We start from the raw sequence: 246,590 nt of genomic DNA, 5'->3' as shown, positions 1-246,590 counted from the left end.
GTTGCTCTTAACGTTGTTTGGCACCGTTTTTTTTGTATTTTTCTAGGCCCGTGAAACAGACACAGTCTCTATAGTGTGCTTCTAGGTGAAAGAGTCTCTATTTGCTGAAATTACTTGACTTTTGTGAATGGATGTGGCTCGCAGCGACGGTCGGTTTAGCCATCTGTCGCTTCCTGACCTGGGCCCCAGTTAGTCAGTACAAACTCTAATACTATGTGCCATATTTCTAGAAAGAAGAGCGGCACCACCCCAGGAGGGATGAAAACCATCTCTTTTCAACAGGTCAGGTCTGTCCCAAAAGCTTGTCTAATTGTCTATGAAACCCTAGGTTATTATGGGAGGAGGCACCACTTAGACATCCAGCACATTGAGTGATGACAATCTGCTATGTCTCTCATCACCACGGTAAGCAGGGAGGGGACCGAGCAGATATTTAAGTGTCTGACACTTCATGCTTGCACAGTTCACACACCTCTTTAATGTTAAATTTTTAGTGATCTCCGACTGGCGAAGTCGAACATCATTAGCACCGGAGTGTTACTGTATTTACGTTTAGCATTAGCCAGCACTTTTAAATTTGCTAAGATGTCAGGCGCTCTTGCTCCCGGTAAACATTGGACTATGGTGGCTGGTGTCTCTATTTTCACATTCCGTACAATAGAATCGGCAATAACTAGAGCACTTTCATCAGGTTTCTCAGTGGGTGCATCACTGAGTGGGGAGAACCTGTTTAATGTTTTGATCGGAACAGAAGAGTGGTGTTTAGACCCCACGACTATGCCGCCCTCACAGTCACCCAGTTGCCCTGCTGCAAAGGCCCTGTTACCGAAACTGAACAATGTACAGGACTCCTGAGCTAGACGCATCCAAAGCCGTATCTAGAGCCCTCACATTCTTACTGTCCTCAATTAAAGTTTGGATGCGTGTCTCTTAATTCTGAAATCTTCTCTGTCAGCCTAACTATTTCCCTGCATTTATCACATGTGAATCCCTCATCACCGACAGAGATAGATTAAACTATACATGTGGCAAGCAGTGCAAATAACAATAGCAGGAGAAAGCCCTTACGCACCGTGCTTGATGAAAGGTTCTTACCACAGTTGTTTGATGAACTTGTGAAAACCGGAGAGAGAGAGTAACGAGAGAGAGGAAAGGAGGAAAGAAAACACAGCGATAGGCACAAATGGAAACGCTAATGACAAGCTAACGAGTGCTAACGCGATGCAGGTGCACTGCACTCGCGGATTTAAAATAAAAGTGAACGATCAAATTAATCAGATTAGATTGATAGATAATATCAGAAATATGGTGGGAAATTAAGTTATATTTTATCACTTTAAACAACAGAGAGTGATAGTAATATAAAGATTCTACAGAAAAACAAAGCTACACGGAGCTACGATCACAAAACAGCAGCACGGCAAGCAGGAAGCAGGAATAACACTGTCCAACAGCGACACCCACCATACTGGATGCCCGTGATCTTCGGGCCCTTAGACGCCACTGCATCACATACAGAAATGCTACTGTAATGGAAATCACAACATGGGCTCAGGAATACTTCCAGAAAACATTGTTGGTGAACACAATCCACCGTGCCATTCGCCGTTGCCGGCTAAAACAAAAAAGAAGCCATATCTAAACATGACCCTGAAGCGCGTGCATTTTCTCTGGGCCAAGGCTCATTTAAAATGGACTGTGGCAAAGTGAAAAACTGTTCTGTGGTCAGACGAATCAAAATTTGAAGTTCTTTTTGGAAAACTGGGATGCCATGTCATCTGGACTAAAGAGGACAAGGACAACCCCAGTTGTTATCAGCGCTCAGTTCAGAAGCCTGCATCTCTGATGGTATGGGGTTGCGTGTGGCATAGGCAGCTTACACATCTGGAAAGGCACCATCAATGCTGAAAGGTATATCCAAGTTCTAGAACAACATATGCTCCCATCCAGATGTCGTCTCTTTCAGGCAAGACCTTGCATTTTCCAACATGACAATGCCAGACCACATACTGCATCAATTACAACATCATGGCTGCGTAGAAGAAGGATACGGGTACTGAAATGGCCAGCCTGCAGTCCAGATCTTTCACCCATAGAAAACATTTGGCGCATCATAAAGAGGAAGATGCGACAAAGAAGACCTAAGACAGTTGAGCAACTAGAAGCCTGTATTAGACAAGAATGGGACAACATTCCTATTCCTAAACTTGAGCAACTTGTCTCCTCACTCCCCAGATGTTTGCAGACTGAAAGAAGAGGGGATGCCACACAGCGGTAAACATGGCCTTGTCCCAACTTTTTTGAGATGTGTTGATGCCATGAAATTTAAAATCAACTTATTTTTCCCGTAAAATGATACATTTTCTCAAACATTTGATAGTTCATCTATTTTGTATTCTGAATAAAATATTGAAATTTGAAACTTCCACATCATTGCATTCTGTTTTTATTCACAATTTGTACAGTGTCCCAACTTTTTTTGGAATCGGGTTTGTATATATACTGTGTATATATATATATATATATATATATATATATATATATATATATATATATATATATATATATATATAGTGACGTGACTGGGTATGTTTATTCATAAATTACATAACATTTACATGAATCATTTATCAAACGCTTTTATCCAAAGCGAAGCGACTTACAAATGTGGTTAATAGAAGCAATCAAACAACAAAAGAGCAACAATATATAAGTGTTGTGACAAGTCCCAGATAGTCTAACGTGGTACACATAGCAAGGTTTTTTTTTTTAATAATAAATAAACAGATTAAAAAGTAGATAGAAAATAAATAGAATAGATAGAGCTAGAGGGTCAAGTTATTATCATTTTTGTATAATAATTAAAAAAGTAAACAAGTAGATAGAATAGAAATAGAATAGAGAGTTCTATTGTTAAATTAAATGCAAATAATTAAAAAATATGGATTATAAATTTAATATCTGTGTTTCTTACTTACTGGAGAAGAGGAAAGAAGTATCCTCAGCTGAACAGAGCTGTTCACACTTACATGTGACCAATAAACTAAAATAAGAAAAGAACATGTTTGTTTGGAAACCAGTTACAATTTTAAAATTAAATTTGTATTTAAATTAAAGAATGAAATCATTTACCTGTTGAGAGTGTGTTTAGCTCTTTCTCACTCCCTCCCACCCCACAAAACCAAACCACCAGCCTCTTCTGGAAATTATCTGAGACTTTAATTCTCACTGCTCATAGTTTACATTACACTCTAAGAAAAGTCTGTAAAAATAATATGGGCCAATATAGAGTGTTAACATAAAGGAATTTTCTGTCATGATTTTTTTTACAGGTGTTTTACCCATATTTTAAAATACACATTGCATTGTGTAGTGATTTATGGTTAAAGGAAGTATTAAAAAAAAAGTACTGAAATTTTTTTGCCAAGACATTATTAGTTTTTCTACAGATCTCTCTCTCTCTCTCTCTCTCTCTCTCTCTCCCTTAAAGCAATTAAACATTTATGTTGATATAATAATACTGATCATTACATCAACTTAATATTGTGTAAATTAATTTTTGTGTGTGTGTGTGTGTGTGTGTGTGTGTGTGTTTTGTATTTTGTATTAACTTCGTCTTGGTAATTTTGAGTATCATTGAATATCAAGGTAACAGTACCCAATGATGAACAGTAGGCCTACTGTATGATGCTTCATTTTAGGCTAGCGTTATCAGTCTATCAAGTCTACCCGCGCACATTCACTAATTTTCTCCAATGTTCAGACACTCGTAAACCCGTGTTTGTGCCGCCAGAGAGAGCTCTTACATTAGATTCAACAGGCGCTGTTTCAGCAGGAAGCGGGATGTGAGAGATTAAGTAGCCAACTGTTGGGAAACTCGAATCATTTTAACGAATCGGCTCGTTCATATGGTCCGGTCCGGTCAAATATTGATTCATTTGAATCATCACGCAATAGGGTTTACATACCCCCTCACTGCGTTTTACAGCTCTTTTTTTCTTTTAGCAATTAAATTCATTATGTTAAATATCCTGCTATTGTTTATCACTATATGTTTTAATGGTTAAAGTGATTGTGTGAAATGGTGTCAACCATATGTTTTTTAAACTTGAATGTAAAACAAAACGTAATGATCACAACGGTAGACGAATAAGAGATAAAGAGCCTATTGACTAATTTCAATACATTTTTTTTTTTATGCTGACATCATAAATTAGCTATAACATAACTTTTTTTATTATATTATAAAATGAATACATGGGGCAAATTTAACAGTAACCTATTAATATTCAAATAATAAAATGAAAGTCCCCGAATCTCGAATGATTCACACACGTTTTCGAATCGGTTGGATTGAATCATTAAAAAGAACCGGTTTAAAAGAACGACACGAATCGGACATCTCTGATCATACGAGGTGCGGCGCTTCAACTTCAAATAGGTGTCAAAACAGTGTCACCCCCCATCTCACACCTGCAAGAGAATTTGTAGTGATAGACTTGGGCATTTTCATTTCTTTCCACAGTTGAAACATTTACTTTCAGTCTGCACTTTAGGATATAATAGGAAGCGGTAACCGCGGATTTCACTTTTGCGCTCAGACTGTTCTTCCTGTCGCTCTCAGTAGGCTATGGCTTCAACAACCTGCACCAGGTTTACCGACGAATATCAGCTGTATGAAGAACTTGGAAAGTAAGTATCAATTATGCACACGCTTCTAAACGTTTTTTGAAAAGTCCAGCCTGTTTAAATGCACCGACAGTTACCTGTTAGTCCCTACCTGATTCTGTACCTGCGTTCGCAAATCTCTTTTCGGCACCATTTTTGCAACTTTCAACTCAAACGCAGAGTTTCACAGTGGTAATTAAATATCGTGCTGTTTTTATTAGTCTTTTTAGGTTCTGGTGGGAATAGGAAACAGTGGGATTCCCCTATTTAAAACGTGATGTTTATTTACTTGATTTATGTTGATGTTGAGAAGTATTTTCTTACAGATACCGCCCATATATATTCTATGAGTATATAGCGGGGATATTCAAGAAAAAGTTTTAGAAACGTCTAAATTGTTATTTATTTGTATTTTTTAAGAAAAGGCAGAGGGGATCAGAGTAGTATTTTCACAGTGAGGAGCAAACTGGAAAATTCTGCATTATCAGAAATATGTACACACACACACACACACACACACACACACACACACAATAATACAATGAAATAAAATGAATATTCATATTCAGTCTAAATAAATTAAAATACCATAATATCCATATCAGCCTTTACAGTGAAAAGATGTATGAAAATCTCTACTGGTCAGGAATATGCTGCCAAAATCATCAACACCAAAAAGCTGTCTGCCAGAGGTGAGTTCACTCTGCTGAGTAGGCCTATATCATATGCTGAAAATAATACAACTGGTTCAGTTGTATTATGGTGTTGAACTCTTACTACATCTGTAGCTTTAACTAAATATATTATTGCATGTTGTAATGTTCAGTATTGTTCCATTGAGGGTTTTATTGTGGTTTTATTGTAACCACAGTTACATGTACAAAACCACAGATGTTCTTGGCCACGTAGCGTTAATTACGTAGTTACTAGAGCAAGCTTCACTATTACTACTCATCATATTTAGGGTTAAGTTGAACCAACGCCTAACCCTAAGTATTTAAGGCGTTATGAACGGCCTTTTAAATTGTGATATGTTTCCTGAGGTGCACATATGATGTTAGTAGAATTTTTACATCAGTTTTTACTGTAAATATTATTTAGATATAATAATTTATATATAGTAAAATAAAGTAATAATTTAGAAAATAAAAGGCCATTTCTAATCTGTTTTAGCCCTCTAATTTGAACACTGTTTAAATGGACGGGTCCCCTTTAAGACTTCAAAGTAAACATCCTCTGCCATGATTGGGTAGTATCACTACATATGAAATAAGTTTTACATGTCTAACTCATTTACTACATCTGTACTATCATAGCTGCTGAGATTAACTAATCTGTAAATGTGCTGATTATTACATTACATTTAGATCTACTCCCATTGCAGCGCTGGTCATTGTAACCTATCAAAGCCTCATCTGTCGAGCAAATAAATGCAATGACCTCACGATTTCTGCACTCTCATGAATACTTTCATCATAACAGTACAGACACAATGTAAATAAGATATTCATGCAGTGTAGACATTATGCAGTGTCATTGATTTTACCGGTAGTTTTGGCCAAAGTGCAGAACTCTCTGTCAGTGATAAACTAACTGTGTGATTGACAGCTCCACTGTTTATAAAGGGATTGTTTTTGATCACTTTCTGTATATTTCAGACATTAAATGCCGTAGTAATGACATATTTTTGTAGGACAGCCTGGAAGTATTACTGATGTATTTGATGTTATAGAATAAATGTGAATATATATTTTGAGCTTGTATTAACCACAAACCTTATTTCAGACATTTAACCAAAAACCCATCAACTTCAATGGATCCAGAAATGTGAAAATGCTAGAAAATGCTAACTTGTTTCCAGGTTTTAACCTACAAAAAATGTAATCTCTGCAGTACTTTTTTTTTTTTAACTTGAGTCTATATTTTTATGTAAAAATCTGTTTGCAAAGCCTGTGTTGAATTGGGGATAGGTTTACCAAAGAATCCATAACAAACAAACAATCATCCCGAACAAACAAATAATGCTCTACTGAGACAGTCGCATAGTTGAAAATAAACACCCACTTTACTTTACAACCTAACATTACCTTCCAAAGGATTCTAATGTTATTTTTAGTCCAGTGATCCTGTTGTGCTTCTCCTGCCTCATTCTCCTGTCCTTCACTAATGCATCAAGAGACCATGATGAAGAAGCAGGTGTTGATCTTTGTCTGTGCAGGCGGTCTTGTGCTGATTTAATCATCTTTATTACGTAATAAAAACCTGGAAGTAGAAAGCAAGTCATTTTGCAGCATGGTTCCAATAAGAGCTGTTTTTAACTGTTTTTTAAAATTAATTAGACGTGACTTTTGAAATAACAATAAACATGGGCAAAAATCCCAAGGACAAGAATCTCATAGAAACGTTGGAGTAAATCAAACTTTGGAGTTTGCATGGGCAAGTACCAGAAGGTATAAAAACCAAGTGCAGCATTCAAGCCGTAGTACATTATTGAGCTGAAAGAGTTATTGAATCTAAAGCACTTGGTCATTGGAGTGCAGCATTTCTGTCTACCAGTGGTGCATTTCCCAAAAAAACTATGGTCGCAAATTTCGTCATTACCAATGGAGTTCAATGGAACTTGCAACCATAGTTAGCTAACATTGCTTTTGGTAAACGCACCTTACCACTGCTGATTTAAACCGCTCAGTAACATTTGATCATGACATGGACAAGTCTAAAAAGGAACTCAGTACTTTCCTGCGCATCACAGAACCCTGGAATAGGCTTCTGTGCTGTCTTTATGTTACTGTTCTGTTATGTTAATCAGCGAACGTTGTATTTTTGCATGCTAGGCAGCTTGTAAAATAGTTTTTCTTTTTGTTCTTTTTTGTCACTTTTATTAAAATAGTACAGTGCAAATATTATTTTTTATTATTATTATTTTATTATTATTAACAATAATATTTAGACTGTAGCTTTGCCTTAATCACAAGAAAGTTGGCTTGATGTTTAAAAAAAAAACACTTGTAGTTAGATACCTTCTGAAGCTTGTGATGTCACTTGCTGCCTAACGTAGAGCAGGCCCATTTCTTCTTTTTTTTTTTTTTGACCTTCATGGGTCAATCTGTCAATAGCATAATAGTCCAGGGGTGTTGTGGAAGCCTTGTGTTTTATGTCTGGCTGAGCTTTCAGAGGCAGCTGTTTGCTGAGTGCAAGCGTGGGATGGCTTTGGTGTCCCAGTATTGACTCATACTGAGTCTTTAATAGACTGTCAGGTGAATGGAAAAAAAGCAGTCCTTTGTGTATAAGAGAGACCCCTCACTTGGTTACTGTGAGGGGCACTAAGAAGTGTACAAAGAATCTAACAGTAAAAGCTGAAGGTCGACACGTATGAGAAAATGTTGGAGTGGTGTAGTTGAATGTGAATTTTTCCTCAATAAACATCCAAATGTACAGTTTTTTTGGACCTGATTGTTATGACTCAACTTTCAAGTATGTGGAATGTAAATGCAAAGACAACTAGATTCTTTCAATTTTGGGTCAACTGAAAGGTATCTAAATTCTGCTCTTTTAAAGAGGACTCAAGTCTAAAAATCCACGGCTGGAAAAACCTCACAGTCAATCAGTATATCATTCATTGTGTGCGTAAATATATATCTTTTCCAATTAGTATGTTATATATATATTGTGGCGAGGGGAGGAACTACACGACAACCGATAGACAGAGAAAATCCCCGAAGGGTGGATTTATTGAAAACTTTGTGCTCTGAGTGAAAACGGGGCTCGCCGTCGTGCTCCAACTCCCTCGTGCTCTCTGTGCCTTGAGTGGTGGATCCCGTGCTTTGCTCTTCTGGTTGGGGCTGACGGTCACACGCTGCTCTCTATAACAGAGGAGGAAAGAGTTAGTGTCTGCGTCGGGGACATTGCTCCCCCGACACTGCTTTCCTTCCTGGCTTAAGTAGACGCTGCTTAACGAGCTGCAGGTGCGGCCGCTCAGCCTGTGACGAGCTAGTGCCGGTGATTTCACTGTGTTGCCAGGGCGACGCTGACGAGCGCTCGGGACACACGTCACACTCCCCCCCCCTAAGCGTCGACCTGCGTCTGCGGAACAATGGGGAGATATGGGGAGGGTGGGGAGTGGAGAGCCTGACAGACCTGCGAAAGCTGCCCCTATCCTGGAGAGGCCGTCCGCGTTGGCGTTGGCTGTCCCCGCCCGGTGTTGTACGGTGAAGTGGAAGTCCTGGAGCGCAAGGAACCACCGGGTCACCCTGGGATTGGTGTCCTTTGCGCGGGCCATCCACTGCAGTGGCGCATGATCGGTCAGCAGGGTGAACCGGCGGCCGAGGAGGTAATAGCGAAGCTCCAGGACTGCCCACTTGACGGCCAACGCTTCCTTCTCCACGGCGGCATACCGTTGTTCGGTCGGGGTCAGCTTCCGGCTAATATAGATCACCGGGTGCTCCTCGCCGTCCTGGACTTGGGAGAGAAACGGCTCCCAACCCGGTGTCTGAGGCATCGGTCTGCACCAGGAAGGGGCAGTTGAAATCGGGGGGCTCGCAGGACTGGCTCCGAGGTGAGGGCTGACTTCACCTGCTGGAATGCCTCTTCCGCTTCTGGACTCCAGGCTACCTTCTCGGGTTGCCCCTTCCTGGTCAGATCTGTCAGGGAAGAGGCTAAGGAGGAGAAGTTAGGGATAAAACAACGGTAGTATCCTGCCAACCCCAAAAAGGCTCGTACCTGGGTCTTGGTAGTGGGCCGCGGTGCCGAGAGGATAGCTGTCACCTTCTTTTCCTGGGGGCGGATGAGGCCGCGACCCACGCAGAAGCCCAGGTACTTGGCTTCGGAGAGAGCCAGGTGACATTTCCGGGGGTTGGCGGTGAGCCCCGCCCCGGCGGAGTTCCAGCAGCACCCTCCGGAGCCGCTCTAAATGCTCCCTCCAGGTCTCGGAATGGATGACCACGTCGTCGATGTAGGCCGCGGCGTAGGCCATATGGGGCCTCAGCAGGACATCCATGAGCCTCTGGAAGGTGGCGGGGGGCCCCGTGCAGGCCGAAGGGAAGGACCCGGTACTGCCAGTGGCCATGGGGGTTGAGAAGGCTGTCTTGGGCTTGGCATCCTTCGACAGAGGGACTTGCCAATAACCTTTGGTGAGGTCGAGAGTCGATATGAACCGGGCCCTTCCCAGTCGATCCAGGAGCTCATCGACCCGGGGCATGGGGTAGCCATCGAATTCAGAGACCTCATTTAGGTGGCGGAAGTCGTTGCAGAACCGGAGGGTGCCGTCGGGCTTTGGGACCATTACGATGGTGCTGGACCAGGGACTCCGCGAGGGGCTCAATTACCCCCAACTTTAACATCTCCTGTACCTCTGTCTCGATTGCGTGTCGCCGAGCCTCCGGGACACGATAGGGCCGCTTCCGGGACGATAATTCCTGGTGGTGTTCGGACTTCGTGCTGGATGACGGTCGTCCACCCTGGCAGGGGGGAGAACACATCCAAGAACTGACCGACCAGGTGCTGCAGTTCCGTCTTCTGGGCCGCGGAGAGATTGGGATCCATGTCTACAACCACGGGAGAGGTGGTGGAGAGGGCCGAGAGTTGGGGTCCGGTCCCCACCCAGCGCTTCAACAGATTTATATGATAGAGCTGCTCCTCCTTTCGGCGACCTGGTTGGCGCACTTTATAGGTGACGGGTCCTACCCGTTCGGTGACCGTGTATGGGCCCTGCCAACGTGCCAGGAATTTACAGGCGGAGGTGGGGACCAGAACCATGACGTAGTCTCCCGGCTGGAACTCCCGTGGTTGGGCGGCCCGATTGAAGAGGCGCTGCTGGTCTTGCTGGGCCTTGGAAAGGTGCTCCCGGACCAACGGCATGACCCTGTCGATCCGCTCCCTCATGGCCTTGATGTGCTCGAGGGTGGTCCGACATACCGCAGGCTGTTGCTCCCAGGCTTCCCGGGCGACATCTAGAAGCCCTCGGGGTTGGCGGCCGAAGAGGAGTTCGAAGGGCGTGAAGCCGGTGGAAGCCTGGGGCACCTCCCGGATCCCGAACAGCACATACGGGATCATTTGGCCCCAGTCGCGTTGGTCCTCGGCCACGACTCGTCGCAGCATCTGCTTAAGGGTCTTGTTAAAACGTTCCACAAGCCCATCAGTTTGTGGATGATACACACTGGTCCGGATCTGCCGGACTTTGAGAGGAGCTTGCAGAGGTCAGCCATGATCCGGGACATGAAAGGGGTGCCCTGGTCGGTCAAGATCTCCGCTGGTAGGCCAACCCGACTACTCAGTAGGAAGAGCTCCTGTGCGATGTTCTTTGTGGTGGCCTTGCGGAGGGGAATGGCCTCTGGGTAGCGGGTGGCATAATCCACGATAACTAGGATGTGTTCATGCCCCCGGGCGGACTTCGGCAGCGGCCCCACCAGGTCCATCCCGATGCGCTCGAAGGGCACCTCTATGATAGGCAGCGGGATCAGCGGGCTGGGGGGAGGAGCGTGTGGCGATGTCCGTTGGCACGTCGGGCAAGCTTGGCAGTACCGCTTGACATCCGCCTCCAGTCCAGGCCAGTGGAAGCGATCCCGGATCCGTTGCGCGGTGTTTTGAGCGCCGAGGTGGCCAGCCATCGGGTGGGCATGGGCGAGTTCCAACACCATCTGGATTTTGCTTCGCGGTACCACCAGCAACGTCTTTTCCTCCCCACTTCGCTGCGCGACACAGTAAAGCAGGCCGTTTTGGATGACGAAATGGGGGGTGGGGTGGGGAGCCGGTTGTAGATCCTCTCCTTCCGCCACCCGCACTTGAGACCAGCAATGCTTGAGGCGCTCGTCCCCACGCTGCTCTTTGGCGAGCGTCCCCCCTCCCGCTATCTGCTGGAAGACATCAAATAACAGGTTAGAGGTTTTGGGAGGGGGGCTCACCTCCTCGAGGGCTGTCCGACCTCAGCAGCGCGGGGCGTCGTCGAGGGCGCCTTGCTGATCTCCGGCGTCGGCGGTTCCCGGCCAGGCTAGCAGGCTGTGTGCTGGAGGTGAGGAGCTGATCGAACCCCGGCCAATCCCGGCCGAGGAGAACGGGTACCGGTAAGTCCTTTAAGATTCCCACTTCGACGGGCCAGGAACCAGGGGTCGCGGTGATGGTCCCTCGCCGTGCCGGTACATGTCTGGTATCCCCGTGCACGCACGTTATCGCCAGCCGGGCTCTGGAACCTATTCTGGGCGGAAGGACATTTGGTTGTATCAGGCTTACCCCGCTGCCCGAGTCGAGGAGGGCGATGAACGGCCGGCCATTGATGTGTACCTCGGCTCGCGGTGCCTCCGGCGGCGGATTGTGAACTGAACAGCCTGCTAGCCACGTCCCGTCCTGGGGAGCGCGGCGGTTCGGTGGGCATCGGCTCGTCCTGGGGGCCGGGAAACCGCAGGCCTGCTCACGGGTCGCTGGGTGCCCTCCGGCTCGCTCCCCTACCTCCCGGTGTTGGGCGGCCTCCGCCAGCTCAATGGCCTCCACGAGCTCGTCGAGATCGGTGGGATTCCTCATGCCAGCCGCCTGTCTCAACGCGCGGGGGAGAGGGCGCGGAGGAGTCGGTCGATCACCACACGCTCAGCTACCTTGTGTGCGGGGGGACCCCCCTGTCAACAGCCAATGTTGGGCCAACCGGGTTAGTTCTGCCGCTTGGGCTTGGGCGCGAGCGGACTGTCGAGCTCGATATTCCCAGTCATGGAACTGCTGCGCCGCACAGATTGGGGAGAGGCCTACTCGGCTCAGGATTTCCTTTTTCACCTCTCCATAGTCCTGGCTTCTCTCAGCCGTCATGGTGAAATACGCCCGCTGCGCTTCCCCGGTCAGCAGGGGCGCGAGAAGTCTGGCCCACTCGTCCTCTGGCCACGCCTCCCGGATCGCGGTGGCCTCAAACATTTGAATATACATCTCCACATCGTCGTGCGCCGTCATTCGCGGCATCAGCTGTACGGCTTGGACACGGGGGTCAGGCAGCGGCGTGCGGTGGGCGGCGGTGCGGAGGGCGGCGAGCTCGCGTTCGGCGTCTCCTTGACGTGAGGCCATGTGCTCCATTATTTGCTGCTGACGGATGCTCACCTCGATGAGGTGTTTAAGCAGCTCTTCCATGCCGGGAGAGGAGCGGCCGCCTGTGGAAACAGAGCAGAGGGAAAAGACCTCGGGGGTCGGTTGTCGGTGTCCACCTCACACTTTTGCCCGCATTCTCCACCAGTGTGGCGAGGGGAGGAACTACACGACAACCGATAGACAGAGAAAAATCCCCGAAGGGTGGATTTATTGAAAACTTTGTGCTCTGAGTGAAAACGGGGCTCGCCGTCGTGCTCCAACTCCCTCGTGCTCTCTGTGCCTTGAGTGGTGGATCCCGTGCTTTGCTCTTCTGGTTGGGGCTGACGGTCACACGCTGCTCTCTATAACAGAGGAGGAAAGAGTTAGTGTATGCGTCGGGGACATTGCTCCCCCGACACTGCTTTCCTTCCTGGCTTAAGTAGATGCCGCTTAACGAGCTGCAGGTGCGGCCGCTCAGCCTGTGACGAGCTAGTGCCGGTGATTTCACTGTGTTGCCAGGGCGACGCTGACGAGCGCTCGGGACACACGTCACTATATATATATATATATATATATATATATATATATATATATATATATATATATATATATATATATGTAGGGAATGATATGTGAGTATGTGTGTCTGTGCACTGTTTAAATCTGTGTCAGACTCAGAGGGAGATGGAGAGCAAGAGAAGCCCATTTAATTTTCATCACCCACTGAAGGTCACCTCTGGGATTCCCTTTTCTTGACTTTGGGTTTGCACTCTGAATATTAAAGGATCTCTAGTTGGAAAACTCTCACCACAGGGATTTATTGGCATGTTGATTCTGAATCAATCTCTCCCCCTTTCTTTTTTTTTTCTCTTGCACAGGTAGTAGCCCATATAGACTGATGCAGTATTGTGTTAACAGAAATAGCAGTGAGCTCCTTTGATTTCAATAATCCTGCTTAGGCTTTGACAGTCTAAATGCATGTGTCTCTAGCCAAGTGAATATGCCTTGTTGCAGTATCATGTGTGCTTGTTTTGTCTTAACATTCAATGGTTATTAAGAAACAAAAGTAATTCTAGCTCTTTAATTCGGTTCCATTTCATCGAGTGAAAACCACTGGACTGTAAGCAAAGAGTAGAATATAAAAGGGCAAATGTATAATTCAGGTATTTTAGTTGTTAGATCAATTATTAATGCTGTACTGGCATAGTAATTTAAAGTGTAATTTATAACCATGAATAGCATGTTCAGAACAAGTGAAAGGTGCTCCCTGGTCTGGAGTATTTTGACATGGTTGTAGTTTCATTAAATTGAATCTTTAAGAATTGATGTTGGGAAAGCAGTGGTGACTAGAGAAAATCCATGTATAGAAAAATCCAAGAATGACAACAAGTATCAAAAACCGAAGTGGTCATCAGTAAACTGACTTGGAGATTGGCCAAGATAATTCAGGATTCTACAGGAGATTGCAAAGCTTTGTAAAGAGAATAATCCCATTAAACAAGAGCTTGATAACAAAGAATTGGTCATCCACAACATATTGATGCTATATGGAAGCAACAGTTGATCTTTAAAAGGCTACTCACTCCAAAATCAGAAGCAATTGGAAAGCCTAGATTATAGTGTGTTCTCCGATTAAAAAGAAGTTATTATATGAAGGCTTGGGACATTACATTGCTAAAGAATCTCAAGGATTGCTAAGAAATGTCTTCATGTGTTCTCATGGTTTTTGCTTGTGCGTGTCCATTAAGTCCATTATAATTTACTGATTTAGAAGGATACTATACCCCACAATCCCTTCATGGCTGCTACAGTCATGGCCAAAAATATCGGCACCCTTGGTAAATATGATCAAAGAAGGCTGTGAAAATTAATCTGCATTCTTAATCCTTTTGATCTTTAATTTAAAAATTCTCAAAAAACTAACCTTTCTTTGGATAATAAGAATTTAAAATGGGGGGAAATAACATTATGAAATAAATGTTTTTCTCTAATACACACTGGCCACAATTAACGGCACCCTTTTATTCAGTACTTTTTGAAACCTTTATTTGCCTTTATTTAACAGCTCTAAATTTTCTCCTATAATGCCTGATGAGGTTAGAGAACACCTGGCAAGAGATCAGAGACCATTCCTTCATCCAGAATATCTCCAGACCCTTGAGATTCCCAGCTCCATGTTGGTGCTTCTTCTCTTCAGTTCACCACACTCATTTTCTATAGGGTTCAGGCCAGAGGACTGGAATGGCCATAGCAGAAGCTTGGTTTTGTTCTCAGTGAGACATTTTTGGGTTTTATTTTTGAGGTTTGTGTTTTGATTATTGTCTGGTTGGAAGATCCAAATGTAGCCCATTATTCGATTTCTAACAGAGTCAGTCACTTATTGATTTTTTTATCCGTTGGTATTTGATTGAATCCATGATGCAGTGTATCTAAACAAGATATCCAGGACCTCCATCAGAAATATAGACCCACAACATCAAAAATACAGCAGTATATTTCATTGTACAGATGGGGTACTTTTTTATCCCTGTGTTCACCAAACCCATCCTGAGTGTTTGTTGCTAAAAAGCAAATTTTTTAGTTTAATCTGACTATAGAAGCCAGTCCCGTTTGAAGTTCCAGTCGTGTCTGATAACTAAATATATGCTGGAGTTTGTTTTTGGATGAGCGAGGAGAATTTTTCTTGAAACCCTCCCAAACAACATATGGTGATGTAGGTGCTGTTTGACAATTTTTAATTATTTTTTTTGTTAGGTTTTATGACCCCGAGACTATTTTCTGCATTTCTCCAGCTGTGGTCCTTGTAGAGTCTTTAGCCACTCAAACTCTCCCTTTCACTGTGCATTAGGACAATATAGACACACATCCTCTTCCAGGTAGTTTCGTAACATTTTCTGTTGATTGGAAATTCTTAATTAAATGGGAATATATACTTCAGAGATATTTTACTCATAAGAATTTCTAGGGATGCCAATAATTGTGTCCAACGTGTATTTGAGAAAAACATTTATTTCATAATGATATTTATCCCCATTTTAAATTCTTATTATCCAATGAAAGTTTAGATTTTTTCAAGATCAAAAGGTTTAACAATGCAGATTAATTTTCACAGCATTCTTTGATCATATTTACCAAAGGTGCCGATATTTTTGGCCAAGACTGTATATGTTCCCTTTTTCTGAGCATGCGCTGGTACAGTATGAGCACAGAGGACTACTGTCCAAAAGCCTAATGTATCTACTATATAGTCACTAAAGTGTTATATTTTTCTTAATAGGTATGGTATTGGTATTGACACCGATTTCTCGAATCGATTCTGATTCACATGGTCTTGATTAGATTCTGATTTCAATTTGTTTCTATTCAAACCTTTACAATAAGAGTAAGTCTTCAAACAACTAAATGATGTCTAACATTAGCCATTGGCTAATACATTCTTAGATTTTACTTGCCAGTGTGTGATTTGAAACCTAATTTTAATTTTAGCACGGATATATTTTCAGTCGCCAGACACTCTGAGTGCTTCAGAGTTTTACTTCCGTCAAGTGACCTGTGTTTTTTTTTCAGTTTATCTCAATGGATGCGCAGCGTACCTGAATTTGACGTACCATAAACTCCAGTGTGAAGGTGCACGACTTGCCATTGCTTTGCTGAGAGCGAGATAATCTTACATGCAAAATTGACACTACATTTAAACAATATTCTTTGTTGTATTTTTCTGTCAAAATAATGCAGTTCATTTAGATTTCTTCAGCTTTTAAGAACAACCATAACATATTGTCGGTTTTACCAGTAGTGGGCAGAACTAATGTGCATACGGCAGTCTCATTGGCTGGTGCTCACCAATTATCGTCCCTGTTTTGATTTCACCAAATCAGTTTGAGCGCAGACAACATGATTAATATTCATGAACCCAGCAGCTCATTAATCCTTAGTGCGTTTTATATTGTTATTAGTAGTAGGATTATTATTATTATTATCTTATCAGTATTATGGTTCATTTATTCCCCCATTTTTTATAGAAACACTGAACGACCAACAATATCTTGAGAACCACCACCAGTCCTAATTTCAGTTAAAATGACAAATATACATTCATGGTTACCAAGTTTTAATTCTAATTACTAAAGTTATATCATTAAATAATTCTTGATTATCATAATATCATATTATAATGCTTGATTGACTGATGTTAACAGTGTACTTTCGGATATTTAAAAAGCTGTGCTATTTTACAAACAGAGGCTTTATATATAGCACACGTCTGTCATAACTGTCATAGCTTATTTCCTGACAGATTTATTTAAACATACAATAAATGAGACATCACTAGACAGGTTAAGTAAAAAAAAAATCTGTCTTCATTTTGATGAACCAATATAGATTTGACCTGTTCTTTACCTGATATATCCAAGCAAATCTATCTCAGATCTAATCAAGAGCTTGTGAATCAGAATCAAATCATTTTGTGATTTTGTTAGATGTAGAATATTGATTGTACACATCTGTTATGGCCAGCAGGTCATGTGATACCGATGCCAGCAGATTTTATACATTTGTGGCAAACAATAGATAATGTCAGGCTTAAAATACATATTATGCATTACATTTAAAAGAACAATGTATGAATGCTGAAATTTGAAACCCTTTGTGTACTTGTGCATCAGTTTGAACCAGACAATGGAGAGATGCCATGAGGTTCCCTAAGTCAAGAAGCTTGAAGTGTTGCAAAGGCAGACATTTGATGATCAACATGAACTGTGGTCCACTTATTTGCTAATTTTGGAAATCAACTGCACACTTAGACCAGAAGAGACTGTCTGACTAGCATTTTAAATCATGGTTCACCCTTTTGTTATGTTTAGAGGAGTTTAAAGGCAGACATGAAACCAGATAATTCTGAAAACAAAATGGAACATGCAGGTGTGCTCAAAGATTTCTCATTTACTTGCTATGTCTGAACTGAATGTCTTTCAAAAGCAGTTTACATCAATTAATAAAAACTAAAATAAATAACTGAATAAAAAATTAATAAATAAATCTAATGTTATGTTCACACGTGTTATGGATCTTATTTGAAAGCATAAAGTAAATGTGATCATCATTGTGAGTATGTTCAATAATACTTGGATTTATTTCTACAGAGTATTTTATAAATTTGGTGTCCTTAAGGCTGTGCCTGGTTCCTCTAAATTTGACCCTTTATTTTGAGCATGAATACCAATGGATTATACAGATGGATCACACAGGTGGTGTCTATTAGATTGATATTAACTGAATATTCACATTAATACATACAATAACAAACAACTAGAGAAGCTCAGAAAAGTACCATTGGAATGGTAACAAAAGGAAACACAAGCAGCATACCCCAAGATAATAGGCAGCAATGAATGAGAAGAAGAGTCATGTCTACATAAAAATCCATTTCAGCGATAGAACAATGGGCAGGGCTCTCCTCCGCGCCCTCATGCACCACTGTGTAATCCTCCGAGGTGGGTTTCGTTGCCGGCTCACACACCTGGTCAGACGGGTGGGGTTCTGGCTATGGGTCAATCCTCAGCTCTGTCACTCCTTTTAATGATGGCTCGTCAGTTGCGGTGGGCTCTGGCTCTCCATCTGCAGCGGGCTCTGGCTGTTGCTCTGCACAGTGGGGTGGCATTAGGCTGGGCTCTGGGTCCAGAGTGGGGCTGGCGAGATTCTCACCAGCATAGTAGACAGTCAGCGCTGAGTTACAACTCGCCAGCACCCACTCCACAAAGGCGGCGAAGCTCTCCTGAGGACCCTTCCCAGCAAACTTTGCCTGTGTAGCGGTGTTGAGGCTTGCATGATAAAAGGAACACAGGCAGTTGTCCAGGTACTGCATGATGTTAGCGATCTCTGCAAAGATCACAGTATGTGCCTCGAGAGAGTGTTTCCCCTGCTTCAGCAGGAGGAGAATGAATTTGGGATGGTTCATAATGAAAATTAAAATAAACAATCTTTCAAAAAATAAAAAACAAATGCGGGGAATATGCCGCTAACTCACTTTTTTGGACGGCTATTCTGTCACGCTCTTGTGGGAGACAATGATGAAAGAAAATTCAATAGACACACAGGGAAACACAAGCAGCATTGTGTTCCTGTGGCTCAGTGGTAGAGCGGTTGTGGGTTCGATTCCCAGGGAACACACGTTAGGTAAAAAAGAAAAATGTTAGCCTGAATGCACTGTAAGTCACTTTGGATAAAAGCGTCTGCTAAATGCATAAATGTTAATAAATGTTAAATGTTAATACCCCACGGCAATAGCCGGCAACGAACTGAACTGAAAGGGGAACTTAATTACACAGATCAAATGAAGATAATTAATAAGACACAGGTGAACTAACCAATGAAAGTCAAGGGGAGAAACAAAGGTCAATGAACAAAAGCAAGACGGGAGAACAAGGAAACACAGAAAACAAGGTCCATACTGTGACAGTTACTTAAAAAGCATTTGGCATGCTTATATACCATTGCTCATGAACTGATTGTTAGCTATCTAGAATTGTATAATTAAGTGATGTGACAAAAAGTATAAAATTGAATAAATTAAAGGGGTCATATGATGCTGCTAAAAATAACACTATTTTGTGTATTTGGTGTCATGAAATATGTTTATGCGGTTTAAGGTTAAAAAAAACACATTATTTTCCACATACTGTACATTATTGTTTCTCCTCTATGCCCTGCCTTCTGAAAAGCATCGATTTTTACAAGGCTCATCGCTCTGAAAAGCGAGGTGTGCTGTGATTGGCCAGCTGTCCAGCGCGTTGTGATTAGCCGAATGCCTCAAGCGTGTGATGGAAATGTTATGCCTCTTAACATATTGTGATGCCCTGTCCGGCTGGAGCGACGAGACGTAAACATAAAAACCATTATAAACATGATTTCTAGTCGTGTCTTCTTTTGGAAGGCCAAACAAAATAGTTTTACTTTCTCAGTACTTTTACTCTTTCTTCAGAGTGAGCCGCGGTCTAGAGTGAGCCTTGGATGGCTTGAGTGAGCGAAGACTCATTATTAAAGAGAATTTTAAAGTGTGTTTTGGGACTCGGTCCAACACTGTAGTCAAAAGCATTTTTTAAATATTGCTTAGTGCACCTTTAATTTAATGTTGTGGAAGTTACGTGAGCAAATTATGTTCTTGAGTCATAATGCTACTGGAATTTATTTGCATGTGTGTGATAAAATGCTCTTTAAAGACACAAACATATATCCACTTTTACTTAATTTTATTTAAACAGATCTCAAAAATGGTCAGACAAACTTGGCGTCATGCACTCAGACACACACATACCAAGTCTTACGTAACAGTGATTAGCTAGCTCACCAGAGAGAAAACTACAGCTTACACGTGCTTAGAGCGCACATAAATACAAAAACAGAAAAACCTCACAATTTCTCTGTGTTTGGGCAACCGTCCATTCTCCAGTGAATTCCCCACTGACATGCCGCAGATACATCAAACAAGTGTTGCACAAATGTTTGCGTTGGTTAGATTTAACCAGAGGCTTTCCAGCAGCACAGTGTCTAAAATTAGCTAATTTAAAGGCAACCCGAGAGAGACAATCCTATGTTTACCCGGCCATTTTCTTAAATACTTTTTTCTGCCATTTCTTCCCACACATTTTCCCACTTTCATTTTACAGTGTTAGCTGTAGGTTAGCTTCTTTTTGTGCCTTGAACATGTCTGTTTATATCAGAGAAGTTGACTTCCTCAGGAGCCTTGCCAATATGTAAGAGCAAATGTCAGTGTTATGTAACCCAAGACTCTCCATTCACAAATCTGTCATATGTTTTGTAGAGGATGCTGTTTTTTTCCCCTCAGTTGATAAGATCTGATTTAGTTAGAAATCTCTTAGGTTTCTTAAAATCATTGTTACGCTTTTCCAGAGAAATACCATTTGAACATGTGTGAACAGGACCTTTTGCAAAATACCGGTAAATAATTTGGCAGTTCTTCTAGGATTACTGGTACTGCTAGATTACTTGTACTAGCACACATGAGGTCTGGACGTGCTGAAGTAAGATGTCTGTGCCAATTATAAAGATGATTTGATTACTCTGAGCTGTTTACATTAAGAACTTGATTGCACACAACACATTTTTGTTTAATATGTGCTGCTTTTTAATAGCTTTTTGATGTAAAATCCCAGACAAACAACAAACAGCATCTTGTGCATGAGATTTCAGCATTAGCACATTCTGCGTGATCTGTCCCTTAACACCCATTCACATGGGGCATCGGCGTCAACGCCTCTCGTTTACTTTGAATGGAGTGATGTCAAGTGTTGCTGAAATTATTTGTGGGTCCGTCGCGTTGGGTCCGTTGCTCGCGGCAGAAGTTGAAAACATTGTGTCAGCCAATCAGATTGCCTTATGCAAATACCCTGGTGCAGATGCTAGCCAATCGCATTCATGCAACACCAAAAAAACTAATGTGATTGGCTGTTGTCATAATGACGGTCATGTCAGCACCAAGCTTCAGAAATGCCCTCCATCAAGCGTTGACGCCAACGCCCCGTGTAAGGCTGTCACTCAGAAGTCTGAAAAAAGAAACAATCAAACAAATATTGAAACGTCTTTTCTGATGGCTAACATCACAGAGTTTACTGGTATATTGGTTCGGATGTGTGAATGGCATTGCTTATGGCAACAGCAGTACCTACTAGGGATGCACAGAAATGAAAACTCTTGGCCGAAGCCGAACAAAATGAAACACTGGGCCAAAGGCCAAATACCGAACATGATTTTTCACATTTTTCCCCCATGTAGGCCTATTTTGCCATTTTTTTTCACCATTGCATTAATTAAATTAACAAAATGTGCTTTTTACTGTTTTGTCCTGTTTTTCAAATAAAAAATCAATTACAAAACAACAATTGGAAAATATTTACTTAACAGAATTATTATTATTTTAATTTTTTTCACATTCTAGCAGACATTATACCAACCAAGCACAATTTAAATTAAAATTAATAAGTTAGTAAAATTATATTTTTGGCTATTTTTGAGACTTGAATCATGCATATATTTTTATTGCATATATTTACTGTACAGAAGTCCATCATATGACCCCTTTAATTTGCTGAGCAGAAGAGACTTCTTTTAAAACATTAGTACATTACAGATCCCAATTTGAACACTGTGTGAATGTTATAATACATGTATTAATAGAGCTTTTGTAGGGTAATTATTATTATCATTATTATGGCCTTACTTTTTTTTATTTTACAGAAGGTTAGTAAAATTACAATACTATCATTTATGAAGCTGTTGCTTTTTCTCTGCTTTTTATTTTGGCAGAAACCCGCAGGGAGATCTCAGTGCTTCTTTTTGTTGACAACAGCATGCAGATTTATAAATGATTCTCATTATGAATTTGGGAAAATGTTTGTCGCACGTATTACATTGTCACATGCCTTTAAAAAATTCACAAAAACGTTACTGAGCAACTGACGAGTAACAAGTTCAGCGCAGATTTTCCTCGCACTTTGGACCCTGGGACTGTGAGCTTGTGCAGCACTTTCAGAATACATGCAATTCATGCATGCATTAGAAAATATAACATTTTGCAGTTTATTTACTAATTGTTGAAGTAATATCACGATTTCAGTCTCCATACAGTAACCTAACCACCAGCATTAGCCACCTCTTCTTCTCATTGGAGACGTGATGCAGCATTAAACAATCTCTCGCTGTCAGTGCTTCGGGCTTCGGGCTTTCTCTGATAGTTTTAAATACTTTCACACTGCTGACATGTTTGCTGCATTAGTGCGTGCCTCTATTTGATCGCGTTAGTCATTGTTCGGTACACATTATTCGGCTGAACACCGAAAGAGATTTTTTTTATTTATTTATTTATTTTTTTTCTATTTTCGGCCGAATCATTTCGGTTGCCAACAGGGGCGGATCTACCGGGTTGGCAACTGCCACCCTAAGAAAAAGCTGTGCCACCCCACCTGCCACCCCAGAATTATCACAGAATAAAATACAAATGTAAACAGTGTTGATCAGGTATTTATTGAAGTTATTTATTGGCTGTTGTCTCTTTAAGACCAAATGCACGGACCTAATAACTGACACACATGCGATTTCTTTCTCAGCTGTTTACATTCACTTTAGACATAATGAACATGTGTTTACTAGAATACTTGTACATTTTGTACAATACATGTTGATATTTAAATAAGATTGATTCTTAAACGAGAGACGCTGGACATTTAAGGACTCTTAAGCTGTATTCCTATGTGAGAACCTGTTCATAAACAATGGTTGTGTGTGCACCCTCAAATGTACTTTTTTTGTTCAGCAAGTTTTTGTAACCTGAAACCAGAACCCTTAGAAAAGAATAGAAAAAAGTAGGTGAGATTGGCATTATACTAGAACAAAGGCACTCTGACGGGTTTCATGTTGGGATATTAGAATGGTGCAAAGATGTCAGTTTATTTTTGAGACTTGACCAGGGTCACCATTACTGTATTACAATGAAAAAGAGTTTGAATTCAGATCAGGTTTCCTCCAGCTGCCACTAATCATTCTTAGAGAAACTAAGTAGAAGGCTATAACTATTGCATAACCACAAATATCAGCTAAAATGTCTATATTGTTGCAATGCTTATTCAAAAGCTACTTTACCATACCACTGTCTCATCTGTGCTACATACAAACTAATAACCATGTGATCCATGGACATTTTACACATCACAGAACTGTCCAAACACAGGCTCTACATTGCACCTATTATGTCTGGCATTTAGGTGGATAGCTAGTACATGATGTGCTGTGGAATGGATCTCTGAAGAGTTACAGACATGGTTCTTGTAGTAATTACACATGTCTGAATGTCTCCTCATTTTAAGAGAGCTGAAGAAGACAAGATAATGAGGTGCACTGTTTAAAGACCAGAATAATGAGGCCAATTTTCAAGCCGTTCTTTTACTGTCATACTGGCAGAATAACATACTTATAACCATAGTGGTTCATGTTAGGGCTGCACGTAGTTCACTGACAAGCAACGCAATATCGCGTTCATAATTGAATGCGATTAATCTGCAATTATGAACACAATATTGCGTAGCTTGTCAGTGAACTACTGCTCTGTGTATTAAATGCCGCTCCATCTGAACGCACCTGATGGGGATTTACTACTAATCACAGAACCAGCTTTACTGACAAGAGGTGCATGACAATCACATGCGATTTATCGCACAGCCCTAGTTCATGTTGTTGTAGACAGATTTGGTTTTAATATCAGTTTTCAGAGGCAATGAGAGATATTTTAATTGGTCTAGAGGCATATTAGCAGTAATGACAGTCCATTACAGACCTAGTTTTGAGTGGTGTGATGGCTTTTTAAGCAGATGGGTTTTTAAGTTCCACTTTTTAATTAATGCTAAATAAACATCACCTGACACTCATATTTCAGTGTAGTAATACATATTTTAATGTAGGCCTAAATTCCATTAATTTAAATTAATAAGCATGATTATTTTAAATGATTAAGTAGTTCAATGTTTTTCAGCAAGAAATATTAATTAAATCAGTGTAATATCACTGTAAAAACACTACACAGCTTCAAGTAACTTACTGTTCTTGTAGAATAACAGCAATTTGATAAAATTAACAATGTTCAATAAATTATAAAATGTACATTCATCTATAATTAAACTATGCTGTTTACTATTTTAGTGATTTGTCAGGGACCTATCAGCGTGCATCTAGAGTTTTCAGATGGTTCATTGGCTATTTAGTAGTTTTGAACATGCCATATCCTGTCAAACTGTAGAGTCAACATTATTAGTTTCATTTATACGTATATATATATATATATATATATATAAAATTTTAATTAAACATACATTTTTCATAGTGTATGTGATAATGTAATGCAGACAGTTTTGGAAGTATGTGCATGCTTGACACAGTTAAGAAACGCAGTGCAAACATTAGTAGGGTGAAATTCTATAGAAGTAAATGGGAGACCATAGCATATATAATTTTTATTTCCATTTGCTTCAACAGTGAACGAAAAATTTCACTATTGCATTTCAACTTTCCGTGTCAGAAGAGAGAAATTTATCATGTTTTTTTGTAATGTAATTCTATGGTACACTGTAAAACCCGACAAGTAACTTAACTCAAACCGTTTGAGTAAACAGATATCCTTAAAAACCTGACAAGTTAGGTTTACTCAAACCATTTGAGGCAACCGATTGCCTTAAACCATTTAAGTTTTAAAAACTAACACACTGTAAAAACCCGACAAGTAACGTAACTCAAACCTTTTGTGTAAACAAATATCCTTAAAAACATGACAAGTTGCGTTTACTCAAACCGTTTGAGGAAACCGATTGCCTTAAACCATTTAAGTTTTAAAACTTAACAGTTATGACTACTCTGAACTTAATTCAGTTGAGTTCACTGAAAGAAGATATAAATTGCAATTAAGTAATTAAGTGATTAATTGAGTGATAATTGAGCATTAGTGATGAACACTTGCTGTTAACAAACAGAATTACTGAAGAAAAGAGAGAAAGGAACTACAACTGACTTCAGACACAGCCTCACCTAAAACCTGACAAGTTATGTTAACTCAAACCGTTTGAGGAAAATTGATTGCCTTAAAACCATTTAAGTTTTAAAACTAATAGTTTTGAGTACTCTGAACTTAATTCAGTTGAGTTCACTGAAAGAAGATATACATTGCAATTAAATAATTAAGTGATTAATTGAGTGATAATTGTGAATTAGTGATGAACAGCTGCTGTTAACAAACAGAATTACTGAAGAAAAGAGAAACACAAGAACTACAACTGACTTCAGACACAGCCTTAGATAAAATAAACTGAAATAAAATACATTAAATCTCTCAAGATCTGATTAAACAACCCCACAAACAGCATCACCAGCTCCACTTATTAATAACCATACTGACTTTATTTCTGTCAGACGTCTACAGAAGATCTGATTGAGAATTAACTAAGGTTTAGATGTTGATTTATGTTTTCATTTAAAGTAACCATGTTAGAGATCAGTGTTTGCTTTAGTTGGGCTCTTGACCCTTGATTTCTGTCTTAGTTTTTTCTTTGGCTGTTGTAACCATTTGTTGTAACTCAAAAGCCCAGAGAAAATATCATCATGTGTTATACACACACTCACACTCTTAGAAGCTGCTTTTATCCAAAGCAACTTACAGTGCATTCAGGTTAGCATTTTTTTTTTTTTTATCTAACCTATATCTAGATGTTGGTTGTTATACTGTATATTGGTGATGATAATCATTGATTATTGAACTGTTTAGAGTCTAATCTCTGATGAATTATGTGTTGTGTAATTAGTTGGATTGATTACAGTAAAAGTGATTCCAAGAGCCAGTGGTTCTGTGATAATCAGTTAATATAAAGAACTTTCCAAACAGTTTGGTTTTCTGTGGTGTCACTTAGTCACACACAGACATCAATAATCAGCATATGAACCTCAACAATGGTGACCATAAAAAAAAAAAAAAAAAACATGCAGCAGAGCATGCTGGGAGCCATGGATGAGTTTTTTGTATTACAACAGTACCCAGCATGCATCGCAGCATGTTTTTTTTTTTTTTCGTAACCATTGTTGAGGTTCATATTCTGATTATTGATGTCTGTGTGTGACTATTTGACACCATAGAAGACCAAACTGTTTGTAAAGTCCTTTATATTAACTGATTATGAAAGAGCCAAGGACTTTTTGAATGGCTTTCATTGTAGTCAATTGAACTAACTATAGAACACCTATTTAGTCAGATTTTGAACTCTGAACAGCTCCATATTTGGTGATTATCATCACCAATATGCTGTATAACAACCAATATCTGATCATATTTTCTCTGGGTTTTTTGAGTTATAACACACGTGTTTCAAAAACACATGGTTACAACATCCAAAAAAAAATAATCTAAGACAGAAATCAAGGATCAAGAGCCCAACTAAAGCAAACACTGATCTCTAACATGGTTACTTCAAATGAAACAATAAATCAACATCTAAACCTTCTGTAGACGTCTGACAGAAATAAAGCCAGTCTGGTTACTGATAATGGAGCTGGTGATGCTGTTTGTTAACAGCAGCTGTTCATCACTAAAGCTCAATCAGCACTTAATTAATCACTTGATTACATAATTGCAAAGTTTTAAAACTTACATGGTTTAAGTAAAGGCAATCTGTTTACTCAAACGGTTTGAGTTACTGTGACTTGTCAGGTTTTACAGTGTAACATAACAAAAAGTATAGTAATATAAATGTAGATACTTGTTAAAAATTGTAATTCTTAATGATTAATTGCTTGTGTTTTTCAGTTGCTTTGGATAAAAGCTTCTATTAAATTAGTTAATGATAGTTATTGTAAATAACTGCATTTAAAACATGCAGTGCATTACACTGTCTGATAGACAGACAGACAGACAGAGAGATAGATAGACAAATGGACGGACGGGCAGGCAGGCGGACAGGCAGATAGATAGATAGATAGATAGATAGATAGATAGATAGATAGATAGATAGATAGATAGATAGATAGATAGACAGACAGACAGAAGACAGATAGATAGATAGATAGATAGATAGATAGATAGATAGATAGATAGATAGATAGATAGATAGATAGATAGACAGACAGACAGACAGACAGACAGACAGACAGACAGATAGACAGACAGACAGACATGCAGATGTAATCCCTGATAAGAAATTTAGTGCAAACCTACAGGGATTGTTCACCCAAAAATGAAAATTCTGTCATTAATTACTCATCCTCATGTTGTTCCTGTTTCTGGGACTTGAACGTGGTAGTTCCATTCCTGTTTCTGGAGGGTCAGAAAGCTCTCAGATTTCATAAAAATATCTTTAGATTCAATTCGATTAGATTCAACTTTATTGTCACTGTGCAGAGTACAAGTACAGAGCCAATGAAATGCAGTTAGCATCTAAGCAGATGTGCAAATAACAGAGTATATAAAATAAATATAGAATGTGTGTATATACATTAAGCTTTATGACATATAGTGCAAGTTATGAGGTAGGAGGGCAGAGACCAGCTCAATGCAAATGACTGTACATACAACACAGGGTGCAAAGAATGTATAAACAAAAGATGCATTATACAGTGAGTATAAAAAGAAGGTGCATTATACAGAGTAATGTGCTAAAAATCAGAAATGTGCAAAATAACAGAGGGAATAATAAGAACATTGTGAGTAAGGAGTGCAGGTATTGTTCAGGTTACTTTTTTTTTTTTTTTTTTTTAGCATTAGGTGGTCCATCCAGGATGTAGTGTTCAGCGCCTGAGATTGGAGTTCAGTAGGCTGACCGCTGAGGGAAAGAAACTGTTCCTTAGTATGCTGGTGCGACAGCCAAGACTCCTATAACGTCTCCCTGATGGGAGAGGAGTAAACAGTCTGTGATTGGGGTGAGAGGAGTCTTTGATGATGCTTCTCACTCTCCTTAGGCAGCATTTGTGGTAAACGTCTTTAATGGAGGGTAGCTCGACACCATTGGTGTATTGGGCAGTTTTCACCACCCGCTGGAGGGCTTTCTGGTCCGAAACAGTGCAGTTGCCATACCACACTGTGATGCAGTTTGTGAGAATGCTTTCAATAGTGCAACGGTAAAAGTTCAGCAGGATATTGGGGGACAGGTGAGCTTCCCTTAGTTTCCTAAGGAAGTAAAGGCACTGTTTTGCCTTTTTGATCAATATGGAGGTATTGAGGGTCCAGAAAAGATCCTCAGAGAGATGGACACCAAGAAACTTGAAGCTTGCCACATGCTCCACTTCAGCCCCATCAATGTAGATGGGAGTGTGGTCCTTCTTAATCCGCCAGTGGTCTACAATCAGCTGTTTGGTATTTTGGGTGTTAAGTGCAAGGTTATTGTTAGCACACCACATTGCTACCTCATCGCTGTAGGTTGTCTCATCATTGCCGCTGATCAGGCCTACCACCATGGTGTCATCTGCAAACTTGATTATGGAGTTAGAGCGACTTAATTTGTGTTACAAAGTTGAATGAAGGTCTTACAGGTTTGAAATGACATGAGAATGATTAATTAATGACCGAATTTTCATTTTTGGGTGAACCCTACTTTGTACTAATTATGGGTGTTTCTCAGTTGGAATGCTGCATCCTAATAAGGTTAAAACATTTCTGACGTTGTCATGCAGACTTACTAGACCAGTGTTTCTCAACCCTGTTCCTGGACACCCCCCAACACTGTACATTTTGTATGTCTCCCTTATCTGACACACCTATTTCAGTTCCTGGAGTTTCTTTTTACGAGCTAATGAGTTGAATCAGGTGTGTTTGATTAGGGAGACACACAAAATGTGCAGTGCTGGGGGGTGCTCAGGACCAGGGCTGAGAAACACTGTACTAGACCGTCTTAATGTAGTGTTTAATGCTGGGATGGAGTGTAGTCTAAAAGCCTCAGAAGGACTTGACTAAGAAGAACATAGACACAATAGGATGCTGCTGTCAGACTCTGTCCCGTGTTTTGTGTGTGTTTTTGCTCCTCATGTGCCTTCCATGCCAATATTTAGTCCTTCCTGTTCCCATTGTGTTAATTTTATTCCAGCTGTTCCCTGTTTATTTCTATTGATCCCAGGTGTGTCTTGTCATCCCCGCCTCCAGTCTTGTCTTTAAATAGTGTTCCCCATCTTGACTTCCTTAGTCTGGTATTTTTTTTATGTCTACTCCTTGTGCTACGTGTGACTCCCCACGATCTATACGAATAAATTCCTTGTTGATGTACTCCTGGTCTCCTCGCTCTGTGCTCCCTCACAGTAGAAACTCATGACAGCAGCCTTCTGGAACACCCCATTCTGTTGTCTGATAAAGCAACAACAAGCAAGAAATCATGGTCCAAAATCCTGTCTTATTTAGCAAAACACTCTGTCATTTAAAAAAAATAAATACAAAATCTATATACTTTTTAACCACAAATGCCCGTCTTGCACTAGCCTGACCTCACGCATAGTAGTCACATTGGAAAGGTAACACGTGATAGGGGGAAATACTGACCCAGTGTTTAAAAAAAGAAAAATCAAATAAACAAAAAAAAAAAAAAAAAAAAAAAGGTAAAGCAATGACGTCGGATGATTTTAGAGTTGGAGGAGAAAATGAGATCGAGTTTTTCGCCCTAGCCTAATTTTTTGATCCGGAGTACACAGACGAAGAGCTAACCACACGTGACCTTTCCAGTGTGATTATGTAATCGCGCATTGCTGAGCTAGTACAAGATGTGCATTTGTGGTTAAAGGGGTCCTATTATGCTCTTTAACAAAGTCTTGATTTTGTTTTAGGGGTGTACTAGAACCAACTCTCATACTTGGTGGTTCGAAAAAAAATGCATTATTTTTCACACAATTTACATTTTTAAAGTTCCTTTCTCTTCTTCTTAGTTTTCTCTGATGCACTTACTCTGCCGCAGCACTTCTTCTTCGTCGTTGTCTTGTCTGATACACTCAACCAAGCGTTCTAACCACGACTTCGCCCCTCCCCACCCCCCAACCATTGGAATTTCCGTAGGCAGGAATTATTTTAATGATATTCTAATGGGCCGCTTTGTGACTTCACAATACCCGGAAAACAACGCTGTAGACCAAACGAGCCATTCGATGTAGTTCTTGAAAAGGGATTTTTTAAAAACGAAATATCACCCTTTGGAGTGGACTTTGAGATTTGTAACTTTGTAGATGCCCAATGGAGTGGGCGGTCTCCTTGGTAGCGCGGAGAGACAAATCAGCAGTCCTCCTGAGCTCCGTAATATCCTCGGATTTTATGTCCTCACTTTTATCTAATTCCTTGAGCAGGTCGGCTTGGTACGCCTGTAACACTGCCATGGTGTGCAGACACGCACCTGCCTGACCCGCTGCTGAGTACCCTTTGGCCACCAGCGCTAAAGTGGTACGCAGCGACTTGGAGGGCAGTGCCAGAGCCTTCAAAGATGATGCCGCTCTGGGAGACAGATAGCTTGCAAGCATCTGTTCGCAAGCTCGTGAGTTACCACCTTCCTCGGAGGAAGACAGGTGGCGCGCCGAACCCGCTCCCTGGGGGGAAATAGCATCAGAGCGCACTACTGATCCCAGTGAACAGGTGCTGGATCTGGTGGGTGAGGAAGAAGATAGGGACTCGCCCATCTCCATTCCCTCTGCCAGATCCAACTGCGAACCCCACGAGCGTGATTGCCGCTCCGCCTCTCGAGAGCCGACTCTGCATGCTCCGCTCTGAGGCAGACAATGCACAAACTGTGTGTATCCCCACCCATAATGTAACGCAGGCAGGGAGGAGCACACAGCTTGAAACGCTGCCTGCCCTCGCCCAGAATGTGTTTGATTTTGTCTCGTGCTTTTGACATGTTTTTTTGGACAAACAACACTAAATAAGACTCACAAACGAATATGGAACTGACACACACAAAGAGTGCTTGTTGAATGACAGAAGGCTAATGCTGGCTTCGCTGCACGTGCTTTTAAGCTTCCTGGTCTCTGACGTCACCCGCCTATGATGTCTAAGCTATCCATTGGACTGATTACACACGTGATTCAGAGCCAGTCACACTGGAGGCATTCCCAAAGGGCTCTCCAACGCAGCTTGAGTTCCTGAAGAGGAATTTAATTATTTTTGCATGCTGGATGATAAAACGGGTGAAAAATTCTTATTGGCCAGAATATCATAGAAACTTGATAGTATTTTACACTAAAACAAGCAGAATTAAAATGTTCAGCTAAACGTGGGTAAAACAACACGTACACAGACAAATCACCTGGACATGAAAACACACACAAGCTTTTTATCCATGAAGTTCCTGGGTTTGGCCATAACTTCACTAAAACCGTTGCAGTTAGATTTCAGCTCAATACATCATTCAGTTATCTTTAGCTTTCACCCTTTTCACCAAAAAAACACCAGTTTTTGAACTGGAATCAACATGCCCTCTAGCAGCTAGTGGAGAATGAGGGGAACTTTTGTTTGCTGTTCATTAACAAGTCGACACATGCAAAGATAGACCAAAAAATATGTATGAAGTCTATTTCAAAGGGGGATGAGGCCTAATTGCATTCAAGCGAACCCAACTCAACAAATTTCCTCATGGTTGCTATGGAGACTGCACTACATTCCTTTGGGGGTTTAGATGACGTAATGCCAGATTCTACACCCCGAAACATACACACACTCACTCCTTGGCTTTCATCGTAATACAGAGCTCTCATTCAGAAAGCCTTTGCCTGGAACAATGGATTTGGTGCCACAGATGTCACACACATCATATTGTACTAGAAGCATTACGCTTATCCACACGTATGTTATCTAGACGTTTATCCACGCGTACGTTATCCAGATGCTTAGCCACACGTACGTTATCTAGACGTTTATCCACACGTACATTATCCAGACGCTTATCCACACGTATGTTATCTAGACGTTTATCCACACGTACAAAAAAATCCTTTGCTACGTTGCCGCCACACCACCACGCAGTTTCAGCGCAGCGCACGTGTCGTGACCGTGATGTCTAACGTCTCATATCTTACGTCTAATGCCTGAATACTATGGGATTTTGGCCAGACGGCTAGCAAGCATATACACATTAGTTATTCTCTCAGTTTGCTTAGCAATCAGCAAAAAGTGCATAAATCACACCTCATAACAGGCTGCATGTGTGCGCCAAGTGTAAATGGCTCCTTCGTGAGACATGGCAGAGAGGAGCGATATGAGAAGCATTCAGAGACACAGGCTGTGTGTGCGCTCTTCTGAATTGGGAATAGCGAACATCCATTATAATCTTCTTTTAAATTAGAATCTGTTGGGGAGATAAAATGTGCAACATAACGTTTGTGTACTAATAAAAACATCTAAGAATGCATCTTTTACTCTCCAGTACTGAAAGCAGAACTGATAATCTCTTGATATGTGTTGTGACAAAGATCTTGCAAATTAACGTTACCTTTTTTGTTTGGTGTCTGTTATTTCGAAGCAGAAGTAATCTCATATTACATAAATTTGTCTTTAGTATTAATATGCCAAACTATCGATCTGACACTGTAGATGCCATAATCACACACTCTCTCTCTCTGAGTCAGCCGTCTGTTTTTTTTATTTATTTTTTTTGTAATGGTGGGTGTTTACACAGTTGGCTAGAGCAGTGCTGATTGGGGAGCCCCCGTACTATGCATTTCAGTGGACAGTTGACTTGATTTGACAACTTTGAAAATAGCTGTCCCATTTCTGGCATTCGCTCAGTTTCTGTCAGATGGGAACTGACTGAACTGGGTCAATGCAACACTTAAAATACGCAAAAACTAGATTTGAATGAAAAACTTTCCATCTGGGACATTTAATGAAGAACATGGAATTTGGCCAAACCTTTCTAATAAAGAGAATAGGACAAAATTGATAACACTTGTTCGGAATGACTGGCTTTAACAGGCTGTTATTTTACATGAACATGAAGCCACAAACAGAGAAGGACATTTAAACTCTTGTCACTATTGCAAGCAATCCGTTTAATCATGTTATGTCATAGGTTTCCCATCTTCCTTTTAGACATATACCTGATTAGACAGACTCCAGGCAGCATGCTGTGTCTCATTAATGGCTCAATTGGATGGGATTATGGTGGCAAAAGCACATCTGATTGGAGCTCTGGGATTAAGACTTTAGAGACAAACAATTTTATTGGCTAAACTGCATCTAGAGTGATTGGTGAATTCCATTCCACCACCCATCTGCTGTCTCCCTATGAGTAAAGACTGCTCAACCTGCTTGAGTCCAAAAGTATCAAAAGGAACTAGAATTTTATATTAATAGTGACGTACAATATGGATTAAGTTTAGCAAGTCTGTGAAATTTCAAATTAATATGCAATCAAACTAAAAACACACAGCATACACTCTCAGTATTATATGCCCTAGCCTTTTTTTTTTTCTTTTTTTTTTTTTCATTTGCTAAAATGCATTGGTCAAAACTGAAGTCACGGTGTCTTCACACAGTCAGCGAAACAGAGTGTGGTCCAATCTGTGAATAATTTTACATTACTTTTGTATGAAATGAAGACATCTTCCAAAATCAAAGAACTCTTCTGTTAGTCATACTCTGTCACTTGTGTACCCTATATTTGTCAGACTTTTTATCAAAAACTATAACACACTGCTTTCAAAACTGCTAAAACTCCTTAGACCCCAAAATACAATAATGTCATGCATCTGCAATAATTATATTGAAATATATAGGAAATCATAGTATAATATTTAAAATGAAATGAAAAATAGTAATAATAATTCCAAACACAGCTATTTGTAATTCCAGCTGAAAACCTGCATACCATAATTTTTAAAAAGGGGACGACATCGAAATATTTTTGTTTGTAAAAATAAATGAAAATTTGAGGGTTTTTTGAGGGTCATTCTAACTGCAAAGATAAAAGGTCATCAGTTATGTAATGGTCCCTGTTTTTAGTGTTTTTAGGTCACTGTGTTTTGAGTGACAGTGTGTGACTTCTGAGTAAAAATTGTTGCCAGTGTTATGGTTAAACAAACAGGCATATTTTATACTGTTTGGCCAAGATTCATGTTAGTAATGCAGACTGTATAAAGAGTTAAAAAAGTGTCTTCTGTATTATTATACTGGCACACATTTAAATGCTCTTTGTCTACATCAATTACATGTGCAAAGTATTGATTCCGGTTTGTCAGGTAGCTGCAGGGCTCTCAGTTCAAGGCCCCTGGCAATCACAGGCCGCAGGCCACTGGTCCCATAGGCTTGGTTTGGACCATATTCCAACCTTAGCTGTGTCTTGCACATTTATATTAGACACATATATACACAAGCACATTATCTTTTTTTTTCATCTTCCACATTTCTTTAATTTGCACTCCAGACCACAATGACTTTAAAAAGGTCACTATTGATATGAATTTTCACATTGACCAGAACTTCTGCACTTTCAAATGACATGCTATATACCTCCTTTTTACAATACTGTTTTACTGTGTAATTTCTTGTCCTCTGTCAGTGTGAATAAAAATACAATATAATATGGCAGAAACTGTTACATTAACATTTTTATTTTATTTAGGCTACTTTTTACAGAGATATTATTTACAAATATACTCCTCAAATTTTACTTTTACACAAAATAGATAAAATAAAGTACAGTAAAAAGACTGTCTTAATATAATATCCCAAATAATACTACTAATAATAAGATAATCAGAGGATTGAGTAGAGACTTTTTTTAAATTTATTTATTTTTTCCTTTTTTGGTTTTTCCTCATTTAAACCAGTAGAGCAGAGTTCAAATCATGTATCTGTCCTATGATATTCACTATATTTCTATTGCTAAACAAACATTTACACTATGTCATTCAGCAGAAACTTTTATCTAAAGACAAGTTAAACAGTCAAGTGCTTTCAGAATGGCAGAACAAATTGAACAAACATGGTTTTCAATTTTCAATTTCTTTTTTTTTTTTTTTTTTTTGTAGATCACCAAAAACTGGAAAGAGAGGCCCGAATTTGTCGTCTACTCAAGCATCCCAACATTGGTAAGTGCAGCCACACACACTCACATTCTCCAGTGAAGGTTCACTTGTCATGGCCTTGCAGCACTAAAACTGCCACTGTTTTATGAGCTGTTTTATGTACAGCATTTAAAATATAGTAAATATTCAAACCAAATGTGACATTAAAATGTTCAAGCTTCACTGTAATTTTCTGTCCTCAGTGAAAGCAAAAATTATCTAGCTGTTTGGTGAGAGTGACTGGGGTGCGAGCCAGGGCAGAAGAGTGATTACAGAATACTTTAGCATGGATTGAAAGCCTGGGGAAGCCCATGAGGGCGAAGAGGCAGTGGCTCAGACCATGTAGCTGGTATTATTCGATTATTATTTGAAAATTGCACCCCTCGCCCGCATGCACGCACAAACACCCATAAACTGAGATAGAGGGAGAGAGACGGGATTCAGACTTTCAATTCAGAAGATAGGCTACCTTAACTCAAGCCATATAATGATTGTAACGTGCTGAAACATATTAATATAATAAAACCAACTGAATGACGGCACTCATTATCACTATCAATTAGCATAAATGAACTGCTCATAAGGTTAGGACATTTCCATTTCAAAAAATGTAACCCCTAAAGGGACAGATACAAGATGAGAGGAAAAATATACTTCAGTATCTTCTGTTGCAATTATATCGTTGGGTAATTATACTGTATATAAACTGCAGGCATCAGGGGGCCATTATTAATATGCGGGGCATTAAACTTGTTTTTTACTTTCACTTTCGAGATTCACGATCACAAGTACGGAGCAGCACTCGGCAGTACTTACCACACATTTTATAAGATTAGATGTTTTTCAGTGGTGCTCAGGGAGTGGTGCTCAGGATCTGCAAATCATTTGCCATCATCCTATCAGTCATCTCTCATTACTCTATTTTTGTGGTAAGTGAAATGTTATGCACTTTAGTGTAACAGGCTACCGTTAGCAAGCACCTTTCTGTTTTCACCTGTTTTCCGCACCTTTCTGAATACGGATTCAGCCACACCTCTAACCCAGTTGGGGTGTTTGTGGTCCGCACAGAACTCTTATTTGACATCGTCCTTTTTATACCACACACGTCTACAGTGTGCGCGTAAGACAATGTGTTCTTCTGTTTTCTTTGACACATTTTAGGTGCGTTATTGGCAGCACTACCCTCTGCTTACATGAACCACCACCGCGTCAGCATGGAAATCATGGGGAGATTTTTTTAAGACAATAATCGCACAACCTATTCGATATTCTGTAATTAAATCAACTAATCGAATATTCGAAAACTGTGACCCATCCCTAATCACTTGTTGTTGCTAGTTTGGAGAAAACCTCATTTAAAATCAGATACAACATTGCAACATTGCATTGCAAGTGTATTGAGTTCCATGCATAAACTACTAAATATCTACATAACGACTATTAAATTTCTTTCATAGTGCTCACATTCATGGATTTTTCAGTGCTGGGTGATTCATCGTAATTAAGTCACGCAAATCTGACCTCTAGCTGTTAAGGTGGTAACAACTAAAAATGGTCATGCTTTTCTGCCCACACTCACCGACCTCCTAGCCAGCTGCAAGATTGCAGGCGTGGGTGAATTCTAGCAGTAATTATGGCTATAACACAAAGCTACAGATAAGCTATAAATTTTAGTATTACATTCCCACCCCCATATTTTCATCTTCTTACATGAGAACACTAAGCCATTGAAACTTTTCAGTTTGTTTTTGTTCCAGATATTACATCAGATGACAAAAAGTTTTAACAGTTGTATTCCAATGTATATTTGACAAGCTCACTGTGTCTGTCTGTCTGTCTGTCTGTCTGTCTGTCTGTCTATCTATCTATCTATCTATCTATCTATCTATCTATCTATCTATCTATCTATCTATCTATCTATCTATCTATCTATTTTAAACCCAGTGGCTTTCCTAAACTAGCAGAGGGATTTCTCCTCCCCAGAGCAACCATTAGCTGGAAAGCCATTCTCTTTCTGTTGCTATGGCAACAGGTTTGCGCAACCAACTGTATCATAGATGAGAGAAGATCTATGAGATATTTATACAGAGGGGGTTCCTCCCTGTCTCTTTTTTCCCCATGTAGTCCATCCATATTTCTAAATCAAAAGGTCAAGGCTTTCGAGTCCTTTGATAAATTACATTAGGAATTCCCCCTGCTTACTTTAATCAATAGCTGTCATGATCTCTTCGGTTTCATTAGACGATTTCCACTTTTTATTGTGCTGTGTGGCAAGACTGAGTTATTGTTAATAATACTGATATTCAAAGGTCTGAATTCTACATACCTATACAGTGTTTTAGGCATCGTAGGCTTGCTGTTTATGTAAAGGCTGCTTCAGTAAGCAACTAAAGATGTTTGCCATGTAAATACCTATACTTGTCCATTTTAAGGTTACTTTACGGATCCACCTTTTAACATAAGAGTGGGTGGCATCTTTGGTTGGGTCAGTGTTGCTGTCAAGCTGGTTAGGATGCACAAATAAGTTGATACCACCACAACATTTTCACTTCTTAAGGAAATCACTTGAAAGTGCCTCATAGAATGTGTCTGCATATTAAGGTGGGATAGAAGTATTTTAAAATAAAAAAATATTACACATTTCAGCTTTAAATGTGTCCCACTCCATCATTCTAACGAGTATGAAGGTGAGCTGATCTATACAAACTAATCAGTCTCTCTCTCTCTCTGTTTTCTCGACAGTGAGGCTCCATGAAAGCATATCAGAGGAGGGTGTTCACTACCTCATCTTTGATTTGTGAGTGATTTTTTTTTCTGTGTGTCTCTGTCTGTATGAGGTCACGTCTCCAGGTCTCGTGATAAATGAGTGTGACTGTAAATGAGAGCTCATCCACTCACCAAATAATTGAGACTAAACCCAGATCAGAAAGAGCCACAAAAAGTGAGCTACTTAGACACAGTAGATTGCCAAGATTGCGAAGCAACAAGCCCATAATTTAAATGAATTAAACAGTCAAGTATGATATACTTCAGAAATCATTTTGTTACATTTATTCAGCAAAGAAGCATTAAATTGTTCGAAAGTTACAGTAAAAACATTTATAATGTTACAAAATCTTATATTTTAAATAAATGTTGCTCTTTTGTTTTGTTTTGTTCTTTATTCATCAAAGAATCCTGAAAAAAAGTTTCCACAAAATATTAAGCAGCAAAAACTTTTTAAAATTGATAATACTAAGAATAATTATTAATAACAGCACAAATAATAACGGAGCAGAAATTCAGCATATTAGAATGATTTCTGAAGGGTCATGTGACACTGAAGACTGGAGTAATGATGCTGAAAATACAGCTTTATGAAACAGAAACAAGACAGAACTAATAAATAAATAACTAATAATTAGGGCTGTCAAATGATTAATCACGATTAATCACATCCAAAATAAAAGTTTTGTTTACATAATATATGTGTGTATACTGTGTATATTTATTATGTATATATAAATACACACACATGCATGTATATATTTAAGAAGAATATGTTATGTTTATATATTAAATATATTTACATATAATATAAAATATAAGAATATAAATATATAAATGTATATACATGTAAATATTTTCTAAATATATAATTTATGTGTGTGTATTTATATATACATAATAAATATACCCTGTACACATACATATATTATGTAAACAAAACTTTTATTTTGGATGTGATTAATCGTGATTAATCATTTGACAGCCCTACTAATAATAATAAAAGTCACATAGCAAAAGTACAAACACTAAATACATTACAGTATACAGCATTTATACAGCAGTTTGTGTCCTCTGGTTTGACTGGCCAACAAGGCATTTAAAGAATATTTATACATTGTTTCCTATTAATTACCTAGGCTGTGGCAGCCTACTGTAGTGTAAAATTATGTAAACAAAACTTTTATTTTGGATGTGATTTATCGTGATTAATCATTTGACAGCCCTACTAATAATAATAAAAGTCACATAGCAAAAGTACAAACACTAAATACATTACAGTATACAGCATTTATACAGCAGTTTGTGTCCTCTGGTTTGACTGGCCAACAAGGCATTTAAAGAATATTTATACATTGTTTCCTATTAATTACCTAGGCTGTGGCAGCCTACTGTAGTGTAAAGTAAAGTAAAACACTCACTCAGGGCTCTCATGGTCATGCAAATAAAGTTATTCACATGAAGTTCATTAGAGACTCGACTAACAATCGCTAAGTGAGTTTTGACTCTGCTTTTTTAATATATAAGTTGTAGCTTTTGTGTGACTCAAGTAAATCCCTGTCAAATGCACTGTACTATTGCTCATTAGGGCAGAGATGCTGACTACAAAAATGCAAGTGGTTGGAAAACACCATTTCCACCACGGACTGTTCATGTACAGTGCCCACAGCACAATCTGAGGCATCATCGGTAGTGATAGCAATAGGGGTGTCAGGAAGCGGATGAGACAGCATGGTTGCTTGAGTTTAGTGTCTTCCAATGATTTAGTCATCTCCTCTGACCAGGTGATCTGTTTCTTCCTGCTGTTTCCTTTGATTGCCTTGTACATGCCTTGTCGCATGAGTGCGGCTGTCGGTGGAATGAAACGGTGGTGAACATTTACCGTCCCCAAAAACTCCTGCAGTGCTTTGGTTGTGCAGGGAGTTGGAAATTCTATGATGGCATCAGCTCTGGATGGTAGGGGAACCGCCCCCTGCCACCATCCGCTATGGGGTCCATGTGAAGGGGTGATGCCCAGGGACTGTTAGAGTGTTGCACTATACCCAGTTTTTCCATGTTAATGAACTCGGCCTTGGCAACTGCCAGTTTCACTGGATCCATTCGATGAGCCCGGGCATACTCTGGTGGCTCGGATGCAGAGATGTGATGCACCACCACATAGCCGGCCACTGCTGAGGAGAAGGTGGGTTTAGTGAGATCAAGAAATTCACCTAGTATCCGAGTGAACTCACACCCTTCTGTCAATGCGCTGGACAGAGTAGTCATGGGAAAGGTGCTCTTTGAACAGGGTAAAACATTGAAGCCTTCGGCAGTAACTAAACAGCAGTTTTTCACATCGACCAACAGTCCATTAGTGCACAGGAATTCTGCTCCCAGAAGGGGCCTCACATCTGCTAACACAAACACTTGATTGCCTGTTAAAGCACAGTGGTACTTGCCGTTTCCCATATGCATGTATTTTGCCTTGATTGGCTGCCTTAAGTGGTGGGCCGACCTCACTCAAGCATTTGTCCAACGACATTGACGCAGGATCAGTCAGTCACTTCAACGTTGTGTTGAAGTTCCAACACTAGGGGTCCCTATACAAAATGCCACAGCTGCTGAATTGTGTTACAAGTACATGGGGGGCACAGATGTTGACAAGCCTAGTGTGCTATGACCAAATGCACCTCAACATCCAAGACTTATGACCTCACTCTCCAACATCCGGGAGAGCCGCCATATAAGGTAGAGGTCACCTCCAATCACAATCTTTTCTCATTTTGAGAAAAACAAGAAAAAATGTGTTCCTGGACCACTAATGTGGACATCGCCCTCCCCATAGCCTGCTCTGTTACCTTTGTAACCCAGAGGGCATAGTCAGTTGCCGAATGCAGTTCCTGCATGCTCCGGGTTGAGTCCACCATTGTGCAGAACCTGGCCTGAATACCTGCAGGACAGCTATGGAGTGCAGAGCGGACACAGCTTGTCCAGAAGCAGTGTAAGCTCTTGCCACAAAGTTCGAGGTAACATATATGCTCTAGATGGGAGTCTTGGAGGGCCCCAAAGAACCGAATGAGTGAGAAAAAATCCAACCATGGACTATTTATATCCGGATGTCTGGGGTGTTGCTAGCTATGCAAATTTTGCTTGCCAAATTAATTGGCCCTTTATCATTAATGTCAGAGTTGTCTAGGCTCCCAAGTGTGACCCCTAGTGTCAGAACTTCGACACAACGTTGAAGTGAAAAAGTGAAAGGGAACTGTACTTATATGTTAAAGTGGGAGTAGCTAAGGCAGATTTTATTTTTCTGGATGGAATGTACTCACAATTTATTTGAATTTATTTGAAACCTGAGGGAAATTATTTAAGATACTAGCCAATTTTTAAATAAATTGTAAGTGAATCTGAAAATAATATTTGAATCAAAAGTATATTTGCTATAACATTCTTACCTGCTATAATAAATTTTGCTGCAGTGTTGTCAAGGTAACATTCTAATTTAAAAGAAAGTGACAGTGACATATGTGTTCATGTAAGGTGTAAAGTACTCTGCCCTTCAGAGTAAGTAAGGCAGAGTGGTGAAGTTATTTGTGTCAAGTGTAGAGACACAGTTAGTTTTATTTATTTATTTTTTTAAAACTTATATTCTCTACCTCTCTCTCTCTCTCTCTCTCTATGTATGTATATATATATATACACAAGATGAGTAAAGACAAGAGGTATATATATATACACTCTTGCATTCTTGTCACTCATTCTTGTCAGTCATGCCACGATGAAAATGTAAATCAGACCTTCTTATTTATTAAAGGTGCTGCAATTAGACTGTCTGATGTGTTGACTCTGAATGTGAACTTTTTCAGAGTCACAGGAGGGGAGCTGTTTGAAGATATTGTTGCCAGAGAGTACTACAGTGAGGCCGATGCCAGGTTAGTGCTTGTATCCAAATGTAAACCCCTTTAAAACCCGCTCATTAGAATGCATGAATTAAATAGACAGCTCAATTATTTCAAATAGACAACACAGTAATCTATAATATAAAGTGTGTGTGTGTGTGTGTGTGTGTGTGTGTGTATATATATATATATATATATATATATATATATATATATATATATATATATATATATATATATATATATATATATATATATATGAACTTCTACAGACAACATCTGTGGCATGTTGTCAGTTGTCAGAGGAAATTATTTTGTGTTTTTTTTTTTTTCATCTTTCAAACAATAATGGGCTTACAGTGGAAATTTATAGGGCAAAACACGGCATCCTGGTGCTTCTGCACCTGCCATTCCCTCCCCCACCAAATGAGGGAGCTACTGTATCACCAGAATACTAGTGATGGGAAGTTCGGATCATTTTACCAACTTCATTTCGTTCATTTTAGCTAAATATAATTAAAATGTTACATGTTACATGTTCTAACACGTCTACTACTTACGCAAACGTTGATCACACTACAAACAATACAAAAATATAATACTATAAGAAACAGAAAAGATTAATTCATTGTTTACCTGGGTCATTGTTTACCAGTCTATGATTAGCTCACCTCACCTCATAACTGACAAGTCTTTGGTTTGAGTCATTCGTTCATCACTTGACAGCCCCATAAACTTAACCTATGCAGTCTGATCCGGAAAGAGAATTGATTAGTTCATCTTTTGAGTCTCCAGGTTTGAGTCGTTCGTTCATCACGTGGCAGACCCATAAGCTTTATCCTATGCAGTTTGAGTCAGAATGAGAATTGATTAGTTCATCTTTTGAGTCTTTGGGTTTGAGTCGTTCGTTCATCAGGTGACAGCCCCATAAGCTTTAAAGGGGTCATATGATGCAATTAAAATTTTTCCTTTCTCTTTGGAGTGTTACAAGCTTTATTCTTGCTGTTGTATTGTTGTTGACGCGCCGCCATGTTGTGGAGATGCTATGCGTTTCGTTGTGAAAGTGAAACTACTTTGTTTGGCCTTCCAAAAGAGGATGATATCTGCTTCAGCATGTCTAGAGCTGATCCCTGCTGGTCGCTGAGGAAATACATCAACTTAGCGCTGTGGATTGCCGGATCGACTTTCACCGTGGACGAAGTTGACACATGTGGTTTCCGCAAGCTCCTTTGTTGGCCGCCACTCACTCTAGCTGGCCTCCGCTCACTCTAGCCCGCCATGTGTGGCGCTGTGTTTCATTGTGAAAGTGAAACTACTTTGTTTGGCCTTCCAAAAGAGGACAAAACTAGAAATCAGTGATTAAGTAGATTTTCAAGACTGTTCCAGAACAGTTCAAACCAAATATTCAGATGTGTGCAACGCAGTTTATGGAGGACTGTTTCCTGATCCTGGAAGAGTAGACTACAATGCCGGCTGTTCTGACTCACAGACTGTAAGTAGGTTTTTTATATTCAAACAATTTGCCACTGATGATTCAAATGTGAGTTTTGAGCAGTGTAGAGTAGTGCTTGTTGTTTGTCATTTCTCCAGTCATAAATGCAAACATGGTATTATGTTTACGCGGTGCAATGCAACACAACGTGTAAAAAGACAGTATAAGTCATTATAATCAGTAATTATGTCCCCACTGGATGGAACAAATGCCTCGTTTGTAATGGGTTTTATTGGTTTTGTCTCATCGTGCCGGGAGATGGCATCACAGTATGGTGAGGGGCGTAACATTCAGTCACGCTAGAGGTATTCGGCCAATCACAACACACTGTATAGCTGGTCAATCAGCATACAGTACACCTTTCTTTTCAGAGCTTTGTAAAAATTTACGTGTTTCAGAAAGGTGGGGCATAGAGGTGCAACAATAATGTACATTATGTGGAAAATAATGTGTTTTTTGAACCTAAAACCGCATGAACACATTACACCAAATACACAAAATAATGTTTTTTTAGCAACAACATATGACCCCTATAACCTGTGCAGTCTGAGCCGGAAAGAGAATTTAGTTCATCTCTCGAGTCTTTCGTTCGTTCTTTTGTCACGTGATGTGACAGCATTGGATAGAGAAATTAATTAATTTACAAGCTTCCTTCCAAACGGGTACGTAGTTATTATTATTATCATTATTATTATCATTTTCATTATCATAATTATTATTTACTCTTACAGTTAGTTGCATGATGCATTTCTGGTCTCAAATTGTAGCTTTTTACTTCTTACAGTTTACAAATGTGTAAATTTCTCTCATGATGGTTATTTTCCATAACACTGAATGTTGTAACAAAGGTTATAATTTTAGATTTGATTATTATTATTAAGTCTCTTTCCGGCTCAAACTGCATAGGTTAAACTTATGGGTCTGTCACGTGATGAACGAACGACTCGAAAAACTCGAAGACTCGAGAGATGAACTAATCAATTCTCTTTCCAGCTCAAGACTGCATTGGTTAAGCTTGTAACGCTCTGCCCAGCGGGGTTACTAAAATTGGTTTGGGGTCTGATTTCTCTGTGTGAGAGTTAAAACGTGTTAAAAGAATGACATTAAACAGAAATTTGGTTAATAAGATTGGTGTATTTACAGGTTCACAATAAAAGACTTTAAAACAACACAATAAAACCAGGTAGACTCAGTCTGTCAAAAGAATACAGGTATTTTGTCCATACCCTAAAAACAGTCCAAGAATCCCTGTGTGTTGTTGAGTCCCAATGTGAGTGTCCAGCAGTGTATATACAATCCAATCTGAGTGAAATCCAAGTGGCTGCAAGTGTCCGGAAAGGTAAGTCCAATAAAAAAAACTCCACAGTCCGGGTGTGAGTGGAAGCTGTGAATGGCCTCCTTGTTTGTTTGCCATGCTGCTCTTCTTATAGTGCTCCTGCTTCCTGTCAGGTGACTGATCACCTGAAAGGCCAACCATAAGGGTTAAAGACACACACACACTAAAATGGTTAAGAGGCATAAAATGGACATAAGAAACATGAAAACCAATTAAAACTCTATAATACATTAAATCAATGTAATAAATAGAGCGGTTAAAACATGTCCCTTGTGTGACAGTGTCACATAGTCTCCCCCCTTTGCCTACGGCACCTAGGGGAAGAAACTGGACTCTTAAGAGTTCTGTCACCCGTTGTCCAGAAAATGTGTACCCTCTTTCCAATGTCATTGAAATAAATTAGCTAAAACTAGGTGTTCCCAGGTGGGCCCTAGTCTGCTGGAAGGAGCTGGGGAACCGTTGTAGAGATGTGGCAGCTGGTACCAGCCTGGGTAACCCTGGGTAGGTGGCGCAGTTCCTCCCTGGTGCTTTCTGTACCCAGCATGGCCGGCCTGCTGCTCCCTTTGTCGATTCCTCCTTCCTTGCTTGATGGTTGGTGATGAAGTGGGGTGAAGTGATGGATCTTTGCCTTGGTCGGTGACTGTGCACATTCTACATTCCCCCACATACTGCCAGACATCCTTTCAGACCGCAGGCCACCAGGCAACCTCCAGGATGCATATGGCATTTTCAGTCGACCATGATGTTGCTCCAATGTCCTGCTGTGGAGGCACTGCAGAGTTCTTTGGATCAAGGTCTTCGGAATGACGAGCTGCATTCTGTGCTGGCCGTCCTCGCTCTTGATCCGTCTGTACAGTAAGCCGTGGTGGACAATGATGTGGATCTGATTAGTCTGGTGTGGAGAAGGGGAAATGGGAAGTGAGATGGAATCCTGTTGTGCTGTGATGACTTCCTCGCTGGAGAAGGGAAGAACGGAGAAGATGGTGGAGAGATCAGGCCCTGTTGATGTCTCGATGAGTGTGATTCCATCCTTTGCTCTGTCGTCGGTCTGTGAAGCTGTTGAGACGGTGGTGCAGAAAAATGGTGGTGCAGCGGAGCTGATAATGGCAGGTGCAGGGTTGGTGGTTTCTGTGTGATGGAAACAGTGGGTTCTGGAAGTTTCTTTTTATCCTTTTTATCCTTTGCCAACTGTTTGTCTCGCCTCCTAAAACACTCCACAACCTCTTTTTCCAACGCCACCATTTTCTCCTTCACATATTCCTCTATCTTAACAAATTTTAACTCCACACTCTCACGGTTAAAATGACTTTCAACAGAGTCTTTAAAATCCTTCTCCGGTTTTCCTTCTCCAGTTTTAAAACAATGTTTTTAAGAGAAAGTACTTCAGCACGAAGCTGGTCACAGTCAAAGTGGTGTAAAATCCATTCATCTTTAAAATTCGCAGGAGTTTTTAAAAAAGCAGCACTTTCAAAACGGGTTGTCATCTTTTAACACTTTCTCAACACAGTTTAAAATCTTAAAACGATCCCCGTACGGGCCACCATATGTAACGATTGGCCTTATCGGCCAAATTACATTAATTTAAAATGGGGCCAGATTAAACTGTGTGAGGTCTTTGACCAAAAGCTGGATGAGGAGTTACCTTCGTGGATTTACCATTTCAGAACTGCACTTTATTGGATTATCACCTTTTTTGGATTGTATATACACCGGTGGACACTTCTCACATTCACATTTGAACTTACAGCATGCTGGAATTCTTAAGGACTGTTTTAAGGGTATGCAAAGGAAAGACTCTGTGCTTTTAACAGCCTAGGATTTCTAGTTTTATTGTGTTGTTTTAAGTCCCTTGTGAACATTGTAAATTCATATTTGATTTTAACTTTTAACCTTGTTGTCTGTCCCATCTTTTTAAACACTCAAAGTCCTCACACAGTTTAATCTGACCCCATTTTAAATGAATGTAATTTGGCCGATAAGGCCGATCGTTACAAGCTTATGGGACTGTCATATGGTGAATGAACGACTCAACCCGAAGACTCGAGAGATGAACTAATCAGTTCTCTTTACGGCTCAGACTGCATAGGTTAAGCTTATCTAAAGCCCCTATCACACTGCACGTTGGACCTGGAAAATTGCCGGAACATTGCCGGGTCGCCTTCTGTGTGAACGCAAACACGTCCCGGGATTGATTCCGGGATTGGTCCCTTGTCGGGGACCTAGTAATATTGCCGGGTTCAGTCCTGGAACGAGCGCTGTGTGAACAAAAGCCAGAACTAATGCCGTGTCGTAGTGATGACACACGTTATCGCAGGACTCTTTTAGCGTGTTTTGAAGGCAGATCAACATTCGCGACGAAACAAATATGTGCAAACTGTAACGAAGCAGAGATCAGTTAGTTCCTCACTTTCTGCGGTGAAGCTGAGATCGTTCACCAGCTTAAGTGAAAGTTAACGTGCCTAGTGTTTTCGACTCGTACATTACACATCACACCCTGATATCACGTGTCATTACGGGACCTTTACGGGTTGTGTGTGAATGCACACACATATTCTGGGTAATCACTGGCAGTGTGAAAGTGCAAAATCTAGTGACCCGGGAACAACTGCCGGGGCACATTACCCGTGTATTTTCCGGAATCGCAGTGTGAAAGGCGCTTATGCTTAAGTCTGTCACGTGATGAATGAATGACTCGAAAAAAACAAAGACTCGAAACAGGTGAACTACTTGACTAATTCCAGTATAGAACCCATAGGATTTGCGCATGCGCGACTAAACAAATCACTCCCAGAGACAACTTGTTCTTCCAGAGTCACATTAAAGATTTGTTCAAAGTGAATGAATCATTCAAGAACGACCCATCACTACAGAATACTAACTTCTGCGTTTCCTTCACACCTGAATTTCATCCCCTCTTTAGTAGACTGCTTACATAGCCCAGCTTCTTTGCAATGTCTTGTTTATCATTTATGTTACCAATTCTGAACATTATTTTCTAAATTGGTAGTTAGTGTTATCATGAACCTTGCTATTTTCCCCATTTTCACTTTTTTACTGTTTTGTATTTGTTTGTATGGGCTGCATTGCAGTTCACGGTTCACAGTTCTGTCTAGAAAAGTAACCTTCTGAAAAAAGAGACCTACAGCTCAAATAACATGCAAAGCATAAGAATTAATAAGTGAGTTATATTCAATTATATTTATTTTACCTTTTTTTTTTTTACAAACTGAGTCCAAACTGTGTTCTGTGGTAAGAGCTTAATTTGCATGAAAGCCAGAACATTTCTAAACATACATAGCATTCACTTATAAAATGTAGAACCATATTTTATCACAGTCTGCTGTAGGGGCAATTGTATCTGTAACCTTGTCACAGAACCAGTCAATGAGCAAATTTTGTAATATTGCTCATGTATTAGAAATAAATGTTTTCTAGCATTTAAACCCAACTGTGAGAAGAAATTTAATAAAGTGTCTGCATTGCAATATGTCTTCCAATGTATTTGTACTTGTAATGTCTGTCTGTAGGTGTTTTTTTTTTTTTGGTTTAAAATTCCAATTATTTTCTTTCTAAGCTGCTTATTTCTTGAAGGTGTTATCTTAATTTGTTTTTTTTAAGATTGCCTTTTTTGTGTGCTTCTGTGATATGTTTATTAGTATTTTATAAAAGAATAGTTCACCCAGAAATGGAAATTCTTACCCTTTACACACCCATATGCCATTCCAACCCCGTTTAACTTTTTTTTTTGTGCAACAAAAATTGAGAAATTAAGACTTTTGTTCTTTTCTGTGAAGTTACAATGAACAAAGACTGAAACATTCAAGCTGCAAAAAAGGACACAAATGCATCATACAAGTATTATAAATGTAGTCTGGATGACTCAATATCCCAGTTCTCCTGAAATAATACAAGCTTGTGTGAGCAAAACCAAAGTTTTTAGGTGGTTATTCACTCCTCCATTCTTCTTGACCCTTTACGTGAAAACATACACTGACATGAATACGTTTTGAATCCTTTGAAAACATCTTAAAGCTTAAAACTTTATTTGTTTAATCAACACTATCATTAATTTACATTGTGTATTTGTCCATTTTGTTTTCTATTTCTATGTCTTTACTACATAATCTGTGTTATATGCAACTACATTATTTGTAACTGAATTGGGCAAATGTCCAATGAAATTGTTTCTTTGTAATCAATATTTGTTGCTTTGGTGCACCGTGTACAGCATCCTTGAGCTTGGGAAAGGCGCTATATAAATTAAACATTATTATTATTATTATTATTATTATTATTTTCTGGATTTTTTTATTTAACTTGCAATTATAGACAAACGCAATTTAATGGAACTAATAACACAAAAAAATAGTACTTTTCACATTTTATTGAGTACACACAGTAATCATTCACATTGCAGAATGGAGAAAGCAAGTAAATCCTCGAATTTGGTAACTTGTAAATCCTCTGCTAGCAGCATCTCTACAATTTTGGACCACCCCTCCTTACAAATCTGTTTCAGTTAATCAATATTTCTTGGTTATCTTGAAAGCATTTCTTTAGTTTATGTCACAGCATCTTAATAGTCTTAAGGTCATGACACAGTAAAACATATTCTCTTCTTTTTAGACATTATTTAGTTGATTTATTTGTGTGCTTTGGGCTATTGTTTTACTGCCTTACCCAACCTCTCTAAAGCTTGAAGTCATGAATTACTGTCCTGACATCTGATATTCCCATGTAAAATGTCTTGATACACTTTGAATTCATTTCTCCTTCAGTGATTGCAAAGTGTACAGGCCTTGAGGCAGAAAAGCAGCCCTAAATCATGATGTTCCTTCAGCCATTCTTCCAAGTTAGTTGAGAGTTTTGTGTTGATGTGCAGTGCCATTTTTCCTTTAAATAAAGCTATATTTGCCAAATATATCAGCTTGTTTTCTCAACTGTCCACAAAACAGTTTTTCCAGAAGCACAATGGAACATCCGAGTGGTCTTGGGAAAACCTAACACATACCTTAGTATTTTTGGCAGCAGTGGTTTCCAGCATGTTGTCCTTACATGAACGATATTCTTGTTCAGTGCTTTTTTTCTCTCTGATAGTGAGCACAGGAACAATGACAGAGTTTTCTGGAGGTCTTTTGTTGCTATCCTGTGGTTCTTTCTCATCCGTTTCAGAATTGCCAGTTGTGCTTTTAAAGTAATCTTTGCAGGATGCCCACTCAAGAATTGCAATAGTTTAAAAGTTTCCACATTTGTAGACAGAGTATCTTACTGTATATTCAACACTTATCTTTAGCAATAATTTTTGTAGCATTTTCCATCCTTGTGCATCTCTGTAATCCCTTTTTGGAGGTCCTGTGAAAGCTTTTGGGATCAAGGCATGGTTCACACTACCCGTAGAGCCACAGCCCTGCATAGTTTAGCTCCACACACCTGAAACACACCTGAACCAGCTAATCAAGTTCTTTAGAATTAAGCTAGGCATAAACTGTGATTTTAGCAGTTTTTGTTAAATACCATCTCTCACTGTACGAGTAAATTGCATGCGATCCCACGCCAGAGCTCAAAGTCTGATTGTCGAGCTGCAACTTGACTACTCACAATGTATGTGTGAAATAAACACGTGAGACCCCCTGAACCCAGAACTGCATAGCCTCTGTTCATACCACACGCCATGTCACCATGGCTTAGTTTCTGTTTTTATCCAGGCGCAGTGAGGGTAAAAACACTGAATTTAGGGTAGTTGGTTCGTAGCTCTGTTTCAACTGTGCAATACCCACACAAGGGGTGGCCAAAATTTCGGACATGCCAGAAAAATCGTCCGACCATCCGATTGCCGCTCAGGAGAGTCTAAGTATCTCTCATTACCCCCTGTACACAACATCCATGACAAAGCTGAAATTCAGCCACACTAAAAAAAAAAAAAAAAAATCATGACTCAGAAATAGTGTATGCCTGTCTTTTCTTAAAAACTAAAGCTGAGTGTGTTGGAGGAGTATGGAGCTTAGCTCTGCAGTACTGTGGCCCTCCCAGAGCTAAGTTTGACACCCATTCACTATCCCATATTTCTTGCGAAGAACAGATTTATAAGTATATAGGCTTTGCACGCCTTTATTTAAAGGGAAGGGTACTTGTGCAACCCACACTTCCCAATCTCATCTGCATAACTCAATAATTTTTATGAGTAATCAATGCAGAAATCCAGATATTTTCAAACTGTTCTTTGAAACTTATTTCTGCCACTGTATAAGAGATGTTTTTTTTTTTTTTTTTTTTTTTTCATATCTTGTCAATGAATGACTATATTTCTGAAATGCATCATAAGCTCAGGAAAGATCATAGGAACCATTGGAACCAGTGGTCTCTACAATGTACTTAGACTTAATGCTTTTGGGCACTGCTGATTCAGGCCAGTTGTAGCAGTTTCAGATTATGAGGTAACAATAATTCCACATTAAGAAACAAAAGAAGAAAAAAAGTCAACAGTGTTTGCAACAATATAAGGTTAAGCTGAAAATTACAACATTTAAATTTTTGGGTGAACTATTGCTTTAAATGCATCTTTGTTTATAATTATTAATATTACACTATTTTCAACAGCCTAGTACTCACTGGAGTACAGTATTTGCTCTTGCCCAAGCTAAATTTGCTTTTTGTTTGCAATGTCTGGTTGCCAGCTGCATTTATTTTCTGACTGTGCTTGCTGAACTGTTTAATCTCTCTTCTTTGGCTTCCTCGCTGTCTCTCTTTCTCACAGTCATTGCATACAGCAGATTCTAGAGAGTGTTAATCATTGTCACCTAAATGGCATTGTACATCGAGACTTGAAGGTTAGTATAACAGACTTAAGCCTCCAACCTGCTGGCAATGTTGTTTAAAAAAAAATAAAAAATAAAACTATAAATAGTGGGTTCCCAATGTGGAAGCCTCCTCTACTCACCCCATCCTGGTCCCTCAAAACATAACTACACACCGTGATAAGTGTGTGGTAGTAGACTGAGGGGTAAAAACACAACTGATGACCTCAGAGCTAAGTTTGTGCATGTAGCACCTATGAAATGTGTTTAGTGGGGCGCTGTGTGTTTGACTCTATAGGATTGTCTTTTCTTTTATGTGTGTGTTGATGGTGACTGTGCCCTTTTTGGTTGAAATGCAAAATGGGTATCAGAACCCATAAGTCAGTGATTTAATGGGTCAAGCACACAGTCACAGTCATTGGGATTTGGAGAGCAAGACAAAAGAGGTAATGATTACAATATAAGGGCAATGTATATATATAAATATATATATATATATATATATATATATATATATATATATATATATATATATATATATATATATATATAATGTTTTTTTTTTTTTTTTTTTGTTTTTTTTTTTTACTAATATATGACTATATTTGATAGCATACAAATATTTCAAAATTTAATACTTCACTGTAGGGCTGGCCAATAAAGTACCTAGTCATATTAATCTGTTCCTGTAACTGGTTGAGCATGATGCTAGCAATGCCAGGTTTGGGGTTTGACCCAACCCTAACCCTAACTTTATAAAAAAAATCTCAGATGAAATATAACATCATCAAGTTAGACATTGATTTAATCATTCAAACCCCTTTCAGGGCAATTCTGCTTTGCTGTTGGTCTCAGGCACATCCACTGTTGTCCTCTGAAGCACAATGGGTTGTGGGCAATATCAGCTATTAAGAGTGTGCACTGATCCACACTTTTAAAAAGGACCAGAAATAATAGACCATCTGGGGACCTTTGGCACACTATTTTAAACATACTGTGCTTTGGTCAACATTGAGACAGGAAAGGATTTATGGTGCAGTCCTCATATGCATTAAACTCATAAATGTGATCTTTCCGACATGGCTTGGACACACCATTAAATACACAACAAAGAACACAGAACACCTGGGGAGACAATAAAGGGGAACCAATCATAAAGTAAAACTACAAATGACTAAATCTACCTTCATGCCATGTCGTAGTTAACATAATTCTGAGATGACAACATGTGACATTCTACTCTGAGTTGAATTTTGATGGCAGAGTGTTTTTATGGCAACACTATCAACGCCAAAGCCTTCACATGCTCCAGAACTCGTAATTACAACTTGTAAACTTGGAATGTTCTGAGAGCTACGACTTAGACCATGTGAAGCTGTACCACCTGACTGCCACCAGATTCATTTTGGTGCTGCCTCTGAGTCTGAGAACATGGGCAACTCTGAGGAGAACGTCACATGTTGTCATTTTGGAATTATGGTAATTACGACATGGCATGAATGCAGCATAAGATAGGAAAAAGAAACAAAGAAGAATCAAGATCTTCAACATAAAAGTCTAATAAAAGAAGGGAATGTGTGCTTTATGGGCTTTTATTTGGTCATTTAAATATGATCAAATAAATAATGAAAATACCCTAATATCTCTTCCTTTGATTTACTAGCAAATTGTTGTTTTGAGTTGATGCATTCATTGTTATCCAAATCTGAATTTATTTGTGAATTTTGTAAATCAGTTTTGTTGAACTGTCCTCTTCAATAAATTAAACAATTTTCATGTGTAGATGTTTAATAAAATATGTAAAAGATTTCCCAGCTCTGTTCCTGGAAGCACACCACCACTAGACACTCTTGATAATCAAACACACCTGATTGAACTCATTAGCTTATTAGTAGAAACTCCAAGACCTGAAATGGATAGGTCAAAAAAGAGAGACATCCAGAGTATCTGTTGGTATGCCTCCAGGTACAGAGTTGGGAAAAATCTTCCATACATAGAAATAAATAGCTTTATTATTTTACTAGGATTGTACAGTATACTCTATTTCTTCAATTAATGTACTTTTGAAAATATCACCCAGCCCTACTGCAAAGCATCACTCATAATCATGCAACACTTAAACTTTAAATAATGAGAAGTCCATTTGAGTCATGTTCATCACCTCTAAAGCCGAGTTCAGACTGCGCGATTTTAGCCCAGTTTTTGGCTCGCCGACAGGTTTTGAGAAATCGCCGACAAATGCCGGAAATCACAGGCAAATCGGTGCTCGTTTCTTCTCGGTCTATTTGGACCCAAGAAATGGAAGAAAAATTTATATAAATTTGGCAGGAGCACCTGTGTCTGTTTGACGTTTCATCAGAGCTATCCCAGTCTCATGTGAAAACTCCGGTCTTGCACGTGTGATATTGCGTTGTTTCCTTGTCACATCTCGCGTGTGTTTGGTTGTGAAACGGAGTTGTCGGCGATTCTTCCTATTGTAAAGTCATGCAGTGTGAAACCTTCTGTCGCTGATCCATCATGGAGTATGAACACAGCAGTGACTGAATGCTGGCCAAGATAGTCATGCAGTGTGAAAAGAACAGTGACCCAACTTCTTTGAAAATCGTGCAGTCTGAACTCAGCTTAAGCCCATGCTCCCTTACTCTCAATGCTATGCACAGATAGTGAGTGTGTGCTTGTCACTAACCCACACCCCCTGGTGTTTGCATGCAGTCATTGCATTCAGCAGATCCTTGAGGCTGTTCTCCACTGCCACCAGATGGGAGTGGTCCATCGTGACCTGAAGGTGAGTAGAAACGCTGAGGGTCTTAAACACCAAGTCTTACTTTGTCCTTTTGTATAGATCCATCTTGTGTGGCCTTTCGAAGATTATACAAGTGCTTAATAACATATGAAGTCTAGGTTTGTCATGGAGATGGGAATCAACGATCAGTGACATAAATATATAAAAATTAAGCCTACACAGGTTTCGGTGGGAATGGTGTTTTCTGTCCTTTAGATCGAATCCACCACAAGCTCTTGTCAGTGCTAATTTGCCAATCAAATGAGCCAGGTGCAACCAGGAGATTGTTTTCCCTCCTCTTATTATTTTCACCTGAATTTGCATCAACCTGAATTCTGCTCAGTGATTGGCTGCTTGCATACAGTATAGTTACCATGGTGAACAGTGACTTGCACCATAAACAACAACAACAATAGCAGTAAGTAATATATACTTTAAATTTTTAGACACAAAACAGTAAGTAATATATACTTAAATTTTTTGTGCAATATATGATATAATCATCATATATGATTGTTCATTCCAGACAAACAGCAATTTAGAAAAAAAAAAAAAAATTCTCAGTTTGAAATATCAAAGCTAATAGGACAAGAGTCTTGCATCCTTATATAGGTTTACATTTCTGTCTTTACACTTACACACCCCGCCCCCCACCCACCCTTCACTCCACCTCTCCTACTAGCGACCCTCAAATAATATGTATTAAAGAAAGAATTCACCTAAAATTGAAAATGTCATTTACTCACCCTCATGTCATTCTAAACCATTTTACTGTACAGTGTGTACATTGACCACAGACTGTCAAGCTCAAAAATGCTCTATAAATAGGCAAAATTGCCACATACAGTAGAGATTGGCTACACAGATATTTGAATATAAACAACCACAAATGAGATTTAATAGCTGTGGTGAATTATTTGGAACAACATGAGTGTGTTGTTGGTATTAGCGAGCAAGCAACAAAACATTCAAAAAAACATTCTCTTCCATGCTAATCAGAGTTTTTAATCCTTACCAGGCATGTCAAGGGTCAAATTTGAATCAAACAGCAGTTGTGGATGTAGTGTTTTTCCTTCAGTTTAGGAATGTCACTTGAAAGCTTATTTGAAAAAGGAGGTATATCTTACCTTATGATTTGTCCAACACTTTGAAGAATGAGCTGTTGAAGGTTCTTTTAGAAAGTCATGTAATTTAATTTTATTAAAGTTATATATGGTTTATATAGAGCACCTGAAAAGATTGTTTAACAGCCATTTACAAAAAGCAATATTGTACAATTATGAGGAGAAATTATTAGTCATGTAGAGCAGATCTTATGGTTTGGAATAGGGAAGGTTTTATTTTACTAATATGTAGGGCAACAAAATAACACTTGCAATAATGTACTACTAAATTCTGCTGTTCAAATTATCATTAGGTGAATCATAGATCCGTTCTCTCATCTACTTTATTGGACATTATCTCTCTCTTGCGTGCAGTTCTCTAACAAAGGACAACATCCGGTTATTCTTTATTTTATCTTGACACCCCTGTAATTAGCTTCCGCAGTCCTTGTTTCCTCCCTTGCCTTGTTATTTGATGCTGAAACTGAGTATAGTACATGTAGCTTCTGTCTCTGTAAAGAACAGCACTTCTTAGCTGTGATGTTTGCTAAGTCAAGACTAGTTTCTAGTTTGCTAAGATTGGAAAGACCAGACACTGAGATTTAAAATACGTCCTGACTGCCCACAATTGGTCCCATGAATAATTTTGCTGTTATTGTAGGCCGCAAAATTGGTGCAACGCCTCATCTGCAAGGCTTAGTAAACATGAAAACTATGTGTTGTCTGTCCATGAAACAATGTCAGTCTGCACATGCTTATTATAAGGATGCTTGCGGAAGTAACATTCAAAATTACAAATGTATTGAGGTAAAGAAGGTGATATTAACCTGTGCAATGGCTCTCCGAATCACTAATAGCAACAGTGAGGTGTGTTAGAGCAGGGTTGGAACTTATGTCTGCAGGAAGGTTGCCCTCCAGGGACTTGTATGCGAACTGAACAAATGTACAGGTGCTGGTCATATAATTAGATTATCATCAAAAAGTTGATTTATTTCACTAATTCCATTGAAAAAGTGAAACTTTTATATTATATTCATTCATTACACACAGACTGATATATTTTAAATGTTTATTTCTTTTAATTTTGATGATTATAACTGAGAACTAAGGAAAATCCCCAATTCAGTATCTCAGAAAATTAGAATATTACTTAAGACCAATACAAAGAAAGGATTTTTAGAAATCTTGGCCAACTGAAAAGCATGAACATGAAAAGTATGAGCATGTACAGCACTCAATACTTAGTTGGGGCTCCTTTTGCCTGAATTACTGCAGCAATGCGGCATGGCATGGAGTCGATCAGTCTGTGGCACTGCTCAGGTGTTATGGTCAGGCGAGTTTGCTGGCCAATTAAGAACAGGGAGACCATGGTCCTTAAACCAGATACTGGTAGCTTTGGCACTGTGTGCAGGTGGTAGTCCTGTTGGAAAATGAAATCTGCATCTCCATAAAGTTGGTCAGCAGCAGGAAACATGAAGTGCTCTAAAACTTCCTGGTATACGGCTGCGTTGAAAACACAGTGGACCAACACCAGCAGATGACATGGCACCCCAAACCATCACTGACTGTGGAAACTTTACTCTGGACCTCAAGCAACGTGGATTGTGTGCCTCTCCTCCCTTCCTCCAGACTCTGGGACCCTGACCCTGAAAGGAAATGCAAAATTTACATTCATCAGAGAACATAACTTTGGACCACTCAGCAGCAGTCCAGTCCTTTTTGTCTTTAGCCCAGGCGAGATGCTTCTGATGCTGTCTGTTGTTCAAGAGTGGCATGACACAAGGAATGCGACAGCTGAAACCCATGTCTTGCATACGTCTGTGCGTAGTGGTTCTTGAAGCACTGACTAGAGCTGCCGTCCACTCTTTGTGAATCTCCCCCACATTTTTGAATGGGTTTTGTTTCACAATCCTGTCCAGGGTGCGGTTATCCCTATTGCTTGTACACTTTTTCTACCACATCTTTTTCTTCCCTTCGCCTCTCTTTTAATGTGCTTGGACGTTCATCACCATGGATTGATTTTATCAGGTTACAAGAAAAGGTTGGATATTAATTCAATTGCAAACTGTTAGTAAGCTACTGATTTTATGATTGATCATGCTAGCTACAGCATTCGATTCCACATGCATCCAACTGACAGCCTGGTGAATAATCTGCATTACAAAAAAAAAAAAAAAAAAAAAAAAATTAAAGGTTATTCACGATTCCGCATTGCTGCCAAGGTATCTAGTCTTTACAATGCTTTGTTATATGGAGCTGTTTGATAGATCACAATCTAATTCATTGGTCTACACCATAATTAAAATGCAGCAGACTTTAATGGACAGTAAAAAAAAAAAGGCAGAACACCGTATAACTCTAAACCAGCACCGTAACTTCATTTGAAGCGCGGAAAAAAAAAAAAAAAACGCAACAACTTAATTTGAGCGTTCCAAACAAAGTGATAGAGCCGTAACTGGTGTTCCCTATCTGTCGGTCACTTCGAGTTATGTCGAACGACATATGGGTCTCAATTGGGAGGCCAATCATCTCTGAGTTTAAGAGGAAATCGCCAATGGAAATTGGCTAGTGGATTTTGCATGCTGAGCCACTCCCTGTGCCTGCGGGTATATAAGGTGACAGTGCGCATCCACTCATTAGATTTTTACTTCGGAGCCGAGTAGTTGAGCATTGGGCTAGAGGTGAATTCACCGCCCAGCCCTGAGTGCTCGCAGCTGGTTGATTGGTTTCTTGGCACGGAGCGCAGCTCACAACCACGTCCTGCTCTGGTTCCTTTTTCCCGGAGGAGCATGAAGACGTGACGAAGATGTGGATGGCCCCTTTTACAGTCAGAAGCCGCTCGTCACCCTCTTCCGTCCTCACTACCCTCGATGTCTTCTGGGCCACCCAGCACAACTCCCAATCGCTGCACCACTGCGGTGCCACCCTTTGGTGCCACTCATACGGAGTTTGGGGGCGTGGCTTGTGCTGCCCAAATTTGGTGGCAGTCTAAGACGCCACTGTCTTGCGCGAGGAGACAGACCCTGCCTGGCGCATCCCCCTGAGGAGGGACCTCCTTTCTCAGGGGCTGGGCACCATATGGCACCCACGTCCAGATCTCTGGAACCTCCATGTGTGGTTTTTGGACAGGACGCGACAGACCTAAGTGACCTACCACCAGCGGTAGTAGACACTATCACTCAAGCTAGAGCTCCCTCTATGAGGCAGGCCTATGCTTTGAAGTGGAGTCTGTTCATGAATTGGTGTTTTTCTCGCCGAGAAGACCCCTGGAGATGCTTCGTCAGAGTTGTGCTTTTTTCCTGCAAGAAAGGTTGGAGCATAGGCTGTCAACCTCCACCTTGAAAGTGTATGTCGCTGCTATTGCAGTGGACAGCCGTTCTTTGGGTAGGCATGACCTGATCGTTAGGTTCCTGAGGGGTGCCAGAAGGTTGAATCCTCCTGGGTCACCCCTGATACCTTCCTGGGATCTCTCTGTTGTCCTGGCTGGACTCCAGAGGGGTCCCTTTGAGCCACTTGAGTCAGTTGAGCTAAAGTTCTTGTCTCTCAAGTCAGTGCTCCTGACCATGCTCACTTCCATCAAGAAGCTAAGAAACCTAAAATAATATTAGGTAAGTGAAGAGTGCCTTGTGTTCAGGCCGGCCTACTCTCACGTTCTCCTGAGACCCCGGCCTGGATACGTGCCAAAAGTTTCCACCACTCCCTTCGGAGACCAGGTGGTGAACCTGCAAGCACTGTCCCCAGAGGAGGCAGATCCAGCCTTGGCATTGCTGTATCCCGTAAAAGCGCTGCACATATACGTGGACCGCACCCAGAGCTTCAGAAGCTCTGAGCAGCTCCTTGTCTGCTTTGGAGGCCAGCAGAAAGGGTAGGCTGTCTCCAAGCAGAGGTTGGCCCACTGGATAGTGGATGCCATCGCCTTGGCATACCAATCCCAGGGTGAGCCGTGCCCCCTGGGGGTGAGTGTTCACTCCACTCACAGTGTTGCCTCCTCCTGGGTGTTGGCACACCGCGCCTTTCTGGCAGACATCTGTCGAGTTGTGGGCTGGGTGACACCTAACACCTTTGCGAGGTTTTACCGGTTTCTTCCCATGTGTTGGGTAACAGTTAAGTGATGGGAAGGACTGGCTCAGTGTCATGCTTGCTGCGCCATTCCCCCTCACATGGGGATGCCAGCGCCTTTCTTCTCCCAGTAGAGTTCCCTGGTTGGCGAACCCTGGTTGAGCATCCTCCAGCACCCTCGGCAGTCAGACTTGGCAGAGCAGTCTGACGCTTGGCCCAGTACCGGTGTTAGCATGCCCGGAGTCCCGGTCAGCCCCTGTACTGGGCTAGGTGTCCATATGGCTTGATTCCCTATGGGTAATCCCATATGTGTATTGTTCCACAGTAAGGTTTCCCTCTCAGTAAACCCGTGTCTTCCCTTGACAGACCTGCTCTGTCAGTCTCTTCTGGCAGTTGTTCCATCCCTACTCTAAGTTAGGACCTGCCTCAGAGACCCATTCCATATGTAGTACTGCCCCCTGGGTCAGTCCATATCAGTATCTCCACATGTCAAATCCCTACGGGTAAGATGTGGTCTCCGTAGCGACCTTTTCCTTGAGGCTTGCTTCCCCATTGTTCTGCCAGGCTGAAGGAACAAATAGGAAATATTTGAAGCAATCTTTCACTGAAGGTTGGAATCCCTTCCAAAAATATTTTTAAGGGCAGAACAGCAGCATGGCCTTCTCCAGCAGTGATGTACTCCCCTTTTGGTCCTCTTCGGTACCAAGGTCAATGAATTTGCGCTGGGGCTTTGGGAAGGTTATGACCTTAGCGTAGCTTTTGTGACACACTGTGGCTTGTCAACAATTGCAGCGCCACAGGGTTTTGACTGTGTTCAGGTTGTGGCGTTTTCCATGGACCCCATATGTCGTTCGACATAACTTATAGTGACCGACAGATAGGGAACGTCTAGGTTACGTACGTAACCCTCGTTCCCTGATGGAGGGAAAGGAGATGTTATGTCCCCATGCCACAACCTTGAACCATTTGCTGTTGCCGGGACACCTTCTTGGCTCCTCAGCGTAAAACCTAATCAGTGGATGTGCACTGTCGCCTTATATATCTTTAGGCATGGGGAGCGGCTCAGCATGCAAAATCCACTAGCCAATTTTCATTGGCGTTTTCTCTTAAACTCAGAGATGATTGGCCTCCCAAGTGAGACCCCATATGTTGTTCAGCATAACGAGGGTTATGAACATAAATGAGATGTTATACAGTGTTCTGCCTTGGTTTCTCCGGAGCTTTTTGAAGTTACGGTTGAGACAACCCATTATTTTCTCTGAAAAACAACTAGATAAACTCAATATACTTATGGACATAAAGGATGTCTTGAATGTCCTGAAAATATCAATAACTCATTTTCGACAAAAATTGAAGTTACGATCTTTTGCCTTTCCACGGCAGAAGTGTGCTTGAAAGATGTTTTATCTCAGTGGGATATTTTCCTGGTTAAAGCAGCAGCAAACAGCAATCACATGCTGTGAAACATAATGAAACTGAAATAAATTATCGGAAGTAAGTCAGCATGATTCACTTCTCTCTTCTGTCAAAGTTGAAGTGATTGTTATGAAAAATCTGAAGAATTTTAACACAGCAAGAAAAAAAGAGAGAAAAAAGCAGAGTCTACTTTATATTGTTGTTTTTTACGTCTGTATTTGTTCATTTAAACTAAAAGATTAATATTAATTTTTAAACTGTATTTGCTCAAGTGTAATGGACTGAGGGTATATTTTTATAATTAATATGAAATTATCATTGTGATTTTAAAATGTTTTTTTTTTTTTTCTGTTTTAAAATTATTTTAAAATTATTTTACTTTTAAATGTCCTTTAATGTGGAGCAAGATAAACTTGACTTTATTGGTCAGATATGGCACTTTGCTTATAGCTGATCCAATGGTTTGGTTTGAGAGATCTCTTACCCAGAACAAAACCTGCTACGGAGTGGGTTAGCTGTGGAGCTCCTTGCCAATCACTTACAAGGCCACAATACCCTAGCATCATGTCAGGGCAACATATTCTCACTCCTAACTTGCCACATATTGACGTTTGATCAGGATTCAGGGTACCTCTTTATTGTGAGGGACTGTATGTGGGCAAGCATAACTCACCTTTTTTTTTTTTTTTTTGGTAACAAAAAATATTCATATAATAGTTAAGTTTGGGTTGTTTTTAAGTTACGGAAATGCAATGACTGCATGACAGTTTCAAGTGCACTAGCATGTTAGCCCCTTGATCTTCCCAAGGCATAAAGCAAATGCTGAAACAACTAACTGCACCTGACAAACTAGCCTAATGTCCTTTGTGTCACGGCGTGATAAAGGACAGGAGGCAACTGCAAGTAATAATGATGTTTATTGAGAATATGCGATGTTGAATGGCTCTTGGAGAATGACGCAGGGACTTCGGTGGCAGCACAGACAGGTGAGTAGATCCCCTTGAGTGCGTTGGTGGAAGTGGTGAAGACCTAACAATCCCCTTGAGTGCGTTGGTGGAGATGGTGATGAACTAACACTCCCCTTGAGTGCGTTGGTGGCGTTGGTGAAGGCGATATATCCGTGCAATGATGGCAGTAATCCAGAGACGACCAAACAGGAAACAGAGCATGAAGCAGGAACGCTGAATGACGAACAGACAAACACCACACAGACCTCACACAACGATCTGACAAACAAGAGACGAAAGACCGGGCATTAAATAGGCTGTAGTAACGAGCTGCAGCTGCCGCTGATCAGCCGATCAGCGGTAACACCCACATGAAACAATTAACATGACGTCACAACAAACCAGCAGGAGACGGCGCATTCATGAACCGTGACAGTACCCCTCCTCCTAAGGACGCCTCCTGGCGTCCCCAGAACCCCTTACCTGTCGATTGTAATCATCGATAAGAGAGTGATCCAGGATGTCCCTAGCAGGTACCCAACTTCTCTCCTCCGGACCGTAACCTTCCCAGTCCACCAAGTACTGGAATCCGCGTCCCCTCCCTCTAGAGTCCAGAATGCGATTGACCGAATAAGTGGTCTCCCCATCTACGAGTCGCGGCGGGGGGGGAACCGGGGTAGGCGGATTAATAGGGGAATGAAAAACGGGCTTTATTTTAGACACATGAAAGGCGGGATGAATTCTCCTGTACGCAGGAGGGAGTTTGAGGCGGACTGCCACCGGACTAATGATCTTGGAGACAGTAAACGGGCCAATAAATTTGGGAGCCAATTTATTAGATACGGAGCGGAGAGGAATATTCTTAGTAGAAAGCCACACTTTTTTGACCCACGACGTATACGGGAGGCCTAGACCGGTGGCGATCAGCTTTAGCCTTGGTGCGCGCCCCCACTTGGAGTAGAGTCTCCCGGGCTCTAGTCCAAGTGCGGTGACACCTCTGGACGAAGGCGTGAACGGAGGGGACCGCGACTTCGGATTCCAGACTGGGAAAAACAGGTGGCTGGTAACCTATACTACATTCAAATGGTGATAGGCCCGTAGCTGATATGGGTAAGGTATTGTGGGCGTACTCCACCATCGACAATTGTTGGCTCCAGGAGGAAGGATTCTTGGAAACCAAACATCGCAACAACACCCTTTCCAAATCTTGGTTGGCTCTTTCGGTTTGACCATTGCTCTGGGGATGAAACCCTGAGGACAGACTTACCGTCGCCCCCAGTAATCTACAGAACTCTCGCCAAAATTTGGACACAAATTGGGGTCCCCTGTCGGACACCACGTCTATCGGGAGGCCATGTAACCGAAAGACGTGATCTACAACGGCCACCACTGTCTCCTTGGCTGAGGGTAATTTGGGCAAGGGAATAAAGTGGGCCGCCTTCGAGAACCGGTCCACCACGGTCAAAACTACCGTGTTGCCCTGGGAGGGCGCGAGGGCGGTGATAAAATCTAGAGCGATGTGGGACCAGGGTCTCGAAGGCACCGGCAGCGGTTGAAGTAACCCATCAGGGGGTTGATTGGAAGTCTTACCAGTGGCACAAACCGAGCAAGCCAACACAAAACTGTGAATGTCGCGAGCCATCAATGGCCACCAGAATCGTTGCTTGACCAAAAACTTAGTACGATTAACTCCTGGATGGCAAGCCACATTAGAACAATGTCCCCACTGGATAACGTTGGACCGTAATCCCTCCGGCACAAATAAGCGATTCGGTGGGCACCCAGGCGGAGGCATTACCCCTTCTAAGGCTGTCTTAACCTTCGATTCAATCTCCCATGTGAGTGTGGAGACCACTAATGTCTCAGGAAAAATACACTCGGGAGTGGACGGGCGTTCGGAACGGTCAAAAAATACGTGACAAAGAGTCGGGTTTAATATTTTTGGAACCCGGGCGGTACGAGATAGTAAAATCAAAACGTCCGAAAAAAAGTACCCACCAAGCATGCCTGGAGTTCAACCTTTTAGCCGTACTAATATATTGTAAGTTCTTGTGGTCAGTCCATACAATAAAAGGAACCCCCGAACCCTCTAACCAGTGGTGCCACTCCTCCAATGCCATCTTGACTGCCAACAACTCTCGGTTACCAATATCGTAATTTCGTTCGGCTGGAGATAAACGATAAGAAAAAATATGCGCATGGGTGGACCTTGTCGTCTGAGGAAGAACGCTGAGATAACACCGCTCCTACCCCCACCTCCGACGCATCGACCTCCACCACAAACTGACGTGATGGGTCAGGGGTTATCAAGATTGGGGCTGAAACAAAGCAGCTCTTCAGTTTGGCAAACACAGCCTCGGCTGTGTCTGACCACCTGAACGCAGTTTTGGCGGAGGTCAAGGCGGTCAGAGGTGCGGCTAGTTGGCTGAAGTTGCGAATAAACCGCCGATAGAAGTTGGCGAACCCCAGAAACCTCTGTAGGGCCTTACGGGAATCTGGACTTGGCCACTCTACCACAGCCTTAACTTTCTCGGGATCCATGCGTATTCCCTCAGTCTACATGATATACCCCAAAAATGGAACCGACTGTGCATGAAACTCGCATTTCTCCGCCTTGACAAAAAGCCCATTCTCTAGCAACCTCTGAAGCACTCGTCGAACGTGCTGCACATGTTCCTGGAGAGAAGAAGAAAAAATCAATATGTCGTCCAGGTAGACATATATGAACTGATCAATCATATCTCGCAGCATGTCGTTGCCGAGTGCCTGGAAGACCGCTGGGGAGTTGGAAAGCCTGAAGGGCATGACCAAATATTCAAAGTGCCCCCTGGGGGTATTAAAAGCGGTCTTCCATTCATCCCCCTCCCTGATGCGGACCAAATGATAAGCATTACTTAAGTCCAGTTTTGTGAAAATCAACGCTCCCTGCAACCTCTCGAAGGCTGAAGACATCAACGGCAAAGGATAAGTATTCTTGACCGTGATGTCATTCAGTCCCCGGTAATCAATACAAGGTCGCAGTGAGCCGTCCTTCTTTCCCACAAAAAAGAACCCCGCCCCCGCTGGAGAAGAGGAAGGGCGGATGAACCTGGAAGCTAGAGAATCAGAAATATATTTCTCCATAGCCTCCCTCTCTGGAACCGAAAATGAATATAATTTGCCCTTAAGCGGAGACTTACCTGACAGTAATTCTATGGCACAGTCGTAGGGACGATGCGGAGGAAGAGAAGCAGCACGAGACTTACTGAACACTTCCTTCAGGTGGAGGTACTCCGCGGGCACGTTCAAAATCCATCCACCGCCTCCTCCTGCAGCACAGACATAGAAACAGACGGACAGGCAGACACTAAACAAGACTCGTGACATCCTTGACACCAAGTTAGTATGGTATTTGAGGACCAGTCTACTTTCGGGTTGTCGAGGAGGAGCCAGGGGTGACCAAGGACTATGGGTGCCAGAGGGGAGTCAAGGATGTGGAATGAAATGGTTTCAGAGTGATTGCCAGAGGTGATGAGGGTGATGTCTTCAGTGACGTGAGATATGACCGGAAGTTTCTGTCCATTAAGGGCGTGAACAGTGATGTGGTGCGGAAGGGGTCTGAGAGGAATGTGAAGATGGTGTGCCAGTGTGCTGTCCATGAAATTACCTTCTGCCCCTGAGTCCAGTAGTGCTTGACAGTTGTGGGTCTGTGCTGCCCACCTTAGCCTTACCGGAAGGAGCGTGGATGATGATGAGGTCTTCTCGGCAGAGATCCCACCCGATAGTAGCCTCATACGTACTACCGGGCCTGGCCTTTTACCGGGCAAGAGTAAGCACCTCCCCCTCTCCCCCCCCAGTAAAAACAAAGAGCCCAGGGACCTCCGCCTCTCCTTCTCCCGGGAAAGCCGAGCTCGCCCTACCTGCATGGGCTCGTGAACGTAGGAGGGGCTGGCCGCGTCCCTGCCGCTGGACCGCACGTTCGGCTGGGACCACGATATGGAACTGGGTAAGCTCCGCCTCTCCATCCGCGTCAGCCGTGCGTCGACCCGCAAAGCCAGTTCGATGAGGCCATTCAGTGAAATAGGGAGGTCCAGGGCGTAGATCTCCTTCTGGACGCAGTCAGCCAGCCCATGCAGGAACATGTCCCACTGCGCCTCCTCGTTCCAAAGACACTCCACCGTCAGGGTCCGGAACTCGATGGAATAGTCAGAGACGGATCTCTCATGCTGACGCAACTCCACCAGCCTCCTGGCCACCTCCCTCCCAGCGACGGCCCGATCGAAGACCCGTCTCATCTCGGCGGAAAGTGCCTGAAACGAGGCGCAGCATGGATCCTGGTTCTCCCACACCGCCGTTCCCCATAACGCCACCCTCCCAGTGAGCAATGTCAGTACGAATGCCACCTTGGCCCGCTCGTTGGCAAAGGTTCTGGGTTGGAGGGAAAAGTGCATGTCACAGCGGGTTAAGAAAGCTCTACAATAGTTGGGCTCACCCGAATATGACTCCGGAATAGGGAGCCGTGGTTCCGGCTGGGAGGGGCCTTCCAAAGGGGCTGGAGGAACGGGCGGTGTGAGCGGCGCAGTGGGAGCTCGTAGTAACTGAAGTTGTTGGGTGAGCTCGGACACCTGCGTCACCAAAGCCTGAACCGCACGACCAGTGTCGTTAAGATTCCTCTCCTGGGAGTCCATCCTCCAAACACTGGCGCTGAGGAAATCCTCCAGAGCAGACGGTTGATTACTCGCTGCCTCCATTGTAGGTCAGATCGTTCTGTCACGGCGTGATAAAGGACAGGAGGCAACTGCAAGTAATAATGATGTTTATTGAGAATATGCGATGATGAATGGCTCTTGGAGAATGACGCAGGGACTTCAGTGGCAGCACAGACAGGTGAGTAGATTCCCTTGAGTGCGATGGTGGAAGTGGTGAAGACCTAACAAATCCCTTGAGTGCGTTGGTGGAGATGGGGATGAACTAACACTCCCCTTGAGTGCGTTGGTGGAGTTGGTGAAGGCGATATATCCGTGCAATGATGGCAGTAATCCAGAGACGACCAAACAGGAAACAGAGCATGAAGCAGGAACGCTGAATGACGAACAGACAAACACCACGCGGACCTCACACAACGATCTGACAAACAAGAGACGAAAGACCGGGCATTAAATAGGCTGTTGTAACGAGCTGCACCTGCCGCTGATCAGCCGATCAGCGGTAACACCCACATGAAACAATTAACATGACGTCACAACAAACCAGCAGGAGACGGCGCATTCATGAACCGTGACACTTTGCTAATGTCCTGGTTGTACAATAATCACAAAAAAATGGGTTTGGGTAAAGTTTTCACTTCTCTTTCTAGACTCCCCTGACATAAGAGTCCTAATCAGTGTATTGATTATTGGATATTCAGTTCTAAATGTTATAAAAAAAAATACTAAATAATAAATTTGCAACAGTAACTACGTATTGTAAGATGCTTCATGAATGTATTACAAGGCTTACATGAAAGGGGTTGTCTGTAACTTTTCAATACGCATTTGTTTGAATTTGTATGCTTTATTATTAGTTCATGAATTTTCTTTCTTTCTTTCTTTCTTTCTTTCTTTCAACATTTATAACAAAAATGACAAATATAAATTGTCATATGCAGTGTTGAATATTATGTCATTATTTCCTCCTGTCTAAATGGGCTATGCAGTGATTGCTAGTGACCTTTTACATTTTACTTACAAATTATTGTTTCTGCAAAGAAATTTAAATATCATAAATCATATCATATTATGACATTTATGAGAAACATTGGAAAAATCACTTGCACATTTTTTTTCAGAGATTTCTAATGAAACACCATTTGTTACATCACAGTTACAACAGTGTTGTTTGTGTGATTATTCATTTTTAAATGAGTTTTAAATTAACTGTTGCTCAGTCAAAACATTGTTCAAGTATGGTCACAAAGCTCTTCATGAGGTGCTGCATAACCCTTGAGGCTGTACTGATGTTTTTGGAAGACTTGGTTCAAAATATGTTGTATCAGAGTTTGTCTATTTACAGAAATCATTCCCTTGTTTTTGTTTCTGAAAAAAAAAATCCCATTTTGGAAATCTAGGAAAAAAAACAAAAAAAAACCATTATCTTTCTTTTCATAGTGCATGGTCCCGTATACATTTTCTTTAAAACTGTACATTTTGACCCAAGTCTCCTGTGAGACATCAGTTCGTTGAAGATGAGTGATGTCATTGGTTGTCTATAACAGATAATTTGTATAAATTCTCTCAATATATTACCCAAAGCCAGAGAATCTTCTCTTGGCCAGCAAGCTGAAGGGCGCAGCAGTGAAACTGGCTGATTTTGGGCTGGCTATTGAGGTGCAGGGAGACCAACAAGCATGGTTTGGTTAGTATTCACTAAATGGCTTAACAAAACTGGTTTAAAAATGTAATATACTAATACTGTGCTGACAAGACAAAATGTGCAATGACATAATCAGAGAATGTTAAAATGCAATTTTTGTGTGTGTGTGTGTGTGTGTGTGTGTGTATTGCTTTAGATGTTGAAGCCCATAACTTTTTGGTGTAATTTTTTCATATTTTGTGATGTTAGTGAATGTTATGGGATAGTCTAGGGAGAAAAGTGTTTTTGTTTTATTACTGTCAAATTATGGATGATTAAGTATAATTTTAGAAATTTAATGGCTTGTATCATTCAGACACCTGAAGACATGTTAGTCATTAGTCTATTATTAATAATCTTTATCTAAATATATTTTGATTGTCCTCTGAAATGGCTTTAATCGCGATAAGAATGATGATGATAATTCAAAAGAATGATGATGATAATTATTATTATTGTTATCTCTAAGTTTTATATGTGTGTTATTAGTCTTACTTTTGGACAAATCCTGATGGTGTTACCACTTAATTACAATGATCTTAAGGGCTTTACACTCAGCTCCAGTTTTCCTCTTTGGCTGCTTTCTCATTATGGGCTTTTTGCCTCTGGGGCTTATGGGACATCAGGGACTAAAGTTATTTTAGAATTAGGCTGCAATCCAAAGTAAATTCTTAAGTGAGAATTTAGGGAGAGCTCTTTTTTTTGAAAGTCTGTTTAAAGAAGAAGAAGAAAAACAAGTTAGGTTTAATTGAGGTCTGTGCAATTTTTTTGTAGGGTTTGCTGGAACTCCGGGTTATCTTTCTCCTGAGGTGCTCAGAAAGGAGCCTTATGGCAAACCAGTGGACATGTGGGCGTGTGGTAGGTTGCTAATCACAGGTGTTTTGTGGAACTTTTTTTGCTGGCAATTAAATTGTATTTCTGCTCATAATGTTCTAGTTGCAGATTTGTTTTCATGAAATAATTATATCTGATTTGTTGAAAGAAAATAAATAAATATACATGTAGAGTTCAGCATGCTTAAATATAATTATAAATGGAGAGTTACAGTTTGAGTGCAACAGTTGACATTTTATTCAGTTTTAATTTTGTTGGCACTATGGTGATCATAATGGGCCAGCTGTCTAAATAAAAGCTTTTTTCATCTGATTTACAAATTTAAAGTTTACCATAAGTTTCTTGCAGTGATTATTTGATAAAATGTGAAATGAAATCCAGAATAATATGAGGGTGGATGAAATCATGAGTAACCAGTTAGAAAGTTATGTTTTCTATATTTGCTGCAGTTACTGGAATTGCAAACCAACCCATTGCAATTCTGAAATTTGATGAGTAAACAATTGTTAAAAGGAGCACATCTTTCAACTGGTATCTGACCTTACATTTGTTAAGAAAAAGTCATAGAAAAAAAAAGTTTTATTTTGATATCCCAGTAAAATCACGCTTGTAAAATTACTCTCACAAAATTACACGGACAAAGTATGTCTACCAGTATGTTTGATCATGATAATTTATATGTTCAGAATTTTTATTTATTTATTTATTTATTTATTTATTCAGACTTTGTGACTATCTGCACCCCAACTGTCTTCTAGCCAATCAGATTAGAATTTAATAAATTATAAAAGTACTTTCATTTTGGGCGGTTAGTAAGCATTCTGTGGGTGGTCCATGGTCTCAGTCAGAGGCAGGAACTGTCTATCTTTACATAATATAATAAAATATGACTATATTATATATTAATATAATATATTTTATTATAACTTATACCTACATACATTTTTCTTACTATTTTGTTTCTTGAATAGGTGTTATTCTGTACATCCTTCTTGTGGGTTACCCTCCTTTCTGGGATGAAGACCAACATCGACTTTACCAGCAGATCAAAGCTGGTGCATATGATGTAAGATTTCTTACACAGATATATAGTATATCGTATATATAGCGTAACCATAGCATACTCGATTCTTTACGAAATGCTTAATATGCTTTATTTATACCTTCTTATAATACTAGATATTGTCCTCATTAATCTAATTATCTACTGTATCTTTGATCATATGTTTGACAGTGAAAATAGAGAAAGAAACACAGATATAGTAACTTAAAGGGGTCATATGATGCTTTTTTAAAGATCATTATTTTAAAGTGAAAGTGAAAGTCGTGACATTTGCCAAGTATGGTAACCCATATTTGGAATTGGTGCTCTGCATTTAACACACACAGCAGTGAGAAGTGAACACACTGTGAACACTCACCTGGAGCAGTGGGCAGCTATATCCAGCACCCGGGGAGCAACTGGGGGTTCAGTGCCTTGCTCAAGGGCACTTCAACCATGGGTGTTGAGGGTGGAAGAGAGCGCTGTTCATTCACTCCCTCCCACCTACAACTCCTGTCAGCACCGAGACTCGAACCTGCAACCTTCGGGTTATAAGTCCAACTCTCTAACCATTAGGCCACAGATATTTTGTGTATTTGGTGTAACAGAATATGTTGACATGCTTTAATGTTCAAAAAAAGACATTCTTTTTGTAATACTGTACATTATTATAGGTCCTCTATGCCCCACCTCTCTCAAACGCGTCGTTTTCTACAAAATCCCTCCTTCTGATAAGCGCAGTCTGCTCTGATTGGCCAACTGACCCAGTGCATTGTGATTGGCCGAACACCTCAAGCACTAGTCGGAAATGTAACACCCCTTTCCATAATCGTGAGCTTCATCTTTCAAAATAAATGTAAAGACAGTTAATAATGTCTTTAGTTTTAACATCAGTTCGAGCCCGAAAGTGGAACAGAGTCGTGTGACAGACACAGTGATGAAGCTCGTATGTGTTTGCAGTGCACAAGCCACGGACGGTTAAGACAGCTGACTCCACTGTTTGACTGTCTCTCTCTCTCTCTCTCTCTCTCTTTCACACACTATTGAGAGAGAGATTTTGATTTTCAAAACCTTTATTACAAATTACCTCACAAAAACCACTATTACAAACTGCCAAACAACACCATTAATTATATATAAAAAAAAAAACTTAAAAAATAGAAAACAACAACTCTTCTTCCACAATTTCACAAAGGATCTTATTTATACACCATATTTCCTCAAAAGATAAAAGATCATGCATTAATCTATAATAATGGTAATCAATCAAAATCCTAGATTTGATTAATTTTACAAAAACTGTTGCCAAACTGTTACAAACATTTTGCTCAATTTTTTCTGTTCTTGTGGCATAAATCGCCATTTTTGCCTGCCCCAACAAGAAATTTAAAAATTGACACAGATGACGATTTTTTTTTAACATATTTAAACCCACAAATGAACACTTTCATTGAGAAAACCACATCAAAAGAAGCAAAAAAATTCCTCAAGATATCAAATAAGGGTTTTAACCTCATACAGTGCATAAAAGCATGAAAAATAGTCTCTTTCTCCAAACAAAAAGGGCAACCCTCAGTCACTTCAGAATTTATCAAGGAGATAAAAGCATTTACTGCAATAGCACCATGTAACACTCTCCACTGTTTTTTTGACTAATGGTGACTTATACAAGGCTCTCCATTCTGGTTTTTCATTGACAGCAAGATTGAGTACATTTCACCATGGTGTATCACACTTGTTGTCTAAGAATTTCTTATTAAAAGCTTTTACACAAACCTTGTACAATTCTTTTCCAACTGAAACATTTGAACCCACAATCATTACTTCTTTACAAACCAAAAACATACTGTTGTACTCTCCCAAAATGGGAGATATACCTAACTTCGGAAAAGGGTCCTTACAATCAGGATTTATTAACCTCTTTGAGTATTGATCCAACAGCTCTGTCTCTTCCTCAGTAAGAGCCAATCTCCATTTTCCAAGTGCTTTTGCTACTATACGGCAGGATTTGAGTCCCAAATGCTCAGCAATCGCGGTCACATTCTTAAAAGCAGATCCCGCTATTTGATACAAATGATCAATTGCTGTCAACTTGGCATTACACAAAGTCCTTTCTGGTATGAAGAACGAAATCTCACGTGATAAGTCTAAACGTGAGCCACAAACCAATGGTTCTTGAAGTAACCAAAACAGAGAAGCACCACTGCTTTCCCTATTTTTCTTAAATAGAGACCAGACTTTAAATAAGTTGCGATAAAAAACTGGAGAATTAGATAGTTTTAGTCTTTGAGAGTCCAACCAGAAGTTTTGTCCAGTCCAAGCCCTTCAATATTCCGAAGGATTGCACAAGCAGCCCCCATCCAACTCAACTCTGAAGAGCACTGTAAAAGTCTCTGTACATATTGCAGCCGAAAAGCAGCCGTTCGGCTCTGCAAGTGTATCAAACCAAGTCCTCCTTCGTCTTTTGATAAATACAGAACACTTTTTGGTACCCAGTGCATTCGGTCCCAGAAAAAATCTATTAACATTGACTGGATTTTCATCAAAACATCTACTGGGGGATCAATACAGGCCAGTCGGTGCAAAAGTGCAGAGGCAACCAGATTGTTGATGATCAAGATTCTTCCTTTATAGGAAATTTTAGGGAGTAAAAACCTCCACTTATCCAGTCGCCCTTTGACCTTTTCAACAGTGCCTTCAAAATTCTTTTTTACAACATTTTCATTTCCTAAAAAGACTCCTAGATATTTAAAACCATCTCTTGTCCATTTTAGACCATCAGGAACTCTTGGTTTTCTTTTAGGCCATTTCCCAACTAATATTGCTTCACTTTTCTTCCAGTTAACTTTTGCAGAAAAAAGAGTCTTAAAATCATCCAAAACCTTCAACATCACATTGACATCATTGGGTTCACTGATTATGACAATGACGTCATCAGCATACGCTGATAACTTAAAAACATTAACACAATTCGGGATACACAGTCCACACACATCAGTTCTTAGTTTATTTAACAAGGGTTCTATGGCTAAGGTGTATAACATGCCTGACAGCACACAGCCTTGTCTGACACCCCTGTACACCCTAAACGGAGAGCATAAATCACCATAAATCTTTAATATACTCTCAACGCCACAATACATCATTTTAATAATTGCAATAAAATCCGAACTAAAACCAAAGGCTTTTAAAACGCTCCATAAATAATTATGCTCGACTCTGTCGAAAGCCTTCTCTTGATCAATTGATATCATACCAAAATCTACGTCAAAAATGTTTCCACAGTCTACAATGTCTCTAATAAAAGAAACATTATCAAAGATTCTTCTTCCTTGGACACAATATGACTGATCTGGGTGAACAATAGATCCAATGACTTCACCCAATCTGGTTGCTAGAGCTTTAGACAATATTTTATAGTCATTACATAACAAACTTACTGGTCTCCAATTTACGATGTCATTTAAATCTCCTTTTTTTGGCAATAAAGTAATAATTGCCCTCCGGCAGCTTTGTGGCAGTTGTCCATTTACCAAACTCTCATTAAAAACTGTTACCAAATTTGGACCTATTTCTACCCAATTTTTTTTATAAAATTCAGTTGTAATGCCATCAATACCTGGTGCCTTTCCATTTGTAATTTTTTAAGGGCATTTTCAAGCTCAACTAAACTCAAAGTTTTACTAATTTCCTCATTTGCATTATTAGTTATCTGCGGTAAATTTTCGAAAAAATCCAAATTACCATCTCGTTCTTCTAAAATTTCACTTTTGTACAAATCCTTATAAAAATGTACAGCTCTTTTTCTAATATCTGAGGGATTTGTCAATAAAAACCCTTTTTCTGACCGCAAGGCATGAATAAACTTTTTCTGCCCATTTTTTTTTTCTAAACTGAAAAAGAATTTTGAAGGAGCATCCATTAATTCTACACTTTGGAAACATGATCTAATGATAGCACCTTTTGTTGTACAACCTAACATATCAGCTAACAAATTCTTTTTCTTTTTTATGTGCTCTATATAAGTGGCATCTTTTGTGGACTCTGCAAGTTCCTGTAGCTTCATCAACTCTTCTTCTAATACACTCATTGAGCTATTTATGTCTCTTGTGGCGTTGTGAGTGTATTGTTGACACAACTGTTTGATTTGTATCTTCACAAAATCCCACCACTGTTGCAAAGTTAGGAAAGAGGCTTTCATAGATTTAGCATTTGTCCAAAACTCTTTAAAAACTTCTCTAAAAAAAGTGTTACATAATAAATTATTGTTAAAATGCCAAAAAGCACTTTTTGATTTCACAAAACTTTTTACTACAACACATTTTATCAAGCTGTGATCAGAAAGACAAACAGGGCTAATTGAACATTCTCTAAACATACTTAATTGATGCTTAAAGCCATAGAATCTATCAAGCCTTGGCAGCGATAGCTGATTATCATGAGCATGAGCCCAAGTGTACTGTCTCTGAGTACCATGGAAATTCCTCCATATATCAATTAAGCTATGAGACTTTTTCATTTGAATTAGCCTCTTTCTTGACTGCATATGTGGTTCAACATGATTCCGATCTATGACATTTTCTGTGCAATTAAAATCCGCTCCTAACATTAGCAATTCATCATTGTTACAATCATTTAGAACATCATCCAAAGTGTTTAAAAAAATCATCCTTTCCAAAGCCATAGTTGGAGCATATACACAGACAAAAACAAAATAACTATTTTCAAATACAGCTTTGATCTTCAGCAACCTTCCTTTAATTGTTCTACATTATAGGAATATGGAGTAAAGTTTTTAGAGAATAACACCGCAACTCCGCCACTCAATGAAGTATAATGGCTTAAAATCGCTAATCCATCAAATTGTTTAACCCATTCTACAGAATTTGATACATCACTATGGGTCGATCTCTTGTACGAACAACACATCAATCTCCTTACGTTTCATTAATTCAAAAACTTGAGCTCTCTTCTTAAAATCTCTTGCTCCGTTAACATTCAAAGAAGCAATATTTATTTCCCCCATAAAGGATAAAAAAAAAAGAGAGCAAGTCACGTGGGACCACCGAGGAAGATGGCCGCACACTAGAGGAGCTCCTAAAGCCCGTTGATTAATGTTCTGAATTTGGAGACATACACTTCAATTGTGGTCATAATTTTGACACCCTTTGTCGACTTTGAGGTTTTCTTAAGGACTGAGGCCGTCGGAAAAATGGCAAGTAATAACAAAGCAAACTTTTTCAAGGGAGCTACCACGAGGAAGAAGCAAGCTAGCGTTAGCCTCGCCCCGGCCCAGACCCCGGAGCTAGAGCCGCTTGAAAGCACACCGGCGACGGATGACGCCCCTCCAGTGGCAACAGAGGAGAGCACGGGGAGCGACAGCAAAAAAGACATTTTAGAAGAAATAAAGAAAATTAATGCTACTCTTCAGGCGGTGGCAAAAGATGTCACCACTATTAAGGACACAACTAAAGAACTAAAAGATTCAGTGGAAGATATAAAAGTGAGGATGGGAGAGGCGGAACAGCGTATATCAGACATTGAAGATGCTATTGCGCTTACTGAGGCAAAAGTGGACAAATGCGAGGAGAGGCTGGAGGTGTTGTGGTCACGCGTGGAGGACCTTGAAAACCGCAGTAGGAGAAATAATGTACGGATTATCGGACTTAAAGAAGGTGTGGAGGAACCTGGAAAAGTGGATCAATATGTGATGAAGATTCTGGATAAAGCATTTGAGCTTTCTGGAAGTGAATTTGAAATTGAACTTGTGCACCGTTCCCCTGTACCAATGCCGGATCCTAATCAACCTCCCAGGGCGATACTTGTCCGCTTTCTACGTTCATCTGCCAGGGAGAAAGTAATACGAGTGGCCCGAGAGAAACGGGGTATCGACTGGGAAGGGGTAAATTTACCCAGTACAAATTAATACATAGATGGTATTTCACTCCTTCTAAACTTCACAGAATGGGAATTATGCCCAATAATATATGCTGGAAATGCAGCTCAGTTCCAGGGACATTTCTGCATGCTATTTGGGAATGTGGGACAGTTTACCCCTTTTGGCAAAGAGTATTTGACCGTATAGGAAGGTGGATTGGCTTGACAATACCCATGTCACCAAGATTGTGCTTATTAGGGGATCAGTCTGTGTTACCAGGAGTTTTGAAATATGATTTTGTGGTTATAAAGGTGGGGGTGATTACAGCTGCGTGAGTGATTCTCAGTGTGTGGAAGGATCCATCTCCTCCAGAGTTTAACAGGTGGAAAGAAAATATGCTAAAAATTGTGTCATATGAAAAATTCTTGACCAGGATTAATGATGATATGGAGGGTTTTGACAAATCTTGGGGACGGGTTTTTGACTGAGATTGATGGATTTTTTTATTTATTTTTTTTACTTTTTAAGTGCGTTTCTCTTTTAAGTCTTTATCTTTGTGGTGTTACATGAATAGGCACTTTATAATTTGATTTTACTGTATCTTTTTTTTTTTTTTTTTTTGGTGTGTCTGTCTGTAGTGGTTATTGATAAAGGGCCCAAAATGCAAATGTGAATTAATCATGTGTTTGGAAGCTGTCTTTCCTCTTTTTTTTTTCTTTTTTTTCCTTTGTTTTTTTTTTTCTCTTTGTTTTGTTTTGGTTGTTGTTAAAAATGTTAAAAATAAATAAAGACTTCAATTACAAAAAAAAAAGAAAGAGCAAAAGAAATAATAAAGCCATACAAGATGCATCAAATTATCCATTCTGGCTGCTTTCACCGGGCCCACTTGACTGACTACTTAATTCCGTAAGAATTTTCTTCAGACGGTAAACCTCTTGATTGTTGAAACAATTTTCACTTCTAAAAAACTTTACCTTCTCAATAAACTGTATTATGTCTGGAAAATACTCCTCTAGTTTGACCTTTTTCACATTTTTCGTCATTTTCAAAAAGGACTTAATATCTCCAGCAGTATACGTACGGCTAGAGAAACCACTTTGGGGAAGACTAGCAGTGACACTACATTCTGACATGTCACTTTCACTCTCAGTGTCAGTCTGGCTAACGTGAATACCATCTGTTCTTTTTGCTTTTTTCTCAGCAGGGCATTCCAACAGCTTCCTTTTTTGGGGGATTTTGAAAAAACATTCTTCGTCTTCCAACACGGAACCCCCATCCTCTGGGTTTACCCCAGCCTCATCTTCACTGACACTACCATCATCTGAAACACATTCTGCTTGTTCTATCCTCTGGGAAACGAAGACCTCTTCTTTCTCAACTGCAGCTACACTGACTTCTTCAACAATTTCTTTTTCTATAATCTCAGAGACACTCTCCACCAATGTTGGAGCAACCAACACCCTACTTGGACCCGGCATCTCCTCAACAGCTGTGGAGATATTAATAATAAATATTAATTAATAAATGGCTGCACATTTGATAAAGTTACTCTTTTAGACGGCGTAGAAAGAGGCAACACTGAGGTAAAAATACCACCAATCTCTACCCCACTCTCCACTAACAAGTTCGCCAATTCGATCGTCTTAACAAACAACACAATCGCATTGTTCATTCGCGACGCCGACAAAACATTCTCATGACCAACTACTGCACTCACCGCTTAACTACACTCCTCTATACTTGCAGTAACATCAATTTTCACACCATGACGCCTCATTAGGAACTCCAAAGTCTCTGCACCTGGAGCTGCCATTCTCCCAGCACACCGACTGGGAGTAAAAAACCTCCCCCAAAACAGCCACCTCCCTCACCAATATTCCCTAAACCTCAATATGAAATACTAAAAACAATTTCTAAGATAGAAAAAGGTAGAAAGAGTTTTCAAACACTCGTACCTTACAACGCCGTCACACACTCTCCATCCACGTGCCTCACTCACTCAACGCATGCGCACAAACACAGAGAGAGAGAGAGACAGTTACTATTGGCAAAACTCAGTACTGACATTTGAACAGTCAATAGCAAATACTTAAACTAATAACAAAACATACTTACAGTAGCTGATTCAGAAGCGCCAGATTGTCATAGCAAAGTCAGAATTACAACCTCTCCAAGGTTCACGAAACGGTTGTCCATAAAATGCGTTGCTGTTCTGTTGTAAGTAACCTTAAAGATTCCTAAATGCATCAACTTTCGGAAAGCCAATTGAAGTGCTTTTGCTTTCACCTAGATACACACAGCATCTCCCTGACATGGCTGCTTCAACACTAAGTGCGGTTACTGAAACCACGCCTTCTTTCTTTGCGTGAACATTTGGGCGGCATTGCACAAATATTTCCACATAGTGACATAGATATGTGGGGGCGTGTTTGAATGAGCCATTTTAGGGGGGCATGGCAGAGTCTTAACTTTGATAAAGATTATCTTTTTGGATTTGAGACTTTAGTCTTTGCAACTTTACAGATCTTCTTTATGCACCAAGAGCTTGTAACAGTCCAAAGAGAAAGGAAAAATTTAAATAGCATCATATGACCCCTTTAATGCAAATCAGAATTTTGTGTAATTTATGTGTTAGGCAAATCATACTTTTCCATCAGAGAGTGAAGGAGAGAGTAACAGAGAATGAGCAGTCCATTGGCTTCTGTCCAGCTTGGCTCAGATGCCCAGCTATTAAGTAATTCTGGATTAGACTAAATTATTTCCCCAAACATTGTTCCATACATTGCCTCATCTGGCTTCTATGGATCTAATCTTCTGAAAGGCTCTGTCTGTTATTGATGAGTTTTTGAATGCATTATGGTAATTATTAAACAAGTCCATTATAATACTGCAGCATCACTTTAAGACAAATTTAGACCAATTAAATGTTCACTATATGTGCCATGTCAATGGTTTTAAATCCTGTTTCTGCACATTTTGTCTTTTTAATCTCACACACTCACTTTCTCCTAGCAAGCTGATGATCTGAATCACGTGTGATAAAGATAAGAAACATACTATGGCTCCCCAGATCCTGGACGGAAATCCATTTTTCAATGTAGTATCAAAGCACAGCCCCTAAGGTCTGTTGAATCTGTGTGTGTGTGTGTGTGTGTGTGTGTGTGTGTGTGTGTGTGTGTGTGCTTTCTTTTCCTAGTTTCCTTCTCCTGAGTGGGATACAGTGACACCAGAGGCCAAAGATCTGATCAACAAGATGCTGACTATAAACCCTGCCAAACGCATCACAGCAGCTGAGGCCCTCAAACACCCCTGGATCTGTGTATGTCTACTTACTTTCTCATTCACACACACAAGTTTACTGTTCTACAGTATCTAAAAGGGGGCATAGATTTATAAATTCTTTTTTTATGTTTTGTCCCTTAAAATATGGTTAGGGAGGTACAGACATACGCATGCACACGCACACACACACACATTTTTATCATCTGTATTGTATACACATACTGTCATCAGTGTTGGGGAATATAAGTTCTAAAAGTAATGCATTTTATTATATTGGATTACTTCTAATCAAAGTTATTATTCAATGTTAATTGTTTAAGTCAGATATTATTATTATTATTATTATTATTTATATTAATTTATAATGAATTAATAATAAAAATTATTTTAGCACTTCACAAAAAAATTGTTTCGATGCACAATTGCTTCTGCATTTAGTTTCTGTGGCCACCGCAACTTCCAATGCAATAATCAAGTCAAGTCACCTTTATTTATATAGCGATATATACAAAACTGATTGTGTCAAAGCAGCTTTACAGTGTCAAACAGGAAAATAGTTTGTCAATAACGGAAGAAGACAAAAGCATTGAAAAGCAAGAGTCATTTTTCAGCTAAAGTCAAGTTCATTCATGATTCGGTGATGTCGTCCTCCAGTTCAGCTCTCTTCCAATAGTGTCTGTGCAATCAGACAAGCATCCCCAACTAAGCAAGCTAATGGTGACAGTGGCAAGGAACCAAAACTCCATCGGTGACAGAAATGGAGAAAAAACCTTGGGAGAAACCAGGCTCACTCAGGGGGCCAGTTCTCCACTGGCTAAAACAGTTTATGGAAATTGTGGGAAAATTAAGCACAAAATCAAATCTTGAGGAAGTGTCACACAAGAGAACACAGTGAAATTACCCATTTTGTGATGTCTTGATAAGCAACTTATGCCATGATCGCTAGAAAATCTACAAACCCTTGTATTTTAAATAAAGATTTATTTATTTTTCTTTCACAGGTGGTAATACAACTTTATTTTTTGTTTACACAAATGGATAATATTTGCATAGAAGATAGGTTTGTTCTGGAATGACTCCATGTCTTTCCATGGCATACCTCTGTCTAATGCAAATTTGAGTTCAATTGCAAGTGGTACAACTGTTTAATGTATGTGCCCCAAATGTTTATTGCCCAAAGTGACACAGTGATTTTCTTCAGTTGAATCTCAATAATTGCAGGACCTTTATTTATTTATTTATTTAGCCTACAAAGATAGATTTGAATAATAGATCTGAAACAGTTGTTAATTTATTGTTTACCTGTCTGTATCATAGCAACGTTCCACAGTGGCATCCATGATGCACAGACAGGAGACAGTGGAATGCCTGAAGAAATTCAATGCCAGGAGGAAGCTTAAAGTAAGAAACACAGAGTCATGTAAATGCACACGCACAGAATTCTAACTGGGAACATACTAATAACTAATAACCACAAAAAAAGCACTTTTTAGCACTTCATGGGGCTGTTACCCATTATAAATTGATGTAATTGTGAAAAGTATTCTCTATAAGAGATGGATGGGGGTAAGGGTTGGATTTTTATGAAAGATTATGAAGAGAATTTTTACCATATTAAGAATAATGTGCATTGTATACAAAAATAGCAGGACCATTAAGAAATTAAATAATGTATTTTTTTATTTTTATAATGTATTTTTATATTGACTTTAGTCTTTGTGTGTTTTTAGCCTGAATGACATAATTTAAAAGGCTTAACTAGATTAATCGTTATCCACTAGTATTGACTAATATTTTACACAGCTGCAAAGACTCATGATTGATCTTTCTGGATTATTTTAGGGTGCTATCCTTACTACAATGCTTGCTACACGGAACTTCTCAAGTAAGAAACTCTCTTCAGTTAACTTTGTATTTGCTTTTTAATAGTTGCTCTTTGAATCATGTCAAAAAGTTGGAGTTATGCTTTTTATGTGTGAGAAGATGTAAAGCACCTTAGATAATACAGAAGATTTTAACTTTTCATTGAAATAGGGCTGTACAAATAGTTGATTTAAGGTCAGATTGGCCTTGTGCAATTACTAAACTGTGAAAGACTAGGATTTAATTAAATAAAATGTTAGTGTGCACACACTTATTTCAGTGTCATATTTGCATTTTGTGCTATTAGCTTGTGTTTTCCAAAGCAACTGCAAAATGACATATGTATCATATCACAGTTCAAATAGCAATCACAATGCGTATCAAAATATTCATGATTTTATTACTATTATTATTATTATTATTATTATTAATAATAATAATAATAAACTGTCCAGCCCTATAACAAAGTGTTTCAAAAGTAGCATTTCCCTGTATTGTGAATACATTTTTGTCTTATTAAAAAATCAGGGACTTAATGACACAAAAATATTTAATTTGCTTCTTGATCATATTTCATTTCATTATGCAAATCTTTGATTCTATTCATTCAGGGTGTTTGATTTTGAGGCCAATGGATCAAGAGTGCGTGAAGCACAGTGATTGAAACCATAATTCAAATTGAAATCATATTTTGTACTATTTTCAACATTAGTATACGCTAACCTTGTTTGCCCCTAACCCTTTCCATTTTTATTCCTCTTTATGTTCAAAATTATTCTTTTTATTTCACTTAACAGGCAAGAATCCATACAAGAAGCCTGATGGTGTTAAGGTAGGTTACTGTACTGTATGTAAACCTAAGCTAAATATTAAACATTGACACATACTTTATGTGCCACAGACTTTAACTATTATTTTTGCCTAGAGAAAAAAAAAAGAAAAAAAAATTCAAGCATATTAATTAGCACACATACCTTTCACCCAGTTGTATTTAGTAAGTAAGTAACCTAGAAAGTGATTTGCAGCAGGTAAATGGACATGAACCATAGTAGTATTCCCACTGTATGTATTAATGCTTCACCCCTGGACCTACACTAAACATATCACAGAGCTGTTTTGTTTTGGGCCAGTAAATTAACATACCACCCAGAATGCTGTAGCTTTGTGGCAGTGAGTGCATAAGCAAGAACTACTCACTTTTTTATTTTTATAGTGTTTTACACATAATCTATAATGCCCACCAGGCACATTGCTACTGTAGCTCCTAATTTTATACATACACTATTTTGATTAACTTTTTACACTCTCTTTATCTATCTTTACCTCCCCTCTTTTTCTAAGGATTTCTTACATGCATACACACCCATGGAAACACATAAATAATCTGAAGCTTGCTCCTGGTTCCTGGTCAGCAATTGCACATGCATGTGTGCTTGGCATGTTTAATGAGTGAGCATGTGCACATATTAATGCTCTTTTGGTTCATGGCTTTAGAAAGCATTTCTGGAGGATGGGTCAGCTCCAGTGGGCACAAATAGACAAATATTTATTTTTTATTTATTTTTTTGGCTGGGTTTATATACATTATGTTTATATATGCCTATGTATATAATGTATGGGCCCTATCTTAACGATCACAGGTGCACTCAGGGCATGTCTAAATCCACTTTTGATAGTTTAACGACGGGAAAACGGTTGGTGTGCCTGTGCGCATGGTCTAAATGGGTTGTCCCTATTTTCTAAATGAGTAATAGGTGTTTTTTGGGCGTAACGTGCAATAAACCTATCAGAGTCTCATCTCCTATCCCCTTTAAAAGCCAGTGGTGCTCACGCCATGGCGGGTTCGCTATTTACATGGCGAAATGTAATTTTTCATTTTTAAAAATGTTTGTGTGCTGCTGCGCCTCCCTGTGTGTGTAATAAGCAAAGTGTACGCGTGTTATGCACCTGCCTATAGGCACATCTTACAAACGTGCTCTTTAAATTACAAAGAAAAAATATTGCTCCAGACTTTAGACCAGGTTTGAGTTGGTCTTTGGCACAGTCTATTTTCAGTTCCTCAAAATAGCAACGTGCCAACAATGCGCTTGAACACACCTTTTTGAACACACCAGCCCGTCAGGCTGAAACTAGCAAAAACACTTTGCGCCGCATTGCGGTTGTATGATAGGGCCCTATGTATCTGTCCTACAATTCTGTAGTGCCTCTTTTTATAAACAATGCTCATTGTCTACATACTTGTTTGCTTTCAATATTCACATTACTAACATTTTTTAATGCTCCCTTTTTTAATTAAATATCAGGTCCAGCATTTATATCTCACACTCCAATTCACAGCTGTGTCCTCAGCTCATATCAGCTAAAACATGGTTTGTGCCTTTCAAACCCTGTGAAAGCAGTGTTAATTTGTCCTGAGTGAGTTTTGGAACAGTGTTTAAAGTTATAGGCTGTATCCAAAATTGTATTCAATATCAGGCTTAGAGTGTCTGAAAGTATCAAAGTAGGCCTATGTTGGAAGAACATATGTCAAATATGCCTTGATTTTTAGGGAATTTTCATAAAAATTATAAAAAAAAAAAAATTCCTTTGAGATTATTAATACAATTATCTCCAATAATACTGGAGTTAGTGATACATTATGGTGATACAGAAATATGTAAGGTTTGAAAGGTATGAAATCTGTAGATTTATGTATCAGTCTGGTGTAGTGAGAAGGCTAATTGTGTGTATATATATATATATTTATATGCAGAAAAAGCTGGATATGTTTATAGTAGTTGCAAGTTAGAGTTATAAGTTCACTATGCAATAATATGGAAATATCTGTTTTGTTTTTTGTTACATTTATAACATTTTGGTTTAGAGAAAAACCTAATTTCTATTTTACATTTACATTTACATTACATTTATGCATTTAGCAGACGCATTTATCCAAAGCGACTTATAGTGCATTCAGGCTAAATTATTATTTTTTTTTTAACCTAACATGTTGTACTGTGTATCACCTCTATGGTTAAATGACGCATATAAATGACAGGGTTTATTATTTTGGTTATATCACCCATACTTGGGCAGATTAACTGAAGAGTTAATTTAAAGTCTTGCCATAATACTTATGCAAAATGCATAATATATAGAACATCATGCACAATATCTTTCATATCATGCTTATGTTGCAGTCAGCCATAGAGGGAAATGGAATAAGTGTAGGCTAAAACAAGTCAGTCTTATGATTTAGTACAGTGGTTCCCAAGGTGGGGGTTGCCACCTCCAATATGGGTTGCTAAAAATTTAGAAGGGGTCGCCAAGCTCACTCTAGTTAAGGGGTTATAAGTAGGAATAAAATGGTTACAGTGTGACAATAAACCACTATAACATTTCCAATGGTTAGTTTTACCATTTAATATTTTGATTATCATTAAAAACATATTTGATGTTTTGAACTCACATAAATCCTGTCCAGTATTAAGCAACAGTCTTATGCAGGCACAGCATGCAGCATAGAACCACTGATCTAGTAGTCTAGAAAGGAAGGGGCTATCAATAAAGATGCTTAGAATAGAAGCTACTTTAAACCAATTAAATTGAAGAAAACATGCAATCTAGCAATTTATGTGTTGACTTCACTATACAGCAGTGGTTTTCAATCCCAGTCTTCGCAGCAGATGTCTCGGGTATCTTGAGGCAGATACAGTAGGTAGACATCCAAAACGTCGTTTCTACCGCCGCTCGTACCGCCGCCGCGGCGTCTGCAAAGTGCATTTGCAGCTTTTGACCGCTGAGTGGCGCTTTAATCACAGGTTTTCAAACAAGCTCATCAAAGCACATTTTCGCAAATAGACGTCAGCTTTGCCTCACCGAAGTGTTATATTTTGATTGCAGTCGGGGAAAAATGAAAGAAAAAATATTTAATATTCACAGATGAAAGTTTAGTCCTTATGAAGATATGTGCGTTTCTTAGAATGAATTCAAGCAGGATAAAATGTCAAGCCTATGAGCCTGTGCTTATATTTTCTCTACACCATATTTTAGATTAGACACATTTAAATAGTGTGCAGTATTATTAATATAATATGAATTATGTGTTATATTATTAAAAAGAAAATGTGGTTTAACTTTGCATCGGAGCATTAAAAGTGGTAGCCTATTGTGAGCTAGGCTTGCGTGTTTTATAAATTAGTTTCTTTATTTTAGTAAAACGTAAGGCACTGTATAATTTCGCTCCCATTATTTAGGCCTAATTAAAACAAGTAAAAAACGAATAAATTAAACCTGCACGATTTAACTAAATCATTGCAACTCTAAAGAACGGATGGATTAATAAAACGTCCTCACTTATCAACAAAGTGCACGCGATGTGTAAAAAAAATAAAATAAAAAGAGCTTCATGAAAATAAAACAACATCTATTTAAAAAGCATCAATGGAGTGCTTTCATATAATTTAAGTAAAGTAAAAGATAAAATAAATAAAATAAATAAATAAATTGCAGCCGCATTTAAATGCAGGCTTGTATAATATTCCGTAAAATATCAGCGCAAGATTTGCTCTGCATGATGCTGAGTGTACGCAGCATTTATTCTTATTTGTCTACATATTTTATCTTCATTACAAATCTTGTTTGGGTTTTATTTTGGATAATTGCATGTAAAAAAAAATTTACTTTGTAATGCATATGCAAAATGTGAATTATTATTTATATTCAAGTGTTTGTGCAAAAAATATCAATCAGCATGCATGACAGGGAGGCGCCCTCTCGATCACGTAATTTTTTTCCTAATAATGAAATAACTGAAAATTGTGGCGTCTCACATACATGAGAAATATATCTACAGAAAGCTTAAAATGTATTTTAAACGAATCAATTCAAAACGAAAGCATTATGTAATCTGTGAAGGTTGTATTTCTGTTTAAAGGCGCGTCCATGTGGAGAGAGTCAGCACTGTGAATTTCATCTTGCAGCCGCCCAAGAAAACATTTGTTTATTAATAAATAATTAAAATGTCTCCTTTTTCATAATTATTAGGCTACTTCTGCCTGTGCTTTTTGACGAACTTAATGCATGTTCTTGAGCGTGGAATATATTAAGGCTGGATTATAGTTGTAAATTTAATATAAACTTGCGATTAGTTGAATAATGACAAATGAACGACTAGTAACTAGAAAAATCTTACGTGGGAAGCACCTATTAAATACCATCTAGACATCTCTGTTAAAGTTTTTAAAGAATTTTATACGCGTTTGCATAAATTCTTCTTTCAGAACGGTCTGTAATGGATAGATGCCTTACTGATTTTTCCTCTGAAACACAAAAACGAAAAATTGAAATAAAATAAAATATTAAATGTTTTGAGAATGATTGGGCTCAACCCTCCCCGCGTGTTTGAGACACGCTGCCGAGCAGAGTATGAGCGGAGCGGAGTGATTCTGACTGAAGAGGAGCGGATTTTTTAAAAGTCAGGAGCGTCGTGGTTTTCACTCGCTCCATCACGAATACAATTCATGCCAACAGCCCGTAATATAACTGCATATTTAGCAAGAATTCACATGATAAACATATTTAGCTATAGCTTGATACACATATATCTCTCCGAGATACAGAAGACTATAATGACGGCAATAGTCGAGCGGGATGTTACAGGCTAGTTCTCAAGGAATTTGTCTTCCTTTTACTGATTATTTCCGGTTAAAGCATGATTTAAACAGATACAGCACATTCACACGTAATCGCTGTCGCAATAATGCATTCAAACAAATGTAATCTTACAGTAGGCCACTTCATCTGTATCTGATTTTGAATGAGCAGAAATCTGTAACAAATGCATCGATCTGTAGATAAAATAACTGATGTAAACTGTTATTTTCATCACAAACAAAATTTGCACAGCAGAAAGCAGCAATTATACCTTTTAATGCTGACAATTTTATTAGTTTGGCGTTTGGTAGGACAAAAAGTTTGCACACAATAGCCTAATCCCCTTTGAAACTCTCCTGTAATTTTATTTATTTATTTATTTATTTTTTATTTTTATAAGCTATTATGAACATAACATTTCAACTTTAGCCACGGAGTGAAGGCGGAGCAGTGTTTCTGGTATCAATGAACCGCGGAGCTTAGTGATTATTAAATGATAGGAGCGCGGAGGGAAATTGTTGCCGCTCCACTCTCACATACTCTGCTGCCGAGTGAGAGAGATGTTTCGCCCTATATAACAAGGGCCGTCCGGTGTAGACACAGTTAGACAGTGTCTGCTATATTTACAAATAATTGATATAAGAAATAAAAATAAAATACATAACCTAAACCAGCGGCATAACGAGATGAAAATATAGACTAGAAAACTGATTTAGGCCTACACTTGGTCTGTCCTCCGTCCATGACACTGATTCACTGCGGAGCTGCCAGTTTTAATCTGAACAGCTCTTAAACGCCGAGTGGATGGCATGATGGGCTAGTATTAAAAAATAATATATTTTTATATTAAAACTTGTTTTGAACAATTTCTTTGTCATTTTGAATATTGATTTTAAGTAGGGAGCCAAAAAAAAAAAAAATCGATTTAAATTGTAAATCGGATTTTTTTGTGTAAAAAAATCGGGGATTTGTTTTAGGCCATAGGCCTATCGCCCAGCCCTAATGCAACAGTTTTTTTTTTTATTTTTAAGTTAAGGCAACTTCCTCTGAAATTAAGTTATAATAACTAATAAACTTTATTGCGCTATACAGTAGCAACATTTGAAGTGATCCTAAAACCTTTCTTTAAAGTTGTCCTAAAACCTGTTCTGCAAGTTTGAAAACCCTCATAAGACTGTCCATATGAAAAGAGCAAGAGGATTCACATGTTTATCTCGACCCCCACAAGTTATATAGAACACCCACAGCCCCCTCCAGCTGAACTGAACTCGGTCTGTTTGTTGGCTGTGAGGAACAGTGGGTTCTCATTTTACTGGGTTGAAACATGCCTGCACTCACAGCAGCCCTTCTCTTTTTATTCATTATTTTCCCACAGACCATATTATTATTTTCACTAGACAAAAATAATAACAAATTATCAATTGATAATTAATCATTATTTTTGCCAAAATCATTGTTATTTGTGAACGTAGGCGTTTGCGGAAGGCTTTAAGACCAAGAGGAATCCTCCGTCAGCTGCTCCCGCTTCACAGCGCGCGGGGACTCGCGCAAACTGACCCAACATTTAGCAAGGCAGGAAAACATTCAGTCTGCCTGAAGGAAGACGTATTTAAACAGTTAATGCTGTGTTAAATAGAGAGTAAAAAAAAAAAGAAAAGAAAAAAAATACAACTAGTGTAGGCTATCCTTAAAAAAAACTTGGACCTCATTATATTGAAGTACAAATCCAAACACCAGAAGCCTACACTCTCAACTTTTTAACTGCAGGCAGATATAGGCCTATATTATTGTACATTACAAATATTTGGATTCCTTATTAATTAATTAAATAAATACTTATTTTCTTCAAGAATAAACATTATAAATAAATAATTAAAGAAATAACCTCGATTAATAGCCCTTATTTGTAGGTTGTAGGAGATATGCGAGCGATTAATAGATTTAAAAAAAGAAAAAAAGTGGGTGCTTGGTTTCAGAAACGAATACAGCTCGTAAAAATGCTATGATGAAAAAGTCATGCTAACTTATTAATTCATAGAAATAATTTAATAAAAAATTTTTTTTTCGAGATTCAACTTGAATTTCAATACTATTAAACTGACTCTAAAATCTCAAGGAGTTTATAAGTTGAAACGGTAAAATGTCACAGTGCATGCTAGCCTAAATGAACTCGTATCTTGTATAGTATCCGAAGACTTGAGTGCATGTTAGCATAAAACTAACAATATAATTTGATTTGATATAATTTTTTTTTTTTAAATGAACAATTCCTGTATAAAATGTGACAGCAACCTTTATATCAAACATTTTGAAATCGTCCACAGCTGAGCATCGCAGGAGGCAGATCTGAAGTTATATTTGTTTGTTCACGAAGTGAATGTGATGCACAAAGGTCATTTTTAGATGCAATGGAAAAATAAAGCTGGATAAAAACATACACGAACAACACGCTAAAAAATAAATTACATTTGTGAGAGTTGCATTTTATTACATTCAGAAATAATAACGGCAGGCCTAATAATGCTGTAGGCTAATGTACCAACAGGACATTTTTAGTTCCCTTCACTTTACAACAAAATCCTTTAAATTTAAAAAAATTATCAGAACAGAACAAGAATTACAAAATATATAATTCTAATGGATAAATATAATTGCAGCAGGCTATAATAATTAAAAATAATTTAAAGCGATAATTATAGGCTTATCTCTCTCACACAACAACATAAATAATAAACTAATTAAAAATAGGCTTTGGATTTAAAGCGATAGGCTACATTATGTTGGGCTTATCTCTCTCATTCGGACAAATCCAAACAATATTGGTCCCATTTGAAGCTAAACTCTTTATTCATTAGGTAAAATAGGCTTTGGGATTTCACACGTGTTTCAGTATGACGGAAAAAAAAAAAAAAAAATCATAATTAGGCAAAATTATGCCAAGTGGCCCGCTGCCCCCGCTGCATGGCTCGGTGAACGACTGCTGTTTCCAATGAATATGTGTGCATGAGGCACCAGCGCGATCAAAAGTCACAATTCACAATTATTGTCACACAGTAAGGGCATAATTCAAAAATGCAAAGTGTTAGCAGTTTGAAAAATCAAGAATAATAACAGAGTTAATAAGAATTATTTGTAAATGCTGGGCCGTTCTCATTTCGCTCTGCAAATGGAACCTGAAAGATTATTATTATATTATTATTATTTTTTAAACCAAGAATGAACAGAAATGAAAACATTTTTAAATCCGTATATATATATATAATGACTGTTTAAAAACAATAGCATGCATAAGAGCCTTTGTGTAAAGGTTTATTTTTTATTTTTGATGAGTAGACTGTAGCCTAAGACTATCCTATTTTTAGTGGCTTTTAAGGATGTTATAAATGTATATTATAATGTTATTGTTGTTTTACGTCTTCCTTTCATTCTACAATTACATTCAGTTCGCAATCCGTCCCTTTGCGCCACCTGGCGGTAGTTTCGCGAATGATTTTAACACGCGACTGATTTGCAGTTAACGCCGCGGCCCTGCTTGGTTGAAGAGATGTGGGTTGCTGCTGGAAGAGGTGTTAGTGAGACCAGAAGGGGGTGCTCACCCTTACACCATACTGTAGAAAGTACCATTCTTCAGATGAGAGATTAAACCGAGGCATCTCAGATGAGAGATTAAAACCGAGGTCCTTCTCTCCACCATGACAGCTGTAAAGAGTAGGACTGTATCCCCGGTGAGGCCAAATTGTTCCCTCTATCACCCTCTAAGCTGGCCTTTCTCCACATCAAGCTCCATCTCTCTCTACCAACCTACCCTAAAATCTTGCCTTGCGAGCATGCCCTCTACACAGAAAAAAAGCAAAAAAAATAAATAATAATAATTGAGTTGGGAAAGCCATTTGATTGAATTCTAGTAAAAGCAATGCTCAGGCAAACTGCTATAGAGTTGATGTCGCTACGGAGTTAGAACTGGTGAATCCGGTTTACAGGTTTCATAGAAAGACAATGATGTGCGCCAAATGAGTCGCTGTAGAAACCGAATACTTCAATCATTGCAGTGCACTCAACACGAGAGCCAGCGCAAATGCAATGACGTGTCATCATGTATTCAAGAAGAGTGGCTTGATTAAGTGCTGGAAATAGCAAAGGATGGGCACAGAGTGGTAACAAAATTCTGAGACATTTAGCTACAGTCACACACAGGTATATTGTGCAAACTACTTCATAGTGATGTTTAGACAGCTATAGAAGAATACACATTCACTTTTTTTTAGATTTAACTTACAGATCTCAGCTTTAGTTTTGCTTCAGTTTATTTTATTTTATTTTCTATTCTATTATTTTATATTTTATCACTTTAAATATTTTGTTTTGATATTATATTATATTATGTTAGGTCTATAGTATAAAGTCTCTTGCTCATCTAGGATGTATTTATAAAAAAAAATACAGGGGGAAAAAAACAGGGAAATTGTGAAAAATTATTGCAATTTCTAATATTGGTTTCCTATTTCAATACCTATACTTTCAAATATAATTTATTCCTGTGAAGCAAAGCCGAATTTTCAACATCATTACTCCTGTCTTCAGTGACACATGATCCTTCAGAAATCCTTCTAATATGCTGATTTATTATCAGTGTTGAAACATTTGTGCTGCTTAATATTTTTTTGGAACCTGTTACTTTTTTCTTTGATTCTTTGATTAATAAAAAGTTAAAAAAGAACAGCATTTATTCAAAATAGAAATCTTTTGTAACAATATAAGTTTTTACTATCAATTTTGTCCATTTAACACATCCTTGTTGAAAAAAGTTTCTTTAACTTTCTCTGAATTTTTTTTTTAAGTTTCTTTAAAAAAGAAAGTTAAAAAATTTCTGACCCCAAACTTTTGAATAAAAAAAAAATTCACAGGTCCCAAAAAATATTAAGCAGTACAACTGTTTCCAACATTGATTATAAATCATCATATCAGAATGATTTCTCTAGGATCATGTGACACTGAAGACTGGAGTAATGATGCTGAAAATTCAGCTTTGCATCATAGGAATTAATTATATAAAAAATAATAAAATATAATAAAAAAAAAAAAAAAAAAATAATATTTCACAATATTATTATTATTTTTTTTAAATAATATTCAGTATTTTTTATCAAATAGACAGGCTACAGACTTTATGAGCATAATAAACTTCTTTAAAAAACTTGACTGATCCGAAACTTTTGAAAGGCAGTGTATTATACTGTAAAAAAATAAATAAAAAAATTCTCAGGTAACCTAAAATGTACATCATTTAGTTACATCAAGGGTCAAATCAAATATAGTACATTAAAGTTAAAAGTTACACACTTTTTTGTGTGTTGTACAGGGTTTAAAGATGAATGCTTTTGCTAATGTACCCAAAATGACCGCTCAATGGAGAAAAGTTTTGCTAAGCAAGAAAAAAAATTAGAGGGAACATTGGTTGTGAGCGCACTGAATCAATTTTACTGTGGTTGCCATCGCATCATCATTCAACCACATTCCTAGAGCTCCCTCAACACTGTACATTTTGTATGTCTCCTCAATCAAACACACACAATTCAGGTAATCAGTGCTTTGGTAGAGATTCTAATACCTGAAATGGATGTATCAGACAAGGGAGACTTATGTGTTAGCTAAAAGTTTGCATGAATCTGAATTTATTAAAACATTTCCCTTTTATAGGTTCAATTGACACTGCAGTTGACACCCTTTGGGTGTGACTGTTGTCTGAAGCCCAATTCATACACTAATGGTGCACACACTGCCCTCCTAGGCACTGTGTCGCCAGTGCCTCAAAAGGTTGCATCAGCGCTATCACTGCTAACCTTTTCAGGAAGACATTTTATTAAGCCATGGTGTTTCAGAACCTTTTGTATTATTTGGATATCATGTTTCAGCAACCCACATCAAATAGAGTTTATCTTTCCTCAGGGTGGAACAGGATAGCTTTTAGAAAGTGTGTGCTACTGTGTACTCCTTTCATTATGAGCGAGAACACACACATACATGATAAGTGTGTTGAGTGTTTAGACTTTCAGCATGTGAAAGTAGTGTTTAACAACTTTTTGAACTGCATACACTATGATACTTTCAAGATTAAAGTGCTTCGCTCAAGGCTGGCCTTATTAACGAGAAAAGGAGGACAATCAGCCATCCCCCATCTGCATGTTGAATATATCCTTTGTCGGACAAACCCATTTCATGTCTAGGCATCTCTACTAATGAGATGATGATCTGACAGATTTTTCCCTTTTTCTGTTATTCTCGCTGTAACACATGCAGCATATTTCTCTAGTGGAATTTGCATGTGCCCAAGCCTGAACGTTTGCGATGCAGTGTCCTTCAGACTTGATGTTCTCTCGACTGCTCCTTCAGACTCTTGATGGTCAGGCAGGTGTTGCATGAGCCAGCCCAGCCAGAGGAACAGTCTAAATTAGACAAACACCTGGCTGGCAGTAGCCCACTGCCATTTTTTAAGGATCTCCATAGGGTCCTGGAGGTCCTGAAAACTCTTTTCAACGCAGATCACTAATCACACTGCCTCTGACTTCACCATTTTCAGTTTGGTGGAGCTCTTCAAGATGCTTGAAGAGATCTCTCGTTATCATCAGCTCCTTCTTGGAAGTTGTGGCCAACACTGCCATCTAAGCCCTGTAGGATGAATTAGTCCTTTATTGTCAAGTCCATAGTGGTACTGCAGGTGTACCAGACTGATCTCCTCAAGGCTGACACGTTCTGCACTGCAAACTCCCAGCAATTGTTTCCCTGACTGAGTATGAGAACCTGCGTTGCCTTAGTAAAATCCTGTTCCAGCTCTCTGCGGTGTCCTCAAGGAGGTAAAGGGCACTAAAACAGCCCCCTCAGAAAGACTGGGGTTTGCAGACTCACTCAGTGGCACATTTGTGTCCACTCAGGCATATAGATCTGAGGTCAAAAGCTATGGCTTCCCAATCTCTGTTCCTGGAGGGGTGTTCTTGATCAGATGGTCCAAAAACGGAAGGAGGATTCACACTTGTGCTCCACAACGGTAACTTTGAAGTTACTTATTTAAAAAAAGTAACTCAGATATTTTATTGTAGTTTCATAAGCATTATTTTACTTTAAATAATCTGATTACATAACATGCATTACTTGTAATGTGTATAAACCCTAATGCTCAGGTTTTAGCTTTGGACAGGCCAGTCAGTATACCTTTTCTTTACAAAGATCACTGTGTTCACAATGGTATTGTCAATTTAGAACAGAAAAAAAAAACACACAAACAGAATTCTCTAGAATGTCATTGCATGGTGTAGCATTAATATTTGTTATTAATAGAACAGTTAAAACCCTTAATTTTAAGAGAGTGTCTGCGTAGTTTTGCATATACTGTATACCGCTAAAGTATACAAAGTGGGATACAAAATTTTTCATATTTTTCTTATTATATTTTTGAGAGGGTGATAAGATTACTATCGCTCCATTTTAGGTAATTATGCAGCAGAATTAGCACAATGAGAAAAACATTATCTAATAGCATGGTTATAATAAGGTTTATTTTTATGTTTTACTACACCAAACTGCAGAAAAGGAAGCCTAACTCTACAGAATTTGCAATGGTGAGATGTTCTAGTTATGATAAAATCATTAGTCGTATAATTCTCTAGTTACTAGTATTGTAGTTCTCTAGTTCACTAGTATGTATAGTTCAGTTTTAGATGTAGACTGAAAACCTTTTCAGTTGTATACTTTAAGGTGCCATAGAATGCATTGATACAAAATTTTAAATTGTTCTCTGATGTCCCCAGAGTGTGTATGTGAAGTTTTATCTCAAAATACCAAACAGATACTTTTTTATAGCTTGTTGAAATTGCCACTTTTTAGGGTATGAGCCAAAATGCGCTTTTTTGTGTGTTTGTCCCCTTTAAATGAAAATGAGCTGGTGCTCCCACCTTCCTTTTCAGAAGAGTGTGGAGCTTCAAGAGCACATGCTCGCGGGCATACCGGGTGTTGCGGTTTAACTGGTGGTGACCATGTTACTGATCTCACATTGCTTCCAAATGCAATTTTTTTTTTCTACCACATTCCTATTTACAATCATTCTGATAGCAAGTGAAGGCAGCATTAGTGAAAACAGGCAGAGACAATGGTAGCTTTAGCAACATTAGCCTTACAGAGAGCCAAGAAGCTCTTTTGGAAAACAAAATATGACGTGTGATGCTTACTTTGTATGGAGTCTGAATGTTTGCGCATGTAGCGCTGGTATCGATCCCTCTTTCAGAAGCATTCTTTGCACAACTCCAGCACTTAACTAACCCTTGTTTGCGAGGCAGTCTGGTGTAAAATGTACAAACGTATAGGATTTCTCAGTTTTTTTCCAGGACATTTCCTTCAAAAATGAAATTTAACCACTGTGTCCTCAGCGGTCTATGGAGACTCCTATGTTCGTTGGTGCATCCTAACACACAACACTTTTAATGGCTCTTTGGCGCTGGCATTGTACCTCCAGCAGCTACAGCAAGAAAAAAGTAACGGCGGACCGTTGCTTCTCACTCAGGGCTGTGTATATGCTAATAGGACCGAGAGCGTCACAAATGGGCTGGACCTTCCCCGAGTATGATGTCATAGTAGTGAGAAATCTGGAACTACTAGTGTCGAGAGACTGCTTATGATTTATAGGTATTATACAACAATGAGTGTGTGGATTTTAACCATTATAGACTGGTCGTTTTTACACACTGCAGCCACACAACTGTGTTCAAACACCTTATAAAAGTGATTTTTGCATTTTGTGGCACCTTTAATTGCATGAGTCTGTTCTTTTATAAAATTCTGGATTATTTACTTGTGTAGAATATCCAAACATCCAAGTTTTTAATATCATAATGACCCAAGGCATGATGCCTGTAAAACGTTATTACATGTCTGCTTCATATCCTCTATGGTTTTCTACATTGATCCCAACAGCAAAATAGGGTTAAGTTTAATTGGCTTAACAAGGATGAAATGAGCATTAACATGATTGTCAGGAAGAGCCTTCATGCAAAATAGAAACACGTACTCACGTGAATATGTTACAATTACAGAAAAGGATATAACCGTAAAATGCAGATTATGCTCTGAGGAATCATATCTCACACAATAAACAGCACACACATCTGTCAAAGCGCCTGACAGGAAAAGCAGTGTTTAACATTATGCTAATGCATTAGCTTGAAGTTTAAAATAAAACATTCCCGTGTTTCAGGCTGCTTGCCTCACGCATATTTCCCACAGCAGCTCACTGTTTCATCCGCTATAGTTTTAGATGCATTTTGTCCATAGAAATGCGTTATTCACCACTGTAAATTTACATGACTGTCGGAAGTTTTCCGTGCAGTGGGCAAACGCGACTAATCGATAATGACATTTATTGTCGATTATTTTCATTATCGATTTTTATTGATAAGTTGTTGCAGCCCTAAACAAAAGTTTGTCTCTTCTCTGAGAAATGTGCTGATCATTTCCTGCTTTTATGAAGCCCCTCCCTCAGAAATAGGCGATGGGCTCTGATTGTTAGTTAATAAGCAGGGATTATGGTGCTTATCTAGGACGTGCTTCAACAACATATTTTATGTTGTGTATATGTAGTGTGCATTTTTGTTCTTATTTTTAATCTTTATTTTTAATCATTAACATTATATTTACATAACTTTTATCTCATGATAATGAGAAAACAACTGTTGTTATGTCGATATCATGAGAAAACAACTTTTGTTATGTTGAGAAAATTAAGTCGTGATCAGGAGAAAATTAATTCGAGGTAACGAGAAACCAACTATTGTTATGTTGAGTACACAAGAAAATTAAGTTGAGATAATGAGAAAACAGCAACTATTATGTCCCAAGACCACAAGACTTCCTTGGCCTTTAGGACTTCCGTACCTGTTAGACTTTTATGGCTTTTGAATAACTTATCATTTCCACAGCATAATTTGGACAGAATTCTAAATGCCATTTTGCATAAATGACAGTTTCCAATAAAAAAAAAAAATATTATTTGACGTCCAATTCTGCTGTAGTTGAGGAATAGCCTAATTAATTGTTGTCAAGAGAAATCATTATGATCAAATATGCTAATTAACTATTCTATAAACATCCATGTAATGCAAGCCATATAATTTGTTTAATTTTTTTTTTTATTTGAGATAAATAGAATTTGACATTTCCCATGCTCGTTTAAAGCTTTGCTTGTCTGCCTCTGTCCCCACCTATAGATCAACAACAAAACCAATGTAATCACCAGCCCTAAAGAATCTGCCCCCTCTCCTGCTCTGGTATTTTGCCTGTATTACTGTTTGTCAGTTGCGTTTTCTTACCACTGGCTTCACATCTCTCTCTTTCTCTCTATTTCTTTTTTTTTTTCTTTGTTAGCATGCCTTTTCTCTTTTAAATCAATTCAGCACCTTCTTCATGTGTGAAATCCTGCATTAAAATAATGCAGTCAGTCAAATAATATATTCTGGAAATATGGAAATAATAAAATATTCTGGAAATGTGACTATGTACTGTATAGAAAGAGAGAAAGAGTAAATACAAATGTTTTTCAAATAATAGTAGAAATTTCGGTGACAAAATGAAGGGTTAAATCAAGTGTTATGTATTTGTCTTTATTACATTTACATTTACATTTAATCATTTAGCAGACGCTTTTATCCAAAGCGACTTACAAATGAGAACAGTAGAAACAATCAGATCAACGAGAACAACAACGGTATACAAGTGCTATGACAAGTCTCAGTTAGTCTAGTACAGAACACGTAGCCAGGGTTTTTTTTTTTTTTTTTCTTTTTTTTTTTTTTTGGTAATATGATAGAAAAGAAAAAAAAAGGTAAGTACTAGTATTAGTTGGTTAAGTGCTGGCAAGAAAGATGAGTCTTTAGATGTTTTTTTGAAAATGAGTAAAGACTCAGCTGTTTGAATTGAGATCGGGAGGTCATTCCACCAGCTGGGAGCAGTCCAGGAAAAAGTCCGTGAGAGTGATTTTGAACCTCTTTGGGATGGCAACACAAGGCGTCGTTCCACTTGCAGAGCGCAAACTTCTGGAGGGTGCATAAGATTGAACTAGTGAGTTTAGGTAAGTTGGCGCCGTGCCAGTGGTCGTTTTGTAGGCAAGCATCAGTACCTTGAATTTGATGCGAGCGGCTACTGGTAGCCAGTGTAACCTGATGAGGAGAGGAGTAACATGGGCTGTTTTCGGCTCATTGAAGACAACCCTCGCTGCTGCAATCTGGATCAGTTGTAGAGGCTTGATAGTACATGCAGGAAGGCCCACCAGGAGAGCATTGCAATAGTCCAGTCTAGAGAGAACAAGAGCTTGGACAAGAAGTTGGGTGGATTGCTCTGACAGGAAGGGTCTAATCTTCCTAATGTCGAATAAGGCAAATCTGGCTTGTGTTCTTCCTGATACTTTCTTGTTTTACTGCATGCTTTGGCTGGGTATGCTGTACTGTTTAGTGAAAGTGTACTTTATTAATTACCCATATTCCTATCTCACAATTACATGACCAATTGTCTAAACCAGTATGATATTCTTCTTTTCTAAAGTTCACCAACCTTTGTTACAAAAAGTTACTTTAAAATATTTGAATCCTGACTTCACTTACAACATTGTCTACTGCTAAAGTTCTTCAGTAAATTCTTTTCATGAATATGGTGCACTTTTTTAAACATTAGTGGCATTATCTTTCACATTAATTGCATGAGAACTTTTGAAGATAAACTACTATCTACCATAATAAATTTATTTGACTGTCAGCCTTTTCTTAAGGTTAAGCACTGACCATTTGTTTATTATTTGTGGAATGTGGCGGTTAGATGAGCACATGCAGGACAGTAACATATAGGCTGCCACCGACTCAACATGTAATGCTTGGTGTTCTCTTTCTCTCCCTATGCACCTCTATATCAGGAGCCTCAAACTACTGTTATCCACAATCCCACTGATGGAAACAAGGTATTAAGTGATAGATGAAGACTGAGTGTTTTTGAAATTTTAAGATTAAAAGCGGTATTGTGAGTTTGAACTTACTGTCTGTGAAGTGCATCTGATGCAGGCTGTCTGTTATCACTGAGAAAATTCAGTTTGTAAAGATACAGTATAACCTAGCAAGAAAGAGGGATGGAATGTTTAAAATCAGAAACGTTAACCTTGCTGCATGAACTTTTGTATGAATTCTGGATAATTGACCCCATAAAAAAGAAAAATCTCTCATTTATTTACCCTGATGTCATTCTTTTGCGGAACACAAAATGAAGATATTTTGAAAAATTTTAACTGTTTTTAAACCATATAAGGAAAGTTATTTTACAAAATAATAGCGTCAAAAGAGTTCACGAATTTATTCTTTACACTATACCCCCATACTGGAGCGATGCAATGTAGCTTATTTAGACTACTAGAAATAATGCCTGGTTGCAAGTACTTTTTCCCCCTGAAATATAATATAAAGGTAAATAGAGTTGGGCAATATAGCCAAAAAAAGTCACAGTACAATTTTTTACATCAATTGATATCGATAATTATTGAAATAAATTTCATTTCTTTATTTCTTTTAAACATTAAAGGTGGATATAAAGGCAAGTGAAAGTTGTAAAAACCAGACCACTAGTTGATATTTTAAACTTCTCTTTGTGGACAGAACATGACAAACACTTCACGTTTTTTTTACACTTGTCTTGTCATTTTTTTAACTTAAAATAAATATCTTAAAAGAAAAAAATATTTTTTTAGTTCTGCATTCATATTGTTTCAAATCATAAAACAAGTTTGTGTTGCCTGACTGCACATTTGACAGTAGCTTGAGTTAACAGTAGTAGTAGCTTGAGTTAGGATGCAGATGTATGTATTTATGTTCATTATCAGAAATAGTAACATCTGTATTATAACAATCTCATTTTTATACGGTGAAATTGAATTTTTCTAACTGTTTGTGTTTTATTAAAATGAACTGTTGGTAATCTATAGTAGCATACATTTACTGTAGATCATATAATGTTATGGTCATTGCACTGTTATGGTCATTGGCCATATATAACTTATGCTATTTACGTACCTCACCGTATAATGCACCTTCTTTTTATACTCTATGTACAATGTATCTTCTGTTTATACTTTCTTTGCACCGTGTTGTATGTACAGTCATTTGCATTGAGCTGGTCTCTGCCCTCCTACCTCACAACTTGCACTATATGCCATAAAGCTTAATGTATATACACACATTCTATATTTATTTTATATACTCTGTTATTTGCACTTCTGGTTAGATGCTAACTGCATTTCATTGGCTCTGTACTTGTACTCTGCACAGTGACAATAAAGTTGAATCTAATCTAATCTAATAATAATCACAGTTAAAACCACACATATAGCACCTCAATACCATGGTAAAATGTAACTATGGTTTCTAGATATTTATGTGAAAAACAGTAGTTTAAATTTATTTAGTATAATTGCACAAACGCTTAATGACAAAAAATGCTGTAATTATTCCATTGCTCCTTTAATATATTTAATAGGCCTACATAGCTACATTTATTAATATAATAAAATTTGATATGAATAGCCCACATTTCTGCTACAATACCATGGTGCAGTTGTTACTAGAGTAAATCCATTGTAAATTATGTCCATTTGTTAGGAAATAGAACACCACATGATGTCAGAGTGTTATAATCTTATACTTTTCTGGGTCAGTCGTCACATCAACATAATTTCTATCCTATCCAGAACAATATTGATATAATGGATCTAGTTAGTTAAACTGCAATGTGAAATAAAGTTTTGAACCTTCTGGAAAAAGGTGTTTTGCTGGCCAAACTAGTGTTTATCTAGCCAATAGCACTGTACTCTATCAGTACATGGAGGTCAATTTCAGTTTCTTTTTACTGCAGGGTGGTTAACATTTCTGACTGTTTTTAATCATCATTTAACTTGAGCCTATATAAAATTCAAAATTATTAGTAAGATGCTATTTAAAATTTTAAATTATTTGTTTGCTAGTTTGTGTGTATTTTTGTTCTTTTTCAGGAATCATCAGAGAGTGCCAACACTACTATTGAAGATGAAGACATTAAAGGTACCGTTGAACCTAACACAGACTTTAATTGTACAGTGTAGCATAAGTTGGTACTCTGTGGTCCAGCCCATTGTTGCTTTACATTTACAGTTATATTCATATTCATATTCACATCATACTGCTAAATTTTCCTGCTTCAGGCCCAAAGTACTCCCCCACCCTGCGCTCATACACCCCACCAGTTTTTAGATTATTGGTCAGTAATTATGGGTTTTAAGTAGCCGATTCTTAAACTTTTACTCTCACACAATAAATAGGTTGAATGCAGCCTTTGGCTGTACTAATGTACTGTGTCAGGTGCTTAAAGTGGAAACATACAGAATGAATTTGTTGGTCACCTGTTTCCTGCATGTGTTTTTTATTATTATTTTGGCCCACTGTACCAAACTTGGAGGTCACAGTTGGTGAATATTTGTTGAGATTAATCTTTTTATTTTAAGCTTTCTTCTCACATGCCTGATAACTTTCTATTCTTCTTTTTTGCTGTTATGAGCTTTGAAGGCAGAACAATGATTTTGTCTCTTTAATGCAACTCTGTGATTTTGTGTAATTATGTGTAGATTAGGATGTGTGACATAAATGCAGGTGACAGTAACAGTTTGTGTGTGTGCATTTGTGTAATGGTTTTTAATGCCATTTAATGAGATTTTAATTTTTTTATTTTATTTTCATTTTGATTCTTTAAATCAAGTTGTATAAGGTTGAATCTCATTACACTTGTCAATAACTTGTCATATTTTTAAGTATTTTTAATGCCCCATATTTTTGTTTGCTTAATTAAACCTATTTGTACTGTAGGATCTTTATGATATTTTGTATATAAACATCCCACTAACAATTTCTAATCTCTCTCTCTCTCTCTCTCTCTCTCTCTCTCTCTCTCTCTCTCTCTCTCTCTATATATATATATATATATATATATATATACTGTATTGCTTAGATGAACTACAAAAAATTTGCAATTTATGCAAATTAAATACAAAATTATGCAATTATGCAAATTAAATACCAAAATTATGCAATTTGTTCTAGTTTATCTTACGAATCGACCTCTATAATATCAAACCCGTAAAGAATGTTTTTCAGTTTTTTTTTTTTTTTTTTACATTTCAATGAATGGCACCCATAGAACTCCTATAAGTCTGCAAAGTGTAAAAAAATGAATGCATTTAAAAGGGAGATATTTCTGTCCCATTTGCCTTTCCTTTGCTGTTTCATTCATGTCTTTGTTATCAGGGGATGCCCTGCAAACAATATGTAAATCTGTTATTCACCTGATGTCATTTCTACTCATTTTATCCTTTTTCTCCTCTTTTTAACATTGCCCTTGCTTTTTACCCTCCCACTATCAATCCACGTCTTAATTTATTTGCTTTCCTGTCCACCAATCTGTCCACACATTCATATATCTGTCTGTCCATCCATGTATCTATCCATCCACTCATCCTGTCCTTGATGTTCTTCCCATATAAATATACCCTCCAAATGCCACATTTACTAGGACCAGTATACCACCTGCCCTTCCGCTCTTCCTAGAATGTACAAACGTGAACGATCTCATTCCCAGCACTCTTGTTCTTCCACTTCCTCCTCTGTCTCATCCTGCTGGTACCTCCCAAATTTATGGCCTGAAGAAATCTGCTGTAACTGCATTCTCAAAGCCCTCCTGGCACTCTACCTGCTTGTTTTCCTATTGTCCTATTTGGCCTTCCTCTACGTCAGCTCAACAGCCGATTATGGCCAGTTCATTAATCCCAAAACGGTCTCAGCTAATCCAGAGCCACATCACCATTCAGTGTAAGTGGCAGCATAGGGAGACAGGAAGTCAATGCACAGTATAAAAATGGTGTACACTGATAGCTGAACCAGTAGACATGATTGCAAATCAGTAAAAATGACTTGATGTGTATACTTTTTTCCCCTGGGATTTACAGACACAAGACCTCAGCTGCTGTTAGTTATGCCAAGCAATATCTTATTTTTAGATGCTGGATCTGGCTTTCTACTGAAAGCTGTAACAGAATTTGATGTTGTGTGATTCAGTCAGGAACTTTTTAAGGTGAATTTCTGTACATTTTTGTCAGGTCATATATATCCAGAAGAATATATACTATAAAAGTGATTCAGAGGCTGAGCATTGTGTTGCTCTTTCTTCTTATTTGCATTAGTCAAATCACCACCTCTCATTGAAATCAAATCACTTTCAGTTGCTGTGAAAATAGAGCAAGCCTTGCCATGAGAAAGATTGCTGTGATTTGTTAACCTGGTTGGACACAGTATGTATTTAAAGAAGCTTTCCACACTCTAATGCAATAACATTCTCTGTCTTATTTAGAGTTTGAAAAGATATGTGTGTGTGTGTGTGTGTGTGTGTGTGTGTGTGTGTGCGTGTGTGTGTGTGTGTGTGTGTTGTGTCTGTGAGTTTGGTGCTGTTATTTTGTCACTGTCACCAAAGCACTGAAGCATCACTGCAAACATCTGGAGTTGTTTCTCATTTTGATTGTAAAGTGTCCCTTGAGGTGCTGGTGGAATAAGACATTTAAGGCTATTGTGATGCATTAGTGCTCTCTAGTGGTAATAAAATATAATTGCACAATCAAAAAAAAAAAAAAATAGTCACCTCAAAGATACTTGATGTCAGAGAGCAAAATTTTACAGTCTGACTGGAATACAGGGTTTTTCTGTTCACCTTAGAAGATCTGTAATAGCTGGAGAATCTATCATTTAGCATTTCCATTCAATGGCAGTTGTCAGGCGGGTGCAAGACCCAACAGAAAACTGCCATCTTTGCTCATGGGTGATTGTTTGTGCACTCTAGAGCTGCATGAAAATGATGTCAATGCTGATGGCACCACAAGAGCACATAATCCCAAACCATTCACTAGCACCTGTCTTGAGCTATGAACAGAAACAGACAGGGCAAAATAGTCTTTTTTTTTTTTTTTTTTTGCTTTTAAGAGCCCTATAAAAATCAGGCACTATAATATAATGAAATATTTATGATTATTTTGAAAAGTTGACCCCCTGACTAGTCCCGTCTACAATATAATCACATTGGTTCAAAATCACACTCCACATACTGTAGCAGTAATAAACACTACATATGTTCTGATATGTGATTTTTGTCACTTCACATAACATTTTGCTTTCAGTGATGAAAGAACAATGTCGCTGAAAACTTGTCACATAGTGTCTGATAAGGACAGGTGTTAGAATGTGGGGTGTATGTATATGAGTTTGCTTGTGTGTGGGTTCACTCATGCATTTGCACCTTCAGATATTGTGTATATTGTTCACGTATTATGGCAAGTGCTTTACCAAATAAAAAAAATAAAAATAAAAAGCAAGTTTCAGTGGTTTACATATGCTTGAAAAAATATTATTTAAAGAAGAGTCTTGTTTTTTATTTCAAAATTTTAGGCACTTTGTTGAATGCATTTTTTGTAGCAGCTTTATATATATATATATATATATATATATATATATATATATATATATATATATATATGTATATATATATATATATATACATATATATATATATATACAGTTGCAATCAGAAATATTCAACCCCCAAAGAGTTTTAAGGATTTATGAATAAAAATCTTTTCAAAGTGCGGGATTCTGCTTTGGATGACTTCTTTATGAGTTAAGTGTTGCATAAAATCAACACAGAAAATGTTTGATGTAGTATTTGTGTGTAACAGTATATTTTGTTAAGATAGCCATGTCACAATTATTCAACCCCTACATAATATTGTTATTTTTAAAGCTTTCTGACAGTTTTTATGGCCTGAAATGGAGCTGAAACATCATTAAGCCTTTGGGAACGCTATAACGATCCTTCATTTGCTTCAGCTGTGATGCATATATAAACCCCAACCATGAAGGTTTTCAAGGTGAGTTGCAATCATGGGAAAGACAAAGGAGCTTCCACAAAAGCTGAGAGAGGAGATTATTTCATCACATCTAAAGGGCCTTGGGTATAAGAAGATTTCCAAAATATTTAACATTCCAAGAGACACCATTGGGAGCATTATAAGGAAGTTTAAAACGTATGGAGCAGCTGCAAACCTGCCTGGCCGTGGAAGAAAGCCCACAATTTCATCAAGGGCCCTTAGCAGTTTAGTCAGGACAGCTAAGAAAACCCCCCGTGTGACTGCAAGACAGCTACAGGATGACCTGATAAAGGCTGGTACAAGTGCTTCAGTGGTAACTATAAGACGTGCACTGAATAAGCAAGGACTTCATGGCTGGACCCCAAGACGCACTCCACTCTTGACCTCAAGGAACATCAGGGGTCGACTAGAATATGCCAGGAAGAATTTGGATAAAACTACAGAGTTCTGGGAGACAGTTCTGTGGACTGATGAAACCAAACTGGAACTTTTTGGACATATGGACCAGCGGTACGTCTGGCGTGCACAAGGTCAGGCTTATGACCAAAAGAATACCATCCCCAAGGTCAAGCACGGAGGTGGGTCATTGATGATGTGGGGCTGTTTTTCTGCAGCAGGAACTGGCAATCTTGATCATGTACCTGGCATCATGGATTCCCAGAAATACCAGGTCATTTTAAAGAAGAACGTGATGCCTTCTGTTGACAAATTAAACCTTGGTGATCATTGGATCTTCCAGCAAGACAATGATCCCAAGCACACCTCCAAATCAACTAAAGCTTGTTTGGGGAAAAGATGCTGGAGCATCCTGGAGTGGCCTTCTCAGTCACCAGATTTAAATCCAATTGAAAATCTTTGGTGGGATTTGAAGAAGGCAGTTGAAGCACGGAAGCCATCAAACATCACTGAGTTACAGACTTTTGCACGTGAAAAATGGGCAAAGATTCCAATCGAGAGCAGTAAGAAGCTAGTCAGCACTTATCGAAACCGTTTGTTAGAAGTTATAAAAAATAAAGGACACTCCACAAGGTACTGAAGCTGGGGGTTGAATAATACTGCACATGCTCGTGTTACAAGAGTTACAATTTTCATTTGAACTTCAAAGTTAAGTCAACTTCTGTTGTCAAAGTAACTTGTATGTATCAATAAAAAAAAATTTTGTTCTTTGACAAGGTTTTTTTCATTGATTCTCATTATCTTTTATCAACATCACTATAATGTCTTTTGAGGTGAGGGGGTTGAATATTTCTGATTGCAACTGTATATATATATATATATATATATATATATATATATATATATATATATATATATATATATATATATATATATATACTGTACACAGTGGGGAAAATATTTATTTGATTTCCTGCTGATTTTGTAAGTTTGCACACTTACAAAGAAATTAAGGGTCTGCAATTTTCCAGAAAAAAATTCTGAAAAAACACATTACAGTATATGAAGTTTAGAAAAAGATTTGCATTTCAGTGAGAGAAATAAGTATTTGATCCCCTACCAACCAGAAAGAATTCTGGCTCCCACAGATTGGTTATGTGCCCATGTGGAACACAGATTAGTCCTGTCACTTTAAAGGGGTCATATGTTGTTGCTAAAAAGAACATTATTTTTTGTATTTGGTGTAATGAAATGTGTTTATGCGGTTTAAGTTTCAAACAACACATTATTTTCCACATACTGTACATTATTGTTTCTCCTCTATGCCCCGCCTTTCGCATAATTTTTTACAAAGCTCATCGGTCTAAAAAGTGAGGTGTGCTCTGATTGGCCAGCTATCTAGTGCGCTGTGATTGGCCGAATGCCTCAAGCGTGTGATGGAAATGTTACGCCCCTTGCAATACTGTGATGCATGTCCCGGTCAGAACACCGGCGTGAAAAAGACAATAACAATAAAACCCATTACAAACGAGGCATTTTTTGCATCCAGTGGGAACAAAATTACAGATTATAATGACTTATACTGTGTTTTTACACGTTGCGTTGCATCATGCCACATAAACATAAAACCATGTCTGCATTTTTGATCATGGCAGATCATGGCGGAATATCCTGTGATGTCCACTTCGCAGGGCACGTACGTTTGAATAGAACAAACGTCTGAAGCCATAAGAGAAACATTCAAAATGTGCAGAACAGGGGGGCACAAGGACTGGGATTGAGAACCTCTGCTCTACACTGCTCAAAACTCGTGTTTGAATCATTAGTGGCAAATACTTTACACATGTAAACGTACTTACAGACTGTGAGTCAGAACAGCCAGCATTGTAGTCTTCTCTCCCAGGATCAAAAAACAGTCTTCCATAAAATGTGCTGCACACATCTGAATATTTGGGTTAAACTGTTCTGGAAAAGTGTTGTACAACTTAACCACTGATTTCTAGTTGTGTCCTCTTGTAGAAGGACAAACAAAGTATTTTCGATTTCACAATGAAACAGTGTCTCCACGACATGGCACTTGCAGCAACAGTGAGAATCAAAGGTTACGCCTTCTTTTTTTGCGTGAACATTTGGGCGGTGTTATGCAAATCTTCCCACATTGTGACGTAGACATGGGGGCATCTTTAAACAAGGTGTTTTAGGAGGACGTGGATGAGTCTTAACTTTTATAAAGAATATCTCTTTGGGTTTGAGACTAGTCCTTGCAACTTTACAAATCTTCTTTATGCAACAAGAGCTTGTAACACTCCAAAGAGAAAGGAAAACTTGAAATCGCATCATATGATCCCTTTAAGGATTTACTCCTAATGTCAGCTCATTAGGTGTATAAGACACCTGTCCACACTTCAATTCCAACCTTTCCCAACACCATGGGCAAGACCAAAGAGCAGTCAAAGGATGTCAGAGACAAAATTTTAGATCTGCACAAGGCTTGAATGGGCTTCAAGACCATCAGCAAGAAGCTTGATGAGAAGGAGACAACTGTTGGTGCGATTATTCAGAAATAGAAGAAATACAAAACAACCATCAATTGGCCTCATGGGGTAATGATGGAAAAGGTGAGGGATCAGCCCCTAACTACACAGGAGGAGCTTGTTAATGATCTTAAAGGGGTCATCGGATGCCACATGCACTTTTACAAGCAGTTTGAACTGAAATGTGTGTTGGCAGTGTATGTACACAACCACCCTATAATGATAAAGATCCACCCAGTGTTTTGTTGTTGTTGTTGTTGTTGTTGTTGTTGTTTTAATCTCGTTAAATCATTTCCCCTTCCTCAAATCGAGCTGATCTCAGATGCCTGTCTGTGTGATGTCACACAGACAGGCCCCTCCCACGATTGTTTGAATGATATTAGTGTTTCAGCACAGACTGAACTGGTATCTAACCTTAGACCCGCCCGGAGTGAACTGTCATCAATCAGTCCACCATTGTTTCAACACCAGAGCAGATGTAGAAAAGAATGTCTCCTAAGCGATTGAGGTGTTCTGTTGTTGGATGTAATAATGAACATAGCAGTTGTCATTTACTCCCAACATATGAGCTGCTAAAGACGCAGTGGATTACATTTGTTTTTGAAGGGAATGTACCCCCTGATCTACCTAAATGTGTCTATCTTCACGCAAATCATTTGTGATCCAGCTTCATGTCTAGAAGAAGTGAGTGTAAGTGAGTGTCACTTTCACTTTCACTTTTTCATCACTTTAAGGTTTTTTAATGAATCTTTACAAATCACCTTTCCTAATAACGTTCTACTTAGCAAGTTTCATGATGAATGCGGCTATAGTTCTCTCATAGAGCAGCTCGGAAGAGAGGGGCAGGGTGAACAGAGATCATTTGCATTTAAAGCAGCATGCAAGAAAACCACTTGCTCTGAAAAGAGCTGTTTTTGACAGGGTCAAAATGGTGTTGTTTTACACCACAATTTAGAAATGTTAACCAAACTATGTTACAGAATTTTCATTAAGACCCTAAAGAATCATATCAATTTGTGGAAAATGGGCATTCGATGACCACTTTAGCGCAGTTAGGACAACAGTCACCAAGCAAAACTTTGGTAACACTACGCCGCAATGGACTGAAATCCTGCAGCGCCCACAAGGTCCCCCTGCTCAAGAAGACACATGTACAGGCCCATTTAAAGTTTGCCATAGAACATCTAAATGATTCAGAGAAGGCTTGGGAGAAAGTGCTGTCAGCTTAGACCAAAATTGAGCTCTTTAGAATTAACTCGAGTTGCCGTGTTTGGAGGGAGAGAAATGCTGACTATGACCCCAAGAACACCATCCCTACAGTCAAGCATGGAGGTGGAAACATTATGCATTATGCATTCATCAGAATCTTTCAACTGTCAGCGGCAACCATTGACTCGCATGCAGTCTTATAGCACGACATCTTATCTCAAGGAACCAAGGTGCATTAGTAACCGGAGCGTACCCTATTGAACGGTCTCTCCCATTGCGTTAAACGCATGTGTGGAACACATCCGTAGCGCCGTGCTATTAGCAAGTGCAGAACTAAGCTGCTTTGCGAGCCAAGCCCTGGAGGGCTCGTAATGAGGGCTCCTAAAAAGCATGAGCTAATTATGAGACCCAAGCCACTAGGCTGAGGACTGCATAGCAGAACCTATTCCACTCACAGAGGGGATCAAAATCCATGCCTGGAGGACAGGGACATCTAAGTTGTAAAACCTAGCAAAGGTTGATGACAACGACCAGCTGTACAGATATCACCAATAGAAATCCCACTGGACCACGTCCAGGAGGAAGTCATTCCTCTGGTGGAGTGGGCCCTCACCCCGATAGGATAGTGTAAGCCCTCTGAGGCCCTAATCCAGCAGCTCTTGCAGAAAAGTTCGCAGGAAGACAGGTCTTCGTTCCGTGCTGCACATCAGTCAGAAAAGACTGACCATTTAAGGGCAAGTAGACAGGGCTCCAAAATGCTATAAGTCACATTCGCTGAGAGCTGTTAAGGTTCCCGTTTAGTGGCCAAACATGAAGGCTTCAGCACCACCAATTTGGCAATGACCTTGCCAGTCGCCTGAGCTGTGGCTTTTGTAATGAACAGAGCCAGGTTGGTTGCTGTGCACAGCTCCTTAAAGGCATCAGGCCGGACTCATCTATTTTGCGGAGAAGCTTGGCCTGACACATTTGTATCACTGCCATCTAGTGATGTCCGATTCGCAAACGAATCGTTCGATTTAACCGGTTCTTCTTAGTTAACCGGTTGAACCAGTTCACCAAATCGAACTGAATCGTTTGAAACGGTTCGCGTCTCCAATAAGCATTAATCCACAAATGACTTAAGCTGTTAACTTTTTTAACGTGGCTGACACTCCCTCTGAGTCAGAATAAACCAAAATCCCGGAGTAATTCATTTACTCAAACAGTTCACTGACTGAACTGATGTGAAGAGAGAGAACTGAAGATGAACATCAAGCAGAGCCAGATAGCGAACGTACACGCCCACTGCTGGAGCGGTTCTCGTTCTGGAGTCAAGAACCAGTTGCATCGGTTTTCGGATCACCAGTACACTGAGCGCGGGTAAACCGAAGGCTTGAATGAAGGGCAATATGGCGAAATGTTAGTTTATTTAATAACAAATAAATCGCAATGGATTATGTATAGTAAGTGGATCATGGTTTCTGCGCTGATGACACCTAATTTATTTACTTTATATCTTCAAGACTTAAATCCTCATATGCACATTATTGCTGTTACTGTATTTGGGTGCGTTGTTGCAAAACTTAATTGTAAACTTTTCATGATTATGAGGTTTTTAACTGACTAAAGTTATGATTACTGACTTTATATATTTGAATGTTTGATAGACCTGACGCCATTACGTCATCGCCAATGATGTCATTACGTCGACCGTAAAAGATCCGGTGAACCGTTTTTTTTCAACCGGTTTATTGAATCGAACCGTCCGAAAGAACTGGTTCGTGGAAAAGAATCGAACTTCCCATCACTACTGCCATCGTGTGAAGCGCCGAGCCAGCCTGGCAAGCTGCTAAATAAGCTCTGTTCGCTAGAGCGAAGGTCATCCTGCATGGTTTAGATGGATGTGCTGCATGGGCTTTCCCCCGCAAAGCCGATGGAGGTCACAGATGTGCAGCAACTGCCTCTTCAAGAGAGGGGAGCTTACCATATCCTATTTCTTCAGCACCATCAACGGTGGTGAGAGCAGCAGAAGTGGAGGAGTTAATATTGGGGGCATTTCGGGAAAAACAGGGCCTTCCTCCTCAAATTCACCGAACCCGATGAGGGGCGTCACGTGTGAAGCACAAAGAGAAATTGTAGCATTGCGGGGAGAGTGAAGCATGCAGGCTTGTGCCGGCGTGAGTTCACTCAAGCCTTATTGAACCCCGCTGCTCCGTGGATTCTTCCTCTGAGGGTCTTGGGAGGGAGGAAATGGGAGAGCAGGTCGGGGAGGACCGCTTTTATGAAAGAAGGTCATCCGTTAGCAAAGCAGGGCAAATCTCATGCTCTCGCACTGAGAACATCAAGTCCCGGTGAGTGCAGCTTCAGCGTGGGCGCTGCCCAGGCAAGCGACGCACTCACCATACCTGTCTGTGTCATGCAGGGGTTCCCTGCCAGAGTCAGACTCATGGCGTGACATTTGAATGAACTTTGCAGACAAATTTGCTCAGACAATTGCTCTTTTAATCTGCCGGATGATCGCAGGGGAAGGCTTGTGCGACAATCTTCCGCTGCCAGGGATTCTTCTAAGGCGAACAGCAGGCTGAGCTTCTTTCTTCAGTTTCTTCTTCAGAGTCCAGCGAAGAGATGATTTTCATCACTGAAGGAGAAAAATTCTGACAAATGGTGCTCTAAGCCAATTTATCTAGCAGTCGGCTCCTCCCCTTTTGGCGGGTTGAAGCACCATTTGTTTGTGCAGCTACACAAACGTGAGCAAATCAGGCTTCAGTATCAGAGTAAACAGGAGTTTACAATATGCTTTAAATGCAACAGAAGAGAATTTTCGACAGGGAACATCTCTAGTTTCAATTAAAGTATCTCAATTTGTGTTTTGAATATGAACTAAAGTCTTATGGGTTTGGAACAACATGTGGGTAAGTCAATTATGACAGAATTTTCATTTTTTTGGAGTGAATTATCTCTGCAAATAACTAAAGCAATATTTACACTCTAATGAAGATTGCGAGGGGGACCTGTAATCATTCTCTGTGAATTCAGTGGGTGCAGGCTCTTGAACATGGAGAATGAGACATCAATTTTGTATATGAACTGTGTGCCTCTGTGTGCCTTGAAAGGTTACCACATAGATGTTGGGTTGAGGAGCAGTGCCCTGTGCAACCACCAGTATGCAGAAACCATGTCTGCATTCTCCATCTGACTCAGTTGTAAAGGCAAAAGACTATGGACATTACAGTCATAATATTCTTTGCTTTTCGTCATCCTCCTGGCCAGTACTGCCTTGACATTGAGGCATACAAAAAGTATCAGCCTGCCTTGAGCTCAGCTCAGCTCATGCACCTGGAGAGGAGGAGTTGGGCAGGGAATGGCAGGTCATCCTGTGGTAGATTATGCATAAGAAATAAAACAGCTTTTATGTCACTTCACTCCCTATAGTATTTCTCCAGCAGATGTTTAGCAGATTGCACTGCATACTCTGCAAGGCCATTAGAGAGTAGTAGTGAGGGCTACTCCAAATGTGCTCAAAAAAAAAAAAAAAATCATTACAAACTGCCGTGCATTATCAGTAATGGGTGTCTGGGTCCATGTTAGGATGCATCAGCTGAGAGAGCAATGGTGTCAAAGAACTGGAGGGCTAGACACAATATCCTTTAGCTCTTCAGTTTAAATAATACATCATCTGAAGGGATTTGCAAAATCTGCATTTTGAATCATGGATACTGAAGACCATGGCATCCAGCATGTTAACATTGACCAGTTTTCAGGGAATGATGTGGCCGAGAAATTTCTTTTTGAGTCTATACAAATCCTTACAGAGCCACAGTCATTATCTCAAGCTCAGCCATAATTTATTCCCTTATTGCAATGAGTAATTATTTGGCCACACATTCAGGGGGCGCCACTGACTGTATCCCCGGTTTACTTTTTCGTTAGTGTTTATGTGAGCTGAGGGTAGAATGAGGTTTAGTTGTTGGTGAGATATACAATAATGTTGCATTTAGCTCCTTTGTCAAACTTTTTTTTTTTTTTTTTTTTTTTTTTTTAGTTGGCCAGACCCATGCTTTAGTCGCAGTGTTGTTAGTATTTCACTTTTCTGAGTGCCATCATCCACTGTTTCACAACAGTAGGTGTCATCAGGTGCATCTAGAGATGTGTCCAATTAATTCACCCAAATGAATTTGGAGTATTTGAATTGCACTGCACTTCTGCAGTTCACTTGGAAGGGTAATCAAGAACTAGAGCTCGAGTTGCTGGTTTGTGGGATGGAACACCCTCTTACTTTTGTCTGATATAGACTGTAATTACAATATATGTGCCATTCTTTTTCAAATTTGCTCCAGTTGTCAGCTATATTCTCATCGGAGATTAGTGGATTAATGCAGCGGAGATGTATTTCACAGTCTGGTCTGTTTCTCAGCTAAAGGATAATGACTACAGTCATTTGCAGTTTTTCACAGTTTTTTCCCCCCTTCTTTGCCTTTATGTGCTTTAGCACGGAAACAGGAGATAATTAAAGTCACAGAGCTGCTGATCGAAGCCATTAACAATGGAGATTTTGAAGCTTACACGTGAGTGTTTTTATTTCATGTTTTGCCTTCATTCTATTATAGAATGATTTATTATGTCTTTTAGTTTTTTATATATTATATTGGATTCCACAGGAAAATTTCTGACCCTGGACTGACATCTTTTGAACCTGAAGCATTGGGAAACCTAGTGGAGGGGACAGATTTCCACAGGTTCTACTTTGAAAACTGTAAGACATGATGTTACATGTTAAAGGAATAATTGATGTACTCATACTAAGAAAGTGAGTGGGCAATCCAAAAAAAAAAAAAAAAAAAATTATATTCAAAATCTTCTGAAGCCATGCTATATATATATATATATATATATATATATATATATATATATATATATATATATATATATATATATTTTTTTTTTTTTTTATTATTATTATTATTATTTATTTATTTTTTATTTTTGCAGGATTTACTTTAAAAAAATTGCTAGTAAATTTCTTTTTAAAGTAATTAAAAAGAAAGTGAATTACTTGAAATAGAGAATATTACAGTATGTTTTTAAAAAATATATTTCTGTTTGATTTACAACTTCATCATTTATTTATTTATTTTTGAGTGAAAATGCATTGTTCAGTTGGTATAGCATCGGTCACAACATGTGACAACAAACAGTGTTCGGTGTAGCAACTCATAATGTAAAAACTGCACATAATGTAATAAATATTACATTATTATTGTAATAAAATGTTCATAATGTAATATTTTTTTCAAAATGTAATACAATCTGGAGCTCATAATGTAATAACATTTTTTTCAATGTAATAACAATTTTTCACAAAATGTAATAGGTTATTATATGAGAAATTTAATACATTATGAACACACTGTGGCAATTTATAATGTAATCCCAGTTTATAACGTAATACCAGCACATAATTTAAAACAATTATTATTATGTCTACAATATCATAATTTTGATTATCAAAATCTTTCAATATAATAAATTTGAGCACAAACCATAGTCATAGTTTTATTAAAAGAAAATTAGGCTTATTAGGCTACATTGTGAACTTTTCTTTTTTGCTTTAAGCTTATTAATTTTGTGACTATGACATGCTTAATTTTTGAGATATAGGCCTGGTTTCACAAACAGGGCTTAGACTAAGCCAGGACTGAGCCATAGTTCAATTACAACGTTTAAGTATTTTTTATAAACATGCCTTAGAAAAAAACATTACTGTTGTGCATTTTGAGATAAGATAAAGGCACTGATATATTTTAAAATCAGTCAGAGCAAGTTTATTTCAGTTGAAACAGCTCAGACTTAGATTTTAGTCTGGCATTAGGCTTAAGCCTTGTCTGTGAAACTGGGGGACAGTCAATTCAATTGTTGTTATAAAAACTTTTTTATATTCTACACAAATGTATAGGCCTAATGTACTTATAATTTTGGTGATATGATTAAACGGTTTTATCTTCCTGAGGTAAATGTCACATAACTGACATATTCTTCACAGGCTGTAATACTGATGATTTCCCTGGTTAAAACCGCTTATAGGCACAGAAATTATGTGTAATTGTAAGTTGTACTTTATTTTTCAACATATCCTCTGATGTACATTCATGTTATAACTTGTATCAAAGTGAAGAATTGTTAATTTAACTTGTGCTATGTGCTGCCGTTGCCTGAGGCAGATAACTCGATCTATCCCAGACTACATTAGACAGAAATTTTATTTGTTTTTTGTTCTTTCCAAATTTTTTCATAAAAATGTTTTCAATTCGAATTTAGTAGGGGCACAACTGAATTGTTCCTAGCAATAGTTTGGATCAATTAAAATATATTTATATGTAACCAATGTCGCTGTCATTATACCATGGACATTACCTGAGATGTTAAAGTCCACGTGAATTTAAAATTTAAATTCAAAATTTACAGTATTTATTTTGTTGCTAGTCTCAAAGTCAACAATTAGTCTGTGCAAGCTAATCCTCTGAAAAAAAATCATAATCTGATCATTTGCTTCCCTTAGTAGTATGGTGTTCCTAATAATGGAATGGCATGTCTTCTCTGATGATGTCAGTTTGACGGCTTGGGCAGAATATGCTTAACCACGCACCTCCAACCGTTAGTCTGCTGTGAGTGGGAGATGAGAGAATGAGCTACTTCTGGTTTACACAGACTTTAAAGTAAATATCCTTTCAAGGATGTGCATTTATTGAATGGCCAAAGTAAGAACATAATCGAATTGTTTAAAATAGGACTGACAACTTATCCCAGATTTAAGCAACATTCCATATTAAATCCATACAGAAAGCAGTTCATCATGTCATGCCCAGTTTAGATACCTAATCACTAAAAAAAAAACAAAAAAAACAATAGCACCCTTTGTTGAATCTGTAATAACATTATTTGGCAAACTCTTCTGTGCATATTTGCATTTGCACTTTGGAGAGCATCAGAAGTTTCTATTTACAATGTGTGCAGTATTGAGCAGTGTAGCTAATCACAGAAATCCATTGAACCAATGAACTGAGATGAGTGACAGGCTCAGTGCATTTGAAATTATAAAGGGAGCACACACTACACAAATACAATACTATCTGTAATGCATTCAGAATTTTAATTAAAGTTTTTTTTGTTGTTTTTTTTTTCTTGATAAGTATCACTTCACTCCCTAATAGTAAATTCTCCAGCAGATGTTTACAGATTTCCTGTGCCATCCTCTGCAAGGCCATTAGAGTATAAAAAGGAGGGCTCTCCAAATGTTGCTCAAAAAAAAAAAAAAACATCAGTAAAACTGCCGTTCATTTAAAAAAAAAAAATTCCAGTAACTGGTGCTGGTCCAGGTTTTGGATTGGCAATCAGCTGAAGAGCGATGGTTTCAAGAACGGAGGGCTAGACACAATATCCTTTAGCTCTTCAGTTTAAATAATACATCATCTGAAGGATTTGTTTGGCAATCTGCATTTGTGAATCATGGATACTGCGACCATGGCATCCAGCTTGTTAACATTGACCATTTTATCAGGGAATGATTGGCCGAGAAATTTCTTTTGAGTCTGTACAAATCCTTACGAGCCACTTCATTATTCTCAAGCCTCACCATATTTATTCCCTTATTGCAATGAGTAATATTTGGCCCCACTCAGGGGGCGCCAACTGACTGTCTGCCCCGGTTTACTTTTTCGTTAGTGTTATGTGAGCTGGAGACAATGAGTTTAGGAGTTTTTGGTGAATATACAATAATGTGCATTTCGCTCCTTTGTCAAAACTTTTTTGTTTTTTTTTTTTTTTTTTTAGTTGGCCAACCCAGGATTGAGCGCAGGGTTGTTAGTATTTCACTTTTCTGAGGCCTTCATCCACGTTTTCACACAGTAGTGTGTCCTCCACAGGTGCATCCTAGAGATTGTCCTTATTCCCCCCAAATGAATTTTGGGTATTTTGATTGCACTGCACTTCTTCAGTTCGCTTGGAAGGGTAATCAAACTCGAGCTCGAGTTTCTGGTTTGTGGTATGGACAACCCTCTTACTTTTGTCTGATATAGGACTGTAATTACATATATGTCCATCTTTTTCACTATTTGCTTCCAGTTGTCCGCCTATATTGTCATCGAGATTAGTGGTTTAATGCCAGCGGAGTGTAGTTCACATCTGGGTCCTGTTTTCTCAGCTAAAGGATCATGACTTACAGTCATTTGCAGTTTTTCTAGCCACAGTTTTTTTTTTCCCCCCTTCTTGCCTTAGGTGATTTAGCCGGAAACAGAAGATAATTAAAGTCCAGAGCTGCTGATCGAAGCATTAACAATGGAGATTTGAAGCTTTACACGTGAGTGTTTTTATTTCATGTTTTGGCCTTCATCTCTATTATAGATGATTTATTATTTCTTTTAGTTTATTTTTTTTTTATATTATTTGGATTCCACAGGAAAAGTTCCTGACCCTGACTGACATCTTTTGAACCTGAAGCTTGGGAAACCCTAGTGGAAGGGGACCGATTTCCACAGGTTCTCCTTTGTAAACTTAGACATGATTTTACATGTTTAAAGGAATCATGGTACTCACCTAAGAAAGTGAGTGGGCAATCCAAAAAAACAACAAAATTATTTCAAATCGTCTGAGCCATGCGTATTAGTATATATATATATATATTATAATATAGATATATATATATTACTATATATAATATATATTTTTTTTTTTTTGTTATTAGTTAATTATTATTTGTTTTCTTTTTGGCAGTTTTTTAAAAAAATTGCTATTAAAATTTCTATTTAAAGTAATTAAAAGAAAGTGATTACTTGAAGATGAGAATAGATCCGTATGTTTTTAAAATAATTTCTGTTTGATTTACACTTCATCATTTATTTACTATTTTTGAGTGAAAATGCATGTGCAGTTTGGTATAGCATCGGTCCACAACATGTGAACAACAAACATGATTCGGTGTAGCTACTCATATGTAAAAAACTGCCACATAATGTAATCTTTACATTATACTTGAATCAAATGTTCATAATGTTATAGTTTTTTTCAATTGATATACAATCTGATCTCAGAATGGAAAATGTTTTTAATGTATAACAATTTTTCACGAAAATGTATAGTTATTATGATACATTTTAATACGTTAGTACCCACACTGTTTCGATTTTATAATGTCATCCCTAGTTATAACTAATACCACACATAATTTAAGAACAATTATTTTTATGTCTACAATATCTATTTTTGATTATCAATCTTTCATATAGTAAATTTGAGCACAAACCATAGTCTATTTTATTAAAGAAATTAGGCTTATTAGGCTACTTGTGAACTTTTTCTTTTTTGCTTAAGCTGATAATTTGTTACGCTGACATGCTTAATTTGAGATTAGGCCTGGTTTCACGAAACAGGCTGTTTAGGACTACGCCAGGACTGACCTAGTTCAATTACAACGGTTCAAAGTATTTTTTGTATAAACGCCTTAGAAAAAAACATTACTGTTGTGCATTTTGAGATATCATAACAGGCACTGTTTATTTTTAAAATCAGTCATAGCAAGTTTATATTCAGTTCAAACAGCTCAGACTTAGATTTTAGTCTGGCATTAGGCTTAAGCCTTGTCTGTGCAACTGGGACGTCCCATTCAATTGTTGTTCATAGAAAACTTTTTTATATTCGACACAAATGTATAGGCCTATAATGTACTTATAATTTTGTGATAATGATTAAACGTTTTAATCTTCCTGAGCAATTCACAATAACTGACTATTCTTCACAGTCTGTAATACTGATGATTTCCCTTGGGTTAAACCGCTTCATAGCACGAATTATGTGTTGTAAGTTGTACTTTATTTTTCACATTCCCTCTATTACCTTCAATGTTATACTTGTAGCGAAGTGAAGAATTGTTGAATTTACTTGTGCTATGTGCTGCCCCTTTGCCTGAGGCAGATACTCGATCTATCCACTACATTAGACAGAAATTTATTTTTTTTTGTTCTTTCCGAATTTTTTCATAAAAATGTTTCAATTCCGTATTTAGATAAGGGCACCAACTGAATTGTTCCTGCAATAGTTTGGAATCATAAATACTATTTTTATGTAACCAATGTCGCTGCATTATACCATGGACATTACCTGAGATGTTTAAAGTCCACGTGAATTTAAAAATTTAAATTCACATTTACAGTAGTTCTTTTGTTTTCTCAGTCTCAAAGTCCACAATTATTCTGTGCAAGCTAATCCTCTGAAAAACAATCATAATCTGGGATCTTTGCTTCCTATATATCGGGCGGGGGGGGGAGGTGTTCCAATAATGATGGCATTCTTCCATCGTGATTATTTCGTTTGACGCTTGGGCAGAATATTTCTTAACCCAAGCACCCCTCCAACCGTTTATTCTTCTGTTAGTGTTGGATATTAGAGCATGAGCTAGCTTCTGTTTACACAGACTTTCAGTAAATATCCTTGGTTCAACAAGGATGTGCATTTATTGAATGGCTACAAGTAAGAACATAATCGAATTCACTGTGTTAACAATAGGAACTGACACTTTCCCATATCTTGTAAGCAAACATTCCTTTACATCCTATCAGACAGCATGCATCATGATCTGCCCAGTTTACGATACCTTAATCACTACAAAAAAAAAAAAAAAAAAAACAATAGCACCCTTTGTGACTCTGTACTACATTATTGTTGTCAAACTCGTCTGTGCATATGTGATTTGCCTTTGGAGACGCATCAAAGTTTCTATTTTACAAAGGTGGCGTAGAGCAGGTGTAGCTAACACAAGAGTTCCATTGAACAATGAACTGAGATGATGCAGGCTCAGTGCATTTGAAATTAGAAAAAGGGATCACTCGTTTGCAACTAACTACAGAGCTATCTGTTACTGCAATTCAAGCAATTTTAATGTAGTTTTGTTTTTTGTTGGTGTTTTTTTTTTCTTCTTGAGATGTTAAGAGAACATGTCCCCCATCACTAAAGTTCAGGTATATTTAGTTGATTCTATATAAGCTAAAAATGATCTCAGACCGGGATATATGATTTGCTTTGCTTAATCTTTTTTCATGTACAAATTATTTCTAGAAATAAATTCATTTGTACATGAAAGCGATAACCAGCAAATAATAATGTTAACATCTGCATTAATTTTGCATTTATCTCTATATCCTCTATCTCTTATATGATTATACGACATAGGCGATAATAGCAGCCAGATATTTTGACTGTCCCTTATACTTTTCTGCTTATACTTTAGTTGTAGTTATAATTATATAATTATGACACTAGAACAGTATTTAGATGTATACTTCGTCGCATAAAGTGGGAGGAATGAAGTCGATTATTACATTATGAACGGCGCAAAGATTTTTATTACATTTTGAGAAAATATTACAGTGATGTACGGATATAAACGTGGGTTTGTTTTTTTGAAAACGAGGGGGTATATCGACTACGTAGTAAGGAATGTGGCAAGAGTTTAGTAACGGTAGGAGGAGGGGGACAACCTATTACCAACGGGGGAAATAAGAAGAACAAGAAATAACGGCGGGAAAAGAAGGAGCTTTTCTTCTATGACAATTGATGTGAGCCGTACCATTTGAGGAGAAGTCCCATTGAAACATATCTTTTTTTTTCTTCTAGTTCCTTGCGCCACACACGACCTGACTAGCTCATATAGCCCAGGTATCAGGGCCGGGGCGAAAATGTGGGAAGCTAAAGACAACCGGAAAATACAAAAAACAAACAAAATGCGGTCTGTATCAGAAATAGCTGACCCGAAAGTTTGATTTAGCATAAGCTTAGCTCCATTACACAAAAGGTGAAACGCGTCTATATTATTTCAAAGCCAGTACTGCACACACAGCCCGGATCTAGTTTCAAATGTTTATTTTTCTTTTAAACTTTTGCTGTTATAACTATCAAAGCTCAGGAGGCAATCTATCCTCGCCAAATCCCCGACAGCGCATCCGACAGGAAGGGGAGGGAGAGAAGGAAAGAGGGGAAAAAAACTAGAACAAATTACAAACATATTCCTGTAACAGCCAGTCCCAGGACAAAGCGCCTGATTTTACCAACTTCGAACTCCTTGTCAGCGGGAGGCCCAGACAATATGACGACAGTAGGCATTGTACCACACTCAATACTTAGCTTGGGGGGACTTTCATCTTAACCTTTTTTGGACCTTTTTGCCCTGATTACTACGCAGCCATGTGGCGTAGGCATGGAGTATATTAACTTTGCAGAAATTATGGTAAGGAGTTCTTAAAAAAAACGAAAAAAATGATTTCCACAAAAATCATAAAATAGTGAAGGGTGTTTGAATGATATGAGGCTGGTTTTTTTTGAAAGATCTAACTGCATTCTCAGCTTTTTTACTAATTGAATGGATCCTCTAATCTACATTAGATAGAATCCACTGCATGCACATTGTGTTTTGTACCTTTTAATGTGCTTTGATACGTGTAAGTGTCCTTATGCTAGCAAAAAAAACGTCTCAGGTGTACGAATGTACCATTGTTCCCGAGTAGGGACGGCGGACACTTGCGTCCTCTATGGGTCCATATGGGAACACCCCGCGTCGTGACCCTGTCTGAAGCATACACATGAAAACACCCCAACAGTGGCCGCGACAGCCTCTGACGTTACTACCGTTGCGGACTAAAACAGGCACCGGGAAACCACGTCTTCCTTCTTCGTCTGAACTTGCGTCCGAAGCTGCAGGGAGCTAGAGACCTCAAGTTGTCTGCGTTCCCTACTCAGGGAACCATGGTTTTACTCGAGCCGATACGTGTCCCTTTTCAAGAGGACTTCGAACTGCTGCTTTCTTCTAGGGTCCGCTATGGGAACGTATAACCCACGCCGCCAATGCTGATGGGAGTTCAGGCCGTAATCATGGCGAACACGACTATACCAGCTCACCATTTCACTGGGATGCCCCCGGGACGTTTAGAACGGCTGCTGTGACAATTACCCCTTACGGCCAATAGGCCCCTAAGCTACATACCCACTTAATTGTTAGGCTGGTCCTCGGCCCTGTGGTAAGACTAAAGGCTTGGACTCAGGAAGAATCCCCTTTAAAGGGATACAGCTAGGAACCATAACCTTTTAATACTAAGGTCTACCTGTCACACGGTGCGTACGCTTGCAATTCCGCAAAAGCTTGCTGGAGGAGCTGTCTCAAACAGATCTCCAGTAGCCACCCCGTTTAGATAGTCCATCGCGGCATCAGGTTGGAGTGACTCCCAGATGACGGCTTTTACCCGGCTCAAGAAGTCACGAGCAACCGCGCAAGCCCTCACCATATAGAATTTGTTAGAAAACCAGAGTACACCTGGCCGAACTTACCACAGGCCAACCCGAACCGGGGTGGCCCCCACAGGGTTGAATTTCAGAAGGATTTCAAAGCCGTCGATGGGCACCCTTACCATACATCATGATTTGCACATACGGTGGATCTAAAAAAAGCATGCAGAGGCTACCGTGGCACTCTGGTAGAGCAGCCTCATAGATGGAATGTACATCTCAGAAAAGTCTGTTGAACGTCAACAACTCGCATCTGGGGAAACTAATAGCGGAGCGCTCTGAAAAACAGGAACTCCTGAAATACCGAGAAGCGCGCTCTAGGCACCCATCTCTTGAGAAAAGGGAAGCGCTGCTAACTACCAACAGAAATCGCCCGGAAATAGCCCTTCTGTTAGAAGGCGATGCTTGAGGTTATAAACAATACCCTGGCATGATGGAGCCCAGGAAACCAGGTCTAATCATCTCACAAGGGAACGAGCGGAGCGCGTAACCCTTCCCTACAGGATTTCGAAGGCGCAGAGGCTTGCGTCACACTTACCATACGTGATTTAGAAATGCGCAAAGTGGTTTCACGTGCACATGACCACCATGTGGCGTTCGAAAGTACAACAGGCTTAGTCGTGTGTACCTAAAGGTTCCTAATCATCGCAGAGGCGCTGACCGCCTGGGAGAGCAGGCTCGATTTTATAACCTCTAGCGAGGGAGCCTCACCTGAGGCAGGCTATACAGAAACGCTGTAACTGCCGACCTTCAACTTCCCGCTGGCTGCGCGCCCTAGCGCCATGAGCACCCCTCAGGGTAGACCTGCACGGGACAGCCATGAAATTCCTGCAGTTCTGTGCCAGGCCTGAATGATCAAAGGCTCCCGCAGAAACCTGTGTCTCAGCCGCCTATACCGGAACATGAAGCCGGATGGCTGGTGGCTGACTCTGTTTAGTAACACTGTACCTGAGCCGCAAAGAACTCACAGAGTTTATTAGTACACATCCCCCCAGCAATTTACAATCAGTATATACAAAGGGTTATTTTGATACTCCCCCCTCCTGCGCTGGAGCCAACGGCGTCAAGGCGCCTCCGTTTAGTCCGGACCTCAGTAAAGGGTGGAGATTGCTATGAACGTAGAACCACCAAACATTCTAGGCCAGCATAGGATACTAGTTATGTGTTAGAGGTTTCCACCTAATCCTCGATCAGTGGAGACTGGTTGATATCAGGGAAATTAGAAAGGGGAGGATAAAAGCAGAAGTTAAAAATCCCTCAAGGGAACATAGATACCTCGATACCACTCTGACCTCAACCACGCTGCCTCGTCTGGATCACGGCCTCATATAGGTTCTGCCAATTACCCCCCCGCCCTTGTGACCCATTACCTCTTGTAACCCGGCCCCGGGCGGGTATTCAGCGTCTCCGACACTATCTCTTCTGCTGCCCGTCTTTGATCCTCAGATCGGAAGGCCAGGCCCCCCTATGTTGTTTTCGGGCCAGACCTGGACCTTCGTGGATCGAAGGATCTGAAGCAGCGAGTGTCGCCTCGTCTCCCCGAACTTCTCAATCACACCGTCTCACGGAAATACCGAAAAGTCGAAGGCGCAACCTAGCATCGAAAGAAGCCTTTTTCTTTCTTCCCGATGTCTGCCAGGTTCTCCACAGATGTCCTCTCGCCACCCACCCATGGCCCTCACAAGTCCCTGACGCATTGGCAAGGCGGCTGCGTTGTAGCCCGAGAGAGCCTGTGGTGCGCGCGCTCGCTACCTTAGGAAAGGCCTTTGCCTCTATCCAGGTCCTTTCAGCAGATCATTCTGATATTCTTGAAGCATTTATTTGGTAATGACTCCACAGCCTGACCTGCTGCTGCGTACGCCTTGCCATTGAAGGCCCAGATGCTGCTGAAGGGCTTAGATAGCAAGGAGGGAGATTAAGAAGAGGATGTTCCTCCCCCAAATGAAGCTCTGTTCTGCATGGGGGCATCCTCTCATAGACTTTTCGCGCATCGCCCTCGTGTCGGGCAAAACTCTTATTCTGAAACCGATGATCGAGAATAACGCGCCTCTTTCATTCCTTGCGTCTCTGTAGGTAGATCAGCAAAATGGTGCTCGACCTTGAGCTGGAGGCTTATTGTCGAAAAGATAACCTCAGTCTTCGGGTGCGAACCATAAACTCCGACAGCTCTACAATACGCAGGGCAGGAGAATTGGAAGGCTCGCCTCACTTCTTCGCATCCGCAAGTTCCCGTGCTTTTCCTGGGGAAAACCCCGTCGAGAGCCTAACCCATAATCAGAAAGTGTTTAAGAATATACCATCATCCTCCCGATGCTCTCTCCTTCCGCGCCATTTTTGGAGCGCGGGGGAGCCCTCTTTTAAACCATTCATACGAGCCCCTGAAATTCTCACGAGCTCTTCTCCTCCGTCCTCACAACGGCGGTCCCTGAAGCTGAAGCATATGGCTCCTTTTATTTTTCGGAAAGAAGACGAACGAAGCGGGCCTTTTTTCGTTTAAAAATGCTCGCCATGCACGCAGATTTGCCTCCTCAAGACATCGCCGTGCGTGGCCTTTAGACCAAACAATCCGTAGAATAATCGTGTTGTCATCAGTGCCCAAATACGCCGACACGGGAGCTACATTTCAAACTCATGCTAGTATCGCCATGATTAACAGAGAAGGAGCGCTCCTAAACCGTTTCTTTCAGATGCACCTTCAAACAAACAGGCAGTGATGACGAGAAAGCATGACGTGTTGCCCGTGCCTTGTTGATAGTACGCACCGGTATTTGCCGTCAGATGCTGTCGCGGCCAACATCGGTGGGGTTTTTCATTTTGTATGCTTCAAGACACGGGTCACCAGGTGTTTCCCCCATAGCACGACCCCTAGAGCGCAGTTCGAAGTTCCCTTAAAGGGACTATGTTTCATATATAGTCTTAGTGATCCCTCCTGCTCTAGCTTCTCCAAGTCACAAACCCAATCCACACACCATCTTCTGAACCCTCAGGTACACCTAATTGATGAGGATGCTGTCAGGCATCGCTTATATAGCTCACCCATCATGGATGTCAACCAATCCTCGCTAACTATGCAGTCTGAAGAAACCGTGTCTGCAATCGTCGGATGGGCAATCGGCAACTCCACTTCCATCGGTCTGGCTCCACCAACCTGTGCCCACCAAGTGGGTCCGTGTTTGTGTGTGTGTTGTGCATGATCCCGACATCTCTGTTAAAGACACCTGGTTTGGCCAGGCTAGTTAAGGCTGATTATATGACCTGGTTCGGACTAGTTTTAAAGATAAATGATCTGCTATACTTAAAAATAGATCCTGATGCTCTGACACTAGTTTGGGTTGCTTCAAAGTTATCTTTTCCAGTGAACACTTCTTAAAGGGTTTATTTTTATTTTTATTTTTTTCAGACCACAAACGGAATAATAATAATATAATGTCTGTTTGTGCTTAATCCTACATGGCAGTGAGAGCACCAACTCAGCTTTTAAAAATTATCATATTATCACAAGGTTGACTCCTGTACTTGATGCACATTCATTATGCACAATGGGACAGTAACGTGCTAGGCGTGGTATGGAGTTGAATATTCTCTGGCCGGAACTCTGGTTGTCACATAGTCAGAAAAGTTGACAGTTAAATGTTGCACTTCTTGTTGTGCAAACATACCGATAATATGCACCTCATAGAATACAAAATACATGGATTTTTGGCACATTGTTATACAGATACATCTTGAGTATTCACTAAGCTTTTTTTTCTTTTCGGCGTGGAGTTGGAGTAAACTGCAGTAAATTTTGTTAAAGGAAATTAAGTTTGTTTTTTCACCAAACCCTATTGTATGTCCCCTAGAACACATTGAATGACATGTGTCCATGGGACCTTGAAAAAAACAAAGCGCAAAAAAGATAATATATAATATATAACTAAATAAAGAACATGTTGTCCTGAACTAAAAAGTATCAACTTATTTTTTAAACGCAGAATTGAACCTTAAAAAGTGACAAGTTAAAACTTATCAGTGTATAAAAAGTAATCATACAATATTTGTAGATGATTATGTCATTGTCGGCTCTTTTGCGATAATAAGGGTTTCCAGAGCACCCGCTGGTATCTCCTGTCAACTGAGCTTCATTTCACCATGGATCTTCATAGTTGCTCTACTGTCCACAGAGTCTTGGTTACATTTACTGTTGGAGCTTATAGATATAGAAGGTTTAAATCGTTTCAGATCAGATGGGTGTGTGTGGTATGTGGGACATTTATAGGTATGAGTTGGTGTTTACCACACAATACTCTTTATGTAAGGCATGTTCTCTTACTTAGTACTTTATCTTTTAAGGGTTCCATTTTTGGATAACAAATTATATGGAGCCATTTGTTAGTAATCTGTGGGTGTTTGGGTACAGGGTATGTGAGATCACAAATAATTAATCAAGTTTTTAAAAAAAATTGTAATTTGTTATTAATTTTTAATGACAGATCCAAGATTTACTTATTTCTTTTCTTTAAATGCAGATATATGAGCTCTGCTAATTGTTCTCAGTGAGTACTTATGTAGTGCTTTTCGGCTTTACACTTTGGAGTAATTAAGTTTGGTTAGCACACAGCGCATATTGTTGCTATTTCCTTGGATATCCCAAAATTGTTGAGCGGGGAACCTTTAGAGAATTTATTATTTTGATAATTAGTAATTTTTTTTTTGGCCATGATGTCCTACAGTTATCACCATCTGAATATAGGAAAAAAATAATGTAATCTCCCTTCCCTATACCAGTAGTGCTTATAGCTCGTTTCTGTTAAAACACTTAATTGGCTAAGCACATCCAGATAAGTTTTTTCTCCTTGCTGTTTCAATGAATTGGTGGAGACTGTTTTTTTTTTTTGGTAACTAATCCGTGTACATTTTCACTGTGTCTGCGTCTCACTGTATTGTGGTACTACACCTTGAGGGCAATCTAACAGGTTGCATATCTCATTTTTTAATCTTTATGAATAATGCAACGACATTTCTTCTTATTCATCTTCTACAGATCAAAATATGTCTGAAACCATTTCTTATATGATTCCTCTCGTCCTGACGACACCTGTGACTGAATAGCTCAGGGTAATGTCAGTAGATATTCATCAACTTCAATGTTTCTGTACCATATGTGGTTCTCTTGATTTTTAAGTACTGTACGGACACTGTACTTGCAATGGAACTGTACCTACAGTAGAAATGTTCTGGTAATAATAAGGTAACTACATGGGTAGATTAGTTTAGGGGTAGGTTCAGGGTTAGTAACCACTGTTATTGTAAATTACTATAAGTACCCAGTTATGTAAGAGAAACGGACTGTAAATAAAGTGCTACCCTATTGGCTACACACAATTACTTTGCTAAAACCACGTACTACTGAAACTGGTGATGCACCATGTCTAATTAAACAGGCAACTGTTTGGTGTTAGATACCATGAGATTCTTCTAAACGCCAGTTCATTATGATGAAGCATAAGTCACAGTACAAATTTATGCATAAGATGTTACCAAGACTTGAGATAGTAATTTCTAAATGTGTCACAGCTAATAAAATGTGTGATTTCGCGAAAATATTTGCTTTACTCATTTTGATTTTATGCTTGTCAAAAGTTAATTCCACCTAATACTTATCACAGCAGCAAACTGAGCTTTGTGGAATAATTTGCAATATAAGTAGGTATATATTGTTTTTCTAAGCGTTGTTATAAAGTAATTTTACATTAAATGAGCACACTAAAAGCTTTTGATTCGACAAACTTCTGTTGGTATGCGTTGATTAACAAAACACTTCATCTGTCTAGAGGAGTTTACTCCACCATCGATGAATGATTTAGGCACATGGTCAGATCCAGCATTGAGTTGTAGATATTCGTTGTTGTATGTAACTCCGTAAATATTAATGGCACCTGCTGCGTAAATTGTATAATCCCAGAATCTTCTTTAAAATGTCTGCTGGTTAACAAAAGGATCATATGGAGGTGAAACTATTAAGTTTTCTTTTCGTGTCCTTTAATGCAGTCATCAAAATATGTATATGCTATCGTTATTGCCGCGTTACAAAAATAGACTTATTAACCAAGATTATTCCTTTATCACAATTTTTTTTTTGCAGTACAACGAGATGCCAGCCGTATGGGATTAAAATATAGAGTTTTGCCTATTAGCACAGTCATTTACTCAAGGAATCTAGGATTTTCAAGGGAGTTTTGAAACGAATCGACTATTTGTCACGCTGATCACCGGAAACGCCAGCGATTCACTGAACCCGAGCCGTATAAAACCCAATCTGCGCTGGATTTATACCAAAGTATAGTGAAAACACTATATTAGCACAGTAACAAGGTCGCATTTAGACATTCCTTGTGGAGCCAAAACCAAGAGCTTCTCTTTTCAATATAAATAGGCTTGAATTAATAAAATCAGACACTAAACTATCTACACATAAGCACACGCACTCCACACATTCACACAAAGTGCATGGAGGATAGAACCGTTTTGGAAAGAGTGATTTTTAGATGAAATGTGAAATCCGTTTACAGCATCTGAAATTGCATAGGACATGAACAACCATTTAATCACTTATTAACCCTCCACTGATCTTCATGAGTACAATGATACTAGATCACCAGACAGATGTAGTCTGGAGGGGTACTTGCGTTGCCTGTTTAAGGGGTCCCGTTTGTCGTCGCTGAAAAGGTGGTTTCCCGAGTTCTTAGTGGCTTGAAGGTCAGTAGTCGTGGAAGGGACGGCTGGGAAGCCTCGTGGGTGGCTAGGCTGAAGATGCGGAGTGTGGCTGGTGGGTTCAGACGGGCACGCGGGCGACGCGGAGACACGGCGTTACAAAAACTTCATACTAGCATCGAAACGACGCAACTCTCACGAAAGAAAGAAGTAAAGTTTGACGAGACAGGTGGTGATTTTCCTTCTCAATCGTGGCTGACAGTCAGCAGGCCGTGCAGCCGAAGCACTCTGGAACGGCGCTCGGATAACTAAAATGATGACAAAGCATGACTAAAAGCTAAACGTACAAGCCAAGCTAACCGCATGACTGATCCCAAAAATCTTTAAACCAAGTGAAAGCTAAAAGCAGAATTTGATGGTTCGCGTGAGTATTTAAAACTGGCGCCTTGTGGCCCACACCTCAATTCGTCTTGACCTTATATACTGTCTTTCTCAGGTGTTTCATTGTCCTTCCCACCCATTCATAATCATTGTGATCTTATCAGCTCGTTGTCCGCATTTTCCCGCTCTTACAGTGTATAATTTTGGACCATGCATTCCTATAACAAGATATACATTTGACAACTAACAAACTAAGTCAGAACGTTTCACAGAATATTCGAACAACCATACTAAACTGAATATGATCCCTAAGCTACTCAAGCGTTATTTAAAAAAAATACACATAAATATTATAAACATTTAAAGCAAATGGGGTTACATTATGGATGGGTTGAGCAATGGGCTGATATCATTTAGAATCTTTTTTGAGTCAAGTTTGGTGCTATAGCCTTGGAAAGGCATCTCTGTGCCATTCTGTGGATTAAAGATATACTTTTGCGTGAGACCAGAGGGGTTAACAGCTTCCTCCTTGGATTTTCAGTCTGGTTTTGCTAGTGGTGGGAAGTCATCCACCGATCTTGTTTCATCTCAGTAGCTTGTACAGTGGGTTTAGACTGTACCATTTTCGTCGATCTTGCCCCCAATTTAGACAATCTCTTCTTCGAATTGGAATTGGCGAATAATTGTTCGCAAATATGTGTTATGTGGGAAAGACTAGTTTCGCTTAATGATTGGTTGGTTATTGGCCGATTGTGAGGTGCGGGAAGTTGATTTACAACCATCCTGCCTTTCTGTGGCATTCGGCTCATGTTATTCAACAGGCTCCCGGCGATCTTTAATTTGTCTGGTGCCAGTCTAACATACCACCTCCTTCGATCGGCGAGGTGTTTAGCTGGAAACATCGGGATCGCTGGAGAACAGGCAGAATGAGCAACCAAACCCTCAAACGAACAAGACACCAACCTCCATGCAGTCTTACTGGTGCCGGCATCGAGTTATGTTAGTACACGGTGTTTAGTTCATTATCATGTATTTTAGTAATGGATAGTTTAGATCATTTTGGATCGTTGTTGTATTTTAGATTCGTCAACACATTTTATTAGATAACTTTGTTTTTGATCTTCTATGTTGGTCTTAATTTAATACGTTTTACCGTTATTTTCTATAACAATCATGTTGACGATGAACTAGTTTAGCCTATCGTGCAGGAGCTCATCTGCTTCCATGCAGTTTATGAGTGCTGGCGGATATTGGTGTGGTGAGTCAATCCTAATACAGCCTTCGCCACTTGCCAGGTGTCTAGGTGTTATTCACCACTCAGAATGACGGGGAGGAGAAGGATAGGGTAAGAGAGAAAGAAACAAATGCAAACCCACACAGCTGCTGTGGGTTTCCTAGCATGGCTTTCACCTGGCTGTTTGCTAGGGATTCATGGGCAGCTAGTGTGTCATGTACCTTACTTTTAGTGTCAGATGTTCAACCTATTGGAGGATGTCTGCATGTTTCGTCATGGAGGGTATATGTACGTTTGTTACACTAAATTTGACTTCCTACGCTGTGGGGAGAAATTTTGTTGATGTGTTATCAGTAGAATGTGTGTACCTCTGGTGTAGGTAATTGTTGTGTGTGTCCAGGTGTAGTTTATGTGTGGTCATATCTGTCAGTCTGTGTTGTCCTCCCCCCTTTGCTTGTATGTCACTGAAGACTGGCTCTCTGCACCGTGGCTTGGGTGAGGGCGTTGTCCATGGTCTAATGGGTCAGTCCAGCAAGCAGGATTCTTTAGCAGACAGTCGGAGGTAGTTTGCATGGCTGTGTAAGCTGGTTTCAACTTGTCTCATCGGTTGCACTCTTCTGTTGTGGTGCCTTCTGGCTTGAGCAGACTTTCTGACCTCTGTGCTCTGTGGCGCTGTTGCACAAGACAGATGTGGTTTCTTGGAGTTGGTTCATTTCGGACAGGTTGTTATGAGCGTTGGTGACTGAGGTTTCGGTTTTTAAGAGTACATCAAATTTTTCAACATACTTTTTGGCCGTGAATGCTTGTTCGTTCTCCGGATGGTGTTGTTGAACGTGCCTTGCCTCCTCTGATGTGTGCACCAGGGGAATCACCGGCAGTCCCTTCTGGTCGCTGGTCACCAGCGAAGCATTGACCAACGTTGTGGTCATAAGTGTGAAACTGTCTGTGAAGGACTCTTTCAGGTTGTCTCAATGGAACCCCTTTTTTGTTTCCATGTCCTTCTGACGGTACAGCTGTCCATGTTCTTGGTGATACTCAGCACGTTGCATGTCCGGAGGGTGCCTGCGGTGGTTTCGTTTTCGCTTACCCACTGACTTTCTCTGGATGAGTTTCAGTGATTAACTTTGGATGTCGGTTAGGTTTTCCAGTTGTCCTATCCTTTGGTTTCTTGAGACCCTGCTGGTCCATGGATTTTGTTTCCCGCGGGTTTGGGCTGAAACGTTTTGTGGAATGGTGGTCACTTCTCTTGGCTTGAGGAAGACTCTGGTGTTGGATGCCACTGGGTGTTGTCCAAATCAAGGCTTGATCTTGTTGACAGAGTTCAAGAGTGGAGATGTTTTGTTACCGTTTCCTTTGTGAGGGCAGCTTTTTGCTTGTTATAGGCCTTCTGTGTTAGGTCCGCAACTGTTGGAATGGTCTGGAGTGTGACAGGCCATGTACACCTCAGTCAATTATGACAGATTTTCATTTTTTTGGATGAATTATCTCTGCAAATAACTAAAGCAAGATTTACACTCTAATGAGATTGCGAGGGGTTGACCTGTCATCCATTCTCTGTAATCTCAGTGGGTGCAGGCTCGTGAACATGAGAATGAGACAATCAATTTTTTATATGAAAACTGTGTGCTCTGTGTGCTTGAAAGGTTACCCACATAGATGTTGGGTTTTAGGAGCTTGGCCCCTGTGCAACCACCGTATGCCGACAACCATGTCGTGCATTCTCCATCTGACTCAGTTGTAAAGGCAAAGACCTGGACATTAGACAGTCAGAAATATTCTTTGCTTTTCGTCTCCTCCTGGCCAGTACTGCCTTGACATTGAGGCATACAAAGTATCAGCTGCCTGAGCTCACTCGCTGCATGCACCTGGAATGAGGAGTTTGGGCGAATGCAGGGTCATCCGTGTAGATTAAATGCATAAGAAATAAAACAGCTTTTTATGTCACTTCACTCCCTAATAGTAAATTCTCCAGCAGATGTTTACAGATTTCCTGTGCCATCCTCTGCAAGGCCATTAGAGTATAAAAAGGAGGGCTCTCCAAATGTTGCTCAAAAAAAAAAAAAAACATCAGTAAAACTGCCGTTCATTTAAAAAAAAAAAATTCCAGTAACTGGTGCTGGTCCAGGTTTTGGATTGGCAATCAGCTGAAGAGCGATGGTTTCAAGAACGGAGGGCTAGACACAATATCCTTTAGCTCTTCAGTTTAAATAATACATCATCTGAAGGATTTGTTTGGCAATCTGCATTTGTGAATCATGGATACTGCGACCATGGCATCCAGCTTGTTAACATTGACCATTTTATCAGGGAATGATTGGCCGAGAAATTTCTTTTGAGTCTGTACAAATCCTTACGAGCCACTTCATTATTCTCAAGCCTCACCATATTTATTCCCTTATTGCAATGAGTAATATTTGGCCCCACTCAGGGGGCGCCAACTGACTGTCTGCCCCGGTTTACTTTTTCGTTAGTGTTATGTGAGCTGGAGACAATGAGTTTAGGAGTTTTTGGTGAATATACAATAATGTGCATTTCGCTCCTTTGTCAAAACTTTTTTGTTTTTTTTTTTTTTTTTTTAGTTGGCCAACCCAGGATTGAGCGCAGGGTTGTTAGTATTTCACTTTTCTGAGGCCTTCATCCACGTTTTCACACAGTAGTGTGTCCTCCACAGGTGCATCCTAGAGATTGTCCTTATTCCCCCCAAATGAATTTTGGGTATTTTGATTGCACTGCACTTCTTCAGTTCGCTTGGAAGGGTAATCAAACTCGAGCTCGAGTTTCTGGTTTGTGGTATGGACAACCCTCTTACTTTTGTCTGATATAGGACTGTAATTACATATATGTCCATCTTTTTCACTATTTGCTTCCAGTTGTCCGCCTATATTGTCATCGAGATTAGTGGTTTAATGCCAGCGGAGTGTAGTTCACATCTGGGTCCTGTTTTCTCAGCTAAAGGATCATGACTTACAGTCATTTGCAGTTTTTCTAGCCACAGTTTTTTTTTTCCCCCCTTCTTGCCTTAGGTGATTTAGCCGGAAACAGAAGATAATTAAAGTCCAGAGCTGCTGATCGAAGCATTAACAATGGAGATTTGAAGCTTTACACGTGAGTGTTTTTATTTCATGTTTTGGCCTTCATCTCTATTATAGATGATTTATTATTTCTTTTAGTTTATTTTTTTTTTATATTATTTGGATTCCACAGGAAAAGTTCCTGACCCTGACTGACATCTTTTGAACCTGAAGCTTGGGAAACCCTAGTGGAAGGGGACCGATTTCCACAGGTTCTCCTTTGTAAACTTAGACATGATTTTACATGTTTAAAGGAATCATGGTACTCACCTAAGAAAGTGAGTGGGCAATCCAAAAAAACAACAAAATTATTTCAAATCGTCTGAGCCATGCGTATTAGTATATATATATATATATTATAATATAGATATATATATATTACTATATATAATATATATTTTTTTTTTTTTGTTATTAGTTAATTATTATTTGTTTTCTTTTTGGCAGTTTTTTAAAAAAATTGCTATTAAAATTTCTATTTAAAGTAATTAAAAGAAAGTGATTACTTGAAGATGAGAATAGATCCGTATGTTTTTAAAATAATTTCTGTTTGATTTACACTTCATCATTTATTTACTATTTTTGAGTGAAAATGCATGTGCAGTTTGGTATAGCATCGGTCCACAACATGTGAACAACAAACATGATTCGGTGTAGCTACTCATATGTAAAAAACTGCCACATAATGTAATCTTTACATTATACTTGAATCAAATGTTCATAATGTTATAGTTTTTTTCAATTGATATACAATCTGATCTCAGAATGGAAAATGTTTTTAATGTATAACAATTTTTCACGAAAATGTATAGTTATTATGATACATTTTAATACGTTAGTACCCACACTGTTTCGATTTTATAATGTCATCCCTAGTTATAACTAATACCACACATAATTTAAGAACAATTATTTTTATGTCTACAATATCTATTTTTGATTATCAATCTTTCATATAGTAAATTTGAGCACAAACCATAGTCTATTTTATTAAAGAAATTAGGCTTATTAGGCTACTTGTGAACTTTTTCTTTTTTGCTTAAGCTGATAATTTGTTACGCTGACATGCTTAATTTGAGATTAGGCCTGGTTTCACGAAACAGGCTGTTTAGGACTACGCCAGGACTGACCTAGTTCAATTACAACGGTTCAAAGTATTTTTTGTATAAACGCCTTAGAAAAAAACATTACTGTTGTGCATTTTGAGATATCATAACAGGCACTGTTTATTTTTAAAATCAGTCATAGCAAGTTTATATTCAGTTCAAACAGCTCAGACTTAGATTTTAGTCTGGCATTAGGCTTAAGCCTTGTCTGTGCAACTGGGACGTCCCATTCAATTGTTGTTCATAGAAAACTTTTTTATATTCGACACAAATGTATAGGCCTATAATGTACTTATAATTTTGTGATAATGATTAAACGTTTTAATCTTCCTGAGCAATTCACAATAACTGACTATTCTTCACAGTCTGTAATACTGATGATTTCCCTTGGGTTAAACCGCTTCATAGCACGAATTATGTGTTGTAAGTTGTACTTTATTTTTCACATTCCCTCTATTACCTTCAATGTTATACTTGTAGCGAAGTGAAGAATTGTTGAATTTACTTGTGCTATGTGCTGCCCCTTTGCCTGAGGCAGATACTCGATCTATCCACTACATTAGACAGAAATTTATTTTTTTTTGTTCTTTCCGAATTTTTTCATAAAAATGTTTCAATTCCGTATTTAGATAAGGGCACCAACTGAATTGTTCCTGCAATAGTTTGGAATCATAAATACTATTTTTATGTAACCAATGTCGCTGCATTATACCATGGACATTACCTGAGATGTTTAAAGTCCACGTGAATTTAAAAATTTAAATTCACATTTACAGTAGTTCTTTTGTTTTCTCAGTCTCAAAGTCCACAATTATTCTGTGCAAGCTAATCCTCTGAAAAACAATCATAATCTGGGATCTTTGCTTCCTATATATCGGGCGGGGGGGGGAGGTGTTCCAATAATGATGGCATTCTTCCATCGTGATTATTTCGTTTGACGCTTGGGCAGAATATTTCTTAACCCAAGCACCCCTCCAACCGTTTATTCTTCTGTTAGTGTTGGATATTAGAGCATGAGCTAGCTTCTGTTTACACAGACTTTCAGTAAATATCCTTGGTTCAACAAGGATGTGCATTTATTGAATGGCTACAAGTAAGAACATAATCGAATTCACTGTGTTAACAATAGGAACTGACACTTTCCCATATCTTGTAAGCAAACATTCCTTTACATCCTATCAGACAGCATGCATCATGATCTGCCCAGTTTACGATACCTTAATCACTACAAAAAAAAAAAAAAAAAAAACAATAGCACCCTTTGTGACTCTGTACTACATTATTGTTGTCAAACTCGTCTGTGCATATGTGATTTGCCTTTGGAGACGCATCAAAGTTTCTATTTTACAAAGGTGGCGTAGAGCAGGTGTAGCTAACACAAGAGTTCCATTGAACAATGAACTGAGATGATGCAGGCTCAGTGCATTTGAAATTAGAAAAAGGGATCACTCGTTTGCAACTAACTACAGAGCTATCTGTTACTGCAATTCAAGCAATTTTAATGTAGTTTTGTTTTTTGTTGGTGTTTTTTTTTTCTTCTTGAGATGTTAAGAGAACATGTCCCCCATCACTAAAGTTCAGGTATATTTAGTTGATTCTATATAAGCTAAAAATGATCTCAGACCGGGATATATGATTTGCTTTGCTTAATCTTTTTTCATGTACAAATTATTTCTAGAAATAAATTCATTTGTACATGAAAGCGATAACCAGCAAATAATAATGTTAACATCTGCATTAATTTTGCATTTATCTCTATATCCTCTATCTCTTATATGATTATACGACATAGGCGATAATAGCAGCCAGATATTTTGACTGTCCCTTATACTTTTCTGCTTATACTTTAGTTGTAGTTATAATTATATAATTATGACACTAGAACAGTATTTAGATGTATACTTCGTCGCATAAAGTGGGAGGAATGAAGTCGATTATTACATTATGAACGGCGCAAAGATTTTTATTACATTTTGAGAAAATATTACAGTGATGTACGGATATAAACGTGGGTTTGTTTTTTTGAAAACGAGGGGGTATATCGACTACGTAGTAAGGAATGTGGCAAGAGTTTAGTAACGGTAGGAGGAGGGGGACAACCTATTACCAACGGGGGAAATAAGAAGAACAAGAAATAACGGCGGGAAAAGAAGGAGCTTTTCTTCTATGACAATTGATGTGAGCCGTACCATTTGAGGAGAAGTCCCATTGAAACATATCTTTTTTTTTCTTCTAGTTCCTTGCGCCACACACGACCTGACTAGCTCATATAGCCCAGGTATCAGGGCCGGGGCGAAAATGTGGGAAGCTAAAGACAACCGGAAAATACAAAAAACAAACAAAATGCGGTCTGTATCAGAAATAGCTGACCCGACTTTTTTTCTTGAAAAAATGCTCGCAATGCACGCAGATTGCCTCCTCAAACGACATCGCGTGCGTTTGCTCTTTACCCAAAACAAATCACGTAAAAGATCGTGTGTGTCATCAGGTGTCAAATAACGCCGACACGGATGCATACATTGTCTAAACGCTTGCTAGTAGTCGCCATGATAGACAGAGAAAGAGCGCTCTTACCGGTTCTTTCAGATGCACGCTTCAAACAAAACAGTCAGTGAAGACGAAGAAGATAATGACGTGTTTCCCGGTGCCTGTTTTATATAGTCGCACCGGTAGTGACGTCAGAGGCTGTCGCCGGCCAACTCGTTGGTGTTTTTTCATTTGTATGCTTCAGACACGGGTCACGACGAGGTGTTCCCCATAGCGACCCCTAGAGGACGCAGTTCGAAGTTCCCTTGAAAGGGAACTATAGTTTCATATATAATCATTATTGTCCCTCTGCTCTAGCTCTCTCCAAAGGTCACAAACCCATCCACACCATCTTGCTGAACCCTCATGTACACCTAATTGGTGAGGATGCTGCATGCATCGCTTATATAAGGCTCACCCAATACATGGATGTCAACAATATGCCTCGTACTATGCAGTCTGAAGAAACCCGTGTCTGGCATCGTCGTGATGGCAAATGGCAGAACATCCACTTCCATCGGTCTGGCTCACCAACTGTGCCCACCAAGTGAGGTCCGTGTTTGTGTGTGTGTGTGCATGATCCCGAACATCTCTGTTAAAGAGACCTGTTTGTCCAGGCTAGTTAATGCTGATTAATATTGACCTGGTTCTGGACTAGCTTTTAAAGATAAAATATACTGCTATACTGTTAAAAATAAAGATTCCTGATGCTACTGAAAACTATTTTGGGTTCTTCAAAGTACTTTTCAGTGAACACTTCTTAAAAGGGTTTTATTTTTTATTTTTATTTTTTTCAGACCACAAAACGAGAATAATAATAATAATAATTTCTGTTTTTGCTTATCCATACAATGGCAGTGGAGAGCAACCAACATCAAGCTTTTAAAAAAATATATCATAGTATCACAAATGTTGGACTCCTGTACTTGACTGCACATTCATGCACATACAGTACATGCTATGCTGTATGTACGGAGTTGAATATCTCTGGACCGGAACTCTGGTTGTCACATAAGTCAGAATGACAGTTGACAGTTAAATGTGACAACTTCTTGTTGTGGCAAACACAACCGATAATATCACCTCAGAGAATAAAATACATGGATATTTTGTCACATTTTTATACAGATACATCTTGAGTTCTCACAGCTTTTTCTTTTCTGAGTGGAGTTGGAGTAAACTGCAGTAGATTTTTGTTAAATAAAGTAAATTAAAGTTTGTTTTTCACCAAACCCTATTGTATGTCCCTAGAACACTTGAAATATACAATGTGTCACATGGGACCTGAAAAAAACAAACAAACAAAAATAAATAATAATAATAATAATAATAAATAAATAAATAACATGTGGTCTGAAAATAAAAAAGTATCAACTTTATTTTTTAACGCAGAATGTAACCTTAAAAAGTTACAAGTTAAAACTTAGTCAGTGTATAAAAAAAGTAATAAATAATATTTGTGATGAGTTAATGTCATTTCTTCTTCTTTTTCAGATAATAAGGGTTCCAGAGCACAGCCTTTCCTGTCAACTGAGCTTCAATTCAACCATGATCTTCATAGTTTGCTCTACTGTACCAGAGTCTTGTTTACATTTACTGTTGGACTTATAGAATATAGAAGGTTGAATAATCGTTTCAGATCAGGATGTGGTGTGTGTGTATGTGAGTACATTTATATGTATTGAGTATGGTGTTTACACACTATACTCATTTATGTGAAAGGCATGTTCTTACTTAGTACTTTAATCTTTTAAGGGTTACATTTTTGTATAACAAATTATATGGAGCCATTTGTTAGTAATCTGTGGTGTTTGGGTACAGGGGTACTGTATATCAGAAAATAATTAATCAAGTTTTTAAAAAAATTTAATTTGTGATTACATTTTTAATGACAGATCCAAGATTTACTTATTTCTTAAAATGACAGATATATGAGCTTGCTAATGGTTTTCAGTGATGTACATTATGTGAAGTGCTATTTCTGCTTTACACTTTGGAGTATTAATAGTTTGTTAGCACACATAGGACATATTGTGCTATTTTCTTGGATAATCCAAAATTGTGAGAGGGGAAACTTTAGAGATTTATTATTATTATTATAATTATTATTTTTTTTTTGGCCATGAATTGTCATACAGTTATCATACATCTGAATATATGAAAAAAATAATGTATCTCACACTTCACTATACCAGATATGCTTATATGCTCGTTCTGTTAAAAAACTTAATTGGCTAGCAACATCAGATAAGTTTTTTCTTGCTTTTCAATGAATTGTGAGACTTTTTTTTTTTTTTGGTAACTTAATCGTGTACATTTTCAAATGTGTCTGCGTCTCACTGTAAATTGTGGTACTCCTTGAGGGAAATCTAACAGGTTGCATTCTCATTTTTATCTTTTATGAATAATGCACGACATTTCATTCTTAGTCATCTCTCATACAGATCCAAAATATTTCTGACCATTTCTTATATGAGTCTCTCTCCTGACAGACAAACCTTGACTGAAGAGCTCATGGGTAATGGTCAAGTAGAATAAATTCATCAAAGTCAATGTTCTGTACACATAATTTGGTTGCTCTTTATTTTAAAGTACGTGTACTTACATGTACTTGCAATGTACAGTGTACCTACATAAGAAAGTTCTGGTAATATAAGGTAACTACATGGGGTAGGATTAGGTTTAGGGGTAGGTTCAGGGTTAGTACCTAGTTATTGTAATTACTATAAGTACAAAGTATGTACATGAGAAACAGGACTGTAAAATAAAGTGCTACCCATAATTGGCTACACACAATTACTTGCTAAAAACGATACATATCTGAAAACATGGTGATGCCACAATGTACTATTAAAACAGGCAGACTGTTTGTTAGATACAATTTAGATTCTTCTAACTCCAGTTCATTATGATAATATCATAAGTCACAGTACAACATTATAGAATAAGGATGTTACCAGATGACTTGATATAGTAGATTTCTAAATGTGTAAAACATCTAATAAAATGTGTGATTTCTGCAAAATATTTGTATTGACATCATTTTGATTTTATGCTTGTCAAAAGTTAATTCCACCTAAACTTAATCAAGCATCAAACTGAGCTTTGTGGAATAATTTGCAATATAGTAGGTATATATTGTTTCTAAGCTTGTTAGTAAAGTAATATTTAATTAAAATTAAGCACAACTAAAGCCTTTATGATTCTACAAACATCTGTGGTATGCAGTTGATTAACAAAACTTCATCTGTCTAGAGGAGTTGCTCCACCTCGATGAGATGATTTAGGCAAATGTGCAGATCCAATTTTGTAGAGATTCATTGTTGTACTGTACAGTCAGTAATAGTAATTGGCACCTGCTGCTTAAATTGTATAATCCAGAATATTTCTTTAATGTCTGCTGGTTAACAAAAAGATCAGATAAGGAGAGTGAAACATATTAAGTTTTCTTTTCGTTTCATTTTAATGCATTCTATATGTATATGTCATTGCCGTGGTAAAATATGCTTATTAACCAAATTTCCTTTTCACAATTTTTTTTTTGCAGTACAAAATGAAGAAATGTACCAGCCTGTATGGGATTAAATAATATAGAGTTTGCCTATGTAAGGGAAACAGGTCAATTTAGCTCAAAGGGAATCATTTAGGATTTTAAAGGGAATTTGAACAGAATCACTGTTTCACGGCTGATCACTGAAACGGCCAGCGATTCACTGAACGAGCCGTATAACCTCAAATCTGCGCTGGATATTAATATCCAAAGTATAGTGAAAACACTATTAATTAGCACAGTAACAAGATCGGCAGTTTAAGACATTAACTTGTGAGCACAAAACACAAGATACTTCTCTTTTCAATATAAATAAGGCTTATAAGATAAATCTAAGACATATAAACTAATCTAACACATAAGCACACGCACTCACACATTCACACAAGTTGCAGGAGGATAGAACGTTTAGGAAAGAGTGAGTTTAAGAGAATGAAAATGTGAAATCCCAAGTTTACAGCAATACGTGAAATTGCATAGACATGAACAACCATTTAATCACTTAATTAACCCTCGCACTGAGTTCTTCAATGAGGTTAAAATTATACTAGATAACACCAGTACAGATGTGAGTCTGGAGGTTACTTGCGTTGCCTGTTTAACGGGGTTCCCTTTGTCGTCGCTGAAAAGGGGGTTTCCCGAGGTTGCTGATTGGCTGGAAGTTCAGTAGTCGTTGAAGTGACGTCTTGGGAAGCCCGTGGTTGGGCGTAGGCTGAAGATGCGGAGTTGTGGGCTGGTTGAAGTTTCAGACGGGCACGCGAGGTCAGACTCGGAGACACGGCGTTACAAAACTTAACTCAGAACACGAAACTCTCAAACGGAAAAGAAAAGAAGTAAAGTTTGACGACACTAGGTGGTGTTTCTTCTTCTCATCGTGGCTAAGTAGCAGCAGGCGTGCAGGACGAAGCACGCTGGAACGGCGCTCGAAGAACGCTAAAATTGATGACAAAGCATGACTAAAAGCTAAACTACAAGCAAAGCTAAAAGCCGGCATGACTGATAGCAAAAGCTTGACAAAAGCTAAAAGCTAAAAGCAGAATTTGATGGTGTCCTGAGTATTTACTACTGGCCTTTTGGCCACACCTCAAATGTCGTCTTGACCAATTAGATACTGTCTTTTCTCAGGGTGTTGCATTGTCTGTCCCACCCATTCATAAATCATATGTTATCTTATCAAGCTCGTGGTCCGAATTTTCCCGCTCTTGCAGGGTATAATTTGGACATGATTCCTATAACAAGAATATGATACATTTGACAAATAACTAATGGTCAGAAACGTTTCAAGCAAGAATATTCGAACACACACATACTAAACATGAATATGATCCCTTAAGCTATTCAAGAGTTATTTAAAAAAACATACACAATAAATGATTAGAAACATTAAAATCAAATGTGGGGGTTACATGTATGATATGGAGTTGAGCAATGGACTGATATCCATTTAGAAGTCTTTTTTGAGTTCATTTTGGTGCATATATGCATTGGAAGGCATTCTCTGTGCCATTCTGGGGAGTAAGGATATGTCCTGTGGAGACCAGAGGGGTTAACAGGTCTCCTTAGGAATTTCAGTCTGGTTTTGCTAGGTGGGGGGAAGTCAATCCAACGATCTTGTTTAATCTCATGGCTTTACATGTGAGGTTTAGACTGTCCATTTCTTCGATTACTTGCCCCAAATTAGACAATCTCTTCTTCGAATTGAAATTGTCAATAATTGTTCCAATGGTGTTAATGTTGAAAGCTGTTCTCTGAAAGAGTTGGTTGGTTATCAGATTGTGGTGCTGGGAGTTGATTTACAACATCCTGCCTTTCTGTGGAATTCGGCTCATGTTTCAACCAGGCTCCCGATCGAATCTATAATTTGTCTGGTTCACGCTACATACCCCCCTACGATCGGCGAGGTGTTTAGCTGAAGACATCGTCGATCGCTGGAGAAACAAAGGCAGAAGAAGCAGACAAACACAGCAAACAACAAGACAACACATCCATGACAGTTACTGTACTGGTGCAGGCATCAGGTTATTTAGGTACACGTGGTTAAGTTCAATTAGTCAATGTAGTTTAGTACATTGAGGATAGTTTAGATCATTTTGGAAATCGTTGTTGTATTTTGATTCGCCAATCAAATTTGTAGATAACTTTGTTTGATTCTTCTAGGTTGTCTTAATTTAAACGTTTACCGTTAATTTTCTAGTAACATCATTTGCAATGAAATGAGTTGACCTATCGTGCATGGAGCTCTCTGGCTTCCATGCAGTTTAGAGTGGCTGGCGGATATTAGGTGTGGTGAGTCAATCCTAATATCAGACCTTCGACCCTTGCAGGGTGTCTAGGTGTTTCACCTACTCAGGAAAGAGGGGAAGGAGAAGGATAGGTAAAAGAAGAACAAAACAAATCAAACAAAACAAAGCTGCTGTGGGTTTTCCTAGCATGGCTTACAACTGCTGTTGAGCTAGGATGTCATGTGCAGCTAGTGTGTCATGTACCTTAACTTAGTGTCAGATGTTATAACCTATTGTGAGGATGGCTGCATGTTTCTTCATGGAGGGTATATGTAACTTTGTTACACTAAAATTTGGACATTCTACCTGTGGGAAGAAGATGTTTGTTGGATGTGTTATCAGTAGATGTGGTTACCTCTGGGTGTAGGTAATGTTGTGTGTGTTAAAGGTGTAGTGTATGTGTGGTCAGATCTGTTTCAGTCTGTGTTGTCTCCCCCCTTTGCTTGTATGTCACTGAAGACTGGCTCTCTGCATCCTTGGCTTGGATGAGGGCGTGTCCATGGTCTAATGGGGGTCAGTCCAGCAAGGCAGGAAGTTCTTTAGCAGACAGTCGGAGGTAGTTTGGCATGGCTGTGTGAAGCTGGGTTGCAAAACTTTGTCTCCTATGTTGCACTCTTCTTGTGGTGCCTTCTGGCTGTGGCAGACTTTCTGACCTTCTGTGCTCTGGTGGTCGCTGTTGCACAGACAGGAATGTGGTTCTTGGAGTTGGAGTTCATTAGACAGTTTGTTAGTGAGCGTTGGGTGACTGAGGTGATGTTTTTTAGTACCTCAGATCTTTCATCAACGGTTGGCCGTGAAAGACTTGTTCGTTCCGGATGGTTGTTGAACAGGTGCTTGTCATCTCTGATGTGGTGCACCAGGTGATCACCGGCATTCCGTTCTGTCGCTGGTCACAGCAAGCATGACTCAACTTTGTGGTCATAAGTGTGAAACTGGTCTTGAAGGAACTCTTTCAGTTGTCTCATGACTTGTTCCATGTCTTCTGACGGTAAGCTGTCATGTTCTTGTGAATACTCAGCACTGTGCATGTCTGAGTGGTGCTGAGGTGGGTTTCGTTGTCGCTTACCCACATGACTTTCTCTTGGATGAGTCAGGTGATTAACTTTGGATGTCTGGTTAGGTTTCCAGTTGTTCCTATCCTTTTGGTTTCTTGAGAACCGTGGCTGGTCCCATGGATTTTTCCAGCGGTTGGGCTGAAAGCGGTTGTGGACATGGGTGTCACGTTCTCTGTGCTCTTGATGGAAGACTCTGGTGTTGTGATGCCACTGGGTGTTGTCCAGTGCAAGGCTTGAGTCTTTGTTGACAGAGTTCAAGAGTGTGGATGTTTTGTTACCTTTCTTTGAGGCCATCTTTTGCTTGTTATAGGCCTTCTGTGTTAGGTCACGCAACTGTTGGATGGTCATGGAGTGTGGACAGGCCATGACACCTAGATGGTGGCTGACTCCAGGGTGCAGATTCTTTAGGAAGAGGCTTTTGAAGTTCACATCCTCTTCAAGGTCAGGCTTGTTGTGTGCACCAAAGTAGGCTTGTCGGAGTCGGTTGTAGTAAGCCTGTGGAGTCTCTTGTCGACCTTGTTTGGTTTCCAAGGCAGTCAACAGTCCATGTTCAGACTCTGGGTCTGTAAACTCTTTAATCAGGACCTCACAAAGTCGCTGGTAGTTTGACTTTGTTTGACTGGGCTGTCGATCTAGGAAGTTTCGTACCTCAGGACTGGACGTGGCTCTAATGATGTATAACCTGTCTCTGTCAGTCACATGAGGTCTCATTTCCAGATGAAATTCGATATCTTGCAGGTAAGCCTGGATGTCGTGGCCCTCTGTGGAGTTCGGGTAGAACCTGCTGATGTTTTCAGACAGCTTGTTGAGGTCTTTGATGGTCATCCCGTGTGCAGCTCTAAGGTCTTGGACGGGAGTTTTTCCTTCGTTGGCAGGACAGGGTTGTGTGGCGAAGGCAGGTGAGGTTTTAGGTTGTGGCCCCTTCGCTCCTTTCGTCATATGCCAGTTCTTGGATGTGGGGCTCTGCTCTGCTCAGCAGTGATGAGGCTAAGAGATGTTTCTCTTTCCTTGGCCCTTGTTTCTGCTTGTAAGCATATTGGAGTTATTTTCTGACCATGTAGAGCTCATCATTGGTATCGTCAAGTTGTTGGGTCAGATTGTCCATTTCAGGTCTATACCTTTCAAGGTGGTCTTTCAAAGCACTGATTTCAGAATTCTTGTCTCTGATGTCATTCTTGGCTTTCTCTAGTAGCTGTTCGGCAAACTGGAGTCTGTTTACCAGGTCTCTCTGGGCAGCTGTTGCATGTTGCTGGTTGAGCTGAGCTGCTGCCAGGGCTGCTTGGAGCTTAACTTGTTCCGTTGTTTCCTGCTCCCTCTCGTTGGGTGCTTTGAGTTGATCTTGAACTTTCACTTCCAGCTTGTCTATGCGATGTTGAGCACGTGTCAGCTCCTCTTGAAGGTGGGTGATGTGCTTGTCGCTCAGTTTCAGCTGGGTTGTGAAGGCATAGCTTAGGGAGCTGGTGATCTTGACTAGCTCCTCGTGGTTGTTGTTCTGGCTTGAATCTTGTGTCAGGAATCTTTTTAGGATTAGGATTATTATTAAAAATAATAACAGTTCAAATGTCTTGGGGGTGAGGCTGTCTGTCATGCCTCTCAGCCAAGTGTTCACATCTTCCCCATGGGTGATGGGGTCTGCAGTCTGCGGCATGTTTGCACGCTGAGGAGAAGAGAGACTGACACAGATCTGTGTGGAGTAAAAGCCTATGTGTGGTGGGACAACTAAGTGTTGTGTCAGTGATTGTGAACCACGAGTGAAGTGTGGTGACGACTGTGCTGGTCTCAGGGCGTCTAAGTAGACTAGAGATGCGAAGACTTTGTAACTCTAATGAGGAAGAGAAAAAAAAGAGAAAGAGGTGAAAAACAAATTTAATGACAAGCAACAATTTCTGTTTTTCAAATGAGGAAAATTAATTTTCCCAATTATATGTTATCAAGAAGGTAAACAATATTATTAAATATCTTGTTTTGGACAAAAGAATACAATAATAATGCTGATATCTCTTTTCTTAGTCTGACAGGATTGACACCGTACACCTTACAGTTGGACCGCTCACCAGGGAGGCTGCGAAGGGGACAGTTGTTCAACACGTATCTCTATTAAATTGATCTCAGCGTTGGATGAGATGCTAAAACTTGGATTGCGTTTCCAAATGTAGGGAGGTTAGGAAGAACAAAGGAGGGGTTGATTACAATCAAATTCGTAAGGGTGATTTGTCTTTGACAAGATTGCGTATTTCATTCACTTAGAATTGATTGATGGTTCTTACATGTCCCTACAAATGTTAAAAGTGAAGAGGAAAGGAAAGGAGAGAGAGGACGGAGACGGTAAGTCTCAGTAGCGGTTATCTCAACTACGAGGAGAGCGTTGTTTTAGTTGCTGCACAACTAATCAAACAAAATAAACTTTAAGTGAAAGAGAGTTGTCTTTCTAATTTATTTGAACTCGTAGTGAGGGATAACAATGTCTCCTTTTAGGGCTCAGGTGTGTCGTTCCCAAGCTAGGATACACAGAAATTAAAAAGTAATAAATGGGCAAAATAAGCAAAAATTAAATTAAATAGAGGAAATCTATAAATAAAACAATAGTGGCTAAGTGTATAACCAAAACAGGAAGAAAGAGGGGTAAAATGCAATAAGTACAGGTCTGAATAGAATATATTCAGATGGGTAATAAATAAATTAGGTAGAATAAGTTTAAACTTTCAAAGTTCAAGTATTATTCGTACCTAAAATAATTAGGCCCAAAAGAGAATACTAGAAGTAATGATCATATGAAATGATCTAAGGGGAAAATTGGAATGATTCCAAAGTAAATTTAATGTTTCAATTAAATTTGGATTTGACACAATTAATAATTGTGAGTTAGTATTTCCCTTTCTAGTAAAATGCCAATAAATTGGTATCGTGAGAAAAGAGAGAAATAAGAGAGAGAAAGAGACCAACAAGTGTTAGTTGAGGTGTTTTAAAGGGTTAAATCACTTCAGCGTTGCCCAAACAAACACTATTCAACAACTGGATGTTAATGCTAACTGCTAACCTTTGAGGCTAGTGGCTTTAGCATAGACTTCAATGTAAATACAACTGTTTCGTTAGCTTAGCAACACCGTGGAGTTTGTTTACATTAGCGTCGATGCGCTGCGCGTGCGCAGTTCAAAGTTGCTCCGGAAGTAGGTTAAGACTTCCGTGTCACGGTCGTAACTGTGGCAACCAAAACAAACTCTAGTGGACTAGCACATGAATCATTGCATTGCAAGTACAGTGAAGCATGTTACATGAAATGTCGGCGCATTTCAACACTGTACAAATAACAACACCGCTTTTAGATGGTTTTGCGATGTGGCGCTTAAACTCTCAGTTCGTACAGAGTTAACTTTAACTTAATTCAAATAGCAGCTTCGTGCTGTAGTTAAGGGAAATCAGCGATCTCGGCGGATCTGATCCTCCGTGCCAGTTTCTCTGGACACATAAACACAACAGGTTTTCTTCGCTGTTGGTACAAACTTAATTCACTTGATCAAGCCTTTAAAACACTCCCATCACACTCGGACACACGCAGTGTTAAGCGAGATTACATTTACTTTGTGAACAGGGAAACATTATTCTCTAATGTTTTACCAGGAGTCGAATAACATTTGATTCGGCAGTGGAACACGCACTGGCAATCAAGCTATGAATAACGAGGCTTTGATAAATAGATTGAGGAACACGCTCAACACTATTCTTTATTCACCGATTTATTTCCCTTTGAATTAACATTACAGCAGTTTAGCTCCGTTCAGTTAACGGTGACTGAGATTCCCTGCCGGGAGGTATAGCTTTTGAGAGGCACTGGAACACGCAGTGAAATCAATTTAGCTATAAACAAGACATTACAAAAATGAGGAACACGCTCAATTTCTACCTTATTGTACGATCTCAGACGTTAACTTTAAGTTCACTTACTGCCGTTTAACAATGAAGAGGCGGACTTGAGTTACAGCCTCTGCGTTCATTCTATTCAAGCGGTCGCGCGCTGTTTAGTCACGGGTCACACACACACATACTCGACTCAGAAGCTTCTCATCTTTCATCCGCAGCAAAAGAAAAGATTAAATAACTTGGTTTATGCTCACAATTTAGATTAAACTGCCCGCATTCTCCACCATAAATACTGTAAGGGAAACAGGTCAATTTAGCTCAAAGGGAATCATTTAAGATTTTAAAGGGAATTTGAACAGAATCACTGTTTCACGGCTGATCACTGAAACGGCCAGCGATTCACTGAACGAGCCGTATAACCTCAAATCTGCGCTGGATATTAATATCCAAAGTATAGTGAAAACACTATTAATTAGCACAGTAACAAGATCGGCAGTTTAAGACATTAACTTGTGAGCACAAAACACAAGATACTTCTCTTTTCAATATAAATAAGGCTTTATTAGATAAATCTAAGACATATAAACTAATCTAACACATAAGCACACGCACTCACACATTCACACAAGTTGCAGGAGGATAGAACGTTTGGAAAGAGTGAGTTTAAGAGAATGAAAATGTGAAATCCCAAGTTTACAGCAATACGTGAAATTGCATAGACATGAACAACCATTTAATCACTTAATTAACCCTCGCACTGAGTTCTTCAATGAGGTTAAAATTATATTAGATAACACCAGTACAGATGTGAGTCTGGAGGTTACTTGCGTTGCCTGTTTAACGGGGTTCCCTTTGTCGTCGCTGAAAAGGGGGTTTCCCGAGGTTGCTGATTGGCTGGAAGTTCAGTAGTCGTTGAAGTGACGTCTTGGGAAGCCCGTGGTTGGGCGTAGGCTGAAGATGCGGAGTTGTGGGCTGGTTGAAGTTTAGAAGGGCACGCGAGGTCAGACTCGGAGACACGGCGTTACAAAACTTAACTCAGAACACGAAACTCTCAAACGGAAAAGAAAAGAAGTAAAGTTTGACAAGACTAGGTGGTGTTTCTTCTCATCGTGGCTAAGTAGCAGCAGGCGTGCAGGCCGAAGCACGCTGGAACAGCGCTCGAAGAACGCTAAAAGTGATGACAAAGCATGACTAAAAGCTAAACTACAAGCAAAGGCTAAAAGCCGGCATGACTGATAGCAAAAGCTTGACAAAAGCTAAAAGCTAAAAGCAGAATTTGATGGTGTCCTGAGTATTTAAACTGGCCTTTTGGCCACACCTCAAATGTCGTCTTGACCAATTAGATACTGTCTTTTCTCAGGGTGTTGCATTGTCTGTCCCACCCATTCATAAATCATATGTTATCTTATCAAGCTCGTGGTCCGAATTTTCCCGCTCTTGCAGGGTATAATTTGGACATGATTCCTATAACAAGAATATGATACATTTGACAAATAACTAATGGTCAGAAACGTTTCAAGCAAGAATATTCGAACACACACATACTAAACATGAATATGATCCCTTAAGCTATTCAAGAGTTATTTAAAAAAACATACACAATAAATGATTAGAAACATTAAAATCAAATGTGGGGGTTACATGTATGATATGGAGTTGAGCAATGGACTGATATCCATTTAGAAGTCTTTTTTGAGTTCATTTTGGTGCATATATGCATTGGAAGGCATTCTCTGTGCCATTCTGGGGAGTAAGGATATGTCCTGTGGAGACCAGAGGGGTTAACAGGTCTCCTTAGGAATTTCAGTCTGGTTTTGCTAGGTGGGGGGAAGTCAATCCAACGATCTTGTTTAATCTCATGGCTTTACATGTGAGGTTTAGACTGTCCATTTCTTCGATTACTTGCCCCAAATTAGACAATCTCTTCTTCGAATTGAAATTGTCAATAATTGTTCAATGGTGTTAATGTTGAAAGCTGTTCTCTGAAAGAGTTGGTTGGTTATCAGATTGTGGTGCTGGGAGTTGATTTACAACATCCAGCCTTTCTGTGGAATTCGGCTCATGTTTCAACCAGGCTCCCGATCGAATCTTTAATTTGTCTGGTTCACGCTACACCTAAACCATTTCTGAATCATCAGTTAAACTTTTGAAATTGTGCATGCTATTGTTCATTACAACGATCGTTAAATGTTTCTTCGCAATATAAAAACCTCAGCACAGTTTCACAGACATACATATACTTGCAAATCCATCACACATCACATTTGCCAAAAAGTTCAGACAGGCTTTGGACCGGCTTTTTTCTTAATATTACTTTTACTAGGTCTAATGGGTATTACAACTAAACATATTATTTTGCATGTAATTTGTAATTATGCGATATAAAACCGGTGAAATATTGGGTTGTGTACTGCCGAATGTCCAGCAATTTGTCTCTGGTGAAACTGATTGCAGGGATATAATGAAAGACAGGATACACTAACAAAACCATAAAAACTGCGGAGCACGCCACAGAGGCAGCCATCAGCGGCACCACCTCGGAGTTTAATTACTGTACTTAATAACTGTACTTGAGTATTTGTACTCTGTAGTTTTACTGAGTATCAAAGATATTTGCAACTGTAACTCTGCTTCACTACATTTTTGTATATGTATCTGTAATCCTTACTTTACTACATTTGTAATGAGTGCTGCAATTACACATGGCATTTTGCATGGCTCTTTTTATTTGCAGCAGCAGCAGCAGTTTATTTCTGCTACAAAAGAAGTGATACATTTACAGGGCACTGAAAGTACTATAGACCCCTTTTCAGTTAACAGTGTGACGTTTTTCTGTGGGTGGAGCCTAGATGGAGGCAGAAATATTCTCCTGACCACTTCACTAACGCTAGCTGTGAAGTTTTGTTAGCTTGTTTTTTAACAATGACCGGAGAAAATCCAATTTTACCTGAATACATAAGGTAACAGCGATTGTTGTTTTTTTGTTGTTGTTGTTTGTTTGTTTGTTTTTAAGTTAACTTTAACGGACGAAACCATACTGGCCGACCTGTACACACTCACTTGATGGACGATCTGACAGGATTACCTCCGGTTGAGTGACTCACATCTGATAGAGAAACCTAACATGCATAATAAAGAGAAACTCAACTGTGTCTATCTAGTCATGAAGATGTATATATATATTTCAGTCTCAGCAGGCAACTTTTTTTTACAGCTACATAAGAGTGAACTTGAAGTTCACTTAAGCATGAAAAAAAAAGTTAAACATTTAATGTAATTTTTATAATTTGAATGTATATGTAAATCTGTAAATGATATGTTTACAGTGACATTACAGTACCTTTACATTACTTTACATTTAAAGATGTGAATATTTTCTAGAAATAAAAAATCCAGAAACTGCAAATTTTTAACTTTCTGTATTTGATTATTCTTTCTTACCAAGTTCTTAAAAATTTCAGCCACAATCAATCACACAATATATATACAATTACAGATGATTAAGCATATAAATCGTTAGTTTGTTGTTTTACACACATGCCCACAGACTTTCACACACGACATACACTCAAAAAAATGATTCTTTAAACTAACTTAATTCAATTATGGACAGTGGTTCCACACAACCAAATTGTATTTTGTTAACATTAATGGATTTTTTTGAATCTATGCAAACTCCTTGTGTTGTGACAACACAATTAAATGAGGAAGAATCTATGTGAAATAGTAATGTCCAACCAAATCAATTTATTCACTTTCCTTTAACTGAAACGGGTTAAGTGAACCTGTTTTGGTTTATTACAAACTGGCCAAATATGTTTCACTCTATCAACATGAGGTTTGTTTCAAACGACTCATTTAAATTATGGACAGTGGTTCCATCTAATTAGTTCTAGTTACTTTAACTAAATGATTTCTATTTAAAGTTACTCCCTTCAACAAAGCATTGTTTGTGTGATTGTCTTGTAATGAGTCATAAAAGACAAGATGTCACAAATGATCAAAGTGTATTTGTTAAACAAGCAATAAATGGTTACAGTTAAATATAGTTGAAACCACATTACAAAATTGCACAAAATAGCAGAAATATAAAATTACTGTCACTTTCTAATTGGCATTTATGGGTAACCAATCAAACCTTATGAACAGGAACTGGCTCCAGAAATAACTGCAGTACTTCAAATGTGTACCTGAGTTCAGGAGGGTTGCTCAAGTACATTCCATATATCAGTCCCAGCAACATGGTTTTGCATAGTGTAAATTGCTAAGGTCCTGAAGAACTTTATCTTCCAACACTCCAACATCTGCTGGGCTGTCTTCAATGACTGCCTTCAAATAGATTCCCACGAGTCTTCTGGATCACCTCCTGATTGCTGGCAACGTCTGTATCCTAGAAGTATTTAAAAAGATGGAGTACTCAAATTCTTGTGTATTAACTTTAACAAAGCATTTATCAACCTTGAAAAATAAATAAAAATAAAACTCATATACTCCATACTGCTAGGGTCTTCATTTGGGTACGTCAATTTCATTAGTCTGAAGATGCAAACAACGAAATTTAGCCTTTAATTTTTTTCTAAAATTACAAGTAAAAAAAAAAAATAATAATAATAAAATTAAGTCATTCATCTATTTCCTTATGGGAAATACAGGCAAGCAGTCAAGATGGAATTCTAACAAACATTACAGTGGAAAATAGTACTGGGCCAGATCAGCACAGAAAGCCACTGTCCTGCAGAGTTTAACAATATTCTCAATTAAAGGGATAGTTCACCCAAAAATAAAAATTCTGTCATTAACTGCTGAATCTTCATGTCGTTCTAAACCTGCAAGATCTTCGGTCATCTTCAGATCACAAATTAAGATATTTTTGATGAAATCTGAGAGCTTTCTGACCGTGCATAGTGAGCAACACAACTGGAATGTCCCCAGACCCAGAAACGTAGTAAGGAGATCAGTAAAACAGTCCATGTGACATCTGTGGTTAAACCGTAATTTTACAAAGCTACAAGAATACTTTTTTTGTGCAAAGAAAACAAAAATAGTGACTTTATTCAACAATTCTTCTCCAAATCGCATCTTCCGCCATTATCAAGAGCACGTAAATAACGCATGCGCGTGGTGCTGCTGAAATAGAACACGCATGCACTGAGCCTTGTTTACATGCAGAGGAAAGCAATGTTCATGCCTCTTGTTACTCTCCATAATGGCAGAAGATGTGATTTGGTGGAGAAGAATTGTTGAATAAAGTCGTTATTTTTGTTTTCTTTGTACACAAAAAGTAATCTCATTGCTTCGTAAAATTGCGGTCTAACCACTGATGTCACATGGATTATTTTATCAATGTCCTTACTACGACTCTGGGGAACATTTCAGTTGCATTGCAGCCTATGGAGGCTCAGAAAGCTCTCGGATTTTCATAAAAATATAATTTGTGTTCTGAAGATAAATGATGGTCTTACGGGTTTGAAACGACATTAGGTTGAGTAATTAATGACATGTTTATTTTTGGGTGATTTAGCAATTTAAACACACCTGAACCAGTTAATCAAGGTTTTTGGGAATTTTAAAACAAAAATAAAGTCTTACTAGAATTTCCAGGTAAGTGTGTTAGAGATAAACTCCACAGAACACTGGCTCTCCAAGAGCAGGTTTGGACACCCCGCTTTGCATCAAAATATATATATATTTTTTTTTTTTTGGGAGGCTAATGCATTCGTAATCTAAACCTAATCTTATTATATCTTTTTTTTGTTAATTTCCATAACCCTAAAACTCAGTGGCCAGTGAGAGAATAATGTTTAAATAGAAAGAAAGAAAGTGACAGAAAGTGATGTGACATACAGCCAAGTATGGTGACCCATACTCAGAATTCGTGCTCTGCATTTAACCCATCCAAAGTGCACACACACAGCAGTACACACACACACACCGTGAACACACACCAGGAACAGTGGGCAGCCATTAATGCTGTGGCACCCGGGGAGCAGTTGGGGGTTCGGTGCCTTGCTCAAGGGCAGCTCAGTCGTTGTATTGCTGGCCCGAAACTCGAAACACACAACCATAGGGTTAGGAGTCATACTCTCTAACCATTAGGCCATGACTTCCCCACAAGGTTTTGTTGAGTGCAGTTGTTCTTACCTGTGTAGTGTGCACCAAGAGGGTTTAATTATTTGTCCAAGTACTCTTCTTCAGTATGAAAACATCTTCATAAGATTTGCAGTGTGCATCCATTTTGGCAAAGATTGTTGATGCTAATGGGCCTATGGTAATTCTGTATGTCACAAATTCTGCACAAATCTGTCAACACATGAAGTGCATTTTGTAAAAAAAAAAAAAAAAATACAGTTTAACAGCAAAAACCAGTTCAATGATCAAAATATTAAATGATTTATTTGTGTGAGTGATGAAAAGTGTCATGTTTCCCATTCCAAAAGGGTGGACCTGTTTACATATCTGGAGCATTTGTATAATGTGGACAGCTCAGAGTAGTGTCCGGTTTAAAGTCATTGTAACCAAAACCTCAAACACTTTCACTGTGCAAAGCCAGGGGTCTCCAAACTCGGTAGACATTTCATGGTTAGACATTTATTGATTATTCAGCTTTTGCAATTAGTTAAAATAAACATATTCTAACAAATAAATTAAGGTACTTACTTCCACTTTTGAAAGTCATTATGTATTACTATTATACAATTAATTTATACAAATAAATATATTTGGCACACAAAATGAGATGAGAGAGAAACTCTTATTCGCCATTTAATTAGCTATATGAGGAAGTTGCTGAATGACAAACCATTCTGCATATTAACATCTCTTTTTGTAAGCCATGTGTAAAGTAAGGTAAGTGATAGGACGTTTTACTTTTAGATAAACATTTTATTAATAAATACAATCTCTTAAAATACCTTCTTGGGTAATGATAATCAAAACAGTCCTGCGCTAGATCAATCCAAACTAAAACTTTAATGAAATATATATTTTTTCCCACTAATAAAAGGATTTTATCATTAGCTAGCACCACACTGGAGGACACCAGCATGCACACATGAGGGGAAGAGACCGGTCTCCCAAGGAGAGGCATGCTCGGCATTTAAACAGAGGCGGTGATGAGGCTCCATTTGCTTCAGGTGTGCCTCATCACACGCCGCCAGCCCTGGATATTTCAGCGCCCCTCCTCTCACACACCCACTCCTGTCGGGAGCCTGGTGAAGGACGGTGATAATTAGGGGGAAGGCAGCTGACTTGTCATAGTAGTATATGTTTGCATGTGTTTCTGTTTGCGCACAGCTTTCCCTGTCAAATAAAAAAATCGAAATATCAGGTTAGGTTTATTAACTCTGTCGAGTTCCAATGCCTTTCTCCACAGCACAGCAGTATAGTGCACATTGATAGGCACATCACAGACACACAGACAGAGAGCCGCAGAAGTGAAGCACTCCCTCCCTTTCCAGTTGTGTTTGTCTTGCTGTGGAGGTGAGTGGTGATGCACAAAAGACCTGTGCCTCGAATATACAGCTAATTATCCAAAAGACTAAAGGCAAATATAGTTAATTTGTCTTGCTGACATCCATGACTCATGAAAAAGCTACCATGTAAGTTAGCTAAAGTTAGCTAAGGAAATTAAGTTAGATTCAAAAGCCTCTAAGTGCCATCTGAAATTTTCTTCTAAAATTAGCAATCTAAAATTTTTTTCAGGCTCCTATGTTTAGGTTCAATCATTTTACATTTGCCGCTTTTCCACTGCATGGTACGGCACGGTATGGCTCCGTACGGTTCACATTTGGGGGGTTTTCCACTGGGTACAGTACTTGGTACCTGGTACTTTTCTTAGTACCACCTCGGTTGAGGTTACAAGTGAACCATACCATTACCAAAACGTGACGTGTAAACTCTGCTGATCACGGATTGGCCGGAGAGAACCGTCACTACCTGCGTCACTGAACTTGCGACACAAACACAACAGAACTGCTAGATTTAAATCAGCACAGCCAGCAAAGGATCAAAAACAACTGTTTTAATTAAGCGCACCTTTTTTAACATCCAAAAAGTGTCTGTTTCGTTGTCTGTTAGGGATATACAGACGTTCCTCTTGTTGGGAAGGGGAAGTTGTGGCCTCACAGTTAGAGTGTTGGACTTGCAATCCAAGGGTTGCGAGTTCGAGTCTCGGGCTGGCAGGAATTGTAGGTGGGGGGAGTGAATGTACAGCGCTCTCTCCACCTTCAATACCATGACTCAACATGACTCAGGCACCGAACCCCCCACTGCTCTGGGTGTGTGTTCACAGTGTGTGCATGTTCACTGCTGTGTGTGTGCACTTTGGATGGGTTAAAAGCAGAGTACAAATTCCGAGTATGGGTCACCATACTTGGCTGTATGTCACGTCACTTTTCACTTGTTGATAGCAAACATTGATGTGGTGACATGGAATGAAAAAGTTTTTTCAGGAGTCGTGGCAGTAGAGGCTATAATCCTGCCCACTCTAAAGCGATACTACAGGTGCTTTGTTTCCGAAACAGGGATTAAAATTATTACAATGTTGCTTTTTATTCTTGGTACGGTTCGCTTTCACACGGCAAAGTTTCTAAACGGACCAAAATTGTTAGTACAAGTCATGTGCAAATAAACTGTCCTCTCATTGGTCAAAGTTCCACGGTTTATTTTCCAGAATTCCGCTCATAGCTGTCATCCGTCAGGATGGAACGAGCTTTGATGAAACTACAACAGCTTCAAGGGCTTATTGATGTTTTTGTTTTTTTTTTGTTAAAAAAAATAACAATCATTTATTAATATGTTATTATATTAATTTATTCATTTATCATTTTGAGCAGGAGTCCAGGATTTGTTTGGAAAACACTGTTAAAATGCACAGCATTATAAAATGAAAAGGAGCACTTTGATTCTGAATGGCGAAGACATGCTCACCCACAGACATAGTCTACTGTTTTTCACAGAACTTAGGTAATTACCCATTATACATTGTGATATAGCCTGGTTCGTTGGTCCGTTGGATCGGATTGCTTTCTCACTACAGCCAAACCGCTACAGAGTTAAATTAATAAATTCACTTTAAGAATTTGACTGAAAAGATGATGCACACTTTTAGAAAAAATGGCTTAAAAAAGGTAAAAATGCACATAAAAGGTAAAAATCCATTTAAACTTGTTGGAAAAGATTCATTTCTATCACTGCTGTGAACTGAACACACCCCTAATATATTTAACATTTTGTTTATAAAAAATAAAAAATAAATATGAGCAGTGCCCTTTTTTCCACTTGAGCCCCTGTGTCACGAACCGCACACAGACAGGTAGATCCAATTGCAGTATGTTTATTGAGGCAATCCAAAAATCATAAACTTAGCCAGGCAAAGGTCAACATCCAGGTAATCCGTCCAAAACAAGAAACATAAACAACATACAAAACACGAGAAACCAGGGAACCAGGAAAACGCAGGGTGACATTCAACAAGGACTCCGTAACAAAGACCGAACAACCAGGGTATTTAAAGACAGGTGCAAACAAGGTAAGTGGTGACAGCTGAATACAATGAACAGTGATGAGCAGCTAAGGCTAGTGGGAAATGAAGTTCTGACGAAGATGACAATAAGGGGAAGTGAGACCTCTAGTGGCCACCCAGGGAGACACAGAACAGACACCGTGACACTACCCCCCCTCTAAGGAGCAGCTTCCAGATGCTCCTCAGAACCAAATAAACACAAAACAAAGAGACCAGGAGGGAGGTGGACTGGTGGAGGCAGAACAGGGGGAGGGATGGCGGGCCAGGCCCGTGTAAGGGAACTGGGACCGGCAGCGATGGCTCCCCTGGTAGCCCAGGTGGCTTGGTCAGATCAGGGGGCCATGGTGGACCCGAAAGTTCAGGGGACCACGAGGGACCAGGCAGTTCAGGGGGCCACGGTGGACCCGAAAGTTCAGGGGACCACGAGGGACCAGGCAATTCAGGTGTCCACGGTGGACCCGAAAGTTCAGGGGACCACGAGGGGCCAGGCAGTTCAGTTGGCCACGGTGGACCCGAAAGTTCAGGGGACCACGAGGGGCCAGGCAGTTCAGGTGGCCACGGTGGATCAGTCCATTCTCGTTGTGCAGCCGGCCAGGGAGGAATTCGCCATTTGAGTGGCCCGAATGGAACCTGCCAATCGGGGAGCCAGTAAGGAGCAGGCTGTGGCGATGGCCAGGTCACGGCATTGGGAACGGCATCGGGAACGGCCTCAGACAAGGGCACCGCCTCGGGAACGGCCTTGGACACGGGTATCGCCTCCGGAACCATCTCGGGCCCCGCATCGGCCTCCGGAACAGACATCAGACATCGGACATTGCATCGGGAACCACCTCGGCCACCGCATCAGGCACCGCCTCGGCATCGGGCACCGCCTCGGGCACCGCCTCGGCATCGGGCACCGCCTCGGCAACGGGCACCGCCTCGGCATCGAACATTGCATCGAGAACCGCCTCGGCCACCGCATCAGGCACCGCCTCGGCATCGGGCACCGCCTCGACATTGGACACATTGCATCGGGAACCACCTCGGCCACCGCATCAGGCACCGCCTCGGCATCGGGCACCGCCTCGGCATCGGACATTGCATCGGGAACCGCCTCGGCCACCGCGTCAGGCACCGCCTCGGGAACCGCCTCGGCATCGGGCACTGCCTCGGCATCGGACATTGCATCGGGAACCGCCTCGGCCACCGCATCAGGCACCGCCTCGGCATCGGGCACCGCCTCGGCATCGGACATTGCATCGGGAACCGCCTCGGCCACCGCATCAGGCACCGCCTCGGGCACCGCCTCGGCATCGGGCACCGCCTCGGCATCGGACACAGCCTCGGGCACCGCCTCGGCATCGGGCACAGCCTCGGGCACCGCCTCGGCATCGGGCACAGCCTCGGGCACCGCCTCGGCATCGGGCACAGCCTCGGGCACCGCCTCGGCATCGGGCACAGCCTCGGGCACCGCCTCGCCCTCCAGAACCACCTCGAGCCCCGCCTCGGGAAACTCGGGCACGTCCTCCTGGACGGCAGCGGCCCGCTCGGGAACGTCCTCCTGGACGGCAGCGGCCCGCTCGGGAACGTCCTCCTGGACGGCAGCGGACCGCTCGGGAACGTCCTCCTGGACGGCAGCGGCCCGCTCGGGAACGTCCTCCGGGCTTTGAGGAACGGCTGACGCCTGTCTCCTCCTCCTGCGGCCTCTATGATGACTTGCTGGTGGCTCCTTGACGGAAGACTCAGGCGTTGAGTCAACCATCTTGTCTGCCAACACAGGTGTAGATTCGACCCTCCTGTGCAGTGGTGCTGGGCTGGTGGTCATCTCATGCTGTGGTGCTGGGCTGGTGGCCATCTTGTGCTGTGGCGCTGGGCTGGCGGCCATCTTGTGCGGTGGTGCTGAACTGGTGGCCATCCTGGGCATAGGCGCTGGCTCAGCGGCCTTGATGTGAGCACTCCTGGGAAACTCTGGGATCTGGCACATCCTGGAAAAGTAACCTAAAACTGTCTCCGCGGCCATCTTGGGCTGTGGCGCTGGGCTGGCGGCCATCTTGTGCTGTGGCGCTGGGCTGGCGGCCATCTTGTGCTGTGGCGCTGGGCTGGCGGCCATCTTGTGCTGTGGCGCTGGGCTGGCGGCCCTCCTGGACTGTGGTGCTGGCTCAGCAGCCGTGACGTGAACACTTTTGGGAATCTCTAGGATCTTGGACAGCCTAGAAAAATAATCCAAGAACGTTTCCGTCGCCCTCTTCTCCGCAGACACAGTCTCGGCGGACGTGTGCTTCCTCCCCCCTCTCACGAGCCCAGGGTCGAAGGGGGACCATGGTGGAGAGCGATGCCGGACCTCCTCTCGCCCGCTCACTCCTATGCGACCTCCCCGGGTCCCACGAAAAACGGCCAGGCGGGTTCCCTCAAACCCACTCCTTCTCTCCCGCTCGATGGCAGGGGGAGAAACCCCAAAAAACATCCTGCTGGATCTAAGTGTGACGGAGTCCTTCTGTCACGAACCGCACACAGACAGGTAGATCCAATTGCAGTATGTTTATTGAGGCAATCCAAAAATCATAAACTTAGCCAGGCAAAGGTCAACATCCAGGTAATCCGTCCAAAACAAGAAACATAAACAACATACAAAAACACGAGAAACCAGGGAACCAGGAAAACGCAGGGTGACATTCAACAAGGACTCCGTAACAAAGACCGAACAACCAGGGTATTTAAAGACAGGTGCAAACAAGGTAAGTGGTGACAGCTGAATACAATGAACAGTGATGAGCAGCTAAGGCTAGTGGGAAATGAAGTTCTGACGAAGATGACAATAAGGGGAAGTGAGACCTCTAGTGGCCACCCAGGGAGACACAGAACAGACACCGTGACACCCTGCCCCTCAAAATGACTGTGCACATTCCTTCAGATAAATATAAGTTAAATTAGGTAATTTTTTCAATGTCCTTTGACATTGAAAATGTTTTTAATATCATTTGTTGTTGGTGTCAAAATCAGTCCAATAATTTTGAGTCCAATCAAATGGTAAAAAGATTGGTGCAAATTAATCTGTCAAAATTAGGCAAAGAACAACATGGACAGGTTGTGTGGGATGTCCTTACAACTGTAATTTTAATAAACTTGTTTATAAACAATGTTTGTTTTTAAAGTCATTGTGATTACTTTTGCACAGTTAACGATTTTGGAACTGTTTTGGGTCGCCACTTGATGCATGGCCTCCTGAGGCCATTATGTCTGTGAAAATAGATTGCTTGTTGCGGATCAAAGAAATGTCAAGCAACATATACAAAATACAACATTTGTTATGTAGAAATCACAAAAATAAGACAGATAAAAAAAAAATAAAAATACTGCATGGCCTCTGTAGGACTTCTGGACATTGCTAATTTTGAATGGCCTTCAATGGGAAATCATGCTTACATACAGTGATAATGTAATGAGCCCCAGTAGGGGGCAAATTCCTGACTTTCTTGACAACTCAAGGTCTTGTACCAAATATAAAACCCTCCCAGATGTATTTATGATATAATATAAAACAAATTCAGACTTCCCACCTCTCCAGGTAGGTCTAGGTGTGTTATTGATCGAATACTGATTTGACGCCCTGACATAAGCAAATTACATACAATTTACTATCCTATAAGTGTGGAGTGCGGCACATGAAAGAATGCAGCTGTATTAATACACAGATTAGGCAGCAGAGAAAGTAGCAATTGAAAAGGGTGAATGAGGACAGCTGCAATTTTTGGTTTCTAACATCATTTAAATTTAAACTAGCTGGCCAGCTGTTAAAGAGCTATACTTGATTAAGTCAAACTCTAATATAATATAATATAATATAATATAATATAATATAATATAATATAATATAATATAATATAATATAATATAATATAATATAATAGTGCAAAAAGTTTTCTGGACTGTTGCTAATTTAGACTAGCTTTTTTACATAAAATAATTCCTCCCTCTAACAAGTTTTTGCAGTGGGATGTCTGCCAATCACAAAAGGCTTTGGTTAATCCATTTTGAACAGCACAGAGAAAAGTAACTAGCAACGTGTGATAATGTTGTATATGCATTTATATGCTTGAGGTCAAATATGGATGCAAAATAACAACACAAATATTTATATTTAAAACATGGGTTTCTTTTATTATGAAAATTTGACATTATCAAATAACTAAGGGAGGGGGTGTTCAAGGACCCCTCTCTCTCTCTCTCTCTCTCTCTCTCTCTCTCTCTCTCTCTCTCTCTCTCTCTCTCTCTCTCTCTCTCTCTGAACGTGGATTCGTGGAACGCGAGCACTTCCGGCTTCGTCACAGTGACATATGCGCCTGCGTCAGACGCAGCGTCTAAATTCAAACTAGTCGGCGGTTAAGAAAAAAACAAGTGAGGAGGGCTTAAAGCGTACAGAAACTAACCAAAATTAAACTAAATCCAAGATGTCAAAAACATTAAAAGGAATCACGCTTAAGGGGAGTGCAGAACTCGTTGCTGAGTTTTTCTGTAAGTAACTTTATTGGTTTTGGGGCAGATGAATGAAATCGACGCGAATCGTGAGGTGTCTGGAGCTTCGTTCAAAAGACTCGTGTCTTTGCTAAGGTTTATCCATTATGACAAGACTGTGTTGTTTTAATCTCAAGTGCATGGCTTTAAAAGTTAAGATTTTCTTATGATGATCTCTAACCATGTAACTTAAAGCTTAACATACGAAACATTAGTCACAACGATTTGTTTTAATGTTAAAAGGTTTGCGCATGTGTTTTTTTGAGTATCATATTTGGTACATTAGGATTCTATAGCTCATAGTAAACCTTTTTTTTGCGTCAGAATAACTTATAATGTCAGTAAAATTTAAAGGCGAGCAGTTACTACAAGTGTTCCTCCTGAAATATTGCAAACAATATAAGTCAAGTCTGTGGTTTTCAAACCCTGGGTCGCGAGACTTAAAAAATGGGTCACCAAGATGATTTGAGGACATTGTATACGTTAAACATAAACAACAAAACGAAAGTAAGAGGCAGCCGCCTCACGCATAATTCAACGTGTATTTGCGCTCTGTTTTTGCAGAGTTGAACATTATGGCCAATCACAGGTATATCTGTTGATATTTGGAACGCAATGGCCAATCAGAGGCGTTTCAGTTAGTCAGAATCCACTCGCCAAGTTTTTGTTCAGTCTTGAGTTGTGGAAGCTCGCGAATCCTCTCTTTATATCAAAGTGTTGACGCAATGTCAATAAGAGATTCATTGTACCATGTAGCGAGATTAATGGATTATAGCAGAATTTTCTGAGATCGCGAAAAAAATTAAATAAGTGACGGCGACTTTTCTGTGATTAAGGGAGCGCTCTTTGCGTGCTTTCTTGTCTATATTACAGTCCATTCTAAATTTGAATAAAATTAGTTTTTGATGCTGCAAAGAGGACCAATGTGGCGTACTTGCTGCAAGTTTCAGGATCGAGTAACATCCGCATATAAATGGTGGATTCTCTCGAAATCGCAATGAATGACTTCTTTCTTTCTTTCTTTCTTTCTTTCTTTCTTTCTTTCTTAGGGGGGATAAATAGGTGGGTCGCGTCAATTTAAAAAAGGAAAAAACAGGGTCGTTCTTAAAAAAAGTTTGAAAACCACTGTTTATTCTCACATATACTTTATAGAAATCAGTAAAGATTTCACAGCAAAAAGGGTACATTTTATAACTAGCCTATATACAAAAATGCCTTTTACTTGCAAAAAAAAGTATAAAGTATAAACTGTCATCAAATGACACAAGGCATGTAATAGTGGTCAATAAGTTTTTCATCAAAGTTATTATTAGAGGCCTTAGAAATTTATGTATAGAAAATAATACAGTAGGCTTATTTTTACAGTTTTTGTTTATAATTATGTTAGTGTTATCCATTTTTAGCTCCTGCGATCATTCTCGCAGAGCGATTCATTTGGAAAATGAAATACATTTTGGTATGCTGTGCCTTTTAAATTGTTTCCGAAAATAAATGAAATGGGTCTTTTGTTGTGTGTAGCGTTCGGAATCAACAGCATCTTGTACCAGCGAGGAATCTACCCAGCAGAAACCTTCACCAGAGTTACACAATATGACATGAGCCTTCACCTGACCACAGATGCAAAGCTGAAGAACTACCTCACCAATGTCATCTCGCAACTCAAAGGTTGTTTTTCATCCAACCATTCTTGTCTGAAAACTAATAGTAACACATCTTGTGGAATAGTTTGTTTCATTAAGATATGGTAATGAAGTTTAGTAGGAGTTGCATATGGTATTCATACAAGTTGCTTTCAACTGCTTTTTTTTTTTCTTTTTCTTCTGTGTTAAACTTTTACCCCAAAGTAATTTAAGAGTGCAGTATTCACATGAGAAAGACTACTGAATACTGCCAGAGACGTTATAGTAGAGATGAGCCACTTACTGTAGATGTATATGAATGGCAAACTGTAACACTAAATATGTTGACCAATTGCCATTTTGACCAAGGCACCACAACGCTTAATGTGGTAGAATTAATGATAGTTCCACCTTTGGTTAAAAGAGGCAATTTGCATTTATTCAGTTGCTTTGTTAAAGGAATAGTTCACCCAAAAATGAAAATATTAAGCCATCCATGTTGTAGATCAGGGTCTCCAAACTCGGTCCTGGAGGGCAGGTGTCCTGAAGAGTTTAGCTCCAACTTGCCTCAACACACCTGCCTGGACGTTTCTAGTATGAAAAATAAATAAATAAATAGACCAGCCCAAAAATATTCCTTTTGTTTGTTTGAGAGATTTGAGTTGAAGAAGCACAATTGAATCTGTTGAGATTTCAGTATCCCCCTATTTAAGTGAACAAGAGCTGTACTTTCATGACTAGAAATGGAAAACTGAGCTTAGTTCTTTAGCATCGTTTGTCATTTTCGTTGCAGAATGGTTGTTTGATTGCACAGTTCAGAAGCTGGTGGTTGTCATCACATGCCTGGAGACCAATGAGGTGCTGGAGCGATGGCAGTTTGATATTGACTGTGACAAGACAGCAAAGGAGAGCGGGTATGTAATCAAACTTCATAATCTGGAAGGATGAATGATTAATTTTCATATTCAATCACGCCTTGAAAAAGGACAATAAGTTAATAGTGATTTAGTCTTAATGTTTTTTTTTTACCTAACCAATGCAAATATGAATCTTTGTAAAGTATTGTACACTTTGGCTTTTCCAGCGCACCCAGGGAGAAGTCCATAAAAGCTATCCAAGAGGAAATCCGTTCTGTTATCAGACAGATCACTGCCACAGTTACCTTCTTGCCGTTATTAGAAACTGCCTGTAAGTAAACTACATGTGATCATTAGATCCATGCAGTCACACCACAATATCACTCTCATCCTGTGCTATATAATTTGCACATTTTTTTTTTTTTTTTTTTCGTCGCTGTAACATTTGGTTTCAGACAAACATTTTAATAAATGTTAAACATTATTTTTAATTTGGCAATATCGCATATGCCATTGTTTACATAGCAGGGCTTCAGACTGTGACTAGAACAGTCGCATTTGCGACAAAAAATATTACTTTGTAAGTGAAATTTTTGCTGAGGTGGCCACTGGCGACTATATAATATACCAGTTACGTTAACAATTCATTTATAAGCGATACGCCGCCTTGTTGTCAAGATCTTTAGTCTATTTGCTGTGTTCTGTTAATGCGTGAGCTTCATATTATTTGTAGGGCACTTGCCGTCCAATAATCATAATAAGCTCTATGCTTTGTTACATTTAAATACACAAAGTAGATTTAAAATTCTACCAAATGCATAATGAAATTCAAACAAAGAATATTATTTTGGCACTCTTTAATTATTAGATTATGTGTAATAAAAAAATTATTTGTGACTGTATATAGTTCTCAAGTTGGAAAAGACATTTAGTTCCCAATTTAAGTCATTCTTAGTTCTCAGGACATCTACAACGTGGATAAAAATGCTGATAAAGACAAGAAAAGATGAGACATAAGCACATGAAAATATGACTGAAAAATAATAATACACATTTATTATATGGCACATGAAAAAAAAAAATTGTTACCTAATTTTGTTTCTTATAGGAGCCCTTTTTGGTCTGGAGCCCTGCATAGTACATTAAATGTAAAAATGCCTTTAGAAATAACAATAGAATTCATTATAATAAACTTCTACAGTACTGCATGCTTAGTTCTAAGTTGACCACCTTTCCTGCATTTTGCGGTACAGTCCTGAAACTGGAAGTTTTGTCTCATTCTTGCAAATCATAGTAGTGTTCTGCATTTCAATTTTCTCTGTATTCTATTCTTCCCTGAAATTACAATACCACAACCACACACAAAAAAGTTATTTTGCAAACTTGGATTATTGGGGTTTAAAACGTTTATTGCGTTGCAATTTTTTAAATCTTTGTATAGACTAGTCAAGTAGCACAACTTAGTCAATGCTTAAGGAAATTAATATTCAGTTCATTATATTTAGTAGACTGACTGTTAAACTTGAACCTCATCAAAGTTGTGTGCCAGTCAGACAGTCTCTCACAATTTAACATTTTAAAAAAAGCTTATTGGTGCATTTTACAGCATATTATCATCCAATTTCACTGCAAACAGATTTCATCTAACATCATTCAGTATTTAAATAGTCTAACAGTACTAAGTTATTGTGCTCCCATGTGTCGCACAAAATCAGATCAACAGCAATAACCAGGTGGTCACCGTACTCAGTACTCATGCAAAGCTGAATTATATTTATTTATTTTTTTCTCCCAGTGGTTTCTTTTCGGAGTGAAGCAAACTAAACAACTTTATAAAGCTGACAAGTTGCAGGGTGCATATTTTATTGACCGTTTTCTCTTTGTGTATAACTTTTGTCCCTTATAACGCAGGTGCTTTCGACCTTCTGATCTACACAGACAAAGATCTTGAGGTACCCGAGCAATGGGAGGAATCTGGGCCTCAACTAATTGACCAATCAGAAGAGGTCCGCTTGCGTTCCTTTACTACTTCTATTCATAAGGTGAACAGTATGGTGGCCTACAAGAGGACAAACTCCATGTGATTTTTTTTTTTTCTTTTTTTGTGTGTTCTGTTCTTTTTTTCTTCTTTTGTGTTCTGTTCACCTTTTCAGTCTTCTGTATATATATCTACATAAAGCTCATTTCTTATTTGTTGTATTTTTAAATAATGTATTTCCCAATACAGAAAATAAATTTCGTGTTTCCAGTATTGTATTGGTGATCTGTTTCTTTGATATTTTGCCGTAGTTATCCTCTAGATGGCGACAAAATCTAGGTTTACATTTCCTTACATATGCGAATAGCCTGTCAACAACAAAACCTGTCAATGCATCTGGGTCTGTATTTCAACCTAAATTCAAAAGACTTTGTTTCCTTTAATATTTTGCATTAATTATTTTACTACTGTATTATTAGTACCGCATCAGTGTTATGGCAATATTGGTTCTACCTTCTTAAAAAAAAAAAAAGATTTAAAAACTATACTTATAGGATGATTCTCATTACTGTACGGAGGATCATCATTGATAATTACAAATGAAAACATACATGCCACCTAATGTTTTACAATAAACCATGTATGAGGACAGAATTTACTCAAACCACATGCTATTGAGCTCTTTCTGTCTTGAATTTAGTGAAGGTTTTAATTTGTAAAGCAGTGTTGCATTAATTACCTACAATGAAAAGAGTGTAGAAGTGTGTCACAAATAAAGGAGACTAGTGTCTCAATTATGAAAATCGAGCAGAATAAAGGATGTAAATGTGTTTCATCTGAAGCAGGGTGGCACATTCTGCTTTGAACCTGTCATTCTTTTGACTTCAAAGTCTTCTATTGCTGATGGCTCAGTTGAAGACACATCAGAGAAACACCTGCTGGGTTCATTAGCATGAGAAGAGGTGGACAGGCAGTCTTTCCGTTTTATAGCAAGACATGTAGTTAACAGAAAATGACAGGAGTGTGTTATATTCTATGCTTGTATATACATTCATTTTTAAAAGGTTTTTCTTATTTTTGACTAAATTATGCATTCAGTTTTTATGACCATATATTCCTACATAGCATATTTGTTTTTCTAAAAAATAATATCTTATTACTTTACGCTACAGGAGTATTTGAGTGAAATGTATAAATGAACAATGTAAAACAATGACCAACTACAGCAACTAAAAATGTACACTTTTCCATCCTATTTGTTAACTGCTCAACTATAAATTCCTTTAAATAGATCAAATGCGCATCCTTAATGATTTTATATAATTGATCAAATATTGTAAAATAATAACTTAAAGAATAGTAGATCCATCAACATGTCAAGTGTGGAACAGGTTTCTTTTTGAACATGCCAAATGGGCACACAGTGATTGCATTGAACTTTACAATTCTACAGACATCTTATTTCCATCACACTCCAAAACAAATATTTGCTGTGATTGTCAAGGATTTTAACACATTAGTGTAACGGATGATAAATAAGTTCACATATCATAGGCTATTGATTACTTTATATGCAATGTAGGTGAAAAAAACAAAAAAAAAACCTCTACAGCATGGTATAATGGTGTAACACAAAGTGACATGGGAAGTGGTTATACAATTAAAAATTACTTTGTGTTTGATGTGTTATTTTTATACCAGCTTACTTAAGCTGTGCAATAAAGCAAAATAAGATTTTGTATATGTGCATATTTCAGTAATTCAATGAGTGAGCTGCACAAAAAATAACAGACTACAACTAAGGAATGTTCTGGGCTCAATCCAAGTTGATTTGCTGTTGATTACCATGTAAAATAGTTTTGAAATGTTATAAAACAGGTAAATTGGAATTAGGAAATCTGTGAGGGAAAGCACTGCACTAGTATAAATGTTAGAATACAGTACATGCTTTTCAAAAGAATGACTAAAAGATAAACATTACATGATACACATAAATCTAAACATGCTAGAACTGCTAGCTAAGCTTATCTGTGTATTATTATACCTAATATCTCAACTCCAGCCATGCTTATGGTTACCAGAAATCAGAGTTTTAACTATTGTAATTATCTGCACAGTACTGTTTGCATGGAGCAACTCCACCCACAGGAATTATACTAGAAATTCATAAATTAATCTATCTAGAACAGTAGTTCCACTGCTAAAAGTGTGATTTATTATTAAGACAACTTTACAACTTTTTACAATTTTACAATTACTTACAAAAATAAAACTTGTACACTTCTGACTTAGAAATCTTACGTCTTAAAATTCTATTGTGTGTGTTATGGTAAATGTCATTTTTGTTTGTTTTTACAAATTAAAAGACGAGCTGAAATAATTTTCTTTGTTAACAGCATGCCACAAATGCTTAGGACAGAACTTGTATTGAAACGGGAACATTCCTTTAATGAGTCAAGATAATTTAATCACAGTTTTAAAGCATTTCTTCATCAGCTAGATTACCTGCACAGTTAAAGATCTATCAATCCTTCTTTATTTCATCAAGTCTTTCATAGCACAGCTGTACGCAGCTCAATAATTGATTTTACTCTGATGCATCTATAACCCAACCTTGCACTTTTAAAGCTGCTCCAGTGTGCTTTGTGAATTGGGCAGTGCAGTCATGTGAATATCATCCAACCAGGGTCTCGTAATCCTTTAGTCTCTGGGAAGTGGGCAGGGAATGATGTCCCAGGACGTCTGCATGCCAAAAGAAATGCTACAGTCCTCCATTTAGCAAAGCTTCCTCTCCTTGCTCAGCGAGCAGCTTCCAATTCTGTCTGTTCTTCCTACATCCTTCCAGCAGGGGGGAGCAGTACTCTGAGATACCCGTCAGCGCCTGCTCACACAAACACAGGGCAAAAGAGCAGAAGAACAATCAATAAAAAATGATCACTACTGATGTTAAAAAGATAAGACCCAAAAAAATAAAAATTCTGTCATCATTTACTTATTTTTTGAGGAATGTTATGGTCCAAACAAAACTGGACCCCACTGACTTTGATTGCATGGAATCTAAACATTACGAGTCATTTTTCAAAATATAAGAAATGGATACAAGTTTAGAATGACATGAAGTTGAGTACATGATGACAGAATTTCCATTTAATTAGCAGAAGAAATGGTAAGGGCTTTCTTTATTCTAAATTATCAAATTAACCCTATAAAACCTGACATGATACAGTAAGCTTTATAGAGTTAAAATACCCACATGATTAGCAGTTGAGGTATTCTAATGCACATACCTAATCTATGATGATCCACAAAAAAGCAGTTAATTATATAATAATTCAATAAATGGATCAGGAAAATGAAACAAAACATACTCTAAAAATTAAGTTTGCCTGATTTGCATTACACATCATTTACCAAACAAGTAGGCCCACATTAAACGTGCACCATTGGTTTAGCCAGGTTCTTTTTTGGCTGGTTGGGTCGCTTAAACAATGACATTAAATATAAATGACAAAAGAAAATATGATTTACCACATATAACTGTGTACAAATGGCATCAATGAAAGACACTTGCATGCTGGGAATTTTATCCTGCTTCTCCCTGTTCATCAGATCTGGAAAGAATCAAGTCACATGGTTACTTTTATTTTCCCATCCACCAGAGAGTTACTGACCTGGTTCTAAACTACTGCAGTCTTATAAAACATAATATTGATGTCTTCATAAAGCAAGTAAAGAGCTTACAATAGGTTCAATGTTTAGCTCTCTCCGCTCCTTATCACCTTGTTCAAAGAACTCTGTGGCAACCAGTTCTGCTATCTGTTGAAACATAAATAAATGGTAATTACTGAATTGGTACTTTCTTTGGTGTAGAAAATGGTCAATATTTCACATCAAAAGCTGATCAGCTCTGAAAATTACGACACTTTCCTGTCTGTTTTTAGTTGGCAGTCTCCACAGGTTTGCTTATTAGTGCCGTTTGCAATATTTAGGGTTAGGGATTTGATAGACAGATAGGATGCTAAGGAGTTATGTGACGGAAATCTGGCTGTGTTTAAAATGGAATACTGTGAATGCTCAATATGTTCTGTATGTTTTAACTATAGTATGTGAATCGACACAATGCAATTATAAACAACTGGTGTCCATCTATCTTATCTCTGAAAAGAAAAGAAAAAAACTATATGATTCATACAGGTAACAAAGTATTTAATTTTTACCATAGCCTCATGTCCATCCAGTAAATAATAAGTCTGTCTATAGGTCATGAGCTTGCATAATTCTCAATGATAACATGTTCTTGGTTATGTTTTATGAGAGTGAGAAGGTCTAAATTATGGTCATTTAGGTTGCGTTGAGTAGGACCGCAGCTGCACCTCCACCTCCACCTCCACCCTCTGCTAATCAGCAAACAAGCTTGTCAATTAGTGAAGAGAGAGAAAATTAATGGAAGATAGGAGGTGGTGATGATGCCATATACTATGAAAGGCAGAGTAGAGGAATAAGTGTGCATATAATGTGCTTTTACTTTTAAAAACAATTAGATGGTTTGCAATTGAATGGGTTAAACCAATTTAAGGTTAGAAACATTGTCTATGTGAGGGACAAAACACACTGTAAACATGTTAAATGTATAAAGCTACAGAATGTCAAAGTATCTACACTCTGCTATTCACTGAATGAAATAAAGCTTAAATTAGCCTTCATTGTGGACAAACATTTCAAAAGAATTCATATCATTTATACAAATGAGCTTTGAAAGTGGGCTTTTATTGTAAATGTAATCATATGTATTCTTGTATGTTTACCTTCTTCTGTACTGGCCAGGGTTTTGTAATAGCTGAGATATCACATGCTGTCATCAGCATCGACCTACAGAAGACAATCATAACAAAGAAATATATATGATTGACCAAATAATAATTGCATTCTTCTTTCCTAAATGCTTGACACTCACCTTAGCAGATCTCTGTGATATCCGTCCTCCCATACAAACTGACTGTTTTTAGCCAGCTCAAAGAATTCTGTTCTTTTCCTGCAAAACCAAATATAGCATTATGAACAAACAGCAAGAAACTGAGAGAAATTGGCTACTGTATGCTCAAATACAAGTCAAATGAATAAATCCCTTTTGTAGGTTTCTAAAACCTCCAACTCAGCTGTATATGACATCTGGTACCTACTTCATGTAGAGAGCCAGGTCAGTGGCCAAAATAGCCTTTTCAATCATCTTCAGTGTTGCCTTGTACTCATCCAGAGAAAGACCGCTCAGAATCTGATTACCCTGAGAGAGAGCGACAGTAGGAATGAAAGAAAACAACCTTTTGTCTATATTATGTCAAGATGTACGGAAACAGATGAATGCAGTTACAATGTGGCCACATAAAAACATTACATGGGTATTTATGTGAGGGTATTTATTTAAAATATGTGGTTTCTTATTTATAAAAAAAATATGAATCTGATCAAATATACAACATATTTGTTTAATAATTAAACTGTGTATTTTTTTTTTTTTTAAATGTATTCTTTAAATATTCAAACAATATACAATAATACATAAAATAATGGTTCCAAAAGGGCAGCTTTGCAGTAATGCCGCAGAATTAACATTTGGTGTTTCCCAAAGAACCTTTACATTTTTAAAAGAAACATTTTTATTATTGTGAAGATATTTTAAGAATTTAAAGAACCTTTTTCCAGTATAAATAATCTTTTGTGCAATGTAAAGGTCCCATGAAGTAACATTATTTTAAAGAGTGTAGGATGCTGAGATATGTTGGGTAGTTGCTATGTGATTCCTAAGATTTTCTGGGTGGTTGCTTTAATGGCCTGAGCCTGAAGAGCCCACTCTCAAGTCCCTATTATATTTTCTACAGTATTTTTCTAGAGTATCTCCTTCAAAGAATTTCACACATTTCATCATTTTACAGTACATAAGTAATAGCACGACCCATCAAAAAGGTACATAATTTGAGGTATCATTCACATACCGCAAATGGTGTGGGCATATTATGTGTCAAATATTATTCATTTTTTGAATTAGAAGTTTGATTAAATCACCAACCTAAAAGGGATACTCCACCCCAAAATGAAAATTTTGTCATTAATCACTTACCACCTTGTCGTTCCAAACCCGTAAAAGCTTTGTTCGTCTTCGGAACACAATTCAAGATATTTTGGATGAAAACCGGGAGGCTTGTGACTGTCCCATAGACTGCCAAGTAAATAACAGTGTCAAGGTCCATAAAAGGTATGAAAATCGTCATCAGAATACTCCATCTGCCATCAGACGTGCAATCTGGGTTATATGAAGTGACGGGAACACTTTTTGTAGGTGAAGAAAACAAAAATAACGACTTTATTCAACAATTCCTTTGTCAACAGTCTCCTCTGTGTCTCTCCATATCACCGTATGCTGTGTATGCTTTTCTGTATCATCCGCGCCACAAGGATGTGCTGTTTTCTCTCAAATCAAAGCTAAATACATGTAGAAACAGCACATCCTTGTGGTGCGGATGATTAAAACACTGTTGACACTGTTATTTACTTGGAAGTCTATGGGACAGTCACAGGCCTCCCGGTTTTCATCCAAAATATCATAAATTGTGTTACGAATACGAACAAAGCTTTTACGGGTTTGGAACGACATGGGGGTAAGTGATTAATGACAAAATTTTCATTTTGGGGTGGAGTATCCCTTTAAGAATGGGCTAATAGAGAAGCTACATTGCAGTCCAGGGCAGGCATCCACTGAGATAATGTCAGCATGTTGCCATAACAACATCAAGAACCTGGACCATGAGAAAAGCATGCTCCCAGGTTTTCTTATTGAATTTGCTGAATGTGAATGAGAGTAATTATTCCCTGTGTGTATATGCGATCTGAATAGCTAATTGTAGATACAGATTGTTATTAACTGTAAAATTAAACATTACTTTTAAAAGCTTCTCTGGATTTACAATGGAGTGAATTGCTCTTATCAGCAGATAGAAGGTAAGAGGTCATCACACAGAAACTCAAAACAGTGTTTTCAATTAACATGTTTACAGCCCGCTGGACATGTTCCAACATGCTGCTAATGGAGTTTGTTAGCATGCTTTAATAATATTCTTTTTGTAATGTCTATTTAATGATTTTCTTTTCTAACACAATTATGATATACGCTTAATTTGTGATTAATTAAAATGAGATGTTTAAAACTCTCATATACTCACTGGACTATTGAGAATCATAAGACACTGGTCAAAATGGTGGTGCTCCATTGTGGAGTGGCAGTACAACTGGGCCAGTGGATGGTCGCTTCTGTAAAAACAGTCAAAAATGCCACATCATTATCATTTTTACATATCCATTTTGTTGGTAATAACACAAGCTGATACACTAAACTAAATTAAGTACAAACCTTTTGATGTAGGAGTTGTTGACACCTCGATGGTCCAAATCATGGCTCAGTGTAGCAATCATTAAAGCTAAAACCTCCAAATCACTCAGATTGCTCTGTAAATGAAAACACTGCTTTAATAATATATTTTCTATGGGATTGGTTAATGCATTAAAAAGCACTGCAAAATAGAGCCATGCTGTCCAAAACAAATGCAGTCATATGTAAATCTGAATAACTATAATTACTTTCTGGTAAACAGCCGAACTAAAACCAATTAGACTTTAGCTGGTATGTCAAAACAAGACTTGACTAATATTTCTCAATTCATAATTCACAAAGCATCAGTAATACAAATAATTTACAATAATTTGTGATTGTGAATAATTGTAACAAGCTGACTCAACACACTGTTCTTGATAGACTTGGCTATTCAAAGAAAGCATGCGTTTTCCATAAGTCTAAAACAAGTACTGTATATACATGCAAAAGATTAACTACCACTGTAAAAAACAAAAGACATTTATAGTGGAACGCATAATAAAACTGTTCTCCTAGTTTCATATTTTTGCTTATAACTATGAACTGGTTTCTCTATAATTATATATAATTGACATTTTAAAAATCTCAACTACTACAAATATTACTACATAATATTTTTAATAACTGTTTTCAATCATTACTACTCTGTATACTGTACTTGTGCTAGCAGTCTTGAATCCAGAATTGCACACCTTAATATGAAGACCAGCAAGCTTATATCCTAGTTACTGTTTAGTTACAAGACAGACTCGCTATGTGTTAATAGGTGTCAGTATGGTTACTGATTTGTGCTATGCTGGACTGAACTCAAGTTGAAGCTGTACACCAGATGCCACAGTGCTGATGTGACTCTTGCCTGTGTGGTGTTTGTTATCAGAGCCACTGACCTGAAACCGCCCAGACTTCAGCACAGCAAACATGCACTGGGAGGTGTTGAAGGCATGTCGCCAGTTGTGGTAGACCACATTCTTCCTGTAGTTCTTTTTTACGCTTAAGATCCACTGACACAAACTCTGGAACAAGATTAATAGTTATTTTTATAGGTATAAAGATTAGCCAGAATATTGCAGGGATTAATATATATATATATATATATATATATATATATATATATATATATATATATATATATATATATACACCCCTGTAAAGGGGCTGTAATTTTTATGGTAGGTTTATTTTAACAGATAGAGACAGAATATCAACCGAAAAATCCAGAAACACACACACACACACACACACATACACACACACACACACACACACACCGTGGGACATGAGATCTTGGATGACATGGGGTTGAGTAAATTATCAGGAATTTTTTTTTGAAAGTGGATTAAAAAAAACTGTCATGTACTCTGTACTGTAGCATGCAAAATACGTATTTAGTTGTGTGTGTTGTGTTCTCTCCATGCAGCTTGTAGGTCTCCGTTTAACTGGCTAACAGCAATATCTGTTCACTTGCAACTGTCTAGAAATGTGTCGATGAATAGTGAATGTTTGTTGTTGTTATAACTTGTAGATAGAGATAGATAATAGAGCAATACGTTGATACACAAACTGCAGTGCTTTATCAGTACATTTCTGCATTGGGCTAACACATATACCATGGCTGTTTGGGTGTTTACCACCGAGTTGTGGGTAAGTAATGGTGATGGGCGTTCCGTTATTGACATGCGCTGCACGCAGTAGACCAATCACCCCAGTTTATCATCATGCAAAGGAGGGGTTTGGAAAAATGAATCATTAAATGAATCGTTTGGGAGTCGTTGATCAAAAAATGGGGGGGAGGGGATGCATATTTTAAGACAATGAAATGATTTTTGACCTTGCATACATGCCAACCTGTTGTTGGGGACTCCTAAAACCAAAATATGAGCCTTTCATTACCCATAATAGGGGCACTTCAAAAATGGAAAGGTATTTACTTTGCTATTATAAATGGTTTAAATTAAATCACTCTGAATGAAACATGATGTTGAGGTGGGATTTGGACTAAAACTCACATTTCTATTTAATGTAGTATCTGAAATCACAAAGAAATCGGAAATAGTATGAATAATAAAGTCTCATAGATTGCCATATTATGTTAACTTGAAACCCAATATTTTATTAAGTAAATGTATTTTTTTTTTCCATTCCATTATTTCATATACAGTACAGGTCAAAAGTTTGGAAACATTACTATTTTTAATGTTTTTGAAAGAAGTCTCTTTTGCTCATCAAGCCTGCATTTATTTGATCAAAAATACAGAAAAAAACAGTAATATTGTGAAATATTATTACAACTTAAAATATTAGTTTTCTATTTGAATATACTTAAAAAAAAATGTATTACTGTGATGCAAAGCTGAATTTTCAGCATCATTACTCCAGCCTTCAGTGTCACATGTAACATTCAGTCTATCACATGATCATTTAGAAATCATTCTAAATATTCTGATTTATTATGAGTGTTGGAAACAGTTCTGCTGTCTAATATATTTGATGAATAAAGAAAATGGTTAAAAAGAACTGCATTTATTCAAAAAAAAAAAAATTCTAATAATATATATTCTAATAATATACTTTCTTTACTATCACTTTTTATCAATTTAACACATCCTTGCTGAATAAAAGTATTGATTTTATTTTTTAAAAAAAAGAAAGAAAGAAAAAAAATTACTGACCCCAAATTACTGACCAGTAGTGTATATTGTTATTACAAAATATTTATATTTTAAAAACATAGCTTCTTTTTTTTTTTTTTACTTTTTATTCATCAAAGTATCCTAAAAAAGTATCACGTTCTGAAAAAAATATTAAGCAGCAGAACTGTTTCCAACTTTGATAATGAATCATCATATTAGAATGATTTCTAAAGGATCATGTGATAATGATCCTAAAAATTCAGCTTTGCATCACAGAAATAAATAATAATTTAAAGTATAATAAATTTAAAAACAATTATTTTAAATTGTAATTATATATCACAATATTACATTTTTTTCTGTATTTTTGATCAAATAAATGCAGGCTTGATTAGCAGAAGAAACTTCTTTCAAAAACATTAAAAATAGTAATGTTTCCAAACTTTTGACCTGTACTGTATATATATTTGTTGTTGGACATCATCATGGAAAACTGATTCTTTCCAAAGTCAATGCTCTGTGATAGTTCTGTTATGATTATTTTCATCCAGCCATCCACTGTCCAAGCAGCTTAGCCTCTGTAGGATCACAGGAACAGTGGAGCCTATTCCAGCGTCTCTGGTAGCAGATAGCTAGTCCATCACAGGCCATTTATTTTTTATTGCTAAAAATATATTCACAAACGTATTTAAAAACCAAGATTATTTAATTCTGAAACTGAAAGCATCCAAAAATATAAGGGTTACCCAGATAAAATCAGTAGCCAAATAAATTCAGGTGATCTCAACAAATCAGGTGATCTCTTTACTAGGCCACTGATGACTGGTGACTTCATATCATGTGAGTGTGCTCAGTGACTGTACACACAGTGTCACTGACATTCTTGGTCAAAAGTGCCATTCATTTATTTAGGTTTAAAATATATAAAGTGGTTTACATTTAAAATGTGTAAAATTTGACTAGAGACAACTTTTAAAGATACTAATTCTTTACACAGTACTGAAACACTAAGTAATTAATTTCTCCAATATAATATCTGTTATGTATATATCTGAAATGTATGCCTTTGTGCTATGTTCTGTTGGCATGTGATATGTATATTATCAGAGCAGCCTGTGATTGATCAGGGCTCTGTACTGTGGTGGCCTCTAGAACAGGGTTTTTAACCTTTTCGGACACACTAAAAGGGTTTAGGACTGCCCCCGGTGGTATAGTGTGCATATTTATAATGAAACAAATATATAACCTGATAATAAATATACTACCTGATTCAGTGTGATGGCTGAGCCTGTTTCTGATAGCAACATGCCAATCCGTGGTTGGATTCCCAACACAGCTAACCATAAATCATCTTACACTGTCAATAAGCATGACTGACACTCGAGCCGACTCTGCTCTAACTGTCGACTGATTAGCAATGGGACTAATCAGATTGCCCCCTATCGGATGGTTTAAGATTTGCTAGCTTGTATTCATAAATAGGCTACTAGAGGGTATGCCTCTGAATTAACAGATGCTTGCACCCCCCTTGACAGGTGCCGGCGCCTCCCTGGTGCCCCCACAGGTTGAAAACCCCTGCTCTAGTAGACCTGGTTTCATTCACTCAGTCAGAGTTAAGTCACACCTAGAAAACCAATAAAAAAGGGAGACTTCATGTCCTGCCAGGAAGATACGTCTCCTAACAATGAAGGCCATAAAAGGAGCTTGTTGCAGCGGGTCAAACACAGAGTGAAGCCTGATGTTTTGCTTTAACAGTCAGCTGAACCTGATCTGGCAATTACAGTTCAAACTGCAGGAGAAAGAGGACTGCTCTTCATTTTCTTCTTTGTGAGGGTTTATTGAATGGCTTCCGCCGAGTTATTTGCAACATTTATTTATAATTGAGCAAACAGATTGCTTTTGCTCAACTTCTGGCTGCAAAATTACAAAACTCTTCAGCTATGTTATCATCAATGAAAGATAAACAAAATATGAACAAAATATGTTTAAATGCTACTCCACCCAAAATTAAAGGTATTATCCCTTTAAGTATAGAAGAAAACTCAGGTTTTGTGGGTACTTGCCAGAGCACAGTGGCTATGTTATGTGATTGCTAAGGTTCTCTGATTGGATTTTAGCACTGTTATGTGGTTGCTGAGGTGTCATGGCATAATCAGTGGTTTGCAGTGATTTTAGAACCGCTAAGGGCATTGTTAGGCATGATGTGGAACAAAGTTAAGTGTTCTAAGTGTGCAGAGTTAGATGTTATAAACATAGTTATTACATATGTTTAAAAAAACATATGTATAAATATATATAATTTTTTTTTGAAGTTGGAAATAGATTACTAGAGCAGATTTTTAAAAGAAAATTGTGTTTTCTATCTTTATACTTAAAAATTAAATGTTTAAATCAACGTGTTAGTTTCTTTGTAATTATTTGTGAAATTTACTAGCACTGTCAGAGTGAAAATTGTTTAAAAGTAAATCTGGCAAGGTTCTATAAAATAAACACAATGAAACAGTAATAATAATGTAATGAGTTCACGGGTGTTTTTTTTTTTTTTTTTCTGAAGAAATGCACCATGACATAATGCTTTTGTCAGCTGCCAAGATGTTCTGAAGTTGTTAAGGTGTTCAGAGGGGATATTTAGTCCATGACACAGTTGTTAGAGTGTTATGGGTGCTTTCTAGGTTGTTTCTACTTGACACATGTCACATGAGCTCATTCCCAATACCCAAGTCTCTTTGACATTTGGGTCTCTATATATGGCTGTTGATTTTCAGTGTAAGTCTATTCATCTGTTTTTCATTCATTTTATCATCCAGTGAAAATAGTAAGCCTGATCTTTTAGAAAAGAATTAGCACACCTCACCACATTAAAACATGATTTGACATATTATTCAAGACAAACTTATGGGAAGAGTTAAGAGTTTTAGTTTAGTAATGAGGCTTATGGGTTTGTACAAACACCTAACCCCAGGAATAAGAAATAATACATAGCACAACTACTAACAAATAAAATAAATGACAAATGGTAAATGAACTAACTTAACAACAGAGTCTAAGCAGGTACCTTGTACTTCATCTGAAAATTCTGTACAAGCTTGAGGTCCACAAACATGCGGATGGTTGCTTGGGTCGTCTCAGCATCTGTCAGGTCAAAATCACTGAAGCTGAAGTCCAGCAGTCTGAGAGATTGAGCAGAGGGAATCATAGCCGCCTGTGAAGTTAGGACAGGCAGATATGACATTTTAAAACTCAAAAACATTATTTTCACAAACAAACAGTTGCTCACATACAGAGCTGTGCTAATATGTAAACACAGACACACACACACACACACACACACACACACACACACACACACACACACACACATATCTGTAAAATCACACTAATTCACACACATCTGTAAAATCACACTAATTCACTCACTCAACAGACAACCAAACTGAAAGGAAAGAGATCACTGTCTGTCAGGCATAAATAATCAATGAGTTGCGATCAGCATATTGCAGTGTGCAGGGTGAGCATTTAGCTGTGCTGCACTTGATTTGTCTTCTTGTGCTGAAAACAACAGGTTCATAGCATAATGCAGAGCCCATAAACAATGTCTCTCTTCCTCTATCCTGTTGTTTTTATGTGCTTAAGTAGGGAAACAGAAACCACAATCACCTGCAGCGATAACATAATTTTCATATAGCTTTGTCTGTTCACGATTAACTACAGTTATTACTAAATTATAAAATAGATACATATTAGTGGTTAATATTCTTTTCCATCATACTCAAAATTAAGCATATGTTTAGGTGTTTTTACATGCATATTGAATTATGCAAACGGTGGTAAATCTGCATGCTGACCTTAGCATCATAAAAGTAATTGGAGTTAATAACAAACAAATGACTCTCAATTGAAGCAGAAATTCTGCCTCTGTCCATGTCTTAATTGCCTGATTACTCTCACAGGCCTAATCAGAGCAGGATTTCCATATTGACAGCTGAGAGTGCTGTATCCAAGCAACCTGTGCTCTCTGGAAAATTCCCTGAGGGTGGCTGAAGATAGGAAATTCCTGTTTTCTTTACAAACGCTACGTAGAAGACTCAATTGAAGCAATTTTAGCATGTAAACGAGGTTTTCGTAAAACAACACAAAGCATTTTAAAAGTGATATGATACAAGACAAATGTTGAATAATAAAACCATTGAGTTTGGGAATTGATAGGCATGACCACTGCAAACTACTTTGAAACGGCAGCTTGTCGAGCTACAATGATACACATATGTTACTCTTTTGAAATATAGCTTCTAAACTACTAGCTAGCTAACTAAATTATAGGGCTAATATCTTAAATGAATTAAACTTGCCAACATATGAAATAAATGTTCAGGCAGGAAAGCACACTGATTTTCAGGCTTGCCTGGCAGTAAAGCTGTTTCCCAATTTGTGTTACTGAAAATGTAATTCATTTAGCAGGTTTGCTAATTTTAAGCTAACTACTTCCCAGCAATTTGCACGTTGAAGTACATGTAACACCTTTAGCCACATTACATTCACAAAATAAAGGATCTCAAGGTCTCAAAGTGCTTATTGGTTTTATAAACCTATATTATAATTTTTTTTTTTTACAAAGCTTCATTAAGTGCCAACTGCTACAAGACACATTCCTTTATAAGTTAATAATAACAATTTTTCTATGGGTGCTGCACAGTATTATACACAGTATAGCAAAGTGAACAGGTATTTCCTATCATATCTGTTGCAGATGGCCTGTTACTATCTTTTTACATTAGTAAAACTTTTACAACACGATTAAGATTTTAAGGACAAAAATATTCATTAAAACACTGTTTTACTAATCAAATTCAATAAGTGCCATCCTTCCCCCAGTAAGAATATACTGTATAATCCATAAAGAGAATGTTGATATACAACAATTTGCTATCGGTATTGCACAGTGAAATGGTGAACAGGTGTTTCACGTCATATCTGTGACTATATTATAGAATGCCGGTATGTTTATATCAGCTATATAACAATGGCTTTAAACATGGCTCATCCAATCCGATTTCATATTTGAAATATTTTATTCATAAATTGATATTTAAGGAAAAAGTAATCCTTACAACATCATGGTTTGAATAACACATTCAAAATGATGGGGGACATTTCGATATGATATGATGAGAAATTGTAATTTACCACAGTTACCTGGAGTGCCCGCGTCTCTTCCTCTACAGCCGAGGCATGATAAGACAGGACCTGCGTAATATGCAAACACAGCCACATTATGTTAATGGGATTGCGAAGTTTATGTTTTGAATGGCATAATATGTTAACTTATAGAAAGTATACTACAAAGACATTGCACATGTTAAGTATGCTTTTGGGACTACAATTTGCCAGAACATCCTATATACAACCAGAACATGATTTGATTTGATTTGACTGAACTGACATTTACATAAAAAGAGGACAAAAAAATTCTAAATAAACCTTTTTCTGAGACAATAACTGGAAGCAGAATAAAACATACACAACTGAGATCAGGTGACAATAGTGCATACTACAGTATTTAAGTAGCTGTGTACTACTTTATTTTTAATTCTGAAAACAGCTTCCTGCATCTTTTTTTCTTTCTTTCTTTTTTTTTTTAATAGTGCTGGGCGATGGATGATGTGAAGTGAGGATTATGACAAATGAGAACGCCTGATGTGGAGTGCAGCCATTGAGGAGACATGAGACAGCATGCCACCAGGGCTTCTGACTGTGACAGCTCCAGAATGGTAGGATGAAAGAAAATAGAGGAGTGGGGGGATATCAGCCATGAGCCTATGTGTAGCAGCAGATAAAAGGTGGTAAAAAATCCTACATCTTTTAAAATATGAGTTTAAAATATTATAAAAACTAAAAATCAAATTGTCTTTCTCAGTCAAAAAAGAGCATTTATTAACAATAAGCTGGAAAACTGCATTATTTTCAGAGATCCAGCGATCTCAATCTTGAGATAGTCACAATCTTGAATAGCATATATTAACACCACCCACAAAGGGGTTTTATAAAATGATAAAACATATATTTGACTGAAGGAATTTGCTAATGTTAGCTGCCATAATTTATTTTATTATAGCATTTTATTATTATTATTATTTATTAAATGTATGAAATCACACTCACCTCAAGTGTGACCTCTTGCTTGGCCATTGCTCTTTCCACTGCTTCGTACATCTGTGTGTTCTGGATCCCCAGCCCACAAAAGATAGCAAAGGCCTCTAGAAACTGCTCATCGTTCCTATTAAAGGCTTTTACTTCCCCTGAAGCTTCATCTATCTTATTGACCAACTGGCAGACACCTGCATTCAGAGGCCAAAAAAAAAAAAAAAAAATATTATATATATATATATATATATATATATATATATATATATATATATATATATGTGTGTGTGCAAATATGTGTCAGTATTTGAAAATATCAATTCTCCATTTACTTTTATTACATGGAAAAAATTGTCCAGGTGCTTCTTTATAAATTTACCTTTTGAATTCAAGAAAGAAAGCAATACATTCATATGAGTTTGGGATAAATGAGGGTGAATAAGTATCAACTTGGTCTATCAGATGAGTCTCAACTTAATTAACCTCTATTGTATTTGTAGAGAATGATAAAAAAGAGATAAATTAATCAATTAAAAAACAGAAAGCCTTGGAACCTGAATGGCTCATGGAGCATACAATAGAAGATATAAACCCTTCAAACTCTAAAGAAAATGACCGCCTAAATTATTCTAATAAATTCAGACTTTCATTATAGGGTTTTGACCAGCACCACAACGAGGATCATTGTTTAGCAACTTCATGATGTCAGTTAAAAATACATGAGAAATGATAAAATAGTAGAATTACTTTTTGAGTTGAAATTCACTATTTTCACATATATGCTATTTAAACTATATTTTATGCATTCTGAATGAAATGTGTCTTGGGTGCTTTATTCAACAATTTATCTCTTTGCATCACTGTAGTGCCATTTTGGAGTTTACGTTCAGCGGATATTCTCCAAAATGGCGCTGTAAAAAAGGCTATGGGTTTTTATTATTCTAACCTCTATCTTAAATCTCTCCTTCTACATGTTGAGACACATACATACACAGACCACTTCACCTGAGCCAATCAGCGTCCAGAAACCTTGATCACATGACCCCCCGCCCTGACAGAGATTGAAGTTCAGTGCAGTGGGATACGGGGGTCGGACGCTTAAGTTTCTGCAACATCATTGTTTTTGGACTGTTTAAAGATCGCCTTTTGGACAAAGTGTTGTGGGTGAATGCAAAAGTAAGTTTGAATCACTAATTATATAGTCGATGAGAGACTTATTCACCTTTGTATAAAAGTTATTACGTCCATGAGGTGACGATATCTATATGTGTATGCGTGCATTTATAATCAGCGTGTAACATTGTGAACATTGTAACCCTGTTGTTTATATGCTTATATACATATCTAGTGAGTGCTAGAGTAACATTTGTTGTTATTAGTACGAGTTAAGTTCCCGTTTGAAACGGTTCGCTGCATTTCTTTATATCTAACGGGTTTACTGTTATAAACATAACTTTCTTAGCGCATGCGCTCTCGTAGCTCATACAGAGTGGCGCTTCACAAGCGGCACGGCTCTAATAAGGTGTCAAGTTACAGCTGTGCACTGCTTATAAGATGCGAATTACAGCCTGCCTTGTATTCTACATGTCTTTGGCAAATAATGTTCATGTTTAATTACTAAGCTTTATCTATTGTGCTGTTATAGACAGTTTGTTATAATATTTTTTACTATTATCATGTATATTATGTATATTCATGTTTATGTCCCTGTTTCATTTTGTAGAAAAACCACAGCCACGACCAAACAGTCTGTTGAGTGGTGACAATAAATGGGTTAGTTTTATAAAAAACAAGTGCATCTTCGTTTCGTCTCTAATCGGACAGTCTTTGGTGGGTCAGTACCCGGAGCCGGTAAATAGTTCTATATGGTGAAGAGCTATAAAAGCAAACAATTTTTACATGGTCCTTCGAGCCGGATCCTGGACTTGCCAGAGAGATAGAAGATGTCACAACATTCAGAGGATGAGCCAATTGTGCGCGTCAGGAGGCAGACAGTCCTTCCCGCACGTTATGATGAGTATGATCTCACTGGATTCACCCTCCCTAAGCCTGTTACACAACCCATGTCACCACTCATCCATTCAACCAGACTGGCTGGAGGCGACGAAGCAGAGGAAGGCGCAACTGGCTTTACTCCATTGTTACCAGGTTATGAAGTAGACAGTCCGCTACAGTGGTCTGGCGACGAGCATGAATCTGCATCAGACATCATAAGGAGAGAGAATAAGGATCTCCACATAGCCCTGCAAATAATACAGCAGGAAAGAAACACATTCCAGAACGCAAATGACCAATACGTAAAGGAGCTTTCTCAGCTCAAGCAACAGATGAAGCAGCTACAAATTCAGATGGATCAACAATGTCCAGGAAATCAGCCACCTTCACCTGTTGCCCCCTCCAAGGCAGCATAGCTCCAGTCGTCCTATACCTGCACCACGTGTCCAGCCACAGGCACGTTCTGTGGAAATGAGTAGCAAACCTGTACCAGCTCAACGCCACAGACTACAAATGGAGCATCAGACTGAGAACAAATTTCGAAGCCCAAATCCAGTATCCACCCCCCTTACCAAACTGAGCTCCTCCTACCATTATATGCCACAAACGGGTCAGAGATCTGACGTGCACTATTCCCATAGACAGGACCCTTCCAATTCGCCATATAGGGACTCTCAAGACACTGACAGGCATCCACAAATACTATGCCGGTCACTTACTCCATCACCTCCGCCTGAGCAAGAATTGATGTATCGAGGTCCAACTCCTACGATCCCTGACTTCATACACCCCAACCCAAGAGAGTTCTCAAGGCTGAAAATTGCTTTGGAGAATGTCCTCCCAGCTAATGCGACGGAAAGGTTCAAATTTCAGATACTGACGGACCATCTGAAGTTAGAGGAGGCTTTGCTAATCGCTGACTCATACTGCCATTCTCAACATCCTTACACAAGGACAATGGCTGCTTTAGACCAACAGTATGGCCAGCCACATCAACTGGCTCTCCAGCGCATTGCAGAGTTAATGGATGGCCCAAGTATAGCTAGTGGAGATCAGAAGGCTTTTCGTCTTTTTGCTCTTAAAGTCCGTTCACTGGTGGGCATGCTGGAACAATTAGGCAGGAAGGGCACTTTCGAGTTACAGTGTGGTTCTCATGTGTCTCGGCTGCTTGGGAAGCTTCCCCACGACCCGAGATCAGGGTTTCGGAGGTTTGCGCATCCACATCGTGTACCCATCCCTACTCTTCTGGATCTTGCAGAATGGCTGGAGTTTGAAATTGAAGTTCAAGAGGACACTACAAGGTTTGTAAGCAATCAGCGCAAAGGGCCCTCGACACGAACAAAAGAGACTTTCAGAGACCCTAAGCCAGCCACTAAAAGCACCACAATTTTTCTGGGTACTGAGAAGGCGATTCCTGAGTCTACACCATTTACTCCACCATCTAGGAGTTCTCTGAGACCCTACTGCCCCTACTGTGACAACAGTAAGCACTCCCTCAATAACTGCAGCAACTTCAAACAGCTTACTAAGGATCAAAAACGAGGCTGGGTCAAAGACAACAATAGATGCTGGCGTTGTGGCAGAACTCATAAGTCTGCAGAATGTAACCTGAAGATGCGCTGCAGACAGTGCAGCAGTCGACACCTTATGGCTCTGCATGACATCAGTGCTGGGAAGCCAGAAAATCCAAGGCTTGTTCAGGATGAAACTGTTGATACCAACAGCTGTCTATTCAATACCATGAATGAGATTCTCCTGATTCATAAACCGCCTACCAGCAGGAAGGTTCTACTTAAAATCAGCAAAGTGATTCTCAGAAATGGCAAGAGAAGGTTAAATGCATACGCAATCCAGGATGATGGATCAGAGAGAACTATCCTCCTCCATAGTGCAGCTCAGCAGTTGGGGCTCAGAGGTCAGCCTGAAGATCTCCCACTCAGAACAATCAGGCAGGAGCTACAAGTTCTCAGAGGAGCAGCAGTCTCATTTGTGATCTCACCAATTGCTCAGCCGACTAAAAGGTATCACATCAAAGGTGCTTTCACTGCTCAACAGCTAAGCTTAGCAGAACATTCACACCCAGTGAACACTCTGAGGGAGAGATATCAGCACCTTAAAGGACTTCCACTGCATGACTTTGAAGCGGTCTGTCCTGTATTGCTCATTGGGTCGGATTATCCCCATCTAATCACTCCTGTGGAACCAGTTAGGCTAGGGCCTCCAGGGGGACCAGCTGCCATAAAGACACGTCTTGGCTGGACATTACAGGGTCCAATCCAACACTTACGGAAGGACATTACTGAACAACACTGTCTCTTCACTTCAGTCTCGTTCCCGGAAGCTGATCTCTACAGGCAAGTAGAGAAATTATGGCAGATGGACTTACTACCCTGGCGTAACGAAAAGATGTGCATCAGATCCAAGCAGGACCAAGAGGCGGTGGAACTTCTGGAAAGGAAGACAATAAGAGTTGAAGTGGAGGGTGTCAAACGATATGCAACCCCTCTCCTGCGTGTCAAGAACATGACTGAACTAAAAGCACCTAAAGAAGCCGTCTTATCGCAGCTGAGGGCCACTGAAAGGAGACTGGCCAGAAATCCACAGCAAGCAGCCGCTTATACAACAGAGATTGCAAAACTGGTACAAGCAGGATATGTTAACAATTTACCTCAAGATGCTGTGACAGACACATCTGGCTCCTGGTACATCCCACATCACATGGTGCAACACAATGGGAAAAACAGGATAGTTTTCAACTGCTCGTTCCAGTATCATGGACAAAACCTGAATGAGCTTCTACTCCCAGGGCCAGTACTGGGGCCATCCCTACTTGCTGTGTTACTCCGATTCAGGGAACATTCGGTGGCAGTCAGCAGCGACATCCAGGGGATGTTTCACCAAGTTAGACTGCTCCCAGAAGACAAACCACTCTTGCGCTTTCTCTGGAGAGATCTTAACACACAGGAACTACCCAGTGTGTACGAATGGCAGGTCCTCCCTTTCGGCACCACCTGTAGCCCCTGCTGCGCTGTCTTTGCACTCCAAAAACATGCCCTTGATCATAGCCAGCCCGGAGATGATGTCCGTAATTCTGTGCTGAAATCCTTTTATGTAGACAACTGCTTACAAAGCTTCACTTCAGCAGAAGAGGCAAAATGCTTTGTGGACAGAATCAGGAACCTGCTGGCAGATGGAGGCTTTGAGTTGAGGCAGTGGTCCAGCAATGCCCCTTCAACGATAAGTCACCTGCCCCACAATCCATATCAGACAGTGCAGAAACTCTGGATTTCGCAAGGCCGAACGGACATCCATGAATCGACATTGGGGCTCCTCTGGAACCATCGGTCTGACACAATCTCCTACAAATACCGTGTTAAGGACAGTTGTGAGACCACCATGCGCAACATATATAGAGTGCTGGCCAGCCAGTACGACCCGTTAGGTTACCTCATCCCGTATACCACTCGCGCCAAGATCATTGTACAACACCTGTGGGATAAAAAACGGGACTGGGATGATCCACACTTGCCTGCAGATCTGTTACAAACTTGGACTAAGTGGGAGGAGGAGCTACCAGCCCTACAAAATATCGTTCTTCCTCGGTGTTACTGTAGCCCCATCAAAGACACAGCAACGAGCGTAAGAGACATTCATGTTTTCTGTGATGCCTCCGAGCGTGCGTATGGCTCCGTAGCATATCTTCGAACAGAGGACCAACATGGGCAAACGGAGGTGGCTTTCCTAACAGCCAGATCCCGTGTAGCACCAAGAAAACAACAATCTATTCCCCGACTCGAATTATGCGCTGCACTGACTGGAGCTCAACTTGCCAAAGTACTCCAAACCGAGTTGAATCTACCCATACGCCAAACAATCTTGTGGACAGACTCAACCACTGTCCTAACATGGTTACAATCCGACTCATGCCGGTTCAAAGTATTTGTGGGGACTCGAGTCGCAGAGATCCAGGATCTCACAGAGAAAAATAGCTGGCGATATGTACCCTCCACAAGCAATCCAGCTGATGACATCACTCGGGGAAGGAGTCTTTGTGAGCTCGGCTCGGAAAGTCACTGGTACCGAGGACCACTCTTTCTGAAAGATTCACCCAATCTTTGGCCTGAATGCCCCAGTTCGAAGGAACTAGACAATAATGAACTTCGTAAGGTTGGTACCTGCTCTCTAGTATGCTTCACATATTCTGATTTCAGTCAGTTCAAGACTCTCGAGGAGCTAATCGAGTTCACAGCTCTTCAAGGGTCTACCGATAGTAATCTCACAGCTAGTGACTACAGAAAAGCTGAGATTAGTGTTTTGCAGCAAGCACAGAAGGAATGTTTCCCATCAGACTTAGAGCAACTGAGGAATGGTAAACCACTTGCGTGCAATAGCCGACTAAGAGCACTCGCCCCTGAACTCGATGGAAAATCCCAATTAATCAGAGTCGGCGGACGTTTACGACATAGTCCCTACCTGGAGCCCGACAACATGCACCCCATTGTACTGGATCCAAGGCACCCCATCACGAAACTTATCATCTAAAGTTGCGATTCTAAACTTTGTCATTCAGGTCCTGAGAGAGTGTTCGCTGAACTCCGCCGTAAATACTGGGTTCTGCGAGGAAGAGAGGCCATCAAGCGTTTGCAACGAGAGTGTGTGCAGTGTCAGAAATGGAGAAAAAAACCAGAGGTACCTAAGATGGCAGACCTTCCCCCAGCCAGACTGCGTCTTTTTAAGCCCGCCTTTTACTCCACTGGCGTGGACTGCTTCGGTCCTTATACTATCAGAACGGGTCGGCGCAGTGAGAAGAAATGGGGAATAATATTCAAATGCCTCACCACCAGAGCAGTATACATCGACATCCTCCACAGTCTGGAAACTGACTCCTTCCTTATGGCCCTCAGGCGGTTCATGGCTAGACGAGGAAAACCCCATGAACTTTTGTCAGACCAAGGCACGGACTTCAGAGGAGGTGAGAGAGAGCTAAGGGAAGCTTTTACAGCTCTTGGCCCAGATCTGCAGAGACAATTGGCCAAACAGCAAATCGAATTCCAATTCAATCCGCCTAATTCACCACACTTTGGAGGCTGTTGGGAGCGAGAAATTCGCTCTTTGAAAAACGCACTGATGGTCACTCTAGGAACTCAATCAGTAACCTTCGAGGTCCTTCACACCGTGCTGGTAGAAATTGAGGGAATTTTGAACTCCAAACCACTGGGATATACATCAAGTAATGCTTCCGATCCTGACCCTATTACCCCAAATTGTCTCCTAATGGGGCGGCCGGATGCATCACTCCCCCTGACAGTATACCCGCAGTCGGAACTGATCAGTCGGCGTCGATGGCGCCACAGCCAAATCCTTGCGGACCAATTTTGGAGACATTATATCAAATTCTACCTCCCTGGTCTTCAAGGTCGTCAAAAATGGCACAAGAATACTCCAGACATCCAGGTTGGCACTATGGTGCTGATTATTGACCCGCAGCTACCCAGAGCTCTCTGGCCTGTGGGGAAGGTGTCGGAAGTATACCCTGGAGCTGACACCAGAGTGAGGACAGCCAAAGTTCAGGTGGGAGAAAAGGCTTACACTAGACCAGTCGCACGCCTTATACAATTACCTGCCATTCCTGATTAAAGTAATTGTAAATTCAACCAATAAAATAAGCCTTTTTGTATAAGTACATATTTCCTTATGGAAATCTGGGGGCGGCTGTAAAAAAGGCTATGGGTTTTTATTATTCTAACCTCTATCTTAAATCTCTCCTTCTACATGTTGAGACACATACATACACAGACCACTTCACCTGAGCCAATCAGCGTCCAGAAACCTTGACCACATGACCCCCCGCCCTGACAGAGATTGAAGTTCAGTGCAGTGGGATACGGGGTCGGACGCTTAAGTTTCTGCAACATCATTGTTTTTGGACTGTTTAAAGATCGCCTTTTGGACAAAGTGTTGTGCGTGAATGCAAAAGTAAGTTTGAATCACTAATTATATAGTCGATGAGAGACTTATTCACCTTTGTATAAAAGTTATTACGTCCATGAGGTGACGATATCTATATGTGTATGCGTGCATTTATAATCAGCGTGTAACATTGTGAACATTGTAACCCTGTTGTTTATATGCTTATATACATATCTAGTGAGTGCTAGAGTAACATTTGTTGTTATTAGTACGAGTTAAGTTCCCGTTTGAAACGGGTTCGCTGCATTTCTTATATCTAACGGGTTTACTGTTAAAACATAACTTTCTTAGCGCATGCGCTCTCGTAGCTCATACAGAGTGGCGCTTCACAAGCGGCACGGCTCTAATAAGGTGTCAAGTAACAGCTGTGCACTGCTTATAAGATGCGAATTACAGCCTGCCTTGTATTCTACATGTCTTTGGCAAATAATGTTCATGTTTAATTACTAAGCTTTATCTATTGTGCTGTTATAGACAGTTTGTTATAATATTTTTTACTATTATCATGTATATTATGTATATTCATGTTTATGTCACTGTTTCATTTTGTAGAAAAACCACAGCCACGACCAAACAGTCTGTTGAGTGGTGACAATAAATGGGTTAGTTTTATAAAAAACAAGTGCATCTTCGTTTCGTCTCTAATCGGACAGTCTTTGGTGGGTCAGTACCCGGAGCCGGTAAATAGTTCTATATGGTGAAGAGCTATAAAAGCAAACAATTTTTACAGGCGCTACGGTGATGCGGAGAGACACAGAGGAGATAAATTGTTGAATAAAGTCGTTATTTTTGTTTTCTTCACATGCAAAAAGTATTCTCGTCACTTTATAACGTTACGGTTGAACCACTGATGGCAGATGGACTATTCTGATGATGTCTTTCATACTTTTCTGGACCTTGACAGTGCAATTTACTTGGAAGTCAATGGGACAGTCACAAGCCTCTCGGTTTTCATCCAAAATATCTTAAAATGTGTTCTGAAGAGGAACAAAGCTTTTACGTGTTTGGAACGACATGGGGGTAAGTATCCCTTTAAGGTATTTTTTTTTTCATATGAGCAATTGTAATATGAATGTTTGTCTTAGTAAGCACCACTAATAATTACTTTTTAAAATGTTAAAGTTGTACATAAAATATTTCAGCAGCAATTATGACTGATAGTTCAGATTGTATAAAATTAAATATAAAAAAAAACACACACATACCTATCACTTTGTCTTTCTTCCCATTCCTTATTGGAGTGCACAGTAGACTCTTGATTTGACAGTTTGAGGATTGTAGATTTTCACTTTTTAAAAAGAAATGCAATGAAGAGATGTCAAATAAAATCAGTTTAAAGCAGCTTTGGGAAAAGGGACAGATCATAGCACAAAATGGGGGAAGTGAATGTCTGAATGAATTAGAGCTCTGGGAAGTCCCAGAAGCATGGGCATCCCAGAGTGGGATTACCCTATGCCAATTGACTTTCCTGTCCAGAGTACTTACTGTCCATGGAAATCTCTGGTCTTTAGTGACATCTGCCATGTTCAATGGCTCCATAGTGTTCTTGACATACTGGGCATACATATAGTTAATCTTGTTGACATCACATTCTCTGTAAAAGACAGGAAAAAAAGTTTAAGCACTCCTGCTGATAACTTCACTACAAGTAATTAAAATGTATCTCATTTGGTGTGCAGCATTGCTAATAAAATGATGATAATAAACAATGTAGCAAAAGGTTTCGTAAACAGAAACCATGCTAAAGGAATAGTTCACCCAAAATAACATTTCTGTCACAGTTTACTTATTCTAATGTTTTTCCTAACCTCTATGGCTATGGCATGAGTATGAGTTGATATACCGATAAGGTCATTATACTATAAAAATATAGTAAGTTTTAAACCTCACAATTTTACACCTCGTACAAAGAGAGCATTTGTTGAACCCAAGCTGCCAAAGTTACTAATTTTCCACTTCCTCCACATTTTGAGGTCATACTGTAGTAGACATTTGCATATGACCACCTTCACAACAACACGTCCACACCTATTTTATTTATCTTGTGTTTACTGACAAGACTTAAGGTTTCATCAAAACACATTTGTCAAAGAACACCAGAAACAGGCTGGATAATTAGGTTTCCAGCAGGTGGCTGATGATACACGGGGCAACTTTTTGAGCAATTTTGCTAGGCAACTTTTTTGAGCAATGTTGCTTTGGCACTTTCACATTGAAAATGGATAACAAATGTCTATCTGGTCCTTTAGTTCAGTCATGGTGGGCCTTGTGCCTGGCAACATTGCTCAAAAAGTTGCCCTGTGTATCATCAGCCACATACTTTCTTAAGCAGTGGAACTACTATACTAGGCAGATGAACTTGTTAGTGTTATTGCACAGACATTTTGTTTTTAAGAACAGAGGGACTTTGTCTTGCATTACATTAGCTTCTTTTTTATGATAACCCCACCTGTTTGGGAAGTCCAAGGATCCTGCAAGCTCCTCATATTCCATGTGAAACACACTGGAGAATGTGTTCTGTAACATAAGCAGAACAGTAATTACTTTGCAGTTTCACTCACAGAGGTAAATTTCGAGGAGGTTTAACACAGAGGTAAGCCAGTATTTCTGAGGCTTTTTAATGCTATTAATGTCTGGCTGCCTGTGTAAACTTAACATTGAATATCTGCAGTCACATAGTTTAATATGCCTGTGTTTGTTCATTTTTGGAAGGGTTAGAATTTTCTGCTCATGACAAGTAAATAGTTATGGAGCATGGTTCAATGAGAAAAGAATTCTGCAATCAGTCAGAACAAAAACATTCACAATGGACCTGTGCAATGAACAAGGAGAAATCCAATTTAAGTTAATTTCCACATGCCAGACCACATAACAGATGCTGAATATAAGTTTGTTGACAAACTTGTCTTTCTCTTGCAATTGCTGCTCTTTCCAAATTTAAAGACACTAGAAGGACAGTGTCTTAATAAAATAAGGTGCCATTCGAATGCAGTTCAAGAGGTGAAACCTGCCTCAGATAGGAAGACTAGTTGATCGTAGACATCAGTTTTTCACAATGGTTAATCTCTTTCCATAACACTCACTATGACTGTGACCTGGAAAATGAATTAATCAAATTAACAAGCTTTCTTTCTACTTCATATCTGGACTATGGTGCAACTTCCAAAGACTATAAAAAACCTGTGTCAAGATGAGGAAATCCAGAGATTTTCCTATGAACAAAGTATGCAGAACTAGGTTTCTAGGTCAACAAATGACCTCTGAATTATGATACACATCTCAAAAACAGAATTCCCTCTGAAAATATCTTTTTCTATGATGTCACCTTCATCAAAACAACTCACCTATCTAGACAGCATAAACATCTCAATGTAGAAACTAGTTCCTTTGTATTTTGTATGTATTAGTGCTGTTTGTACATATTAAATACTAAATAAAGATTTTTGCCTTCATTTAGAAAGGACAGTTACAGAAACCAGATAGGAGAAAACAAAGAAGAAGAGAAAGGGGAATGGGATCAGGAAAGGACCAGAAGCCAGGACTCAGATCCTCTGAAAAGTAAACAGACTGCCACAAGACTATGATGCTCAAATTTTTCTTAGTACTAACTTTAAATTTTAACCTAATGGCTCCAAAGACATTTTAGTGGATATAAAGTCTGGCCCTCTCAAATTCACCCAGGTGCCTAAGAAGAACTACCTTAAAAGTAATAGTTTTTGTGTGGCTTAACTTGCCACATTCATATTAACGATTCTACCTCAACATAATTGAAAATGAAATAATTTTAATTAATTCAGACAATTAGGCATTTGTGGGGTTTTAATTCAAACATGAAGCGAAATACTTATAAACCAACCTAACAAATTACTTTGTGCAATGTATTGAATTTCCTTAGATTTTTTTTTTTACTTTTTAATCAGTTTTTGTCTTTTTTTTTTCCCTCTCTCAAGCTTCATTTGAATATAATGTTGGTGTGAAAGGGCCTTAACAATGACATCATTGTAAGACTTGCATACAGATGTGTGATTGTGTATTCCTATAACTCAAACAGTACAGAGTGGTGCCATCAACACCAAGGTAATTGGTTTGATTCCTAAACTGCATGGATTAAATGCAGTGTAAGTTGCTTTGAATAAAGCAACTCATTCAAGCAACTTTTTTTTTTTTTTTTTGCTATTGAATTGTGACTGGTGTTGTCCTTTTTGCATCTGTTTATCTATAGCCGCCTTTATGCTGCAAATGCAGTGTCATGTTATATGATTGTGTATTGCTGACATAAAACAAGAGCTGATTGCCACAGCCAAGTTTAAGGCTCCTGTGATGCAGCATAAAGCCAAAAACCTAAGCTTACCTATTGCAAAACTTGTTAAACATGTTAAACATTGTTGTTTTGCTGCTTTGCAAGCACTGGTATTTCTTTCAGAAAATTTAATTTGAAATATCTGGTATTTTGCATGTGTATTTCTTGCCATATTTCTTTGGCAGAGGCAAATAAGGAAGAAATTTAAGTTAAGTTCTCTGCTAGGGAGTCTGCTATAAAGGAAGCAAGTGTTTCTGAACTCTCTCACTCAGCTATGGAAATATCCAACACAGCCTCTCTTTTATATTGTCTAAATGCTGCACATTAGACCTGACAAACGATAAAAAAAAAAAAAAAAAAAACACAATCTTATTGGGGTAAAATGTAAAAGAAAAGTTGCGCTTTCTCAGTGTTTTGATTTGTTTTTGTTTGAGCCACTGTTTTAGAACATTGCAAACCATAATCTTTTTCAAGTAGTAACCATCTGCTCATCTCGTCCTGAATCTTTGTTGTAAACCTGCCTTAAATTAGCTCCCCCACCAAACACCTCAAAGCCCCTCTTTCAAAAATATTGCATGCTGTGGTCCCAATGTTCTCAATATGCCTCCAGTGATAAAAGCTGCTATACTAAATTGTCTTTTAGAACATCTAGTCTCAACTACAAGGTTTTTTTTTTTTTTTTGTAATTTGCTAAAAATACAGATTTCAAAAAGGCATGCTGTTTGCAGCCCAAGTTTAAATTTTTTCAAGCATTCTAAAGGGATATTTTGGATAGCCAATATCTTGGTGACACCAACGAAATGCAAAACATGCTTGGTATTCCCAAGTTTTATGATCACACACAGGTTGTTTTTTTTTTTGTTTTTTTTTGGTGAAGTTTTAGTGAAATAAATGTGATGCAATATTTTGGTCTTACAGCTGTTTCCCTGTCAGAAATGAAGACAGTGCATTCTTGGGCCTGCATGAAAGACAAGATAGTGGCCACAGTTTTTCTCAGTAAGACCTCCAAAGACTGCTGCTCCTCGAAGATCAGACTAGCCAGATCCAATAACACCTACAAAACAACCCGAAAAATGATCACTGCTTATAGCCAAGTTACTGTTTAACGCACACCTATACAAAAATAATTCTTACTAAAATGTGGAAAAATACCTGGTTTCGCCTGTTCTCCAGCTGTGATGTCTCATAGAGCTGTGCATTGTGTAGCACTATGCCAGAGAAAGCCAGGTATGAAGAAAAGTCCTGTTGAGATGAAAAAGAAACATTATTATAATAAAATGACAGAAACTATAAAATAACTATAAAACTAAATGTGCAAAAGTTTTCACCCTCTCATCCTGTTCTGTGAAGGCACTGTTCTCTCCACACCTTTTATTGATTGCTTGTGCTACGCCAACAACCTTTAAGCATTAATAAGATATAGCAGTCAAGTTTTGATAGTACATATTGCAAATACTGTATAGCAGATCAGACATTGTTTATGTTTAAATTCATCACTCACTTCTTCTCTGTGGTTTTTGATGGGCAAACACAAGATGCTCTGTGTCTTATATCCTGTAATTTGGTCCACTTCTGCATTAAAACGTGGATCCTGAAGGAGAAAAAAAAATAAACCACAATTCCCATGTATCCAGCATTCTAATTAATTAGGACTTGCTTGCAATATGTATACAATGTAGTTTTTATTTATTTATTTATTTATTTTTATTCAATTCAATAGTTTTTTCTTCTTATGCACCCTAGAAATGCAACCTAGACACAAACACAAAAAAAAGACACAAAAAAGTAAAAGGAATAGTTCACCCAATATAAATAAATAAATAATCTCAAATATATTGCATTTGTTTACTCAGTGTTGAGCTTTGCCGGACCGTTCAAACCGCAGAGTATGGTATGCTTGGTTAGAATGCCTTGGGACTTTATTTTATTGTGATATCATACCACTCAGCCTATCAACACTGTCATGACGTCATTTTATTCTTCATTTCTTGTGGCTCAGAAACAACTGTGTCCCTGAGCACAGATGGCAGATTTCCAGCTGTGTACGTCTGGGGAGCTCCTGCAACACTCAAGCAACTCCAGTTCTGTTTGGCTCCGTTACGCACAGAAATGATATACTTCAAGTAAACAAATATGTTGACAGATAATGTTTAATGGCACCATGAGGACCTATGTTCTTTCTTAATTTTACCCTGTTCTGATATTCAAAAACATTATCATGATGTTTTAAATGGTGTTGGTGGTGACTGCTGAATTATTACTTGAATGTTCATATGAAACAAGTCTCAGAAGACCATTAAACACTTGAATTTCATTCCAAACAATCTCCATTTTAGTGTTATAAGACACATCCTGTTAAAGATTAAGATCTTAATTTTAATCTTTTTTTCTTTCTCGTTCTCACTATCTTTCTCTTTACCTCTTTTTCCTTTTCCCTCTCTCTGTAGAACTGAGGGAAGCACAATTAAACTAAATTACAAAGAGCTAAAAATACCTGCTATCATTATACAAACTGTTGGTTAGCAACCGAATTGCATAACAACATTTAAATCTAATCAAAGGCCTTAAGAGACATAGCCTAAATTGCGCTTCTAAGGAGAGACTTTATTAGTGTTAGGAGGGTATTGTAAAGCAGTAAATTTTATTTCAGTCTCTGAAACCAAGGTGTTTCCTGCACATGACAAAGTAATACAGAGGAATGAGATAAGAGGAGAATGCATTAATAAAATTGCTGTCTGAAATCCTGTGTCTAATTATTGAGTTAAGAAGGTAAATCCAAAGGGTTGTCTATCCACAGTGTCATTATAAGTTCAAAGGGCGATGATGCAATTTGAGGGAAGAAACACAGATTTGAAATTCTGGACTTCTGGAAGGACTGGACCATCTTGTTAAGACACAAATACCTCAAAATACAAACAAGAGTGTGTATTATGTCATATATAAATTTTTACTGGATTATTAGCACTTTTTTTCAATGTGGGCAAATAAATGTACAAACAAGCCTTATTACAAGAAGAGCTCAGTTGTTTTCATGATTTTTGTTGATGTATACCAATATTTTCTATTTAGTTTTTCAATTTGTTATTCAGGTTAATTGAATGCATTTAAAAATGTCAAAATTTTACATTTTTCTTAAAGCTTTCTTAAAGGCAATTATCAACAAATTTAGGTATTCTTATTTGAGTCTTTAAGGAATAAAACACTGGAATGGCAAACAGCAGGTGAAATCACACAAAGGCTCACCTCATATGCATTCTTGATGTTCAGAGGCTTTCCAGTGGCTGCCACATATCCCACAATTCCTTTGTTCCATTCTAGGCGAATACCACTGTTGGAAGCCTCCTCAAGAGTGGATCCTTCTGCAACATCAAAGAGTCGGCTAACCAAGAACTTCCTGTTTGAACTGTCCTCTCCAACCAAGAAAAACGAATAGCGATCTGCAGCTATCAACTCATGAGTGTGTAAGAAGATCTTGTGGCAGAGGGCAGTAAGGTCCAAGTGACTTGAAACATCACGTACAAGCTCCAGCAGACGAGCACAGCGGTCCCCATATTCGTGAACTCCTGAATTCATAATACCCTCATCTGTCCCATTGCCTAAGCCAGGCCGCTGGGGTGGAGGAAGTGGCATCTGCACCCTTTCTGTATCACTAAGAAAAGTAAGCGAACCCTCAGCGTCTTTCACAACAATGGGGCGAAGCGGCCTATCAAACTCAGATGCAGAGATCTTTCGTGTAGGGGTGGATGGAGCTGGACTTGGAGATGGTGCATCAGTTTGATGGAGGGCTGATAAAGGTTCTTCCGGGGCTTTTGATCCTTCCCTAGATGGCTGAATGGAGTGGACACGCTCAGCAAACCAAGCATTGACCATTTCCCTTAAAAAGAAAAATATAACAAAAGACATTAGCTCAGCAGTTTCTTAACACAAACAAATTACAAATACAAAACTGAATTTCAGTAATTACCCAGTCTGATTTGGTAAATTTGATTATACCTAATGACTCTCAAAGTCAGGTCACTTGGTATTTATCTTGGTAATGCAACCAGGCAGCTATTTTGTAGGTAACAGTCATACAAGGTCAGCTTCTAAAATATGCCCTCATAAATTAGCCAGTATCTTTCAGGCTGATCAAATTAGTGTCCATGCATGTATACAGTAAACAAACTCAATAAAAATGCTCTTTTAATTGAAAGGTGGGACTTCTATTCCCACCGATGCCATATGGCTTCCTCCTATACTGTGTCTGCTACTCATCTAGAAAATCTGTTTCAACACATCTACCAACAGTTGGCCTAGCAAGATAAAACAGCAGTGTAGAGAAGTAGGTTTTATGCGCAGTTTGTTTGACCCATCTATGTAATGAACTGTTACAATGGTTCTATGTTACATTCTCAAAGTTATCATTAAAAGTTGAATGGGACATTGAGTTTAGCAGCTCAAACGGAAACCATTGGAGTATATAACAACCCACAATCATAACATTTGCTGATAGATTATTTCCAAATCTTTCATAACAAAACTAATAGACTGGCTTTTCTTAAACTAACACTACAATGAAAGCATTATAATAACCTATAACAAATGTTTTCAATGAAATGTTGTTTAATCGGGTAGGATGTTCAAACTCCACTATAGTCTCAGTGGACTCAACCTAAATTGTCCTTGGCTAGAATAGTTTAAATAAATAACATTCCCTTTGAAGAGACACCAACCAACCATTTCCTAAAATTAGTAACTTCCCCATCTAAGGTAACTCATGCTAAGCAGTCTTAAAATATCCCAGACAATCAAAAAGATAGGATTTGCACGTGTTGTTTTTCAGTGGCAATAAATAAATAAATAAATTAATTAATTAATTAATAATTAAACAAAAGGTTGGACTGGTGTTAGACTGAAATATAATTGATTAAAAGCAAATAAAACTCAACTTAAAATCAATCAATCAATCAATAACCAATTCCAATTCCCAGAGGGCAGAGTAGTAGGTGCTACACACAGTAGGTTTGGTAGAATTTGTACAAATCTTAGTCTCAATCTAATTCTAAATCACTTTTGGTTTTTGGCAATATGGGTTAAGGCAACTTATTTGTTTAAGATCTGCATTAAAGTGCATAAAAACATTGAATCAAATCAATATATCGATCACTTCAATATATAAAAGTTGGTATTGATTACACAGTGTAAGCAATGAGTAGGCTATACATCATAGCTGTGTATATCAATTCTGGGAAGCTGATGATGTCAATGATGGGCATATGTCAAATAAAAACACCCGTACAATGTGAAATGATAGGCTCCACACAGTCTCAGACATAATTCCTCTCTAATAAACTATTTCAAGTTCCCAATTATGTTTACATAGGAGTTCATTAATAAAAAAAAAAAAAAAAAAAAAAAAAAAAAACACTTAATACTGACACATTCCTTTACAAACAACAAAAAGGGTAAAACAGCTAAAGTTAAAGTTGAATTGAAGGCAAATATTTGGCGCTGATGAGAACATGCAATGCTGGGTTGCGCAGCTGCAGCAAACGGATAGTCCGTACAGCCTCTTTAGGACAAAGTTACGTCTTTAAACTGAACTAGCAATCTGCGCCTTTGAACTTACCGAGAAGCCTTTCGTACAAAATAAGAATATGCGAACTCTAGGTTGTCGTCAAGCCAAGCCTCCATCATCCTTTCACTTTCGGGAGGATAGACCTCCATTCTGCCTACACAGATCACACGGTGGATCATCCGCCTGCTCTCTTCTGATGTTCAGTCACAAACACACTTCCACCACAACCAGCCACCGGCGTCTCTCTCTCTCTCTCTCTCTCTCTCTCTCTCTCTCTCTCTCTCTCTCTCTCTCTCTCTCTCTCTCTCTCTCTCTCTCTCTCTCTCTCTCTCTCTCTCAGCTCAGATAAGATAGATAGATTTATATCAACTGCAAAAATAAACACATTAAAATAAATACATTTATTTTAATGTCAGTTTAATGTTTACTACATTAGCCTACCTAAAATGCACTTTGTTTTATGGCCTACATGCAGTATATACAGTCTTACAAAAAATATAAAAAAATGTCAGTTTGTTAACCCATATACAATTGGATTTTAATAAAATAACCAAATTCAGAATCCTTACCAGACATCCGTTCCTTTAAACTTTTTTTTTTTTTTTTTGCTAACCTATTGCCTAATATTAAATGGCCCCATCCCACCCCTAAGCACTATCCTATCTCTGTACACAATGGTGTAGCCTTACCAGCAGATGGTGCCTCCTTCTCTCCTGGGAGAGGGAGATACCACTGAAGGCATATGTGCTCTCTTGGGTACAAATGTGATTCCATTGTATACACGGTGGACTGGCTGAGCTAATGATGGTCTCTGGAGAGACTGTCAGTGAGAGTGAACGGTATTGGAATATATATATTCAGTTAATTCATCAATCGCTGCATTTGGCAGGAACTCCAGGAACTTCCCACTATCTTTCCACAAAAGATGGAACTTATGAATCATTTCAGGACATGCTGGGTTTATGGTGGGATTCCTGTAGCTCCCATCTACGGCATCAGGCAACTTTCACAGCCTTCAAGGACCATTTGTCATGGTGTCCCCAACTAGATGTGCATGAACACACAAAGTCATCTAGCTGGGCTGAAACACTGTCCAGATGTGGTCACTCAAGTCACTCTAAGCTAAACTACTCGGTTTGCCTTTCAGTCATAAGTCAAACAACACTCTATCCTTCAACATAATTCCCTGCACTACATTAAACAGCTCAGCTGCTATTGTAAACCCTAAAGTCAGTGCTATGGAGGATAGTGCTGGATGGAGAGAAGTCCTGTGCAGTCCTCCAATGGAAACAATTTTTAGTGCTTAGTTTGTCATATGTAGCGCTCATCAAGACAAATATGGCAGTCAAACCATTTATTAACAGCAGGTTTAATGGAGACAGAGAGAATGGGGTTGAAACTGGGGTCAAAACTTCTTTAAAACAATGATATAGGCCTACTGCAGAGACGCAAGTGAACATGCCACTGGATGCAGGAAATTAAAGTAACCTGAAAAATTCCACTAAACACACATTTTCCAAAATTTGCCTTTGCCTCTCTTTAGATGCTACCATGAGACCAGTTAAAAAGAATAATTTTTCTCAGCAGTGTTAAGATTTTTGTGTCTTATCAAGCCTTTTATTGAAGTTTTTCAGTTTTTTTTTTCATGATATCCAGATGATGTTCATACAATAAACATAACAATGGGAAGTTTGCATGATAGGACTAGGTGTTATGATCCCAAAATTCACCACCATTTAGCCGCACCATAGAACATTTTCCCCTTCCCTGTGAGTAGAACACTGTGAGACGCAGCAAGAAGCTAGTGATACGTTTTTACATAAACCAGTGTATTATTTGGAAAATTAATCTAATTTGGGTGTAAATTATGGAGTATTTGACCCCCCCAATTAAAGCTTGAGTCCGCATAGAAAGTCAAAACAAAATGTTGGGGAGTTTATGTATTTAAAATATATATATAATTATTTTATTTGATATTTCAGCGACCACAAAAATTAGATTATGATAGCTTAGTCACGTTTAGTTAAATAAGTCAAGGTGCGTATTTTCTCCTGGCTGCCCTTTTTGTAAAGACTGTTATTAGACAAAACATAAAAACTTTATTATACTATATAATAATAGGATACTGTTATTAATTATCCTTTTATTATAGATTTAAGTCTCACAGATATATAACAAAAACTTAAAATGTTTTGTCTTTTAGTTCAAATCTAAAAACCTTTTTAAATAGCAGACCCCCTTGAAAGTTATTATATAATTTGCAAACAGAATGTGCAACCTATTTCCCTTTTAATTCATTTAAAACATGCAACCAATGATCCATAAATATTAACAGTTAAAGGGATAGTTTACCCAAAAATTTCAAATTTCTTATATATATAGACAATTATATATATATATATATATATATATATATATATATATATATATATATATATATATATATATATATATATAGACAATTATATATATATATATAGACACTATAAGACAAATAAATAAAAAAATTAACATTGTTTTGAACTGTTTAAAAAAAGAGAGAGAAAGAAATATATACAGCTTTAAAACAACAGAAGGGGAAATGGTTCTGGGTGAACTACACATTTAACAGTTCCTATTATAAATACATGCACTGTTCACTGCTCAAAGTTTATATGCCATGGCATGCACATCAAGACCTTATGCTCTGCAGGCATAGTTACCTCCAGCATGCACAGAATTCTCCTTAATATCACATCTCCTCATGGACCATGAAGTAGGGTATTTTGGAGAAAATCTGCTGCAGTAGAAAACTTCCCCAGTGAATAGTTCTGAGCTCTGTTTGAATATTGTTAAATATTTTTGGAGGTAGAAGAGGGGGTTTCAGGGGGTTGAGTCTTTCTTTCTGAGCTTGACAAACCACAGTGCTATCCCTGGCAAACATCACAAAGGTCTAGCCAGATTTGGAATAAACACAAAAGAAAGTGTGCAAGGGGAGGGGTTACCCTTACATTCAGGTTGTTTAATGATATATATAACACAATGTTAGTAGAGCCTAAGCTAAGCTGAGCTGTGGTTTACCTGTTGCAAAAAGCTTCTTTAGTAACATTTAAACTACAATCAAATCTCTTATGCTAACTTAACTGGAACACATTTCCATCATCAATTAACATTCAAAAAGACATTATGTAAATTACCACTGCATAAATGAGCTCACCTGTAATGACACTGCAGTGAATGTCTCTATTTGCTTGCAGACCATCAAGAATATAAAACACATCTTTCCATATGAATTAAATATGAATTGTAATTATATTTGTTTCACATGAGTGGTGCTTTTTGTTGCAAAACTTGCTGTCATATGTGTGTGTGTGTGTGTGTGTGTGTGTGTGTGTGTGTGTGTGTGTGTGTGTGTGTGTGTGTGTGTGTGTGTATTTTTATATAAAAATATATAAATATACATAAAAATAATACTATAAAAATTCACAATAAGTTACCTCTATCACAATGTTTTAAGAAAAAATACATATAGTCTAGTACTCCACTAAAATACTTAAAGTAATAATAATAATAATAATAATAATAATAAAATAAATGTTTTATTTTAGTAGAGTATGTAGATCACAATGTGCAGCATATACTCTACTAAAATATTATGTATAAATTCAAATTATACTTTTAGATAACAGAGCAATTTAAAAACATAAATCCATGACACATTACTCCAGGTTTACTCCGGTTATTAAGCCTCTATATTGTTTCCAATGCGAACAACATACAGTAGGCTGTCTTCAAGACTTTGCTGTCTGCTGTGTCTGGAAATACATTAAACATCCAGTCCATCTTGATGCTTGTCAAATCCCCAATTATTGTTGTGATTTATAACTATCTCCTCAGTTTAAAACAGCTGTAAAATAGGGTGAAAAGTGGATCTTTGCTAACACTAGAAGTACATCTGGTACACATTTGTTGGTCCAAACACACTGCATTATTGGTTACCTCTATGTGAACCCCATTTTTTTTTTTTTTTTTTTCTTTGGTCATAGTTTGATGTTGAATATAATGCAGATTTTATGGATTGATGGGATTTGTCTCTATGGATTAGCTAGCCAAAGTACACTACAGTGCAAAACCTTGTGTGAAAATGTTCATGGAAAAATGAAAGAAGTCAAGTTTGAAATCAATTATGTTTTGTCATGATACACACAATACCTGTGTAATTGGTGACATATTGACATATTTTAAAAACTACAGGTGAAGAGTTTTGTGAATAATGACATTAACATTGGTTTGCTTCTCCACATAACATTGTATGGTTTCAGAAGACTTTGAATGCAGAATATGAGTTGTATGGACTTCTTTAGACTTTTTTTTCTGACCTTGTCCTTCATCTACCTTCAGTGCGAATTTCTACTGGCAAATGACATTTCTCAACATTAGCAGGTTGTCACGATAAGAACCATGTAGACAGAATAGAAACAACAGTACTTTTTAAGGACTTTGAGGTTTATTTTTTTTTCCACTCTAATGATGTACAGGTATTCCTCTGTGCAAGCTGTTAATTCAGGGGAAATTGTTGATGGAAAGAACAGAGGAGCTCATATCAGTGTGTGAAAACACTCTTGATTTCCCTGAGGCAGTGTCCAAGATTTTGTCATGCTTCTTTCCACAAACAAACAAAGGCTATAACCCCGTGAGTGCTTTTACACACATTATTATTATTATCATTATTATTTTTTTTTTGTGATGTAAGCTATATTTATACAAGTGTAATCATAGACAGGCTAACACAATACAAAACTATATTAGACTGATGTAATAAAAGTATGTCTGTTTGTTATTCACACAACAATTGACTGAAAATTAGACAATGATTAGGATCAATGATTATGAACATCTGCAGTCTTATCTGGAAACATGAAATAATAATTATAGAATTACCGAACTTCATTTTTCTTACAATTGAAGCTCATTGCTTTTTTCTCTGTGATGGGCCGTAACATATTTTGGCTGAAACCCATGTGCACTTGGTCAATTAATGGAAGAGTCAGTGTGTCAGTGTGTCAGTCTAGTCAAAAGCTTTGTCATGGGATAATGAGAACTTGTTGTGTAAAAATGTTTTTAATATCAGTCTTTAAATTGTGTTAGCCTTTTCCACATATATACTGGCATTATATTGACATCCATATTGCTTTTAGTACTATCTGAGGGGACAGAACTATGGAAGATTCACACTTAAGTAGACTAACAACCCTGGCCATACACACGAGTGCTGAACCTGCCGTCCGGTGCTCTGGCATGCATGCCTGCCTGCCAAGGGTGCGGGAGAAAAACTTCAGCAGGGTTCACCAAAAGTAAACTGAACTGAGAAGCACTTAAGCGTATCCGGTCCATGGAGGGGAATGGGGCGGCAAGGCAAAGATAGCCTCCACTATCCAGTGGGCAAGTCTTTGTTTGAAGACAGCCTTTCCCTTCTGCTTTCCTCCAAAGGAGAAAAAAAGAGCTGGTCTGAGGTCCTGAAGCTCTGCATGCGGTCATTGCTTCATGCGTAGGGAGCGTAGACCGCCCTGGTGGTTGATATATGCAACGGTCGCAGAATTGTCAAGAAAGGCAAGGTCCAACCACAGTGCTGAAGGTTGACGGCAGGACGGGGTTACTGAGACCCAGTGAGTGCCGCAATGCCATGCCCAACTCGGCCGTGAAGCCAACAATGAAGTGGTCTCATATGAAGCAATCCGAGTGGCGTGACCGCGGCAGCATATGCCATATGCCCCAGGAGCCTCTGAAACTGTTTCAGTGGGACCACCCTCCTGTGCTGAAATGAGTCCAGGCAGTTCAGAATTGACTGGGTATGCTCTACTGAGAGGCATGCTTTTAGACTGACCGATTCTAACTCCATTCCTAGAAAAGAGATCCTGTCAGGGGCGGACTGGTCATCTGTGTGATCTGGAGAATCACAGAACGGCCGGTACTCCAGGAAGGCCGGCGGGCCGGCCCACCATCCGCCACGCACGCAGTCATTACCTGTTTTTTCCCCCACTAATCTGTTTCACACTCCAGTACTGTAGGTGGCAGCAATGCACCTTTAAGTTAGACGTTAGATAGAAGAAGCATAGAAACAAACAAACAATATGCATAACGCGGCCGCGGGTAAAAAACGGAAAGAAAAGGGTGGGTCTGAGAAGGCGAGAGAAAAAAAATTGCGGAATTTAGATACTGAAGGCGCTAAATGTCGCAAACTAACTGAAATATTTAGCAGCACAGCCAGCAGCAGCACCTCGCAGTTAAATATTAGCAGCAGTGAAGAAGTGAGCCAGACAGCTATGCAGCAACATGCCACCAGTGATGATGATGATGGACAGAAAGATGAGCTGGTTCCACAGGCAGATCCAGGGCAAGTAGGTGTGGAACATGAGAGGAGAAAGAGAGTTACTTACTAGGGATGATGTTAGGAAGTGATATTCAGGTTGCTACATTTTTAATGATTACAGTAGTTAAAACAGCTAAACTTCAGCATTTTAGCTGCAAAATGCCACATGCAGTAACTAATATTAAGAAATACGTTGTGCTTTTACTTTTAAAAATGTTGGTAACGTTACAGTTAATGCTTACAAACTTTGAAGATTTTGAATACAGAACTTACATTTATAATGGTGTATTTTCATTTAGATGTGATATTATTATTTGTGCAGTAAGATTAATTACTGCATAAATGAATTAAGATTATTAAGTAATAAATTCATTTTAAGACAGCATGGAATAGATTGTATAATATGCTGTTATAACAGCATATCATATAATCTATTCCATGCTATCTTGGAATAAAACCTGTTTTTTTTTTGTTTGTTTTTTTAAATGCATTCCATCATTTGTTTATTCGGGTTGAGCTGATTGTCATATGTGTGTGTGTGTGTGTGTGTGTGTGTGTGTGTGTGTGTGTGTGTGTGTGTGTGTGTGTATATATATATATATATATATATATTACTATAAAAATTCACAATAAGTTACCTCTATCACAATGTTTTAAGAAAAAATACATATAGTCTAGTACTCCACTAAAATACTTAAAGTAATAATAATAATAATAATAATAATAATAAATGTTTTATTTTAGTAGAGTATGTAGATCACAATGTGCAGCATATACTCTACTAAAATATTATGTATAAATTCAAATTATACTTATAGATAACAGAGCAATTTAAAAACATAAATCCATGACACATTACTCCAGGTTTACTCCGGTTATTAAGCCTCTATATTGTTTCCAATGCGAACAACATACAGTAGGCTGTCTTCAAGACTTTGCTGTCTGCTGTGTCTGGAAATACATTAAACATCCAGTCCATCTTGATGCTTGTCAAATCCCCAATTATTGTTGTGATTTATAACTATCTCCTCAGTTTAAACAGCTGTAAAATAGGGTGAAAAGTGGATTTTTGCTAACACTAGAAGTACATCTGGTACACATTTGTTGGTCCAAACACACTGCATTATTGGTTACCTCTATGTGAACCCCATTTTTTTTTTTTTTTTTTTTCTTTGGTCATAGTTTGATGTTGAATATAATGCAGATTTTATGGATTGATGGGATTTGTCTCTATGGATTAGCTAGCCAAAGTACACTACAGTGCAAAACCTTGTGTGAAAAATGTTCATGGAAAAAATGAAAGAAGTCAAGTTTGAAATCAATTATGTTTTGTCATGATACACACAATACCTGTGTAATTGGTGACATATTGACATATTTTAAAAACTACAGGTGAAGAGTTTGTGAATAATGACATTAACATTGGTTTGCTTCTCCACATAACATTGTATGGTTTCAGAAGACTTTGAATGCAGAATATGAGTTGTATGGACTTCTTTAGACTTTTTTTCTGACCTTGTCCTTCATCTACCTTCAGTGCGAATTTCTACTGGCAAATGACATTTCTCAACATTAGCAGGTTGTCACGATAAGAACCATGTAGACAGAATAGAAACAACAGTACTTTTTAAGGACTTTGAGGTTTATTTTTTTTTCCACTCTAATGATGTACAGGTATTCCTCTGTGCAAGCTGTTAATTCAGGGGAAATTGTTGATGGAAAGAACAGAGGAGCTCATTTCAGTGTGTGAAAACACTCTTGATTTCCCTGAGGCAGTGTCCAAGATTTTGTCATGCTTCTTTCCACAAACAAAGGCTATAACCCCGTGAGTGCTTTTTCACACATTATTATTATTATCATTATTATTTTTTTTTTGTGATGTAAGCTATATTTATACAAGTGTAATCATAGACAGGCTAACACAATACAAAACTATATTAGACTGATGTAATAAAAGTATGTCTGTTTGTTATTCACACAACAATTGACTGAAATTAGACAATGATTAGGATCAATGATTATGAACATCTGCAGTCTTATCTGGAAACATGAAATAATAATTATAGAATTACCGAACTTCATTTTTCTTACAATTGAAGCTCATTGCTTTTTTCCGTGATGGGCCGTAACATATTTTGGCTGAAACCCATGTGCACTTGGTCAATTAATGGAAGAGTCAGTGTGTCAGTGTGTCAGTCTATCAAAAGCTTTGTCATGGGATAATGAGAACTTGTTGTGTAAAATGTTTAATATCAGTCTTTAAATTGTGTTAGCCTTTTCCACATATATACTGGCATTATATTGACATCCATATTGCTTTTAGTACTATCTGAGGGGACAGAACTATGGAAGATTCACACTTAAGTAGACTAACAACCCTGGCCATACACACGAGTGCTGAACCTGCCGTCTGGTGCTCTGGCATGCATGCCTGCCTGCCAAGGGTGCGGGAGAAACTTCAGCAGGGTTCACCAAAAGTAAACTGAACTGAGAAGCACTTAAGCGTATCCGGTCCATGGAGGGGAATGGGGCGGCAAGGCAAAGATAGCCTCCACTATCCAGTGGGCAAGTCTTTGTTTGAAGACAGCCTTTCCCTTCTGCTTTCCTCCAAAGGAGAAAAAGAGCTGGTCTGAGGTCCTGAAGCTCTGCATGCGGTCATTGCTTCATGCGTAGGGAGCGTAGACCGCCCTGGTGGTTGATATATGCAACGGTCGCAGAATTGTCAAGAAAGGCAAGGTCCAACCACAGGCTGAAGGTTGACGGCAGGACGGGGTTACTGAGACCCAGTGAGTGCCGCAATGCCATGCCCAACTCGGCCGTGAAGCCAACGATGAAGTGGTCTCATATGAAGCAATCCGAGTGGCGTGACCGCGGCAGCATATGCCATATGCCCCAGGAGCCTCTGAAACTGTTTCAGTGGGACCACCCTCCTGTGCTGAAATGAGTCCAGGCAGTTCAGAATTGACTGGGTATGCTCTACTGAGAGGCATGCTTTTAGACTGACCGATTCTAACTCCATTCCTAGAAAAGAGATCCTGTCAGGGGCGGAGTGGCCATCTGTGTGATCTGGAGAATCACAGAACGGCCGGTACTCCAGGAAGGCCGGCGGGCCGGCCCACCACCCGCCACGCACGCAGTCATTACCTGTTTTTTTTTCCCCCACTAATCTGTTTCACACTCCAGTACTGTAGGTGGCAGCAATGCACCTTTAAGTTAGACGTTAGATAGAAGAACCATAGAAACAAACAAACAATATGCATAACGCGGCCGCGGGTAAAAAAACGGAAAGAAAAGGGTGGGGCTGAGAAGGCGAGAGAAAAAAAATTGCGGAATTTAGATACCGAAGCTGCTAAATGTCGCAAACTGAAATATTTAGCAGCACAGCGAGCAGCAGCATCTCGCAGTTAAATATTATCAGCAGTGAAGAAGTGAGCCAGACAGCTATGCAGCAATGCCACCAGTGATGATGATGAGGGACAGAAAGATGAGCTGGTTCCACAGGCAGATCCAGGGCAAGTAGGTATGGAACATGAGAGGAGAAAGAGAGTTACTTACTAGGGATGATGTTAGGAAGTGATATTCAGGTTGCTACATTTTTAATGATTACAGTAGTTAAAACAGCTAAACTTCAGCATTTTAGCTGCAAAATGGCACATGCAGTAGCTAATATTAAGAAATATGTTGTGCTTTTACTTTTAAAAATGTTGGTAACGTTACAGTTAATGCTTACAAACTTTGAAGATTTTGAATACAGAAGTTACATTTGTAATGGTGTATTTTCATTTAGATGTGATATTATTATTTGTGCAGTAAGATTAATTACTGCATAAATGAATTAAGATTATTAAGTAAGTAATAAATTCATTTTAAGACAGCATGGAATAGATTGTATAATATGCTGTTATAACAGCATATCATATAATCTATTCCATGCTATCTTGGAATAAAACCTGTTTTTTTTTTTTTTTTTTTTTTTTTTTAAATGCATTCCATCATTTGTTTATTCGGGTTGAGCTTAGACCAAGAGCAGAGAAAGACACCCACTCCAGCTCAACATCTAGTCAACATTAGTGCTATTGCTATAATTTGGATGGTATAGTATCATGAGCCACAATTAAAGTCTTGTGACACTCATGCCAGGCGTTATTGTTGTTGTTGTTGAGTTTCTTTGAATTGCTTTGGGCCGGGCCTAGTCAAAGTCCAGGGCCGTTTTTTAGTCCCAGTCCGTCCCTGGATCCTGTGCATGGGGGAGAGTTTGCTCTTTTCCCAGTTGACCCAAAGCCCCAACCGGGAGAGGTGGCTGAGTAGCATGTCCCTGTGTTCGCACAACTGTGCTTGAGACTGGGCCAGTATGAGCCAGTTGTCGAGGTAGTTGAGAATGCGAAAGCCTCTTTCCCTTAACAGAACGAGAGCTGCCTCCACGACCTTGGTGTAGACACAAGGTGAAAGGGACTGCCCAAAGGGGAGGACCTAGTACTGATATGCTTGCCCCTCGAATGTGAAGTGGAGAAATGGCCTGTGTCGAGGGCGAATCGAGACATGAAAGTAAGCGTCCTTTTGGTCAATCGCTGCGAATCAATCGTGTGGACTGAACACACTGAAAAATATGTTTCTGGTTCAAACTCCTGAATGGGAGCCTGTGGAGGGCTTGGTTCAAAATGCGCAGGTCCAGGACTGGTCGTAACCCACTGCCTTTCTTGGGTACAATGAAGTAGGGGTTGTAAAACTCTTCTGTGGGAAGGAGTGGTGGGGTCACCATCTCCTGAAGAGCAGGATCCAGAGTCTCCGGGTCACCCGTCTCAGGGCTGTGCCGCTTTCCTGCTGCCAACTCCACACTGCAGCCGGCTGCTGCTGCAAAGCTATATCGCAATAGCGCGCTCGACTGGGGGGACCTCCACATACCCCTTAGCCACCCCACTGTCAAGGGTAGTGAGGACAGAAGAGGCACTAGCTCTGTTTTGGACAGAAAAAGGTGCCCTCCAGGACCTAGTAACCTCTTCATGCACCTCTGGGAAGAATGGAACCGAAGGTGGACACCGAGGATTGGCGTGCGGCATCCCCAGGAACCAATCATTGAGTGCTCGGGAGATGAAGGGGGTTTCCATTGCAACCCGATGCTCTCCCGGGAATTGAGAGAAAGAGGAACTAGAACGGGGCATGGCATGGGGGATTCCTCCTCGTTCAAAGAAGAGGAGTCTCAATCGCAACATCGTGATGGTCATGTTCCCGCAATGAGAACATGAATCATCCACGAGCGCTGCCTCAGCGTGCTGAAAGCCCATCATGACCATCAGACGAAGCTAGGAAGCGACCAGATTCAGAAACACATGAGTGGAAGGCCATCTTTAAAAAGATGCCATGTCACTCGTTGAGCTCTTTTAGATATTGCTCTTTTAGAAAAAATGTGCTAAAGCGCCCAGGGGTGGTTTCAGGGTGACCGCAGTTGAAGTGATCCGCTGATGCGCTGTAACACCAACACTGAGAAATGCTGTCTTGCAGACACTCTTGCTCGGTTGAACACACAAGCTGAAAGGCTCTGCTCCAAAGCAAAAAGCTGAATGTGAGACTGCAGACACTCTACTTATATACCCACGCTGCGGGCTGGGTGCGCGATGCAAAGCTTGCATGCCAACACTTATTGGTTTGTTTTGTTAACACTTGAAAGTGATTGGACTCTTTAGCGAGGTTCCACTTCGTCAGTCACTGCTGACGTAACATCGAACGTGACTGACTGAAAGGGAACTGAAATATTGAAAGTGACTAATAATATGACAGATATTTTATCAGTACAAGATATCAAAAATCATATACTCAGGACAGGGTATATGATGAGCCAGACTGAGGCACAAATATAATTTTTTTTTCCTAAGGCTGGACCTGGTTAACAAATCAGGGGACACTGCCAGATATGATGAGTGCAAAGAGAGATAAGAGGAAATTCACTGTTCTCATTTTCTTGCTTTATTATTTCAGTTGATGCAAGAAGCAGATAAACCCATCAACTTTTCAACATGTGGAATGACCTGCTTTATTGTAAAGTAAGTGATTATCTTAAAAATTGTAAAGTGGTAATGTATGAGAATGCAATATTTCAAGTGTTCAAAATTATGCTACAATTCATTTGAATGAATTTTTAAGCTCAAAGTAGTAAAATGTAAGATAAACACATGCCAGGCAATTGATCAACTGGTTAATGAGCTTGCAGAGTGGATGACTAGCTAGAGAGCGAGCCTCTCTAGATTGTTCTCTTTAAGGGCTATAATAGATTCATTCCTTCAAAATGCAAGAGCTCACAGATTTTAAAATAAATAATGTTGAACCAGTGGACTATCTTTATATGTATTTGAAAGTTTATTGTAAAGTTATTTTATTTATTTATTTATTTATTTATTATTTCACATGCTAAATAGTACTAAACCAAAAAAAAATTTATTGACATGGGAAATAGTAGTAAAAATAAAAGTGCTCTAACAACAGTTATTAGTTTAATGCAGTAATAAGTGATAAATGACACTGAACATGAATAAATACATAAATTAAAAAAAATAAAATTATAATAAAGAATAGGCAATCAGGTTCCACTGTATTGGTATCACCATACTGATAGATAGACAGACAGACAAATAGACAGACAGACAGACAGACAGACAGACAGACAGACAGACAGACAGACAGACAGATAGATAGATAGATAGATAGATAGATAGATAGATAGATAGATATATAGTATGCTGGTAGACTGGAATATATATATTGTTGGCCAAAACTTTGTATATTGTTCCGCTAGATTTATAATATTATTAACACATTAATTTTCCTAGATCTCAGAGAAATATAAATATCTGATAGATCAATCATTTCAAATATTTGGAATTTAATAATTTTCTTCCCTCAACAAATCTTCTCTCATCAAAATGTTTGCTCATCCGTTCATTGTTATTTTTAGTAAGAGGGCTTTGGAATAACTCTTGCCTTGAAAGGGAAACTTAAGATCAACACAGTGAGAACTTGCAGCTCTATCCCCTGTGGAATTTGTGACTTATACAAGTAGTCAATAAATAAATAAATAAATAAATTCTTAAACATCTACCATACCACAAGGGGATCTCCAAATACTAACAGAGGAAACTGGATTTCCTCTGAAGGGATCTAAGATATGCATGATGATCTTTTTCTGACAGCCTTGTCTATGATAACTTCACAATTTGTTTTAAGGACTCAATGCAACTAATAGGCCTAATGCATGAGAAGACACACATGCCATAGCAGAAAGTGTCCGTATTTATGTAACAAATGCTAATGCAAATCACAAATCAAACATGTAGCTACTTAGTAGAATACACATTCAAAAATGGCCATAGAGAATTCTTATAAAGCTCTAACTTGAGTTAACCAGAGTGATTGAAGATTTCTTTAACACCAATTGCCTTTCCATATCAATTATTTCCCAGTTAGCTAATCAAACATGTTTGCCATATTTTAAAAAAATAGTTCACTAAACATTTTTCACATCCGCAGGTACTGTAACTATGACCTCTTGTGTGTCACGAACAACCTAAACCCATACAGTCTGGAATGATTTGAGGGTGAGTAAATATAGACATAATAAATGGTAATTGAATGTTCACTTCCAAACTCTAGTCCAGTAGACTGGAAGAGCTTTTTTATGACAGCTAAAATTACTGACCCAGTTCTTCAAAAGTGAGATCAGTTTTGTTTTGTTTTGTATCTGTGCTTTGAACTCATCTGAAAGAAATTGTTACAAAAAAAGGACAGTCCAAATTTTTTTTTGCTTTTGACAAACACAAACAACGTTAGTGAAATATATGAGCCTAACACAACTGAACCAACTAAGGCATAAAAATCCAAACACACACTGTAAAAAAAATAACGTAAAATTTACAGTAACTTACTGGCAACAATTAGCCAGTAAGTTACTGTGAATACTTTTTACAGTAAGGGTACTGTACTTACATTTAAAGTATTTTATGTATACACTATGAAATCAAAAACAATTAAATACTGTGATTTTAGTTGTATTTACAGTAACTTACCGGCTAATTGTTGCCAGTAAGTTACTGTGAATATGTTTTACAGTAAGGGTACTGTCCTTCCATTTACAGTATTTTGTGTATTCTTATATATATATTCTTATACAGTAATGTTACTGTGAAATCGACAGTAAATAACTAGATTTCACAGCCATTTTTTTTACAGTGCACAATTATGACAACATACTGTACGGTGAGTGTAAATCAAAAGAACATAAATCTGTTGTGTTGACAAAAAGGCCTGTTGACAGTTTTCATATCCTTCATATGATTCTAAAAAAGTCATAAACAATAAATTATATATTTGTTTCATTATGTTGTTACATAACCTACAGCTTTTATAATAATAAAGCTTTATTGCAGACACAGATCCATATAACACAACATACAGCATAAGAAAGGGGATACAAAAATACATAAAAATTCCATAATAGCCTATAGAACACCTAGTGAACTAAAAGGGAGTAACAGCACACACCCACTCAAACACATCACATCCTTATGTCAAGAGGTAAATCAATCACCTCACAGTTCTAGGACCTCCTCCATGCTGATATATTACTCACATTAACTTGATCTGTAACATATACATGACTCACTTCTGTCACAATTAGATTATTACGCAATTTCACATTTTCAACTCACCCCATGTTGAATCCTCAGATGAAATGTCTCCAATGAAAACAGTATCCTTTTTTTCTATTTCCTCGCTCTCCCTCTTTCTCCACTTTAAACTTTCCCTCTTTAATAGAGGCTTCTAGTAGACTGGCTTTTATTTATGTCCTTTTTTGGGATTGGAGTAGATGGAGAGAGCTTGCAGAACATTACATTACTCCCTTGCTGTTATACAAGAAAAACTTTGCCTGCCTTCTCTCTCTCTCTCTCTCTCTCTCTCTCTCTCTCTCTCTCTCTCTCTCTCTCGCTCTCTCTGTCTGTCTGTTAATTAATGTTTATCTAAAATTGGTTGTAAATAAAGAGATTGTCCAAGTAAAAAAAAAATTCTCTGTCGGTCTCTGTCTCTCTCTCTTTTATGAATCTGACTCCAACCAAGATATCCAATATATAACCAATCACACAAGATCACATTCAGGTGTGTTTTCGTGTATGTTGCCATGTGTGTTTGAGAAATTCACTAGCATTGATTTAATATGTTTGTGTAAAAGCAATGCTGAACTATTGCAGTTTGTGTATAACTCTCTGTTTGTCGACTTATGCCATTGCACACAGGTGAAATATGGCGAAGAAAGGGTTCAAGTTCACTTGTCCTGAACACAAAAACATACCCAGTCATTAAGTGCTCTCAAGAGCATGAAGCAACTGGGATCCAGCAAGGAACCACTTGTACCACTGAGTTTAACAAACCCAGGCAACTAGACTCTGGGGTACAGCCCTGGTAAACATGTAGGGATAAAAGGCTACAGTCTCTGGAGAGTAGCAGATCTACCTAGCAGACCTCCTCATTATGAAGAGATGCTGCCTGATTTGGACATTGACACTCATTCTCATTCATTTCCTCTGGAATGGTTAAATCCATATAGTAAATCTATAGACACAATTTAACTATAGATATTATTATTTATTATTATTATTATTATTTATTTATTTTTTCACACAGTGTAGCATATTCCTTACAAAAAAGAAGTTTATTCAAGTGTGGTATTAGTTCTCTATCTCTCTCTCTCACTCACTCTCTCCCATTTTTACAATTGCTAAGACCAATTTCTCAATACAAAGTTACTTTTTCAAAACCCTTCACACAGTGAGCAAAACAGCAAACTATGTGGGCTAAACTGTGGGTCATTCCATTCATTACCATTCCTTTGGCACAAAATACATTCAAACTACTTCAAATTACATGAATTATATTCTCACTTAGACACACCATATCCATTTATATGCTTTTTTCAAAACTGTTACATAAAACCTAACACAAATATACAAAGCTGACATGTATGACATGACATGCATGAAATGTTTTGACATGTATGTAATGCTTTGATAGTTTTAGTCCATTTTGAATATGAAATTAACTGCTTTGCCAAGCTGGAAGCAAACATACTTTCTCGTTTTCTAAGTTTACTTTCGTGTTTTTCTGGTTTCATTAGTTGCTATAGTATTTGATCATGTTTACCTGTTCTCTTGTATAAATTCATGTATAAATTCTTGTATAAATATTCATTATTCTGAATAACTAAACTATATATATATATATATATATATATATATATATATATATATATATATATATTCATTTTGTGTGTGTGTGTGTGCGTGTGCGTGTGCGTGTGTGTGTATATATATATATATATATATATATATATATATATACACACACACACACACATTTAGCACACGCACACACATGTGTGTGCGTGTGCGTGTGTGTGTATATATATATATATATATATATATATATATACACACACACACACACACACACACACACACACAAATAAATCAAATAAATGTTTTTTTATTTTTTTTTTGAGTGGCTATAGAAAATTATACTAAATAATACAGATGTGAAACTGTAAATTAGAAAATTAACATCTCACTCTAATTCTGTAGCTGATTCTTAAACTACTATCCCAAGCATGTTAAAGGCAATGCAATACACAATTTGGAGTTTTTAATATATACCTTTTGCGGAAAACTTACTTTTGCATTACACACTAACATTACACACTAAACATAGTCAAGGCTACTAAGCAAAATTATACATTTTTAAATACCTTTTTTGGCTTTTGCTTTAGTACCATTTTCACAAATTAAAACATTTGTATAACAACTACAAAAAATCCAAACTTTTCTAGTCATTCTTACATAATCTGTTGTTTCACTGGAGACTACTGAGAAGCTAAGAGGCCTCTGTCTACTACTGAAGCCGAACCCCGGGACCGCGGCCTCGCCTACTCATGCTACCCGCACAAAACGACGACGCCGGCGGTGTGAGAGGGGACAGAAGCGCGGCAAGCGTGGAGGTACACGAGCTAGGCTAAGGGCTAACCCCACTAGACCAGCGATTCCATCACTCATGCTCTCAAACGTTCGCTCTTTGGAAAATAAACTAGATTTAATTCAACTCAGTCGGTCTACACAGCATGAGACTAGGGATTGTTGTGTGTTTGTTTTCACCGAAACATGGCTAAATGACAAATTCTCAGACCCCGCTATTCAGCTACATGGACTTGCCTGCTATCGAGTGGACAGAGACAAAGAACTGTCTGGTAAAGCTCGCGGAGGAGGTTTATGTGTGTACGCAACAAAGAGTGGTGTAATAATGTTGTGGTAGTGACAAAACACTGTTCATCGCTGGTGGAGTTTATGTTTGTGAAGCGTTGACCGTTCTATCTGCCGCGGGAGTTCACGGCCATTGTTATTGTCGCAGTTTACATCCCCCCGTGTGCTAACACAAAGGACGCGCTTCGCAAGCTGTACAGCGCCATCAGCGAACAACAAACAAATAACCCCGACGGCTTTTTCATAGCCGGTGACTTCAACCACGCAAACTTAAACACAGTTTTGCCAAACATCTATCAACATGTGAACTTCGCAACAAGAGGAAATAGCACACTGGACTTCGTTTACACAACAGAAAAGAATGTGTACAAGGCTGTACCCGCCCCCACCTAGGGTACTCGGATCACATCTCTGTTATGCTAATTCCAGCATACAGACCACATCTGAAACAAGCCAAACCGGTTCAAAAACTCATCACAGTTTGGCCAGATGATGCTATCTCAGAACTGCAGGACTGCTTTCAGTGCACAGACTGGAACATGTTTAAAGAGGCAGCCACTACAACAACCTCACAGACCTGCAGGAGTACACTGAAACTGTGAGTGCTTATATAAAAAAAGTGCATTGATGATGTTACAGTCACCAAGACCATCACCACACGTGCAAACCAAAAGCCGTGGATGACAGCAGAGGTTTGTGGGCTGCTAAAGACCAGAGATTAAGCATTCAGATCAGGAGGCAAAGCAGCCCTCAAAACAGCAAGAGCCAATCTGTCCTGTGGCATCAAAAATGCAAAACGGTCATATGCTCAAAAAATCAACAATCACTTCACAGACAGCAGAGACACACGGAGCCTGTGGCAAGCCATTCAGACCATCACTGACTACAAGCCCCCGCCACAGGCCTGTGATGACAACACATCCCTCCTGGATGCACTCAACCACTTTTATTCACGGTTTGAAATGCAGAATGACACACCTGCACAAAAACTGCCCATACCTCCCAATGACCAGGTGCTCTGTCTCCAGCCAATGTAAGGAAGACCCTATCTAGGATTAACCCATGCAAGGCTGCTGGACCTGACGACATACCTGGCCATGTACTGAAGGACTGTGCTGCACAGCTGACAGATGTCCTAACAGATATCTTTAACACCTCGCTGAGCCAGGCAGTCATCCTCATCTCAAATCCACAACCATTATACTGGTACCAAAAAAATCACCTGTATCCAGTCTGAACGACTACCGTCCCATAGCACTGACTCCAATCATGATGAAGTGCTTTGAGAGGTTAGTCATGCAAAACATCAAATCCAGCCTCCCCAACACACTTGATCCGCTCCAGTTTGATCCGCTCCAGTTTGCATACCATCCAAACCGCTCTACAGACGATGCAATCTCCTCCACCCTCCACCTGGCTCTTACCCACCTAGAAAATCACACACAATAATACCACAACAGCTCATAAACAAACTAAACCAGCTGGGCCTTAACAATTCCTTCTGTAATTGGATCCTGGACTTTCTAACTGGAAGACCTCAGTCAGTCCGTGTCGGCCACAACACCTCGAGCACTACCACACTGAGCACAGGTGACCCACAAGGCTGTGTGCTCAGCCCGCGGCTCTTCATGCTGCTGACCCATGACTGCACTGCCAAGTTCAGCTCTAACCACATCATCAAGTTTGCAGATGACACAACTGTGGTAGGTCTCATCAGCAGCAGCGATGAAACACACTACAGAAAGGAAGTGGCACAACTGGCTGAATGGTGTGGCACTAACAACCTCTCCAAGAAGGCACAACAGCGCCTACACTGTCTCTGCCGGCTGAAAAGAGCAAGTCTCCCTCCACCCATCCTCACCACATTCTACAGAGGAACCATAGAGAGCATGCTGACCAGCTGCATCACTGTCTGGTACAGGAACTGTAGTGCAGCAGACCGCAAGACCCTCTAGCAGACAGTGAACACAGCTGCAAAGATCATTGGTGCCCCCCTCCCCTCCATCCTGGACATTTTCCTTACACGATGCACCAGCAAAGCCAACAGTATCGTGAAGGACCCCACCCATCACTCCCACAGTCTCTTCCAGCTCCTACTATCAGGAAGACGCTACCGGAGCATCAGAGCCCGCTCCGCCAGACTGCACATCTTTTTCCCCCAAGCTGTGAGAACCCTGAACTCAAATCGCCCTGCCCTCCTCTGAAACCCCACACAAACCCCCCTACCTCCTGAAACATGGACTATCTCAGCTCCTTCACCTCCTTTTCCCGTTCAGTCTATGTATAGGTAAACATTTATATATAGTATATTCATATAAAAAATCTGTCAGTAGGTTAGTTGTGAATAGGTACAGTGTTTATGTGTAGCATTTGTATAGTTTGTATTTAGTTTCTTTTAGTTTATTTATAGGTAAACATTTATATATAGTATTTAGTCAAAATCTGTCAGTAGGTTAGTTGTGTATAGGTACAGTATTATGTCAAGTATTCGTATAGTCTGTATTTTTTAGCTTATGTATAGGTACACATTTCTATATAGTTTATTTATAATCAAAATCTGGCAGTAGGTTAGTTGAATATAGGTTTTACCGTTTTACTTCATTGTTGTATGTCTGTATCTATGTAGCACCGTGGTCCTGTGAGGCATGACATTTCATTCCACTGTTTGTCCACACATGTAGCGGAATGACAATAATGCTTAACTTGAACTTGAACTTGAACTTGAACTTGTTACACTTGAAAAGTTTAGATGGTATTTTTTTCTTTTCATATTGCCTCTGTATAATGCATGTTAAAGTTCATAAGTGCAGCACTGCTTTGTTTACAGCAGAAACCAAGGAAACGCTTTAAGCACCACCTGCTGGCAGAGAGTGAATCTGCATCTCGTTTAGCTCATCTGCGGTTTCATGCAGATATTTTTATGTATAGTTTCACAAAACTGTCAAATCATTCTGTTTTTGCTTCAATATTTCTAAATTATACAATCTAATTTAAATTAAAACTGCTCATGTTGCATGTATGCAGCATCTTTGTTTGGATCATGATTAAAATGCAGTGGTTGTCTCTAATTTTAAATGGAAGGAGCACAAACAAAGCCTTATTTTGTTTATATGAAGATATTCATTTTATTTGTGTTACTTATTTAATTCATTTGGAGCTTGATTTAAAATTTCAATTTAGTTTTGTTATTTACATTTACATTGTATTTAAATTTTGTCATTTAGCAGATGCTTTTATCCAAAGCTACTTACAAATGAGAACAATATAAGCAATCAAAACCAACAAAAGAGCAATAATATGCAAGTGCTATATTATTATATTATTATAGTTATATTATAATTTCAGAAAGAAATTTACAGCTTTTTGTCCAAGCAATAATAAAAGGACACATTTAATTTATAATTTGTCTTAAATATAATTTTGGTTAAAAAAATAAAATAAAATCGTGAATTGAATAGAATCATGAAATCAAAATCGTGAATCGAATCATAAGTTGAGTGAATCGTTACATCCCTAATGGTGGATTTAGTGTGATCCATGCTTATGTGCTTTTGTCAGGAGTCTATTTTATTCCTCTGCTTGTTTCTTCTCTCGCTCTCTCTCGTGCGCTCTTGCACAGCTGAACTCATTCTCAGTCAGCGTTCACTCTCTCACTCTACTCACACCTGTTTCCCTTTTGCCCTGATTTTCTGGCTATTTAGACCTCATGCTCTTTTTCCCTTTTGTCGGTTTATTGTTTGTTCGTTCATGTCTGTTACTGACGCATGAGTATTATTGCTACTAATCCTTGTCCTGTTAGTGCGTGTGTCAGATGAGTTACTGCACCGGCTTTCCTGAGTCAAGCCTGATTCTCTGTGCTGCGGTTAGTGCCTGGTGGAGCCTGCGCTTGTCTATACCTGCGAGCAATACCTGACCGCTCACCTGCTTCGTGCATCCTGCCTGGTTTCAGTCTGGATATCGTTTAGCTGTTCTGCGTTCACCAAGACGACCTGTGATCGGCAGACAGCCTGTGTTGCATTTATCCTCTTTATTTCAATAAATCATTAACCAGCTTTCGCTTTTGGGTCTATTTCGAACTGTGACAGCTTTGTTGCTAATAGATTGGATGCCATTTAAATTTGGTCAATTTTATATGAAAATAAATATGATTAACAGTACCCAAAGTATCACTTAATTTGTCCCTCAAAGACATGTTTTCCATGATTATTGTGCATTGGTAATACATAACAATATAAACTAGAGTTATTTCTGTAGGTGCTTTCAATCAGAAGAGACCATTTACTGCAAATTATGGTTACACTTTATTTTACAGTACATGTACTTACTGTACTTACCTAAGAAAGTTCTGGTACTACAAGGTAACTGCATGGGGTAGGGTTAGGTTTAGGGGTAGGTTCATGGTTAGTACCTAGTTATTACATAGTTATTTTAAATACTATAATAATTACATAGTATGTACATGAGGAACAGGACTGTAAAATAAAGTGCTACCCAAATTATTATAATTTGCTTTCACCTGGTGATTACAATTAGATACCATATAAGAACTTGAGAATTTGTTAAGTGCAAACATGGCACAGGATGGATCTAAAGAGAGAGGAAACCTGCAGAGGGATCAAAGTGGTAGACGTGGGCCCCTCAATAGAGGTGGTCATCAGAGTAATGCAGGCAAATTGCAGCATACAGTGATTTCAAATTAAGTCCAGGCCATCACTGTTGACCATGTGGTTAACAGAGGCCATCCTATGGCAGAGGCTACCAAGTTAGTTCAACCTAACTTACAAAGGTCGAAGTTGAAATCCATTATCAGAATAATAATAAGAAGAAACAGGTTACTGAGGAGAGCAATGATACTTTTGCTGATGTGGCATCAATCAGGCTTCCAAATATTGTCTTCCTTTTGAGGAATGACCAGGTTTCTATGAAACAATCTTGCCTGGTGCCTTTTAAGAGAGACCATGCTCAGGTGAAACAAGTCCATGCAGAATATATTAAGATACAGCGCTATGTTCATTTATTTTTTTTTATTTTTTTTTTTTTTTACATATTTACATTTACATTTACTCATTTAGCAGACACTTTTATCCAAAGCGACTTACAAATGAGAACAATAGAAGCAATCAGATCAACAAGAGAACAACAACGGTATACAAGTGCAATGACAAGTCTCAGTTAGTCTAGTACAGAACACGTAGCCAGGTTTATATATATATATATATATATATATATATATATATATATATATATATATATAAATATATGATAGGCATGCTATTTTCAATACAGTACCACAGATTAACAATGTCAACCATTCTTTGTAAAAGAGCTAACCAAATTATTGTTTATTAGGATAATGGAGCTGGATGCTGCTGTACATCATCACAAGTATATTTTTATTGACAAGGCAGGTTTCTATTTGGCAAAAACCAGACACTGCGGATGTAACATTATTGGCCAATGGACAACCATCCAAGTGACTGGAAAATGTAGGGGAAACATCTCAAAATGTGTGCCTATGTGTGAAGATGGTGTAGTAAGCTATAGGCCAGTTCTATGATCATACAATACTAAACATCTGATAGCTTCTCTACAGTTTTTATTAACTTTGGTTCTACTTTCTTAAGTAAAGTGTACATTGCAAAATCCAAACTGATTGCTTAACACTGCTAGTAACTCTTTCAAAACCTGATTTCATGCTTTCATTACAGTTGTACGTATTTTCTTTCGACAAGAACATTATTTAAAACATATCATATCACACTTAATGCAAAAATTCGGCGCGATGTTGCTTTTGAATCAAAACAATAGATCCCTATAGGGCTATTCACACCAGGCTCGATTATTCGTGGCGCGAAAAAGCAAGTTTTTTTTACTTATTTTTTTGTCCCATGTGTCTTTTTTCCCCCCAAAACACCAAAGAAGAGTATCGCAGAAGAGAGAAGAGAGTGGATGCTGTAGTGTCCGGTTATGCAATGTTATGCTTTCTAAAACCACTAGGGGGAACTAGCACTATTCAGGATATATGAAGTAGTAGAAGAGTGAGACAGAGAGAGGAGCACAAGATGTATCTGTGTTAGAAACTGTTAATAAATTAACTATGTGACACGTTCAAATGCTGTGGCCTGGCTTGTATGCTACATGAAACACAACATATGTGATAAGGTGATAAGGTGACCCATGATTGCTGCAAAGATGTCATCATCTGCACCATTTCCCAACTTCTTCTTACCTGCTCTGGGCGATCCCACGATTCCCTTCAAGACATGGGAGCAGATGTTTCAGAATTATCTGCTAGTGATTGATGTTGAAGGACAGGAATTGTCAGAAGCCAGGAAACGAGCCCTTCTATTACATTGCCTGGGAACGGAGGGGCAGAGAATATTCTGCATGTTACCTTGTGTATTCGCATTTGTGTATCATTGAGAGACTTTTGCTGCATGACAAGTTAACATTATCGGATGCTGCACAACAAGTTGAATCTCCTGGAGAGCATGTTAAAGCAATAATGAATACAGAGACCTTTTCTGTACATACTGTGCATGTACAAAATCACGAAATAGTACATGGACGCAGCGCTGGGGGATCTAAACACATAGCTGCTTTTGCTGCAGATCAGTGTCCACTGAGTTGGACAGACTACATTATGCTGGAGTTATAGAATGAATTGATGCATCTCCATGAGTGTCACCAATTGTGGTTACCATGAAAAAGACTGGTGGCATAAGAATGTGCATAGATCTCAGGGAACCAAATAAGGCTGTAATAATCGACAATTATCCTCTGCCTCATATGGAGGAATTATTGACTACTTTAGCTGGTGCTACGGTCTTCTCCACAATTGATCTTAAGAGTGCCTATCATTCTGTGCCTTTACATCCTGAGAGCTGTGATCTAACAGCATTTATCACGCACGAAGGACTGTTCCGGTTTTGCAGGGTACCGTACGGTTTGGCTTCAGCACTGTCAGTATTCCAAAAGATGATGGAGTGCATACTCAAAGGTGTACCAAACGTGCAGAACTATCCCTATGATGTAATTTGCTTTGGACGTACGGAAGCGGAACATGATGCTGCACTGAACACAGTACTGAACCGACTAAAGGAGGCTGGTCTACACTGACCTACAAATGCAAAGTGCAGTAACTACACAAACACTGCAGCTTAGAAAAATGCCTTTAAAGTTTTTACATCAGCCAGTCAAACATGTTGTGGGTAGATTAGTGGCAATACATTCATTTCAAGCCTTCTTAGGATTAATTTTTTTATAGATAAAAACCATGACCACTGATGTTACCTTTGACCACCAAAATGCAGATACTGCACTCTGCCTTTGAATGACCTTTCACAACTAAAACACTATTGCAAAAGCAAAGTGCAGTACCTACAAACTAAATGTGTTCATCCATCTTTATTGTTGTGTTTCTTACTACATGTTGATTGTTTTTTTTTATTAACTTTAATAGTTTTATTGATGTTTGCATGTTGTGAATGTTAAAATTGCTCAGTAATAAGCCTCAAGACTGTATTATCGCAATGCACCTTTTACCACAAAGAGTGTTTTGCTCATTCTATTTAAAAAGTAATTCATTACAGCCCAAGTAGTTGAAATAGTTGTTAAAAATTCACATAATTTAAACTTTGCCTAACAATATAACTAGGGATGCCATAAAGGAAAATAAGGGATCATTTATAAGTGATTCTTTATAGGAAAATAAGGGACAGAATAAAGGATGCTCAAAATATTTGTACCGTACCGTACCACATTCTGTACATTATTTCCATGTCTGCAGTTAAGTATATGTATAAAAGGTGTATAAAAGGTTCTCAGAAATAATCTAATTTATTTGCTTAATGTATTTATGTACAAATTATTGTAAAAGTAATTTTAATGTCATACAAAAATGTCACATACATTACACACAAACCACTGGCCTGTGAAATAGTGAAAGACACCTTCCCGCTTGGTCATAAAGCCTTCCTCGAACAGCTATGTTAACAAATGAAATGGTGATTTGTGCAAAAAGAATGATTACTTATCAATTAAGAATTTGTTATTTGCATGATCTGGTATATATGATATATGATGTATATCTGCGAATAGGGGACAAACTGCGTTCTGTATAACTTTCATACAGAACAGTTATTTGATGAATTATATAACTTTACCAGAGCCAGCTTACTTTTGAAAAAATAACACCTGTTAATTGAATTAGCTGTCCAGACCGACACTCTCGTTTCTCTGAAATGGGACAAAATTGAACCAGGAGACTTTGTCACAAGACAGAACATGTGTAACAAAGCCCATTTTAGGACTTAACTCAATTTTGACCAAATGTATAGTTACTGCGCTTTGCCTTCGGAAAGAAAGTACAGTTGAATGAAAAGTGGAGGAACTATCTGTGGGGGCATAAGTTTACACTGTGAACTGACCATCAGTCTCTAATGACACTACTCAAAGGAGCAGACAGGGCTGGAATGTGCATAGCTAGATGGGCTGCACACCTTTTATGCTTTAATTATGATATGGTTTTATAGTACAGGTTATCTGAACTGTACAGCTGATTGTCTTTCAAGATTGCCCTTGCTATCTCCCACAGATATAGACTCGGACATGGAACCTGACCTTGATGTGTTGCTGTCAATGTATCTTACGCCAGTTACTCCAAAGGAGTTTGAGTCTGCTTCTGCCCTACATGCTCAGATTGAAAAGGGTTGTTTCAGTGGCAAATGTTATGAACACTGAACAGGGCATGGAAAGACATTCTGTTAGACAGCATAAACTACCTTTTTGGTTGAAGGATTATGTGAGTAAGTAAAAGCATACAGTGGTTTGAGTTACCGAATGCATGTACATATATATTTAAAGATGGAGATTGAATATAGCCACTGCTATGCTGTTATTCTCTTTAATTTATGAATGAAGGATTGGAATGTTCCTGAATGTTATAATTTAATGGATGTAGTTACAGTTGCTTAATTACTTCAATACAGTGGTCGCCAACCCATCGATCATGATCTTTGTCTCAGTATGCCAAAAATAATACAAAAATAAGTACAAAATGCATTACATTTGTACTGTTATTTTCGTAATCTACTGGGGCAGTAATAAAGAAAAATAAATCACGCCTGACTCTGTCAACAGGATGTTAAAGGATTAGTTCAATTTCAAATAAAAATTTCCTGATAATTTACTCACCCCCATGTCAACAATGCTGTATATTGAGTGGCGGACAATGTTAAATCCTTACGAGACATATCTGAGGAAATATGCATTCTTGGTTAGTGACACGTAGCATGTAGGCAAGAATTAGCAGAAGGTGATTAATCGTGTCGTGCTTGGTATGAAAGCACTGTTTGTGCACTTGTGTACTTGTCTTTTTTTGTAAATTCAATTCAGTTTGATATCAAAGTTGAAATCAAGCTTCCTTGTCCTGTAAGCTTTTGCAACAAAGTTATCCTATTTTAAAGACAGAAATACACAGGATGAGTAAATGTTTAAGATTGAGATTTTTGTGATGGTAATTGATCAGTGTTTATATGTATGTAAATAAAAATTTCATCATAAAGCGAACGTGTCTTTAGGAGACTTGGATTAAACCACTCAAAGCTTGAAATAATGACTGCTTTGAAAAAAAAATGGATGGACAAAATTTTTTTTTTTTTTGAGATTTGGCAGTATACAGTATGTGGTAGTTTTGCCAGTGGTATTAAAAATGATTGTTGAAAAAGTCGCTATGAAATGAAAAATTCATAATTATTATACTATTCATACTTTTTCAGTGCACATTACTAGTCTTGTGGTGAACAATTAAACCATGCAAGTCAATACATTGAAGCTTCCGCTCTGGAATGGCGTTCTGGCTCTGATGACGTCAGTTTGACAGCTTGGGGAGAATGTAAGGGAAACAGGTCAATTTAGCTCAAAGGGAATCATTTAAGATTTAAAGGGAACTTGAACAGAATCACTGTTTCACGGCTGATCACTGAAACGGCCAGTGATTCACTGAACGAGCCATTTAACATCAAATCTGCACTGGATATTAATATCCAAAGTATAGTGAAAACACTATTAATTAGCACAGTAACAAGATCGGCAGTTTAAGACATTAACTTGTAAGCACAAAACACAAGATACTTCTCTTTTCAATATGAATAAGGCTTTATTCGATAAATCTAAGACATGTAAACTAATCTAACACATAAGCACACGCACTCACACATTCACACAAGTTGCAAGAAGATAGAAAGTTAGGGAGGAATGAGTTTAAGAGAATGAAAAATGTGGAATCCCAAGTTTACAGCAATACGTGAAATTGCATAGACATGAACAACCATCAGTCACTTAATTAACCCTCGCATTGAGTTCCTCAATGAGGTTAAAATTATATTAGATTCACCAGTACAGATCAGAGTCTGGAGGTACGTTACTTGTGATGCCTGTGTAACGGGGTTCCCTTTGTTGTGGCTGAAAAGGGGGTTTCCCGAGGTTGCTGATTGGCTGGAAGTCGTTGAAGTGACGTCTTGGGAAGCCCGTGGTTGGGCGTAGGCTGACGATGCGGAGTTGTGGGCTGGTTGAAGTTTCAGACGGGCACGCGAGGTCAGACTCGGAGACACGGCGTTACAAAACTTAACTCAGAACACAAAACTCTCAACGGAAAAGAAAAGAAACTAAAGTAAAAGAATAGAAGTAAAGTTTGACGAGACTAGGTGGTGTTTCTTCTCATCGTGGCTAAGTAGCAGCAGGCATGCAGGCGAAGCACGTGGAACCGCGCACAAAGAACGCTAAAAGTGATGACTAAAAGCATGACTAAAAGCAAAAGCTAAAAGCAGGCATGACTGATAGCAAAAGCTAAACGCAAGCTAAAAGCAAAGGCTAAAAAGCAAAAATTTGATGGTGTCCTGAGTATTTAAACTGGCCTTTTGGCCACACCTCAAATGTTGTCTTGACCAATTAGATATTGTCTTTGCTCAGGGTGTTGCGAAGTTTGTCCCACCCATTCATAAATCATATGTTATCTTATCAAGCACATTGTCCGAATTTTCCCGCTCTTGCAGGGTATAATTTGGACATGATTCCTATAACAAGAATATGATACATTTGACAAATAACTGATGGTCAGAAACGTTTCAAGCAAGAAGATTCGAACACACACATACTAAACATGAATATAAATACTTAAACTATTCAATAGTTATTAAAAAAAACATACACAATAAGTGATTAGAAACATTATAATCAAATGTGTGGGTTACATGTATGATATGGAGTTAAGCAATGGACTGATATCCATTTAGAAGTCTTTGAGTTCATTTTGGTGCATATATGCATTGGAAGGCTTTCTCTGTGCCATTCTGAGGAGTAAGGATATGTCCTGTGAAGACCAGAGAGGTTAACAGGTCTCCTTAGGAATTTCAGTCTGGTTTCCTTCGAGGTGGGGGAAGTCAATCCAAAGAGCTTGTGATCATGATTACTATCATGGGTTTACATGTGATGAAAACTATATTAATCTATATTATTACTTAAACCAAATAATACAACACCTTATTCGAATTGAAATTGTCAATAATTGTTCTAATGGTGTTAATGTTGAAAGCTGTTCTGTGAAAGAGCTGGTTGGTTATCTAGCTTCAGACTGTGGTGCTAGGAGTTGATTTACAACATCCTGTTGCCTTTGAGGAATTCGGCTTCTCTTGTTTCAACCATGCTCACGATCGAATCATTAATTTGTCTGGTTCAGGCCTGAGACGCTACAAGAATCTGTAATGGCAAAAAGGAGTGGAAGCAATTGCAAGTGCAATGAGTCTTTAATGAACAACTTTCACACAGAGCGTCAGATAACAGAGCCACACAATAGAATACTGGGCAGATCTCTCTCGGCCAAGAATCAGGTCCGGAACCAGACAGCAGGAGAGCGGGACGCAGGGACTGAGATGGGCGATCCTGAGGTGAGCACGGAGGTGAAGATCCCACGGTGAACCAGGAGTGAGCGATCCATCTTGCATGAAACAAGAGACAAAGAACAAAGACCAGGCATGCACATGGGAGACTGCAACAACGATCTGACAAACACAAGACGAGAGACAGGGCAATAAATGACTGGAAATGACTCACAGCTGCCGCTGATGGTCTAATTAGCGGTCACGCCCACATGAAACAATCAATGATAACAAGACACACACCTGACCCTACCCACACAAGATCAAAATGAGCCAACGGTTCTACCAACCGTGACAGTACCTTTCCCCCTAGGAACACCTCCTGGCGTTCCCAGCTGAGCCTACCTGTCGATTGTAATTTTCGATAAGGGAGTGATCCAGTATGTCCCTTGCAGGAACCCAACTCCTCTTCTCTGGACCATTACCTTCCCAGTCCACCAAGTACTGGAATCCGCATCCCCTCCGTCTCGAGTCCAGAATACTCTTGACCGAATAAGTGGGTTCCCATCTACGAGTCGCGGCGGGGTGGGGGAACCGGGGTAAATAGAAAAATGAATTATCAAAAAACCAGTATAAATTTTGATACATAAAATCACCGATGAATTCTCCTGTATGCCGGAGGAAGTTTGAGGCGGACTGTCACCGGACTAATAATCTTGGTGACAGGGAACGGGCCAATAAATTTGGGAGCTAACTTGTTAGAAACGGAATGGAGCGGAATGTTCTTGGTAGAAAGCCACACTTTTTGACCCATGAAGTGTACGGGAGGCCTAGACCGGTGGCGATCGGCTTTAGCCTTAGTGCGAACCCTCACCTGGAGCAGATTCTCACGGGCTCTTGTCCATGTGCGGTGGCACCTCTGGACGAACGCGTGAGCGGAGGGGACCGTGACTTCAGATTCCAGACTAGAAAAAAAATAAAAAATAAAAAAAAAACTGGTGGCTGGTAACCTATACTACCCTCAAACGGATAGAGGCCCGTGGGGTGACACTGAAAACGAGTTATGCGCGTACTCAACCATAGAGAGTTGTTGGCTCCAGGAAGAAGGACTCTTGGAAACCAAACATCGCAACATTCTCTCCAAATCTTGGTTGGCTCGCTTGGACTGACCATTGCTTTGGGGATGATAACCCGAAGACAAACTAACCATAGCTCCTAATAATTTACAGAACTCCTGCCAGATTTTGGACACAAATTGGGACCCCCTGTCAGAGACCACGTCCATCGGCAGGCCATGTAACCGAAAAACGTGATCAATTACAGTAACCGCTGTCTCCTTGGCTGAAGGTAATTTGGGCAAGGGAAGGAAATGTGCTGCCTTTGAGAACCGGTCCACTACGGTCAAAACAACCGTCATGCCATTAGAGGGTGGGAGGGCAGTGACAAAATCTAGAGCAATGTGGGACCAGGGTTTCGAAGGGACAAACAGCGGTTGGAGTAACCCATCTGGGGGTCGGTTAGTCGTCTTACCACTGGCACAAACTGAGCAAGCCAAAACAAAATCATGAATATCGCGAGCCATTAAGGGCCACCAGAACTGTTGCTTTACTAAGCAGCTGGTCTGGCTTACTCCTGGATGACAAGCCACATTGGAGCAATGACCCCATCAAATAACATCGGACTGTAACTAACAATCGATTCGGTGGGCAACCGGGCAGAGATGTTACCCCTTCTAAGGCCGTCTTGACCTTAGATTCGACCTCCCATATGAGTGTGGAGATAACTACTTTCTCAGGTAAAATGCACTCGGGAGTAACCGGGCATTCGGATGGATCAAAAATGCAAGATAAGGAATCGGGTTTGATGTTCTTGGAACCTGGGTGGTACGAGAATGAAAAATCAAAACATCCGAAAAGTGCCCACGGAGCCTGCCTGGAGTTGAGCCTTTTAGTAGATCTAATATATTCAAGATTCTTATGGTCGACCCAGACGATAAAAGGTACCCCCGACCCTTCTAACCAATGACGCCACTCCTCCAATGCTAACTTGACAGCCAACAATTCTCTGTTACCAATGTCATAATTACGTTCGGCAGGTGATAGACGATGGGAGAAAAACGCACAGGGATGCATCTTGTCTGAAGGAAGCGCGTTGGGAAAGAACTGCGCCTACCGCCACCTCTGATGCGTTGACCTCCACCACGAACTGACATGTGGCATCAGGGGCGACTAAGATGGGGGCCGAAACCAAGCGGCTCTTGAGGTTGGTAAATACAGCCTCGGCTGTATCGGACCACCTGAACATATTTCTGGGGGAGGTCAAGGTGGTCAGAGGTGCGGCTAGTTGGCTGAAGTTGAGAATGAAACGCCGATAGAAGTTGGCGAATCCCAGAAACCGCTGTAGGGTCTTACGGGAATCTGGACTTGGCCAACCTATCACAGCCTTAAACTTGACAGGATCCATGTGCACTCCCTCAGAAGATATGAGTAACCTAGGAACGAAACAGACTGTGCATGAAAAATGCATTTCTCCACCTTGACAAAAAACCCATTCTCTAGCAATCTCTGAAGCACTCGCCCGACGTGTTGATCGTGTTCCTGGAGAGACAAAGAAAAAAAAATCAATATGTCATCCAGGTAAACATGAATCGATCTACCATGTCTCTCAACATGTCATTCATGAGTGCCTGAAAAACCGTTGGAGAGTTGGAAAGCCTGAAGGGCATAACCAAATATTCAAAATGCCCTCTGGGGGTGTTAAAAGCAGTTTTCCATTCATCCCCCTTCCTGATGCAAACCAAATGATAAGCGTTACGAAAGTCCAATTTTGTGAAAATGGATGCTCCTTGCAACCTCTCGAAAGCTGAAGACATCAACGGCAAAGGATACGTATTCTTCACCATGATGTTGTTCAGCTCTTGGTGATCAATACAAGGTCGCAGAGAACCATCCTTCTTCCCAACAAAAAAAGAACCCCCGCCCCAACAGGAGAAGAGGAAGGGTGGACGAACTCCGTTGTTAGAAAATCAGAAATATATTTCTCCATGGTCTCCCTCTCAGGAATAGAAAGAGTAAAGTTTGCCTTTAGACGGAGACTTACCTGGTAATAACTCTATAGCACAGTCATAGGGACGATGCAGAGGAAGAGAAGCAGTGTGAGACTTACTGAACAACTCCTTCAGGTCCAGGTACTCCGCGGGCACGTTTGACAGAACCGCTGCCTTCTCCTGAAACACAGAAACAGACACAGACGAACAAGCAGACACCAGACAGGACTCGTGACAGTGCTAGCTCCACATAGTGACGGAGTTAAAGCCCCAATCCACCCGAGGGTTATGTCTCACGAGCCAAGGATGGCCTAAAACAATGGGTGCAACCAGGGAGTCAAGCAGGAGGAATGGAATGGTCTCTGTGTGATTGCCGGAGGTGATGAGGGTTATGGGACCAGTAGTGTGTGTGATGTTGGAATGTCAGACAGCAGGAGAGCATGACGCAGGGACTGAGACGGGTGATTCTGAGGTGAGTACAGAGGTGAAGATCCCACAGTGAACCAGGAGTGAGCAATCCATCATGCATGAAACAGGAGACAAAGAACAAAGACCAGGCACACACATGGGAGACTGCAACAACGATTTGACAAACACAAGACGAGAGACAGGGCAATAAATAGTGAGCTGGAAATGACTCACAGCTGCTGCTGATGGTCTAATTAGCGGTCACGCCCACATGAAACAATCAGTGATAACAAGACACACACCTGACCCTACCCACACAAGATTAAAATGAGAGAACGGTTTTACCAACCGTGACAGAATCCTCTTGTTAAGTCATGACGTAAGGACTGCTGTTTCTGGGTCCATGCCTCTATTCATTTCTCTTGAGAATACTATCTCAACAGCCATTTATGAGCACTATTTAATTAATATTACATATTTAAGCTAAACATTTAAAGTACCACTATTATGCAATTTCCAATATTATCTTTCATGCAGTGTTTAATGTAGCTGTATGTAAATTTAAACGATCTGCAAACTTGTAAAGCTGAAAGTGTACGATAAATAAAGTTATTGTCTCCTAAAATAAAGAAGTGACTCTGTACAGCTGAAATGAGTTGTTAGTAATTCGAATCCCACTTCCGTGATGGCTACACGTATTACACATTTGCATTATGAGCGCCTATGTTCCACGTTGTTGGCCGCAAACAACTTGACCCCGCCCACAAACACGTAATTTTACTGACGACTGCTTCTCTAATCTTGGATAGTTCAACGCGAGATTCACAAAATGCTTGCTGTTGAAAGGAAAATCATTATCCTTTTTATTTGGACCAGCTGCTCCACTGAATCATAACCTGTAAGTATGATAAATAATAGATGTTTATATTTTCTATAGAGCATTCAAAATACAGAACTATTGAAATTCACGTATCGTTTCCGACACATGCTGAACACCGTAGACCAATCAATACAGAGTAAGCCATCCGACCAATCAGAGCAGAGCAGACTCACAGAAAGGAGGGGTTTAGAGAGACTGAAACTCTGTCAGGCCATCTGGGATTTCTGTGGAGATAAAGGTTAGGGTTATAATTTTTTTTTTTCAGTATTACATAGCATTGTGGGTGTATATTAGCACAGTTTGGTGTTTTCTTAGAGCATCTGGCAGAGTGTTAGGACCCAGAAGTGGTGAAGTGTGATGTCAGATGTAACAACCAGATATTCTTAACCACTCTTATCCAACCGTGAATCTGCTATGAGCAAGAGGTGTAGTGGAGGTGCACCACAATAAAACCCTGTCCTTTATTGAATATTCCGTTTCACTTGGAAATACATCACAACACTGAAGTCAGTTGCAACTTCAGGTTCACGGGTACTTTAATATTGATATTATTCAAGGTATTGAAGTTAGAAATTCCTGTATTGTGACCACCAATATCACGTAATTTGTCAATAAGATAAAAGTGGGTTTTGTTCAAAGTCTATTATCCACATAGATCTTTGATATTAATTAATATTTTTTGGTAATTCATTAAATATCGGCAGCTTAAAAGTATCTAGTAACTAGTACCCTAGTAGTAGTTTTTGAGTAATTTGTACCAAAGTAATTTGTAGTTTTACTTAAGTACTGTTTTGACACCAGTACTTTTACTTGTAATTGAGTATTATTGCAGCAATTTTAAAGTACTTGTACTTAAGTACAAATTTTCAATACTCTTTCCACCTCTGGTTTTAGCCAGATCGGAATGGGAACTCATCGCTCATAGGTTACTGCTGAACAGCCTCCTTGAGCGGCTTGGGTTGAGAATCAACCTAGCCAAGAGCTCTTTGGCTCTTAGCCAGCGCATGGTCTTTCTGGGGACAGATATCAGTTCTGCCTTGATGCGGGCATGGATTATGGTGTAACTCTTCCTGATGTTACTTCTCATGTTCATGTTCCATCCCACGCTTGGTGCCTGGGACGTCTTTATTACAGGGTAACCCACCGCTGCATCAGTTTACATGTGCCACACATTGGACGAGTAGTCAAAAATATGCTGTCTTAATGTTTGTTATAAAATCTATTATGTCTTCTTTATTAAACAGATAAGTGCCCTTGTGTTTATTTGCTGCATTACATCTGTCATCTGAGGTTGTCTTTGCTTTTCATTGTGTTTAACTAGATGAACACACCTTGCTAACTAGGGTGATTAAACGCTATCTGGAATGAAGTCATTGTTGACAGCTGACTGACAATTCCAGAGACCCACAGGAAAAAGAGACAGGTGCAGTAGAATAGGTGTAGAAAGGTCAAAGGTTAACAAGATTGCATTACTGTCCGCGTTTAATGTTAGAGCGCTGTAGAAAAAACAGGAATATATTGGAAACACAAGGAGGAGGTGCAAGAAGAGTGCAAACATTTTCAGTGGTAGGTCTGTGTTAGTTTTAACCCTTTTATCAAACGTTCCTGCTGTTATAATTTGCATAGCATTTGTTGTTTCTTAAACTTTGTCTTAAAAACTCCCCATAGCCCCATTGATAAGAACCTTAAACACAGTCTCCCATCAAATAGCAAACATGAGTGATTGTGAATCGGCATCCACTGCTTAGGTGCAAATGAAAGAGACAACAGGTGCAATGGAGAGGCAACAGCAAGACAACCCCCAAAAATGCAAGACAATCCAATCAGGTTGCACAAGCAGTCTAGCTCCTCCAGGATGGCACATCCATACATGTTGTCGCAAGGAATTTTGGTCTGTCTCCCAGCACAGTTTCAAGAGCATGGGGGAGATACCGGGAGAAAGGCCATTACACGAGGAGAGCTGGACAGGGAAGTAGAAGGGCAACAAACCAGCAGCAAGACCAGTATCTGCTGCTTTGTGCGAGGAGGAACAGGAGGAGCACTGCCAGAGCCTCCAAAATGAGCTCCAGCAGGCTACTGGTGTGCATGTTTCTGACCAAACTGCCCATGCTCTTCATAGATGAGGGCAGGTTCATACTGAACACGTGACAGACGTGAAAGAGTCTGGAGATACAGTACCATGAGAAATGTTATGCTGCATGCAACATCATCCAGCATGACCGGTTTGGCAGAGGTTCAGTAATGGTCTGGGGAGGAATATCCTTGGAGGGTCATACAGACCTCCACTTGCTAGAAAGTGGTTCTCTTACTGCTGTTTCACGAGTTCACCCTTACATCTAATCTGTTAGCAAATAGTAAGCATATTTTGGCGTGCTGTCCTGGGGGAGGGCTCCGAGCCCGGAATATAGCCCGAACCCGAAGAACTCCCCCTGTCCCTAATGTGGGATAAAAACAGATTAGGAGTGAGGAGTTGGGGTGGAGGAGGGATGCTGGAAAACTGTCGCAGGATAGAGGTAAGTAGGCTGCATTTATATACACGTATTGTGCTAGTAAAGATGGTTAGCTAAACGAGTTGCACCTGTGCCAAATTGGTTGATTATCTGATCGTGCTCCTCCTGAACCTTGTTAATAAAACATCATTTCACGAGTTCACCCTTACATCTAATCTGTTAGCAAATAGTAAGCATATTTTGGCGTGCTGTCCTGGGGGAGGGCTCCGAGCCCGGAATATAGCCCGAACCCGAAGAACTCCCCAAAAGAAGCTTAAAGGCATGGGACAGCAGCCAGAGAGCAAAATCTTTAGTTGCCCCCCAAAATATGCATGATGAAAAGAGAAAAGGTGCAGAGCGACCGGTAGAGCCTGTGCAGTGCTCGACGGGAGCTGCGGCTCGCAGCGTCGGACTGGCGAGCCCTACATGCCGCTATAAAAGGAGCACAATGGCAGATATCAAATGAGGGACTCTTGCTGCATCCGAAGGGAGCTGCGGCTCTGCTGCACCGGAAGGAAGAGTCCCTCTTGCAGCTGAATATGAGACGCGGTTTGACGCATCGGATGGAGGGCTCTCACTACGACCGAAGGGAGCCTGTAGCTCTGCTGCACCGGGAGGGAGAGCCCTGTCCGATGCTGAATGAGCAAGGAGACGCGACTGATGGAGGGACTCTCGCTGCATCCGAAGGGAGCTGCTGCACCGGAAGGGAGAGTCCCCCTTGCGGCTGAGTACGAGGCGCAGTTTGACGCATCTGATGGAGGGCTCTCACTGCAACCGAAGGAAGCCTGCAGCTCTGCTGCACCGGGAGGGAAAGCCCTGTCTGCCGCTGAGCACGCAGCGTACTCAGACAAAAGACAGAGCGCTCACCCTGCGACCGAAGGGAGCCTAGGATCTGCTGCACCGGAAGGGAGAACCCCGTCAGATGCTGAATAGGCAAGGAGAATTGAGGCGTAGATTGACGTGTCGGATGGAGGGCTCCCATTGCAACCGAAGGGAGCCAGTGGCTCTGCTGCACCGGGAGGGAAAGCCCTGTCTGCCGCTGAGCACGCAGCGTAACTCAGACGACAGACAGAGGGCCCACCCTGCGACCGAAGGGAGCCGTGGGTCTGCTGCACCGGAAGGGGAGCCCTTGTCCGATGCTGAATAAGCAAAAAGACGCGACTGATGGAGGGACTCACGCTGCATCCGAAGGGAGCCTGCGACTCTGCTGCACCGGAAGGGAGAGTCCCCCGTTGCGGCTGGATATGAAGCACAGTTTGATGCCTTGGAGGGCTCTCACAGCGTCCGAAGGGAGCCTGCGACTCTGCTGCACCGGGAGTGTGAGCCCCGTCTGCTGTAGAGCACGCAACGTAACTCGAAACAACAGACGGAGGGGTCACACTGCGACCGAAGGGAGCCGCGGCCCTGCTGCACCGGAAGGGAGAGCCCTGTTTGATGCTGAATAAGTAAGGTAACGTGACTGATGGAGGGACTCCCACTGCGACCGAAGGGAGCCGACAGCTCTGCTGCACCGGGAGGGAGATCCCCCATCCACCGCCGAGTACGCATCGTAACTCGAAACGACAGACTGAGGATTAACCCTGCGACCAAAGGGAGCCGACGGGTCTGCTGCACTGGAAGGGGAGCCCCGTCCAATGCTGATTAAGCAAGGAGATGCGACTGATGGAGGGACTCTCGCTGCGTCCGAAGGGAGCTGCGGCTCTGCTGCACCGGAAGGGAGAGTCCCCCTTGCGGCTGGATACGAGGCGTGGTTTGATGCGTCGGATGGAGGGCTCCCGCTGCGACCGAAGGGAGCCGACGGCTCTGCTGCACCAGGAGGGAGATCCTCGTCCACCCCTGAGTACGCATCGTAACTCAGAATGACAGACCGAGGATTAACCCTGCGACCGAAGGGACCCGACGGGTCTGCTGCACCGGAAGGGGAGCCCCGTCCGATGCTGATTAAGCAAGGAGACACGACTGATGGAGGGACTCTCGCTGCGTCCGAAGGGAGCTGCGGCTCTGCTGCACCGGAAGGGAGAGTCCCCCTTGCAGCTGGATACAGGCGTGATTTGATGCATCGGATGGAGGGCTCTCACAGCGTCCGAAGGGGGCCTGCGACTCTGCTGCACCGGGAGGGAGAGAGCCCAGTCCGCTGTTGAGCACACAGTGCAACTCAAACCGACAGATGGAAGGCTCACACTGCGACCGAAGGGAGCCGCGGCCCTGCTGCACCGGAAGGGAGAGCCCTGTCCGATGTGGAATAGGCAAGGAGATTTGAAACGACGGTTGGAAGGCCCTTACTGTGACCAAAAGAGCGGTGACTTACTGCATTAGGAAGGAGAGCTTCTAATTAATTGAGTAAACAACAGGATTTAATTTAGCTGCTGTAGTTGCTGCCCCGATGCGAAATGAGTGGCTGGAAAAAAAAATTCTGCAGGTAAGCCTGATTGAGCAAATATATTTTTTAAGTGTTTTTGGAACCAAAAACGTGTAACAGGATGGTTATAGTCGTCGACAAAGAGAGGGTCCAGTGCGGATTTAGATTGATCGTTCCTGAGTTAGACTTAAGAAAAGAGAGCCTGATAAGGTTGATTGGAGAAGGGAGATTAAAAATTAATATGTAGTGGCCTTCCTTTCTTGGTCCGTCTTACTTTGTTTAATGAAGTAAGCGATAGTTTCGCTATCAAGTATGGACAAATCCGAGATTGTCGGGTGGAGTTTGGGGTCGAAATTAGAGGTTATTGCGATTTCTGAGCATCTCAGAAAAATGAAGCAGCCAATAAAACATGGCATCAAGGAGACGAGCGGTATGGATTGAATGGTACCCTGTGCGGAGAATTTTTTATTTATTTTTTTTTTTTGGATGCCGTTTGTAAGGATGTCCAGAGTTATAGGTTGTCTGGAATCCGGGTTTGATGGTCGAGAGCGCTGAATTCCTTTGATTAGAAGAGAACTTTGAGAATTATTTATTTCGGGGGAGGAAAAGCTGTAGATTAGTTTATGCAAAATTGAAACGTCACTTAAGTAACCTTTAATAGACCCTGCTTGGAGGTTTCTTCATGGAATTAAAAGTAATTATGAGGCGCGAAAAATCGGGTTTAAAAGCTTTGAAACATCTCCAAGCTGTAAGATATGAATGGATAGTTCTGGGTTAACCTGCTTGGAGGATAGAGTCGGACACGTCAAGGAGAGGTTTTAAGGGATGAGTTTATGAAAATAGAAGTTGCGACTAGTGAGGTACTGAGGTTAGTGATGGGTCTGCCTCCAGAGCCAGCGCTCTGAATTTCTGTGAGAATCTGAGATTTGATGGTATTAGGTACAGGAGGAGGTTCCGGAGTGGCAGCATTCAGTAGAGTAGGAAGAGGGACCACTGTGAATAAAGTATACTGAGGTTTAGTTTGGGTAGAAGAGTTAGAAGGAAGATAAGGAGGGGCCGTAACCGTTTGCGGAGGCAGCCTCACGCACAGATTATCCCCTGGTGCTTGGGGAGGCCCATAGGAAGAGAAAGATTGAAATAAGGGAGGGGCCATAACCATTTGCGGAGGCATCCTCACGCACGGATTAGCCCCTGGTGCTTGGTGAAACCGTAGGACGAGGAAGAGAAAGATGGAAATGGGGGAGAAGGCCAGTATGCTTGCGTTGCTGGCTGAAAATGCCCTACTTGGGCATCTGCAGCAGGGGCTGCTGGCCATTGATGGGGAAAAGAACAAGTGTGGAAGGGTAACAAAAATAAAGTGACTGACCTTGAGCGGCTAGCGGAGGCAGCCTCACTCTAGCCGGAGGTAGAGTGAAAATAAAAGGAGGTTGGGAAACCATGCCAGTGAGCGATGTTGCATGCGGTGCGGCAGCTGAATGTGCTGCAGTGATTGGTTGAGAGGAGGAGGAAGGCAGTGCAGTGTGAGGAGCATCTGAATCTGGGCCGAGGCCGAAACTTGGCGGCCTGCTGCGTCATGAAACTCGAGGGGAGCCAGAACTTGATCTGAAAGACAATGTAATTATAAATGAAGTAAGGAGCTATGAGGAAGATGAGCCTGGGCAGCTGTTGTCAGCAGAGGCATCCTGACATTTAAATCGGCCTCTGGACTAGTGTGTGCTATGGGAGCTGGAGGCCACTGAAAAGAAAGTGGTCATTAGAAACGGGAGGAAAAGCCCGGTGGGCCTGAGTTGCAAGCAGAGACAGCCTCACGCTTCCTTGAGCTACTGTAGGCGACGGGGAGGGAGTGGGGTTTGTGACATCCTGAAGAGTCTGTACACCGCCATCTTGTGCCAACTAAACTGACTTGAACGCACCTGACGTCACCATTACGACTTGTAAGTACAAAATTTCCAGGAGGACTTGAACACAGAAGAAGATGCTGAAGAGCCTGTGCAGCCTGCACAGCTAGCAGAAACAGCCTCTCGCCAGCGTATGTTATGGGAGCTGGAGACCACTGAAAAGAAAGGTTAGAAGTAGCAGGAGAAATATGACAACTTTAACAACATTTTAAAAAACGTGATAGTATGAAGAAAAGACACGCTTGTCCTCTTAACCACACAAAAAGTAGTAAGTATTGAAACAGCTAGCCACCCAAGCCACACATCAGCTGGTAGAGACTTGGAGTGAGGTGCCTAGCAGTATGCACAACGCATGCAAATTAGGTTGCTAGTTGCACTTGTTAAATAATTTTTATGGTTTCTTTATGATACACATTGGTTGTTAGTTTGCACCTATAATTGTAATTTATTTAGGTACACCGTTGAACTTATTTCCTCGAAAATCAATTTCCATCTTCTCTGTCTATCTGAGTACAATATGCAATTTAAAATACAGGAAAAATGCTATTGAGAATTAATACAGAAAATGTGAGTAATTTCATTGTGTGTTCTACACAGTTTTGCGTCATGGTTACAACCATGACATCAACATCCATGAAGTTCTCCTGTTATTTAAAAACTTATAGCAACAAACAACCTACCTTTAGTATCTTTACCCAAAAAACTTAATTTGCAACACGGCCTGCTCCGTTAGCGGAAGCAGCCTCGCGCTAGTGACTGCTACAAGCATAAGTAATAATAGTATTTATGTCTATGGCTACACGAGCTGGAGGCCTGGCTACATGCGGCGCTGCGGCCGGAAGAGCCGCGGTGAAAAGTTGAGCCGAAGCGGGAAGCGAATGAGGTTTTGCTGCGGTGAGAACTGGGGCACGAACCTGGCTCATTTGAATAGATTGTACAGATCCGCTTTGTTTACCCTCTGCGAGAATGATTTATCTGAATAAATCGGTGTTTGCTTCAGGCTTAAACACTATCCACTTTCCGATCGGATAATATATTTGCATGGCTGAATGATACGGGGATGTCAGGGAAGAAGTTGGAAGTCTCGCCGGTTGAGGCGAGGTTCAGCCTCGGCGGTGTGGAGAGTGTGCGGCTGGTCGAGCAGAGTGGCAGCTGCGATGCAGCCTGGTGCTCGGCGGCAGTGACTGGTGGAAAAAGAGTGAGCCTAGGGCCTGCAGGTTGCGACGGAGGATACAAAAAATCCCCAGTACAGGTCTCGTCTTTGTACGGAAAAAATTAAGTCTGTGATCTTAAGGCCAAAGGAGCAAAACCGAATGCCGGAAAACTGTCGCAGGATAGAGGTAAGTAGGCTGCATTTATATACACGTATTGTGCTAGTTAAGATGGTTAGCTAAACGAGTTGCACCTGTGCCAAATTGGTTGATTATCTGATCGTGCTCCTCCCGAACCTTGTTAATAAAACATCATTAAGTACTGGGATAAAATCCTCAGAGCCACTGTCAGACCTTTTGCTGGTGCAGTTGTCCCTGGGTTCCTCCTGGTGCATGATAATGCCTGTCTTCATGTGGCTAGAGTGTGTAGACCGTTTTTAGATGACAAAGGCATTGACACAACACACATGCCACCAAATTCCCCAAACATTAACCCAACATAAAAACTCTGTGACATAATGTATGGGAGCATCTGCATTTTGTTCTTAGCAAAGTATAGAATGTAGGTAAATAAAGATTTTGAAATTAAAATATTTAATTAATCCAGATACAATTTGTGATTTAAGTGTTCCCTTATTTTTTTTGAGTAGTGTAGTTTAATAATATTGCATAATAATATTGGTCAAATATGGACTAACCCAAATGTTGGGTTAAAATTTTAAATTAATAATAATATTAATAATGTATTTTATTTATAATGTGCTTTTCTTACACCCAAAGCGCTACAGCAAATATAGTTCAAAATACATCCATTAAAGTAAAAAACACAACAACAATAAAATAAGAAAAAAAAAATTAAGACACAAACTTAAAAAGATGGGGTTTTAACGGTTTCTTAAAATGACCTAATGTGTGGGCATTCCTAACAGTTAAAGGAAGTACATTCCACAACCCATAGGGTTTTTTTTTTTTTTTGTGATCAAATTTGTATTTATTTTTTATACATACAGCAAACAACATCACAACATCCATTGATGACAAAACAAACAAACAAACAAACAAAACAACAACAACAAAAGACATCCTCTTTATAATCCAGTACTTTAGAAAAAGAACACTGCCAAACTTCAACATTTTGTTGATGTTTCATTTTGAATCTTTTGCAAGGAATTATTAGACATGCTCTATGAATAACTCTGAAATACATAAGACGATGAGACAAGTTTTCAGAGGTTAAACTGAGGTTAGACCACACTTTCTCCCAAGTCGACAGATAAATTAAAGTCAGATAATTCCCAATTCCAAACAGATTTGACAGAGAAAGGCATTGTAATGCGATCAACAATTCCACCACACACCAAGGAAACAGATAGTCGACCAGAAGATGGCACAATTCAATCCAGCACAGAATGAGATCTCCTTAAAGTAACCACCTATTTTGGGACCAATTCAGAGAAAGGGATAAGATCGCCATCCTTAATACAGGATTCAGTTATAAACATAAAATCCAGATTTTGCAAAGAAAATAAGTCATTCGCAGTAGAAAAGTCTTATTCACCACTGAACGAGCATTAATTAAAACCATATTGGGTGGAGGAACAGCGCAAGAGGAGGGAGACACTCTGCACAGCGGACACAGCACATCAGGTGTCGCTCCAGTTCTCCAGAGGTAGCGGCCGGTCAGAGGAAGGCCAACCCAGGGGACAGAGGGCGGGAAAAGGGGAAGAACAGGTCGTAGCCACTGGTGAGCCTGATCCAAGAGACGCCAGACCACGGAGCCACCATAGAGTGGCTCGAGAAAATGGCTTGAAATGCAGTCTGCATGCAGATGGGCTTTCAGCTTGATCACAAGTCCCCCCCAAAACCTGCATCTCCTCCTGCGCTTTGTTTGTGGATTATTAATAGGCCAGCAGCGAATGTACTCCGGAATGTCCATTGTAAAACTCCCATGTGGTTTGTAAAAAGTAACTCCACATCTGACTTGTGAAAATTAAAAAATGCAGACCGAATATCCAAAAGAGACTGGCGATCGTAAACCACAAGGGCGCCACAGTTTAAGTACCAAACAAACAACCAAACAAAAAAGAGAGCAGCAGACGACATGCCGGCACTGGTGCCAAAGTACACTACATAAACCCACACAAAAGAATTGAATTGTGTAAAACCCAGTAAATTGAGATTATGACTTGTGACATTAAAACAAAACATACTATTTAAATATGATAACATATTTATAACACTAAATTGAACAATTTTGATTGAACAATACTGATTATTGATTACAAAACTGATTATGGATGTAACGATTAACTGCAAACCTGTCAAAAATCGATTCAAATATGTGACAATTTAAATCAGTTTAGATGCCAAAAAAATTGCAATACAATTATGAATGAATATCTGAGGGGGATTGACTGTCTTTAGAAAAGTTTACGTAGTATTTTCTTTTCATCTTGCCTCTGAACAATGCATATTAAAGTAGTGTTCATAAGCGCAGCCCTGCTTTGTTTACAGCGGTAACCCAGGAAACACAGTATCATTGCTGTTCATAAGCGCAACCTGCTGTCAGAGAGTGAATCTGCGTCTCATTCAGCTCGTCTGCTGTTTCGTTCAGATATGTTGTATGTAGTATAGTTTCACAAAACTAAAGTCAGACCATTCTGTTTTTGCTTCAGATTTCAAAATTATACAGTCTAATTTAGATTAAAAACTACTCATGCTGCATGTATATCTTTGTTTGGATCATGATTCAAATCCAGTGGTTGCCTCTAATTTGCAATTTGCACATAATATACCTGTACATATAACTGTCTATTGTTATATACCTGTACATACAATTGTCAATTTGTAGATTTTTATTCCTTATTTACTTGTTCTATTTATTTTTTTATCTGTGTTTTTTGTTCTGTCACTGTCATTCTGTTACACTGTGGAAGCTTATGTCATGAAAACAAATTCCTCATAAGTGTAAACATACCTGGCAATAAAAGCTCATTCTGATTCTTAATTTAAATAGAAAGTGCACAGACAAAGCCTTAGTTTGTTCATATTAAAAGATTTATTTTATTTGTGTAACTTGTTAAATTTGGGGTTTGTTTTAAAATATCAATTTAGTTTTGTTATATTTTCATTTCACAAAGAAACGTGCAGCAATAGGCTAATAAAACAACAACATTTAATTTACTGTATAATGTCCTCAATCTCATTTTGTAAAAAAACAAAAAAAAATAAATAAATAAAAATAAAAATAAAAAACAACTTTGAGCAAATAGTGTTAAACGCTATTTAAATGAATTCTATAGAATGAATTAAAAAAATTACAGTTTAGATAAACTTTCTAATTTGAATAAATTTTATATTTAAACAAAATAAACTATACATGAAATATATATATATATATATATATATATATTTTTTTTTTTTTTTTTTTTTTTTTGCATTCAGAATAGGTCCAGATGGATTTCAGCCTATAGGGATTCTTTTCCCTGGACGGCCAATTTCACATGTATTTTGTTTATTTTCAAAATATAAAATGCTGTATTTGTATTTAAATAAAAAAATTTCACACAGTATTTTGTATTTGTATTTAAATAATTTTTTTCACACAGTATTTTGTAGTTTTATTTTAAATACATCTTCATGTATTCATGCCCATCTCTGGTCATGTTAACGAGTGTGTCTAGACAATGGCTTTAACTTCTTAAACTTCGGTAAACATGCAAAAATAAAACAATACACATCTACTAGGCTATTTAACTGGAAAGAAAAGATCAACTGCACATACCGCTGCTAAATCGTAACTCGAATTGTGGTCTCGTGCTGATGACGTAACATCCAGGTAGGCACGCCCAGGGCACGTGCTTCAAACGCCCACAGTGGGTTATGATTCGTTGCTTAATAGGCTCAAATCCTACTGACTGTGGGAAGAGTTCACTGCCAGGAAAGTCTCAAAAATATACACACAAATCCAAGGTGATTCATACATTCACAGTCCATGATAAACTCGTGAATTTTAACACTAGAACCACCAGAGGTTGCTGTATACCTAAAACCGCCAGCGGGTAAATTTTACCCACGCACATTACAACTGTATTTATGTGGCTAAAGAACATATTATTTCACTGTATTATGCCACTGTCTTCACAAGAAGTGTCTAGAGTCATGAAATGATTATGTCTAGTCATCAACTTTTTTTGTTTTATGTTCAAGACTTTTTAATGCAGGCTAAACTAATCCATAACGGTCAGTAGACTAAGCTAAAAAAAAAAAAAAAATAGAAAACCCAGCCAGTTCTTAAAAATCATTACAATCCTAAACCAAGGGGAATTATGCAAAGATTTAAGTTTAACTCACATATATGAAAAGATGGTGAGACTGTTGCTGGTTATGTGGCAGAATTG

General features: G+C 39.2%; 3 protein-coding genes across 4 annotated transcripts; 2 read left to right on the top strand and 1 right to left on the bottom strand.

Moving 5' to 3' along the window:
- The first annotated feature begins 4,385 nt into the window (after window positions 1-4,385).
- LOC109053549 (calcium/calmodulin-dependent protein kinase type II delta 1 chain-like) lies at window positions 4,386-140,170 on the top strand. Of its 2 annotated transcripts, XM_042760972.1 has the most exons (20): window positions 4,386-4,692; window positions 5,269-5,360; window positions 35,239-35,298; window positions 38,017-38,071; window positions 41,886-41,951; window positions 54,253-54,325; window positions 68,117-68,219; window positions 68,991-69,074; window positions 70,022-70,116; window positions 79,167-79,289; window positions 80,570-80,653; window positions 81,095-81,137; window positions 81,913-81,947; window positions 97,000-97,059; window positions 98,694-98,738; window positions 100,812-100,860; window positions 113,367-113,442; window positions 113,536-113,630; window positions 137,530-137,763; window positions 138,706-140,170. In XM_042760972.1, the coding sequence occupies exons 1-19, from the start codon at window positions 4,631-4,633 to the stop codon at window positions 137,760-137,762; spliced, it is 1,533 nt and encodes a 510-aa protein (XP_042616906.1). In that variant the 5' UTR covers window positions 4,386-4,630; the 3' UTR covers window position 137,763; window positions 138,706-140,170. The 2 variants fall into 2 exon arrangements, with proteins under 2 accessions (XP_042616906.1, XP_042616905.1); XM_042760971.1 differs by lacking the exons at window positions 4,386-4,692; window positions 97,000-97,059 and having other exon boundaries at window positions 5,288-5,360; window positions 137,530-137,758; window positions 138,706-140,167.
- Window positions 140,171-161,800: 21,630 nt separating this feature from the next.
- Window positions 161,801-166,941, top strand: LOC109053533 (mitotic spindle assembly checkpoint protein MAD2A-like). The gene is made up of 5 exons (XM_019070920.2): window positions 161,801-161,973; window positions 163,492-163,638; window positions 164,386-164,506; window positions 164,677-164,780; window positions 166,361-166,941. The coding sequence occupies exons 1-5, from the start codon at window positions 161,910-161,912 to the stop codon at window positions 166,531-166,533; spliced, it is 609 nt and encodes a 202-aa protein (XP_018926465.2). The 5' UTR covers window positions 161,801-161,909; the 3' UTR covers window positions 166,534-166,941.
- Window positions 166,942-167,060: 119 nt separating this feature from the next.
- Window positions 167,061-200,694, bottom strand: LOC109053548 (cGMP-specific 3',5'-cyclic phosphodiesterase-like). The gene is made up of 21 exons (XM_042760970.1): window positions 200,495-200,694; window positions 198,130-198,760; window positions 196,388-196,477; window positions 196,215-196,286; window positions 196,039-196,128; window positions 195,803-195,940; window positions 193,036-193,103; window positions 192,072-192,180; window positions 191,792-191,876; window positions 182,640-182,815; window positions 181,665-181,724; window positions 179,536-179,682; window positions 174,738-174,863; window positions 173,830-173,924; window positions 173,642-173,729; window positions 171,608-171,708; window positions 171,382-171,459; window positions 171,233-171,296; window positions 170,169-170,243; window positions 169,956-170,039; window positions 167,061-169,308 (listed from the first exon to the last, which is right to left on the bottom strand). Exons 1-21 carry the CDS (start codon window positions 200,620-200,622, stop codon window positions 169,189-169,191), a joined length of 2,625 nt encoding a protein of 874 aa, XP_042616904.1. The 5' UTR covers window positions 200,623-200,694; the 3' UTR covers window positions 167,061-169,188.
- Between the last annotated feature and the right edge of the window lie 45,896 nt (window positions 200,695-246,590).

The sequence above is a fragment of the Cyprinus carpio genome, chromosome A7, assembly GCF_018340385.1.
Source record: "Cyprinus carpio isolate SPL01 chromosome A7, ASM1834038v1, whole genome shotgun sequence".
Taxonomy (NCBI): domain Eukaryota; kingdom Metazoa; phylum Chordata; class Actinopteri; order Cypriniformes; family Cyprinidae; genus Cyprinus; species Cyprinus carpio.
The sequence above is the reverse complement of the archived record's forward strand: the minus strand, read 5'-3'. Positions and strand labels throughout refer to the sequence as shown.

Coding starts and splice junctions, on each gene's coding strand:
- LOC109053549 (XM_042760972.1), top strand. CDS start 4,631: ATGGCTTCAACAACCTGCACCAGGTTTACCGACGAATATCAGCTGTAT. Junction 41,952..54,252: donor TACAGTGAGGCCGATGCCAG/GTTAGTGCTTGT, acceptor GTTTGCATGCAG/TCATTGCATTCAGCAGATCC. Junction 113,443..113,535: donor GGAGATTTTGAAGCTTACAC/GTGAGTGTTTTT, acceptor TGGATTCCACAG/GAAAATTTCTGACCCTGGAC.
- LOC109053533 (XM_019070920.2), top strand. CDS start 161,910: ATGTCAAAAACATTAAAAGGAATCACGCTTAAGGGGAGTGCAGAACTC. Junction 161,974..163,491: donor ACTCGTTGCTGAGTTTTTCT/GTAAGTAACTTT, acceptor TGTTGTGTGTAG/CGTTCGGAATCAACAGCATC. Junction 164,507..164,676: donor AAGACAGCAAAGGAGAGCGG/GTATGTAATCAA, acceptor TGGCTTTTCCAG/CGCACCCAGGGAGAAGTCCA.
- LOC109053548 (XM_042760970.1), bottom strand. CDS start 200,622: ATGATCCACCGTGTGATCTGTGTAGGCAGAATGGAGGTCTATCCTCCC. Junction 192,181..193,035: donor TCCTTGGACTTCCCAAACAG/GTGGGGTTATCA, acceptor TGTCTTTTACAG/AGAATGTGATGTCAACAAGA. Junction 169,309..169,955: donor TTTGTACACAGTTATATGTG/GTAAATCATATT, acceptor TTGTGTGAGCAG/GCGCTGACGGGTATCTCAGA.